At 44.7% G+C, this 288,358-nt stretch overlaps 3 protein-coding genes across 3 annotated transcripts; 2 read left to right on the top strand and 1 right to left on the bottom strand.

The window, feature by feature from the left end:
* The first annotated feature begins 56,920 nt into the window (after window positions 1–56,920).
* On the top strand, window positions 56,921–57,715 carry LOC139832886 (uncharacterized). Its single transcript, XM_071822834.1, has 2 exons — window positions 56,921–57,274; window positions 57,346–57,715. Exons 1-2 carry the CDS (start codon window positions 56,958–56,960, stop codon window positions 57,713–57,715), a joined length of 687 nt encoding a protein of 228 aa, XP_071678935.1. The 5' UTR covers window positions 56,921–56,957.
* A 124,970-nt stretch (window positions 57,716–182,685) lies between these two features.
* On the bottom strand, window positions 182,686–184,094 carry LOC139832882 (uncharacterized). Its single transcript, XM_071822831.1, has 4 exons — window positions 184,017–184,094; window positions 183,543–183,819; window positions 182,905–183,290; window positions 182,686–182,862 (listed from the first exon to the last, which is right to left on the bottom strand). The coding sequence occupies exons 1-4, from the start codon at window positions 184,092–184,094 to the stop codon at window positions 182,686–182,688; spliced, it is 918 nt and encodes a 305-aa protein (XP_071678932.1).
* Window positions 184,095–188,205: 4,111 nt separating this feature from the next.
* Window positions 188,206–189,539, top strand: LOC127299079 (uncharacterized). The gene has a single exon (XM_051328974.1). The coding sequence runs from the start codon at window positions 188,308–188,310 to the stop codon at window positions 189,094–189,096; it is 789 nt and encodes a 262-aa protein (XP_051184934.1). The 5' UTR covers window positions 188,206–188,307; the 3' UTR covers window positions 189,097–189,539.
* The last annotated feature ends 98,819 nt before the right edge of the window (window positions 189,540–288,358 follow it).

Genomic DNA, 288,358 nt, shown 5'->3' with positions numbered 1-288,358 from the left:
ATGAGTGCCTTTTTACCTTTCCTCCCCGGCAACGGTGCCAGAAAATAGCTTGCTGTCCACAACTGGCGCGTAGTTGACGTGGGAGGTTTAATGGCGGTTGACGGGCTTGGTGGAGTGTCTTGATTCGTCCCCGGCAACGGCGCCAGAAAATAGCTTGATGTCTACGCCCCCTCCTTTTCCTGTAGACAGTGTTGGGCCTCCAAGAGCAGAGGTTTGTAGAACAGCAGCAATTTTCCCTTAAGTGGATCACCCAAGGTTTATCGAACTCAGGGAGGAAGAGGTCAAAGATATCCCTCTCATGCAACCCTGCAACCACAAAGCAAGAAGTCTCTTGTGTCCCCAACACACCTAATAGGTGCACTAGTTCGGCGAAGAGATAGTGAAATACAGGTGGTATGAATAAGCAGTAGTAACGCAGCAGTAGTAACGCAGTAAAACAGTAAACAAGCAGCGATAGCAGTATTTAGGAACAAGGCCTAGGGATTACACTTTCACTAGTGGACACTCTCAACTTTGATCACATAACAGAATAGATAAATGCATACTCTACACTCTTTTGTTGGATGATGAACACATTGCGTAGGATTACACGAACCCTCAATGCCGGAGTTAACAAGCTCCACAATTCAATGTTCATATTTAAATAACCTTAGAGTGCATGAAAGATCAATACGACTAAACCAAGTACTAACATAGCATGCACACTGTCACCTTCATGCTAAGAAAGGAGGCATAGATCACATCAATACCATCATAGCAATAGTTAACTTCATAATCTACAAGAGATCATAATCATAGCCTACGCCAAGTACTAACATGGATGCACACACTGTCACCATTACACCGTGCAGGAGGAATAGAACTACTTTAATAACATCACTAGAGTAGCACATAGATAAATTGTGATACAAAACACATTGCAATCATAAAGAGATATAAATAAGCACTTCACTATGCCATTCATAACAGTGAATAAGTATTCTGTGAAATATAGCCTAAGAGACCCACACGGTGCACACACTGTCACCTTTACACACGTGGGACAAGGAGTCTCCGGAGATCACATAAGTAAAACCCACTTGACTAGCATAATGACATCTAGATTACAAGCATCATCATATGAATCTCAATCATGTAAGGCAGCTCATGAGATTATTGTATTGAAGTACATAGGAGAGAGATGAACCACATAGCTACAGCGGAGCCCTCAGCCTCGGGGGTGGATTACTCCCTCCTCATCATGGAGGCAGCGATGGCGGTGAAGATGGCGGTGGTGTCGATGGAGGAGCCTTCCGGGGGCACTTCCCCGTCCCGGCAGCGTGCCGGAACAGAGACTCCTGTCCCCCAGATCTTGGCTTCGCGATGGCGGCGGCTCTGGAAGGTTTCTCGTACCGTGGCTTTTCCGTCTCGAGGTTTTAGGTCGAGGGGGCTTAAATAGGCGAAGAGGCGGCGTCAGGAGGTCAACGAGGCGACGACACTTTAGGGGGGCGCGGGCCGTGCCGGCCTATGGTTTGGTGGGCCTGTGCCCCCTCTCTGGCGGTTCTCGTGTGTTCTGGATGCTTCCGGGCAAAATAGGAACCTGGGCGTTGATTTCGTCCAATTCCGAGAATATTTCGTTACTAGGATTTCTGAAACCAAAAACAGCAGAAAACAGCAACTGGCACTTCGGCATCTTGTTAATAGGTTAGTTCCAGAAAATGCACGAATATGACATAAAGTGTGCATAAAACATGTAGATATCATCAATAATGTGGCATGGAACATAAGAAATTATCGATACGTCGGAGACGTATCAAGGTCCAGGTTCTATCAACTGCATTGAACTGCACTATCTCGCAGTCCACAGGAAAGTTCACCCTTGCTCATGTCAACTTGATTATTTTCTACTACTTTAATGCAAAGCTATATACTTATCATTCCTGCATCGCAAATGAAATGTTACTTTCCAACTATGAATATGACTATGTGGCTGGCAATGGAACCATGGTATGTGTTGATATGGTGGAGGTTCCATTGCATGGGTTATATCACCCTAGGATTAATTACCAATGCCGTCCAGTGATTCTAGCGCCGTACAAACCGCGTTGACCATGAGATCTATAATGGCTCTGGGCAAGCCAGCCGTATCTTTTCCCTTCTGCACGCCAACGGATCTGTAGAGCCGGTGGGGTGTTGGAGGCACTGCCGCAATAGGTTGGGATATCCTTTTAAATCCCCATCCATTAGTGATGATAAGCTCTACGATATATGAAGGATTGTCCGGAGTACACCGTGAGTAAAGCCGTATTATCGGGAGAAGTCTACTGGGGGTGTACGGTTGGACAAAAGGGTGGGTTTGCAGTCGCGGAGAAGGCGGTGTGGGCTTGGATTTTCATACCTGGCCTCACACCAAAGGAAGTGTGAACGGGGGCAAGTCCCTGCGGATGGCAAAAGGGGTGGAATCTCTTATGGGAAAAGTAACGCATCTCTACAGAGTGTATCAAATTGTGGCTGTCACTCCCTGTTCCGGGAAGGGAACTGCGAACGCGGCAGGAAAGGAACTCCATGAAGTTCTGGTCAACCTGTGAAGACTGACGGGCATAGTTTTCATAATAAAAGCAACCTTTTGAAGAAATGATTTTAAAACATGCATTGACCTGCGATTTCCTGATCAATGGTCGTAGCTAGTGCATCAAACACCTTTTTACTCTTTTAGAACTTGCTGAGTACCCCTGTACTCACTTTCTTTCGACACCCTTGCTAGACTGTGATCTGGAAGTGGAGGCCATCAACGATGGAGTACCAGAAGGAAGTTTCGAGCTGGTTTACGAGGAACCTGATCTTACCGGCGGAGTGGAAGGAGTAGACTACGGGATAGTCTACGGATCAGATGACACGGAGGTGGAGGAGTAGTGACATACCCTAGCATCATAGAGCCGAGCAACGTAAAACTTACTTAAATAAGTTGTTGAGCTCCCTTTATAGTTGTTATAAGTTGTAATCGTACTTAAGTAATATCTTAGGGTGTTCTCATAGGACCTGTGAGAATACCAACTTGTTAAGACAATGTTTGTAATAAAGTATGGAGTGTTATGACCTGCAATGTTTCTGTTGTACCACTCTGAGGGATATGGCAATTTGTGAAGAAGTCCCTTCACAAAGATCATATCAACGACTTGTATACTACAACATGCAGTGGTATGCTGGGTCACCGCAGGCGGCTAGTCGACGGTGAGGTGGTTGGTGTGAGATCTCTGGGATGAGGCCAGGGGAAGTGGGCGAAGTGCTCGGGACTAGGGACTCCCCTCGACTTTCCGCAGTAGTATAATAATAAGTGGTGGACGAGGGAGACTAGTCCAGAGACTACCCAAAGTTGAGTACAGTAGTAGTAGTACATCATGTTCGAGGGAAAATGCCCAAGATTTATTATCAAAATTCAAGCTAATTTCGCCTATTTTGTTCTGCCGTTTTTTTCTTGAACACAGTTCTGTCGTTTATTAGACATCATCCAACGGCCTTGGTCTCTAGGATTCGCTGCTACAGTGTCATCTACTATTTTCTACCCAATTCCAGAAACATCCATAAAGCTATAGATAGCTTTCCTGCTTGTTGGCCCCACCCCATTTTTTTAATCTTTTCTTCCTTATCCCCTTCGCTCATGCTAGCAGCTACTTGCAGCCATTGCTACACCAGTGAGGTGATCTCTATGATAGGCACGGTTTTTGTAAGACAGCAATTTGTAGATAGCTAACCATGAGACACATGCCTCTCTGGTTGAGACTGAGCTCGCTCTTGTGATTGGGCTCCAATGGTCGAGGTGAGTCACAGCTGCAATGACAGAGGTTTGTGCTGGATGTAGGCAATGGGATAGAATTAATTAGCACAGAGGCGTAACTAGCACTAGATGGAGAAGGCATAGTACACATATCGGACACGAAGTCGCGTCTGGCGAGCAGCTCGCATTCACTTGCATCAGTGCGGTACAACAAAGATGATGAAGAAGGATTGGAGCTTTGAAGGTAGTCAGAAAAGTTACAAAAAATAATACGTGCAAAACTTAACCTGTATAAACGCACATGCATGGATAATTTTACATTTCTGCATGAGAAAGATATGTCAATTTTCAGTAAGACATGGTTTGATTTGTCAAATTTGATGCTCCTTAATGCATTTTAAGTGAAAATTACAGGTTTATTCATTATAATTGCCGATTTTTAACGTTACGTGCAACTGACTAGCAAACTATAAGTGTGTGATTGCTTGCTTCCAAAATAAGGATATGTAATCATTTTGTATAAGGTAGTACCAATTAGTCGTTATATTGCAGAACTTAAAGAGTTTTGACAAAAAAAAACTCGTTGCTACTACATAAAAATGGTCATGTTGACAAATTTGATCCAGTGTTGAACAGAGCCAGAAACATTTCTAAAACTTGAGCATGGAAGAGGCTAGGGGTAAATGCCCCAAGGCCAGCCGAGCCTATCGTAGGTGCCGTCGCGAGGCCGATGTGCTCGTCGCCGGTACTTATCTCCGCTTAATAGGTACCTTAATTTGGGGCGTGCGCGGACGCTGCGCTACCCCGAGCTCGAGACACCGCCGTACCGCTAGCTCGACCATGGCGGCGGAGGCGGAAGCGGAGCGGCGGCGGCGGAAGGTAAAGCTCCTGCTGACAAACATATTAGGCACAAATGGGCAACCTTCAGTAACCCATGTTCCATTTTTTTGTCAGGATAACCCCATGTACCACCTTCCCAATAGAAAAAGTACTGTTCAACCTTCCCCTGTTGGGCCAATATTTCACTTTTGGGTTGCCAACGAACATCTACATGGTAATTGTTATCGGTCTACTTGCTCCGGCTGTCGAAGCCCAATAACTACAAATGGGCCTTTCTGCTCATGCAATTGCGGCCCTTTTCTAATGAAACACAGATCCAATGATTGGCAAAAAAAACACGGAGATTCTACATAAGAGTTGTTTTTATTTATTTTGAATTATTGGGTTCCAATTTTTGAAACTGCTCATGCCCAATATGAAAATCCTTGATCGCTCCATACCCACATGGATAACGCTATTTTTAAAAATTCATAAAGTGGATTTGAAATTTAAAACATATCCTGATAATTCCATGATTTAATCTATCAACTTGCAAGATCTTGGAGCGAAAGAGCTTGTATTAGTCTGCAAAAATAATACTGATAAACCTGTCGTTAACAAGAATGAAGGTTTATCATTCAGAGAGGATGCCATGTGGGACCCATGAGACAGTAGCGTTCTCAACGTTTCAAAGAAAAAGGCAAGTAGCCCTAAAATAGGGGTAAAAAATAAATCCTAGAAAGGAAACATTTATAGTTCATAGAGGCTGACATGCACTACAAGAAAAGTTCTGATAGACAACGTCTCAAAATCGTCCGCTAAGGGGTATTTTTCGTCGCCTATGGGCCTAACCCGACGATATGGGTTCTGTTGTCGAAACTGCGTCAGGCAAAGTCCTACAACGATTTTTTCGGTCCGTCGCGCTTGGGCGCCCTTCCGCCACGGAAAATCGGACCGTTGCAGAAGTGTTTCCGGGAGCCCGTTGACTGCTGACGTCATGCAAACTGACACGTGGCAGACGCCGTTAACTGGCAGTTAACGGCGTTAACCGGCTGAAACCCCGTGGTAGATGGTAGGCCCACACGAGGCCTGCCACGTCTTAAGCGGGCCGGCCCATTAAGTTTGCGGGCCGGGCCAGCTGACTTAGTTTGACCGGTCAACTATATAGCTGGGCTGGTCCATTAGTTACGTGGGCCGGGCCTAACCTCTAAGGTTGACTGGTCAAAACATTAATGGGCCGGCCCACTTAGCATGTGGGCCGGGCCGAATGCACTCGTTTGACCGGTCAACAGGCAAAAGGGCCGGCCCACAAAACATGTGGGACCCACTTTCCTGTTATTGGGCCGGCCCATTTACCAAGTGAGGTCCACTTTAAAGCAAGTGGGCCGGCCCAAGAAGTTATTGGGCCAGCCCAATTAGGATGTGGGTCCCATTTTCCTCCTATAGGGCCGGCCCATTTAGTACGTGGGGTCCACAATAGACTAAATGGGCTGGCCCAACAAGCCAGTGGGCCGGGCCAAAATCACAGGTGGGTCCCACTTTCCTGTTAAAGGGCCGGCCCATTTAGTATGTGGGGTCCACCATATAGCAAGTGGGCCGGCCCAACAAGTTAGTGGGGTCCACCGTATAGCAAGTGGGCCGGCCCAACAAGTTAGTGGGCTGGGCCAAAAACACAGGTGGGTCCCACTTTCCAGTTAAAGGGCCGGCCCATTTAGTATGTGGGGTCCACCATAACGTAATTGGGCTGGCCCAACAAGAAAGTGGGCCGGGCCAAAAACACAGGTGGGTCCCACATTCCTGTTAAAGGGCCGGCCCATTGAGCAAGTGGGGTCCACGATATAGCAAGTGGGCCGGCCCAATAAGATAGTGGGCCGGGCCAAGAACACTGGTGGGTCCCACATTCCTGTTAAAGGGCCGGCCCAGTTTGTAAGTGGGGTCCACCATAACGTAATTGGGCCGGCCCAACAAGATAGTGGGCCGGGCCAAAAACACAGGTGGGTCCCACTTTCCTGTTAACGGGCCGGTCCGGTTTGTATGTGGGGTCCACCACAGAAGCAATTGGGCCGGCCCAACAAGATAGTGGGCCGGGCCAAAAACACATGTGGGTCCCGCTATCCTTTTAATGGGCCGGCCCATTTGATAGTGGGGTCCACAACAGAAGCATGTGGGCTGGCCCAAGTAGAGTGTGGGGTCCACGATAAATCAAGTGGGCTGGCCCAATAAGTAAGTGGGCCAGCCCATTTAGTTGCTGTTTATATGGCGGCAAAATAGGCGCTTTAGGATTTTGCTTAATTGGGGCGTTTAAGGGATGGGAATTTGTGATTTAGATACTGAGAATATTTACGCAGCACATGATTTCTGTCGGATAGCCTCACTTACCACGAGCACCATAGAAAAAATGCGCGAAAGAACTATAAAAACTAATTAAATATTACATCAGCTGCAAGGCTTTGAAAAAATATTACAGAACCCAGAGAAATTGAATGGTAATTAAACCTAGCAATTCAATGAAGCCATTCGGCAATCTTTTAAGTTGTCCATGCACCACCTATATCTGAAACAAAGACATTACAAGTTAAGACAGCAACAATGGAAAGGCAAAGACACTACAATATTGTTTGCCAAAGAATTTGGAACTCATCATTTCATCGTTATAACAAGATCGTTGTAATGCGCACAATAAGCAAACAAAGAGTGCATGCCGCATACCAACAACCAATATAACAGAGCACGTTAAAATGAAACAGCAGACTTACTACTGTCGAGTCCCATGCAAACCAACATGTTCAGGGAGTACAAAATTGTCATGAACAACATAGTAGCAGGCTATAAATTATGTAACAACGACTGAGCAAGATGAAGTTATGATGGCTACATCTACAGAGCAGGGAATGTAAACCAAAAATAGAAGTTACGATGGCAAAAGCTAAAGAGGAGGGAATGTGAACCAACATGTGCCAAGTGCAATTACTTCAAATTGGCCGTGAACTAAATAATACTCCTAAACTTGTAGTGAAGGGGATGCAAATCAAGATGTTTCGGGATATAAACTTGTAATGAGCAACACATAGAGGATAGTTAATGCTGGAGCTTAGGATGGACCAGATACAGAATATAGTGGGATCACCTGTGAACTTGTATAAGAGGGAATGCAAACCAATATGTTCAGCATTCCATATGTGAGTGTCATGCCAAGTCAGAGAAACAAGTCAATAATGCAGCTTTTGAAGAACAAGATGGCACACAAAATTATTATCTAGTAGTATGACAAGTATATTTGTACTACAGGCTAGATAGCAGAGTGATAGCATGCCAAACTAAGTCCTTACTTTGTTAGCTTACAATGAACTAGATACAAAACAATGGCATCACTTGTAGTACAGGGAATGCAAGCCAACATGTTCATGGAGTAAAAAATTGGCGCAAACAACATAGTAGCAGGCCATAAGTTTTGTAACAACGACTGAGCAAGATAAAGTTATGATGGCTAGATCTACACAGCAGGGAATGTAAACCAAATATAGAAGTTACGATGCCAAAAGCTATAGAGTAGGGAATGCGAACCAACATGTGCAATTACTTAAAATTGTCCATGAACTAAATAATAGCAGGATGTTACTATAATAGCTAGGAATAAAACAGATAGGAGTTATAATGGCATCACTCATAAACTTGTAGATAAGGGAAACAAACCAATTTGTTTCGGGATATAAAGTTGTAATGAGCAACACATATAGGCAGTTACTTTGTTAGCTTACGACGAAGTAGATAGAAATAACAATGGCATCACCTGTAGTACAGGGAATACAAACCAACATGTTCAGGGAGAACAAGATTGGCATGAACAAAATAGTAGCAGCCTATAATTTTTGTAACAATGACTGAGCAAGATAGAAGTTATGATGGCTACATCTACAGAGCAGGGAATGCAAACCAAAATGTTCAATCGCTTAAAGTTAGCAATGAAGTAGAAAATAGCAAGGTATTATGGTCATAGCTAGGAATGAACTAAAAGAGCTTCAGACAAACAAGCATCTGAACCCAGAACATGGCGCTAAAACAAGGGACTTACATTAGGAGAAGCACTCTGTGGGAGTCACAGCAGATCTTCCTGGGGTTGATAGATCCGGTGATGAAGTACGCTACATGTGCTACTTGGGGTTGGAGAGACGGCCATTACACTTCATGGTTACTCATCTCATCTGCAAAAACGTAACGGCGCGTCGTTAGCACAAACAGGTTCCCCCAACAGTAAACAAGAACTTGCAGGCAAGCAATAGAAAAGCGACAGTAGAAGAGTTTAGATCATGCACGGCGCCGGTGAAGCAGATCCGGTTCATGCACAGCGGTGTCGGTGAGCAAGATCGGATGCGGTGGACGACGGATCCGGTGAAGCGGCTCCGGTGGGGTGGACGATACCGAAGCTGAAGCGACTGCGGTAGACTGCTGGATGAGCATATGGTTTCGAGGTTTGGCGGGGATGATCCGGTCCGGTTGATGACAGCGTCGATGAAGCGGCTCCGGCAGGCAGCCGGATGACGAGGATCGCGAGGGCTCGGGTAGGCCAGGGAAGTCCGGCGGGGATGTTCCGGTGCGGTGGTCGTGGAGGTGGGAGAGAGGGACTTGGGAAGTTCCGGTGGGTGGTCTGAGGGAAATGAATTTTTTTTGGGAGGGTTTCCGGGCTATGGAGGTGGTGATCCAAAAAATGACGGGCATACCCCCCCACCAACCGACTTTGCTGTCATCTCCACAGGGGTAGAATGGGAATTTGAAAACGTGTGAAATTTTTGTATTTTGTGGGCGGGAAGATTTGCCGCTATGAGATTTTGAATTTGGCTACCGTCCAAGTATAATGATAAAAAATTGTGACACCGTACTAGTACCTCTGTTCAAGGCCGAGTGCAAAATCAAATCATCATAACAGTAAATAACGGTCACTACCATGATCATGTTCTATCTCTAAAATTAGCGTATCCGCTAGATCTTGCAAAGTATAATGATAAAAATAATTGTGAGACCGTACTAGTACTTCTCTTCTAGGCCGAGTGCAACAGCAAATCATCATCACGTTGAAAATTTGTTACCATGATCATGATCTATCTCTAAAATTGGCGCATCCACTATATCTTGCAAAGTATAATGATAAAGAATTTGTGAGACGGTACTTCTATTCAAGCCCGAGTGCAACATCAAATCATCATCACGTTGAAAATTTGTTACCATGATCATGATCTATCTCTAAATTTGGCGCATCCGGTAAATCTTGCAAAGTATAATGATAAAGAAATTGTGAGACAGTAGTAGTACTTCTGTTCAAGGTCGAGTGCAACATCAAATCATCATCACGTTGAAAATTTGTTACCATGATCATGATCTACCTCTGAAAATGGGCGCATCCGCTAAAACTTGCAAAGTATAATGATACAAATTTGTGAGACCGTACTAGTACTTATGTTCAAGGTCGAGTGCAACATCAAATCATCATTACATTGAAAAGTGTGTTACCATGATCATGATCTATCTCTGAATTTGGCGCATCCGCTAAATCTCGCAAAGTATAATGATAAAAAAATTGTGAGAATGTACTAGTACTTATGTTCTAGGCCGAGTGCAGGATCAAATCATCATCACGTTGAAATTTGTTACAACGATCATGACATATCTCTAAAATTGGCGCATCCGCTAAATCTCGCAAAGTATAATGATAAAAAAATTGTGAGATTGTACTAGTACTTATGTTCAAGGCCGAGTGCAGGATCAAATCATCATCATGTTGAAAATTGTTACAACGATCATGACATATCTCTGAAATTGGCGCATCCGCTAAATCTTGCATGTGGCGCATCTCATTGCGGAGCAATAGGCCAGTGCTATCAAGGTTGAGGCGTCAGTAGCGTCATCGGGCTCTCCTCTTTTGAAAGATCTTCTACATGGCGCGGCGCACCGCCCGTCGAGAAGCAGTCACATGTGATACCGAGGTGGAGACGTTGCCGGCATCCTCGAGGCGCGACCGCACTTCTACGAGCCAGCATCGACTCAAGGTATGAATCCTTGCGTTGTCGCGCCCTTCTTCCGATGAAGTGGGGTGCCTTAGATTTATTGTTCTTCTCTTACGATTATTTCGAGCCGAACATGTGTGCTCTTTCTCTGAATATATTGCTTGAAAAGCTAACCAAGTTACTTAAATTCACTTCATTCTTAATCTTGCGAGCTAATTTTGTTATTTTTGCTGACAGTGGTGCGCGCAAGGAGATTTATTTGTGGGTGTGCTGAGCTGTTAGGCAGTGGCGGACGCAGCAAAGAATTGGAGGGGGGCACACCCCAAAAAAAATTTTTGCGCCGTCAAAATTGTGAAAAACGTTTGCCAAATGAACAATATATAAGGCTCTGTTGGGATGTTTATATTCGGAGACTTGTCATTGCGTTTAGTTGAATGTTGATAACCTAGGATATTGAGATTGAATGCCAATATTTCTGTTTGGATATTTAGATATTTAGAAGCTCGACTTAATATGGAGGGTGAATGCCAAAATAGTCGGATCAACTTTGAAATTCTGAAAAACTAAGAAACAATGTGTACAACACAAGGAGCTCGGTGGAACCACGCGCTAGGGTTTCCGTCTCGCCGCCGCCGCTCCGGCCGCCGGCGGGGCGGGCGCCGCGTGTCCGTGTTTTTGAGATCGTCCACAACCACCTCAACATTTTGCTACATATATGCAACTCAGTGAGGAAAATATCGTCAGTACTTTACATTTTTGTGACATACAACAAGCACCCATTTTCTGAACATCGATTCATTATTTTAGGAATTATTAAAAACTAAACTTTTCAATGTGGGGAGAATAGCTGAATATGGGCAATTTTAAGTTTTGAACACTTAACACTAACACACAGTATAGCACATGGAAATAGAAACAGAGAATGGGGAGGCGGAAGCGGACACTGGACGTGGACCTGCTAGAGCGCAGTGGTGTGGCGGCCGGCGGGAAGAGCCGGGGAAGGTGTACAATGGCGGTCGGCGGCCAGCGCTGCGGCGGCCGAGCCCCAGCCCGCTTCTTTTTGAGCGTCGAGCGGCGGCCATCCGCAAGCCTCAGAAGTGCAGAGGGAGTCCAGAAAGGGGGCAGTGACGAGCGGATAGGCTAACAGGAGGGCAACAGCCCCCGACGGGAGAGAGCGTAGAGGGCGAAGCGAGAGATTGGCGGCGGCGCGGCGGGGAATTGTGTGGTCGCTCACCTGGTCTCTCGTCAATCCTTGATACGAGACAAGCTTATTGGGCCTTTTTCAGCACTTAAATTAGGTGTATCAAAAACGTTTTCAACAATTCTGGGTGCCCCCCCCCCCACTGTGTACGCCCATGCTGTTAGGCCTAAGTCGAAATCCTCAGCTAAACGAGGCCTCAGCTTAACACATAAAAAAGGTGTTCAATCTCACCCACAATGTCCTCTTCTTTCCTCTTCCTTTATTGGAACTTGTTTTGCAGACAAGGAAAGTGGCACATGTAATGTGAGAAAAACCCTCTTAGCCAAAATCAGCTACGAGCAAGATTTTCTGTATTGTAGATGCCCCAATTGACTCTCATCCCCAATGTAGTCTTTTTTTTATGTCAGTATAGACTTCTTTACATGGCATGCATTTGCCTAATGAGCAGCATTGTATTGCCATTCTAGCCAACCTGATCGATATGTCAAGCTTCATGCAGGAGATGCCATGTTTAATTTACTCCCTCACTCCGATCCATATTTCTTTGTGTAAAATGAATGTGAATCGAATGGAGTACTTTTCTTAGATAGTACTATACCAGTTCAAAAAAAAGTACTACTCCTACTACATCACAAATGCATCAAAAGAGTACTACATCACAAGACCACCACGGTTGTACTAGTAGAGTTTAATGCTGAACTTCCAAAGGGAATAAGATTACACATATGAACTTTAAACAGGACCAGGAGCATGAGGGCCAACAACAGGGGCGTTGACCGGGAAAAAGCCAGGCAAGACGTAATTCTGGAGGAAGAAGCCATATGCCGCGTGCTTGGCCTTGGTTGCAGGGCGGTGCTTCCCCGATGTACTTAGGCCTACACCCGTCGCATGCTGGATCAGGCTGCGGATGTCCTTCTGGAGGATTTTGCCACAGAATGGGCAAAATAGCTCCCCGCGCATGCGGAAACGAATTTCACCACCCTTCACCGCTTCAGTAACGTAGCGGCTCTTCCGGTCCCTCGCGCTCCTTGTTGTCGTCCATGTCATCAGAATATTCCTGTGAATTATAAAGTACATAATAATCAGGTGTTTAATGACAGATCGAATAAATACTGCACTATCATAAGCAAACCTTAGAAACCCTAAAATTAAATGTGTAGAACAAGTAAATGGCAGAAGAAATCATACTAAATCATGAGAAAACCCTATGAACAGCAATGAACATAAGCCACAACAATTGCAAGTCCACTAAGTATGAACACATAAATTAATTATATGACTAATCAAGCCAACTACATTGCAGATTAGTCGAAATTAAACTAGAATCTGACCGTACGAACCGTAGAATCAAGTACGTCTACAAGAACAAGGTAGGAGATCAAATCAATCAAGAACCAGGTTCGTGCAAACCACATGAACAGTAATATAACACAAAGAGGATCGGGACAGTTTCGGTAAAAGAGCAGTACCTCCTCGTCGTCACCCTCGACATCCTCCTGGAACTGAACGTTTGGGCCGAAATCGTCGAAGGGGTCGAGGTCCGCGTCCACCACCGGGTCTAGGAAGACCTCGCCGTGGTGGCCTGCAACGCCTTGCAGATCTTCGGTGGGAGCAACGGCATTGCTATCCACCTTCTCCTCGACGGCAGGACGCCCGTTTCGACCGAGGTCGAAGAATCAGACAAGCAGAGGAGACGAGCGGCCTGGGTGCCCGGTGAAGCCTCACCCGCCGCGACGGCCACTACCGCAGAGGAATCCTCTGCGCGAGCGGCTGCCGATTTCTCCGCCTCGTATGCAAGACCTGTCTTCATGCTGCTGCGGTTGGAAACGAGGAAGTCGATGCCTCGGAGGTGCGGTGAGTTGATGGGGGTTTTTCACAGTGTGGGGGAGGGGAGAGGACGAGCTCGCGAGAGACGATGAGGCCGATTATTTTATAGCCTCTGACTCTCTGTATCGAGTTGTGGACGCGTGAAGTCGTGCATGTACTCGATTTTCCACTTTCTGAGAAACATGTACGAAACCTTTTTTTCTTGGACCATTTAACTTCATGTGGGGCTCATGTATACCAATACTTCTAAACGTCATAAGTAATTCACAATCATTCAGAAAAATATGAGACCTTAACATTTTATTGTTTGTGTCAGATATTGTCCATGAAAAATAACATCCTTCAAAAAATAAATCCCCTATGCCAATCCGGCCATGCCCGTCTACTCCAACTAGCTTCCTCGAGTAATTTGTCACCTTACATTCTTAAAATGAACCAAAATTTGGCACAGGGGCAACACGTGGAAAATGATGTTACCATTCTCTCTTCCCATTTTTGTTTGAATTTTTCAAAATTTTCATGCCCTAACGGAAAAAATGTATGTTCCTTCTATGAAGCATGTATCAAATGGCATTACCAAAACCTGGGGGTGGCGGGGCACATGGTGGTGTGATGATACATCACATTTGGACCACACAACACAATTTGGACCAACAAAAAAAATTCAACCACCCTACACAAACCCTGGTCAAAACTAGTTTGACCAATATTACAAAAGTTGTACATAATTCAGAAACCGTCAGAAATATACGAAGCATTCCGGAGTCAATACTGAAGAGAAAGCAATTATGCCAAAAGACGAAGGCAGGGGAGGAACAGGTCTTGCTATATTGCACAGCAAAGCCAAATTCAACTTTTCATTGATTGCAAAATTCTGGCTGCAATTAGCACACCCTGGTCTCCTGATGTCGCAATAGTTGGCTGCCGGGAGCGCAGACACTCGACTTCCTTCTTCAACTTATCGCACTCTGTGTGAACTTTCAAGTACTTCGTCTCGAAATATTGCGCATGTTCAGCATGCAACTCCACTTCCTGTTGAAAACTTTCACAGTCACAGTTGCAATCACACTGACCAGCCTTGTCAGTGACCACACTCATCGGTGGCTGGGCGCGTAGTTCCTTGACTTCCTTCTTCAACTTCTTACACTCAGCGACAACGTCTGAGTACCGTTTATCAAAAGAAGATTGCACGGAACGGGCATTCTCCTCCGACATGGCACGATCTAAAATGCACCTGCCCACGAGGTGGCAGATTTTCTTATGAAGGATGGTGTTGTGGCCCTTGATCTGGTCCAGTTTCACGGAGAATCGTGTTATCACATCCTGCATTGCAAATTCAATAGCAATGAAGTATGCAGAGTGCAGATGAGGGGGGAGAAATAAACAAATGGAGTGCCAACCACTTCAATATGCCTGAGAGCTGCAAAGTCCTTGTCCATAGGAACCTCTTCAACGATGGAACTGCCATTCCTGGAAGAAAGATAGTTAAGTAGTTGGATTTGGCATCCAGCAAGGAGGCGATGAAACTGCGGCTCGGCAATGGAAATATACACGGCCGAAGATGCATACACGCGCACTAGCTGCTCCTCTCCCGGAGACTAAGCATTCATCTCTGATTCTGCATTCAGGATACCAAACCTATGCATGTTCTGGCCCTTGATCTCGGCGGCTGTCGCCGATAATCTCATAATCCCTTCCTGCATTGAAAAATTCACCAGTAACGAATCAGGGATCCTTTTTCATTCACAGGATAGGAAAATCATAAGATTAGGAAAAGCATAGGATTTTGTATACATTAGAGTGGGTGTATGCGCTATTTTATGGGCTATTTGGAATGTACAAAATGAATTCGTGTTTAATAAACCTAAATCTCATCCCTTCTTGCAGGTTATCCCTATGATTATTCACTAGATCCGTATGTTTCTTATCTCCCGCCCGAGGATCAGCAGGATATCATGGAGTCTGGGTGCAACTGACTAGAGACAGTCGCACGGGATTTTTACAGCCAGGGTGGCTGGCAGTTTCCTCATAGAATTACTTACTGATGTGTTTTTGCCTTTTTGGCACCCGTTGTTTTCTATGTTTCGTTGGTGGATCTTTGTGTCGACTCTAGCTGATCCGTGAGAAGTTGTCATAATTTGTGTATGAACTGAAGAAAGCAATAAAGCAGCCATATACATCATTTTGATGTAGAGGCTGTGGTATGTCCCCCATTTCGAAAAAAGGAACAAACATAGGATTGAGATGTCATGGCTAGTTGAATTAATGTTTTATTCCTGTATTATTCGCACTACTAGATTCCTATAGGATTAGTTCCTATAGGATATGTTCCTATAAATCAAACAACTAATTTAGGAAAAAATCCCATAGGATCTAAATGCTACACAATTCTTATAGGAGTCCTACGAATTAAAGAAGCCCTCATGCAGTACGGAGATGAAGAGGAAGAAAAAAAAGCAATGGATATATATTATATAGTGCATACATTATTAATGCTCTTGAGAGCTAACAAGTGCTCATCAAACAACGGGTCCTCGATAGCTAAGTACGAAGTGGATCCTGCGGTAGAAAGCACGAGTCTGGAACCGTCGGCCCTGGAAGATGATAGCCGGTTTAGTTGGCACTGCCTGCCAGCAAGGACTCAACGAAAATCCGGCATGGCGATGGAAACATACCCAGGAGCTTCGTACCCACCAGGTTGGCGAGAAACGAGCGATTTCTCAACTTGGGTAGGAATGGCGCTGAAACCAGCCGCCATGGAAGAAAAACGGTTAAATTGTTTGATCCGCTAGCCAGCCAGAAGGCAAAGAAACTTCGGCATGGCGATGGAAACATACCGGGGAGCTTCGTACCCACCATCTTGGCGAAACACGGGCGATTTCTCGGCATCGGTAGGAAGGGCGACACTTGAACGGGCGGCCCTGGATGAAAGACGGTCAAATAGCTGGTTCTCCCGGGTAAAAAAAATAGTTGGATCTGTTTGCCTTGCTGTAATCTGCGTTCATGGGAGCAAAGAAAGCACATGGCGATAAAAACCTACCAGGACTCTTGCTGGATTACTCTGCCCTGACCCAACAAGCCCGAAGCAGACTGTGCTTGCGATGGAAGCGCAGACATGCCTTTCCGTCGGTGCCGCTGGTACACTTTCAAAGTCGGAGTTTGCAGGACTTTCAGCGGGATGGATTTCACCGCGGATTTAGTCTCAGACACCAACGCCTCCTTCCTCTTCTTACTCTTCTTCATGTTCTTCTTAGACAACTTGTTGAACGAGGGATGAATCGCTGGAGGAAGAAGAAGGGACAAGCAGGTGGGGATAGAAGGGGTCGGTGTAGAGCTCTCCGGGGAGGGTTCCCCGGGGAGGAGGATGAAACTGGAACGAACAGGACAGGGATGGGACTGGGCAATCTTTTCCGTCCATCCAAAATCGAAGGGCGGGAGCACATAAGACTTTGGGCCATTGACAGGCTGGTCCTGCCACAGGCGGACCCCAAGTTTCAGCGATTCAATGTCAATGAAAAGATATATCGGCAATGTAAAAGAATCTTGTTCAGGGTCGGCCGCGGAAGCCAAATCTCCGTGTCGCAAAGTCTACTACGAGTAGTAGTCTACTTCTATATAGGTATAGCTGCATAGCCATCATACCATTGCATTGATCGAGCTGTACGCCTTCACCACTCTGATTCAGGTCCAAAATATTAGTGTTCTCTTGTCAAATCAAAGGCCATGTCAGTTTGACGAAAGGGACGTTCTTTACGGACTACTCAGTTCGGCAAAAAGATTCTTGAAGCCATGTACATATTTTCTGGATCGACTTAAGTAATTTGCTACAACTGTAATATTATTTCCAATTTTCAGCAATTTATTTGAATTTTAGGATTTTACTTATAAATTTCGCTAATTGACATGTGTAGGGAAAGATAGAAAACAACTAGTGTATGCATGACCAATTAATCTGACTAAATAAATCTTATAGTGGCCACTTTGCATCACTCAAACTGAGAGGGCATGTTAGATTCATATGATAGAAAAATGGAGAATCGCTATGACATATGCCTCCTTGAATCCTACGGGAAAATCTACGGGAATTGGTAAAGCTAGGTGTGTGATGGTATCATAGGAAAGCCAAAGGAAATTTCTACTAGAGATTGAGAGTGCATAGCATAGTTGTCACAATTGCATATGAATTTTTCCAAGAGGTCTAACCTCTTATTAGAAATCCTATAGGGTTGTACTAGTATAAGAAAACAATACATATAAATTTTGGAGGATTCAATTCTTCAAATCAAACAAGCTATATAGGGGGGAAATCATATCCTTTGATTCGTACAATTTGTATAGGAGTTATGTAGGATTTGACTATAGGAGTTATGTAGGATTTGACTATAGGATTTGAATATTTGTACGGTTGTGTAATATTTTTACCCAGATCAATTCACATACCACCGGTTATGTTTTTTTTGGGGCTATAAAAATAGGATGCGTGGTATATTTGATGTGTGTAGAGATAATCTCACCATCTTATAGCCACCCATAACATTTCGAGCAAACAAAAAAAATCTATACTACCACTAACCACCTCTCGTCCTACACTCAATTCCTACACAACCAAACAACAAAAATTGGCTATCCCTAGCCAGGTGGTTGGGGATACTCTCATCCCGTAAACCTATCCCCTAAACCAAACAACCCCTAATAGGGAGGGAAGGAAAACCTAGTATCTGATACTGTACAAAAAACACATAAAGCAATCTGGAACCGTCCACATAGAATCAACGGGCCAGAGTAGATGCCTTCTTTAGGAAGGGTCTTGCGCGGAAGCCAAGGAATCCTCTGCGTCGACAATCTGCTGTAGCAGTAAAATTGACCATCATAGCGGAACATTGATGGAGCCACTGCAATGCGTCCAAATCCAGGTATAGTCTTGTCATATCAATGGCTATGTCAGTTTCTCCAGATATAATCTACTATCCGTTAGGTAGTACTACTACTCTAGAGGCTTCTACAACCATCTTGTACGCCACATGCAGAAGTTGTACAGTACTACGACTACTATCAGGTATCGACTAGTCCGATCACGTCCAGGTCGCAACTACTAAAATATGGCCGTAAAGAAAATGCAGAAGTAGGATGGGGCCACGACAAAAGACATATCATATCAGCATGCATAGCATCTCATTTGCAACTAGTTGCACCCGCATCCTATTATCGGATATCACACTTCTGCACTTTTAAAAAATATGAAGAAAATCAAAACTGGGACACATATTATGTTGTGTATTGCTCCACGCCTCCACAGGTCACAGATGAGTATGCATCTGTGAAGTTTCATCAAAAAAATGAAATTTTCTAGCTTGCACAAAAAAGACAAATGATATGTGAATAGTTAAGGAATATTATTAACTTTGGTCTTTTCTTTTTTCCACAGCTCACATATGGTCACTTTTTGAAAGTGTTCGACGATTACCAAGGCATCTAGGATACCTTAAAAGCACTTTTTTGTGATGTTGATCAAATTGTACTCTAAAATCGTCACTGGACAACATGCCGGCCTATTGCAAACTTGTTTGAATGAGCTAAAATAGTTAGAAATCTAGAAAATTTGTCAATTCAGTGAATTTTCATCCTATAACGTTTACTTAATTTGAAAAACGAATGGGGACATTTGCCATAATGGGACAATCATTTCTACAAAAAAAAGAATAAGATGGAAAGTCTCGCAATGTTATTTATCATGACAACATTGACAATGTCACAACCGTGGGGTGATTAGGGAATCCACTCCGCTAGAAAAAACAAACTTATATAAGGCATGTGTGGCAATGTAGTTTGTCTACCTTATACAAATATCTCGATGTGGAGCTATATATGGATTTTATTTTCCAACTTTAGATGATCAGTTTTTAGTTCACCATTTAATTAGAATTCATAATTTTGGGGAATAAAATACTTGGAGGTACGTACCCTGCAAGTGTGGTACCACAAACAAAGCCCAAACATGGGTCCCAATAGTACACCATATATAGCACGCATAGGAAGTTTGAGCAAATTTGAAACCAACCAAATGAGGTAGAAACAAATAAAAAAAAAGTTCTGAAACATGTGCATGGAGCCATCACTGACATGTACTTACTACTAACAAGTAAAAAATATAAAACCCAATCATACATAGAGGTTTGGGGTGAAGAGTCATTATTCACACACATATACAATAAATATGGACTGCTTTTGGCTTTCTACCCATTAGTTTGAGCAAGCTTCATGCATTGTCCACTTCAAACTTGACAACATTGGAACCATAGCTGCTTGAGTTCGCCTCGCTAGCCTATTCCCATATGTAAGCTTAATTAATTGGTTACACTACGAAAACCACAATCAACTTCTGAGTAATGCATGCATTTCCCCCCTTTTGCACATATGCAACTTTGCAAATTAGGGATGTTTGGTTTACCACACATTAGTGTGTTGTTTATTTTTATTAGGACCCCTGTTTGGTAGCCACATTTTTTCCAAAGCCAAAGTGTGGTTAGCCAAAAAAAATACTCCAAATTGTGTGGCTAGCCACCAAATTGTGGCTTAACATATTAAAGCCAAACTTTGGCAAAACTTTGTAAAAAAAAGTTGAGTCTATGACAAATGGACCATACATGCAATAAAGCATGATAAGCCAAATTGTGGCAAAAACCAAACACATGCCTAATAAACTATATGGCTGCCAAATTTTGGCTTCTTGGCAAATTGTGGCTAGGAACCAAACATGCCCTTGCTGGCCAAAGGGGTCCAAATAGGTGTTTTTTTTATTCGCTATCATGTGTAGTGTGTGCACAATACCACAAATCAAAATTTCCCAGGTAGGCCAAACATGCATGCATGGTAGGCGAATTGCCATTTCGAAGGTTAATTTGTCAAACTAGCTTACCATGAAACCATAAACTAAATCATTTGTACTCCAATTAATTAAGTTCGGATATGAATGGTGGTCATCAACCAAACTAATAAGAATTCAAAATTTGGGATGATATAGGGATGTGCCCTATTGTTGTGGAATCAGAAAACATTAGCCAACGAAAATGTGGGTTGCATCCAAGTATAGTGGATCACAAGTCGATTGCCAAGAAGTTTTTGCCTAAATTTGAAATAAAGCCAAAATGAGGTTCAAACTTATTGAAATCAGCAAGCAAGGCAATCAAGAAGTCGCCAATTACTACTTTTATCTAGGAAAAATAACAAACATCATGGCATGCAAATATTCTTGAGAAGCAGAATCATTCTGTAAGGTATATATTTTTGGTACTATGCATGTTGGACATTGATTCGCTTCTTGCCACATGGGTGAGCTAGCTTGGTTACCGCAAGAACCATGCATGGCGAACTTTTGAATCATGACCCCTTTTTTAAGAGATCAATGAAAAACTTCGTATTTTCAACTATACTTTGCCAAATACAGTTTTTTTGGTTTTCCACCTAAAGTCTTTTCATTTTTATTGGCCGATTTAAGGGGGGCAAAATTAAAAGGATGTATTTGTGAAGTGGCTACCGTGTGTATTGCGCACACTACCACCTATACAATTTTCACAAGCGGGTGACATGGTTGGATGGCCATCCATTTCCATGGTTTGTTGGATTATCTCATCATGTAGTATATAATAAATTAATTTTGTAAATATTTTTCAATTCAAGTATTAACGATGGTTATATTACAACTCAAATAAATTGGGAAAAAACTGGGATTCACCTCCCTAGAATCAATCTTGCCCGTCCATTTCCTATCAACTGACTATAGGGAGTAAAAGATTTAAATGGCGGTTGGAGTTAATTCCTCAACCTCGTCGCAGTATTATTCCCATCAGTCCCCACTAAACAACCCCCGGCGGTTTGTTCTCCCGTGCATTTCGGCAAGTTCCAAAAAACACCATTGTTTGCAGTTGCTCTCCCTCCCTCCCCCTCAATCCCTCCGATCAGTTCGACGTGCTTCAGCGCTTCCATGGCCGACGGCGGCCTGTTTACTCTAAAGTGGAGCGTCGTTCCCCATGGGAAGACCAAGGTGAACGTGGTCTACACGAATGACCCTTCCGTTCTCGAGCGCACCCTCAAGATGTACGAACAAAAGCTTCTAGAGGACAGGCCTAGGTTCGTCGGCCTCGACCTAGAATACACTTCGGACCAAGTAAGTACCGCCGTCGTTCAGTTGGCCATGGACGACCACGTCCTGGTGTACCATTTCTGCAGGTATGTTCTTCACATGCCTTCCTTTATCTTGGATCTGCTTTTCTATTTCGAAATAGACTAGGTTCTAACTTGTATGAAAACACGAACAAACTAACTTGTATGAAAAATGTGGTCTGGAACGTAATATCCAACAAACTTGTATTTTTTTTGGATTGACCACGATATCTAGTTTCATGATTTTGGTACTCAAAATTTGCACAAATTTCATGTACTCATACTCACCGATAATCGGCATGGATGTCAAGATATTTTTATTTTACATATAGTAACTGAATCTTAACTTGACACTTAAATAATTAGATCATATAGTCGCAACAATAATTCATGTTATTTTGATGTGTATCACTGATGCAAAATCATTGTTCCACTGCAACAAGTATACAGTTTACTGGAAGAAAAATATGTGTACTATTTCAGCATATACGATCTTACAAGATTGATTTGTGTTAACATGCAGGAGTCCTGACAATCTGGCACTGCGAGAATTCCTTCAACATAAAGGAATTTGTTTCACAACTGTTGACATCAGGAGTGACTCTAGAAGGTTTGCTAGAGATGGCATTAAAATTCCTGAACATAATTGGATTGACATTCAGGATATGATCAATTTCAATGGTCCTGGCAATAGGACTGGCATGGCTGATTTGGCAGCCGCCATCATTGACCCATCTTACAAAGACATGAAGACCAAGTTCCCTACTAGCAGCCATTATCAATGGGAGTGCATGCCATTGCCTCAAGTAAACTTGAGGTATGCTGCGATCGATGGGTATGTTAGTTTTGAGTTGTACAGGCGACTCAAAAAAATCAATGATGGGCAGCGTCAATCACAACCAATTCCAAGGGAAGTGGTTTGCCCGGATTGCAAGGAAGCGGCTAGGTTGGCCGCTCTTCCCCCTGCCTGGCGCGACGAGAAGAAGCAGTTTGTCGGGACAACCTACTGGGAATTTGTATCTTATTGCTTTAGGTACAACAAACCATTTGATCCGAAGAATATGCCACCATGGATAAAGGACCCGTGCGAGCCTACTTCGGGGTCTCCGTGGGATGGCGGTTCACATGGTGAGCAAGCTAGGGCAACGGCTGGATGTGGTGAGCTAGCAAGGGCAGGGCCTGTATCTAGTTGGGAAGCTCCAACAAGGATTCCCGACACACGAAGTGCGAACGAGTGCAGAACTTGGACTGCCAACCCATGGGAGGCAGGTACAAGCGGCACCGGCAAGCGCATCAAGAGGGATGACGATAATTGGTGAACTAGGCTCGCGTTATATGTTTGCAAGATTGTACATAAGTTTAGAATTATGAACTAGTAGTATTGTTTAGGTGATGTAATTACTTTTGCAACAATGTGTATGAGGTTTCAGAACCACGCTTCCTTATTTAAACATGTTTAAACCATGAAAATGAAAAGGTAAGCATGCATCCTTCTTAGTCACTCCAAAATGAAGCTTTTGGGCAGGTATTTGAAATTTCCATGTTTGAAACCCAAAACGACTTCTCTTCGTGATTGACTTCATAAGACAAAGTTTAGGCTTAGGGGTAGATACATGATTTTTCTGGTTTGAGTATGTCTAGACCTTGTTTATCAACTTTAATGCTTACTATATGACATAAGAAGGCTATGTGCTTTGGTTTTTCATTTTTTTCATTTTTTTTGAAATTTTATGCCCATTTGAATCTTGGTCAAATCCTAGGTACGTTTGACCAAGAATTGAACAAGTTTAAAATATGAAAATAAAATGTAAGCCCGGTCTGGATCCTTCTTAGTCACTCTGAAATGAAGCTTTTGGGAGGTTTTTGAAATTTCCATGTTTGAAACCCAAAACCACTTCTCTTCATGCTCGACTTCGTAAGATAGAGTTTAGGGTTAGGGGTAGATACATGATTTTTCTGGTTTGAATATGTCTAGACCTTGTTTATCAACTTGAGTGCTTATTATATGACATAAGAAGGCTATGTGCTTTGGTTTTTCTTTTTTTTTTATGCCCAATTGAATCTTGGTCAAATCCTAGGTTTGACCAAGATTTGAACAAGTTTAAAACATGAAAATAAAAGGTAAGCTCGACCTGGATCCTTCTTAGTCACTCTAAAATGAAGCTTTTGGGGGGTTCTTGAAATTTCCATGTTTGAAACCCAAAACCACGTCTCTTCATTCTTGACTTCATAAGACATAGTTTAGGGTTAGGGTAGATACATGATTTTTCTGGTTTGAATATGTCTAGACCTTGTTTACCAACTTGAGTGCTTAATATATGACATAAGAATACTATGTGCTTTGGTTTTCATTTTTTGATTTTTTCTGAATTTTTATGCCCATTTGCTCTTGGTCAAATCATAGGTTTAACCAAGATTTAAACAAGTTTAAAACATGAAAATGAAAAGGTAAGCCTGCATCCTTCTTAGTCACTCCAAAATGAGGCTTTTGGGAAGGTTTTTTGAAATTTCCATGTTTGAAACCCAAAACGACTTCTCTTCGTGCTTGACTTCATAAGACAAAGTTTAGGGTTAGGGGTAGATACAAGATTTTTCTGGTTTGAATATGTCTAGACCTTGTTTACCAACTTGAGTGCTTACTATATGACATAAGAAGGCTATGTGCTTTGGTTTTTCAATTTTTTTGAATTTTTGTGCCCATTTGAATATTGGTCAAATCCTAGGTACGGTTTGATCAAGATTTGAACATGTTTAAAACATGAAAATCAAAGGTAAGCATGGATCCTTCTTAGTCACTCTAAAATGAAGCTTTTAGGAGGTTCTTTAAATTTCCAAGTTTGAAACCCAAAACCACTTCTCTTCATGCTTGACTACATAAGACAAGGTTTAGGGTTAGGGGTAGATACATGATTTTTCTTGTTTGAATATATCTAGACCTTGTTTATCAACTTTAATGCTTACTATATGACATAAGAAAACTATGTGCTTTGGTTTTTCATTTTTTAATTTTTTTAAATTTTGATGCACATTTGAATCTTTGTCAAATCCTAGGTTTGACCAAGATTTAAACAAGTATAAAACATGAAAATGAAAAGGGGAAGCATGTATCCTTCTTATAGTCACTCTAAAATGAAGTTTTTGGGATGTTCTTGAAATTTTCATGTTTGAAACCCAAAACCACTTCTCTTCATGCTTGACTTCATAAGATACAGTTTAGGGGCTAGGGGGTAGATACATGATTTGCCTAGGTTTGAATATGTGCAAACCTTGTTTATCAACTTGAATGCTTACTATATGACATAATAAAACTTTGTGCTTTAATTTGGTTTTAAATTTTTCTATTTTTTTTGAATTTTGATGCACATTTTGAATCTTGGTCAAATCCTAGGTTTGACCAAGATTTAAACAAGTATAAAACATGAAAATGAAAAGGTAAGCATGCATCGATCCTTCTTAGTCACTCCAAAGTGAAGCATTTGGGAAGTTTTTGAAATTTCCATGTTTGAAACCCAAAACGACTTCTCTTCGTGCTTGATCGACACTTCAGAAGACAAAGTTCATGGTTAGGGGTAGATATATGATCGATTTCTCTGGTTTGAATATGTCTAGACCATGTTTATCAACTTGAGTGCTTACTACATGACATAAGAAGGCTATATATGTGCTTTGGTTTTTTTTTTGAATTTTTATGCACATTCGAATCTTGGTCAAATCCTAAGTTTGACCAAGATTTGAACAAGTTTAAAACATGAAAATGAAAATGAAAAGGGTAAGCCTGGATCCTTCTTAGTCACTCTAAAATGAAGCTTTTGGGAGGTTTTTGAAATTTCCATGTTTGAAACCCAAATTAAACCACTTCTCTTCATGCTTGACTTTACAAGACATAGTTTATGGTTAGGGGGCAGATACATGATTCGTCTGTTTTAAATATTTCTAGACCTTGTTTATCAACTCGAATGTCTTACTATATGACATAAGAAGACCATGCGCTTTTTTTTGAATTCTTATGCCCATTTGAATCTCTTGTTCAAATCCTAGCTAGGTTTGACCAAGATCGATTTAAAAAAGTTTAACACATGAAAATGAAAAGGTAAGCTTGTATCCTTCTTAGTCACTCTAAAATGAAGCTTTTGGGAGGTTTTTGAAATTTCCATGTTTGAAACACAAAACCACTTCTCTTCATGCTTGACTTCATAAGACAGAGTTTAGGGTTAGGGGTAGATACATTATTTGTCTTGTTTGAATATGTTTAGACCTTGTTTATCAACTTGAGTGCTTACTATATATATGTGACATGAGAATACTATGTGCTTTGGTTTTCATTTTTTTGATTTTTTTTTGATTTTGATGCACATTTGAATCTTTGTCAAATCCTAGGTTTGACCAAGATTTAAACAAGTATAAAACATGAAAATGAAAAGGGGAAGCATGTATCCTTCTTATAGTCACTCTAAAATGAAATTTTTGGGATGTTCTTGAAGTTTTCATGTTTGAAACCCAAAACCACTTCTCTTCATGCTTGACTTCATAAGATAGAGTTTAGGGGCTAGGGGGTACATACATGCTTTGCCTAGGTTTGAATATGTGCAAACCTTGTTTATCAACTTGAATGCTTACTATATGACATAAGAAGACTATATGCTTTTGTTTTTCATTTTTCTGATTTTTTTTTAAAATTTTATGCCCATTTGAATCTTTTGGTCAAATCATAGGTGTAATTTGACACAGATTTAAACAAGTTTAAAATATGAAAATGAAAAGGTGGTAAGCATGGATCCTTCTTATATTATTAGTCACTCTAAAATGAAGCTTTTGGGAGGTTTTTGAAATTTCCATGTTTGAAACCCAAAACCACTTCTCTTCATGCTGTTGACTTCATAAGATAGAGTTTAGGTGTTAGTGGTGTAGATACATGATTTGTCTTTTGTTTGAATATGTGTCTAGACCTTGTTTATCAACTTTAATGCTTACTATATGACATAAGAAAACTTTGTGCTTTAATTTGGTTTCAAATTTTTCTAATTTTTTTTGAATTTTGATGCACATTTTGAATCTTGGTCAAATCCTAGGTTTGACCAAGATTTAAACAAGTATAAAACATGAAAATGAAAAGGTAAGCATGCATCGATCCTTCTTAGTCACTCCAAAGTGAAGCTTTTGGGAAGTTTTTGAAATTTCCATGTTTGAAACCCAAAACGACTTCTCTTCGTGCTTGATCGACACTTCAGAAGACAAAGTTAAGGGTTAGGGGTAGATATATGATCGATTTCTCTGGTTTGAATATGTCTAGACCATGTTTATCACCTTGAGTGCTTACTACATGACATAAGAAGACGACATGTTTTTTTTGTTGATTTTTTTGAATTTTTATGCCCATTTGAATCTTGGTCAAATCATAGGTTTGACCACGATTTAAACATGTTTAAAACATGAAAATGAGAAAGTAAGTCTGGATCCTTCTTAGTCACTCCAAAATGTACCAATTGATATATGAGTTAACTTGGCTTCATGGAAAAAATAATGTCATGTAAATGAGTTAACTTGGCTTTCCTACCCTTGAATCCATAGGAGTAGTATAATAATCAACCGAGTTTTTAAACCAACAGGTCTGTCACTTACGTGTGGTGCCCATGCGTGAGGTCCCACACTTCAGTGAGCACAAGCCAAGTGCGGTAGGTACGCAAACTCATCAGGATGCGTACTGGAAGTCTCTGGGTCCTTCAGGATTCGGTTGTCCCTCTCACAAAAAAAAAAATCTCTCATTCTCGGCCTCGCTCGCTCGCTCGCACCTCCTGCTCACTGACAAAACCTGCAGAACAGTCAACATCATCACCCGAAAAAGGGCAGACACCATAATTCTCTCCCTTCTTCTCTCCTTCCGAGTGATCCCTCTTCCTCCGAGTTTCACTCGACGGGCAAACACACGTGTGCTGCATAGTAATAATATAAAAGTAGAAAAATCGACCTACGAATCTATGATTAAATAGGTTAATCTAGGTTTTTGCCCACTACTACAGATCAAGTTCAAAAATATCCAACTACTGGTTCGATTTCGGGCTACTAATATAAAATTAAATAAGTTGAACTAGTATTCCTCTAAAAAAATCATTTTGGTATGCATTGTTTTATACTTTTCATAGCTATAGTGCATCACAAATTCATGATTTCATGCTTTGCTTTGCCAATTTCGATTTTTTCTAACCACCTTCTCTTTGATTTCAAATTTAGGTCAAACTATTGGTGCCTGGTATGTGTTCTACTTGAATTGGATGCTGCGTGTGCACATGTTTTGCCATTGTTTTGGGCTTCCACACATCTTTGGGGCATCCAAGTATTTAAGTTACCTTGTGTTTTCTTGAATTGTAATTCATGTACCATTCCTCCCAATTTCTATGCCCATTTGAATTTGGTCAAATCATAAGTTTGACCAAGATTTGAACAAGTTTAAAACATGAAAATTATAAGGTAAGCCTGGATCCTTCTTAGTCACTCTAAAATGAAGCTTTTGGGAGGTTTTTGAAATTTCCATGTTTGAAACACAAAACCACTTCTCTTCATGCTTGACTTCATAAGACAGAGTTTAGGTGATATGGGGTGTCCCGATCTTCTCAGTAAGCAATGGTGGTGATGATGATCACGGGATGATGGCAGCGGAGATACACGACGATGAAGTGGATGATAACTTGTATGATGCAACGAGATCTCTCGATTGGTCCCTGTCGCCAATGCAACAGCTCTCAACCCTGCAAGATATTCGCAACTCCACACACTTGCGCACGTAGCCGCCGACCACGAAGCGGTAAGTTGCAACCGTCTAATTCCCAATGGAACAGCAGATCACACAAGACTTTTTCAGGGTCTACACAATATTCAAGCAATATGGTGTAGGGATTCAATAGTTTTGCTAGAGCAAACAACTAAGAACTAGGGTTTATCTTAAACGTGGTCTCCAGCAGCTAGGGGGGCGTCCTGGGCACTTATATAGGCGTCCGGGATGAGTTCTGGTCGAAAAGATACAAAAATAACCGACCCAGAATAGATCTGGTCGAGACAGACTCGGACACGTCCGGTCTGGAATCCGGTCAACCGGGCCAGGGACCGGGGCGGCCGGTCTAGGGTCCGGTCAACCGGGCGGCAACCGGGCAGCAACCGGATAGTTGCGAGGTTTCCGGTTTTCTTCCGGTACGATAAACTTGCGTCCGGTTGGCGCCCGGTCGACCGGGCTGATGGCCGGTTGGCCGGTCTGGCGGCCGGTCGGACCGGGTGCTGGACCGGCCTGGACGTCTTCTTCTCCTCTCGCGCATGCCTCCCGCTCCTCCCTCGCGCGACCATGAGATATCTTCATGTCCAGTTCCATGTCCAGCTTCACGTCCATCTTGACGTCCGTCTTCATGTCTAGCTGCTCCTCTCCTCCTCGTGCAATGCTCGTCTCTTCTTGATACCTGATGATACATAAGTAATAGGATTTAGGCAGTATAAAGTTCTCATCAATCAAAGTACCGTTTAGAAACAAGTTCACCTGTTGTTTAAGTAGCTTCGCACGAGCCCTTGTAATTGGTCCAATCCGAACTTCATTGGACTTGAGCTCCACAGCAGGTTCATCTTCATTTATTAATGACGGAGGTAGTGGTGTAGTAGGGATGTCCTCATCATCTCCCCCCCCCCCCCCCTTCAAAAGGCGTCGACCCCGACGCTCCAAGGTATTCTCCGTCATATGGTGTCAAATCAGCAACATTCAAAGAATTACTGACACCAAACTCATCAACTGGAAGATCTATCGAGTATGCATTATCATTGATCTTGGCAAGTACTTTGTAAGGACCAGCACCACGAGGCTTCAACTTAGACTTCCGCAGCTTCGGGAACCTATCCTTGCGAAAATGTACCCATACCATATCACCAGGCTTGAACAACATCTCCTTGCGCTTCTTATTCATCCTTGCAGCATTGCTCTTGCCTTTCTTCTCTATCAACTCTTTAGTCTTCACATGTATTTTGCGCACAAAATCTGCCCTCTTGGATGCCTCCATATTAACTCTCTCATGTATGGGCAAAGGCAACAAGTCAAGTGGAGTAATGGGTTTAAAACCATACACCACCTCAAAAGGACATAGCTCCGTGGTAGAATGTACCGCCCTGTTATAAGCAAACTCTACATGCGGCAAACACTCTTCCCACTCCTTCAGGTTCTTCTTGATCATGGATCTCAACACTTGTGACAAGGTTCGATTCACCACCTCAGTTTGACCATCAGTTTGGGGATGACAAGTAGTACTGAACAGCAGCTTTGTCCCAAGCTTTCCCCAAAGAGTCTTCCAGAAGTAGCTCATGAACTTCACATCACGATCAGAAACAATAGTCTTCGGGACTCCATGTAGTCGAACAATCTCCCTGAAAAACAGGTTAGCAATATGCGACGCATCGTCGCTTTTGTGGCAGGCAATAAAGTGTGACATTTTAGAAAATCTGTCCACTACTACAAATATAGAATCATGGCCTCTTTTAGTACGCGGCAAACCCAACACAAAATCCATACTAATATCTTCCCAAGGTGTAGTAGGTGCCGGTAATGGAGTATACAAACCGTGAGGCTTCAGCTTGGACTTGGACTTGTTGCAAGTAATGCACCTCTTCACATACCTGTCCACATCCCGCCTCATCTTTGGCCAATAAAAATGATCAGCGAGCATGAGTAGCGTCTTCTCACGCCCAAAGTGACCCATCAAACCTCCAGCATGTGATTCCTGCAATAAGAGCAAACGCCTGAGACGATTCTGGAACACATAGTTTGTTAGCTCGAAACAAGAACCCATCATGTATGTGATATTTTTCCCATGCTTTACCAAGAGCACATAAGCGATATGGTTCAGCAAAATCATGATCAGTAGCATACAAATCACATAACACCTCTAAACCAGGAATTTTAACATCAAGTTGAGTTAATAACATATTCTTCCTAGATAGAGCATCAGCAACAATGTTATCTTTTCCCTTCTTATGCTTAATAATGTATGGAAAAGACTCAATGAACTCAACCCACTTAGCAAGATGCCTATGCAAAGTAGATTGGGCTTTCAGATATTTCAAAGCTTCATGATCAGAATGTATGATAAATTCTTTTGGCCACAAATAATGTTGCCAAACCTCAAGAACTCTAATTAAAGCATACAATTCTTTATCATATATTGGATAGTTCAACTTAGCACCAGAAAGTTTCTCAGAAAAATAGGCAATTGGGCGACCCTCTTGCATCAACACACCACCAATTCCAATACCACTAGCATCACATTCAATCTCAAATTGCTTATTGAAATCAGGAAGTGCAAGTAACGGTGCAGAAGTTAACAATTGTTTCAGTTCATCAAAAGCATGATCTTGGGCAACGCCCCACTCAAATGCAACACCCTTTTTAGTCAATTCATTCAAAGGTGCAGCAATAGTAGAAAAATTGGGCACAAAACGGCGATAAAACCCAGCTAGACCATGAAAACTTCTAACTTGACTCACATTCATGGGAGTAGGCCAATTTTGAATAGCTTCAATTTTTGACACATCTACTTCTACTCCATGCTTAGAGACAACATAACCCAGAAATATGACCTTATCTTTGCAAAATGTGCACTTCTCAAGATTACCATAAAGTTTACTATCACACAACACTTGCAAAATATGTCGAATATGTATAATATGATCAGATTCATTGCGGCTGTAAATTAATATATCATCAAAATACACAACCACAAACTTGCCAATAAATTCACGCAAAACATGGTTCATCAGTCTCATGAAAGTGCTAGGTGCATTAGTCAAACCAAAAGGAATTACTAACCACTCATATAAACCAAATTTTGTTTTAAAGGCGGTTTTCCACTCATCCCCTTCTTTCATCCTAATTTGATGATAACCACTACGCAAATCAATTTTAGAGAACACAGCAGCACCACTCAATTCATCTAGCATATCCTCTAAACGGGGAATAGGGTGACGATATCGAATAGTGATATTGTTTATAGCTCTACAATCTACGCACATACTCCATGTACCATCTTTCTTAGGAACTAGAATAACAGGAACAGCACAAGGACTAAGGCTCATGCGGATATAACCTTTGTCGAGTAGCGCTTGTACTTGCTTCTGTATCTCCTTCGTTTCTTCGGGGTTCGTTCTATATGGTGCCCGATTGGGTAGCGAAGCTCCGGGAATCAAGTCGATTTGATGCTCAATACCTCGCAATGGTGGAAGTCCTGCAGGTACCTCATCCGGAAACACATCGCCAAATTCCTGCAAAACATTAGAAACACCAAGAGGAAGAGGGGTCATGTCGTTAGAAACCAAAACCGTACCCCTGTACAAAAGCACAAGAGGCATGGCTATAGGATCCTCACTAAATTCTCTCATGTCTTCTTTGGTGGCTAATGAGACTAAGGAATTCACTCTCTCACTTTTCGTTATATCACTCACAACATTACAATTCTCTCGCCTATCTAAAGAAGCATCCTCCAAATTGACTTCAACTTTCTGACAAGACTCATTGACAATTTGCTGTGGTGTCATAGGCTGTAAATTGATTTTCTTGCCCTTGAACTCCAAGTGATATGTATTGGCACGGCCATTGTGTTGCCCAGAACGGTCATAGAGCCAAGGCCTTCCCAATAGTAGGTGACACACCGTCATAGGGACGACATCAAAATCAATGCATTCTTTATACGGTCCAATAGCAAATTCAACACGCACCATGTGGTTTACCTACATCTCACCATTGTCGCTCAACCACTGAATATAGTATGGATGCGGGTGCGGTAGATACTTCAACTTCAGCTTGGTACACAACTCCTTGCTTGCTAAATTGCGGCAACTCCCGCCATCAATAATGACCTTGCAAGCCTTGTCAGGACCAACTAAAGCCTTCTTTTGGAACAAATTGCAGCGCTGAGTAGAGGCACTAGGCAATACATTAAGAGCACGCTGCGACACAACAATGGTGCGAGCATCAGACGGATATGCATCTTCACCATCAGTGTCATAGTCATCATCTTCTGGAACATTAGGATCAACATCGTCTCCAGTCTCGTACTCATTGTCCTCATTAATAACCATGACTTTGCGATTAGGACAATCTCTCTTGAAGTGACCCTTGCCACCACATGTATGACAAAGCATGTCACGATTACGCGCAGTAGACACATTAGAGCCACTCGTACTTACAGCAGATTTGGACTTCTTTGTGTTAGACACATTGGAGACCGACTTACTAGGCGGAGGGGCGGAGCGCGTCGAGGGCGCCGGCGCCATAGATGGGGCCGCGCGGGGTGTGAAACGCCCAGCTCCTGTAGCTCGACCTTTGATCTTTGCTTCGTCAGCCAACTGTGATTCAGCTTCTCTTGCATGATGTAACAATTGATTCATATTGGTGTAGCTGTAGTGACGAACAATGCCTTTGATGTCATACTTCAAACCGTTGAGAAAACGCTGCATTGTCATCTCAAGAGACTCACGGACACGGCCACGCTGCATAAGCATCTCCATCTCCATGTAGTATTCATCCACAGTCTTCACACCTTGTCTCAAAAGAGTCAGCTTGTCATATATATTCCGCAAGTAATTTGTTGGCACAAAACGAGCAGTCATTGCCTCCTTCATGGCACGCCATGTGCGTATAGGCTACTCACGATCCTCTTCGCGATTACGAACAAAAGCATCCCACCAACGCAAAGCATAGCCATCAAATTCGGAAGAAGCAAGCCTGATCTTCCGGTCTTCAGTATAATGCGGATGTAAGCTCCACAACTTCTCAATCTTCAGCTCCCAAGTGAGGTATTCTTCAACATCAGCTCCTCCTTCAAACTTGGGTATAGAAAACTTGGGCTTACCCAAACCATCTTCCTCATCTTGTCCACGACCATTGCGGCCAAGTGGAACCCAACCGTGAGGACGATTACCACGTGGCGCATCACGAGCATTGTGTGCATCATCTTGAAGCTCAGGATCATCGTCATCTTCTTGTTGTTGTTGCGAGGTCAAATTCTCAACATCCAAGCGCAAATCAGCAAGATTGCGTTGGACATCCGTCATTTGATCTTGCATTGTAGTGACGGTCACATGAGTAGCATCCAGCTTTTGGGAAATCTCATCAATCTTCCCATTAAGCACCTCGTCCTGAGCGCGGAATTCACGTCGCATCTCATTACGAAGAGCCTCATACTCCCTCCATGTGATGATATCTGCAGCACTCTTGTTTTCCTGGTTAACAATTTTATGATCACTAGCAGACATCGTTAGTAGGTTAGTGCACTAAATCAAAAATATATGGTGGTACTCTCGCAACTCACTCAAAACTGATAAGAAAAGGAGATCTTACCGTTCCAAAGTAAATTAGTGTTGCTTACCACTTGTAGTAACAACTAGTGCACGGATGTAGCGAAGCGAATATCAAGGGTATAAGAATAAATCACACGGCAAAGCAGGGTATATGTGGGGCTGTAGGTAGGCTACCTATTTGCACCAATAACAAGCTCTAGCGCTGACCGTAGACAAGCAATGATACTCACACAAGGCGATATAATGGGGCAATGCAACTATATGTGGAAAAGGTTGCAATGCACACAAGAGACGCTAGCAAAGCTCAACGAGACAGGCACAAGATTGCTCAACTACAGGTGCAGTAAAGTAAACTTAGGCCTTCACTTGATTCAACTAGCACTTCACTTTTCTTTTTGGAAGTTTCTATTTGTATAACACACGCAGCGATGTAGCTCTTTTTGCTTCTTTTCAATTTTCCCTTTTTTTTTGATTTTCTGACACAACTCCTTGATAACACGGCCAACAAAGATATGCAAAACACCAATAACCTAACGAGCAGCCTGTCGAGCGGTAAAACTAGTCTCTTCTGGGGAAGTTCCTAGTCACTTGTATCGAAAGGCTGTGTCTATGGTCTGGAACAAGCACACTGTACGCTATGTGGACTCGGAGTAACAAAAACTGACACCACAAGATAAAGGAAAACAAGATGATAGAGTAAACTCAAACCCTAAAAGACTAGATGGAAAGAAAAGATACGCAAAAACAACTACGAAAAGCAACTAAAACTTGAAATTAGTGCAATCTAAGGCTATGGCAAACCCTAACCCTAATTTTTTTTTTTGGCTTTTTCTGGATAGGAAAAAACTCACAACTCAACTATGGGGGTGGATTGTGGATGGCTTGCCGAGGAAAACTGGAAATATGATACCAAGATGATATGGGGTGTCCCGATCTTCTCAGTAAGCAACGGTGGTGATGATGATCACGGGATGATGGCAGCGGAGATACACGACGATGAAGTGGATGATAACTTGTATGATGCAATGAGATCTCTCGATTGGTCCCTGTCGCCAATGCAACAGCTCTCAACCCTGCAAGATATTCGCAACTCCACACACTTGCGCACGTAGCCGCCGACCACGAAGCGGTAAGTTGCAACCGTCTAATTCCCAATGGAACAGCAGATCACACAAGACTTTTTCAGGGTCTACACAATATTCAAGCAATATGGTGTAGGGATTCAATAGTTTTGCTAGAGCAAACAACTAAGAACTAGGGTTTATCTTAAACGTGGTCTCCAGCAGCTAGGGGGGCGTCCTGGGCACTTATATAGGCGTCCGGGATGAGTTCTGGTCGAAAAGATACAAAAATAACCGACCCAGAATAGATCTGGTCGAGACAGACTCGGACACGTCCGGTCTGGAATCCGGTCAACCGGGCCAGGGACCGGGGCGGCCGGTCTAGGGTCCGGTCAACCGGGCGGCAACCGGGCAGCAACCGGATAGTTGCGAGGTTTCCGGTTTTCTTCCGGTACGATAAACTTGCGTCCGGTTGGCGCCCGGTCGACCGGGCCAGTGACCGGGTTGGCCGGTCTGGCGGCCGGTCGGACCGGGTGCTGGACCGGCCTGGACGTCTTCTTCTCCTCTCGCGCATGCCTCCCGCTCCTCCCTCGCGCGACCATGAGATATCTTCATGTCCAGTTCCATGTCCAGCTTCACGTCCATCTTGACGCCCGTCTTCATGTCCAGCTGCTCCTCTCCTCCTCGTGCGATGCTCGTCTCTTCTTGATACCTGATGATACATAAGTAATAGGATTTAGGCAGTATAAAGTTCTCATCAATCAAAGTACCGTTTAGAAACAAGTTCACCTGTTGTTTAAGTAGCTTCGCACGAGCCCTTGTAATTGGTCCAATCCGAACTTCATTGGACTTGAGCTCCACAGCAGGTTCATCTTCATTTATTAATGACGGAGGTAGTGGTGTAGTAGGGATGTCCTCATCATTAGGGTTAGGGGGTAGATACATGATTTGTTGTTTGAATATGTTTAGACCTTGTTTATCAACTTGAATGCTTACTATATGTGACATGAGAATACTATGTGCTTTGGTTTTCATTTTTTTGATTTTTTCTGAATTTTTATGTCCATTTGATCTTGGTCAAATCCTAGGTTTAACCAAGATTTAAACAAGTTTATAACATGAAAATAAAAAGGTAAGCCTGCATCCTTCTTAGTCACTCAAAAATGAATCTTTTGGGAAGGTTTTTGAAATTTCCATGTTTGAAACCCAAAACCACGTCTCTTCATTCTTGACTTCATAAGACATAATTTAGGGTTAGGGTAGATACATGATTTTTCTGGTTTGAATATGTCTAGACCTTGTTTATCAACTTGAATGCTTAATATATGACATAAGAATACTATGTGCTTTGGTTTTCATTTTTTGATTTTTTCTGAATTTTTATGCCCATTTGCTCTTGGTCAAATCATAGGTTTAACCAAGATTTAAACAAGTTTAAAACATGAAAATGAAAAGGTAAGCCTGCATCCTTCTTAGTCACTCCAAAATGAGGCTTTTGGGAAGGGTTTTTGAAATTTCCATGTTTGAAACCAAAAACCACTTCTCTTCGTGCTTGACTTCATAAGACAAAGTTTAGGGTTAGGGGTAGATACAAGATTTTTCTGGTTTGAATATGTCTAGACCTTGTTTACCAACTTGAGTGCTTACTATATGACATAAGAAGGCTATGTGCTTTGGTTTTTCAATTTTTGTTTAATTTTTGTGCCCATTTGAATCTTGGTCAAATCCTTGGTACGGTTTGATCAAGATTTGAACATTTTTAAAACATGAAAATAAAAGGTAAGCATGGATCCTTCTTAGTCACTCTAAAATAAAGCTTTTAGGAGGTTCTTTAAATTTCCAAGTTTGAAACCCAAAACCACTTCTCTTCATGCTTGACTACATAAGACAGAGTTTAGGGTTAGGGGTAGATACATGATTTTTCTTGTTTGAATATATCTAGACCTTGTTTATCAACTTTAATGCTTACTATATGACATAAGAAAACTATGTGCTTTGGTTTCTAATTTTTTTATTTTTATTTTTAATTTTGATGCACATTTGAATCTTTGTCAAATCCTAGGTTTGACCAAGATTTAAACAAGTATAAAACATGAAAATGAAAAGGGGAAGCATGTATCCTTCTTATAGTCACTCTAAAATGAAATTTTTGGGATGTTCTTGAAATTTTCATGTTTGAAACCCAAAACCACTTCTCTTCATGCTTGACTTCATAAGATAGAGTTTAGGGGCTAGGGTGTAGATACATGCTTTGCCTAGGTTTGAATATGTGCAAACCTTGTTTATCAACTTGAATGCTTACTATATGACATAAGAAGACTATATGCTTTCGTTTTTCATTTTTCTGATTTTTTTTTAAAATTTTATGCCCATTTGAATCTTTTGGTCAAATCATAGTTGTAATTTGACACATATTTAAACAAGTTTAAAATATGAAAATGAAAAGGTGGTAAGCATGGATCCTTCTTATATTATTAGTCACTCTAAAATGAAGCTTTTGGGAGGTCTTTGAAATTTCCATGTTTGAAACCCAAAACCACTTCTCTTCATGCTGTTGACTTCATAAGATAGAGTTTAGGGGTTAGTGGTGTAGATACATGATTTGTCTTTTGTTTGAATATGTGTCTAGACCTTGTTTATCAACTTTAATGCTTACTATATGACATAAGAAAACTTTGTGCCTTAATTTGGTTTTAAATTTTTCTAATTTTTTTTGAATTTTGATGCACATTTTGAATCTTGGTCAAATCCTAGGTTTGACCAAGATTTAAACAAGTATAAAACATGAAAATGAAAAGGTAAGCATGCATCGATCCTTCTTAGTCACTCCAAAGTGAAGCTTTTGGGAAGGGTTTTTGAAATTTCCATGTTTGAAACCCAAAACGACTTCTCTTCGTGCTTGACTTCATAAGACAAAGTTTAGGGTTAGTGGTAGATACAAGATTTTTCTGGTTTGAATATGTCTAGACCTTGTTTACCAACTTGAGTGCTTACTATATGACATAAGAAGGCTATGTGCTTTGGTTTTTCAATTTTTTTGAATTTTTGTGCCCATTTGAATCTTGGTCAAATCCTAGGTACGGTTTGATCAAGATTTGAACATGTTTAAAACATGAAAATAAAAGGTAAGCATGGATCCTTCTTAGTCACTCTAAAATGAAGCTTTTAGGAGGTTCTTTAAATTTCCAAGTTTGAAACCCAAAACCACTTCTCTTCATGCTTGACTACATAAGACAGAGTTTAGGGTTAGGGGTAGATACATGATTTTTCTTGTTTGAATATATCTAGACCTTGTTTATCAACTTTAATGCTTACTATATGACATAAGAAAACTATGTGCTTTGGTTTTTAATTTTTTAATTTTTTTTAATTTTGATGCACATTTGAATCTTTGTCAAATCCTAGGTTTGACCAAGATTTAAACAAGTATAAAACATGAAAATGAAAAGGGGAAGCATGTATCCTTCTTATAGTCACTCTAAAATGAAGTTTTTGGGATGTTCTTGAAATTTTCATGTTTGAAACCCAAAACCACTTCTCTTCATGCTTGACTTCATAAGATACAGTTTAGGGGCTAGGGGGTAGATACATGATTTGCCTAGGTTTGAATATGTGCAAACCTTGTTTATCAACTTTAATGCTTACTATATGACATAAAAAAACTTTGTGCTTTAATTTGGTTTTAAATTTTTCTAATTTTTTTTGAATTTTGATGCACATTTTGAATCTTGGTCAAATCCTAGGTTTGACCAAGATTTAAACAAGTATAAAACATGAAAATGAAAAGGTAAGCATGCATCGATCCTTCTTAGTCACTACAAAGTGAAGCTTTTGGGAAGTTTTTGAAATTTCCATGTTTGAAACCCAAAACGACTTCTCTTCGTGCTTGATCGACACTTCAGAAGACAAAGTTTAGGGTTAGGGGTAGATATATGATCGATTTCTCTGGTTTGAATATGTCTAGACCATGTTTATCACCTTGAGTGCTTACTACATGACATAAGAAGACGACATGTTTTTTTTTGTTGATTTTTTTGAATTTTTATGCCCATTTGAATCTTGGTCAAATCATAGGTTTGACCACGATTTAAACATGTTTAAAACATGAAAATGAGAAAGTAAGTCTGGATCCTTCTTAGTCACTCCAAAATGTACCAATTGATATATGAGTTAACTTGGCTTCATGGAAAAAATAATGTCATGTAAATGAGTTAACTTGGCTTTCCTACCCTTGAATCCATAGGAGTAGTATAATAATCAACCGAGTTTTTAAACCAACAGTTCTGTCACTTACGTGTGGTGCCCATGCGTGAGGTCCCACACTTCAGTGAGCACAAGCCAAGTGCGGTAGGTACGCAAACTCATCAGGATGCGTACTGGAAGTCTCTGGGTCCTTCAGGATTCGGTTGTCCCTCTCACAAAAAAAAATCTCTCATTCTCGGCCTCGCTCGACTCGCTCGCTCGCTCGCTCGCACCTCATGCTCACTGACAAAACCTGCAGAACAGTCAACATCATCACCCGAAAAAGGGCAGACACCATAATTCTCTCCCTTCTTCTCTCCTTCCGAGTGATCCCTCTTCCTCCGAGTTTCACTCGACGGGCAAACACACGTGTGCTGCATAGTAATAATATAAAATTAGAAAAATCGACCTACGAATCTATGATTAAATAGGTTAATCTAGAGTTTTTCCCACTACTACAGATCAAGTTCAAAAATATCCAACTACTGGTTCGATTTCGGGCTACTAATATAAAATTAAATAAGTTGAACTAGTATTCCTCTAAAAAAATCATTTTGGTATGCATTGTTTTATACTTTTCATAGCTATAGTGCATCACAAATTCATGATTTCATGCTTTGCTTTGCCAATTTCGATTTTTTCTAACCACCTTCTCTTTGATTTCAAATTTAGGTAAAACTATTGGTGCCTGGTATGTGTTCTACTTGAATTGGATGCTGCGTGTGCACATGTTTTGCCATTGTTTTGGGCTTCCACACATCTTTGGGGCATCCAAGTATTTAAGTTACCTTGTGTTTTCTTGAATTGTAATTCATGTACCATTCCTCCCAATTTCTATGCCCATTTGAATTTGGTCAAATCATAAGTTTGACCAAGATTTGAACAAGATTAAAACATGAAAATTATAAGGTAAGCCTGGATCCTTCTTAGTCACTCTAAAATGAAGCTTTTGGGAGGTTTTTGAAATTTCCATGTTTGAAACACAAAACCACTTCTCTTCATGCTTGACTTCATAAGACAGAGTTTAGGATTAGGGGTAGATACATGATTTGTTGTTTGAATATGTTTAGACCTTGTTTATCAACTTGAATGCTTACTATATGTGACATGAGAATACTATGTGCTTTGGTTTTCATTTTTTTGATTTTTTCTGAATTTTTATGTCCATTTGATCTTGGTCAAATCCTAGGTTTAACCAAGATTTAAACAAGTTTATAACATGAAAATAAAAAGGTAAGCCTGCATCCTTCTTAGTCACTCAAAAATGAATCTTTTGGGAAGGTTTTTGAAATTTCCATGTTTGAAACCCAAAACCACATCTCTTCATTCTTGACTTCATAAGACATAGTTTAGGGTTAGGGTAGATACATGATTTTTCTTGTTTGAATATGTCTAGACCTTGTTTATCAACTTGAATGCTTAATATATGACATAAGAATACTATGTGCTTTGGTTTTCATTTTTTGATTTTTTTTGAATTTTTATGCCCATTTGCTCTTGGTCAAATCATAGGTTTAACCAAGATTTAAACAAGTATAAAACATGAAAATGAAAAGGTAAGCATGCATCGATCCTTCTTAGTCACTCCAAAGTGAAGCTTTTGGGAAGTTTTTGAAATTTCCATGTTTGAAACCCAAAACGACTTCTCTCCGTGCTTGATTGACACTTCAGAAGACAAAGTTTAGGGTTAGGTGTAGATATATGATCGATTTCTCTGGTTTGAATATGTCTAGACCATGTTTATCAACTTGAGTGCTTACTACATGACATAAGAAGGCTATATATGTGCTTTGGTTTTTTTTTTGAATTTTTATGCCCATTTGAATCTTGGTCAAATCCTAAGTTTGACCAAGATTTGAACAAGTTTAAAACATGAAAATGGAAATGAAAAGGGTAAGCCTGGATCCTTCTTAGTCACTCTAAAATGAAGCTTTTGGGAAGTTTTTGAAATTTCCATGTTTGAAACCCAAAACGACTTCTCTTCGTGCTTGATCGACACTTCAGAAGACAAAGTTTAGGGTTAGGGGTAGATATATGATCGATTTCTCTGGTTTGAATATGTCTAGACCATGTTTATCGACTTGAGTGCTTACTATATGACATAAGAAGGCTATATATATGCTTTGGTTTTTCATTTTTTTTTGAATTTTTATGCCCATTTGAATCTTGGTCAAATCCTAAGTTTGACCAAGATTTGAACAAGTTTAAAACATGAAAATGAAAAGGGTAAGCCTGGATCCTTCTTAGTTACTCTAAAATGAAGCTTTTGGGAGGTTTTTGAAATTTCCATGTTTGAAACCCAAATTAAACCACTTCTCTTCATGCTTGACTTTACAAGACATAGTTTATGGTTAGGGGGTAGATACATGATTCGTCTGTTTTAAATATTTCTAGACCTTGTTTATCAACTCGAATGTCTTACTATATGACATAAGAAGACCATGCGATTTTTTTTTGAATTCTTATGCCCATTTGAATCTCTTGGTCAAATCCTAGCTAGGTTTGACCAAGATTTAAACAAGTTTAACACATGAAAATGAAAAGGTAAGCTTGTATCCTTCTTAGTCACTCTAAAATGAAGCTTTTGGGAGGTTTTTGAAATTTCCATGTTTGAAACACAAAACCACTTCTCTTCATGCTTGACTTCATAAGACAGAGTTTAGGGTTAGGGGGTAGATACAAGATTTGTCTTGTTTGAATATGTTTAGACCTTGTTTATCAACTTGAATGCTTACTATATATATGTGACATGAGAATACTATGTGCTTTGGTTTTCATTTTTTTTTATTTTGATGCACATTTGAATCTTTTTCAAATCCTAGGTTTGACCAAGATTTAAACAAGAATAAAACATGAAAATGAAAAGGGGAAGCATGTATCCTTCTTATAGTCACTCTAAAATGAAATTTTTGGGATGTTCTTGAAATTTTCATGTTTGAAACCCAAAACCACTTCTCTTCATGCTTGACTTCATAAGACAGAGTTTAGGGGCTAGGGGGTAGATACATGCTTTGCCTAGGTTTGAATATGTGCAAACCTTGTTTATCAACTTGAATGCTTACTATATGACATAAGAAGACTATATGCTTTTGTTTTTCATTTTTCTGATTTTTTTTAAATTTTATGCCCATTTGAATCTTTTGGTCAAATCATAGGTGTAATTTGACACATATTTAAAAAAGTTTAAAATAGGAAAATGAAAAGGTGGTAAGCATGGATCCTTCTTATATTATTAGTCACTCTAAAATGAAGCTTTTGGGAGGTTTTTGAAATTTCCATGTTTGAAACCCAAAACCACTTCTCTTCATGCTGTTGACTTCATAAGATTGAGTTTAGGGGTTAGTGGTGTAGATACATGATTTGTCTTTTGTTTGAATATGTGTCTAGACCTTGTTTATCAACTTTAATGCTTACTATATGACATAAGAAAACTTTGTGCTTTAATTTGGTTTTAAATTTTTCTAATTTTTTTGAATTTTGATGCACATTTTGAATCTTGGTCAAATCCTAGGTTTGACCAAGATTTAAACAAGTATAAAACATGAAAATGAAAAGGTAAGCATGCATCGATCCTTCTTAGTCACTCCAAAGTGAAGCTTTTGGGAAGTTTTTGAAATTTCCATGTTTGAAACCCAAAACGACTTCTCTTCGAGCTTGATCGACACTTCAGAAGACAAAGTTTATGGTTAGGGGTAGATATATGATCGATTTCTCTAGTTTGAATATGTCTAGACCATGTTTATCACCTTGAGTGCTTACTACATGACATAAGAAGATGACATGTTTTTTTTGTTGATTTTTTTGAATTTTTATGCCCTTTTGAATCTTGGTCAAATCATAGGTTTGACCACGATTTAAACATGTTTAAAACATGAAAATGAGAAAGTAAGTCTGGATCCTTCTTAGTCACTCCAAAATGTACCAATTGATATATGAGTTAACTTGGCTTCATGGAAAAAATAATGTCATGTAAATGAGTTAACTTGGCTTTCCTACCCTTGAATCCATAGGAGTAGTATAATAATCAACCGAGTTTTTAAACCAACGGGTCTGTCACTTACGTGTGGTGCCCATGCGTGAGGTCCCACACTTCAGTGAGCGCAAGCCAAGTGCGGTAGGTACGCAAACTCATCAGGATGCGTACTGGAAGTCTCTGGGTCCTTCAGGATTCGGTTGTCCCTCTCACAAAAAAAAATCTCTCATTCTCGGCCTCGCTCGACTCGCTCGCTCGCTCGCTCGCACCTCCTGCTCACTGACAAAACCTGCAGAACAGTCAACATCATCACCCGAAAAAGGGCAGACACCATAATTCTCTCCCTTCTTCTCTCCTTCCGAGTGATCCCTCTTCCTCCGAGTTTCACTCGACGGGCAAACACACGTGTGCTGCATAGTAATAATATAAAAGTAGAAAAATCGACCTACGAATCTATGATTAAATAGGTTAATCTAGGGTTTTGCCCACTACTACAGATCAAGTTCAAAAATATCCAACTACTGGTTCAATTTCGGGCTACTAATATAAAATTAAATAAGTTGAACTAGTATTCCTCTAAAAAAATCATTTTGGTATGCATTGTTTTATACTTTTCATAGCTATAGTGTATCACAAATTCATGATTTCATGCTTTGCTTTGCCAATTTTGATTTTTTCTAACCACCTTCTCTTTGATTTCAAATTTAGGTCAAACTATTGGTGCATGGTATGTGTTCTACTTGAATTGGATGCTGCGTGTGCACATGTTTTGCCATTGTTTTGGGCTTCCACACATCTTTCGGGCATCCAAGTATTTAAGTTACCTTGTGTTTTCTTGAATTGTAATTCATGTACCATTCCTCCCAATTTCTATGCCCATTTGAATTTGGTCAAATCATAAGTTTGACCAAGATTTGAACAAGTTTAAAACATGAAAATGATAAGGTAAGCCTGGATCCTTCTTAGTCACTCTAAAATGAAGCTTTTGGAAGGTTTTTGAAATTTCCATGTTTGAAACACAAAACCACTTCTCTTCATGCTTGACTTCATAAGATAGAGTTTAGGGTTAGGGGGTAGATACATGATTTGTTGTTTGAATATGTTTAGACCTTGTTTATCAACTTGAATGCTTACTATATGTGACATGAGAATACTATGTGCTTTGGTTTTCATTTTTTTTATTTTTTATGAATTTTTATGTCCATTTGATCTTGGTCAAATCCTAGGTTTAACCAAGATTTAAACAAGTTTATAACATGAAAATAAAAAGGTAAGCCTGCATCCTTCTTAGTCACTCAAAAATGAATCTTTTGGGAAGGTTTTTGAAATTTCCATGTTTGAAACCCAAAACCACGTCTCTTCATTCTTGACTTGATAAGACATAGTTTAGGGTTAGGGTAGATACATGATTTTTCTGGTTTGAATATGTCTAGACCTTGTTTATCAACTTGAATTCTTAATATATGACATAAGAATACTATGTGCTTTGGTTTTCATTTTTTGATTTTTTCTGAATTTTTATGCCCATTTGCTCTTGGTCAAATCATAGGTTTAACCAAGATTTAAACAAGTTTAAAACATGAAAATGAAAAGGTAAGCCTGCATCCTTCTTAGTCACTCCAAAATGAGGCTTTTGGGAAGGGTTTTTGAAATTTCCATGTTTGAAACCAAAAACCACTTCTCTTCGTGCTTGACTTCATAAGACAAAGTTTAGGGTTAGGGGTAGATACAAGATTTTTCTGGTTTGAATATGTCTAGACCTTGTTTACCAACTTGAGTGCTTACTATATGACATAAGAAGGCTATGTGCTTTGGTTTTTCAATTTTTTTGAATTTTTGTGCCCATTTGAATCTTGGTCAAATCCTAGGTACGGTTTGATCAAGATTTGAACATGTTTAAAACATGAAAATAAAAGGTAAGCATGGATCCTTCTTAGTCACTCTAAAATGAATTAAGCTTTTAGGAGGTTCTTTAAATTTCCAAGTTTGAAACCCAAAACCACTTCTCTTCATGCTTGACTACATAAGACAGAGTTTAGGGTTAGGGGTAGATACGTGATTTTTCTTGTTTGAATATATCTAGACCTTGTTTATCAACTTTAATGCTTACTATATGACATAAGAAAACTATGTGCTTTGGTTTTCATTTTTTTGATTTTTTTTGATTTTGATGCACATTTGAATCTTTGTCAAATCCTAGGTTTGACCAAGATTTAAACAAGTATAAAACATGAAAATGAAAAGGGGAAGCATGTATCCTTCTTATAGTCACTCTAAAATGAAATTTTTGGGATGTTCTTGAAATTTTCATGTTTGAAACCCAAAACCACTTCTCTTCATGCTTGACTTCATAAGATAGAGTTTAGGGGCTAGGGGGTAGATACATGCTTTGCCAAGGTTTGAATATGTGCAAACCTTGTTTATCAACTTGAATGCTTACTATATGACATAAGAAGACTATATGCTTTTGTTTTTCATTTTTCTAATTTTTTTTTAAAATTTTATGCCCATTTGAATCTTTTGGTCAAATCATAGGTGTAATTTGACACAGATTTAAACAAGTTTAAAATATGAAAATGAAAAGGTGGTAAGCATGGATCCTTCTTATATTATTAGTCACTCTAAAATGTAGCTTTTGGGAGGTTTTTGAAATTTCCATGTTTGAAACCCAAAACCACTTCTCTTCATGCTGTTGACTTCATAAGATAGAGTTTAGGGGTTAGTGGTGTAGATACATGATTTGTCTTTTGTTTGAATATGTTTCTAGACCTTGTTTATCAACTTTAATGATTACTATATGACATAAGAAAACTTTGTGCTTTAATTTGGTTTTAAATTTTTCTAATTTTTTTTGAATTTTGATGCACATTTTGAATCTTGGTCAAATCCTAGGTTTGACCAAGATTTAAACAAGTATAAAACATGAAAATGAAAAGGTAAGCATGCATCGATCCTTCTTAGTCACTCCAAAGTGAAGCTTTTGGGAAGTTTTTGAAATTTCCATGTTTGAAACCCAAAACGACTTCTCTTCGAGCTTGATCGACACTTCAGAAGACAAAGTTTATGGTTAGGGGTAGATATATGATCGATTTCTCTAGTTTGAATATGTCTAGACCATGTTTATCACCTTGAGTGCTTACTACATGACATAAGAAGATGACATGTTTTTTTGTTGATTTTTTTGAATTTTTATGCCCTTTTGAATCTTGGTCAAATCATAGGTTTGACCACGATTTAAACATGTTTAAAACATGAAAATGAGAAAGTAAGTCTGGATCCTTCTTAGTCACTCCAAAATGTACCAATTGATATATGAGTTAACTTGGCTTCATGGAAAAAATAATGTCATGTAAATGAGTTAACTTGGCTTTCCTACCCTTGAATCCATAGGAGTAGTATAATAATCAACCGAGTTTTTAAACCAACGGGTCTGTCACTTACGTGTGGTGCCCATGCGTGAGGTCCCACACTTCAGTGAGCGCAAGCCAAGTGCGGTAGGTACGCAAACTCATCAGGATGCGTACTGGAAGTCTCTGGGTCCTTCAGGATTCGGTTGTCCCTCTCACAAAAAAAAATCTCTCATTCTCGGCCTCGCTCGACTCGCTCGCTCGCTCGCTCGCACCTCCTGCTCACTGACAAAACCTGCAGAACAGTCAACATCATCACCCGAAAAAGGGCAGACACCATAATTCTCTCCCTTCTTCTCTCCTTCCGAGTGATCCCTCTTCCTCCGAGTTTCACTCGACGGGCAAACACACGTGTCTGCATAGTAATAATATAAAAGTAGAAAAATCGACCTACGAATCTATGATTAAATAGGTTAATCTAGGGTTTTGCCCACTACTACAGATCAAGTTCAAAAATATCCAACTACTGGTTCAATTTCGGGCTACTAATATAAAATTAAATAAGTTGAACTAGTATTCCTCTAAAAAAATCATTTTGGTATGCATTGTTTTATACTTTTCATAGCTATAGTGTATCACAAATTCATGATTTCATGCTTTGCTTTGCCAATTTTGATTTTTTCTAACCACCTTCTCTTTGATTTCAAATTTAGGTCAAACTATTGGTGCATGGTATGTGTTCTACTTGAATTGGATGCTGCGTGTGCACATGTTTTGCCATTGTTTTGGGCTTCCACACATCTTTCGGGCATCCAAGTATTTAAGTTACCTTGTGTTTTCTTGAATTGTAATTCATGTACCATTCCTCCCAATTTCTATGCCCATTTGAATTTGGTCAAATCATAAGTTTGACCAAGATTTGAACAAGTTTAAAACATGAAAATGATAAGGTAAGCCTGGATCCTTCTTAGTCACTCTAAAATGAAGCTTTTGGAAGGTTTTTGAAATTTCCATGTTTGAAACACAAAACCACTTCTCTTCATGCTTGACTTCATAAGATAGAGTTTAGGGTTAGGGGGTAGATACATGATTTGTTGTTTGAATATGTTTAGACCTTGTTTATCAACTTGAATGCTTACTATATGTGACATGAGAATACTATGTGCTTTGGTTTTCATTTTTTTTATTTTTTATGAATTTTTATGTCCATTTGATCTTGGTCAAATCCTAGGTTTAACCAAGATTTAAACAAGTTTATAACATGAAAATAAAAAGGTAAGCCTGCATCCTTCTTAGTCACTCAAAAATGAATCTTTTGGGAAGGTTTTTGAAATTTCCATGTTTGAAACCCAAAACCACGTCTCTTCATTCTTGACTTGATAAGACATAGTTTAGGGTTAGGGTAGATACATGATTTTTCTGGTTTGAATATGTCTAGACCTTGTTTATCAACTTGAATTCTTAATATATGACATAAGAATACTATGTGCTTTGGTTTTCATTTTTTGATTTTTTCTGAATTTTTATGCCCATTTGCTCTTGGTCAAATCATAGGTTTAACCAAGATTTAAACAAGTTTAAAACATGAAAATGAAAAGGTAAGCCTGCATCCTTCTTAGTCACTCCAAAATGAGGCTTTTGGGAAGGGTTTTTGAAATTTCCATGTTTGAAACCAAAAACCACTTCTCTTCGTGCTTGACTTCATAAGACAAAGTTTAGGGTTAGGGGTAGATACAAGATTTTTCTGGTTTGAATATGTCTAGACCTTGTTTACCAACTTGAGTGCTTACTATATGACATAAGAAGGCTATGTGCTTTGGTTTTTCAATTTTTTTGAATTTTTGTGCCCATTTGAATCTTGGTCAAATCCTAGGTACGGTTTGATCAAGATTTGAACATGTTTAAAACATGAAAATAAAAGGTAAGCATGGATCCTTCTTAGTCACTCTAAAATGAATTAAGCTTTTAGGAGGTTCTTTAAATTTCCAAGTTTGAAACCCAAAACCACTTCTCTTCATGCTTGACTACATAAGACAGAGTTTAGGGTTAGGGTAGATACGTGATTTTTCTTGTTTGAATATATCTAGACCTTGTTTATCAACTTTAATGCTTACTATATGACATAAGAAAACTATGTGCTTTGGTTTTCATTTTTTTGATTTTTTTTGATTTTGATGCACATTTGAATCTTTGTCAAATCCTAGGTTTGACCAAGATTTAAACAAGTATAAAACATGAAAATGAAAAGGGGAAGCATGTATCCTTCTTATAGTCACTCTAAAATGAAATTTTTGGGATGTAATTGAAATTTTCATGTTTGAAACCCAAAACCACTTCTCTTCATGCTTGACTTCATAAGATAGAGTTTAGGGGCTAGGGGGTAGATACATGCTTTGCCAAGGTTTGAATATGTGCAAACCTTGTTTATCAACTTGAATGCTTACTATATGACATAAGAAGACTATATGCTTTTGTTTTTCATTTTTCTAATTTTTTTTTAAAATTTTATGCCCATTTGAATCTTTTGGTCAAATCATAGGTGTAATTTGACACAGATTTAAACAAGTTTAAAATATGAAAATGAAAAGGTGGTAAGCATGGATCCTTCTTATATTATTAGTCACTCTAAAATGAAGCTTTTGGGAGGTTTTTGAAATTTCCATGTTTGAAACCCAAAACCACTTCTCTTCATGCTGTTGACTTCATAAGATAGAGTTTAGGGGTTAGTGGTGTAGATACATGATTTGTCTTTTGTTTGAATATGTTTCTAGACCTTGTTTATCAACTTTAATGATTACTATATGACATAAGAAAACTTTGTGCTTTAATTTGGTTTTAAATTTTTCTAATTTTTTTTGAATTTTGATGCACATTTTGAATCTTGGTCAAATCCTAGGTTTGACCAAGATTTAAACAAGTATAAAACATGAAAATGAAAAGGTAAGCATGCATCGATCCTTCTTAGTCACTCCAAAGTGAAGCTTTTCGGAAGTTTTTGAAATTTCCATGTTTGAAACCCAAAACGACTTCTCTTTGTGCTTGATCGACACTTCAGAAGACAAAGTTAAGTGTTAGGGGTAGATATATGATCGATTTCTCTGGTTTGAATATGTCTAGACCATGTTTATCCCCTTGAGTGCTTACTACATGACATAAGAAGACGACATGTTTTTTTTTGTTGATTTTTTTGAATTTTTATGCCCATTTGAATCTTGGTCAAATCATAGGTTTGACCACGATTTAAACATGTTTAAAACATGAAAATGAGAAAGTAATTCTGGATCCTTCTTAGTCACTCCAAAATGTACCAATTGATATATGAGTTAACTTGGCTTCATGGAAAAAATAATGTCATGTAAATGAGTTAACTTGGCTTTCCTACCCTTGAATCCATAGGAGTAGTATAATAATCAACCGAGTTTTTAAACCAACAGGTCTGTAACTTACGTGTGGTGCCCATGCGTGAGGTCCCACACTTCAGTGAGCACAAGCCAAGTGCGGTAGGTACGCAAACTTATCAGGATGCGTACTGGAAGTCTCTGGGTCCTTCAGGATTCGGTTGTCCCTCTCACAAAAAAAATCTCTCATTCTCGGCCTCGCTCGCACCTCCTGCTCACTGACAAAACCTGCAGAACAGTCAACATCATCACATGAAAAAGGGCAGACACCATAATTCTCTCCCTTCTTCTCTCCTTCCGAGTGATCCCTCTTCCCCCGAGTTTCAATCGACGGGCAAACACACGTGTGCTGCATAGTAATAATATAAAAGTAGAAAAATCGACCTACGAATCTATGATCAAATAGGTTAATCTAGGGTTTTGCCCACTACTACAGATCAAGTTCAAAAATATCCAACTACTGGTTCGATTTCGGGCTACTAATATAAAATTAAATAAGTTGAACTAGTATTCCTCTAAAAAAATCATTTTGGTACGCATTGTTTTATACTTTTCATAGCTATAGTGCATCACAAATTCATGATTTCATGCTTTGCTTTGCCAATTTCGATTTTTTTTCTAACCACCTTCTCTTTGATTTCAAATTTAGGTCAAACTATTGGTGCCTGGTATGTGTTCTACTTGAATTGGATGCTGCATGTGCACATGTTTTGCCATTGTTTTGGGCTTCCACACATCTTTGGGGCATCCAAGTATTTAAGTTACCTTGTGTTTTCTTGAATTGTAATTCATGTACCATTCCTCCCAATTTCTATGCCCATTTGAATTTGGTCAAATCATAAGTTTGACCAAGATTTGAACAAGTTCAAAACATGAAAATGATAAGGTAAGCCTGGATCCTTCTTAGTCACTCTAAAATGAAGCTTTTGGGAGGTTTTTGAAATTTCCATGTTTGAAACACAAAACCACTTCTCTTCATGCTTGACTTCATAAGACAGAGTTTAGGGTTAGGGGTAGATACATGATTTGTTGTTTGAATATGTTTAGACCTTGTTTATCAACTTGAATGCTTACTATATGTGACATGAGAATACTATGTGCTTTGGTTTTCATTTTTTTGATTTTTTCTGAATTTTTATGTCCATTTGATCTTGGTCAAATCCTAGGTTTAACCAAGATTTAAACAAGTTTATAACATGAAAATAAAAAGGTAAGCCTGCATCCTTCTTAGTCACTCAAAAATGAATCTTTTGGGAAGGTTTTTGAAATTTCCATGTTTGAAACCCAAAACCACGTCTCTTCATTCTTGACTTCATAAGACATAGTTTAGGGTTAGGGTAGATACATGATTTTTCTGGTTTGAATATGTCTAGACCTTGTTTATCAACTTGAATGCTTAATATATGACATAAGAATACTATGTGCTTTGGTTTTCATTTTTTGATTTTTTCTGAATTTTTATGCCCATTTGCTCTTGGTCAAATCCTAGGTTTAACCAAGATTTAAACAAGTTTATAACATGAAAATAAAAAGGTAAGCCTGCATCCTTCTTAGTCACTCAAAAATGAATCTTTTGGGAAGGTTTTTGAAAATTCCATGTTTGAAATCCAAAACGACTTCTCTTCGTGCTTGACTTCATAAGACAAAGTTTAGGGTTAGGGGTAGATACATGATTTTTTTCTGGTTTGAATATGTCTAGACCTTATTTATCAACACTTGCGTGCTTACTATATGACGTAAGAAGGCTCTATGTTCTTTGGTTTTTCATTTTTTTGAATTTTTATGCCCATTTGAATCTTGGTGAAATCCTAGGTACGGTTTGACCAAGATTTGAACAAGTTTAAAACATGCAAATAAAAGGTAATCCTGACCTGGATCCTTTAGTCAATCTAAAATGAAGCTTTTGGGGGGGGTCTTCAAATTTCCATGTTTGAAACCCAAATAAACCACTTCTCTTCATGCTTGACTTCGTAAGATAGAGTTTAGGGTTAGGGGTAGATACGTACATGATTTTTCTAAGTATTGTTATGCCCATTTTTGAATCTTGGTCAAATCCTAAGTTTGACCAAGATTTGAACAAGTTTAAAACATGAAAATGAAAAGGTGTGCATGGATCCTTCTTAGTCACTCTAAAATGAAACTTTTGGGAGGTTTTTGAAATTTCCATGTTTGAAACCCAAAACCACTTCTCTTCATCCTTGATCGACTTCATAAGACAGTGTTTAGGTTTAGGGGTAGATACATGATTTGTCTGGTTTGAAAATGTTTAGACCTTGTTTATCAACTTGAATGCTTACTATATGACATAAGAATACTATGTGCTTTGGTTTTCATTTTTTATATTTTTACTGAATTTTTATGCCCATTTGATCTTGGTCAAATCCTAGGTTTAATTAACCAAGATTTAATTAAACAAGTTTAAAACATGAAAATGAAAAGGTAAGCATGCATCGATCCTTATTAGTCACTCCAAAGTGAAGCTTTTGGGAAGTTTTTGAAATTTCCATGTTTGAAACCCAAAATGACTTCTCTTCGTGCTTGATCGACACTTCAGAAGACAAAGTTTAGGGTTAGGGGTAGATATATGATCGATTTCTCTGGTTTGAATATGTCTAGACCATGTTTATCAACTTGAGTGCTTACTATATGACATAAGAAGGCTATATATGTGCTTTGGTTTTTCATTTTTTTTTTGAATTTTTATGCCCATTTGAATCTTGGTCAAATCCTAAGTTTGACCAAGATTTGAACAAGTTTAAAACATGAAAATGAAAAGGGTAAGCCTGGATCCTTCTTAGTCACTCTAAAATGAAGCTTTTGGGAGGTTTTTGAAATTTCCATGTTTGAAACCCAAATTAAACCACTTCTCTTCATGCTTGACTTTACAAGACATAGTTTATGGTTAGGGGGTAGATACATGATTCGTCTGTTTTAAATATTTCTAGACCTTGTTTATCAACTCGAATGTCTTACTATATGACATAAGAAGACCATGCGCTTTTTTTTGAATTCTTATGCCCATTTGAATCTCTTGGTCAAATCCTAGCTAGGTTTGACCAAGATTTAAACAAGTTTAACACATGAAAATGAAAAGGTAAGCTTGTATCCTTGTTTAGACCTTGTTTATCAACTTGAATGCTTACTATATGACGTAAGAAGGCTCTATGTTCTTTGGTTTTTCATTTTTTTGAATTTTTATGCCCATTTGAATCTTGGTGAAATCCTAGGTACGGTTTGACCAACATTTGAACAAGTTTAAAACATGCAAATAAAAGGTTATCCCGACCTGGATCCTTTAGTCAATCTAAAATGAAGCTTTCGGGGGGTTCTTCAAATTTCCATGTTTGAAACCCAAATAAACCACTTCCTCTTCATGCTTGACTTCGTAAGATAGAGTTTAGGGTTAGGGGTAGATACGTACATGATTTTTCTAAGTATTTTTATGCCCATTTGAATCTTGGTCAAATCCTAAGTTTGACCAAGATTTGAACAAGTTTAAAACATGAAAATGAAAAGGGTAAGCCTGGATCCTTCTTAGTCACTCTAAAATGAAGCTTTTGGTAGGTTTTTGAAATTTCCATGTTTGAAACCCAAAACCACTTCTCTTCATGCTTGACTTCACAAGACATAGTTTATGGTTAGGGGGTAGATACATGATTCGTCTGTTTTAAATATTTGTAGACCTTGTTTATCAACTTGAATGCCTTACTATATGACATAAAAGACCATGCGCGCTTTGTTTTTTTTTTTTGAATTCTTATGCCCATTTGAATCTCTTGGTCAAATCCTAGCTAGGTTTGACCAAGATTTAAACAAGTTTAACACATGAAAATGAAAAGGTAAGCTTGTATCCTTCTTAATTAGTCACTCCAAAATGAAGCTTTTGGGATGGTTTTTGAAATGTCCATGTTTGAAACCCAAAACAACTTCTCATCGTGCTTGACTTCATAAGACAGAGGTTAGGGTTAGGGGGTAGATACATGATTTTTGTGGTTTGAATATGTCAGACCTTGTTTATCACCTTGAATGCTTACTATATGACATAAGAAGACGACGTGCTTTTGTTTTTCATTTTTTCGATTTTTTTGAATTTTTATGCCCATTTGAATCTTGGTCAAATTATAGGTTTGACCACGATTTAAACATGTTTAAAACATGAAAATGAAAAAGTAAGCCTGGATCCTTCTTAGTCACTCCAAAATGTACCAATTGATAGATGAGTTAACTTGGCTTCATGGAAAAAATAATGTCATGTAAATGAGTTAACTTGGCTTTCGTACCCTTGAATCCATAGGAACTTTGTACAGTACAAATGTATTAGTATAATAATCAACCGAGTTTTTACACCAACAGGTCTGTCACTTACGTGTGGTGCCCATGCGTGAGGTCCCACACTTCAGTGAGCACAAGTCAAGTGCGGTAGGTATGCAAACTCCAAGCCATCTTCTTTGTCAGGAGAAGACGCATCAGGATGCGTACTGGAAGTCTCTGGGTCCTTCAGGATCCTTCGGTTGTCCCTCTCACACACACAAAAAAATCTCTCTCATTCTCGGCCTCACTCGCTCACACCTCCTGCTCACTGACAAAACCTGCACACAGTCAACATCATCACCCGAAAAAGGGGAGACACCATAATGCTCTCCCTCCTTCTCTCCTTCCGAGTGATCCCTCTTCCTCCGAGTTTCACTCGACGGGCAAACACATATGTGCTGCATAGTAGAGTAATAATAAAAAGGTACATAGAAAAATCGAGCTACGAATCTATAATTAAATAGGTTAAACTAGGGTTTTGCCCAGTACTACATGTCGTGGATGTAACCACGGCAGATGCTACAGGGGGTAGCACTTCATTGATGCGAGGGGAAGGGAACATTGCCATCTACGGGTCGAGGTGCAAGAGACGCAAGGGTTTTACCCAGGTTCAGCCCCTCCGGAGAGTAAAAGGCCTACGTCCTGCTAGATCTTTATTGCTCAGTGGAGAATTACAATGGGGGGGCTCAGTCGGCGGCTACGCCGAGAGCTTACAGGGGGAGATTGGATCTCGAGTAAGGTGTCCTCTAGGGTTTAAGCTCGGGGGTTTATATAAGCACCCCCGGCCTAGGGTTACATGGAGATAACTCCGAATCATATCAGTTGCTACTAATCCGGGATCCGCTATCCCTCTCGCAAGTAACCTTCTTGTCCAGCCGTGTGGACCTCCTCCTTGGGATCACGGCCCAGTCGCCTTAGGGCCCAGTCGCTTAGGCGACTGGCGATCCACCCAAGCCTCTATCTTCATGGCGACTGGGACTGGCGACCCACCCCCTATGGGCATATCCCCATCAGTAGTCGCCAAGCGCGGTGGTGAAGAAGCGCGGATCTGGAACAAGTCTTGGAGAGGCGCGGTGATGGATCAAGATGAGTCGCCGCCGGGCTTCCAAAGATAAAGTCGCGGGTGCGGTGGCAGTCTCAGTCGCCATAATTTGATCAGTCAGTCGGCGTGTGACAGTCGGCTCTAGCCAGTCGCCGTTTGCCAGTCGACGCGTAGTCACCATAGAGACACGTGGAGAGGCCAACGGCTAGATTTCACGTTGACCGAGGCGCACACCGTCTGCATGTTGTTGACCGTTGGGCTCGACGTGACCGCTAACGGCTAGTTTAACGGCTATTCAGCCGGTGACGGCGCAGATCTCGACCGTTGATTGCGGGGCGGCGATTCCGGGACAATTCAACGAACAGATCTCATCCTCAATCTGAGCGAGTGCGGGCGGTATAAAGGGTCGCCCCTAGGATTAGGGTTCAACACTCCTCCGCATTCATCCCCCATCTTCTCTTCATCTCATCTTCATTCCACACTCCACACGCATCCATGGCGGCGAAGGGTTGGGGCAAGTCGAAGGTCACGCGGGAGTCTCTCCTCCCGTACGTCGCCTCCGGAGTCATCCCGGAGTTCAACCAGAGCGATGGCGGGTTCCGCCGGCGAACGAGACGGAGCCCCTCCCACGGCCCGGGAGTTCGTGATCTTCATGAGCTTCCTCGATCGCGGGTTCGCTCTCCCCACCTCCGATTTCCTCCGGCGATTGCTGGCCTTCTACAGCATCAAGGTTTCCGACCTCGGGCCGCACAGCGTCCAGCAGATTTCTCTGTTCGTGGCGCTGTGCGAATGCTACTTGGGCTGTCCGCCCTACTTCCCGCTGTGGGTGTCCATCTTCCACGGGCGGGCGACTCGGGCCAGCAAGAACAGCGAAGCACTCATCCCGAACGGGGGGATCACCTTCCGTGAAGTCCGGGGAAAGCTTCATCGACATGGCGCTCCCCAAGAAGGCGCGATCGCTGTGGCGTCGTTTCTGGTTCTACGCCAAGGAGTACACTCCCCCGGGCGAGGTATGCATTCCCCAATACAGTCCCGAGCCGAGCGTCCCGCGGCGCCTCAATGTCCGGTCGCTGCCGCGCGAGCAGGAGAAGGTGGTGAAGGATATGCGCCAAGCGATCCAGGCGCTAAAAGATGACGGCCTGACGGCGGTCGACATGTACAACTGTTGGCTTGGCCGGCGGCTGATCCCCCTGCGGTGCCGAGCTCACCCCATGTGGGAGTACCGGGGACAGAACGACCGCACCCGGTCGACGGCGACCGAGTGGGACGAGGGCGAGTACCGGAAGGCGCTCGCTAAGATCACCACTGCCACCTTTACTTCCTTCGAGGACGGCTTGCAGCCCTACACCGAAGACACCCCAGCGCCTCAGGTAATGCTTCGCATGGCGACTTCGCACGGCTTAGCCGCGCTTCTTCCTTTCTGACTTGTTCCTTTGATTCGATTGCAGCGTTGGCGGAAGATCGCAGACCACCTCCCTCCTCTCGCCGGAAAGGAACCACCGGAGATGACCGAAGGCGAGGAGGAAGAGGTCGACGAGGAGGAGGAGCGCACCGAGTCGGACTCGGAGGCGCGGGACTTCATCAGACTCCCGCGCGGGTCGAAGAGGGGTGCCGAGTCCTCGTCCCAGGGCGCGGCTGAAGAGGAGGCGACCTCCCGTCCGGAGGACAAGGCGGAGCCCTCCAAGGAAGGGGCCGAGCCGCTATCGAAGCGACTGCGCCCCACTCTCCTGGAAGGGTCCATGAGGCTTCAGCGTCCCTTGAAGGACGCGATCGATGCGGGAGCTCGGGCCGGTCCGGGCGTAAAAGCGATTCCCACGGTGAAGTAAGTATTTCTTGTCGAATTTATCCTTCCTGCGACTGGACTGAGTGTCGACTCACCTCGCCTCTCTGTAGGTCCAAGAAGAAGACCTTGGCGAAGCCGCCCGCGGCCGGGGTGGCGGCCACGAGGGCGGCCGAGGCAAAGAAGAAAGCCGCGGAGAGGAAGGCGGCGCCGTCCGACCTTGGGGGTGCGGGGTCGGCTCCAGAAGAGCCCGCCGCCGGGAGTCAAGCGGAGAAGGAGAGCATTAGCCACGTCGAGCCCACCGCCAACGTTTTTCCTCTACCCAGCATGGCTCGCGGGGGCATGGCGAGTGCGGCGACGGGTCCGGACGTTGCTCCGCCTGTGGTGGAGGAGGAGTCGACTGACATTGGATCGACCGAGGGCGTAAGGCACCCGAAGTTGAAGAGGACATCGTCGAGGAGGGCGGCCTGTCGGAGCCACTGAAAGAGCGCCGGTCCAAGGCCGCCAGGGACCGCGCCCCGCCCAGTGACACCGACACGCGGACGGGCGAGGTTCCGTCGACTGAGGCGGTGATGCGAGCGGACGGGGCGACCGAGTCGCGTCATCCGCCGCCGTCTTCATTGACCTTCACCGAGCTCCACACGGCGCTTGGCGAGGCGCATGTGGTAAGTGTCGCTGAACACGTGGCCTAGTCACCCCCAGTCCCGAGGGTCGACTTGGTCCGAAAGGGCGAGTCGAGTCTCTATTTGCTTTTGTTTGTTGACCTTGGCATTTTTGTTTGGTTTCCGTAGGCGGAGATTAAGCGGCTGACCGCGCTTGTGGAGGAGGCGGCGCGTAAGAACCGGAAGCTGATTGCCCTGGGCAAGTAACTCATGCCCACTCGCCGTCCTCATTCAGTGTCACTGGCCCGGGCGTTCGTTCTCACCGTTTCCTTTTCTTGTAGCAGAGGCGCAGGCAAAGGCTCTTGCCGAGGCTCGGGAAGGGTTCGTCAAGGAGTCCTTCTACCGTGAAGCCGAGTTCCGGGCGCAGCAGGCCGAAGAGGCCCGGAAAAGGGCGAAAGCGGAGGTGGCGGAATTGACGAAGGTCCTGGAGCAGAAGGGCCGGGAGCTGGAGGACGTCATCACCGAATACAAGGTGAAGGCTGGAGGCCGCGACCGATGCGCGGGACTCGCACGTGGGGCTGCCGCGTCTCTGCGGGAGGAGGTGGCGGCCTTGAAGCAGCAGCACGCCAAAGAACTTGCTGCGGAGAAGGAGGCGTTCGAGGGCATCGTCTGGCGGTGCAGGCCGTGAAGACCACCTTCGGGGCTTTCGTCCGTGAGATGTCGCGGCAGATTCTTGGTAAGTTCTTGTTGTCGCACTTCTTGTTTTATTTGCCGGCGGTTTGAGTATCTGAACACGGCGAGTCGGCCTCGGGGTCAGTCCCCGAGCGTGGCGAGTTGGCCTCGGGGGCCGGTCCCCGAGCGTGGCGAGTCGGTCTCGGGGGCCAGTCCCCGAGCGTGGCGAGTCGTGCCCGGGGGGCAGTCCCCGAGCGTGGCGAGTCGGCCTCGGGGGCCAGTCCCCGAGCGTGGCGAGTCGGCGTTGAAGGGGAAGTTCTCATTTTTCCCTTTTCCTTGTGTTGTTGACTGCAGGTACGTGCGACTTCGTGGAGACGGCGACTCCACGGGAATGCCTGTCGACCGCGACCGCGCGTATCATCGCCTGCGCGGGGGAGATACTTGCCGCGCTCCAAGACACGAGCCCGCGGGAGGTGATTCCGCGGGACACGCCATCCGTCTTCAAGGCCGTGTCCAACATTCCGGCTGTTGTTGACTGGCTTCGTCGCTCTTCCTGCCGCGTTGGCATTACCATGGCTCTGAGCATGGTGCTGGCGCATTACTCTGAAGGGTTCGACGTGGAGGAGGTCACCGCTGGCTTCCCCTCGGAGACTGGGGAGTTCGATGTTGCCGAAGTGCTGCGGCTGATGGATGCGGTGCGCCCCTTCGCCGACCGAGTACTGGCGACCGCGGACTTGGAGACTCATATCCCCAGCCAAGCGGCTCCTGGTGACGCGGAGAAGGAGCCGGGCCCGGTGGACTACCCCGCGGAGCGCCTCTTCCATGCTTTGCCGCCGGCTCGCTGTCTACATATCCGGTCGTGGTGTACACGCCGAAATTTCGTCACGGCGATGACGGCGTCGAGCCTGTCGTAGAGGGGGCTCCGGGGTCGTCCTCGTAGTTTCCTGAGTACCTGTGTAAGAAGTAGCTAGATTTCCCGCGAGCGGGTGTTAGTTGTAAATAGAATGATGACTTTTGCTTAAATGTGATTCGGTGGTTGCTTTTGCATTATTTGAGACGGCGATGCATTGGAGTTGGTTCCGACTATCCATGGCCTTCGTGTCGGTCGCCTTGCGACCCCAATGAAGGCTATCGACTTGACTGTTTTCCTTTTCGAGCTGGGCGTCCCCAGTCGCAGTACGTAGTCATTATAGTACGAATAGCAGCCTCATGGGTGGAGTAGTGGTGTGGTGTAGTTTGCGCTGTTCGGATGTAGCGCGCCACTCGTCGTGGCTCGGTGAGCCAGTCGCTAGGCGACTCCAAAGGGGATCATTGCGGCGTATTTTCCTTGGCGAGCCGCGGGTCCGTTTTGCGGGGTCCCTAGTCGAAGTACTTAGCCACGCAATTCGCCAACCTAAGGTAGAGGAGGGCATTGGTGTGCTTTATAACGTAGCACAAGGCGGTCGCCGAGGCCCGTGGGGCTGGCCGAGCGTGCGGCCCTGCTGTGGGTTCCAGTCGCCGTTTTCACCCGATGGCGTGAGAGATGGTGGGTGACCGGGCCTGGTGTTGCGCCTCGGTCACGCCGCCATCCCGTGTTAGCCCGGCTACTTGGCCGATCGTGGACTTCTCTCTTCCAGCCGCGGCGACCGGAGGTCTCTCAGTTCCTAGTCGCTTGTCGCGGCGACTAAGCCGGTATGTCCCGGGATGAGAGATGACGATATTTGGCGGGTGAAGGAGAGGTAGTCGGAGCTTGAGATCAAAAAATGGTCGGCGATTTTTATTACCCTCTGAATTTTCGGATTACATTTTTCCCTTAGGTATAGAACCGCCGGAGGAGGTTGATGTTCCATGGGCGCTCCACCTCTTTAGTGATCTGATATCCTTTGTCGTCCTTTCGGACTTCGATGAGGTAGTAGGAGTCGTTGCCGAGTACGCGGCCGACGGCGACTGGTCCTTCCTGTGGCGGGGACAGCTTGTGCATCCCTTTCTTGTCCTGGATTAGCCGGAGTACCGTATCGCCGACTTGGAAGGAGCGACTCCGAACGCGGCGATCGTGGTAGCGACGGAGGTCCTGCTGGTAAATGGCGGTTACGGAGAGTGCGAGGTCTCGGCCTCGTCGAGGAGGTCGATGTCATCTTGGCGAGCTCGCTCGTTGTCTTCTTCGGCGTAATTGGCGACCCGAGGTGAGTCGTAGGCGATGTCCGTGGGCATGACGGCTTCGGCGCCATATACCAGGAAGAAAGGCGTGAAGCCGGTTGACCTGTTAGGCGTTGTGCGGATGCCCCATAGTACTGAAGAGAGCTCCTCTGCCCAGCAGCCGGCTGCGCGCTCTAGGGGCACGACCAGGCGTGGTTTGAGTCCGTGCAGGATGCTCTGGTTTGCCCTTTCTGCTTGGCCGTTCGACTCGGGGTGGGCGACTGAGGCGAGATCGAGTCGGATGCCCTTTTCTTCGCAAAAGTCAGCCATCTCCCCTTTGGCGAAGTTGGTGCCGTTGTCGGTTATGATACTGTGAGGGTAGCCGTACCGATAGATGAGCTCGCGTAGGAACTTTGTGGCCGTCTTCCCGTCGCACTTCTTTATGGGCTTTGCTTCTACCCATTTGGTGAACTTGTCCACCGCTACCAGGAGGTGAGTATATCCGCCGGGGGCCGTTTTGAATTTTCCCACCATGTCCATGCCCCATACGGCGAAGGGCCAGGTGAGGGGGATGGTCTTCAATGCCGATCCTGGCATGTGCGATCGGCTTGCATGCTTTTGGCACCCGGCGCATGAACGGACAAGGGCGATTGCGTCTTCGTGGGCTGTTGGCCAGTAGAAGCCGTGACGAAAGGCCTTGGCGACGATTGACCGCGCGCCTGCGTGGTGGCCGCAGTCCCCTGCGTGGATGTCGCGCAGAATGTTGCGCCCTTCCGCCGTGGTGACGCATCGTTGGAACACTCCCGAGACACTGCGCTTGTATAGCTCATTGTTGATGATGGTGAAGGACTTGCATCTGCGCACGATGGCGCGTGCTTTGGTTTCATCCATCGGCAGTGCCTGGCTCTCGAGGTAGCTTATGTATGGCTCGGTCCAATCGGTGCTGTCGACGGCGAGTGCGACTAAGGCGGAGTCGGGAGCCGGTGGCTCGGCAATGTCCAGCTCGCGCGGTGCGCGCACCGAGGGGTGGCTGAGGATGTCCAGGACGACGCCCGGAGGAGGTTGAAGTCGCTTGGACCCGATTCTGGCTAGCGCGTCGGCTTCTTCGTTCTTGCGCCTGTCAACCCACTCGACGACGTGACCGGCGAAGCTAGCGCCGGCTTGGTCGACGGCGCGTTTGTATGCGATCATGTTGGCGTCTGTGGCGTCGCAGGTGCCGGAAGTTTGGCTGGCGACTAGGTCGGAATCGCCGAGGCAGCGCAGCCGTGTTGCGCCCATCTCTTTGCGACTCGCATGCCGTGCAGAGCGCCTCGTACTCGGCCATGTTGTTGGTGCAAGGCTCGAATCTGAGTTGCAGGACGTACTTCACCGTGTCGCCCTTTGGTGATGTGAGGACGACTCGCGCCTGCTCCTTCGAGGTTTTTAGAACCGTCGAAGTGCAACGTCCAATGTTTGAGGTCCGCGGGGGAGCTTGGCTGCTGGGCCTCTTCCCAGTCGGCGAGGAAGTCGGCGAGTGCTTGAGATTTGATGGCGTGGCGTGACTCGTAGGTGATGTTGTGGACGCCGAGCTCGACCGCCCACTTGGCGATCCGGCCGATTTGCGTCGCGGTTGCGGATGATGTCGGCGAGTGGTGTTGAGGCGACTACCTTGATGGGGTGCTCGTGGAAGTAAGGGGCCGGTCGCCGCCGGGCCCCGAGGACGGCGTACACCAGCTTCCGGTAGTGTGGATACCGTTGCTTGGATTCGATTAAGGCTTCGCTGATGTAGTAGACCGGGCGTTGTACCAGCTTGCTCCCTTCCTTCCTCCTTCCGTTCGACGACCATGACTGCACTTATAGCGCGGTTCGACGCGGCGACGTATAGGCGCATGGTGTCTTTGGGCAGCGGGGCCGCGAGGATAGGGGCATTCGAGAGGGCGTGCTGGAGGTCCTCTAGGGCCCGCTGCGCCTCGTCTGTCCACCGGAATGATTCCGACTTCTTGAGCAAGCGGTATAGTGGCATGGCCTTGTCTCCGAGCCGGGGTATGAAGCGGCGAGGGCGGCGACTCGACCGGCGAGTTTTTGCGCGTCGACTAGGCATGCTGGCTGCTTGGTGCGCATGACCGCCGGTGTCTTCTCCGGGTTAGGTTCGATGCCTCGCTTGGAGACGACGTAGCCTAGCAGCTGTCCCGATGGAACCCCGAAGGTGCACTTCAAAGGGTTGAGCTTGATCTTGTACCGCCGTAAGTTGGCGAATGTTTCGGCGAGGTCGCCGACGAGGTCGGTCTGTCGAGTCGATTTGACCACCACATCGTCGATGTAGACATGCACGTTGCGGCCGATCTGGCTTTCTAAGCAGCTGTTCATGCACCGCTGGTACGTTGCTCCGGCGTTCTTGAGGCCGAAGGTCATGGACGTGTAGCAAGAGGCGCCTAGGGGTGTGATGAATGCGATCTTCTCTTGGTCGTCCTTGGCCATCTTGAGTTGCGTGCACCCGGAGTATGCATCAAGGAAGCATAGCGACTCGGACCCGGCGACCGCGTCGATAATCTGGTCGATTCGCGGTAGGACGAATGGGTCCTTGGGGCACGCGCTGTTGAGGCTTGTGTAATCGATACACATTCGCCACGTCTTGTTCTTCTTTAGCACTAGGACTGGGTTTGCCAGCCATTTCGGGTGCTTGATTTCTATGATGAAGCCGGCAGCGAGCAGCCGGTTTACTTCTTCGGCGATTGCGCGTCGCCGTTCTTCTCCCATAGGGCGCATTGCCTGCCCTAACGGGTCGCGCGGTGGGATCGACATGTAATTTGTGCTCAGCAAGTTCTCTCGGGACACCTGGCATGTCGTATGGTTTCCATGCAAAGATATCTCGATTCTCACGGAGGAACTTGATGAGCGCGCTTTCCTATTGGGCGGACAGGCCCGTCCCAATGGTAACTTGCCTACTTGGATCGTTTTCTACAAGATCTACTTGGCGGGTGCCCGCTGCGGCCTTGAAGGTTGCTGCGGACGAGTCGAGCTCGGTTGGCTTCTCCAGATGGCGGGGTCGTTGCGGTCGACCGGGTACTTGGCGAGCTCGGCGGAGTTGTCTTGTTCGTCGGCGATGACGGCGTCGGCGAGCTTGGCGCTGTCGTCCTCACATTCCAATGCCATCTCCGGTCGCCATGGACGGTGATGACGCCTCGAGGCCCTGGCATCTTCATCATGTTGTACGCGTAGTGTGGGGTCGCCATGAAGCGGGCGAACGCTTGTCGGCCGAGTACGCAATGGTAAGAGCTTTTGAAGTTCACCACCTCGAACGTTATCCGCTCGGTACGGTAGTTCACGGGCGTGCCGAAGGTGATCGGCAGCGTCACCTTGCCGATCGGGAAGGCCTTCCGCCCGGGGACGATGCCGTGGAACGTGACCTTGGTGTTCTCAAGGCGTGAGTCCGGCAGGCCAAGCCGCTGGAAGGTGTCGTAGTACATGATGTTGATGGAGCTTCCCCCGTCCATCAGGGTTTTTGGTAGCCGTAGTCGGCGACCTTGGGCACGACGACTAGCGCCACTCGCCCGGGGTACTCGATGCGGGGGGCGTGATCTTCGCGGCTCCAGGTGATGCTTTGCTCGGACCAGTTGAGCCACCGGGGTACGTCGGAAAGTATGACTGCGTGTACCGCCACTGCCCTTGCGAGGACCTTCCTGTCCCGTCGGTCGCCGACCCCGGTGAAGGTGTGGAGCGAGCCGGCGCTGCGACCGAAGCCCTCTCCCTTGAGCTGGTCTTGGTCCTTGGCGCGCTCCTTGTGCTGGTTGCCGCCGTCGTTTTCCTTGGCGCGGCGAGCTCTTTCTATCTGCAACAGGCAGTAGCAATTTCCCGTCGTGTGGTTGGCGGGCTTGCCCTCCTTGCTGTGATAGATGCATGGTGCGTCTAGGAGGCTGCGGGCGTCGAAGCGCTTGGGCTGAGGCCGATCCTCCCGAGGTGGACGAGTGTCGCGCCGAAACGATTTTGGCTCGCGCTGCTCGTAATCGGTGGTAGCAACTAGCTCGTTGTGTCCTCCCTCTCCGCGGCGCTTGCCGTTGTTGGACCGGCCGGCGAAACGGTAGTCGCCACGCCGAGGCTCCGTGTCTTGTGCAGGGCGGCGATTGCGTCGTTGACCGTACTCGTCGTCCGAGTCGACTGTAGGGTCTTCATCGGCGTAGCGGGTGGCGATGTCGAAGAGCTCGGAGATTGAGATATTGTCCCTGCTGACGCGACGGAGCTTGGCGCTTAGTGGTTCGTACCGGCAGCAGCGTCGGAAGCGATGATTGCCGTGTCCGTGCTGATGCCGCTGGAGGTCGTCCACATGTCCTGCCAGCGCTGCACCCACCGGCGGGTCGACTCGCGCGGGCCTTGGACGCAGCGATCTAGGTCTTCTATGGTTGTGGCACGGGTGTATGCGCTGGCGAAGTGCTGGATGAACGCGGCGCGGGCTTCTTCCCAGGAGTCGATGCTGTTGACGGTGAGGGTGTTGAACCAATGGCGATTGACGCCGTCCATCATGAGGGGCAGGTATCGCGCTGCGAGTAACTCGGAGTGGCCCTGGATCCCCATTGCCATGGCGTACGAGTCGATCCAGACAGTGGGGTCAATGCTTGTATCGTACTTCTCGATGTCGCGGGGTCCTTTGAACCCCACAGGGTACGGCTCGCCTCTAATCATCGGCCCGAAGCAAGCGGGGCCGATTCGGGTGAACGCGCTCTGGCGCGGGGCTTCATCGGCGTGGCGGTCGTTCAATCGATTGCGCGCCCGCCATTCTTGGTCGTTGACGATGTGGGTTCGGGCGTCGACTGGCTGCCCGTTAGCGGCGACCATCACCCGCGCGGGGCGCGGCTCGACTCGGTTGTTAGACGAGTGGCCGCGCGCGGTGCCGGCGGCGGGCCGTTGTTGGCGTTGACGATTGCGCGGTTTGCCGCGTCGACGACGCCGCGCGATCGGCGGATGTGCGCGAATAGAGTCGCCCCTGCGAGTCGGCTGCGGCGTGCTGCTGCTCCAATGCCTTGGCTACCAAAGCCTTGGCGTGCTGGACGAGGATCGCGCCGTCTCCCGTTTCGGGGATTCTTGCGAGGACGGCCTGCGCAGCTGCCACGTTGTCGGCTGGAGACGAGTGCAGTGGTAGGCCGTTGGCGTCGACCTCTGCCCGAGGAACTTCGGGTGGTGGTGGTGGGGGTGGCGGTGGTGCTCCGCGCGCTGTTCTATCTGCAGCAGCCCGACTTCCTTCCGGATGTCAGGGTTTTGGACTCGGGCGACCCGGATTTCTCCGTCTGGGTCGTCGAAGTTAAGGCGTGCGCTGGGAAAGTCGCTCGCGCGGGCGCGCTCCATGCGCCGGCGGTTTCGCTGCTGACGATAGTGGGACACGGCCCTTACTTCATCTTGCTCGAGGCGGAATTTCTGCCTTTCGGCGAGCTCCTTTTTCCTCTGCTCCTCGAGGGCCGCCCGGTGCGCCTCGATCTCGGTCGCGGTGGCGGTTGCGGGGAGGAGTGGTGAAGGCGTCGACTGGGGTCTCTCCATCACCCCCCGCCATGAAGATCTGCGGTCGGGTAGCGGTAACGCGGGGCCTCGACGCAGTCCGAGTCGTAATCGCTGCCGAAGAGGGAGAGGATGGAGTCGTCCTCGAAGCCACCTTCGAAGTCGCTCGGGTGGGAGACCAGGGAGATAGAGTCCTTGGTCGATCTTTCGTGGCGATGGAGCGGGCAGTCGGGGACGCAGCGGTGGATCCCGCAACCGACGTTGTAGCGATGATGTCGGTGAAGTCGGCGTCGATCGCAGCGATGATGGATTTGATGGCCGGGATGGTGTCGGCGGAATCGGCGACTGGAGCGGTGTCGGCGGAGTCGGTGGCTGCCGAGGCAACGGTGGAGTTAGCGGTCGGTGCCACGACCGCCGACTCGGCATCGTCTCCCAGGGCCGCCTCAGCCTCCGCGTATACCTCGCCGGTGACCGGGCGAGTAGCGGTGAGGAGCTGCCCGGGCGCGAAGGGGTCGTGTGAGCGACTGGGGCGAGGCTCAGAGGGATCGCTGACGCCGGCGAGCCCAACGAAGAGGTTGATGGAGCCGATCGGCACCATCCAGGCGTGTGTGAGAGGTGACGAGGCGGGCCGGTAGGTGCTTGGCTGGATGTGGAAGAAATTGCCGGTGGCGATCATCCTGCCGGAAGCAACCGGCCGCCGAACTGGCGAGTAGGGCCTCGCCGTAGCTCGAAGGCTTGATGTCCCATGCCCCACGGTGGGCGCCACTGTCGTGGATGTAACCACGGCAGATGCTACAGGGGGTAGCACTTCATTGATGCGAGGGGAAGGGAACATTGCCATCTACGGGTCGAGGTGCAAGAGACGCAAGGGTTTTACCCAGGTTCAGCCCCTCCGGAGAGTAAAAGGCCTACGTCCTGCTAGATCTTTATTGCTCAGTGGAGAATTACAATGGGGGGGCTCAGTCGGCGGCTACGCCGAGAGCTTACAGGGGGAGATTGGATCTCGAGTAAGGTGTCCTCTAGGGTTTAAGCTCGGGGGTTTATATAAGCACCCCCGGCCTAGGGTTACATGGAGATAACTCCGAATCATATCAGTTGCTACTAATCCGGGATCCGCTATCCCTCTCGCAAGTAACCTTCTTGTCCAGCCGTGTGGACCTCCTCCTTGGGATCACGGCCTGGGCCGCCTTAGGGCCTGGGCCGCTTAGGCGACTGGCGATCCACCCAAGCCTCTATCTTCATGGCGACTGGGACTGGCGACCCACCCCCTATGGGCATATCCCCATCACTACAGATCAAGGTTCAAAAAATGTAAAATTGTGAAACAAGCTCTTGGAGCCATCACATGCCATCTTGCTAGTACTATATTGTAAAAACACCAAAGCTTACATATACTCCGGGAATACTGTTTTGGGTGATTTGTCATTCAAAAATTTGGTACTGTATCATTCGGATCGGAGGAAGTATAGTTGGAGATGAATGGCCCACCAAGTCTCTGCCTTGAAGTTTGCTCTTTGACCAGATAAGTATTACTCCTACTACTCGCGAGGAGCCGAGGAGACGGGGAGGCCAAATTTATGGACTAACCTTTGCTCTAGCCATCTTCCTCAGTTCACCACTTCGTTTACCTCTTGGAATACTACTTCACCACCATGACCGGGAGCAAGTCTCGCCACAGAAGGGCTCGTGCGGCTGCGGTGAAGCTGAGGGAATCCCAGCAATGGCGTCCCTGTGCTGCTGTCGAGGTGCCTTCTGTGCAAGAGTCTTCAAGGGCGTCGCAGCCCGCGACTGCTACCTTCAGGCGATCCTCCGTTCTTGCGCATCTTTCTATGTCTTTCAGAACTTATCATCCCCTCCTTTTCGAACCTTCTCTCAATCGTATTTTCAGGTCGGGCGGCCTTAGTTTTCCCGCAGCCCTCCTGCCTGCGGAAACATCTTCCACGGAGCCAACTTCTCAAAGCAGCGAGGTATAGACATTCGTGCAAATTGGGATTCCCATTCTCTCTTTCTTGGTAGTTCTCTGGGTACACTTCTGATTTTGTGCTCCATCCCCATCTGATAGAAGCCCCGCTACGAGATCGGGACCATTTTAGAAATGGTTATGGGCGATTTCTGCGTCGAGACGGCGGACAGAAGCGCCCTCGCCGATGAGTGCATGAGACTTTATTCTGAGCTCGCCACTGAGAAGATCCGGATTCGCATTCTCGACGATATCGCCATGAAATCGTTCACTGAGAGTAACGAGATCCAGCGGCGGAGCCTCGGCCAGGCGGAGACCATGGACAAACTCGTCGGACTGATCCTGAACCTCACGGTTAGGACGGACAAACTAGAGGCCGAGCTGTCACAGGAGAAGGCTCTCAACTCCGAGCTGAAGCATCAAGCAGGCTCAAGGTAGATCTTGACAAGGTCACTGTGTACCGGTAGCTGCAATCCTTGATGACTGCTGTGTCACCTGGCTTCCGAATGTCTGAAGGTTAATTTTTGAATTTTTGTTCGTAAAAGTGTCCTGTGGAAATGTAAACAAACTAGTACTCTTACTTTATTATATTAGTACTTGTGTCCATGTAGTATTATTATTATGGTGGTGTACTTGTGTTCATGTACTTGTTTCAGACAGGTATTGCTGTTTTGGTGAAGGAGACATGCGTCACCCTTTTTTGGTGGGGTTAATTGGTTCTATGCCACTCCCCAATTCACAAGTTGTGTTTATGCCATTAAAAAACTGAAGTTTTGTCTATGCCACTCTCAGTTCTCAATACCCCTTTCTATGCCATTTTCAGCAATACAACATCATATACTGCCTATGTATCCAGTATTTGTACCCTATACTACAGTTTGTACATACTCTCAGATAATCTGGACCGTACTTTGCACATATTTTTAATGGATCATATGTGCCCAGAAATGGCTCATATTAGAATAGTAGACTCATATTAGTGTTCTTGACATTCTGTAAATTTTTCAGATTTTTCGAAAGAGTTTGATTTTTTGGACAAAATTTGACCAATTTCTAGACAGAACATAAAATGTCAGTTTTTATGCAAATCCGCGCATAAATGGCTCAAATTAAAACAGTATACTCGTTTCAGTGTTTTTGATTTCCTGTAAATTTTTTTTAGATTTTTCTGAGAAGTTATAATTTTTTCCAGAATTTGAAAATTTTGGATTTTTTGTGTGCCCGAAACACCCAAAAGTCGCTCCAAATCTGAACACAGTATTATTTTGGTCAATACGAAGTATAAACTGAAAATGGCATAGAAGGGGTTATTGAGAATTGAGAGTGACATAAACACAACTTCAGTTTTTGTAATGGCATTGACACAACTTGTGAATTGAGGAGTTGCATAGAACCAATTAACCCTTTTTGGTGATGTCGTCCTGTAGCCCTTGTCAAATTAAATTCCTCTAATACTAATGGGAGGGCTTGCTCACCCCACATGCCAGGAAGAAGTGGAGAGAAACTACTCGTCCCTTGTTGGACACGGGACCATTGGAAACTTATTTTTATGCCCTTTTGAATCTTGGTCAAATCCTTGGTTTGACCAGGATTTAAACAAGTTTAAAACATGAAAATGAAAAGGTAAGCCTGCATCCATCTTAGTCACTCTAAAATGAAGCATTTGGGAGGTTTTCGAAATTTCCATGTTTGAAACCCAAAACCACTTCTCTTCATGCTTGATCGACTTCATAAGACAGAGTATAGGTTTAGTGGGTAGATACATGATTTGTCTGGTTTGAATATGTTTAGACCTTGTTTATCAACTTGAATGATTACTATATGACATAAGAATACTATGTGCTTTGGTTTTCATTTTTATTTGTTCTGAATTTTTATGCCCATTTGATCTTGGTCAAATCCTAGGTTTAACCAAGATTTAAACAAGCTTAAAACATGAAAATGAAAAGGTAATCATGTATCCTTCTGAGTAACTCAAAAATGAGGCTTTTGGGAAGGTTTTTGAAATTTCCATGTTTGAAACCCAAAACGACTTCTCGTCGTGCTTGACTTCATAAGACAAAGTTTAGGGTTAGGGGTAGATACATGATTTTTATGGTTTGAATATGTCTAGACCTTGTTTATCAACTTGAGTGCTTACTATATGACATAAGAAGGCTATGTGCTATGGTTTTTTCAATTTTTTTTGAATTTTTATGCCCATTTGATTCTTGGTCAAATCCTAGGTACGGTTTGACCAAGATTTGAACATGTTTAAAACATCAAAATAAAATGTAAGCATGGATCCTTCTTAGTCGCTCTAAAATGAAGCTTCTGGGAGGTTTTTGAAATTTCCATGTTTGAAGCCCAAAACCACTTCTTTTTATGCTTGACTTCGTAAGATAGAGTTTAGGGTTAGGGGTAGATACGTACATGATTTTTCTAAGTATTTTTATGCCCATTTGAATCTTGATAAAATCCAAGGTTTGACCAAGATTTAAACAAGTTTAAAACATGAAAATGAAAAGGTAAGCCTGCATCCTTCTTAGTCACTCTAAAATGAAGCATTTGGGAGGTTTTTGAAATTTCCATGTTTGAAACCCAAAACCACTTCTCTTCATGCTTGATCGACTTCATAAGACAGAGTTTAGGTTTAGTGGGTAGATACATGATTTGTCTGGTTTGAATATGTTTAGACCTTGTTTATCAACTTAAATGCTTACTATATGACATAAGAATACTATGTGCTTTGGTTTTCATTTTTTTATTTGTTCTGAATTTTATGCCCATTTGATCTTGGTCAAGTCCTAGGTTTAACCAAGATTTAAACAAGTTTAAAACATGAAAATGAAAAGGTAAGCCTGTATCCTTCTGAGTCACTCCAAAATGAGGCTTTTGGGAAGGTTTTTGAAATTTCCATGTTTGAAACCCAAAACGACTTCTCGTCGTGCTTGACTTCATAATAAGACAAAGTTTAGGGTTAGGGGTAGATACATGATTTTTCTGGTTTGAATATGTCTAGACCTTTTTATCAACTTGAGTGCTTACTATATGACATAAGAAGGCTATGTGCTATGGTTTTTCATTTTTTTGAATTTTTATGGCCATTTGATTCTTGGTCAAATCCTAGGTACGGTTTGACCAAGATTTGAACATGTTTAAAACATCAAAATAAAATGTTAGCATGGATCCTTCTTAGTCGCTCTAAAATGAAGCTTTTGGGAGGTTTTTGAAATTTCCATGTTTGAAACCCAAAACCACTTCTCTTCATGCTTGACTTCGTAAGATAGAGTTTAGGGTTAGGGGTAGATACGTACATGATTTTTCTAAGTATTTTTATGCCCATTTTAATCTTGGTAAAATCCAAGGTTTGACCAAGATTTGAACAAGTTTAAAACATGAAAATGAAAAGGTAAGCTTGTATCCTTCTTAGTCACTCCAAAATGAGGCTTTTGGGAAGGTTTTTGAAATTTCCATGTTTGAAACCAAAACGACTTCTCGTCGTGCTTGACTTCATAAGACAAAGTTTAGGGTTAGGGGTAGATACATTATTTTTTTGGTTTGAATATGTCTAGACCTTGTTTATCAACTTGAGTGCTTACTATATGACATACGAAGGCTATGTGCTTTGGTTTTTCATTTTTTTGAATTTTTATGCCCATTTGATTCTTGGTCAAATCCTAGGTACGATTTGACCAAGATTTGAACAAGTTTAAAACATTAAAATAAAATGTAAGCATGAATCCTTCTTAGTCACTCTAAAATGAAGCTTTTGGGAGGTTTTTGAAATTTCCATGTTTGAAACCCAAAACCACTTCTCTTCATGCTTGACTTCGTAAGATAGAGTTTAGGGTTAGGGGTAGATACGTACATGATTTTTCTAAGTATTTTTATGCCCATTTGAATCTTGGTAAAATCCAAGGTTTGACCAAGATTTGAACAAGTTTAAAACATGAAAAATAAAAGGTAAGCCTGGATCCTGCTTAGTCACTCTAAAATGAAGCTTCAGGAGTTGAGGTTTTTGAAATTTCCATGTTTGAAACACAAAACCACTTCTCTTCGTGCTTGACTTCATATGACAGAGTTTAGGGTTAGGGGTAGATACGTACATGATTTTTCTAAGTAATTTTATGCCCATTTGAATCTTGGTCAAATCCTAAGTTTGACCAATATTTGAACAAGTTTAAAACATGAAAATGAAAAGGTAAGCCTGGATCCTTCTTTGTCACTCTAAAATGAAGCTTTTGGGAGGTTCTTGAAATTTCCATGTTTGAAACTCAAAACCACTTCTCTTCATGCTTGATCGACTTCATAAAACATAGTTTAGGGTTAGGAGGTAGATACATGATTTGTCTGGTTTGAATATGTTTAGACCTTGTTTATCAACTTGAATGCTTACTATATGATATAAGAATACTATGTGCAAAGAAGTGAGCCTAGCTCATTCGGTTAGGGAAGTGGATGTACAACCCAGCCACCCAGGTTCAAGTCCCCACAGGCGCAGAATTGGGTTCTTATTATAAAAAAACACTGTAGGGGATTCCCTTACCGTATTCCTTTCATAAAAAAATACTATGTGCTTTGGTTTTCTTTTTCTGATTTTTTAAGAATTTTCATGCTTTGATCTTGGTCAAATCCTAGGTTTAACCAAGATGTAAACAAGTTTAAGACATGAAAATGAAAAGGTAAGCCTGCAACCTTCTTAGTCACTCCAAAACGAAGCTTATGGGAAGGCTTTTAAAATTTCCATGTTTGAAACCCAAAACGACTTCTCTTCGTGCTTGACTTCATATGACAAATTTTAGGGTTAGGGGTAGATACATGATTTTTCTGGTTTGACATGTCTAGATCTTGTTTATCAACTTGAGTGCTTACTATATGACATAAGAAGGCTATGTGCTTTGTTTTTTCAATTTTTTTTGAATTTTATGCCCATTTTACTCTTATTCAAATCCTAGGTTTGACCAAGATTTGAACAAGTTTAAAACATGAAAATAAAAGGTAAGCCTGGCGTGGATCCTTCTTAGTCACTCTAAAATGAAGCTTTTGGGGGGTTCTTGAAATTTCCATGTTTGAAACCCAAATTAAACCACTTCTCTTCATGCTTGACTTTACAAGACAGAGTTTAGGGTTAGGGGGTAGATACATGATTTGTCTGGTTTAAATATGTCTAGACCTTGTTTATCGACTTCAATAACTACTATATTAAAGTTTAACCAACATCTTTTTTCTCAAAATCTTGTATTAATTTTTAAACTACGGATGGGTGGACGCGTATGCGGCTGATTACCATGATGTATTTTTGGTGCAGTCTTTGCAATTTTCTAAGGGTTTTTCCCTTTGTTTCAGTGTGTTTTCTTGTTGTTTGGGTGGCTCTAGCTTCTTTTCAAACCGCTTTGACTACTTTTGCCTCACCGCATGGCCTCTGACTGGAGAAATCACGTGCCATACCGTTCTTGGTTTCCTCCCGGCTCTCTCTCTCTTCCTCATTATCTTCCCTACTATCGCGACTCGCGAGCTCCTCCCTGACAATCCCCTACGCTCCCTGCAGGAGCTCCTCTCCTTTCCTAATTCTCTTCCAATGGAGGATAGAGGGACTGGCATTGACAATCGCTTCAGGCGGTATAGCGCGGGGCGGTGGTGCCGAGCCACGAGGCAGCAGCAGGTGCCGCTGCTTGGACGACGAGGTAGAGGCGGCGGGGAACGGCGGCCGGCAGTGAGTTCGGCCGGAGCCTGACCGTGACAAGCTGCTGGTGAGGTGCAGCCGTCGCGGACGTTCGCGTCGACCTGCGCCAGTGGTGGGAGCGGAGGGGAGGACCGGCGCCGGCGAGGAGGCGGCGATGGCGCAAAGAGCGATGTGCCCAGCTTCCGGACGAGCTCCACATCCTCCACCCGCCAATCCCCTACACATTCACCGGCTTCCGCCGCCGGAGCTTCTCGCCTCGCCTGATCCCTTCAAGCGGAGATAGAGGGACGGGCGCTACGGCCTGGCGTCGAGAGGTGCTTCAGGTAGTTGGCAATCTACGACTCGGGGCGATGGAGCCAAGCACTGAGGCAGGAGGTAGGCGGCAGCAGGCAGCGCTGCTTGGGCGACGAGGCAGAGGCGGCGAGGTCGGCCGGGGCTTGGCCGGCACAAGATGCTGGTGAGGTGCATACTGTGTGGTCGCTGACATCCGCGTCGAGCTGATGCTATCACGGAAGTGGCGGGGAGGAGCAGCGCCGGCGAGGAGGCTGCCAGCCAAGGTCGACCACGAGCTTTCGATCCCCGTTTTCCAATGTATCGTCCAGTTTCTTTTCTGAATTTTTTGTGTATGTTGGCTGAGTTGCAGATCTAGGAGACCAAGAGCCATCGCCGCATCGCGGCAGCAACAAGAATTTCTCCCCCGCTACCAGACTACCCTGCCGCAGCGCCTGCTCCACGTACGTCAAATTCAATCAGCCAAACCAAACCAACTCTCTACCTTTTCTCTTGCAAGTTAAACACAAATGGTTTCGTGATGCCATAAGTAGTCTTTTGCTTACCGTAGCCAAGTGATGAGTCTTCTTTTGCAATCAGATCTGGGCTATTTTTTTAGCTAGGAATAAGATCATCTTTTACGTGCTTAGTTACAGAAATCCTCTTTCATAGCTCTTTCAGATCAGGTATAATTTTTTTTTCTTGGCTATAACTTTCATGTATATGCGGAGAACAACTAGATTAACAGTGGAAGCTCAACTTGGGAGATCAAGATCAGCTTCGTCGAGCCTTATACTTTGTGCTCTCAAATTCTGTAGGTTCCCTTTTATATGCACTATAAATGGCAGCGAAGTTTCCATGTGTTGAAATTATAAGAATAATCAGTAAGGAAGATTGTATCAAACTGAAAAAGCATGCATGTATGTTCGTTTTGTCATCTCTAGCAGACCTTTTCTATTTAGTGAAGTTACACCGGTGTATTCCACGCCAATCGTAGTTGTTCAAATGAAATTGCTTTTGCTTTAGAAAATCAAATCTCATGTCAGGATATGTCATGCCTGCAGGTCCAAGCACTAAAACTGATTTTTTAAAGGATATATCTTATTTGCAGTAGAGATCTCTGCAACAAAATAATTTAATCATTCTTATGAAGGAACTTTTTATTTAGAGATTAGATCACAAAAATTGCTATGCAATATCTTTTTTATACCCAAATTCCTGAATTTGCAGCAAGCTTTAACAATTATGTATATAAGTATTTTAGCTTTACAACTGGGTTTTCCTCGACGTGCCCATGCGGTGCTGACCATGGATGTATAAATGAATCTAAAATACTTTTTTTCCTTATATGATACGATTCACCTTTTAAATGCTGAAACTATGCTTACATGTCACTGCAATATTTTAAGGTCATGTGCTCTTCTTCCTGATTGATGTGCTGCTAGGTATTTTGGAAGACTGGAGGTAACATGAACTAGGTCATATGTATGATTAGTGTAACTTCAGCCACTTTACAACAACTGAATTCGCCTCTGGTCTCGACAGCTCCAAGATAACAAAATCATAAGGTTAAATTTTTCTGTGGTGCGTTGTACATCTTCTCCTTCTTTTCTTTCACTTGCTCTTCCATTTTGATTCCTCTTCCCACATTTTTCCATAAGAAATTGGATCTCTATGTAAGTTTCATGGACTGTTCTTAATTCTTTGGTACGATATCTAGGATCAGATGCTGAATATTCACTTACATGCAGGTGAAAGAAAGTGGGACATACAACTCTCTCTACTCAATTATGTATCACCTTGACAATTCCAATAAAAGGTCTTTGTGTGTGTTGCTCGAATCTAGGAATGCATGGGTAAGCAAACAAGACACAATGTATATGAACTGACTTTATTTCTGCAGACCATGAGATATTAATTCTGCCATGTTATTTTGGAACTGCTTTCTTGGCCCGAAGTAGTTGCTTGCTTGGTATATATTAGGATGAAGTGGTGGAGGCAGGTTTTATTATTATGATATTTAAATAGGATTCTTTCTTGATATACATTTTCCTGCATAACGGAACATATGCAGAGCTAGCTTCATGTTGCAGATACATGAGGAGCACATTTAGTTTCATGCTGTAAAAATAGAAGCAGGTTACCTATTTATTTCCATGTCCTGGCAGGTCTTCGCTCGAATCATGGGTATTTCACTCCGCAGGACACAAAATGCTTACATGCAGGAAACAAAATGAAGCATTCTTATAGAGGTGTGTCCTACTGGAGTGAAAGAAAATTCTTCTGCCTTATAACTCACGCCTTGGTTTATTATTCACAAGTAACTTGAAGTTCAGTACATCATCATCTTTAGGCTCCTGCAACTTTAAATTTTCTACAGCTCTTGCTATTTTACATAAACCTAACATTTTATCATGATATTTCTCTCGGTTCTTACAAAGTATACCACATAAATTTTGTCGTATTTTAAATTTTGTCACTAAAGAAATTCGAATGTTTGCATACATTGTTTCAGTAAAAATAGATTCCTCCTGTGTGAGTATATTTTACTATACCGATGATTAACTATATTTGAATTTATGAATTAAAGCGAATTGGATTTGCGGTGAGATTAAAACATCTGTGTGGCCCTATCGTCTAGGGTTGTATTCCTTCCCCAGGTTTAGATACTTGCAAATACGAGAAAATTAGGTTATTTATATCTATTGTTGTTTTATACTGTTTGATGAAATAAGGGTACGCACCAAAATATTAGTCATGGACTGAACATAAGTCTTGAATTATTGGTCATATGAAGAAACAGAGTTAGCATGTAGGCCCTTAATTTACTTTTCAAGGTATACCATCTTTTATATCACCATTGTGTCTGAGCCAATATAATCAAAATTTCATGTTCTGTATCTTCTTTTGAGGTTCCCGTTCTATTTCATACCCCAGTTGATGCAATTTATTATTCTGTGAAAGTATACGATAAACTAAAGTTTACTTAATTACTACTTGCCTCTTACAGTTTTCTTGCGAATAGCTGCATACGAGAGTTGCCCTCGAGCCTTTTCATGCTGACAAACATGACAGGTTTGTACGTCTAATTGATGTTTATTTACTAAATTTCTTGCGCTAATGCCATCTTGGATTTAACAAACTAGGTAATGTTTTGTCATAAGTACCACGGATTTCTATTTTCTAGCATTATTGCATTGTAGTACTTTGTTCTGTAAATTACATGAAGGCATGGAGTTGAATGAGAAAATTGGCATAAGTCTTTTTTTTGCATTGGTAGTACATAATCATAGGTCTGAGCCATTAATGCTTGAAACAAAACACATCGGGAAGCATTTGTATATTTTTATTAGGATTCTTTTTTATGTGTCTTCCTCTGTCCTACAAAGGAGATCTGCTCAAAATAGTTATACTTTTGTCGGTGATTGTAGTTTTGTTACATTTAATTGCGAGGAAGATTTATAAATTTACTAAAATGGTAACAATGCTACAATTATTTGCTTGACAAGAAAATTCGTTAGTTAATACACAAATATGAATTAGAGCTCTCTTTTTACTGTTTTTATATCGCCTCATCTAAGCTGGTCCAGTGTACTACTACACTTAGGGGGACACTACAGTTATTTTTGTCTCTACTAAACTCCAGGGCAAGATGACCCGAGGTTGGCGGACAATCTTTGATTATCATACGGCAACATGAAGCAATACTATTGAGCCTGAATCTAGCAATGTCAGCCACGGACGGTTGAGGTAACGTTGGCATGATTTAATATGTTCTGTATTGTCAATTGTTGTTCATATCTGAATTGTTTGGGTGTAGACACTGCTTGTGCTCGGTCTTCACGCCGTTTCATGTGATGGGTGCGAGGATGTACAACGTGCCGCCTAATGACCCAACTGGACACGTTTTAGATTCTACATAGCCTAGCTTAGAAGTTTTTTGCTTCATTTTTCTTCTTTTCTTTTTGATATTGCTTTGAGAGTTGTATTTGCACTACTTTAGTGCTTTCTTCTAATACAGATGACACAGTTTGGTGTGTATTCGAGAAAAAGAAGGTATATCCATCATTTGCAGAGAAAAAAAAGGTCGGTCCAATTTCCATTCACTACACTATTAGCTACGCATCAATAGTAACCTAGATGACACAAATGCTAAAACTTCAAGAATGCTCGATGTCAGTCACAGAAACATGATTGCAATACCACTTTAGTATGTAAACATCAGTCAAAGTAACAGAAGGACTCAAATAGAGTTAGCTACTGAATTCATTCTTATCCTGATATAGAGTTAGTTTCTATATATTATTAGGACGTTTCTGATGCTTAGTTTCCTATTGGGCTTTTCATCTGGACAAATCATTAGCTGAAATGGGCAGCTACTATTTTTAGATTATATCAACTAAGGCAGCTGTTACTTTTCTCTGTTCTTACTAATTACTGTTCATGAAACTATAGTTCATATTACATGTGTCAAGGTGAGACGATTGCTAAAGTAGAATTATCTGCATTTACTTTGCCGTGCTTTCCCTGAAAATAGTCTATTGTTTTTGGCTACTAATTCATACGCTCACATATTCACATGTTAAACATGGATGTACACTAGACCAGCTTACATGAGGCAATTGTCCACTTTTGCTGGTGTAGCAATTTTAGTATTTCATCTTACACTCAATTACTTCAGGGTAGCCGTCTTTTGTTTTCAGATGTCTTTTAATAGATCAAATTATTAGAAGGATGCAATTACCTTCACATGGTCAGTTTCCTACATGGGGTAGCTAGCTGAGCATTTGGCTAAGTATATGAACTCTTACTTTCACAACTGGAGACATGAACCATCAATATTAGTAGATGGCCTAGCAATTTAACCGATACTGCACAAGATACACACCAAGGAGTGATAACAAATGGCATCACAAAATTGTGTTCTGTAAAAAATAATCTTGAAGTTGTGTTGTGATCTATTTATGAGTTGCAGCAATATGTGCAACGGATTCGTTCTCTACACATCAGGATTAGACAGTTTTGTTAAATTAAATGTTGATCTCTTCACAGTTGAGATTGTTTCAGACTTCCGGATAGCATGATGTTTGATTGCGTTGTCTCAAGGCTTAGGGAAAGTGGGTATCTGCCTAATATCAGCTCCCTTAACGTTGTAAGGGCAGTTTGAGAATCGGTGAGTTTGAGCATCATTTATTCAAAAAGAAAATCATGCTACAACTGCTAAACTTCACTTCATGTTGTGCCATCATCATTGCTGATGAAAAGCCCATAAATATTTACAACTGCTAAACATTTACTCCATCTCACAGCTTAAGGTGTAAATAAATTGGCGCTAGGAATAAGGAGGGTTGGCGTGCAAATTAGCTTCCATACTTGCCCCTCATAAATCTCTAATAACTCACTCCTTTTACTCCGTATTTCTCTCTCTTCCCTAAAGTAGCCGCATCAGACTCCTCGTTAACTACCATCTCATGCATGCACCGTATACAACCAATGAGGCACCGGTTTTAGAGGAGATTGACTGGAGGAGCAGTTAATTCAGCGTGAATACCGTGTGCATGCCATAGCTGGGTCAATCGTCTCCTTGTTTTTAGCAAACGAGAAACGGCTGAGAGGGGCATCTTCGGTAGAAATAGGATAGAGTTCACCCTACGCGTTATGCTTTGATCAAAAATCGAATTTATTTTTACGCCTTAAGCTCTGAGATAGAGGGAGTATATTAGTTAGACACGCCGCGCCGATCATTGCTAGTGCCTTACTATATGACATAAGAAGACCATGTGAAGGAGACATGCATCACCTTTTTTGGTGATGTAACGATGTTGTATTGTGTTCCGAAATCTGTTTACCTATTGTACTATGGAAGGAGTCCTAACGGACTATGGCATACCAAACGTGCTAGACGTAGCACATAACAACTCTATTTCGTGTCCGCCAAGAAAGAGAGTTGTTTGCCCCTATATATAGTCCCAGGTAGTCATAGAATAGATGAGAGAAAGTTACACATATTGATAGCACGTAGAGGGTCTGTCCTCTTGTGTATTGTAATACTCCTCCAATTATAGTGAGAGCGCCGCCGTGCGTTTCGTGGTTTTTCCCGTTTGGGTTTTCCACGTAAAAATCTGTGTTCTTGTTCTTCGTTTGATCTACTTTTATTTGCACGGTTTTATAACAAGTGGTATCAGAGCACAAGGTTTCAAGATCGATCTGCTGTCCGGGAGACTTTCCGCTGCGCTCCCGGGCAGCACCGTGCAACATCGTTTTGGATCAGCAGCCGCCGATGCGGCATCAAGCAGCTTCAACAAGATTGACCCACGGTGTGGTTTCGTGAGATCTAATCTACACCCGATCTACAAGGTCGACACAGTTTTGGCGGCAGCGGCAGCATAGTATGCGCGTGCTTTGGCGATTCCTTTTTCCACAGGGCAAGTGCCACTGTCGGATCAATCTGTCACGGTCTGGTACAATTTCTGATCTGTCTGCGGGATCACGTCTTTCATCCACTTCGCCGAGATTGGCAGAATTTTCGAGTTGATCGGATCCACCGATCCGTTCGTTCGGCCGCGTTCAGGTTTGGCTCCGTCTCAATCCTCGAGTCGGCTGCGTATCAAGCGGCCGTGTGTAAAGCATCAGACAGAAGTTTGAAGCTGTACATGGTGTGAAGCAATTCTAGAGATCAACCATCCATCAACGAATCCCAAGGTATCAAAAAGAAACTTTATCTATTGCTGCACTAGTGCTGGTTCACGTGAAGTCTTTGAAGACTACTAGTTCAGTTTTCTTTTCATCTCTGATTGCTCCATCCAGCCCGAGACACTACCAGGTGCTATATTTTTCTTAGTTTTTGCTCTGCAATTTGGTTCTACAAAGAATTTTTCTGTGGCTTGTACTACTTTGTGATCATAGTTTTATCTACTCATGGATATCATAAAGTATGATGTTCAGCTGTTGGATTATGACACAAGGTTTTCCCTATGGCAAGTCGAGATACGAGCATTGTTTGGCGCAAGCCGATTTTAAGGATGCACTGGATAGTTTTGAAAATAAGTGTTTTGCTGTTTGAACTTACAAGGAGAAAAGAAAGAATTCCCGCGCCACCTATGATTGATGATTTGCCGCTGATATGATCATCGTTTTTTGATAGTTTTCAGTTCAAGGTGGAGTGGAATTGTAGCCTGCTGGGAGATATTATGGATGTAAATTCCAGATGTTATGTTGCTGCAATTATATGAAGAACACAATTCAGTTATCCAGAAAAAATTATGGAGGAGGTAATTTTTATGCCTGTTGGTAGCCAGCATTATACTCTTTGCTCTCCGAGTTTTTGCTGTTATGCATGTGAAGGTTTTGCTTTGTTACTTAAGTTCGTGATGAGGATTGTTTGAGGTGCAACAAGGAGATTGTTTCTGCTAGATACTACAACATTTGGTACTGTAAGTTTCAGTGCAATTCAGTTGTCTATGCTCTTTCAAGAGGGGTCTATTGCAGAGTTGAAGCTCCGTTGCATGTTGAGGTTCCTTCATCTGGCTCTTGTTCTACAAAGATATTTTTGACCATGTCATGCATTTTCATTAGCCATTATAGATCGGCAGTTTTTGTTGTACGTGATGTCCTTCGTACTACATGCTCTTGCATGAGTATGTTTGCCGAGGTTTGTGCTCTCTAGTTTGTAGCACGTTTCAGATTCCATGAGATGAGTTCTTCACAATGTTATGTGCACGAAGATGTTGCACTATGAGCTATGCGCTCGTTCAGGCACCACAGGAGATATGATGACTTATGTCATTTGATGTTTGAGCAGTTTCAGTTTTTCTTTGAGGTCAGTGACACAGACTCAGATTTTTGCTGGGGTTTTAAGGATACCCAAGTTCATATGTCAGCTTTGTTGACAGCTGTGTTTTTTTCTGGACGACCCAAGATTGATTTGCTAAATTTGACTTCATGAGAAGTTTAATAGTCCTATGGACGTTTCAAGGCACAAGGTTTACTTGTGATGACTTTAGTTGAGGAGTTGAATGCTATCTATGACTGTTACAAAGGATTTCGGCTCAAGGTGGAGTTTGTTGTATTGTGTTCCGAAATCTGTTTACCTGTTGTACTATGGAAGGAGTCCTAACGGACTATGGCATACCAAACGTGCTAGACGTAGCACATAACAACTCTATTTCGTGTCCGCCAAGAAAGAGAGTTGTTTGCCCCTATATATAGTCCCAGGTAGTCATAGAATAGATGAGAGAAAGTTACACATATTGATAGCACGTAGAGGGTCTGTCCTCTCGTGTATTGTAATACTCCTCCAATTATAGTGAGAGCGCCGCCGTGCGTTTCGTGGTTTTCCCCGTTTGGGTTTTCCACGTAAAAATCTGTGTTCTTGTTCTTCGTTTGATCTACTTTTATTTGCACGGTTTTATAACAAACTAGTCCTGTAGCCCTTGTCAAATTCCTCTGATACTGATGGGAGGGCCTGCTCACCCTATACGCTAGTACAGTAGTAGTAGTTGCATTTTTTGGGCTCACACCGGCGAAGGGCGCGAATCGGGCGCGTCGGCGCCTCGCGGCACGACCGTTTTCGCGTGTGGGGCCGCCTTGTCAGCGGGAGGACGCGACTGTTCGCATCAAAGGCGAAGCGGGAAGGTTGGTAGTCCCCGGCGTTTAATGGTCTCCCGGGCCTAAACCTAGGCGACCACGAGGGCAGCGGCCGGACACGCGACGTCCAGTCGCCTACGCCGCCGTAAATGAGGGTAGTTGCCTACCACCAGCATGAAGTACCTACTACGCCGTCCACCCCCGCGGTGCTATCCTCTCATTTCCACCACCGCTTACGCTACATTCTCTCCTCTCCACCTAAAAAATGCCGCGCCATCGGAAGACGAGGTTCTGTAGGCTTGGCCTCAAAGTCCGCGCGCAGCCTCCACCACCATCGCAGCCGGAGCCGGAGCCGGAGTCCGACGCGGAGTACAGCTCCGGTAATGACGAGGACCCACAGTTGAAGGAGGAGTACAGCGAGCACGACCTCCGGATCTTGGAGGCTTCCCAACGGAAGTTCTGCGAGGACAGGGCTCATCGCCATTATGAGGCGTTCGCCCGCCAGCAAGCGATACTCTTCTTCCAGAAGAAGATTTCTCGGCTAAGGACTGAACCGCTGGGACAGCTCCGTCGGCAAGGTCTTTTGACGGCGTCCGCCATGCTCCAACGCCTGAAGCGCGAACAGTGGTTGCGCCAGTGATGATGTGCTGGGTATTCATTTTCAACCTGTGTATTCATTTTGCCAAATCCTCATGTATTTGCCAAATTTTTCCCTGATTTATGAGGAAATTCTAAGGTTTTGTCAAAATCTTGGGTATTCAGCTGCATACGCAAAAATACCCCTGGCGCCGCCCCTGTTGCGAAGCATGGGACGAGAAGCGGGCACGGACGTAGGCGGCATAGGCGAAGAACGAGGACGAGGCAGACCCGTCGCGCGCCCCAACCGACGTCCATTAGATTAGGATTAAGTTTAAGTTTTATTTAGGCCTCCCCAACCGACGGCATCACTTGTGTTCATGTAGTATTATTATGGTGGTGTACTTGTGTTCATGTACTTGCTTCAGACATGTACTGCTGTGTTTGTTGAAGGAGACATGCATCACCCTTTCTTAGTGATGTCTTCCTGTAGCCCTTGTCAAATTAAATTCCTCTGATACTGATGGGAGGGCTTGCTCACCACACACGTCAGGATGAAGTGGAGAGAAACTACTCGTCCCTTGTTGGACACGGACCATTGGAAACTTATTTTCATAATCAATCCTACGTATTATTTTTGTGGCATATATCTTATATTACACCTTGTCAGTGCCCATGATGATGGACTTGGGTGTCTAGGAAGGAGGACACTAGCGAATAAACAAACCGGTCAGCCAAACTGGGCAGCCGATGAAAAGTATGATCAAGTGCGAATCGTCGAAATTTTAATACAATAATTTCCGGGCAAAATAATTGTTGATATGAACTTGCAATACAATAATTTCCGAGCTGCTTGTTGGCCCCACCCCATTTTTTAAATCTTTTCTTCCTTATCCCCATAGTAGCTACTTGCAGCCATTGCTACACCAGCGAGGTGATCTCTATGATAGGCACGGTTTTAGTAAGACAACAAGTTGTAGATAGCTAACCATGAGACACATGCCTCTCTGGTTGATACGACTGATCGAGCTCGCTCTTGTGATTGGGCTCCAATGGTCGAGGTGAGTCACAGCTGCAATGACAGAGGTTTGTGCTGGATGTAGGCACTGGGATAGAATTAATTAGCACAGAGGCGTAACTAGCACTAGATGGAGAAGGCATAGTACATGTACACATATCGGACACGAAGTCGCGTCTGGCGAGCAGCTCTCATTCACTTGCATCAGTGCGGTACAACAAAGATGATGAAGAAGGATTGGAGCTTTGAAGGTAGTCAGAAAAGTTAGTACAAAAAATAATACGTGCAAAACTTAACCTGTATAAACGCACATGCATGGATAATTTTAATTTCTGCATGAGAAAGACATGTCAATTTTCAGTAAGACATGGTTTGATTTGTCAAATTTGATGCTCCTTAATGCATTTTAAGTGAAGATTACAGGTTTATTCATTATAATTGGCGATTTTTAACGTTACGTGCAGCTGACTAGCAAACTATAAGTGTGTGATTGCTTGCTTCCAAAATAAGGATATGTAATCATTTTGTATAAGGTAGTCCCAATTAGTCGTTATATTGCAGAACTTAAAGAGTTTTGAGAGATTCAACTCGTTGCTACTCCATAAAAATGGTCATGTTGACAAATTTGATCCAGTGTTGAACAGAGCCAGAAACATTCTAAAACTTGAGCATGGAAGAGGCTAGGGGTAAATGCCCCAAGGCCAGCCGAGCCTATCGTAGGTGCCATCGCGAGGCCGATATGCTCGTCGCCGGTACGTATCTCCGCTTAATAGGTACCTTAATTTGGGGCGCGCGCGGACGCTGCGCTACCCCGAGCTCGAGATGCCGCCGTACCGCTAGCTCGACCATGGCGGCGGCGGCGGAAGGTAAAGCTCCTGCTGACAAACATATTGGGCACAAATGGGCAACCTTCAGTAACCCATGTTCCATTTTTTTTTTGTCAGGATAACCCCATGTACCACCTTCCCAATAGAAAAAGTACTGTTCAACCTTACCCTGTTGGGCCCAATATTTCACTTTTGGGTTGCCAACAAACATCTACATGGTAATTGTTATCGGTCTACTTGCTCCGGCTGTCGAAGCCCAATAACCACAAATGGGCCTTTCTGCTCATGCAATTTCGGCCCTTTTCTAATGAAACACAGATCCTATGATTGGCAAAAAAAAACACGGAGATTCTACATAAAAGTTGTTTTTATTTATTTAGAATTATTGGGTTCCAATTTTTGAAACTGCTCATGCACAATATGAAAATCCTTGATCACTCCATAACCACATGGATAACGGTATTTTTACAAATTCATAAAGTGGATTTGAAATTTAAAACATATCCTGATAATTCCATTATTTAATCTATCAACTTGCAAGATCTTGGAGCGAAAGAGCTTGTATTAGTCTGCAAAAATAATACTGATAAACCTGTCGTTAACAAGAAATGAAGGTTTATCGTTCAGAGAGGATGCCATGTGGGACCCATGAGACAGTAGCGTCCTCAACGTTTCAAAGAAAAAGGCAAGTAGCCCGAAAATAGGGGTAAAAAATAAATCCTAGAAAGGAAACATTTATAGTTCATAGAGGCTGACATGTGTGACCGATCTGCCAGCAGCATCCTCATCATTTTGAAGTCGGCAGGGATCAGAAGAAAAAGGCTAATAGCCAAAAATTAGGGGTCAAAAATAAATCCAAAAAAGGAAACTTTTATTCTTCATAGAGGATGACATGTGGGACCGAACTGCCAGCAGCGTTTCAAAGGGGGCAGGGGATCAAAAGAAAAAGGCAAATAGCCAGAAATTAGGGGTAAAAAATAAATCCAACAAAGGAATGGTTTATTGTTCATAGATGCTGACATGTGGGACCCTTGAGCCACCTGCGACCTCAATTTCAAAGGCGGCATATGATCAAAAGAAAAAGGCAAGTGACCAAAAATCAGGGGGTAAAAAAATCTAAGAAAAGAAACTTTATTGTACATAGAGGATGACATGCGGGTCCCATGAGACAGCACCTTACTCCACTTTTCAGAGGCGGCATGAGATCGAAAGAAAAAGGAAAGTGACCAAATATCAGGAGCAAAAAATAATCCAAGAAAAGAAACTTTTATTGTACATAGAGGATGGCATATGGGTCCCACTTATACAAGCTCTTTCGCTCCAAGATCTTGCAAGTTGATTGTACATAGAGGATGACATGCGGGCCCCTTGTGTCAGCAGCTTACTCAACGTTTCCAAGGCGGCAGGGGATCAAAAGAAAAAGGAAGTAGCCAGAAATTAGCGGTAAAAAATAACTCCAAGAAAGGAAACTTTTATTGTTCATAGAGGATGACATGCGGGACCCATGCGCTAGCAGCTTCCTCAGCGTTTCAAAGGCGGCATGAGATCGAAAGAAAAAGACAAGAGACCAAATATCAGGAGCCAAAAATAATCCAAGAAAAGAAACTTTATTGTACATAAAAGATGACATGCGGGTCCCATTTTGCAGCAGCGGTGTCAACGTTTCAAATGCGGCTTGAGATCAAAAGAAAAAGAGTAGCCAGAAATTAGGGGGTAAAAAAAACTCCAGAAATTAGGATGGCATGCGGGTCCCATGAGTCCGCAACTTACTCAACGTTTCCAAGGCGGCAGGGGATCAAAAGAAAAAAGGAAATAGCCAAAAATAAGAGGGTGAAAAAAATCCAAGAAAAGAAACTTTTATAATACCGAGGATGACATGTGGGTCCCATGAGCCAGCAGCTTCCTCAATGTTTCAGAGGCTGCATGAGATCGAAAGAAAAAGGCAAGTGACCAAAAATAAGGGTGTAAAAAAATCCAAGAAAAGAGACTTGATTGTACATAGAGGATGACATGCGGGACCCCTGAGGTAGCAGCATACTCAATGTTTCCATGGCAGCACAGGACCAACAAAAAAAGAGGAAGTAGCCAGAAATCAGGGGGTCAATAAAATTCAAGAAAAGAAAGATTTCAATTGGGCTACATCTTGCCGTCTGGGCCTTCGAACTATCTTGCTGGACGCCTTTGGACTCGTACAGTTTCAGCCCACTCCAAAACAGGAAAGTCCTATGCTTCGCAAAAACAAAAACAAGGAGATTCAACATATAAGTTTGTTTATTTAATAATAAAGATTTATTTTTTCCGGTTGCAACAGCTCAGAGCGAAATACACTGTTTATTGTGTGCAAAATAATCAAGATATCACATGTTTCTTGTACGGGGAGGCTGGCATCGGGGACCCATGAGCCAGCAGGGTCGTCAACGTTTTAAAGACGGCAGAGGATCGAAAGAAAAAATAAACCAAAAATCTGTTGGTAAAAAATCCAAAAAAATAAATATTTTTCGTTCTGAGAGGATGACATGCGGGACCCATGAGGCAGCAGCATCCTCAACGTTTCCAAGGCGACACAGGATTTAGAAAAAGGCAAAATAGCCAGAAATTAGAGGTCAAAATAACTCCAAGAAAGGAAAGGTTTATTGTTCATATAGGATGACATGTGGGACCCATGAGCCAGCAGAATCCTCAACGTTTCAAAGGCGGCAGGGGATCAAAAGAAAAAGGAACTAGCCAGAAATTAGGGGTAAAAAATAACTCCATGAAAGGAAACTTTTATTGTTCGTAGAGGATGACATGCGGGACCCATGAGCCAGCAGCTTACTCAACGTTTCAAAGGCGGCATGAGATCAAAAGAAAAAGGCAAGTGACCAAATATGAGGTGCCAAAAACAATCCAAGATTTATTGTACATAGAGGATGACATGCGGGTCCCATTTTGCAGCAGCTGTCAAAAGAAAAAGAAAGTAGCTAGAAATTAGGGGTAAAAAACTCCAAGAAAGGAAAGCTTTATCGTTCATACAGGCTGACATGTGAGACCTATGAGCCAGCAGAGTCGTCAACGTTTCAAAGGCGGCAGGGGATCAAAAGAAAAAGGAAATAGCCAAAAATCGGAGGGTGAAAAACCCGAAGAAAATGAACTTTTATAGTACATAGAGGATGACATGCGGGTCCCATGAGCCAGCAGGTTCCTCAACGTTTCAAACGTGGCATGAGATCGAAAGAAAAAGGCAAGTGACCAAATATCAGGATCCAAAAATAATTCAAGAAAAGAAACTTGATTGTACATAGAGGATGACATGCGGGTCCCATTTTGCAGCAGCGGTATCACCGTTTGAGAGGCGGCAGGGGATCGAAAGAAAAAGGCAAGTGACCAAATATCAGGAGCCAAAAATAATCCAAGAAAAGAAATTTTTATAGTACATAGAGGATGACATGCGGGTCCCATGAGCCTGCAGGTTCCTCAACGTTTCAAACGTGGCATGAGATCGCAAGAAAAAGGCAAGTGACCAAATATCAGGAGCCAAAAATATTCAAGAAAAGAAACTTGATTTTACATAGAGGATGACATGCGGGTCCCATTTTGCAGCAGCGGTATCACCGTTTGAGAGGCTGCACGGGATCGAAAGAAAAAGGCAAGTGACCAAATATCAGGAGCCAAAAATAATCCAAGAAAAGAAATTTTATTGTACATAGAGGATGACATGCGGGTACCATTTTGCAGCAGAGGTCTCAACATTTCCCAGGCGGCACAGGACCAAAAGAAAAATGAAGTAGCCAGAAATCAGGGGGTGAAAAAAATCCAAGAAAAGAAAGATTTCAATTGGGCTGCATCTGGACATCTGGGCCTTCGAACTATCCTGCTGGGCCTTTTGACTCGTACAATTTCAGCCCACTCCAAAACAGGAAAGTTTGGATTTTTCTAAAAAAAACAGGAAAGTCCTATGCTTCGCAAAAACACAAAACAAGGAGATTCAACATATAAGTTTGTTTATGTAAAAATAAAGATTTAATTTATCCGTTTGCAATAGCTCAGAGCGAAATACAATGTTTATTGTCTGCAAAATAATCAAGATATCACATGTTTCTTGTACGGGGAGGCTGACATCGGGGACCCATGAGCCAGCAGCGTCGTCAACGTTTTAAAGGCGGCAGGGGATGGAAAGAAAAAATAAACCAAAAATCTGTTGGTAAAAAATCCAAGAAAAGAAACATTTTCGTTCTGAGAGGATGACATGCGGGACCCATGAGGCAGCAGCATCCTCAGCGTTTATTGTTCATAGAGGTTGACATGTGGGACCCGTGAGCCAGCAGCGCCCTGAACGTTTTAAAGGCTGCAGGAGATCGAAAGAAAAAATAAGCCAAAAATCGTTTGGTCAACAAAATCCAAGAAAAGAAACATTTACCGTTCTGAGAGGATGACATGCGGGACCCATGAGGCAGCAGCATCCTCAACGATTCCAAGGCGGCAGGGGATCAAAGGAAAAAAGGAAATATCCTGAAATTAATTAGTGGTTCAAAATAAATCCATCAAAGGAAACTTTTATTGTTCACAGAGGATGACATGTGGGACCGACCTGCCAACAGCGTCCTCATCGTTTCAAAGGGGGCAGGAGATCAAAAGAAAAAGGCAAATAGCCATAAATTAGGGGTCAAAAATAACTCCAAGAAAGGAAACTTTTACTGTTCGTAGAGGATGACATGCGGGACCCATGAGCCAGCAGCTTACTCAACATTTCAAAGGCGGCATGAGATCGAAAGAAAAAGGCAAGTGGCAAAATATCAGGAGCCAAAGATAATCCAAGAAAAGAAACTTTATTGTACATAGAGGATGACATGCTGGTCCCAATTAGCAGCAGCGGTCTCAACGTTTCAAATGCGGCTTGAGATCAAAAGAAAAAAGAAAGTTGATTGTACATAGAGGATGACATGCGGGTCCCATGAGTCAGCAGCTTACTCAACGTTTCCAAGGCGGCAGGGGATCAAAAGAAAAAGGAAATAGCCAAAAATCAGAGGGTGAAAAAAAACCCAAGAAAATAAACTTTTATAGCACATAGAGGATGACATGCGGGTCCCATGAGCCAGCAGGTTCCTCAATGTTTCAAACGTGGCATGAGATCGAAAGAAAAAGGCAAGTGACCAAATATCAGGAGCCAAAAATAATTCAAGAAAAGAAACTTGAGTGTACATAGAGGATGACATGCGGGTCCCATTTATCAGCAGTGGTATCACCGTTTGAGAAGCGGCAGGGGATCGAAAGAAAAAGGCAAGTGACCAAATATGAGGTGCCAAAAAGAATCCAATAAAAGAAAGTTTTATAGTACATAGAGGATGACATGCGGGTCCCATGAGCCTGCAGGGTCCTCAACGTGGCATGAGATCGAAAGAAAAATGCAAGTGACCAAATATCAGGAGCCAAAAATAATTCAAGAAAAGAAACTTGATTGTACATAGAGGATGACATGCGGGTCCGATTTAGCAGCAGCGGTATCACCGTTTGAGAGGCTGCACGGGATCGAAAGAAAAAGGCAAGTGACCAAATATGAGGTTCCAAAAAAATCCTAGAAAAGAAAGTTTTATAGTACATAGAGGATGACATGCAGGTCCCATTTAGCAGCAGCGGTCTCACCGTTTGAGAGGCGGCAGGGGATCGAAAGAAAAAGGTAAGTGACCAAATATGAGGTGCCAAAAAAATCCAAGAAAAGAAAGTTTTATAGTACATAGAGGATGACATGCGGGTCCCATTTAGCAGCAGCGGTATCACCGTTTGAGAGGCGGCAGGGGATCGAAAGAAAAAGGCAAGTTACCAAATTTGAGGTGCCAAAAAAAACTCCAAGAAAAGAAAGTTGATTGCTCATAGAGGATGACATGCGGGTCCGAATTAGCAGCAGCGGTGTCAACGTTTCCAAGGCGGCAAGGGATCAAAAGAAAAAGGAAGTAGCCAGAAATCAGGGGGTCAAAAAAATCCAAGAATAGAAAGAATTTTGGTTCATAGAGGATGACATGCCCGACCCATGATCCTGCATCGTAAACGGCTCGATCGGAGAGCGTTGAACGAGATGGCGCGATCGAGAAAAAAAACAATGCCAGAGAGGCTGCCATCCGGGCCCTACATCCCTCGGCGGTGCGGATTTGCGTTGACTCGGCTGGCGAACCCGAGAATTCGAGATGCACCACGTCCCGGGCCACCATACGCAACGTTTTGGCCGGTTTCGTCGGGCTAGGTGGCCTCAAAAACGAGAAAAAAAACGTTTTGACATGCACAACGGACAGACCCAAAATCGTCGGCCATGGTACACCAGCAACCACGGCGCGACTTCAACTTCGTCGGCCATGGCAACTTTTCTTGTAGTGATGTGGGACCGATCTGCCAGCAGCATCCTCATCATTTCGAAGTCGGTAGGGATCAGAAGAGGAAGGAAAATAGCCAGAAATTAGGGGTCAAAAATAAATACAAAAAAGGAAACTTGTATTCTTCATAGAGGATGACATGTGGTACCGACCTGCCAGCAGCGTTTCAGAGGGGGCAGAGGATCAAAATAAAAAGGCAAATAGCCAGAAATTAGGGGTAAAAATAAATCCAACAAAGGAATGGTTTATTGTTCATAGATGCTGACATGTGAGACCCATGAGCCACCAGCGACCTCAATTTCAAAGGCGGAATATGATCGAAAGAAAAAGGCAAGTGACCAAAAATCAGGGGGTTAAAAAAATCTAAGAAAAGAAACTTTATTGTACATAGAGGATGACATGCGGGTCCCATGAGCCAGCACCTTACTCAACGTTTCTGAGGCGGCATGAGATCGAAAGAAAAAGGAAAGTGACCAAATATCAGGAGAAAAAATAATCCAAGAAAAGAAACTTTTATTGTACTTAGAGGATGACATATGGGTCCCACTTATACAAGCTCTTTCGCTCCAAGATCTTGCAAGTTGATTGTACATAGAGGATGACATGCGGGCCCCTTGTGTCAGCAGCTTACTCAACGTTTCCAAGGTGGCAGGGGATCAAAAGAAAAAGGAAGTAGCCAGAAATTAGCGGTCAAAAATAACTCCAAGAAGGGAAACTTTTATTGTTCATAGAGGATGACATGCGGGACACATGCGCTAGCAGCTTCCTCAACGTTTCAAAGGCGGCATGAGATCGAAAGAAAAAGACAAGAGACCAAATATCAGGAGCCAAAAATAATCCAAGAAAAGAAACTTTATTGTACATAAAAGATGACATGCGGGTCCCATTTTGCAGCAGCGGTGTCAACGTTTCAAATGCGGCTTGAGATCAAAAGAAAAAGAGTAGCCAGAAATTAGGGGGTAAAAAAACTCCAGGAAAAGAAAGTTGATTGTACATAGAGGATGGCATGCGGGTCCCATGAGTCCGCAACTTACTCAACGTTTCCAAGGCGGCAGGGGATCAAAAGAAAAAGGAAATAGCCAAAAATAAGAGGGTGAAAAAAATCAAAGAAAATAAGCTTTTATAGTATAGAGGATGACATGTGGGTCCCATGAGCCAGCAGCTTCCTCAACGTTTCAGAGGCTGCATGAGATCGAAAGAAAAAAGGCAAGTGACCAAAAATAAGGGGGTAAAAAAATCAAAGAAAAGAGACTTGATTGTACATAGAGGATGACATGCGGGACCCATGAGGTAGCAGCATACTCAACGTTTCCATGGCAGCACAGGACCAACAAAAAAAGAGGAAGTAGCCAGAAATCAGGGGGTCAGTAAAATTCAAGAAAAGAAAGATTTCAATTGGGCTGCATCTGGCCGTCTGGGCCTTCGAACTATCCTGCTAGACGCCTTTGGACTCGTACAATTTCAGCCCACTCCAAAACAGGAAAGTCCTATGCTTCGCAAAAACAAAAACAAGGAGATTCAACATATAAGTTTGTTTATTTAATAATAAAGATTTATTTTTTCCGTTTGCAACAGCTCAGAGCGAAATACACTGTTTATTGTCTGCAAAATAATCAAGATATCACATGTTTCTTGTACGGGGAGGCTGACATCAGGGACCCATGAGCCAGCAGGGTCGTCAACGTTGTAAAGACGGCAGAGGATCGAAAGAAAAAATAAACCAAAAATTAGTTGGTAAAAAATCCAAAAAAAGAAACATTTTCCGTTCTGAGAAGATGACATGCGGGACCCATGAGGCAGCAGCATCCTCAACGTTTCCAAGGCGACATAGGATTTAAAAAAAATGCAAAATAGCCAGAAATTAGAGGTCAAAATAACTCCAAGAAAGGAAAGCTTTATTGTTCATAGAGGCTGACATGTTGGACCCATGAGCCAGCAGAATCCTCAAAGTTTCAAAGGCGGCAGGGGATCAAAAGAAAAAGGAAGTAGCCAGAAATTAGGGGTCAAAAATAACTCCAAGAAAGGAAACTTTTATTGTTTGTAGAGGATGACATGCGGGACCCATGAGCCAGCAGCTTACTCAACGTTTCAAAGGCGGCATGAGATCGAAAGAAAAAGGCAAGTGACAAAATATCAGCAGCCAAAGATAATCCAAGAAAGGAAACTTTATTGTACATAGAGGATGACATGCGGGTCCCATTTAGCAGCAGCGGTCTCAACGTTTCAAATGCGGCTTGAGATCAAAATAAAAAGAAAGTTGATTGTACATAGAGGGTGACATGCGGGTCCCATGAGTCAGCAGCTTACTCAACGTTTCCAACGCGGCAGGGGATCAAAAGAAAAACGAAATAGCCAAAAATCAGAGGGTGAAAAAAATCCAAGAAAATAAACTTTTATAGCACATAGAGGATGACATGCGGGTCCATGAGCCAGCAGGTTCCTCAACGTTTTCAAAGGCGGCATGAGATCGAAAGAAACAGGCAAGTGACCCAAAATCAGAGGGTGAAACATAATCCAAGAAAAGAAACTTTTATTGCACATAGAGGATGACATGCGGGTCCCATTTTGCAGCAGCGGTCCCAACGTTTCAAATGCGGCTTGAGATCAAAAGAAAAAGAAAGTAACCAGAAATTAGGGGTAAAAAAACTCTAAGAAAGGAAAGCTTTATCGTTCATACAAGCTGACATGTGGGACCTATGAGCCAGCAGAGTCCTCAACGTTTCAAAGGCGGCAGGGGATCAAAAGAAAAAGGAAATAGCCAAAAATCAGAGGGTGAAAAAAACCAAGAAAATGAACTTTTATAGTACATAGAGGATGACATGCGGGTCCCATGAGCCAGCAGGTTCCTCAACGTTTCAAACGTGGCATGAGATCGAAAGAAAAGGCAAGTGACCAAATATCAGGATCCAAAAATAATTTAAGAAAAGAAAGTTGATTGTATATAGAGGATGACATGCGGGTCCCATTTAGCAGCAGCGGTATCACCGTTTGAGAGGCTACACGGGATCGAAAGAAACAGGCAAGTGACCAAATATGAGGTGCCAAAAAAACTCTAAGAAAAGAAAGTTGATTGCACATAGAGGATGACATGTGGGTCCCATTTAGCAGCAGCGGTCTAAACGTTTCCAAGGCGGCAAGGGACCAAAAGAAAAAGGAAGTAGCCAGAAATCAGGGAGTCAAAAATAATCCGAGAATAGAAAGAATTTTGGTTCATAGAGGATGACATGCGGGACCCATGAGTGCCAAAAATAATCCAAGAAAAGAAATTTTATTGTACATAGAGGATGACATGCGGGTCCCATTTTGCAGCAGCGGTCTCAACATTTCCAAGGTGGCACAGGACCAAAAGAAAAATGAAGTAGCCAGAAATCAGGGGGTGAAAAAAATCCAAGAAAAGAAAGATTTCAATTGGGCTGTATCTGGACATCTGGGCCTTCGAACTATCCTACTGGGTCTTTTGACTCGTACAATTTCAGCCCACTCCAAAACAGGAAAGTTCGGATTTTTCTAAAAAAAACAGGAGAGTCCTATGCTTCGCAAAAACAAAAAACAAGGAGATTCAACATATAAGTTTGTTTATGTAAAAATAAAGATTTAATTTATCAGTTTGAAATAGCTCAGAGCGCAATACACTATTTATTGTCTGCAAAATAATCAAGATATCAAAGTTTGTGTACGGGGAGGCTGACATTGGGGACCCATGAGCCAGCAGCGTCGTCAACGTTTTAAAGGCGGCAGTGGATGGAAAGAAAAAATAAACCAAAAATTTGTTGGTAACAAATCCAAGAAAAGAAACATTTTCGTTCTGAGAGGATGACATGCGGGACCCATGAGGCAGCAGCATCCTCAGCGTTTATTGTTCATAGAGGCTGACATGTGGGACCCGTGAGCCAACAGCATCCTCAACGTTTTAAAGGCGGCAGGAGATCGAAAGAAAAAATAAGCAAAAAATCATTTGGTGAACAAAATCCAAGAAAAGAAACATTTACCGTTCTGAGAGGATGACATGCGGGACCCATGAGGCAGCAGCATCCTCAACGATTCCAAGGCGGCAGGGGATCAAAAGAAAAAAAAGGAAATATCCAGAAATTAATTAGGGGTTCAAAATAAATCCATCAAAGGAAACTTTTATTGTTCATAGGGGATGACATGTGGGACCTGATACGTCTCAAACGTATCTATAATTTCTTATGTTACATGCTACTTTATTGATGATATCTACATGTTTTATACATACTTTATGTCATATTTATGCATTTTCTGGCACTAACCTACTAACGAGATGCCGAAGAGCCAGTTGCTGTTTTCTGCTGTTTTTGGTTTCAGAAATCCTAGTAAGGAAATATTCTCGGAATTGGACGAAATCAACGCCCAGGATCTTATTTTTCCACGAAGCTTCCAGAAGTCCGGAGGAGATACGAAGTGGCGCGACGAGGCGCCCACACAACAGGGCGGCGCGGCTAGGGCTTGGGCCGCGCGGCCCTGGCGTGTTGGGCCCTCGTGGCGCCCCCTGACCTACCCTTCCGCCTACATAAGCCTTCGTCGATAATAGTTCCAGTACCGAGAGCCACGATACGAAAAACCTTCCAGAGACGCCGCCGCCGCCAATCCCATCTCGAGGGATTCAGGAGATCGCCTCCGGCACCCTGCCGGAGAGGGGAATCATCTCCCGGGGGACTTTTCACCGCCATGGTCGCCTCCGGAGTGATGTGTGAGTAGTTCACCCCTGGACTATGGGTCCGTAGCAGTAGCTAGATGGTCGTCTTCTCCTAATTGTGCTATCATTGTTGGATCTTGTGAGCTTCCTAACATGATCAAGATCATCTATTTGTAATGCTACATGTTGCGTTTATTGGGATCCGATGAATAATGAATGCTATGTTATGTTGATTATCAATCTATCATCTATGTGTTGTTTATGATCTTGCATGCTCTCCGTTATTAGTAGAGGCTCTGGCCAAGTCGTTACTTGTAACTCCAAGAGGGAGTATTTATGCTCGATAGTGGGTTCATGCCTCCATTAAATCTGGGACAGTGACAGAAAGTTCTAAGGTTGTGGATGTGCTGTTGCCACTAGGGATAAAACATCAACGCTATGTCTAAGGATGTATTTGTTGATTACATTACGCACCATACTTAATGCAATTGTCTGTTGTTTGCAACTTAATACTGGAGGGGGTTCGGATGATAACCTGAAGGTGGACTTTTTAGGCATAGATGCATGCTGGATAGCGGTCTATGTACTTTGTCGTAATGCCCAATTGAATTTCACACTACTCATCATAACATGTATGTGCATTGTCATGCTATCTTTATTTGTCAATTGCCCAACTATAATTTGTTCACCCAACATGCTATTTATCTTATGGGAGAGACACCACTAGTGAACTGTGGACCCCGGTCCATTCTTTACATCGAATACAATCTACTGCAATACTCGTTCTACTGTTCTCTGCAAACATCATCATCCACACTATACATCTAATCCTTTGTAACAGCAAGCCGGTGAGATTGACAACCTCACTGTTAAGTTGGGGCAAAGTATCTTGGTTGTGTTGTGCAGGTTCTACGTTGGCGCCGGAATCCCTGGTGTTGCGCCGCACTACACTCCGCCGCCATCAACCTTCAACGTGCTTCTTGACTCCTACTGGTTCGATAACCTTGGTTTCTTACTGAGGGAAAAACTTGCCGCTGTACGCATCATACCTTCCTCTTGGGGTTCCCAACGGACGTGTGCTTTACACGCTGCAAGGGGAGTCTCCACTTCCAATCTCTTTACATTGTTTTTGTCTTGCTTTATTTTATTTACTATTTTGTTTGCTGCACTAAATCAAAACACAAAAAAATTAGTTGCTACCTTTACTTTATTTACTATCTTGTTTGCGTTCTCCATATTAAAAACACGAAAAAAATTAGCTACTTGCATTTACTTTATCTAGTTTACTTTATTTACTATTGATAAAATGGGTACTCCTGAAAATACTAAGTTGTGTGACTTCACAAACACAAATAACAATGATTTCCTATGCACACCTATTGCTCCACCTGCTACTACAGCGGAATTCTTTGAAATTAAACCTGCTTTACTGAATCTTGTTATGAGAGAGCAATTTTCTGGTGTTAGTTCTGATGATGCTGCTGCGCATCTTAATAATTTTGTTGAACTATGTGAAATGCAAAAGTACAAGAGGAAGAGCTAAAGATTGGTTGCTATCTTTGCCTAAGAATAGTATTGATTCATGGACTAAATGTAAGGATGCTTTCATTGGTAGATATTATCCTCCTGCTAAAATTATATCTTTGAGAAGTAGCATAATGAATTTTAAACAATTAGAAAATGAGAATATTTCCCAAGCATGGGAAAGATGAAATCTTTGGTTAAAAATTGCCCAACCCATGGACTGACTACTTGGATGATCATCCAAACCTTTTATGCAGGATTGAATTTTTCTTCACGGAACCTATTGGATTCAGCTGCTGGAGGTACTTTTATGTCCATCACTCTAGGCGCCGCAACAAAGCTCCTTGATGATATGATGATTAATTATTCTGAATGGCACACGGAAAGAGCTCCACAAGGTAAGAAGGTAAATTTTGTCGAAGAAACCTCCTCCTTGAGTGATAAGATTGATGCTATTATGTCTATGCTTGTGAATGGTAGGACAAATGTTGATCCTAATAATGTTCCGTTAGCTTCATTGGTTGCCCAAGAAGAACATGTTGATGTGAACTTCATTAAAAATAATAATTTCAACAACAATGCTTATCGGAATAATTCTAGTAACAACTATAGGCCATATCCTTATAATAATGGTAACGGTTATGGTAATTCTTATGGGAATTCTTAGAACAATAATAGGAATACACCACCTGGACTTGAAGCCATGCTTAAAGAATTTATTAGTACACAAACCGCTTTTAACAAATCTGTTGAAGAAAAACTTGGCAAAATTGATATACTTGCTTCTAAAGTCGATAGTCTTGCTGCTGATGTTGATCTTTTGAAATCGAAAGTTATGCCTAATGAAAATAAAGATATTTAGTCATTTGCTACAGAAAACTACATCCAAGTTAGAATTAATGAGAATATAAGATTGATGGCCGAATTGCGTGCTAGGTGGGAAAAAGAAGAAAATGCTAAAGATAACAATATAGCTAAAGTTTGGACTATTACTACCACTAGCAATGCTAATGCTTCACATGTTGCTGCACCTCCTACTATCAATCTTATATTTACTAATTGGAGGCACCGTAAAAGCTTCCACGTTTATCCACATCATCAAAATAATTAAGACAATTAGATCTAAAATCTATGGTTAAGATTTGTCGAGAAAAATGTGATTTATCATGTACCATAATATGTAACATCGGCACGTTACAGACTTACGTACGTACGGAGGCACCATTAACTAATATGTATGCGGGCCGTTACGGACCAATAAGGAACATATGCTTGCAGCCGTCTAGATGAATCACCAAATCACGATCGCGCATGAGCCGTCCTCTCCTTGCCAACTCTCCAAGTCTGCTATATATTAAAACCAAGCTGGGACAGTTACGAGCAGATATCCTTCGTTGGCAAAATTCAAAAGACGCGGATACATATAAATAGCCTCCGGATAAAGTGCTGCATCAGTTTGGTAAAATATCCGGACCGTATGCAAGTTGCCTAAAAAAAATCTTACGTCAGTACAAGCAACCTAAAATATCCCACTAGATTACGTTTTCTACTTAGCCGACCTTAACTCTAGGTAAAAATAGATTACCATGCGTGGGATTTTTCCTCCGAACCATCTGAAACCATTCTCCGCACGCACGGTGTCAAGCAGCCCAGCTTTTAGGGTTTCTGTTAGCGCTATTTCTCGGCGCCCACCGCCCGCCGGCCAAACTCATCGCTGAGGCGCTCTTGCCACAGTAGTACACGACGACAGCTCCGGCCGGACAACAAAGCAGGACGTTCCAAGCTGCCTATTCCCCATCGTGCATGGATGATGCATGTGGCTCTGGATCGATGCATTGTTAGGAGTACGTACTCCAGATCCTTCACTCTCCCTCTAGATTTGATCATTAATTATTCATCTTCTGTTTTTTTATCTTACAGGATTGATAATTATGAAACTACTATTGTTTAGATCTAGCAATAATGAATGCATACGTTGCTAATTGGAGCTAGCGATAGGGAGGAGGAAGCACCTAATAGTTGGATATTGGTCATGTTATCAAGCGGCTTGACCAACAAATATGTCATGCGAACATTTAGCTACTATAACCGACATGGATAAGGACAAGAATTGCATGAAGCTACAATACAAATGTTTTCTCTACCCAGTTCAACACTTTTTTCCTTCATCAAGCTCCACCTTATTATTACTGTTGTTCAATGCAATCTATAGAAATTAATCTACTTCCACCGTCTGTAAAAGGATATCTTAATTTTGGATAAATTTAGATTTATCGAGATACTAAAACGGGTCTAGATACATTTAAATTTTTAAAAAGTTGAGATATGAGGGAGCGAGGGTGTTAGTACATATTTCTGCATCCACACAACACACAATTATGTCTAATCATCCTAATTTTGGCTATTTTCTATTACGTCGAGAGAGCTCTAATTTTCTGTCGTTGAATGTTTTCCTTTGATTAGCTATCAGGTAGTCTGCATGAGGTGCTACAACTTTATTCTAAGATTCGCCCCTATTGTTCATAATCCGTTAATCGTTTTCCTTTATATATGCTCATTAGAATAATAGTTATTTATTGGTTTTTTCAATTACTACAGCTGCGGGGAACAACTAGAGTTACTACCGTATCTACTTTTCCTTTGCTACAACGTTATTATAGCGGAAATTCAATTCGGCACCCGGGTGCGTATGCTCCCTCTACCAAAAAATCATATTTCGAAATGTCGAAAAATTTGAGCAAACATTTCTACATGTACATCTCTATAATATACGTGCTTTCGTCAAGTTTCACGAAAAAACAATATTTTGTGTGGTCTATATAAAAAAGAGAAAATTTATCTTGTGAAAAACATTATTTTTAGTACTGAATTTTGTCTTTTTTACACACGTCACATGATAAGTCGATTTTTTATGAAACGACTTTGTGAGCATGTAGCACGTGAAGATGTATGTGCGAACTTTTAGTTTCAATTTTTTAAAAATTTAAAATGTATGCAAGATGCATTTTGAAATATAGGGAGCATATGCACCCATGTTCCAAAACACCGCTCCCGTTATTATAGTAAGTATTATGTTGTGAAAAATTAGCATTGCTCTCTAAACTTCTATTTGCAGGAAAATTCGATTTATGCTAATTAAAATAGGAGACGACGATCATGTGTACCTTATGCCCAGGAGCACCAGACTCACTGCTTGCCGGTTGAACTGATGAAGAGATGTTGATAACACCAGGGAATTTTTCAGTTATGATAATTTTCTCTGTAGAACTATTATTTTGATCTCATATTGGAAATAATTATGAGTTTTCCCGTAAAAAAGTAGAATTTTTGTATTTCAATATTCAAGGTTACATCACATAAAGGTAAATGTGCTCTCGGCTTTCTGAGAGAAAAAATGGTAGATAATTAATCTTATCATTAGGTTGGTTTCATTTTGCGGACGATTTAAACCAATTGAGAGGGGAAGGTGAAGATGTGTTGTGATTTGAGTAGGACATGCATATAGGAAGGAGATGGGAAAGCCATGCGTCGGCCTGGTGAGGCCAATGATTTGGAAGGACATCATCTGGTGTTAAACTTACAATGGTAATGCAGTCCTAATATTCTCCGCAACTAATTTGATGTTTTAGTTAAATAAATATAGCTAATTAGAGTAAGTATCAGATAAATAGATAAATGTAAAGTTAATTTAATTTGCTATTTTTTACTTTATGTATTTGGTTTACTGTAGCCTTAAGCAAACAAGAAAATGTTATAGAATTTCTATCCCGTGCAGCGCACGGGTTGACGACTAGTGGTAAAATAATTGGTGTTGGCAATGTTTCTACTTCTAATGCAAAGCCTGCAAGACTACCGGAAACTGCTAAAACTGCTGAAACTGCCTGTGATAAAACTGTTGAAATTTTTTCTAATGTTGGGGACAATGATCCCACTGTTTTAGATCATAATGGTTTAGATTTTGATGATTGTCACATCTCTGAAGTTATAAAGTTCTTACAAAAACTTGCTAAAAGTCCTAATGCTAGTGCTATAAATATGGCATTTACGAAACATATTACAAATGCTCTCATAAAAGCTAGATAAGAGAAATTAAACTGTGAAGCTTCTATTCCTAGGAAGTAAGATGATGGTTGGGAGCCCATCATTAAAATGAAGGTCAATGATTTTGATTGTAATGCTTTATGTGATCTTGGTGCAAGTATTTCTGTTATGTCTAAGAAAATCTATAATATGCTTGACTTGCCACCATTGAAAAATTGTTATTTGGATGTTAATCTTGCTGATAACTCTACAAAGAAACCTTTGGGGAGGGTTGATAATGTTCGCATTACGGTTAACAATAACCTTGTCCCCGTTGATTTTGTTGTCTTGGATATTGAATGCAATGCATCCTGTCCCATTATATTGGGAAGACCTTTTCTTCGAACTGTTGGTGCTATTATTGATATGAAGGAAGGTAATATTAAATATCAATTTCCTCTCAAGAAAGGTATGGAACACTTCCCTAGAAAGAGAATGAAGTTACCTTTTGATTCTATCATTAGAACAAATTATGATGTTGATGCTTCGTCTCTTGATGTTACTTGATACACACTTTCTGCGCCTAGCTGAAAGACGTTAAAGAAAAGCGCTTATGGGAGACAACCCATGATTTTACTTCTGCACTTTTGTTTTATATTAGAGTCTTGGAAGTTGTTACTACTGTAGCAACCTCTCCTTATCTTTATTTTGTTGCATTGTTGTGCCAAGTAAAGTCTTTGATAGTAAGGTTCATACTAGATTTGGATTGCTGCGCAGGAACAGATTTCTTGCTGTCACGGATTTGAGCAGTACGCTCTGTAGGTAACTCCGAAAATTCTGCCAATTTACGTGAGTAATCCTCAGATATGTATGCAACTTTCATTCAATTTGAGCATTTTCATTTGAGCAAGTATGGTGCACCTAAAAAATTCGTCTTTATGGACTGTTCTGTTTTGACAGATTCTGCCTTTTATTTCACATTGCCTGTTTTGCTATGTTTGATGGATTTCTTTATTCCATTAACTTTCAGTAGCTTTTTGCAATGTTCAGAAGTGTTAAGAATGATTATGCCACCTCTGAACATGTGAATTTTGATTATGCACTAACCCTCTAATGAGTTGTTTTGAGTTTGGTGTGGAGGAAGTTTTCAAGGATCAAGAGAGGAGGATGATACACTATGATCAAGGAGAGTGAAAGCTCTAAGCTTGGGGATGCCCCGGTGGTTCATCCCTGCATATTTCAAGAAGACTCAAGCACCTTCTTCATCGACAACATTATCAGGTTCCTCTAGTGAAACTATATTTTTATTCCGTCACATCTTATGTGCTTTACCTGGAGTGTATGTATGTTTTTGTTTTTGTTTTGTTTGAATAAAGTTGGATCCTAGCATTCATTGTGTGGGAGAGAGACACGCTCCGCTGTTGCATATGGACAAATATGTCCTTAGGCTTTACTCATAATATTCATGGCGAAGGTTGAAACTGCTTCGTTAAATTGTTATATGGTTGGAAACGGGAAATGCTACATGTGGTAATTGGTATAATAACATGAATAATGTGATACTTGGCAATTGTTGTGCTCATGTTTAAGCTCTTGCATCATATACTTTGCACCTATTAGTGAAGAAATACATAGATCTTGCTAAAATTTGGTTTGCATGATTGGTCTCTCTAAAAGTCTAGATATTTTCTAGTAAGGGTCGAACAACAAGGAAGACGGTGTAGAGTCTTATAATGCTTGCAATATGTCTTTTATGTGAGTTTTGCTGTACCAGTTTATACTTGTGTTTGTTTCAAATAACCTTGCTAGCCTAAGCCTTGTATCGAGAGGGAATACTTCTCATGCATCCAAAATCCTTGAGCCAAACACTATGTCACTTGTGTCCACCATACCTACCCACTACATGGTATTTCTCCACCATTCCAAAGTAAATTGCTTGAGTGCTACCTTTAAAATTTCTATCCTTTATCTTTGCAATATATAGCTCATGGGACAAATAGCCTAAAAACTATTGTGGTATTGAATATGTACTTATGCATCTTATCTCTTATTAAGTTGCTTGTTGCGCGATAACCATGTTCCTGGGGACGCCATCAACTACTCTTTGTTGAATATCATGTGAGTTGCTATGCATGTTCGTCTTGTCTGAAGTAAGGGCGTTTTACCATGAGTTGAATGGTTTGAGCATGCATATTCTTATAGAAGAACATTGGGCCGCTAACTAAAGTCATGATCCATGGTGGAAGTTTCAGTTTTGGACAACAAACCTCAATCTCATATGTGAATATTAATTGTTGTTGAATGCTTATGCATTAAAGAGGAGTCCATTATCTGTTGTCTATGTTGTCCCGGTATGGATGTCTAAGTTGAGAATAATCAAAAGCGAGAAATCCAATGCGAGCTTTCTCCTTAGACCTTTGTACAGGCGGCATAGAGGTACCCCTTTGTGATACTTGGTTAAAACATATGTATTGCGGTGATAATCCTGGTAATCCGAGCTAATTAGGACAAGGTGCGGGCACTATTGGTATACTATGCATGAGGCTTGCAACTTGTAGGATATAATTTACATAACACATATGCTTTATTACTACCGTTGACAAAATTGTTTCTTGTTTTCAAAATAAAAGCTCTAGCACAAATATAGCAATCGATGCTTCCCTCGTCGAAGGGCCTTTCTTTTGCTTTTATGTTGAGTCAGTTCACCTATTTCTCTCCACCTCAAGAAGCAAACACTTGTGTGAACTGTGCATTGATTCCTACATACTTGCATATTGCACTTGTTATATTACTTTATGTTGACAATATCCATGAGATATACTTGTTATAAGTTGAAAGCAACCGCTGAAACTTAATCTTCCTTTGTGTTGCTTCAATGCCTCTACTATGAATTTATTGCTTTATGAGTTAACTCTTATGCAAGACTTATTGATGCTTGTCTTGAAAGTACTATTCATGAAAAGTCTTTGCTATATGATTCAATTGTTTACTCATTGTCTTTACCATTGCTTCGAATCGCTGCATTCATTACATGTTCTTACAATAGTATTGATCAAGATTATGATAGCATGTCACTTCAGAAATTATCTTTGTTATCGTTTACCTACTCGGGACGAGTAGGAACTAAGCTTGGGGATGCTTGATACGTCTCAAACGTATCTATAATTTATTATGTTCCATGCTACTTTATTGATGATACCTACATGTTTTATACATACTTTATGTCATATTTATGCATTTTCCGGCACTAACCTATTAACGAGTTGCCGAAGAGCCAGTTGCTGTTTTCTGCTGTTTTTGGTTTCAGAAATCCTAGTAAGGAAATATTCTCGGAATTGGACGAAATCAACGCCCAGGATCTTATTTTTCCACGAAGCTTCCAGAAGTCCGGAGGAGATACGAAGTGGGGGGACGAGGCGCCCAGACAACAGGGCAGTGCGGCCAGGGCTTGGGCCGCGCGGCCCTGGCGTGTGGGCCCTCGTGGTGCTCCCTGACCTACCCTTCCGCCTACATAAGCCTTCGTCGAGAATAACTCCAGTACCGAGAGCCACGATACGGAAAACCTTCAGGAGATCGCCTCCGACACCCTGCCGGAGAGGGGAATCATCTCCCGGAGGACTCTTCACCGCCATGGTCGCCTCCGGAGTGATGTGTGAGTAGTTCACCCTTGGACTATGGGTCCATAGCAGTAGCTAGATGGTCGTCTTCTCCTAATTGTGCTATCATTGTTGGATCTTGTGAGCGGCCTAACATGATCAAGATCATCTATTTGTAATTCTATATGTTGCGTTTGTTGGGATCCGATGAATAATGAATGCTATGTTATGTTGATTATCAATCTATCATCTATGTGTTGTTTATGATCTTGCATGCTCTCTGTTGCTAGTAGAGGCTCTGGCCAAGTCGTTACTTGTAACTCCAAGAGGGAGTATTTATGCTCGATAGTGGGTTCATGCCTCCATTAAATCTGGGACAGTGACAGAAAGTTCTAAGGTTGTGGATGTGCTGTTGCCACTAGGGATAAAACATCAACGCTATGTCTAAGGATGTATTTGTTGATTAAATTACGCACCATACTTAATGCAATTGTCTGTTGTTTGCAACTTAATACTGGAGGGGGTTCGGATGATAACCTGAAGGTCGACTTTTTAGGCATAGATGCATGCTGGATAGCGGTCTATGTACTTTGTCGTAATGCCCAATTGAATTTCACACTACTCATCATAACATGTATGTGCATTGTCATGCTATCTTTATTTGTCAATTGCCCAACTGTAATTTGTTCACCCAACATGCTATTTATCTTATGGGAGAGACACCACTAGTGAACTGTGGACCCGGTCCATTCTTTACATCGAATACAATCTACTGCAATACTCGTTCTACTGTTCTCTGCAAACATCATCATCCACACTATACATCTAATCCTTTGTTACAGTAAGCCGGTGAGATTGACAACCTCACTGTTAAGTTGGGGCAAAGTATATTGGTTGTGTTGTGCAGGTTCCACGTTGGCGCCGGAATCCCTGGTGCTGCGCCACACTACACTCCGCCGCCATCAACCTTCAACGTGCTTCTTGACTCCTACTGGTTCGATAACCTTGGTTTCTTACTGAGGGAAAAACTTGCCACTGTACGCATCATACCTTCCTCTTGGGGTTCCCAACGGACGTGTGCTTTACCGTCACAAGCAGCAGGACCGACCTGCCAACAGCGCCCTCATCGTTTCAAAGGGGGCAGGAGATCAAAAGGAAAAGGAAAATAGCCAGAAATTAGGGGTGAAAAATAACTACAAGAAAGGAAACTTTTATTGTTCGTAGAGGATGACATGCGGGACCCATGAGCCAGCAGCTTACTCAACGTTTCAAAGGCGGCATGAGATCGAAATAAAAAGGCAAGTGACAAAATATCAGGAGACAAAGATAATCCAAGAAAAGAAACTTTATTGTACATAGAGAATGGCATGCGGGTCCCATTTCGCAGCAGCGGTCCCAACATTTCAAATGCGGCTTGAGATCAAAAGAAAAAAGAAAGTAGCCAGAAATTAGGGGTAAAAAACTCCAAGAAAGGAAAGTTTTATCGTTCATATAGGCTGACATGTGAGACCTATGAGCCAGCAGAGTCCTCAACGTTTCAAAGGCGACAGGGATCAAAAGAAAAAGGAAATAGCCAAAAATCAGAGGGTGAAAAAAACCAAGAAAATGAACTTTTATAGTACATAGAGGATGACATGCGGGTCCCATGAGCCAGCAGGTTCCTCAACGTTTCAAACGTGGTATGAGATCGAAAGAAAAAGGCAAGTGACCGAATATCAGGATCCAAAAATAATTCAAGAAAAGAAACTTGATTGTACATAGAGGATGACATGCGGGTCCCATTTAGCAGCAGCGGTATCACCGTTTGAGAGGCGGCAGGGGATCGAAAGAAAAAGGCAAGTGACCAAATATGAGGTGCCAAAAAAATCCTAGAAAAGAAAGTTTTATAGTACATAGAGGATGACATGCGGGTCCCATGAGCCTGCATGTTCCTCAACGTTTCAAACGTGGCATGAGATCGCAAGAAAAAGGCAAGTGACCAAATATCAGGAGCCAAAAATATTCAAGAAAAGATACTTGATTGTACATAGAGGATGACATGCGGCTCCCATTTTGCAGCAGCGGTATCACCGTTTGAGAGGCTGCACGGGATCGAAAGAAAAAGGCAAGTGACCAAATATCAGGAGCCAAAAATAATCCAAGAAAAGAAATTTTATTGTACATAGAGGATGACATGCGGGTCCCATTTTGCAGCAGCGGTCTCAACGTTTCCAAGGCGGCACAGGACCAAAACAAAAATGAAGTAGCCAGAAATCAGGGGGTGAAAAAAATCCAAAGAAAGAAAGATTTCAATTGGGCTGCATCTGGACATCTGGGCTTGCGAACTATCCTGCTGGGCCTTTTGACTCGTACAATTTCAGCCCACTCCAAAACAGGAAATTTCAGAGTTTTCTATAAAAAACAGGAAAGTCCTATGCTTCGCAAAAACAAAAAACAAGGAGATTCAACATATAAATTTGTTTATCTAAAAATAAATATTTAATTTATCCGTTTGAAATAGCTCAGAGCGCAATACACTATTTATTGTCTGCAAAATAATCAAGATATCACATGTTTCTTGTACGGGGAGGCTGACATCGGGGACCCATGAGCCAGCAGCGTCGTCAACGTTTTAAAGGTGGCAGGGGATGGAAAGAAAAAATAAACAAAAAATCTGTTGGTAAAAAATCCAAGAAAATAAACATTTTCGTTCTGAGAGGATGACATGCGGGACCCATGAGGCAGCAGCATCCTCAGCGTTTATTGTTCATAGAGGATGACATGTGGGACCTGTGAGCCAGCAACGTCCTCAACGTTTTAAAGGTGGCAGGAGATCGAAAGAAAAAATAAGCCAAAAATCATTTGGTAAACAAAATCCAAGAAAAGAAACATTTACCGTTCTAAGAGGATGACATGCGGGACCCATGAGGCAGCAGCATCCTCAACGATTCCAAGGCGGCAGGGGATTAAAGAAAAAAAGGAAATATCCAGAAATTAATTAGGGGTTCAAAATAAATCCATCAAAGGAAACTATAGTTGTTCATAGAGGATGACATGTGGGACCGACCTGCCAACAGCGTCCTCATCGTTTCAAAGGGGGCAGGAGATCAAAAGAAAAAGGCAAATAGCCAGAAATTAGGGGTCAAAAATAACTCCAAGAAAGGAAACTTTTATTGTTCATAGAGGATGACATGCGGGACCCATGAGCCAGCAGCTTACTCAACGTTTCAAAGGTGGCATGAGATCGAAAGAAAAAGGCAAGTGACAAAATATCAGGAGACAAAGATAATCCAAGAAAAGAAACTTTATTGTACATAGAGAATGACATGCGGGTCCCATTTTGCAGCAGCGGTCCCAACGTTTCAAATGCGGCTTGAGATCAAAAGAAAAAAGAAAGTAACCAGAAATTAGGGGGTAAAAAAAACTCCAAGAAAGGAAAGTTTTATCGTTCATACAAGCTGACATGTGGGACCTATGAGCCAGCAGAGTCCTTAACGTTTCAAAGGCGGCAGGGGATCAAAAGAAAAAGGAAATAGCCAAAAATTAGAGGGTGAAAAAAAACTAAGAAAATGATCTTTTATAGTACATAGAGGATGACATGCGGGTCCCATTTAGCAGCAGCGGTCTCAACGTTTGAGAGGCGGCAGGGGATCGAAAGAAAAAGGTAAGTGACCAAATATGAGGTGCCAAAAAAATCCAAGAAAAGAAAGTTTTATAGTACATAGAGGATGACATGTGGGTCCCATTTAGCAGCAGCGGTATCACCGTTTGAGAGGCGGCAGGGGATCGAGAAAAAGGCAAGTGACCAAATTTGAGGTGCCAAAAAAACTCCAAGAAAAGAAAGTTGATTGCTCATAGAGGATGACATGCGAGTCCCAATTAGCAGCAGCGGTCTCAACGTTTCCAAGGCGGCAAGGGATCAAAAGAAAAAGGAAGTAGCCAGAAATCAGGGGGTCAAAAAATCCAAGAATAGAAAGAATATTGGTTCATAGAGGATGACATGCGGGACCCATGATCCTGCATCGTAAATGGCTCGATCGGAGAGCGTTGAACGAGATGGCGCGATCGAGAAAAAAAACAATGCCAGAGAGGCTGCCATCTGGGCCCTACATCCCTCGGCTGTGCGGATTTGCATTGACTCGGCCGGCGAACCCGAGAATTCGAGATGCACCACGTCCCGGGACACCATACGCGATGTTTTGGCCGTTTTCGTCGGGCTAGGTGGCCTCAAAAACGAGAAAAAAACGTTTTTATATGCACAACGGAGAGACAAAAAATCGTCGGCCATGGTGCACTAGCAACCACGGCGCGACTTCAACTTCGTCGGCCATGGCAACTTTTCTTGTAGTGTGATTTCTCAATTTTGATGAATCTCAACCGTTTGGACATCCATACCGGGAAGACAAGGACAACGGATGTTTGGACTTTTGTCCAGCTGAAACTTCCACCATGTGAACATGGCTTTAGTTGGCGGCCCAATATTCCTCTCTAACAATATGCATACTCCAATCTTTTCCATTCATGGTAAATCTCCCTTACTTCAAACAAGATGAGCATGCATAGTAATTCACACGATATTCAACAAAGGCACGTTGATGGTGTTCCCCATGACAACATGGTTATCACACAACAAGCAACTAATAAGAACTAATAATGCATAAGACATAATACTTACTACAATAGTTTTTTGACTACTTTCCCATAAGCTATAAATTACACAAAACAAGTAGTAATGTTTGAAAGTTTAAAGTAAGCACACAAGCAATTCACTATGAAGTGGCGGCTGTCGTGGATATGACCACGGCAGGTGCTACAGCGTGCAACACTTCGTTGATGCGGGAGCAAGGCGACGTAGCCATCTGCGGAGCGAGGTGCACAGGATGCAAGGTTTTACCCAGGTTCAGCCCCTCCGGAGAGTAAAAGGCCTACATCCTGCTAGATATATATATTGCTCGGTGGAGAATTACAATGGGGGGGTGATACGCGTACAGCACGCATCCGTTGGGAACCCCAAGAGGAAGGTGTGATGCGTACAGCGGCAAGTTTTCCCTCAGTAAGAAACCAAGGTTTATCGAACCAGTAGGAGCCAAGAAGCACGTTGAAGGTTGATGGCGGCGGAGTGTAGTGTGGCGCAACACCAGGGATTCCGGCGTCAACGTGGAACCTGCACAACACAACCAAAGTACTTTGTCCCAACGTAACAGTGAGGTTGTCAATCTCACCGGCTTGCTGTAATAAAGGATTAGATGTATAGTGTGGATGATGATGTTTGCAGAAAACAGTAGAACGAGTATTGCAGTAGATTGTATTCGATGTAAAAGAATGGACCGGGGTCTACAGTTCACTAGTGGTGTCTCTCCGATAAGAATAAGCATGTTGGGTGAACAAATTACAGTTGGGCAATTGACAAATAAAGAGGCATGACCATGCACATACATGTTATGATGAGTATTGTGAGATTTAATTGGGCATTACGACAAAGTACATAGACCGCTATCCAGCATGCATCTATGCCTAAAAAGTCCACCTTCAGGTTATCATCCGAACCCCCTCCAGTATTAAGTTGTAAACAACAGACAATTGCATTAAGTATGGTGCGTAATGTAATAAATAAATATATCCTTAGACATAGCATTGATGTTTTATCCCTAGTGGCAATAGCACATCCACAACCTTAGAGGTTGCAGTCACTCCCCCAGATTTAATGGAGGCATGAACCCACTATCGAGCATAAATACTCCCTCTTGGAGTTACAAGCAAAAACTTGGCCAGAGCCTCTACTAGCAACGGAGAGCATGCAAGATCATAAACAACACATAGATGATAGATTGATAATCAACATAACATAGCATTCATTATTCATCGGATCCCAACAAACGCAACATGTAGCATTACAGATAGATGATCTTGATCATGTTAGGCAGCTCACAAGATCCAACAATGATAGCACAATTAGGAGAAGACGACCATCTAGCTACTGCTATGGACCCATAGTCCAGGGGTGAACTACTCACTCATCACTCCGGAGGCGACCATGGCGGTGAAGAGTCCTCCGGGAGATGATTCCCCTCTTCGGCAGGGTGCCGGAGGCAATCTCCTGAATCCCCCGAGATGGGATTGGCGGCGGCGGCGTCTCTGGAAGGTTTTCCGTATCGTGGCTCTCGGTACTGGATTTATTCTCGACGAAGGCTTAAGTAGGCGAAAGGGTAGGTCAGGGGGCGACACGAGGGGCCCACACCACAGGCCGGCGCGGCCAGGGCCTGGGCCGCGCCGCCCTGGTGTGGCGTCGCCTCGTCGCCCCACTTCGTATCTCCCCCGGTGTTCTGGAAGCTTCGTGGAAAAATAAGATCCTGGGCGTTGATTTCGTCCAATTCCGAGAATATTTCCTTACTAGGATTTCTGAAACCAAAAACAGCAGAAAACAGCAACTGGCTCTTCGGCATCTTGTTAATAGGTTAGTGCCGGAAAACTCATAAATATGACATAAAGTATGTATAAAACATGTAGGTATCATCAATAAAGTAGCATGGAACATAAGAAATTATCGATACGTTGGAGACGTATCAGCATCCCCAAGCTTAGTTCCTACTCGTCCCGAGTAGGTAAACGATAACAAAGATAATTTCTGAAGTGACATGCCATCATAATCTTGATCAATACTATTGTAAGCACATGTAAGGAATGCAGCGATCCAAAGCAATGTAAATGCAATGAGTAAACAATTGAATCATATAGCAAAGACTTTTCATGAATAGTACTTTCAAGACAAGCATCAATAAGTCTTGCATAAGAGTTAACTCATAAAGCAATAAATTCATAGTAGAGGCATTGAAGCAACACAAAGGAAGATTAAGTTTCAGCGGTTGCTTTCAACTTATAACAAGTATATCTCATGGATATTGTCAACATAAAGTAATATAACAAGTGCAATATGCAAGTATGTAGGAATCAATGCACAGTTCACACAAGTGTTTGCTTCTTGAGGTGGAGAGAAATAGGTGAACTGACTCAACATAAAAGTAAAAGAAAGGCCCTTCGACGAGGGAAGCATCGATTGCTATATTTGTGCTAGAGCTTTTATTTTGAAAACAAGAAACAATTTTGTCAACGGTAGTAATAAAGCATATGTGTTATGTAAATTATATCCTACAAGTTGCAAGCCTCATGCATAGTATACCAATAGTGCCCGCACCTTGTCCTAATTGGCTCGGATTACCAGGATTATCACCGCAATACATATGTTTTAACCAAGTATCACAAAGGGGTACCTCTATGCCGCTTGTACAAAGGACTAAGGAGAAAGCTCGCATTGGATTTCTCGCTTTTGATTATTCTCAACTTAGACATCCATACCGGGACAACATAGACAACAGATAATGGACTCCTCTTTAATGCATAAGCATTCAACAACAATTAATATTCACATATGAGATTGAGTTTTGTTGTCCAAAACTGAAACTTCCACCATGGATCATGGCTTTAGTTAGCGGCCCAATGTTCTTCTCTAAGAATATGCATGCTCAAACTATTCAACTCATGGTAAATCGCCCTTACTTCAGAGAAGAAGAACATGCATAGCAACTCACATGATATTCAACAAAGAGTAGTTGATGGCGTCCCCAAGAACATGGTTATCGCGCAACAAGCAACTTAATAAGAGATAAGATGCATAAGTACATATTCAATACCACAATAGTTTTTAGGCTATTTGTCCCATGAGCTATATATTGCAAAGATAAAGGATAGAAATTTTAAAGGTAGCACTCAAGCAATTTACTTTGGAATGGCGGAGAAATACCATGTAGTGGGTAGGTATGGTGGACACAAGTGGCATTGTGTTTGGCTCAAGGATTTTGGATGCATGAGAAGTATTCCCTCTCGATACAAGGCTTAGGCTAGCAAGGTTATTTGAAACAAACACAAGTATGAACTGGTACAACAAAACTCACATAAAAGACATATTGCAAGCATTATAAGACTCTACACCGTCTTCCTTGTTGTTCGACCCTTACTAGAAAATATCTAGACTTTTAGAGAGACCAATCATGCAAACCAAATTTTAGCAAGCTCTATGTATTTCTTCACTAATAGGTGCAAAGTATATGATGCAAGAGCTTAAACATGAGCACAACAATTGCCAAGTATCACATTATTCAAGTTATTATTCCAATTACCACATGTAGCATTTCCCGTTTCCAACCATATAACAATTTAACGAAGCAGTTTCAACCTTCGCCATGAATATTATGAGTAAAGCCTAAGGACATATTTGTCCATATGCAACAGCGGAGCGTGTCTCTCTCCCACACAATGAATGCTAGGATCCAACTTTATTCAAACAAAACAAAAACAAACAGACGCTCCAAGCAAAGCACATAAGGTGTGATAGAATAAAAATATAGTTTCACTAGAGGAACCTGATAATGTTGTCGATGAAGAAGGGGATGCCTTGGGCATCCCCAAGCTTAAATGCTTGAGTCTTCTTGAAATATGCAGGGGTGAACCACCGGGGCATCCCCAAGCTTAGAGCTTTCACTCTCCTTGATCATATTGTATCATCCTCCTCTCTTGATCCTTGAAAACTTCCTCCACACCAAACTTAAAACAACTCATTAGAGGGTTAGTGCACAATCAAAATTCACATGTTCAGAGGTGACATAATCATTCTTAACACTTCTGGATATTGCACAAAGCTACTGAAAGTTAATGGAATAGAAAAATCCATCAAGCATAGCATAACAGGCAATGCGAAATAAAAGGCAGAATCTGACAAAACAGAACAGTCCGTAAAGACGAATTTCTAAGAGGCACCAGACTTGCTCAAATGAAAATGCTCAAATTGAATGAAAGTTGCGTACATATCTGTGGATCACTCACGTAAATTGGCAGAATTTTCTGAGTTACCTACAGAGAATTGAGCCCAGATTCGTTACAGAAAGAAATCTGTTTCTGCGCAGTAATCCAAATCTAGTATGAACCTTACTATCAAAGACTTTTACTTGGCACAACAATGCAATAAAATTAAGATAAGGAGAGGTTGCTACAGTAGTAACAACTTCCAAGACTCAAATATAAAATAAAAGTGCTGTAGTAAAATCATGGGTTGTCTCCCATAAGAGCTTTTCTTTAACGCTTTTCGGCTAGCGCAGAAAGTGTGTATCAAGTATTATCAAGAGGTGATGCATCTACAGCGGGGTTTGGAGTTTTCTCAACTATGCATTGTATCTTATCTATGTAAGTTTCAGAGGCCCCCTTTTCATTACCCTTAGGCTTACTACTCTCATCAAACAAATTTTCAGGAACAATCCAATCAAAATTCTTTTCTAGTGCCTCGCACATTCCCAAGAGCTTGCAAGGTATTGATGTTTTAATATCCCCCTCATAATTAACTTTATTAGTGTACTTTTGTCTATCTTTTTCCATCTTTTCAAGGGTGCTAGCAAAGTTCGTATAAGAGCCAAGCATATTATATTTAGTAAAGACTTTTCTTGCTTCTCTTGCTACATCACCAAATTCTTTAAGAAGGGTTTCTAAGACGAAATGTTTCTTTTCTCCTTCTTCCATATCACCTAGTGTAAGAAACATATGCTGCATTACGGGGTTGAGGTTAACAAATCTAGCTTCTAACATGTGTACTAAAGAAGCAGAAGCAATTTCATAAGTAGGAGCAAGTTCTACCAAGTGTCTATCTTCAAAATCCTCAACCGTACTAACATGAGTGAAAAAATCTTCTATATTATCTTTCCCAATGATAGACCCTCGTCCTACTGGTACATCTTTAAGAATAAACTTAGGAGGAAACATGATGAAATAAGTAAAGCAAATGCAAGTAACTATTTTTTTTTGTGTTTTTAATATAGCAAACAAGACAGTAAATAAAGTAAAACTAGCAACTAATTTTTTTTTGTGTTTTGTTTTAGTGCAGCAAACAAAGAAGTAAATAAAATAAAGCAAGACAAAAACAAAGTAAAGAGATTGGAGGTGGACACTCCCCTTGCAGCGTGTCTTGATCTCCCCGGCAACGGCGCCAGAAAAAGAGCTTGATACACGTACATCACGCGTCCGTTGGGAACCCCAAGAGGAAGGTGTGATGCGTACAGCGGAAAGTTTTCCCTCAGTAAGAAACCAAGGTTTATCGAACCAGTAGGAGCCAAGAAGCATGTTGAAGGTTGATGGTGGCGGAGTGTAGTGCGGCGCAACACCAGGGATTCCGGCGCCAACGTGGAACCTGCACAACACAACCAAAGTACTTTGTCCCAACGTAACAGTGAGGTTGTCAATCTCACCGGCTTGCTGTAACAAAGGATTAGATGTATAGTGTGGATGATGATGTTTGCAGAAAACAGTAGAACGAGTATTGCAGTAGATTGTATTCGATGTAAAAGAATGGACCGGGGTCCACAGTTCACTAGTGGTGTCTCTCCGATAAGAATAAGCATGTTGGGTGAACAAATTACAGTTGGGCAATTGACAAATAAAGAGGGCATGACCATGCACATACATGTTATGATGAGTATTGTGAGATTTAATTGGGCATTACGACAAAGTACATAGACCGCTATCCATCATGCATCTATGCCTAAAAAGTCCACCTTCAGGTTATCATCCGAACCCCCTCCAGTATTAAGTTGTAAACAACAGACAATTGCATTAAGTATGGTGCGTAATGTAATCAATAAATATATCCTTAGACATAGCATTGATGTTTTATCCCTAGTGGAAATAGCACATCCACAACCTTAGAGGTTGCTGTCACTCCCCCAGATTTAATGGAGGCATGAACCCACTATCGAGCATAAATACTCCCTCTTGGAGTTACAAGCAAAAACTTGGCTAGAGCCTCTACTAGTAACGGAGAGCATGCAAGATCATAAACAACACATAGATGATAGATTGATAATCAACATAACATAGCATTCATTATTCATCGGATCCCAACAAACGCAACATGTAGCATTACAGATAGATGATCTTGATCATGTTAGGCAGCTCACAAGATCCAACAATGATAGCACAATTAGGAGAAGACGACCATCTAGCTACTGCTATGGACCCATAGTCTAGGGGTGAACTACTCACTCATCACTCCGGAGGCGACCATGGCGGTGAAGAGTCCTCCGGGAGATGATTCCCCTCTCCGGCAGGGTGCCGGAGGCGATCTCCTGAATCCCCCGAGATGGGATTGGCGGCGGCGGCGTCTCTAGAAGGTTTTCCGTATCGTGGCTCTCGGTACTGGAGTTATTCTCGATGAAGGCTTAAGTAGGCGAAAGGGTAGGTCAGGGGGCGCCACGAGGGGCCCACACCACAGGCCGGCGCGGCCAGGGCCTGGGCCGCGCCGCCCTGGTGTGGCATCGCCTCGTCGCCCCACTTCGTATCTCCCCCGGTGTTCTAGAAGCTTCGTGGAAAAATAAGATCCTGGGCGTTGATTTCGTCCAATTCCGAGAATATTTCCTTACTAGGATTTCTGAAACCAAAAACAGCAGAAAACAGCAACTGGCTCTTCGGCATCTTGTTAATAGGTTAGTGCCAGAAAATGCATAAATATGACATAAAATATGTATAAAACATGTAGGTATCATCAATAAAGTAGCATGGAACATAAGAAATTATCGATACGTTGGAGACGTATCAGGGGGGCTCAGTCGGCGAGAGCACCGAGAGCTATGGAGGTGAGACACGATCTCGTGTGTCTTCTAAGGCCTACCTCGGGGGTTTATATACGCACCCCCGATCTTGGGTTACATGAGGATAACTACAAATCATATCCGTACAAATCAGTTGCTACAAATCCGGGATCTATTATCCCATGCTCAAGTAATCTTGTTATCCAGCCACCTGGCCTCCGGTCCAGTCGCAACCCCGCGGTTTAGGCCCAGTCGCACCAGGGTTTTAGGCGGCGAGTGAGACTGATGATGCACCCCCTTGTGCATATCTCCTCTACGTCGCTGCGTCCAATCGCGCCATGAGCGCGGTCATGGTAGTGGAGCGCAAGGAAGAAGGCAAAGAGCAACTCGTGCATCGCCCGGTGTACTACATCAGCGAGGTCCTCACCGAGTAAAAAAAATACTACCCACACTACCAGAAGTTGGTCTTCTCCGTGTTCAGGGCCCAGCGGCGACTGGCCCCATACTTCCTCGAGCACCCCATCAAGGTCATCGCATCGACGCCACTCGCCGATATCATTCTCAATCGGGATGCGACTGGAAGAATTGCCAAACGGGCCATCAAACTCGGCGTCCACAATATCACGTACGATCCCCGCCACGCAATCAAGTCACAGGCGCTGGCAGATTTCTTCATCGTCTGGGAGGAAGCGCAGCAGCCAACCTCCCCGGCGGACATCAATCATTGGACCCTCTACTTCGATGGCTCCAAGAACCTCAAAGGGGCTGAAGCAGGCATCGTCCTCAACTCCCCGAAAGGAGACACCATGCGGTACGTCCTGCAGCTACAATTCGAGCCCTGCACCAACAATGTGGCCGAATACGAGGCACTCCTCCATGGCACGCGGATCGCCAAGAAAATGGCCGCATCACGCATGCGCTGCTTTGGCGACTCCGACCTAGTCGCCAGCCAAACCTCAGGGACCTGCGCCAACATGATCGTCTAAAAACGGGCGGTAGACCAGGCCGGTGCCAGTTTCACCGGGTACGTCGTCGAGTGGGTTGACAGGCAAAAGAACGAATAGGCCGACGTGCTCTCCAGGCTCGGCTCCAAGCGGCAACCTCCTCCGCCGGGCTTCTTCCTCGACATCCTCACTTGCCCGTCGATACGGCCACCCCGCGAGGTCGACATTGCCAAGCCACAAGCACCAGACTCCGTGCTGGTCGCAGTCGCCTCCGACGCTGGGGACTGCACAGAGCCCTACCTAAACTACCCCGAGCCGTAGGTACTGCCCATGGACGAAGCAGAAGCACGCATGATCGTGCGTCGATGCAAGTCTTTCACCATCATCAACCAAGAGTTGTACAAGCGCAACATCTCCAGAATCTTCCAGCGATGCATCACCGCAGAGGAGGGTCGCAAAATCCTACGCGACATACACGCAGGCGACTGCGGCCATCATGCAGGAGCCCGCTCGATAGTTGCCAAAGCCTTCAGGCACGGCTTCTACTGGCTAACCGCACACGCCGACGCATTCGAACTCGTCCACGCATGCCCCGGGTGCCAGAAATACGCGAGCTAATCGCACATGCCAGGCTTCGCGCTCAAGACCATCCCCCTCACGTGGCCTTTCGCCATTTGGGGCATGGATATGGTGGGCAAATTCAAAACAGCCCCCCGCGGTTACACTCACCTGCTCGTCGTCGGCAAATTCACAAAGTGTGTGGAAGAAAATCCCATCAAACAGTGCGACGGTAAAACATCGACGAAGTTCCTGTAGGAACCGATATACCGCTATGGGTACCCGCACAACATCATCATCGACAACGGCACGGACTTCACCAAAGAAGAAATGGCGGACTTTTGTGAAGAAAACGGGATCCAACTCGACCTCGCTTCAGTCGCTTATCCCGAGTCGAACGTCCAAGCGGAAAGGGCCAACCAGAGCATCCTTCAAGGAATCAAGCCGCGATTGGAGGTTCCCCTGGAACGCGCCGCCGGATGCTAGGCGGATGACGTGGGCATTACCAAGTCGCCGCTGCCTGCGACACACATGGACCCGCTTTTCTCTCGTCCACAGTAGCCGCTGCTTTCACTGCCGATGTCTTCGCCACCTCTGCGCCCCGTGGCTCGAAGGAAGACTCTTGCTGGACAGGACATCACCCGCTCCGCGGGCTTCTCGCTCCGTCGTGCAAGCAACCGCCTAAGGGCCAAATGCAGGGTTGTGCCTGTTGCCCGCCAAGCCGAAACTTTTGTCTATTGTGGTCTTGGCATAATCAAGGATGGCGAGGTGGTCACGGAGGCGGCCTTACAGGAGTTTGCTCGCCGGTTCGAGGGGCAGGTTTCTGCCGAAGTCTTTCTTGCGATGAGAGCCCTGTTCAGGCTGGGTGTCCCGGAGGACGAAGAGGATGACGAAGCCATTCTCAACCTTGGGGGCACTGCCGCTCTAGACCTGGATGGCATCACTGAAGATGCCGCTGCTGTTGATGCCTGATTCGCATGCCTTGTTGGTCGGGTGCACCATAGTTCCAATGTTAGATCAAGTCCTAGTTCAATGTTTAGAGGGTTGTAGCGATGCTAGCTGCTGTCTCATCCCTGGATTTTGGTGCCTGTACCAGTTCCATGGATTTGTTGTTGGGCACAGCTGCTCTCAGTCAGTTTGTTCGTTGTCGTGGGTCTGCAAGGTTTCCCAATGTTAGAACAACCTATCAATATTCTGGGCTGGAACACTAGGGGTCTCAACGACCAAGATCGCCGCGATGCTGCCCATAAAACTATTCCTCCTCCTCTTGCCACATTGTGTGTCTTCAGGAGACCAAGTTAGAAGATGTTTCTCAATTCGATGCCGCTTACATTGGTGGGCACCGCCTCCGTAGCTTTGCTCAGCGCCCGGCTCTAGGGACAAGAGGTGGCATCCTTCTCTTATGGGATGATTCTGTCGTGGCGGTCTCTAACATCGTCATTACTGAATTCTGTCTATCGGCGGAGGTTCACATCATAGACCCTGACAATAGCCGCGACGGGGATTTCAAGATCACCGGTGTCTACGGGCCTACGGCACATAACAGGAAAGATGATTTCTTTGCCAAGCTCTTGGGGCAAAAGCCGGCCCAGGGGTGCCGATGGCTAGTTCTTGGCGACTTCAATCAGATTCGGAGGGCGAGAGACAAGAACAAGCATAATGTTAACCGGGGTCGCATCATTCGCTTTCGGGCCGCGCTTCACGCTTGTGAGCTCAAGGAAATACACTTGCAAAATAGAAATTTCACTTGGTCCAACGAGCGGGCAAACCCAACTCTTTGCAAGCTAGACCCCTTCTACTCCAATTACAAGTGGGATCTTCGCTTCGACATGCATATTCTCCATGCCCTCTCTTCCTCTTTGTCGGACCATTGCCCGCTCCTCCTTGCCGATGATAGCGGGCCCCGGAGGCCGCGTTCGTTGAAGTTTGAGAACTTTTGGGTGAGGTTGCCCGGGTTCGGTGAATTGGTGCAACACGCTTGGAACGAGCCAACCCCTCACACCGAACCGTGCCATGTTCTCTTCCACAAATTGAGGCATACCAGTTGCGTGCTTGCCAAATGGGGACGGAGACGCTTCTCTAACACAAAGGTTTTGATTCATGCGGCCCTTCTTATCATCCTTCATCTTGACTTGGCTCAAGAGACCCGCCTCCTTTCCTCCGATGAGATCGACCTTCGCAAACGGTTAAAAAGAAAGGTCCTTGCCCTATCGGTGGTAGAAAGGTCGAGGAAAAGGCAATGTGCCCGCGTTTCCAACATCAAAGAAGGTGATGCTAACACTAAGTATTTTCATATGAGGGTCAATGCGAGGCGGAGAAAGAACAACATTTTTAGGCTACATCACAACAACGGTTGGGTTACTGAGCATGAGGCCAAGGAGCAAATCATCCACAACCATTTCCTTGAGACTATGGGTCCGGTGCAACCCCGCTCCCTTGATTTCAATTGGGAGGGCTTGCACTTCACCACACCGGATTTGGATTGCCTTGGGGAACCTTTTTCCGAGGAGGAGGTCAAGGAGGCTATTAACCAAATGCCTAGCGACAAGGCCCCGGTGAAAGAACATCTCGCATATTATGTTTTGTGTGTTTGATGTCAATGTATGTGATACACAAATGTTTGTCTAAGTGGTACAGGGATTATATAGATACATTTATATGTGTGTTGGATGTGGTCAGTTCTATCAAAAAGAAGCAGCAAAAAGATCATCAGGCCGGATAATCCGGGCTGGTTATTTCCAAAATATCCGGCCCCCAGTTTTCGGCTAAGGACTTGAGGTTGTGTGGCTCAGTATGCTCCTGGATAGGGGCCGGACATTTGCCCGGACATTGTCCCGGTTTTGTCCCAGGGCCGGATTATCCGGGCCGGACATTTCAGAAATATCCGCCCCCCTCGAAAATGGCTAAGGACCTGAAGAAAAGCAAGTCTGGATAGTGGGCGGATATTTGGCCGGACATTCTCTCGGTTTTGTACCTGAGGCCGGATTATCCGGGGGGGGGGGGGGGCGGATTATCCGGCCCTTACTTAGGCCGGAATATCCGGCCCCCCGGAAGCCCCAACGGCTGGATTTTGGGGAGGGGTATTTATACCCCTCTTCTTCTTCCTTCCTCCTTTGCTCAATCATTACACAAGAAATCTGCCAAGCTTCACCTCCATTAGAGCCACCTCAAGAAACACAAGATTTGCAAGATCTCCTTCCTCCCCCAACCAAAGCTCTTGATCTTTGGAAATTCGAAGGAGAAGACACCGATCTACATCCTCACCGAAGCATTTTTCATTTCCCCCTCATTTGTTTGAGGGATCTCATGCTAGTGTTCCTATTTGGTTCCCTAGTTGATTTGTGTTGATGTGTTGTTGTTGATTGTTGTATTGTTACAGATTTGGGAGCCTCCAATTCAGTTGTGGATGTGTGCCCCAAGAACCTTGTAAAGGCCCGGTTTCCACCTCGAGGAAATCCCTTAGTGGAAGTGGGCTAGGCCTTCGTGGCGTTGCTCACCGGAGATCTGAGTGAAGCCTTCGTGGCTGTTGGTTTGGCTTTCGTAGCAACCACACTCCTCCAAACGTAGACGTACCTTCTTGCAAAGGAAGGGAACTACGGGAATCATCTCCGTGTCATCGCGTGCTCCACTCTCGGTTACCTCTATCCTATTATATCTCTTATATTGTGTAGCTATATCTTGCTAGTTGATTATCTTCTCATATAGGGAAATTCACTTAGTTGCATATCTAGAGAATTTACCTTTGTGTCAAGCCTAAATTGAAAAAGAACTAAAAATTGGTTAGCACCTATTCGCTCCCCCCCCCCCCTCTAGGTGCGGCATACGATCCTTTCAATTGGTATCAGAGCCTCGGCTCTTATTTCGGGCTTAACCGCCTAAGAGTATGCCGGACGACGGACCTACGGAAGGGGAGGCTAAGATGGTCACCATGGATGACATCAATTCGTTGAGGTCATCCATGGAAGCTCAAATGGAAAGCATGAGAAAGATGATTTCCGAGCTTTTGACTCCGCCCCGTCCCGTGGCTCCCACCAAAGAGGTTAATGTCACGGATGCGTTAGAAGAGGGTGATGCTTCGGTATTACCCTCCGCTACCACACCCGTGGATGGTGATAACTTAAACACTAACAAATCCACCATTGCATCTCCTAGGGAAACTAGTGGAGGTGAGAGCTACAATCGAGTACCTCCACCTTTTCTATCTCCCGATATACCGGTTCCCCATCCTCATATAAACATCTGGGGTGACCCACCTAAGTTTTCCGTTAATGATTATGATACTTGGCAATTTGAGTTTAGCTCTCATGTTCGTAGTGCCTCCAATGAACTTTGGAGAATCATCGTGGAAGGCTTCAAGCCTTACAACCCCGACAAGTTGACTACAAGAGAAGCGGTTCATAGTCAACTCAACAACACCGCCTTGCACATGATTCAAACTAGTGTGGGGACAAAGCAGTTGTCCCATGTTGCTAGTGATGATGAAGAGGAAAGCTCAAGAGAAGTGGCCGCCATTGTCACTACCAACATTCTCTCTTCCTCTCTCTTTGATTCACCCAATGAGAATCCTCAATTCAAGAATGCACATTGCTTCATGGCAAGGTCCACCTTGGACACATCAATTGTGCTATCAACTCAAGAAGAGTATACCTCCGGAGATGATGATGTTGATGATGAATAAGATGCAACCTCAAATGGATTGGTTGCCCTTGCCTCCCTCTCCTCTAACTCTTCATCAACAAGTGAATCTCCCAATGAGGTCATTCATGTGGAGGAAGAAAGTTGCCTTATGGCTAAATCTTCCGAGGTATCATCTCCTAACCCCTCTACGCCTAACATTCCAAATGATCTAGGGGTTGATCTTGCTAGTCTAAAAGTGAAACAAGAAATGCTAGAGTTTGATGATTTCATTCTTAACCTACAAGGTAACACTAAGAAGCATGTTTCAAGTCTCATGGTTCGTATAGCTCAACTAAATGATACTCTTGAGAAAAAGTGCCAAATAGAAAGAGAAGACTCTCTAGAAATACATGCTCTTAAAAATGCTCTTGAGGAATGTCAAGAAACTATAGCATCTCTTGAAGAGAGGCTAGAAAATCTTGAAGAACCTCAAGATAAACTTAACAAGCTCACTAAAGCTAGTGATCTTGCTAGAGCTAAGACTAACATGCTTATAAAGGAAAAGGCCAAATTTGGTGTTGATCATGAGAAACTTGTGAAGGATCTAGATGAACTAGACAAGGCTCACAAAGCCTTGACGAGTGAATACTCTCTCCTCTCCGAGTCTTATGAGCAACTTCAAATTAGGCTTGCTTCATATGACATACCTAGTACCTCTACTTCTTCATGTGATCATGCAAATATAGTTGAGGAAAATGCTAGGTTGAAGGATGAACTTGCTAAGGCCTCCTCTCCCCAAAGTAAACTTTCCTTGGATGATCTTTTGAGTAAGCAAAGGTCAAACAATGGGAAGGAGGGACTTGGTTTTAATACCAAGGCTAAAAAGGCAAACAAGAGAAAGGCCAAGCCCGCACATGAGAAAGCTAATGGTGAAACCCGAAAGGGCAAAACCATTAATGATGATGGTGCGGGAATAGATAACCCTCACTATGTTCTTTTTAAAGATTATTATGGTGATGTTTATGCTAAATATGTTGGTCCATATGATGGTTATGTTGCTTGGTCTATTTGGTTCCCAAAGACCCTTGTTGCTAACAAAAGAGGACCCATTGAAAAATGGGTACCTAAATCCAAGAATTGATCTCATGTAGGACTATGCCCCCGGAGGTTCAAAATGGGTACTTGATAGTGGATGTACAAGTCATATGATCGGCGGCAAGAACCTCGTCAAGGAGTTGAGGCCCAACATAAATGATATCACCGTCTCCTTTGGCGACAATTCTACATCCGAGGTATTGGGTTTTGGCAAGGTTGTGGTTGCACACAACATTACTCTTGTGGATGTCATGCTTGTCAAAACCCTTTGTTACAATTTGCTTTCCATTTCCGCCCTTGGCAAGATGGGTTTCGCCGTCTTTATTTATAATGATATTGTGGTCCTCTTGTGGAGCAAGACTCTAAAAGTCGCATTCGTTGGGTATCGCGAACACAACTTGTATGTGGTGAACTTTTCGGGGACCACCACTACAAGTGCGATGTGCCTATTCGGAAAGGCGAACGTGGGTTGGTTGTGGCATCGCCGCCTAGCCCATGTCAACATGAGAACTTTGCAAAGTCTACACATGGGGAACCATATTGTGGGACTAATGGAAAATGTGTCTTTTGCCAAAGATCGTGTTTGTAGGGCTTCTGTTGAAGGCAAAATGCATGACTCTCCGCATCCAAGCAAGACCATCATCTCTTCCAAGAGGATCTTGGAGCTCCTTCATGTGGATCTCTTTGGTCCCGTTACTCATGCAAGTCTTGGTGCGAAGAAACATTGCTTGGTGATTGTTGATGACTACTCAAGATACACTTGGGTCTACTTTCTCAAGACGAAAGATGAGACTCAACAAATATTCATTGACTTTGCTACCGAGGTGCAACGCCAACACAACCTCATCATTATGGCAATAAGAAGTGACAACGGCTCCGAGTTCAAGAACTACACACTCAATGATTTTCTGAGTGATGAGGGGATTCGACATCAATATTCCGCTGCTTACACCCCTCAACAAAATGGTGTTGCGGAGAGGAAGAACCGGACTCTTATGGATATGGCAAGGTCTATGATGGCGGAGTACAAATCCCGCTATAACTTTTGGGCCGAAGCCATCTCCACCGCTTGTCACTCCTCTAACCGGCTCTATCTCCGCAAGGGCTTGAACAAGACTCCATATGAAATACTCACCGGGAACAAGCCTAATATCTCATACTTCAAGGTGTTCGGGTGTAAGTGTTTCTACAAAATCAAAGGGGTTCGTTTATCTAAATTTGCTCCTAAAGCTTTGGAGGGTATATTTGTTGGTTACGGTGCCGAATCTCACACTTCTAGAATCTTTGATATATCCTCCGGGATTATCATCGAATCTAGTAGTGTGAAGTTCGAAGAAAATGATGGCTCCCAAGTGGGGCAAGTTGATGTATGTTCAGGTGATGAAATACCTCAAGATGCCATATTAAGAATGGGTGTGGGATTTTTCCGCCCCGTTGAGGGACACAGTGTGGCGCCTCGGGAAGGACTATGCTCTACCACGGTGGAGCCCTCATCTTCTCAACATCAACAAACCCCATCAAGTGAAGCAAATGATGCACCAACCCAAGAACAAGAACAAAACCCTCCCTCTTGTGTGCAAGATCAAGGACAAGATCAAGGTCAAGATCAACCAAGAATTCATGATGGCTCCGACGAGTATCCATTTGATATTTGCTCCGCACCAAATGATGTCCAAGATCAAGCACATGAGGTTGAGCACACTCAAGAGATTGAAGTTGCTCAAGTTGAAGGTCAAGACGGGGACCCAAATGATCAAGTTGATCAAGTGACACCTCCAAGGCCAAGAAGAACCAAGGAGGAGATCGAGGCCCGTCGTCTAGCAAGAAGAGAAAGGCAACTTGAGCGTCTTGAACACACACATGACAAGGTTCTTGGTGATGTAAGGGCAAAGGTTTCCACAAGAAGGCAATTGGATAACTTTAGCAATCATCATGCTTATATCTCCTTAGTGGAACCCAAGAAAGTATTTGAAGCCCTTGAAGATTCGGATTGGTTGGAAGCTATGCACGAAGAACTCAACAACTTCAAGCGCAACAAAGTGTGGACCTTAGTAGAGAATCCAAAAGGGTGCCGCAATGTTATTGGCACTAAATGGATATTCAAGAACAAGCAAGATGAGTTTGGAAATGTTGTGAGGAACAAGGCAAGATTGGTGACTCAAGGGTTCTCTCAAGTTGAAGGAATTGACTTTGGAGAAACCTATGCTCCCGTGGCTCGCCTTGAGTCCATCCGTATCCTTCTTGCTTATGCATCGCATCATAACTTTAAGTTACAACAAATGGATGTGAAAAGTGCATTTGTTAATGGTCCTTTGCATGAAGAGGTTTATGTTAAGCAACCCCCGGGGTTCGAGGATCTCAACTTCCCTAACCATGTCTACAAGATTGACAAAGCTCTTTATGGTCTCAAACAAGCTCCTAGAGCTTGGTATGAGCACCTTAAAGAATTATTGGTAGACCGTGGGTTTGATGTTGGGCTAATCGATCCCACTCTTTTTACTAAGAGGGTCAATGGGGAGCTTTTCGTTTGCCAATTATATGTCGATGATATTATCTTTGGCTCTACTAACAAAGCTTTCAATGATGAATTCTCAAAGCTTATGACCGATAGGTTTGAGATGTCTATGATGGGAGAGATGAAGTTCTTCCTTGGTTTTGAGATCAAGCAATTGAGGGAAGGAACCTTCATCAACCAAGCAAAATATCTCCAAGACATGCTCAAGAGGTTCAAGATGACCGAGATGAAGGGTGTAGCCACTCCTATGGTTACTAAATGTCATCTTGCACTTGATCCCAATGGTAAAGAGGTGGATCAAAAGGTATATCGCTCCATGATTGGATCCTTGCTTTACCTTTGTGCATCTAGACCGGACATAGTGTTGAGTGTTGGTGTGTGTGCAAGGTATCAAGCTTCTCCTAAGGAGAGCCACATGATGGCTCTCAAAAGAATCTTTCGGTATTTGGTTGATACCCCAAGATATGGTATTTGGTACCCCAAAGGCTCAAGCTTTATTCTCAATGGATACATCGATGCGGATTGGGCGGGAGACAAGGATGATAGGAAATCAACTTCCGGGGCTTTCCAATTTCTTGGTAGGTCCTTGGTGTGTTGGTCTTCTAAGAAGCAAAGTTGTATATCTCTCTCCACCGCCGAAGCTGAATATGTTGCCGCTGCAAGTGGATGCACTCAATTGTTATGGATGAGGCAAAGTTTAAAGGAATACGGTGTCATTTGTGACAAAGTGCCTCTATTATGTGACAATGAAAGTGCCATCAAGATTGCCTATAATCCGGTGCAACATTCAAGAACGAAGCATATTGAGATCCGGAATCATTTCATCAGGGATCATGTTGCCCGTGGTGATATTAAGCTTATCTATGTTCCTACCAAAGATCAACTTGCCGATATATTCACGAAGCCTCTTGATGAAGCAAGGTTCACTTATTTGAGGAATGAGCTAAATATCATTGATTCAAGGAGTATAGCTTGACCATCTTGCAAACACACCTTCATCTCAAAACTTTATTTGGTTTATATGTGGGCATGGAAATAGGGGGGGTGCGGTTTAAATTATTGAGCTATCCCTCCCCCCATAATGCCAACATTATGAAATCATTCTCTTTATATCATATGTTGATATGTGAGCTTCAATGATGAGTAGTGGCTTGGACCCAAGATATATCTTCGCGGTGCCATGCCACAACACTCATATATGGTGGCCTAAGCCACCACACTCTTCTTTGTGAAGAGTTGGAGTTATTTGGGTCTTATCGCCTTTTATTTGACAACTCCATGTTCTTATGGGAAATCACTTTAGTTTGGCCTTATTTGCTCATATCTTGCAAACTTGAGTGATCATGTACCATTAACAGTTTGTACCCTCTAAACCTAAGCCTACACTCTCCTATAAGCCACTTCCATCTTGCTCATTTGTCATGTTTGGTAAAAACTTGGAGTTTGAGGTTTCTCGGTCGGATGATCTAGGGTGCCCCATCTTATTGGTAAATATGCATCTTATATGTGACGTGATACTTAATTGCAACACATATGGGTTCGCAAATAACCAACTAAAGATAGGCAGGATTTCCGGTGTTCTGGAATTTTCCAGAAAACCGGATAATCTGGCCCCCTGGCACCCCGGAAAATCCGGCCCGGTCGGATTATCCGCCCTTACTTAGGGCCGGATTATCCGGCCTGGGCAGATCTTGAAATGGTTCACAACCCCCCACGCTCCTCTCTCTCCTCTCTCTCCTCTCAAGATCGTCGGAGACTCTCCTCCTTGCCGGAGCCGCCCCGTCCGCTCCCTCTCGGAGTTCTTGGGTGGATCGGGTGCCCCTCCTTCCTAGCTCTCATCTCCTCCAAGCGGCTTCCCCAATGGATGCGGGTATGACTCACAATCCCTAACCCTAGGTGTTGTGATTTGTATGGGCTTTTTTATTGGTTGAGATGGTGTTTAGTGGATCTAAATCATGTGTAGTATACTCCTCTTGCATGCTAAAGGGCCGATCTGGTCGTAGACAAGCTTTTGATTGCAATTTCTGCCAATCTCGCAGGGCCGGATTATCCGGCCCCCGCGCAGACCGGATTATCCGGCCTGGCAGGATTATCCGCCCCCCGGGGACACCGGATTATCCGGCCTGGAGCTTCATCGCCGCTGCAGTGTTGATTCAATCTATCTTGTCTAGACTTGTATCGACTTATAGTATGTTTCTAGAGTACATTACTGTATCATACATGACTTATGAGCATTATCTTCTCTTTGCTATCCGCCTTTCCTATTCACAGGTGGTGCTTCTCGGGGTGGTCGGAGACGCTCAAGGTATGATCGTTCTAGTGATGAGTTTGCACCCAACGCTCCTCGCAAGTCCTCAGCATCTAGGCAGAAGAACAAGGCTACAAGGGAAAACTACAAGACCATGGACCCTGTCTCTTATTCCGCTATCCGCATGAAGAACTGGTATGAAGACCTCCCAAGGGATGAAGAGATAGAGGGCAGGAAATACTGGTGCATGGAGCGGGAGTTCATCTACAAGGACATCTATGAGCCCATGAAGAATCTGAGACCCATGCAAGCTATCGATGTGGACCTTCTGGCAGTCAACAATCACTTTGAAGATGCAATCTGGGTAGCTGGCAGGATGGGCTTGAAGGATATCATGAAGATTCAATGTGACTATAGTCCAGAGTTGGTGAAGCAATTCTTTGCCACTTTGGCCATCAAGAAAGATGAGGACCACACTATGGAATGGATGACTGGCTCCACTCACTGTAGTGCCACCCTGCGCCGATTTGCTGGTATTCTTGGAGTTCCTGCAGGAGGAGGTCGTCGCCTTCATGGACCACAGAGGACAGATAAGAGTGCACTGTTTGATCTCTATACCTTAGCGGGAACAGTTGGTTCTGCCAAGGGGCTGCTTCCCATCTATAGTTAGTTACTCAGGTTCTTTCGGGCCACCATTTCTCCAAGTGGTGGTAATAATGATGCACTCCGGGGAACTCTTGTGGATCTTATGCACCTCAGCTTTAGGTGTGCTCGTGATGTTAATGAGGAACGGAACTACACTATTGATGTCATGGACTTCATCTTCCATGAGATTCATGATGCCATGGTCTCCCGGACCACCATACCTTATGCACCTTACATCCAGCTCCTCATCAGCAACTCTGTGGCCTTGGATGGTGAAGACTTGAGCGGGTACCCATTGATGAAGCACAATGTCAAGAAGGCTTACAGGCTTAAGCCAGTCTCTTCTGCTGCTCCTGCACCTGACTCCTTCATGGGTGATGCTCGTTCTAGTTGTTTTGCTCCTGCTCGCCATCCTGACCTCCCGGTTATGAAGAAACAAGTGAACAGGCTTAGTTGGTTTCAGCGTCACATCCTTTGCATGAACATTGAGATCCATAAGGAGAACTACGCGGCCAGCCGAGAGCGTTCTGAGATTAAGCATACTCAGGCAGTTATTCTGCACAAGCTCAGTGGTGAGCAAGGACCCCCGCCTCAGCCTCCAGTTCACCCAGGTTACAGTGGGTGGCATTCTGCACAGGTTCCGTGGAGTGATCTTGATGATTGCATTCAAAGGTCCAACCTCACTCGCCGCTCTCTGGATGCCCCTGACACTGAAGATGAAGATGAGGAAGCGGCGTACCAGTCCGATGATGAAGATGCCTCCGAGTGATCCCCATGGGGCGAGTAGCATCGCGCTTGTCCCCTTTTTGGCGTCTCGATGCCAAAGGGGGAGAAGTGTTCTATTAGGACTCTCGGGGATTTGCATGGTTTGGGCACAAGCATATGCATTTATCATTCTTCTATTGCTTGTGTTCCCTCTTATTTGAACTATTTGGTTTGCTTGTGTTCTGTTTAAAACTATGTGCTATGTGGTGTGAGACATTGTTATGGTTTTCGGATTTCTATATGTTGAGATCAAGGCTATTCTATTATGTGTGATGCTATATCTCCGTATTATATATCTACACATGGGTATGATTTCTACCATCCTATCTCAACTTCATATATGTCTATGTCTCTTGTTAAGAGCTCATGTTGGATACCTCTTGTGTTGAGGCACCTTGCACCTATGTGTTGTGTATTTGTATTCAAATGCAAATTACTTATATGCACACATGTAGGGGGAGTGCCTCTATGTTTTGCCATCATGCTTGTCTCTATAGTGATTCTCTCGCAAATCCGTATATTGTCATCAAACACCAAAAAGGGGGAGATTGAAAGAACATCTCTCATATTATGTTTTGTGTGTTTGATATCAATGTATGTGATACACTAATGTTTGTCTAAGTGGTACATGGATTATATAGATACATTTATATGTGTGTTGGATGTGGTCAGTTCTGTCAAAAAGAAGCAGCAAAAAGATCATCAGGCCGGATAATCCGGGCCGGATATTTCCAAAATATCCGGCCCCCAGTTTTCGGCTAAGTACTTGAGGTTGTGTGGCTCAGTATGCTCCTGGATGGGGGCCGGACATTTGCCCGGACATTGTCCCGGTTTTTTCCCAGGGCCGGATTATCCGGGCCGGACATTTCAGAAATATCCGGGGCCCTCGAAAATGGCTAAGGACCTGAAGAAAAGCAAGTCTGGATAGTGGGCGGATATTTGGCCGGACATTCTCCCGGTTTTGTACCTGAGGCCGGATTATGCGGGGGGGGGGGGGGGATTATCCGGCCCTTACTTAGGCCGGAATATCCGCCCCCCCGGAAGCCCCAACGGCTGGATTTTGGGGAGGGGTATTTATACCCCTCTTCTTCTTCCTTCCTCCTTTGCTCAATCATTACACAAGAAATCTGCCAAGCTTCACCTCCATTAGAGCCACCTCAAGAAACACAAGATTTGCAAGATCTCCTTCCTCCCCCAACCAAAGCTCTTGATCTTTGGAGATTCGAAGGAGAAGACACCGATCTACATCCTCACCGAAGCGTTTGTCATTTCCCCCTCATTTGTTTGAGGGATCTCATGCTAGTGTTCCTATTTGGTTCCCTAGTTGATTTGTGTTGATGTGTTGTTGTTGATTGTTGTATTGTTACAGATTTGGGAGCCTCCAATTCAGTTGTGGATGTGTGCCCCAAGAACCTTGTAAAGGCCCGGTTTCCGCCTCGAGGAAATCCCTTAGTGGAAGTGGGCTAGGCCTTCGTGGCGTTGCTCACCGGAGATCTGAGTGAAGCCTTCGTGGCTGTTGGTTTGGCTTTCGTAGCAATCACACTCCTCCAAACGTAGACGTACCTTCTTGCAAAGGAAGGGAACTACGGGAATCATCTCCGTGTCATCGCGTGCTCCACTCTCGGTTACCTCTATCCTATTCTATCTCTTATATTGTGTAGCTATATCTTGCTAGTTGATTATCTTCTCATATAGGTAAATTCACTTAGTTTCATATCTAGAGAATTTACCTTTGTGTCAAGCCTAAATTGAAAAAGAACTAAAAATTGGTTAGCACCTATTCACCCCCCCCTCTAGGTGCGGCATACGATCCTTTCACCCGGGCCCGGATGGATTCAACGGCGCTTTCTTCAAGATATGTTGGGATACAATCAAGGTTGATGTTATGAACGTCATCCAACTCTTTGGGAGCCTACACTCGGAAAATTTCCATTGGCTAAATTTCGCGAACATCGCCCTTTTGCCCAAGAAGGATGGGGCCGAGGCTATCTCCGATTTCCGCCCAATTAGCTTGATCCATGCTATTGCCAAGATTATTGCCAAGATGCTTGCTTGGCGCCTTGGACCCCTCATGGATGACCTTGTCTCCAATGCCCAAAGTGCCTTCATAAAGAGAAGAAGAATTCACGACAACTTCTTATATGTCAAAAACCTCGCTACTAGGCTTCACAAGAATAAAACCGCGGCGCTCCTTTTCAAACTTGATATCCGCAAGGCTTTTGACTCTATCCGTTGGGACTACATTATCGACCTCCTTCAACGCCGGGGCTTCCCTCACCGCTTCCGAGAATGGGTTCTCGCGCTTTTCATCACCTCCACCTCACGGGTTCTTCTCAATGGGGTGGCCGGCCCCCCTATTCATCATGGCCGTGGGCTGAGACAAGGGGACCCCCTTTCCCCGCTCCTTTTTGTTCTTGGCATTGACCCCTTCTCGCAAATCTTGGAACATGCGACGACTTTGGGGCTCCTTCACAAGCTCCGGGGTAGAGGGTCCATTCTTAGGACTTCGCTTTATGCGGAGGACGCGGCGGTGTTCATCGCCCCCTTCAAGGAGGATATCAAAAACTTCGCGGACATCCTTGGCCACTTTGGGTTGGTCACCGGGCTTCATAATAACTTTGAGAAGAGCTCCGTGGTTCCCATTCGATGCGGGGGCATTGACCTTGATGTTATCCTTGAAGGGGTGCCGGCGGCAAGAACTTCCTTTCCTATGCGGTATCTTGGGTTGCCTCTTTCGGTTCGCTCCTTGAGGAGGGTCGACTTCCAATTTCTTGAGGACAAGTGCGCCGGCAAGCTACCCTCTTGGAATGGCAAATTTATTACCACGGATGGCCATACCGCCTTGATCAAATCCGTCATCGCCTCTCAAGCCATCTATCACCTTACGCCGCTTATGGTTCCGCCCGAGACTATCAAATTCATCAACAAACTCCAAAGAGCCTTCCTCTGGTCCGCCAAAGATACTACTACCGGTGCCAAGTGCAAGGTAAATTGAGAGTTAGTGTGCCGCCCCAAAAGGTTAGGTGGGCTTGGAATCCTTCATACGGACAAATTCGCTACGGAACTCCGCCTTCGATGGCCTTGGTTTGAGTGGAAAGACCCCAACAAGATTTGGGTCAAATACGGTAACCCTTGCAACAAAGATGATATGGATATCTTCTATGCCGGGGGCACTTTGATCACTGTTGGGAATGGGAAGAAAACGCCCTTTTGGCATGCCCCTTGGCTTGGCGGGAGAAAGCCAATTGATATCGCACCGCTCATCTTCGACTCCTCCAAAAGGAAAAATTGGAAGGTTGCGCAAGCCCTCCATGACCGTGCGTGGATCGCCAAGATTGACTTGGGAAGACCTTTTACCGCCGATCACCTTCTCCAATTCATTGAGCTTTGGACGCTTCTCAACACCGTCACTCTTAGGCACGACATTGATGACGACATCATTTGGAGGCTCACCCCGCATGGCGGCTACACAACCAAGTCGGCTTACGAGCTGCAATTCTTCGGGTCCACCGCCTCGGCCATGGATAAGTACATTTGGAAAGCTTGGGCCCCGCCGAAGGTGAAATTTTTCGCTTGGCTTGCGAATCAAAAACGTATTTGGACGGCGGATCGGCTTGCCAGGCGAGGGTGGCTAAACTGCGGCCTTTGCCCACTGTGCAAACAGGTCACGGAATCGGTGGATCACCTCTTCATTCATTGCCGCTTTACCATTCGTCTTTGGACTCGGGTTAAAGATTGGTTGGGAATTCCGGAGTTGACCCCCTCAAATTGGGAGGGCCTTTCGATCGAGGATTGGTGGAGAAGAATGTCGTATGATGCTAGGATCAACCGCAAAGCTATGGCTTCCCTAACTATGTTAGTGTCCTGGGAAGTGTGGTGCGAGCGTAATGCTAAAGTTTTTCGTAACAAGCTTGCGCCTTCGTTTGTTGTGTTTGATAGGATCAAATCCGAGTCGAGGTTGTGGGTCTTAGCGGGGGCTAAGTGCTTGGGTGATTTCATGCCGGGAGAGTAATACCTTTTGTCTTTATCGGGGCTTCTAGCCTTTGTAAACTTTAAACTCTTTGCTTCTCCTTAATTAATCAATTGAAAGGGGCAAAATCTATTTGGCCCCCGTTTAAAAAAAAAAAAAAACTGTGGCGTATCCACCTTTTAATTTATTTTGTTGTTGAAACTCAATCAATCAACTAACTCTCCCCAAAGTCGCACGTACCACGACAAGAAAAGTTGGATGCCGTTTACCTGTACAGTGCCTGAACATGTAGCTGCACCACGAGCAAGGGCCACGCCGACCGGCCGTGTGGTACTCGTAGCTTGACGTGCCACCACCACACCACACCGGCCGGCCGGACCTAACCACCGCACTTCGCCGAACGAACCACAGCCACGACGCCCAGCGGCGTAGCCAAGCTCTATGTGCTTTCGCTTCGCCCGCTCACTCGCTTGCGTTTCAAGGTATAGCGAGAGCGCCAGACACACCGCAAGCTGGAGCGCACTATGCATTGCATGGGAGGGAACCGCTCTTGCGTGTGAGTGTGTTCGGCGCCGTTTCGTTGGGCTTCACCATTCATGGGCCCACGTGATCCGTCACTTTCTTGAAATGTTCCGGTTGATGCTCTTGTTCGGTGCGTGCGTCAAATAAAGCGGGAAACGTGATTGACTCGCCGTGACGCCGCGTGTCTGCACCACTATATAGCATCTACTATTATGGCCGGCAACGGCGGAGCCAGGCCGAACATTGACCATAGCTTTAGGATGGAGTATAGCATATAAAAGAAAGTACAAAATATATATGTGGTAATAACGTCATTTTGACAATTACAAAAGAGGTGGCATTCAAGCAAAATATACAACTGTATGACGATGAACTTACAATTTTTAGTCGAATGGCACACAACTTGTCTCCGTATTGAATTCGTTTGCTAAGAACCCCGCTGCAATCTCTTTCTCAGTCTATTTCTTTTTTGCTGGGAATTTCTCAGTGTATATTAACAAGCAATCTCTTAGAAATCTGTTTTGCATTTTATTTCGAGGCCTTTGTTTTAACCAGTATTAAACAGTAATCAATGTAATAACAGTCAAGTCTAATTTTCTTCTTATAAAAAAGCAATGGTCTTCATCTTCTTTAGCCATGATTTTCCTACAGAGATTAATCGCCAAAAGTTAGAAAGATGGATTTTGATATATGATTTTTATCCTATCTAGGAAATGGGGAACCAATTCTCAAAAAAAAAAAAAAACTAGACCCACAAATTTATACTTCATATTAGAAGACAAGACTGAAAGATCTTCAACTTCGTATCTGTACAAAAGTATTGATGAGCTCCAAATCGCAGGGGATAAAAATAATCTGGTGATTCTTTGGGCCTTGCGGTCTTGGCCAGTTTGCTGCTTCGAACAAGCAAATAACACAGAGAGAGAGAGAGCGCGCCGAGACAAGCGAGCAGAGAAGCTACAGGAAGAATAAAGAACATAACATGGGGAATGCGGACAGAGATTTGGTATACATGGGCACAGGGTGATATTGTTTTTTCAAATAAATTAAAAATTATATTTTTGAGTTTCAAAAAAATCTGAAAAAAATCTGCATATAGCGAATAATGTATCCCACAAACTTGTAAAATATCAATTTCAAATACTTTATATTTTAAGCTACACAAAAATGACAAAAGTGTAGATCTGAGTAGTCATTTTCAAATCTCCTAAAACATGTCAGATTTTGTCATTTTTGTCTAGCCCAAAGTAAAAAAGAATTTTGGTTGTGATTTTGCATGATTGTGAGATATATCATTGACAAATCCATAATTATTTTCAGATTTTTATAACTTATATACATTTTTTAAGTTTTAAAAAAATGGCAAGAGCACTGGAGCTCACTAGCCAAAAACGTTTTTCGGGGGAATGCAAACATGTGTGAGTGTGTGTAAACTATGAAGAAAGGAGTAAACGTCAAAAGGCTTCTATAGGATAGGATCTTCTGCGAGAAGCTGTCGTGTATCTCAACGAGTATACAAATGTTTGAATGCAGGGTCGTACTCGTCCAGTGTCTTCTTCTGCTGCTAGGTCTACGTCGCCACGCTCGCCGCAGGGTGTGCCGGTTTCGTCTTCTTCTCCGGCTCAGACGGAACCGGCGCAGTCGACCACGGTGATGGGTACGGGATCCCATCAGGGGCAGCAGCCGACCTCGTCCACGTTGCACTGCGCCCCGGCGGTCATGCCGCTGCATGTCCAGGCGGCCAAGGCGCCGCTTGTTCAGGCGGCCTCGACGCAGCACGCCCAGGCGGCCTCGACGCAGCACGACCAGGCGGCCACGACGCAGCTCGCCCAGGCGGCCACGACGCAGCCCGCCCAGGCCGCCACGACGCAGCCCGCCCAGGCGGCCACGACGCAGCTCGCCCAGGCGGCCGTGACGCATCACACCCAGGTGGCTTTGCCGGAGCACACGCAGCGCACCCAGGCGGCCACACCGCAGCAGCGCCCTGGCGACGGCGCTTCGTCGGCCATGCAGCAGTTGGCCGCGGCGAGGTCCGACTCGCTGCAGAGACGGCCCATCGAGGACCACGAGGAGGCGATGCCTGAGACAGTGGCTCTGCCACCTTGGGTGGATGGTCTGTTCGGGGCGTTGATACCACCCCCCGCGGGCGGAGGAGGAGCTTTCGTCTTCGCCGCTGTCGCCTCTGGAGAGAGGTTCGCCGCGGGTGGAGTCGGTTCAGGGGGCTTCACCGACACCTCCCCCTGGCGCGCCGAGTTCTTCTTCCGCTTCGACGGCCTCTTCGTCGAGTTCGGCTTCACCGTCGCCGATACCTACTTTGCAGCAGCCTCCTCCTCCTCCTCCTGTCGTTCAGCCGATGGTGAGACGGAGCGGGCGGCATGCACTTGCGGAGGATGGATCGGGGGCTACGGACAAGGACGTCATGCAGCGGGCCATGAGACGCAAGGCGGAGATGAACCTCGACACGGCTGGTATGAAACAACCTTCCAAGTTCTTTATTTCTTTTTCAGATTCACGTATTTCATCTAATTTGAGTAGTCTTGGGGTCTCATTGGGTAATACATCTGATGAGATCTCGGTTTCGGCTAATGTGTTGAGACAGACGGAACTTGACCGTTTAACGGTTGTTTCGAACGTTTCCACTGGGCCTGAAACTTCCATCGTAGCCGATGATGAAGATGATGACATCCTAGATGGCCAGCTTCTCTCGGCTATCATTGGAAATATATCAGAGGTCGACTTAGAACACTCGGAGCTTAGTTCAGTTTATGACCTAAAAGCTTCAGCACGTGGTTCTAGGTCGTCACCTGGTAAGAAGTCTCGTAGATATTGTAAGAGGTCTAAATCTAAAATAGTTTCTCAATGAATGGCATGTTTCGAAATAGCAGAGGTCTTGGTGACTTGGCTAAACATTCGCACATTACCGATGGTTGTAGAGAGTATGATTTAGATTTTATTGCAATATCGGAGACGGGTAGGCGGAGTTTCTCACAGAGTTTTCTCGACCGTTTATCGGGCGGGATTAACTTTCAGTGCTTTTCTCGCCCACCTCGTGGTAGGTCTGGAGGCATTTTACTTGGCGTCTGCATAGACACCATGACTATTTTAGCTAGTTCTGATGGCGAGTATCACATTAAGCTCGACATTCAGAATAAGGCTGATGGGTTCATGTGGAGTCTGGTTGCTGTGTATGGTGCTGCCCAAGACGCTTTTAAGGCTGACTTTTTACGTGAGTTGGTAAATCTTACTAAAGATAATCCATACCCGATTTTGATCGGTGGTGATTTTAATTTACTAAGATTTCCTCATGAAAAAAGTAAAGGTCTCTTCGATGGACATTGGCCTTTCTTATTCAATGCTGTCATTGATAGTCTTGACTTGAGAGAGGTGTTTATGTCAGGTCGACAGTTTACTTGGGCCAATAGCTTGCCTGAGCCCACATACGAAAAACTAGATCGCGTGTTGATGGATACCGAATGGGAGAATAAATATCCCATGGTGTATGTCCGTGCACTAGAACATATTGAAAAATTGTCTCACCATGCTCCTATCCTCCTAACTACTGGAAACCCTAGACCTGTTTGTAAGCGGCCTTTCAAATTTGAACTTGGCTGGTTACAGAGAGAAGGGTTTCATGAGATGGTTAAGACGGTTTGGGAAAGGCCAGTTGGTGGTAGTACTCCAATCTTGAGATGGAATAATAAGATGCGTGCAATGCGCAGACATCTCTCTAGTTGGGCTACCCATATGACAGGCATTCTTAAAAAAGAAAAGGCTCGCTTATCAACCTTAATTGATGAGCTCGAGGCTTTTGCTGAGGTAAGACCGTTGACTGCGCACGGGATTGGAATTAAGAATCAATCCAATGCACAGATGGCGAGTCTACTTCGCGAGGAGGAACTCAAATGGTACCAACGATCCAAGGCCCAATTCATTTTGGAAGGAGACTCAAATACGCGATATTTCCATGGTATAGCCAATGGGATACATCGGAAAAACATATTCATTCTCTTATTCAAGATGAAGGGTTGATTGAAGGTCATGAGCAACTCAAATCGTACATTACTAATTATTATAAAGGCTTGTTTGGTCCTCCAGATGAAAGCTCTTTTTCTCTAGATGAGGACTTAACAGCCGACATACCCCAAGTTTCTATTGAGGAAAATGGATTACTTACTGCACCTTATTCAGAGGAGGAGGTGCAGAAGGCTATTTTCCAGATGGAATGCAACAAAGCACCGGGTCCTGATGGTTTTCCAGCGGAGTTTTACCAAACCTTCTGGGATACTATTAAAGGGGATCTTCTAGATTTGTTCAGTGCTTTGCATATTTGACAACTAGTATTATTTCGTCTAAATTTTGGTGAAGTAATCTTGTTACCAAAAGTTAATGAGGCAGAAAGGATTCAACAATATAGACCTATTTGCCTTTTAAACGTAAGTTTCAAGATTTTCACGAAAGTGGCCACCATTAGACTTAATACGGTTGCGGATCGTGTAGTTCGGCCATCTCAAACCGCTTTCATGCAAGGAAGAAATATCCTAGATGGAGTGGCGGTTTTGCATGAGACGGTACATGAGATGCATACTAAGAAATTAAATGGGGTTATTTTAAAATTAGATTTTGAAAAGGCTTATGACAAGGTCAAGTGGTCTTTCCTACAACAGACACTCAGGATGAAAGGTTTTTCTCCTGAATGGCGTGCTTTAATTAATGATTTTGTGTATGGAGGTAGTGTGGCAATTCGGGTTAATGATGACACCGGCCATTATTTCCAAACACGAAAAGGGTTACGCCAAGGGGATCCGTTATCACCGATGTTATTTAACATTGTGGCGGATATGCTGGCTATACTCATAGAGCGGGCCAAGTCTGATGGTCAAATTGAAGGGGTGATTCCACATCTGGATGATGGTGGTTTATCTATCCTTCAATATGTCGATGATACAATTCTGTTTATGGATCATGATCTCGAAAAACCTCAAAACCTGAAATTAATTTTGGTGGCTTTTGAGCAGTTGTCGGGATTGAAAATCAATTTCCATAAAAGTGAATTGTTCTATTTCGGTGATGCCCAAGATGATACAGCTCTCTATACAAAGTTGTTCGGTTGCGGGCAAGGCCAATTTCCCATTCGCTATTTGGGTATTCCGATTCATTATCGGAGGCTCACGATCGCTGAATGGAAAATAGTAGAAGAAAGATTACAAAGTTGTTCTGTTTCGGTGATGCCCAAGATGATACGGCTCTCTATACAGAGTTGTTCGGTTGCGGGCAAGGCCAATTTCCCATTCGCTATTTGGGTATTCCGATTCATTATCGGAGGCTCACGATCGCTGAATGGAAAATAGTAGAAGAAAGATTACAGAAGCGCCTTAGTAGTTGGAAAGGCAAATTGCTATCCCTGGGAGGAAGATTGGTACTCATTAATTCGGTACTGACAAATATGGTACTGTATATGTTATCATTCTTCCTTTTACCAAAAGGAGTTCTGCACAAACTCGATTATTATCGATCCAGATTCTTTTGGCAAGGGGATAGCGAGAAAAAGAAATATCGACTGGTTAAATGGAGTGTAGTTTGTAGTCCCAAAGATCAAGGCGGGCTTGGTGTTCATGACCTGGAAGTCAAGAATACGGCCCTGCTAGGTAAATGGCTTTTCAAGCTCCTTACCGAGGATGGGATTTGGCAAACTATACTCCGGAGAAAGTATATCGGCTCCAAGACGTTATCTCAGGTGGTTTGGAAACCTGGAGATTCACACTTCTGGGCTAGTCTAATGGCGTCAAAAAATTTCTTTTTTCGTCATGGTACTTTCTCAATTAAGAATGGGGCACAGATACGTTTCTGGGAGGATGCTTGGTTAGAAAATGTACCTCTAAGTGAACAGTATCATGTGCTGTATAGTATCGTTCGTCGCAAGGGAGATACCATTGCCACAGTAATGGCTACCTCTCCACCGAATGTGACGTTCCGACGTGTTTTGCTAGGACAAAGGCTAGTGGCATGGAACTCTTTAATTCATAGGTTGGGGGATGTTAACCTATCGCCTGAACCAGATGAATTTAGGTGGAATTTACATGTAGATGGCTCTTTCTCGGTAAAATCCTTATACACCGCCATAATCCATTCTGATTTACCGGTTGATAATAATAAGAAAATGTGGAAGATGAAGATACCATTAAAAATAAAAATATTTGGATGGTACCTTCGTCGAGGAGTCATCCTCACCAAAGACAATCTTGTTAAGCGGAATTGGCAAGGAAGCTCTCGATGTGTTTTTTGTCATCATGATGAAACTATTAAACACCTCTTCTTCCAGTGCCAGTTTGCGAGATCTATTTGGTCTGTCATCCAAGTAGCGTCTACCTTGTATCCTCCCACTAGTGTGGCCAATGTCTTCGGTAATTGGCTTCATGGTATAGATTCAAGGTTCAAGTTGCTTCTTAGGGTGGGGGCGCTGCTTGTGACGGTAAAGCACACGTCCGTTGGGAACCCCAAGAGGAAGGTGTGATGCATACAGCGGTGAGTTTTACCTCAGAAAGAAACCAAGGTTATCGAACCAGTAGGAGTCAAGAAGCACGTTGAAGGTTGATGGCGACGGAGTGTAGTGCGGCGCAACACTAGAGATTCCGGCGCCAACGTGGAACCTGCACAACACAACCAAAATACTTTGCCCCAACTTAACAGTGAGGTTATCAATCTCACCGGCTTGCTGTAACAAAGGATTAGATGTATATTGTGGATGATGATGTTTGCAGAGAACAGTAAGAACGAGTATTGCAGTAGATTGTATTCGATATAAAGAATGGACCGGGGTCCACAGTTCACTAGTGGTGTCTCTCCGATAAGAAATAGCATGTTGGGTGAACAAATTACAGTTGGGCAATTGACAAATAAAGATGGCATGACAATGCACATACAAATTATGATGAGTAGTGTGAGATTTAATTGGGCATTACGACAAAGTACATAGACCGCTATCCAGCATGCATCTATGCCTAAAAAGTCCACCTTCAGGTTAGCGTCCGCACCCCTTCCAGTATTAAGTTGCAAACAACAGACAATTGCATTAAGTATGGTGCGTAATGTAATCAACACAAATATCCTTAGATAAAGCATTGATGTTTTATCCCTAGTGGCAACATCACATCCACAACCTTAGAACTTTCTGTCACTGTCCCAGATTTAATGGAGGCATGAACCCACTATCGAGCATAAATACTCCCTCTTGGAGTTACAAGTAACGACTTGGCCAGAGCCTCTACTAGCAACAGAGAGCATGCAAGATCATAAACAACACATATATGATAGATTGATAATCAACATAACATAGTATTCCATATTCATCGGATCCCAACAAACGCAACATGTAGCATTACAAATAAATGATCTTGATCATGTTAGGCAGCTCACAAGATCCAACAATGATAGCACAATGAGGAGAAGACGACCATCTAGCTACTGCTATGGACCCATAGTCCAGGGGTGAACTACTCACACATCACTCCGGAGGTGATCATGGCGGTGAAGAGTCCTCCGGGAGATGATTCCCCTCTCCGGCAGGGTGCCGGAGGCGATCTCCTGAATCCCCCGAGATGGGATTGGCGGCGGCGGCGTCTCTGGAAAGTTTTCCGTATCGTGGCTCTCGGTACTGGGGTTATCTCGACGAAGACTATATGTAGGCGGAAGGGTAGGTCAGGGGGCGTCACGAGGGGCCCACACGCTAGGGCCGCGCGGCCAGGGGGTGGGCCGCGCCGCCCTGTTGTGTGGCCGCCTCATCGCCCCACTTCGTTTCCCTTTCGGACTTCTGGAAGCTTCGTGGAAAAATAAGACCCTGGGCGTTGATTTCGTCCAATTCCAAGAATATTTCCTTACTAGGATTTCTGAAACCAATAACAGTAAAACAAGAAGCGGCTCTTCGGCATCTTGTTAATAGGTTAGTGCCGGAAAATGCATAAATATGACATAAAGTGTGTATAAAACATGTGTGTATCATCAATAAAGTAGCATGGAACATAAGAAATTATAGATACGTTTGAGACGTATCAAGCATCCCCAAGCTTAGTTCCTACTCGTCCTCGAGTAGGTAAACGATAACAAAGATAATTTCTAAAATGACATGCTAACATAATCTTGATCAATACTATTGTAAGCTTATGTAATGAATGCAGCGATCCAAAGCAATGGTAAAGACAATGGTTAAACAACTGAATCATATAGCAAAGACTTTTCATGAATAGTACTTTCAAGACAAGCATCAATAAGTCTTGCATAAGAGTTAACTCATAAAGCAATAAATTCAAAGTAAAGGCATTGAAGAAACACAAAGGAAGATTTAAGTTTCAGTGGTCGCTTTCAACTTGTAACATGCATATCTCATGGATAATTGTCAATGCAAAGTAATATGATGAATGCAAATATGCAAGTATGTAAGAATCAATGCACAGTTAACACAAGTGTTTGCTTCTAAGGTGGAAGGAAATGGGTAAACTGACTCAACATAAAAGTAAAAGAATGGCCCTTCGCAGAGGGAAGCAGGGATTGCTATGTTTGTGCTAGAGCTTTTATTTTGAAAACATAGAGAGAGCATAAAAGTAAAGTTTTGAGAGGTGTTTGTTGTTGTCAACGAATGGGAATGGGCACTCTAACCCCCTTGCCAGACAGACTTTCAAAGAGCGGCTCCCATGAATTTTTTTTATTTTTGGGTGGCACTCCTTCCAACCTTTGCTTTCACAAACCATGGCTAACCGAATCCTCGGGTGCCTGCCAACAATCTCATACCATGAAGGAGTGCCTTTTTATTTTAGTTTTATTTAGATGACACTCCTCCCCACCTTTGCTTTCTCAAGCCATGGCTAACCGAATCCTCGGGTGCCGTCCAACAATCACATACCATGGAGGAGTGTCTATTTTTTTATAAAATTATGAAGGTTAATTAATTGGGGCTGGGAACCCCATTGCCAGCTCTTTTTGCAAAATTATTGGATAAGCGGATGAAGCCACTAGTCCATTGGTGAAAGTTGCCCAACAAGATTGAAAGATAAAACACCACATACTTCCTCATGAGCTATAAAACATTGACACAAATAAGGGATGATAAATTTTGAATTGTTTAAAGATAGCACTCAAGCAATTTACTTTGGAATGGCAGAAAATACCATGTAGTAGGTGGGTATGGTGGACACAAATGGCATAGTTATTGGCTCAAGAATTTGGATGCACGAGAAGTAATCCCTCACAATACAAGGCTTAAGCTAGCAAGGTTGTTTGAAGCAAACGCAAGTATGAACTGGTACAGCAAAACTCACATAAGAACATATTGCAAGCATTATAAGACTCTACACTGTCCTCCTTGTTGCTCAAACCCTTACTAGAAAATATCTAGACTTTAGAGAGACCAATCACGCAAACCAAATTTTAGCAAGCTCTATGTATTTCTTCACTAATAGGTGCAAAGTATATGATGCAAGAGCTTAAACATGAGCACAACAATTGCCAAGTATCACATTATTCAAGATATTATACCAATTACCACATTTCGCATTTTCTGTTTCCAACCATATAACAATTAACGAAGCAGTTTCAACCTTCGCCATGAACATTAAGAATAAAGCTAAGGACATATATGTTCATATGCAACAGCGGAACGTGTCTCTCTCCCACACAACGAATGCTAGGATCCAATTTTATTCAAACAAAACAAAAAACAAGAACATACAGACACTCCAAGTAAAGCACATAAGATGTGACAGAATAAAAATATAGTTTCACTAGAGGAACCTGATAATGTTGTTGATGAAGAAGGGGATGCCTTGGGCATCCCCAAGCTTAGATGCTTGAGTCTTCTTTAAATATGCAGGGATGAACCACGGGGGCATCCCCAAGCTTAGAGCTTTCACTCTCCTTGGTCATATTGTATCATCCTCCTCTCTTGATCCTTGAAAACTTCCTCCACACCAAACTCAAAACAAACTCATTAGAGGGTTAGTGCATAATCAAAAATTCACATGTTCAGAGGTGACATAATCATTCTTAACACTTCTGGACATTGCACAAAGCTACTGAAAGTTAATGGAATAAAGAAATCCATCAAACATAGCAAAACAGGCAATGCGAAATAAAAGGCAGAATCTGTCAAAACAGAATAGTCTGTAAAGACGAATTTTTTAGGTGCACCAGACTTGCTCAAATGAAAATGCTCAAATTGAATGAAAGTTGCGTACATATCTGAGGACCACTCACGTAAATTGGCAGATTTTTTTGAGTTACCTACAGAGAACACTGCCCAAATTCGTGACAGCAAGAAATCTGTTTCTGCGCAGTAATCCAAATCTAGTATGAACCTTACTATCAAAGACTTTACTTGGCACAACAATGCAATAAAATTAAGATAAGGAGAGGTTGCTACAGTAGTAACAACTTCCAAGACTCAAATATAAAATAAAAGTGCAGAAGTAAAATCATGGGTTGTCTCCCATAAGCGCTTTTCTTTAACGCCTTTCAGCTAGGCGCAGAAATTGTGTATCAAGTGTTATCAAGAGATGGAGCATTAACAGCGGGGTTTGGAGTTTTCTCAACTATGCATTGTATCTTATCTATGTAAGTTTCAGAGGCTCCTTTTTCATTACTCTTAGGCTTGCTATTCTCATCAAAGAAATTTTCAGGAACAAGCCAAGCATAGTTATTTTCTAGAGCTTCATGCATTCCTAGGAGCTTACTAGGTATCGGTGCTTTAATCTCCTCACCATCATTAACATTATTAGTGTAACTTATTCTATCCATGTCCATCTTTTCAAGTGTTCTCTTAAAATCAGTGAACAAACCAAGCCTATTATGCTTAATAAAAACTTTTCTAGCTTCTTTAGCTATATCTTCAAATTCTCGATCTAACAAGGACTTTTAAAACAAAATCTCTCTTTTCTCCCATCTCCATATCAGAAAGTGTGAGAAACATATGTTGTATTATGGGATTGAGATTAACAAAAAGTTTCCAACATGTGTACTAAACAGGCAGAAGCACTTGCATAAGTAGGAGCAGCTTTTAATAATGGTATATCTTCAAAATCTTCATCCATGCTAACATGGGTGAAAAATTCTTCTATATTATCTCTTCCAATGATAGACCCTTGTCCTACCGGTATATCTTTCAGAGTAAACTTAGGAGGAAACATGATGAAATAAGTAAAGTAAATGCAAGTAACTAATTTTTTTGTGTTTTTAATATGGAGAACGCAAACAAGACAGTAAATAAAGTAAAGCAAGTAACTAAATTTTTTGTATTTTGATATAATGCAGCAAACAAAGTAGTAAATAAAATAAAGCAAGACAAAAACAAAGTAAAGAGATTGGAAGTGGAGACTCCCCTTGCAGCGTGTCTTGATCTCCCCGGCAATGGCGCCAGAAAAAGTGCTGCTTGTGACGGTAAAGCACACGTCCGTTGGGAACCCCAAGAGGAAGGTGTGATGCGTACAGCGGCGAGTTTTCCCTCAGAAAGAAACCAAGGTTTTCGAACCAGTAGGAGTCAAGAAGCACGTTGAAGGTTGATGGCGACGGAGTGTAGTGCGGCGCAACACCAGGGATTCCGGCGCCAACATGGAACCTGCACAACACAACCAAAATACTTTGCCCCAACTTAACAGTGAGGTTGTCAATCTCACCGGCTTGCTGTAACAAAGTATTAGATGTATAGTGTGGATGATGATGTTTGCAAAGAACAGTAAGAACGAGTATTGCAGTAGATTGTATTCGATGTAAAGAATGGACCGGGGTCCACAGTTCACTAGTGGTGTCTCTCCGATAAGAAATAGCATGTTGGGAGAATAAATTACAGTTGGGCAATTGACAAATAAAGATGGCATGACAATGCACATACATATTATGATGAGTAGTGTGAGATTTAATTGGGCATTACGACAAAGTACATAGACCGCTATCCAGCATGCATCTATGCCTAAAAAGTCCACCTTCAGGTTAGCGTCCGCACCCCTTCCAGTATTAAGTTGCAAACAACAGACAATTGCATTAAGTATGGTGCGTAATGTAATCAACACAAATATCCTTAGACAAAGCATTGATGTTTTATCCCTAGTGGCAACAGCACATCCACAACCTTAGAACTTTCACATCGTCCTGCATTTAATGGAGGCATGAACCCACTATCGAGCATAAATACTCCCTCTTGGAGTTACAAGTAACGACTTGGCCAGAGCCTCTACTAGCAACGGAGAGCATGCAAGATCATAAACAATACATATATGATAGATTGATAATCAACATAACATAGTATTCCACATTCATCGGATCCCAACAAACGCAACATGTAGCATTACAAATAGATGATCTTGATCATGTTAGGCAGCTCACAAGATCCAACAGTGATAGCACAATGAGGAGAAGACGACCATCTAGCTACTGCTATGGACCCATAGTCCAGGGGTGAACTACTCACACATCACTCCGGAGGCGACCATGGCGGTGAAGAGTCCTCCGGGAGATGATTCCCCTCTCCGGCAGGGTGCCGGAGGCGATCTTCTGAATCTCTCGAGATGGGATTGGCGGCGGCGGCGTCTCTGGAAGGTTTTCCGTATCGTGGCTCTCGGTACTGGGGTTATCTCGACGAAGACTATTTGTAGGCAGAAGGGTAGGTCAGGGGGCGTCACGAGGGGCCCACACGCTAGGGCCGCACGGCCAGGGGGTGGGTCGCGCCGCCCTGTTGTGTGGCCGCCTCGTCGCCCCACTTCGTTTCCCTTTCGGACTTCTAGAAGCTTCGTGGAAAAATAAGACCCTGGGCGTTGATTTCGTCCAATTCCGAGAATATTTCCTTACTAGGATTTCTGAAACCAAAAACAGCAGAAAACAGCAACTGGCTCTTCGGCATCTTGTTAATAGGTTAGTGCCGGAAAATGCATAAATATGACATAAAGTGTGTATAGAACATTTGTGTATCATCAATAAAGTAGCATGGAACATAAGAAATTATAGATACGTTTGAGACGTATCAGGCGCTAGCAGTTATCTGGGCGCTTTGGCTGAGTAGAAATAACAAGATTTTTAATGACATTAACTCCTCTTTGTTGCAGGTCATCTACAGATGTACAGGGATTCTTTGTTCATGGTTACCTCTTCAGCGTATGGAGAACCGAGACCTATTTACGGAGGTCTGTACACGATTGGAGGCTACTGCGAGGGATACTTTTTCACTACATGGGTGGCAGCATAATCTACGGATTGAAGCCCCACCCACACCTTAGGCATTTTGCGATTCATCGTTCCGATATGTATTTCGCCTAGTTTTTAGTTTGACGTATTTTTTAGACTTGACTTTCATAAACGGCTGTGTGCATCCTGGTTATGCAGAGGCTGGATGTAATTGCTTTCCCAAAAGTAATAAAGCATCCTTTATCGAAAAAGAAGATGATACATAATTATTTCCATAAGAAATCCAGGGATCTTATAAAATTTCTAAATCTTGGGGGCGCCATGGCCCCTGGTGGTCCCCCTGGCTCCACCCATGGTGGCCAGTTCGTGCGAGAATATGGTGGAGCACCGAGCGACGCACCCTCATGGAATTATGTAGGATTCGTAGCATAGAAAATAAAAATTCTATCGCAAGATCAAACAAAACCAAGATTCAATCTAGGAAAAAGCCAAAATCTAATCTACTAGATTGGTGGAACGAGATGGATGACAACATCACCCTTGAAGATCCAAAGTGGTAACGAGATCAGATCCCGTGGATGATGTAGTCGTACACTCCGTACTCGGTCACACATACAGTGTCAATGAAGACGTCCTCTCCCTGTTCCAGCAGGTAGCGGATGTAGTAGATCCTCCTCGGAACTCCAGCAGCACGACAGCGTGGTGGTGGTGGAGGAAAATTCCTGCAGGGCTTCGCCAAGTTTGCGCAAGAGAAGGAGGGAGAGAGGGTGGCGGCTAGGGTTTGGAGTAACGTGGCCGGCCTGCCACCTCAACTCTATTTATAGAGGGAGGGGTGGCCAAGGCAGCCCCCTTTGACATGTAGGGAAAGCGGGGGAGAGAAATCTTCCCCTTCCAAGTTTTGCTTCCCCTTCCAAATTTGCTTCCTAAATCGTGGGATTCGATCTTATCTCTCTAGAATTGATCCTATCCGTTTAGGGGCTAGCCGGCGGAGCCTGCACCACACCTCGACCCATGTATCCTCTCCCGGGTCGTGGGCCCACCGGTGTCCTTTCGAAACCTTCTAGAAACATTCGGTCAAACACTAAAACTTTTCTCGAACCCCCGAAAGTAACTTCCCTTATGTGAATCTTATTCACTGGACTATTGCGAACCTCCTCCTGATATCCTGATCCAATTCGTGACTCCGAACAACATTCGGTCCCCATCTCATATTTCATATCTATTAAAACAACATCGAACCTTAAGTATGTCACTCTGCGGTTCGCGAACGATGTAGACATGATCGAGTTATCTCTCCGATCAATAGCGAACATTGGGACTTGGAGATCCATAATGGCTCCTAAAAATTCAATGATGACCTCGTGATTGAAAGAACCATAAGCATTCGCTACCAATTCCCTTTGTCGCGTGATAATTTACTTATCCGAGATTCGATCGTCGGTATCTCCATACCTAGTTCAGTCTCGTTACTGATAAGTTCTCTTTACTCGTCCCGTGGTACAACATCCCTTGTGACCTAGTCACATGCTTGCAAGCTAACTGTATGTCTTGTCAGCAGGAGGCCTAGAGTATACCTCTCCGTCATTTGGATGGATAAATCTTATTCTTGATCGATGAGCTTCAACTCTCACCACCCAGTCATGAAGTGGTGTTTGATGTCATCAAAGTATTCCTTCGGTACTTGTTAGTGATTAACATGTTCTCATGGTCGAAGGATTAGTTTATTATGTATTTGAGAGCTACAACAAAACAAACTTAATTACTTGATCTTATTGCCATGCATACAATGGGTGTGTCTCCATCATATCATCCTTCTAATGATATCATCTTGTTATTAACAACATTTAATGTTCATGATCAGAAAACAGTGATCATCAATTAATCAACAAGCTACTTAAATAAGAGGCTTACTAGGGACTCCTGTTTATTTACAAAACACACATGTATTAATAATTTCAGTTAATACGATTATAGCATGTGATGTAAACATTTATCATAAACAAAAAGATATATTAATAACCACTTTATTATTGTCTCTTGGACATATCTCCAACAAATCCCACTATCCAGTAACTACTCAGCAGCGCACCGTCATGATCCTCCCTTCCACGTATATTGAACGCCCTTTAAGTATTCCTTTCGATCCATATTATTTGATGTGAAATGGATGTATCTATAACTAAAATGTGTCTAGATATATCTAAATTACCATCAAGTAATATGAATCGGACCCACACCATGACTCATACCCATAGCGGACCCAATGCATTAAAATCAGCACAGCAGGCCCACACCATGACATCATACCCATAGCGTACCCCAGGCATTAAAATCCTGTCGTCAACGCCCACAGCAACATTACGATGCATGTAGGTCTCGTATTACTTGGGTACCAAACCTTCAGTCGCAGCATGATCGCCAACAACTGATCGAATCTCCGATGTCCACTTCTTGATGAACTTGCAGATCATTTACCTTTCCATGGTTTGCTATCAGATATATCGTTAGATGAATCATCCATCGTCATACCCTGAAGACTGTTTCCAGCAACGTATTCAAAAGATTAACCATTCTGTCAGTTATTAGGTGTAGACGACAAGCTTCCAATGGCCAGATCTACACCGAATAGATTTGTACCTACTGCATCCAACTCCATTCTGAATCGAAGTTGGCCCATTTCCGATACAAAGCGACATCCATACGTGACTGGTCAACAGATACCACTAGTGGAGAAGAGGCCTTCGGTCCCAAGCAAATGTCCCAGTGCTGAACCAAACCGGGTCCAATGGGGGCATTGGTCCCGGTTCGTTTCTGCCCAGGACGATCCCACAAGCTGGAGCCTGTCCTGTAGTGGCCTTTGGACCCGGTTTGTATTACAAACCGGGACTAAAGGGTCCACCGCAGGGCGCGCCAGGCCGTGTCAGTCGTGGGGAACCCTTTAGTCCCGATTTGTAATACAAACCGGGTCCAAAGGCCCCGCCTCTGGCTATATAACCTTGCCCCTGCCCAAGTGTGAGCCACACTTGGCCTTTTTTCACTTTCTTCACAAGAGGGGTGTATTGCTCTCCTCTCTTCTTCACATGCACAAGAGGTGTTTGATGAAATGCTTAAGAGGATTTGCCACTTGAGTTTACACAAATCAAGCCACACTTAACTTGCTTTTTTCTTCTTCATCGAGGTTAACAACTTTATCCTTTTCATCTGCAATTGATAAAATGCATGTGTATATATACATCGTGATGTTCTGTAATGGTTTTGATCAGCTTAATTATATCACGCAGATGAATCGGCAATGGATGTACATTGACCGACGGTTTGACGAGTTCACTGCGGGCCTGGATAATTTTATGGCCGTGGCGGAGACAAACAAACATTGTGGCTTCATGTATTGTCCATGTGTGGACTGCAAGAATACCGTAAATTACCCTCACTCGAGTCTCATTCACAGCCACCTTCTGCGATCCGGTTTCATGCCCAGTTACTATTGTTGGACCAAGCACGGAGAAAGAGGGGTTATGATGGAAGACAATGACGAAGAGGAAGAGGATGATGACGGTTATCCCAATTTCCCTGAATACGATGATACTGCAGAAGGCAATGAAGACAATGAAGTAGAAGATCAAGAGGCACCAGATGAGCCTGCTGATGATGATCTTGGCCGGGCCATTGCTGATGCAAGGAGAGAATGTGAAACTAAAAAGGAAAGGTGGCCTTCGACAAGATGATAGAAGATCACAACAAATTGTTATACCCAACTTGCGAAGATGGCCATAAAAAGCTAGGCGGACACCAGAATTGTTGCAATGGAAGGCAGAGAACGGTGTCACTGACTCAGGATTTGGAAAGTTGCTGACAATAATTAAGAGGAAGCTTCCAAGGGGTAACGAATTGCCCGCCAGTACGTACGAAGCGAAGAAGATTGTCTGCCCTCTAGGATTAGATGTGCAAAAGATACATGCATGCATTAATGACTGCATCCTCTACCGCGATGAGTACGAGAATTTGGATGCATGTCCGGTGTGCACTGCATTGCGGTATAAGATCAGACGAGATGACCCTGGTGATGTTGAGGGCGAGCGCCCCAGGAAGAGGGTTCCTGCCAAGGTTATGTGGTATGCTCCTATAATACCACGGCTGAAACGCTTGTTCAGAAATAAAGAGCATGCTAGGTTGTTGCGATGGCACAAAGAAGACCGTAAGAAAGACGAGATGTTGAGGCACCCTGCTGATGGCTCCCAATGGAGAAAAATCGATAGAGAGTTCCCAAACTTTGCACAGGATGCAAGGAACTTACGGTTTGGTCTAAGTACAGATGGCATGAATCCTTTTGGAGAGCAGAGCTGCAGCCATAGCACCTGACCTGTGACTCTTTGTATATATAACCTTCCTCCTTGGTTGTGCATGAAGCGGAAGTTCATTATGATGCCAGTGCTCATACAAGGCCCGAAGCAACCCGGGAATGACATTTATGTGTACCTGAAGCCATTAGTTGAAGAACTTCTACAGCTGTGGTCTCTAGCAGGTGTACGTGTGTGGGACGAGCACAAGCAGGAGGAATTTGACCTAAGAGCGCTGCTTTTCGTAACCATCAATGACTGGCCTGCTCTTGGTAACATTTCAGGACAGTCAAACAAGGGATACAATGCATGCACGCACTGTTTACATGAGCTCGAAGGTGATTATTTGGAAAAATGTAAGAAGGTCGTGTACAGGGCATCGTCGATTTCTTAGGCTTACCCATCCCGTAAGAAAGAAAGGCAAGCATTACAACGGTGAGGCTGATCACCGGAGGAAGCCTCTCTATCGTGATGGTGTTGATATATTTGGTATGGTCAAGGATCTAGATGTAATATTTGGAAAGGGTCCTAGCGGACGGTCTGTTCCGAATGACGATGCCGGACACGCGCCCATGTGGAAGAAGAAATCTATATTTTGGGATCTACCCTATTGGGAAGTCTTAGAGGTCCGCTCTTCAATCGATGTGATGCACGTGACGAAGAATCTTTGCGTGAACCTGCTAGGCTTTCTGGGCGTGTACGGGAAGACAAAAGATACACCAGAAGCACAGGAGGACCAGCAACGTAGGAAAGACCCCAAAAAACTGCATGAGAGAGTTAAAGGACGTCATTACTCCAGCTACGCTCTTACAAAAGCAGAGAAGGAAATATTTTTTGAATGTCTGAGCAGTATCAAGGTCCCGTCTGGCTTCTCCTCCAATATAAAGGGAATAATAAATATGGAGAAGAAAACATTCCAGAACCTGAAGTCTCATGACTGTCACGTGATAATGACACAGTTGCTTCCGATTGCATTGAGAGGGCTTCTACCGGAAAATGTTCGACTGCCCATTGTGAAGCTATGTGCATTCCTCAATGCAATTTCTCAGAAGGTAATAAATCCAGAAATTCTACCGAGGTTGCAGAATGATGTGGTCCAATGTCTCGTTAGTTTTGAGCTGGTGTTCCCACCATCCTTCTTCAATATTATGACACATCTCCTCGTTCACCTGGTCGATGAGATTTGCATTCTCGGTCCTGTGTTTCTACACAATATGTTCCCCTTCGAGAGGTTCATGGGAGTCTTAAAGAAATATGTTCATAACCGTGCTAGGCCAGAAGGAAGCATCTCCAAGGGCTATGGAACAGAGGAGGTCATTGAATTCTGTGTTGACTTTATTCCTGACCTTAAGCCGATTGGTGTTCCTGAATCGCTGCATGAAGGGAGACTAAGTGGAAAAGGCACGATAGGAAGGAAATCGCGGCTTGTTGATCTGCTTGGCAAGGCGTATCGATGCTCCTTTTATAGGCACGGCACCTCTTCTACTTTGTCTTGTTCCTTCGACAGGGCGTCGTGCGCTACATGCTTTATCTCATCGAGCAGTGCGTCCACCCATGCGTTCTTATCCTGCCGACATCTTTAGTCCCGGTTGTACCCACCAGCCGGGACTAAAGGTTACCCACACGTCCTTATCCCACCGACAGTTTTGTTAGATGACACAAAAAAGGATCTTTAGTCCCGGTTGTACCCACCAGCCGGGACTAAAGGTTATCCCACCGACAGTTTTGGGCGCCATTGCGTTCCCGCCTATTTTTCTTCCCGCGCTTTCCACTGCTTCCCGCCTCCGTCCTCCCGCCATTTTTTCACTATATATATGTTGGCTTGGCCTCCATTTACATATCACATCTAGACTCATATCTGCAAACCTCATCACCAGGTCACATGGCTTCCATCGTATCTCTAACCCTCCGGGAGGCGGAGGCGCTTTGCGCGTCGAACTACCCCTGCCCGCCGGGCTACCGCGTCCCTACCGGCTGGTTGCTGAGCGTCGGAGGCGTACCGGTCCCTCCTGTCCCTCTAGGTGTGGCGCGCGAGATGGCCATCATGAACCACTACTACTTCGAGCTCACGCCAGAGCAGCGGAGGATTCCCAGTGGCATCCCGACTACAGCCCGACTTGGGAAGGCTTCTTCATCAATCGGCGTGAGAGGGCGCTCGCCAGGCACGAGGAGGGCGGCCCGCCTCCTTCGAACTTCAACGAGGCCGGCCGTCGGCTGTGGTGGCGCGACCGGACTCTCCAGGGCGTCATGGCCCACCGTGGCCCCCGCCTGCGCTACCCTCAGTCCCAGCCCACGCGTGCTCTCCCGCCGAGGTTGGACTACCGCGACCCCGATGCCAGCGACGATGATGACGGCGACTACGACGACTACAGTGGTGAGTACTATAGGGCTAGGCACGAGTATGACTGAATGACTCGAACAGTCGAATCTGGCCATGTATCTTAATTAATTTTCAGTTGAGCTAGGCACGAGTACTATAGGGCTAGGCACGAGTACTATCTGGCCATGTATCTTAATTAATTTTCAGTTGAGCTAGGCATGAGTACTATAGGGCTAGGCACGAGTACTATCTGGCCATGTATCTTAATTAATTTTCAGTTGAGCTCTGTACTTTAATTCCACATGTAATCTGGCGGGAAACTTTTCTCATCATCAGCGTCTGCCACAACGACTTTATTGAAAATACAATTAAAATAGATAAACAACTAGTCTAGTCGATCTACTCGTCGTCGGAGGTTGTCTCGGTCCAAATGTCGTCCCACCGAGGGTCGTTGTCGGCCCAAGTTGTATTCGGGTTGTCGAGCTCGAACACGGCGACGGCCCGACGGTGGCGCCTGTTGGACCTGCGTTGTGCCCGGAGGTCAGCGAAGAACGCGGCGGTGTTGTCGACGTCGTTGGGGAACTGCGCCCTCCACTGGCGCATCAACTCCTCGTCGTGCTCGGCGATTGCGATCCGGCGCTGCACCTGGCGGTGGCGGCGACGGTCCTCGTCGTCGACGAGGCACGGCGTCGGCGCGAGGAACTCCGCCTCCTCTAGCGATTCGACGTCTGGGAAGTTCATGTCGCACCGTGGCCGCCGAAATCGCCATGCGGCCGCGCCGTAAGCGCGCGCCGCCAGCTCCGGGGTGTTGTACGTGCCGAGGGTGAGCCGGAAGCCACCGGCGCGCATCTCGGCGTAGAACCTACCGTTCGGACGCGCTCGGATGCCACGGAAGCCGGACGAGCCGCGACGGCGCGGCGGCATCCCGGCGACGAATGAACGGAGGCGACGGCGACGTGTGGTTCCGCGCGCAAGCGGCGCTTTATAGCACAGCGACGCGGCAAGTTTGGCGACAGGTGGCGTTGGGAAGCGGCGGGGCGTGGCACGTGGAAGCGGCGGCGACAGGTGGCGCGGGGAAGCGGCGGGGCGTGGCACGTGGAAGCGGGATCTACACGTCGCACGGCGGTGGCGGCGGGGCGAGGCACGTGGAAGCGGCGGCGACACGTGGCACGGGGAAGGGACACGTGTGGCGGTGGCGGTGGTGGCCAGTACATGGCGGTGGCGGTGGTGGGCAGTACACGGCGGTGGCTGGTACATGGCGGTGACGGTGGTGGCCAGGCGGTGGCGGTGGCGACGGTGGCCTGGGCCAGGCGATGGCGGTGGTGGGCAGTACACGGCGGTGGCCCGTACATGGCGGTGACGGTGGTGGCCAGGCGGTGGCGGTGGCGACGGTGGCCAGTACACGGCGGTGGCGACGGTGGCCAGTACACGGCGGTGGCGACGGTGTCCTGTACATGGCAGTGGCGGTGGTGGGCAGTACACGGCGGTGGCCCGTACATGGCGGTGACGGTGGTGGCCAGGCGGTGGCGGTGGTGGGCAGTACACGGCGGTGGCCCGTACATGGCGGTGACAGTGGTGGCCAGGCGGTGGCGGTGGCGACGGTGGCCAGTACACGGCGGTGGCGACGGTGGCCTGTACATGCATGGCGGTGGCGGCGGTGGACACGTGTCGCAGTGCGGTGGCTTTTTTTTCATTTGAAATAAGGCGGGAATGAAACTTTTTAAAAAAAGTGGCCTTTGGACCCGGTTTGTATTACAAACCGGGACTAAAGGCCTTTTTTGCGCGCAAATGAAAACGCAGCAAAAGGCCTTTAGTCCCGTTTTGTATTACAAACCGGCACCAAAGGGGGGCCTTTGGTCCCGGTTTGTAACACCAACCGGGACCAAAGGGGGGGGTATATAACTGGTCCTTCGTCTCCGCGCGGAGATCAATCCCGCGGAGACGAGCGAACCGACGCCACCAGGCTGCCGAACTCGCGCGCCGTCGCTGCCGCCGCCCCTGCCGCACGCAACCGCCGCCGCCGACGCCACCGCACGACGCCGCCTCCTCCTCAGCCGCGCGCACGCAACCGCCGCGCGCCGTCTCCGCCGCCTCCTCTCCGCCCGCAACCGCCGCCGTGTCTCCACCGCGCGCAACCGCCGCCGTCTCCGCCGCCTCCTCTCCGCCGACAACCGCCGCCGTCGCCGCCTCCTCGTCGACCGCGCCTCCTCCTCCGGTAAGAGCTGCCGCCCCACCGGCCACTTCTCCTTTTTTTCTTTTTTAGTCTTTTTTTTAGATTAGTTTGTTAAGTTAGAAAAATTAGATTAGTTTGTTAAGTTAGAAAAATTAGATTAGTTTGTTAAGTTAGAAAAATTAGATTAGTTTGTTAAGTTAGAAAAATTAGATTAGTTTGTTAAGTTAGAAAAATTAGTTAAAATAATAGTTAGAAAATTAATTAGTAAAATTAGTTAGTAAAATATTTAGTTAGTGTGTTAGTGAAAAATAGTTAGAACTTTAGTTAAAACAATAGTTAGAAAATTAGTTAGTGTGTTAGTGTAAAATAGTTAGCGCGCAAAAACGCCGGCGCCCCCCAAATAGAGATGTACGCCGGCGCCCCCCAAATAGAGATGTACGCCGGTGCCCCCTTACGCGGTAGTGCCGGCGCTCTTGCCGGCGCCCCCCAAATAGAGGATGTACGCCGGCGCCCCCTTACGCGGTAGTGCCGGCGCTCTTGCCGGCGCCCCCCAAATAGTGGATGTTGTGCCGGCGCCCCCTTACGTGGTGTGCCGACGCTCTTGCCGGCACCCCCAAATAGAGGATGTTGTGCCGGTGCCCCCTTACGCGGTAGTGCCGACGCCCCTGCCGGCGCCCCCAAAATAGAGTATGTAGTGCCGGCGCCCCCCAAATGGTAGTGCCGGCGCCGACTAACATATAGTGAAGTTATTTTTTAATTTATGTTAACGTTGGTACATATATATATGATTTGTTTTCGTAGCTACGATACCACGACAGCCGCCGCGCCGTGGTCTAACTCTTCTAGAGGAGATGGAGCAGATGGGGGAGGTCCGGGACTGGGCTCCGCCGGGGTGGCACTGGGAGGTCTTAGCTTCCAGGTCGCGCACCTTGGTGCGGAATCCGGGTCCCGTTGTCGACCCGGATATTCTTTGGTGGAGGTCTTATGGGCCACGGTCGTTTCAGGGAGCCGGCCCGCCGGGAGGAGGTAGCTCAGCGCATTGAAGCGGAGGACCAGCACGTTCGCCGTTACATGTACGCGTTAGACAACATGTATAGGACCGGATGGAGCGTTATGCGGGGATCTCATGTTAGCTATGCTCCCGTTGTTGTTCCGTGGCTTTGGTGGTACACCCAGCGCGGCTCAGGACCCGGTCGGCGCCCTCTAGGACCCGGTCTGCGCGGTTGAGTGGTTGTAGTAGTGATTGATATGTATTAGGGTTAAATAAACATGAACCCGATCTATGTATGCATGTAACTGCAGTATCTGCTTTCAGCACTATATTATCGATCCTTAGTTAAGAACTACATATGTAACTCCATTTTCAGTTTTCTGCATTATCCTTAATTTGATCATATGATGGTTCCTATGTATAGCTTGCAGGTCATTGTAGAAAGCATGGACAGAGATGAAATTCAAGAAAATTTCATGGAGGAACTCATAGCAAACGGTACTCTGGATGATCGCGACGACGACGTTATTCCAGATGATGGCGGTGACGATGTCACCGCAACTTATTTGAATGACTCCGGTGAGGGAGCGGAGAATATTGAGGAAGAAGATCCTAGTGGCGCCGGTGAGGAACAAGATCATCATAATGGCTCCCGAACTGTAGTTATCACCGAGGTATATAAATTAATTAAGCCGCTGTTGATCGACTAGATGCATTAACTAATTAAATTGTACTGACTATGAATTATTTCTTTTTAGCCCTCCGTATCGAGCACTTCTTCTGTAAAGTCGAGGAAGCGAGGCCCGGCCAAAAAGTTGGATGACGGTGTTAGGCACGACATCACCCACATCGAAAAGGATGGTAAACCGATTGCTCCAGAGAAAGGTGCAAAGGCATTTATAGCTCAATGCGGAGTGCTTGTTAGGGACCACGTCCCGATCACCGTTCGAGAATGGCACAAGCCGAAGGGACTAGTGCTGTCTGCAGAGGAAGAAGCTCAAGGTCTTTATATCGATGATGTAGCCAAAAACAGCATTATGAACAAGCTCATGTCACATTTCAACATAGTACCCGAAGAGGGGGGTGACGCTGAAAAGGCCAAGATGGAGCAGGCCCTCCGCGAGTTTGGCAAGAAGAAGATGGCCGAACTATTCAAGCACCACAAGAAAAGATTGCGCCGCCTTATCAAGGTAAAGAAGACTCCGGACAGTGAGAAGGTAAAAAATCAGCAGGACGAATTCGTGAAGTACAGCACGGAGTCGAAGAATTTAAGAGAAGGTCGGAAATAAATAAGGCAAATGCTGCGTTGAAGCTATATCACCAAATTCTGGGTCCAGGTGGATACAGGGCTAACCGTCCTAAGTGGCAGGCAGCTGAGGCGGAACTGACCAGTAAAGGGATCAGATTAGGGACACACGGTTGGATCGAACGGTACAAGGAGTGGTTCTACGGGATTGGGGGAACGTTGGATCCAGAAACAGGGAAGTGCATCTATAAGAAAGCTCATCTGAAGGTTCCCATTGATGCCCTGGAAAGAGCACATAGGGACGTGGAGGCGGGGTTGTTCCAGCCCAAAAGAGAGAACGATGAGCTAACACGTGCCCTTGGGAACAAAGAACACGCCGGACGAACACGAGGCACAGAAGGCTCCGTTCCGTGGAAGTATGGCTTTCCTGCGGAAAGGAAGAGATTTCCTGATAAAAGCCATGAGAGGAGGAAGGCAAGGGAAACAGACCGCCTGGCTAACTTAGAGGAGGGTATGAGCACCATGAAAGCCCAATTAACCATGGTAACCCAAGTACTTACATCTCAGATGGCTCAGGGGCAGGCTGTAGATCCTGCATTGCTCAATGCCCTCGCCCCGCTGCAATCTCAACCACACCGGAAAAGCAGCGTGGCTTCCTCTCAGCAGGTGGATAATGATGATGATGATGACCAGGTGGTCGAGCCTCCTCGCTACCCCCCCGTGGATGATCTCACTGAGAGCTGTCCTTGTGAGCTGCATGTTAAAGTTTTCAACCTATCCTTCAAGGCGGCGGTCGGCATCCTCTTACCTACAAGGTCTTACCATTGCCGTCAGGTCCAAGACGACTTTGATGTTGTGATGGTGGATGAAGTGTTGAGAGATTATGAGGGGTTGGTGCTTGAGCACCCTGCAGGTGAAGATGGGGAAATCAAAGAACTGGGAGAAGCCCGTAGAACCACCGTGCAATGGCGGAAGGAGAACATTGTGTTTCCAGGTGAGAAGCCAACAAGCAGGCCACCTCCGCCTCCTCCGCCACCTGTGCAGTCTCCTCCGCGTGATGATGATTCCCCTATCCATGACCAGTCTCCTCCGCGTGAAAATACTCCGCCGCCTCCTCCTCCTCGTCAGGAGACTCCGCCGCCTCCACCTAAGCAAAAGAGGAAGCGGTCCGCGGCACCTCCTACAGCTCCGAAGAGATCATCAACTCCAATGAGGGCACAGACTCCAGAGTTGTTACCACATGAGCATACTGAAGAGCAAAAGGTGTTTCTTGCGCCGAGGAAGATGTTTATTCCACCGCAGACAGTGAAGCACTTTGCCGAGACGAGAATGAAGAGACCTGAGCTGAGAGCTGATTATGACCGCTCTCTTGGACAGTCCTCTAAAGCGAGCAAAGAAGCAAAAAAAGTCGCCCAGCTTGGACAGCAGGACATTCAGGCCGTACCCCACTTCATCGTGGAGCCCTATCTTGATCCAGAGACTGCATCGATGATCGAACGGGCGGCTAGAGCTCAGGGAGCATCAGTTGAGTACGAAGATTACTATCCAACGGCTCAAGTGGTAAACAAGTATAGATACGGATCTGATCTCGTCAAACCTGGCGTGCTCGCGCGTCTAGGGACTCAGATGCGAAGGTTGCATGAATGGTACCTGAAAGCCTGTCGAAGAGGTGATGCCTACCTCACGGTGTATCTTAGAGATGAGCATTACTTCCGGGGGAAAGACGAGATAAACCTTGAGTTAGAAGAACTGTTTCAGTTATTCAATCAAGACGCCCTCGACAAAGCTGTCATCAGTTGCTACTGCCTGTAAGTGATTTATTTGTGTAATTAAGTTTGTAGCTCATTCATTTGCACTAACAATTATCCTCATTATATTCTTTGTGTACGCTATACATTTAATTATGTAGAATGAAGAAGCTGGAATACAAAAGAGGCAAGCTCCTACCGCTGGGGTTCATAGACCCAAACACAGTTCATGAAGTTACGGTTCGAGACTTCGCCAAGGACACAGAGGACAACATCGTAATGTTTTTAGAGAAGCAAGCAGACAAAGAGGATATATTCTTTCCCTACAACTTCAAGTGAGTGTTATATATAACATACATTATGCTTGTGCACCTTCCACTTTATTCTCGTAATCATTGAGCTATGCTTGTGCAGATTCCACTTTATTCTCCTAATCATTGATCTTCACCTTGGAGTCGTAAAAGTCATGGACTCGAAACGTAAAGAATATGCGGAATGGGCGGACATGGCTGCCATCCTCCAGAGGTAGTTTCAATCAATTTCGTATTGGCATCTTCATCTGCTCTAATTCGAAGATATCATCAACTAATCAATTACTCATTTACTCATTATTTTTTGCCGGGCAGGGCTTGGAAACAGTTCATCAATACTGTTCCGGGTAAATGGAAACCGGAGCTTACATTTGAAGATTACCCTGTAAGTAGTACTATATATATAGCTATGTCCGTGAAACTTTATATATGATATTTACTTTCAATACGATGCTTGATTATTAGTTTGATCGAACTATTTTTTCGTAAAGTGTATGAGGCAGGAACAAGGGAATAACTTATGTGGATACTACGTCTGCACCTTCATGCGTGACATGGCCTGTCCCAAGGGTGGGGATGCCCGTATACACCACACCGTGTACGATAACAAAATTTCACAATTAATCTTAATTAGTACCATCTATTGTATTGATTTCCATTCATATATTGATCTCCTTTTTTAAATATAGATGACACGCCTGCGGGACACTCTCATAACGGAGGATCAAATAAAAGCAATTCAAGAGGAAATCGCGGGATTCTTTATTACCGAGGCCCTTACCCCAGGTGGAGAGCACTATCGGCAGATCGTGACGGCGGAGGATATTCGTCGAGGAGATGTTGTATTGTAAATATGCATGCATTATGTGTACTGTGTTGACTATGTCGTGTACTGTTGACGATGTCTATATATATTCATGACGATTTTTTGTGGTTTCTTGAATGATATATATGCATTGCTGAAACTCTGCCGCGGCAGAGAAACGCCCTGTTTCTCTGCCGCGGCAGAGAAACGCTGGTACAGCCTAAATCTGTGCCGCGGCAGAGAAATAGCAATTCTCTGCCGCGCCAGAGAAACCTAGGCCCGGTTCGTACCACGAACCGGGACCAAAGGCCTTCCACCGCGAGCTCCCTGGCCGCACCACGTGTCGAGGCCTTTAGGCCCGGTTAATCTTTGAACCGGGACTAAAGGGTACCCCCTTTAGTCCCGCCTAATTGGTCCCGGTTCGGGAACCGGGACTGAAGGCCCAAATGGACCGGGCCTATTGCCCCTTTTTCTACTAGTGTACGAACAGTATCTACTCCCTCCTCCCAAATTATGTTGCATATAATTTTTAGTCAAAGCCTATTTTTTAACGTCTGATCAAATATATATATATATATACATGTAAATAAATATATATTAACATATATATACTAAACTTATATTACGATCCACCAGGAAACATATTTTTGTGATGTACCACCTGTCTTAATAAATACGAACATTTCTTGATTTTTTTTTAAATTAAACAATATAAAGTTTGACTAAGTTTTTACAAAAGAAATATTAACATGCAATACAAAATCAGTGTGAATCTTTTTAAATAATACATTTTTCCTTTATTTTCATAAATAATACTTATTTTTGACAAATTTTACAAATAATACACAGTCGGGGTACTGTTTCCCGATTAGTTTTTATCGGGAAAACGTTTCCCGTGGACCAGCCGCTACACAGAAACCGTTGGATAGTAATTGTTGAATATATTAGCAATTTTCTGCATGATATAAGTGAAACAGAAAATAGATAAACACGACTAGAAAAGGGATAGCCAATCTAGTCATGGCATCTAGCAAAGAGAATAATAAAAACAATTCTAGACAAGATAATAGAGATAGAAACTCCATCATGATCTCGACTAGGAGAATGGGGAGAATATATGGAACAGCGGAAGAAGACCTGTTCACGTTGAAGGTGTTGTCGCCCATGTCATCGTAGAGGCTGCTGATGTCGGAGAAGAAGTCATCGTCGGGGAAGTGCCCGCGCCGGTGATGTGATCAGTAGTCGCGCAGAAGCGCTCCCCAAAAACCTTATCGCCACTCTCCCGTACATTCTCCACTACAGATAAAACGTTTCACCTTATGTGGCCATTTAAATTCCATTCATGCATGGCAAAAAGGGAAGAGAAGAGCAGCTCTCGGCTCGAGGCATTCCCGCAAACCGCAGCGCGCGCGTTGTGACGAGGCAAGCGAGCGGGTGGCGGAGGAGGAGGATCGCGCATTTGGGAGTCCTCTTCTCATGCTTGTACAACAAGTGGAGCAGCCCCCTTATAAGGAGGTCCAACTCTCTCTAAACTAGCAAGGTGGAACTAAACTTTGGTCCCCCCCTTGCCATGCATGAATGGGCCAATTGGGCTTCTGAGATTTTCGGGAATTGTGGTCTGAAATAAAAAGGGTTGGGCCCATAATTCGAACAATCCCCTACCAGATCCCAGAGGCGGCAGATAAAAATTTCCCTTTGGTTCCAAACCATTGTTTTATATACCGGTACTATAGCGAAGACTGTTAAGTTGAACTTTCACCAGAACTCTATGCTACACTAGACTGCTACTTGAAAAGTGGACTAAGCCTTGAACTGCAAGTTTTATGCGAATCTAGTTTCACACAAAGCCTTGAACGATACTGGGCCGTTGTAGGGCTTCCCCGCGGGTGGAGCTTATGCGTCATACTTCATGGCCTTTCATGAGTTTATTGGAGAGCACCTAACTCTCATAGATTGCGACGTTTAACAGCCAAAACTCATATAGGTGTGTTCTTCAATAGATGTTCTATAGGACAACATATGTGCTTAAGTAAGCCACTTACAGCACATTAAGATAAAATCAACCTACCGTGCAGATTAGGAAAGTATTGCATCTTCACGGAGTGGTATAATACAAAGAGTAAGTATGCTTTCCTCTCAGTTGACATACAGCTTGTCTCCCAACTCTAATTCACGGGATCTCCGATCACATAGAGTAGGTTGCCAGTGTGGACAAGTTATACGGTGTGTCTCATACCCATCTCCTTCGATGCATTCTCTATCACGTTACGTGATAGACCCTCTGTGAAGGGGCCTGCCAAATTTCTAGATGTATGGATATAATTCAATGCAATAACTCCCGAGTTTCTCATTTTTCTGATAGATTTTAAACTCCTCTTCACATGTCTTGATAACTTCATATTATCCTTAGAACTGTTAACCTTGATAATCACAGTGTGATTATCACAGTTCATTGGAATAGCAGGTATTGGTTTGTCAACCACAAGTAAGTTCGTCAAGAGCTAACAAAGCCACTCTGCTTCGACAGTTGGTGAGTTCTGCTTCCATTGTTTATCTCATTAAGATGGTCTGTTTGCAAGACTTCCAAGAAACAGTGCCACCACCTAGTGTAAAAACATATCCACTAGTGGCCTTAATCTCATCAGCATAAGATATCTAGTTTGAGTCACTATAACCCTCTAGTACCCTCGGATACCCGATATAGTGAATGCCATAGCTCGCAGTGCCTTTAGATAGCGCATAATTCTTTCAAGAGCATGCCAATGATCATCGCCAGGATTTGAAACAAAGCGGTTAAGTTTGCTTACAGCAAAAGTAATGCCAGGCCTCCTAGCGCTAGCCAAATACATAAGTGAGCCAATAATCTGAGAATATCTCAGTTGATTTCTAGAAGCCATTTTCTTCTTTCGAAGAAGCACGCTAGCATCATAGGGTGTTGGGGAAGATTTGCAGTTGCTAAACCAAAAACAACTCAAGATCTTTTCCACATAGTGAGATTGAAGCAGAGTAATTCCACCATTGTCATCTCTCAGCAGCTTGATGTTCAAAATTACATCAGCTACTCCAAGATCCTTCATCTCAAAACAACGAGACAAGAAATCCGTGGTCTTCTTAATCACATTCAGAATGCTTCAAAAAATTAATATGTGATACGTCTCCGACGTATCGATAATTTCTTATGTTCCATGCCACATTATTGATGATATCTACATGTTTTATGCATACTTTATGTCATATTTATGCATTTTCCGGCACTAACCTATTAACGAGATGCCGAAGAGCCAGTTGATGTTTTCTGCTGTTTTTGGTTTCAGAAATCCTAGTAAGGAAATATTCTCGGAATTGGACAAAATCAACGCCCATGGGCCTATTTTGCCACGAAGCTTCCAGAAGACCGAAGGGAAGGCGAAGTGGGGCCACGGGGCGCCGCCACACTAGGGCGGCGCGGCCCAGAGGGGGCCCGCGTGGCCCTAGCGTGTGGGGCCCCCGTGACGCCTCCTGACCTGCCCTTTCGCCTACATATAGTCTTCGTCGCGAAACCCCCAGTACCGAGAGCCACGATACGGAAAACCTTCCAGAGACGCCACCGCCGCCAATCCCATCTCGGGGGATTCAGGAGATCGCCTCCGGCACCCTGCCGGAGAGGGGATTCATCTCCTGGAGGACTCTACACCGCCATGGTCGCCTCCGGAGTGATGAGTGAGTAGTTCACCCCTGGACTATGGGTCCATAGCAGTAGCTAGATGGTTGTCTTCTCCTCATTATGCTTCATTGTCGGATCTTGTGAGCTGTCTAACATGATCAGGATCATCTATCTGTAATACTATATGTTGTGTTTGTTGGGATCCGATGGATAGAGAATACTATGTTATGTTGATTATCAATCTATCTTTGTGTTGTTTATTCTTTTGCATGCTCTCCGTTACTAGTAGATGCTTTGGCCAAGTTGATGCTTGTAACTCCAAGAGGGAGTATTTATGCTCGATAGTGGGTTCATGCCTCTATTGAATCTGGGGGAGTGACAGAAACCCCTAAGGTTGTGGATGTGCTGTTGCCACTAGGGATAAAACATTGATGCTATGTCCGAGGATGTAGTTATTGATTACATTACGCACCATACTTAATGCAATTGTCTGTTGTTTGCAACTTAATACTGGAAGGGGTTCGGATGATAACCTGAAGGTGGACTTTTTAGGCATAGATGCATGCTGGATAGCGGTCTATGTACTTTGTCGTAATGCCCAATTAAATCTCACAATACTCATCATATCATGTATGTGCATTGTCATGCCCTCTCTATTTGTCAATTGCCCAACTGTAATTTGTTCACCCAACATGCTATTTATCTTATGGGAGAGACACCACTAGTGAACTGTGGACCCCGGTCCATTCCTTTACATCGAATACAATCTACTGCAATACTTGTTCTACTGTTCTCTACAAACAATCATCATCCACACTATACATCTAATCCTTTGTTACAGCAAGCCGGTGAGATTGACAACCTCACTGTTTCCTTGGGGCAAAGTACTTTGGTTGTGTTGTGCAGGTTCCACGTTGGCGCCGGAATCCCTGGTGTTGCGCCGCACTACATCTCGCCGCCATCAACCTTCAACATGCTTCTTGACTCCTACTGGTTCGATAAACCTTGGTTTCTAACTGAGGGAAACTTACTGCTGTACGCATCACACCTTCCACTTGGGGTTCCCAACGGTCGCGTGCTGTACGCGTGTCAAGCTAAATTTCTGGCGCCGTTGCCGGGGAGATCAAGACACGCTGCAAGGGGAGTCTCCACAATCCAATCTCTTTACTTTGTTTTTGTCTTGCTTTATTTTATTTACTACTTTGTTTGCTGCACTAAATCAAAACACACAAAAATTAGTTGCTAGTTTTACTTTATTTGCTATCTTGTTTGCTATATCAAAAACACAAAAAATTAGTTACTTGCATTTACCGTACTTATTTCACCATGTTTCCTTTTAATTTTACTGTAAAAGATATACCGGTGGGACAAGGGTCTATAATTGGAAGAGATAATATAGAAGAATTTTTCACCCATGTTAGTATGCACGAAGATCTTAAAGATATACCCCTTGCAAAAGCTGTCTCTACTTATGAAGATGCCTCTGTTTGTTTGGTACGCATGATGGAAGCTAGATTTATTAGTCTCAACCCCATGATACAACACATGTTTCTTACACTTTCTGATATGGAGAGGGGAGAGAAGAGAGATTTTGTTCTAAAGGTCTTAGTGCGAGAATTTGCGGATATAGCTAAAGAAGTTTGAAAAGTTTTTAGTAAGCATGATAGGCTTGGCATGATCACCGATTTTAAAAGAACACTTGAAAAGATGGATATGGATAGAATTAATTACACTAATAATATTAATGATGGTGGGGAGATTAAAGCACCAATACCCTGTAAGCTCCTAGCAATGCATGAAGCACTAGAAAATAACTATGCTTGGCTTGTTCCTGAAAATTTGTTTGATGAGAGTAGCAAGCCCAAGACTAATGAAAAGGGAGCCGCTGAAACTTATGTATCCAAAATACTATGCATGGTTGAGAAAACTCCACACCCCGCTGTAGATGCACCATCTTTTGATAATACTTGATACACACTTTCTGCGCCTAGCTGAAAGGCGTTAAAGAAAAGCGCTTATGGGAGACAACCCATGTTTTTTCTACAGTACTTTTATTTTATATTTGAGTCTTGGAAGTTGTTACTACTGTAGCAACCTCTCCTTATCTTAGTTTTGTGCATTGTTGTGCCAAGTAAAGTCGTTGATAGTAAGGTTCATACTAGATTTGGATTACTGCGCAGAAATAGATTTCTTTGCTGTAACGAATCTGGGCCTAATTCTCTGTAGGTACATCAGAAAATTATGCCAATTTACGTGAGTGATCCTCAGATATGTACGCAACTTTCATTCAGTTTGAGCATTTTCATTTGAGCAAGTCTGGTGCCTCAATAAAATTCGTCTTTACGAACTGTTTTGTTTTGACAGATTCTGCCTTTTATTTCGCATTGCCTGTTTTGCTATGCTTGATGGATTTTTCTATTCCATTAACTTTCGGTAGCTTTGTGCAATGTCCAGAAGTGTTAAGAATGATTATGTCACCTCTGAACATGTAAATTTTAATCGCGCACTAACCCTCTAATGAGTTGTTTTGAGTTTGGTGTGGAGGAAGTTTTCAAGGATCAAGAGAGGAGGATGATACAATATGATCAAGGAGAGTGAAAGCTCTAAGCTTGGGGATGCTCCGGTGGTTCACCCCTGCATATATCAAGAAGACTCAAGCGTCTAAGCTTGGGGATGCCCAAGGCATCCCCTTCTTCATCGACAACATTATCAGGTTCCTCTAGTGAAACTATATTTTTATTCCATCACATCTTATGTACTTTGCTTGGAGCGTCGGTTTGTTTTTGTTTTTGTTTTGTTTGAATAAAATGGATCCTAGCATTCTTTGTGTGGGAGAGAGACACGCTCCGCTGTTGCATATGGACCAATATGTCCTTAGGCTTTACTCATAATATTCATGGCGAAGGTTGAATCTTCTTCGTTAATTTGTTATATGGTTGGAAACGGAAAATGATACATGTAGTAATTGGTAAAATGTCTTGGATAATGTGATACTTGGCAATTGTTGTGCTCATGTTTAAGCTCTTGCATCATATACTTTGCACCTATTAATGAAGAAATACATAGAGCTTGCTAAAATTTGGTTTGCATAATTGGTCTCTCTAAGGTCTAGATAATTTCTAGTATTGAGTTTGAACAACAAGGAAGCCGGTGTAGAGTCTTATAATGTTTACAATATGTCTTTTATGTGAGTTTTGCTGCACCGGTTCATCCTTGTGTTTTTTTCAAATAAACCTTGCTAGCCTAAACCTTGTATCGAGAGGGAATACTTCTCATGCATCCAAAATCCTTGAGCCAACCACTATGCCATTTGTGTCCACCATATCTACCTACTACATGGTATTTCTCCGCCATTCCAAAGTAAATTGCTTGAGTGCTACCTTTAAAATTTCTATCCTTTACCTTTGCAATATATAGCTCATGGGACAAATAGCCTAAAAACTATTGTGGTATTAAATATGTACTTATGCACTTTATCTCTTATTAAGTTGCTTATTGTGCGATAACCATGTTCCTGGGGACGTGTCTTCGAGGGAAGTAAAACCCAATTTATTGATTTGACACAAGGGGAGACAAAGAACACTTGGAAGCCTTAACAGCGGAGTTGTCAATTCAGCTGCACCTGGAAATAGACTTGCTCGCAAGAGTTTATCAGTAGTAACAGTTTTATAGCGATAGCGATGGTGAAATAACAGCGTGAGTAACAAAGACAGCTGTAGTGATTTTAGTAAACAGCAGGATTAAAATACTGTAGGCACGGGGACGGATGACGGGCGTTGCATGGATGAGAGAAACTCATGTAACAATCATAGCAGGGCATTTGCAGATAATAATAAAACGGTGTCCAAGTACAAAGCAATCAATAGGCATGTGTTCCATATATAGTCGTGCGTGCTCGCAATGAGAAACTTGCACAACATCTTTTGTCCTACCAGCCGGTGGCAGCCGGGCCTCAAGGGAAACTACTGGATATTAAGGTACTCCTTTTAATAGAGTACCGGAGCAAAGCATTAACACTCCGTGAACACATGTGATCCTCACATCGCTACCATTCCCTCCGGTTGTCCCGATTTCTGTCACTTCGGGGCCATCGGTTCCGGACAGCGACATGTGTATACAACTTATAGGTAAGACCATAACAATGATTATCTTGATGAAGCAATAACATGTTCAGATCTGAGATCATGGCACTCGGGCCCTAGTGACAAGCATTAAGCATAACAAGTTGCAACAATATCATCAAAGTACCAATTACGGACACTAGGCACTATGCCCTAACAATCTTATGCTATTACATGACCAATCTCATCCAATCCCTACCATCCCCTTCGGCCTACAGCGGGGGAATTACTCACACATGGATGGGGGAAACATGGCTGGTTGATGTAGAGGCGTTGGCGGTGATGGCGGTGATGATCTCCTCCAATTCCCCGTCCGGCGGAGTGCCGAACGGAGACTTCGGCTCCCGCGATGGAGTTTCGCGATGTGGCGGCGTTACGGAGGGTTTACGGCGACTTCGACTTCTCTCCGTGTGTTTTTAGGTCGAGGCCGATAAGTAGTCCGAAGGAGGGCGTCGGAGGCCGGCCGAGGGGGCCACACCACAGGGCCGCGCGGGCCCCCCCTGGGCCGCGCCGCCCTATGGTGTGGGGCCCTCGGGCCTCCACCTCGATTGTCCTTCTGGCTCCGTTAGTTTCCTGGGAAAATAGGGCCTTCTGCATAAATTCCGAGGATTTTCCCGAAAGTTGGATTTCTGCACAAAAACGAGACACCAGAGCAGTTCTCAATGAAAACAGCGTTAGTCCGTGTTAGTTGCATCCAAAATACACAAATTAGAGGCAAAACAATAGCAAAAGTGTTCGGGAAAGTAGATACGTTTTGGACGTATCAACTCCCCCCAAGCTTAGCTTATTGCTTGTCCTCAAGCAATTCAGTTAACAACTGAGCGATAAAAGAACTTTCACGAACACATTTGCTCATATGATGTATATATTCTCATGCAATGGCTAATACTCAAGCAGTTCATAATGAGATACATGCAAATAAGATCATCTAACAGCTATGTCAATCATGGAGAGGTACCAACAATTAATAATAAGCATCATGAATCATGTATATAAGCAGGATTGCAATGTTCATAAGAGAGTATGATAAAGTGGTATCTCGCTTGCCTGTATTTGATTGGCAAAACATAAATGCCCGGGCACCTCTGGAGTTCATAGAAAGACTAGAAGTAGTGATTGTCAAAAGATAAATGCATCAAAGTTATACCACAATCAATCATATTTTGAGACAAGCATATTATACTAAGAATGACAGTTGTGCTCTCAAGATAGTGCTCAAAGAAATAATGGAGACACAACATAAAAGTAAAAGATTGACCCTTCGCAGAGGGAAGCAGGGATTAACATGCGCTAGAGCTTTTCATTTTTATAAAGACAGGAGTAAAATTATTTTGAGAGGTGTTTGTTGTTGTCAACAAATGGTAATGGGTACAACTAACTACCTCGCCAACCGGACTTTCAAGAGCGGCTCCCATGAATTATTGCATATTTATTTGGCTCTCCTTCCAACCTTTCTTGCACAAACCATGGCTAACCGAATCCTCGGGTGCCTGCCAACAATCTCATACCATGAAGGAGTGCCTTTTTATTTTAGTTTTATTATGATGATGACACTCCCCCCAACCTTTGCTTACACAAGCCATGGCTAACCGAATCCTTCGGGTGCCGTCCAACAATCACAAACCATGGAGGAGTGTCTATTTAAGTTAATTAATTCGGGACTGGGAATCCCATTGCCAGCTCTTTTTGCAAAATTATTGGATAAGCGGATGTGCCACTAGTCCATATGAGAGTCCGTCAAAAGTAAATGACAAGGTTGAAAGCTAAGCACCACATACTTCCTCATGAGCTATGAAACATAAACACAAATTGAGAAGCATTTTGAAGGTTTTAAAGGTAGCGCATGAGAATTTACTTGGAATGGTTTGAAATGCCATGCATAGGTATTTATGGTGGACACTTTGGAATAACTTGGTTTTCAGGTGTTTGGAAGCACGAGCAGCGTTCCCGCTCAGTACAAGTGAAGGCTAGCAATAGACTAGGGAGCGACAAATCAAGAGAGCGATAAGCTTGTCATAATCATGCTTGCGGCAAAATATATTAACGGAGGCATAAAAGTGATACAAGAACTCTGAAGCAATATAAATCATCGAGGCTTAATTGACTTTTTGTTCAGTCATATGCATGCGTGAGCATGTGCCAAGTCGATATAAATGAATTATTCAGAGGAGGATACCACAATGCCATACTTACTTATGAATAAAACAATGCAACCAAACATCCATGACATGCTACTCATATTAATAAATTGGAGCTAAACATGAGAGATCATGAACTACTAGACTTTCTCAAATAACATATACCTCACATGAACCAACTAAGCATGCTCACATGGATGAGTATATGTACAAAAATGAAAACAAATAGAGTTCATACCAGCCTCTCACCACAATCAGATTGTCGTAGATCGTCATTATTGCCTTTTCACTTGTGCAGCTTGGATAATATGAAATGAAAACCACGCTCCAGCCACCGAATACCATTGAACTCATAAAGAACTTTACAAACCAAAGAAGAACAGCAAATATTTTTGGTGTTTTCAAATTGCAAATAAGAACAAGAGGAAACAAACAAACAAAGCAAAATCTTTTTGGGTTTTCTTATAGCAAACTAGTGATAGCAAATAAAGCGAAACAAATGCAAGAAACCAAAGCAAACAAATGGTGAAGAGAAACAACAGAAATATTTTTCTTCTTTTTGTGTTTTGGGAAGGAAACAAAACAAAAACAAGAAATAGCAAACTAAAAGAAACACAGAAAAGCGAGATGGCAGAAATCTGCCAAAACCTGACAGCAGTACAGAAATCGATTTTTACAAAAATCTTACGTTGCCCAGATCGAAAAGTGTTCAACTAATGAAAGTTAGATAACAACCTGGGGAACCTGCACAAAAATTGGCAGCTCAAAATGACGCTCTGGCTATGTTTAAGAATTTTTACGGTAACGTTCCAGAATCTGTTTTCAGGCAGCACTTCCCCAAATATCATCTTCCTCTCATTAGAAAACCACTCAAACGAACAAAACAAGTATGTGCAAGTATCCAGCAACCATAATATGCAAAGAATGAGTGATGCCGGTATACCTCCCCCCAAGCTTAGGCTTTTGGCCTAAGTGGAGTTCAATCCCATCGATCCCATGAAGTAGTGTCTCCGTAGTATGACGAAGATGGATCGTATTCTGGGTATGTACTAGAAGAAGCACCGGGATATGTGACAGTGTAATCATAGGAGGGCTCGACGTCCTCGGAGTCATGCTGCTGGTGGAAATCTTGTATCTTCATATGTTCATCCACCTCCTCCTTAGTGCACGACCATGACTGCCTGTCAATACTGAACAAACCTGGTTGGGGAAGAGGGATTTCCTTCTCCTCCCCGTCAGAAAACAACATTCTATACACCATATTATCTAAAGTAGAGTCAGTGGTAACAAAATGATGACTCTTCATAGCAGTAATATCGAGTCTCCTAGGGGCCAATGGCACATCATTAGGATCAATAGGAAGATTTAGATATGTTAAAACGCGCAGTGCAATGGTTCCTCCAAAAATAGGCCCCCTGGTAGTCAGGCGGCGGTGATAGGATGTTTGACCAGTAAGTGCAATATTCAGGAAAGCAAGATGGTAGCTAGAGATATTACTAGTGTTCTCCCTACCAAGAATGCTAGTAGCAATGTAGTATGCAAAATACTTAATGGCGGGGAGTTGAATGTTTCTTATCTTGCCCCGCTGAATGGTGCGACAATCATCATCGGTGATCCCTCGGTAGAGCTCCAACAAGTCCCGGGGGTTGTCATCAATCCTACTTGCTGTACCTACAGGGGCAATATCCAAGGCACGACAAAAATCCTTCAATGGCATAGTAACAGGATTACCATAGATCCTGAATGCAACCGTTGGCTCATATTGTTTGTTGTTGAACTGGAAACTCTCGACGAAGATTTTGGTGAGCAAGTAGTATTGCTCCCTTTCATCTCCCATATAGGTGGTTAACCCTACCCTGTTGACAAGGGTTAGGAAATCCTCCAATATCCCTGCATTCCTTAGAAAATCATAGCATGGAAAAGTAGAAGCATTAGGAGGCCCATTGTCCTCTTCGGGCGCGAAGCTAGGCGCGATGATGTCTTCATTGTATGATCGCCTAATCCGGGTGGCGGCCCTAGAAGGCCTCCCGGTGCTGGTTGTCCCTTTCTTGAACAACTCTCCAAAGCTGAACTTCTTCATATCTTCTCTGAAATTTTCAACAAATGACATAAAAATTTGATTTGGTGACATATAATTGAGGGAAACTACCATAGGAACTTGCTAGAGTACTAATCATGCATCAAAACTAGTTTCTACCACTTAGAACAAGCATGCAAACTCACTAAACATGTTACCTACAGCAGCAAAATATTCAAGATATACTCAACCAAACGAAATTCTACTTGGATGGGTGGAGGAGTCACATACCGAAGAGCAATTGTGCCAAATTTCAGACAGAAATCTGGGCTGAGCAAAGAGATCGAGAAATCTGGAGCTCTGGAGCAAAAACGCGAGTGAGAGGAACTTGGTACGAGTTTTTTCGGGAGAGAGAAGGTGCTGGGAGAAAGAGATGACAAAGTGGGGCAAAGGGGGGCCCACACCACATGGTGGCGCGGCCACCTCCTTGGCCGCGCCGGCCTGTGGTTTGGCGCCCTCTGGTGCCCCACAGGTCATCCTCTGGTGCTCCCAGGTGCCTCGTCGAAAAATAGGACCAACGGTATAATTTTTGTGAATTTTTGAAAACTTTGAAAAACGCACATTTCTGGGTATTTAGTTCATTATTACTGGCCAGGAAAAAAATCTTCAAATAACTAAAGAACTTTGCAAATTAAAAGTGCTACAGCAACTAGAGCAAGTGGAGGAAGAAAGATATGTTGTTTACCCTCTCTATGCATGTAAAAGGTATTTGTTAACAAGGTTGATCAAGTCTTGCCACCAAATAAATTTTACATAACATAAGAAGAAATAAACCTCAAATCAATCATGTTACCTTGAATTGTATTGATATGGATCCAATCACGAGAGTTTGATATTCTTCCTTAGGCTCATATATAGGACAATCAATAGTTCCCACTTTGATAGTTCTCACATTAGAAATAGTATTAACTCCACACGCTTTCTCAATCCTCTTGGGGAAATAAACGGTATGCTCCCTATCATCAACATTGAAAGTAACCTTTCCTTTGTTGCAATCAATAACAGCCCCTGCGGTGTTAAGAAAAGGTCTCCCAAGAATAATAGACATATTATCATCTTCAGGCATTTCCAACACAACAAAATCAGTTAATATCAAGCAGTTAGTAGTAACTTGAACAGGAACATTCTCACATATACCAACAGGAATAGCAGTAGATTTATCAGCCATTTGCAAAGATATATCAGTAGGTATCAACTTATCTAAGTAAAGTCTCTTATAAAGAGAAAAAGGCATAACACTAACACCGGCTCCCAAGTCACATAGAGCAGTTTTAACATAATTATTCTTAATAGAACAAGGAATAGTAGGTATACCTGGGTCACCCAACTTCTTTGGAATTTTGCCATTGAAAGAGTAATTAGCAAGCATAGTGGAAATTTCCTCATTGGGGATTTTCCTTTTGTTAGTAACAATATCTTTCATATACTTTGAATAAGGTGGCAATTTAATAGCATCAGTCAAAGGGATTTGCAAGAATAAAGGTTTCATCCAATCGCAAAATTTATTATAGTGTTCTTCTTCCTTTGATTTTAGTTTCTTAGCAGGAAAAGGCATTTGCTTTTGCACCCAAGGTTCTCTTTCATTACCATGTTTCTCAGCAATAAAGTCTTCTTTAGTATACTTTTTATTTTTAGCATGCTTCTCAGGTTCTTCTTCAACCTCTTCTTTATCAGGAGTATCATTCTTATCATTATCTTTATCATTATCATGTTCATTACCACTTTCGGTTTCAGCATCGAAATAGAAATACTATTAGGATCATTAACGGGTTCAGAGGATTCTACAACATTTTTATGTTTCTTCTTCTTTTTCTTCCTAGAATGAGCACTAGGTTCAATGCGTTGAGAATCTTGTTCAATTCTTTTGGGATGCCCTTCAGGATATAGAGGATCCTGGGTAGAGACACCACCTCTAGTTGTTACTTCATAAGCATGTTTCTCTTTAGAATTATTCCCTAACAAGTCATTTTGCACTTTAGTGAGTTGATCAATTTGAGTTTGAATCATTTGAAAATGTTTAACAAGCATCTTAACATCATTGGAGGTTCTCTCCACAATATCATGCAATTCACTAATAGCTCGAGAATTTTCCATTAAATGATTCTCTACTCTCATATTAAAATTTTCTTGCTTAACAATATAATTATCAAACTCATCTAAGCATTGTGCAGGAGGTTTCGAATACGGAATATCTTCCCTAGTAAAGCGTTGAAGGGAGTTTACCTCAATCATGGATGAAGGGGGAATTATCTCACATATATCTTCTATAGGAGGTAGATTCTTCACATCCTCAGATTTAATACCTTTCTCCTTGAGAGACTTCTTGGCTTCCCTCATATCTTCATCATTCAATTTAATTAAACCCCTCTTCTTCAATATTGGAGTTGGAGTTGGTTCAGGCGTAGTCCAATCATCATGATTCCGGCTTGTTTTAGCCAATAATTCTTCAGCGTCGTGCAGGTTCTTTTCCTGAAAACACAACCAGCACAACTATCCAGGTATGCCCTAGACTCAATGGTTAGTCCGCTATAAAATATATCAAGTAAATCATGCTTTTCCAAATCATGCTCAGGCCGAGCTCTAATAAGAGAGCAAAATCTCGCCCAAGCCTCAGGCAATTTCTCTTCATCTCCCTGGTCAAAATTATAAATTCTCTGCAAGGCAATATGTTGAGCACTAGCAGGAAAGTATTTGCGAAAGAAAACATCAAGCAATTCTTTCGGACTTTTAATAGAATTTGGTGGCAAATTATTATACCAAGTTTTAGCGTCATCCTTTAATGAGAATGGAAAGATTTTAGCAACAAAGTAAGTACGCATCTTGACATCATCAGAAAACAAGCTACTTAGAGTAGATAGCTCAGTCATGTGTTCAACAGCACTTTCTTTTTCAGTACCACAAAAGGGTGTTTTCTCAACAATAGCTATATGAGATAGATCAAGAGAAAAATCATAATCTTTATCCCTAATGTTTATAGGAGATGTGGCAAACTTAGGATCAGGAGACAGTTTATATCTAACAGCATGTTCTGCAAGCAACTTTTTAATTTTTCTTGCATCAGTAGTAGCATTGCATTTTTCAATAAAATTATCATTAAGCTCCACATAATCTTCCTCAGGGTCATCACTAAAATAATCAAGTTCAGGTGAACTAACAGGTGTAGTAGCATTAGGAGTTTCAGTATTTTCAATTTGTCTAGACCTAGCAATTGTAGCATCTAGAAAGGATCCCAAAGAACCACTATCATCAAGCACAGTAGAAATATTATCAATATTATGAGAGTTTTCAGATTCAGCAGAAGCACCCGCATGCGAAGCATGCGGCGGTGAAACAAGTTTATCAATCACAGATGGTGAATCAAGTGTAGCGGAGGTACTCAGAATTGTACCTTTTCTTGTAGTGGATGGTAATATGGCGATCTTAGTATCGCGAGGTTTACCCATGATGGAGAATTTGCAGCGAACAATATTAATCCAAGTGAACTTCCAAATAAAGCTATGCTCCCCGGCAACGGCGCCAGAAAATAGTCTTGATGACCCACAAGTATAGGGGATCGCAACAGTCTTCGAGGGAAATAAAACCCAATTTATTGATTCGACACAAGGGGAGACAAAGAACACTTGGAAGCCTTAACAGCGGAGTTGTCAATTCAGCTGCACCTGGAAACAGACTTGCTCGCAAGAGTTTATCAGTAGTAACAGTTTTATAGCAGTAGTGAAATAACAGCAGCAGAGTAACAAAGACAGCAATAGTGATTTTAGTAAACAGCAGGATTAAAATACTGTAGGCACGGGGACGGATGACGGGCGTTGCATGGATGAGAGAAACTCATGTAACAATCATAGCAGGGCATTTGCAGATAATAATAAAACGGTGTCCAAGTACAAAGCAATCAATAGGCATGTGTTCCATATATAGTCGTGCGTGCTCGCAATGAGAAACTTGCACAACATCTTTTGTCCTACCAGCCGGTGGCAGCCGGGCCTCAAGGGAAACTACTGGATATTAAGGTACTCCTTTTAATAGAGTACCAGAGCAAAGCATTAACACTCCGTGAACACATGTGATCCTCACATCGCTACCATTCCCTCCGGTTGTCCCGATTTCTGTCACTTCGGGGCCATCGGTTCCGGACAGCGACATGTGTATACAACTTATAGGTAAGACCATAACAATGATTATCTTGATGAAGCAATAACATGTTCAGATCTGAGATCATGGCACTCGGGCCCTAGTGACAAGCATTAAGCATAACAAGTTGCAACAATATCATCAAAGTACCAATTACGGACACTAGGCACTATGCCCTAACAATCTTATGCTATTACATGACCAATCTCATCCAATCCCTACCATCCCCTTCGGCCTACAGCGGGGGAATTACTCACACATGGATGGGGGAAACATGGCTGGTTGATGTAGAGGCGTTGGCGGTGATGGCGGTGATGATCTCCTCCAATTCCCCGTCCCGGCGGAGTGCCAGAACGGAGACTTCTGGCTCCCGCGACGGAGTTTCACGATGTGACGGCGTTCTGGAGGGTTTCTGGCGACTTCGACTTCTCTCCGTGTGTTTTTAGGTCGAGGCCGATAAGTAGTCCGAAGGAGGGCGTCGGAGGCCGGCCGAGGGGGGCACACCACAGGGCCGCGCGGGCCCCCCCTGGGCCGCGCCGCCCTATGGTGTGGGGCCCTCGGGCCTCCACCTCGATTGTCCTTCTGGCTCCGTTAGTTTCCTGGGAAAATAGGGCCTTCTGCATAAATTCCGAGGATTTTCCCGAAAGTTGGATTTCTGCACAAAAACGAGACACCAGAGCAGTTCTGCTGAAAACAGCGTTAGTCCGTGTTAGTTGCATCCAAAATACACAAATTAGAGGCAAAACAATAGCAAAAGTGTTCGGGAAAGTAGATACGTTTTGGACGTATCAGGACGCCATCAACTACTCTTTGTTGAATATCATGTGAGTTGCTATGCATGTTCGTCTTGTCTGAAGTAAGGGAGATTTACCACTAAAATGGTTAGAGCATGCATAATGTTAGAGAAGAACATTGGGCCGCTAACTAAAGCCATGATCCATGGTGGAAGTTTCAGTTTTAGACAAATATCCTCAATCTCATATGAGAATATTAATAATTTTTGTTACATGCTTATGCATAAAAGAGGAGTCCATTATCTGTTGTCTATGTTGTCCCGGTATGGATGTCTAAGTTGAGAATAATCAATAGCGAGAAATCTGATGCGAGCTTTCTCCTTAGACCTTTGTACAGGCGGCATAGAGGTACCCCTTTGTGACACTTGGTTAAAACATGTGCATTGCAATGATAATCCAGGTAATCCGAGCTAATTAGGACAAGGTGCGGGCACTATTAGTATACTATGCATGAGGCTTGCAACTTGTAGGATATAATTTACATAACACATATGCTTTATTACTACCGTTGACAAAATTGTTTCTTGTTTTCAAAATCAAAGCTCTAGCACAAATATAGCAATCGATGCTTTCCTCTTTGAAGGACCTTTCTTTTACTTTTATGTTGAGTCAGTTCACCTATTTCTCTCCACCTCAAGAAGCAAACACTTGTTTGAACTGTGCATTGATTCCTACATACTTGCATATTGCACTTGTTATATTACTCTATGTTGACATTATCCATGAGATACACATGTTACAAGTTAAAAGCAACCGCTGAAACTTAATCTTCCTTTGTGTTGCTTCAATGTCTTTACTTTGAATTATTGCTTTATGAGTTAACTCTTATGCAAGACTTATTGATGTTTGTCTTGAAGTACTATTCATGAAAAGTCTTTGCTTTATGATTCAATTTTTTACTCATGTCATTTACATTGTTTGGATCGCTGCATTCATTACATATGCTTACAATAGTATGATCAAGGTTATGATGGCATGTCACTCCAGAAATTATCTTTGTTATCGTTTACCTGCTCGGGACGAGCAGAAACTAAGCTTGGGGATGCTGATACGTCTCCGACGTATCGGTAATTTCTTATGTTCCATGCCACATTATTGATGATATCTACATGTTTTATGCATACTTTATGTCATATTTATGCATTTTCCGGCACTAACCTATTAACGAGATGCCGAAGAGCCAGTTGCTGTTTTCTGTTGTTTTTGGTTTCAGAAATCCTAGTAAGGAAATATTCTCGGAATTGGACGAAATCAACGCCCATGGGCATATTTTGCCACGAAGCTTCCAGAAGACCGAAGGGAAGACGAAGTGGGGCCACGGGGCGCCGCCACACTAGGGCGGCGCGGCCCAGGGGGGCCCGCGCGGCCCTAGCGTGTGGGGCCCCCGTGACGCCTCCTGACCTGCCCTTCCGCCTACATATAGTCTTCGTCGCGAAACCCCCAGTACCGAGAGCCACGATACGGAAAACCTTCCAGAGACGCCGCCGCCGCCAATCCCATCTCGGGGGATTCAGGAGATCGCCTCCGGCACCCTGCCGGAGAGGGGATTCATCTCCCGGAGGACTCTACACCGCCATGGTCGCCTCCGGAGTGATGAGTGAGTAGTTCACCCCTGGACTATGGGTCCATAGCAGTAGCTAGATGGTTGTCTTCTCCTCATTATGCTTCATTGTCGGATCTTGTGAGCTGCCTAACATGATCAAGATCATCTATCTGTAATACTATATGTTGTGTTTGTTGGGATCCGATGGATAGAGAATACTATGTTATGTTGATTATCAATCTATCTTTGTGTTGTTTATTCTCTTGCATGCTCTCCGTTACTAGTAGATGCTTTGGCCAAGTTGATGCTTGTAACTCCAAGAGGGAGTATTTATGCTCGATAGTGGGTTCATGCCTCTATTGAATCTGGGGGAGTGACAGAAACCCCTAAGGTTGTGGATGTGCTGTTGCCACTAGGGATAAAACATTGATGCTATGTCCGAGGATGTAGTTATTGATTACATTACGCACCATACTTAATGCAATTGTCTGTTGTTTGCAACTTAATACTGGAAGGGGTTCAGATGATAACCTGAAGGTGGACTTTTTAGGCATAGATGCTTGCTGGATAGCGGTCTATGTACTTTGTCGTAATGCCCAATTAAATCTCACAATACTCATCGTATCATGTATGTGCATTGTCATGCCCTCTCTATTTGTCAATTGCCCAACTGTAATTTGTTCACCCAACATGCTATTTATCTTATGGGAGAGACACCACTAGTGAACTGTGGACCCCGGTCCATTCCTCTACATCGAATACAATCTACTGCAATACTTGTTCTACTGTTCTCTGCAAACAATCATCATCCACACTATACATCTAATCCTTTGTTACAGCAAACCGGTGAGATTGACAACCTCACTGTTTCCTTGGGGCAAAGTACTTTGGTTGTGTTGTGCAGGTTCCACGTTGGCGCCGGAATCCCTGGTGTTGCGCCGCACTACATCTCGCCGCCATCAACCTTCAACGTGCTTCTTGACTCCTACTGGTTCGATAAACCTTGGTTTCTAACTGAGGGAAACTTACTGCTGTACGCATCACACCTTCCACTTGGGGTTCCCAACGGTCGCGTGTTGTACGCGTGTCAATATGTCATCGACGTATAAGAGAAGAATGACTCTCTCGCCCCCACCATGGAGATAGTACACACACTTGTCAGCTTCGTTTAAGACAAAGCCTTCAACGGTCAAAGTTCTTTCGAACTTCTTGTGCCACTGCTTAGTAGCTTGCTTAAGACCATATAAAGTCTTCAATAACTTGCAAACCTTTCCTTCTTGACCATTTACTACAAAAGATCTGGCTGCTCCATGTAAATTTCCTCGTCCAACTCTCCATTTAGGAAAGTCGTCTTCACGTCCATTTGATGAACAAGAAGACCATACGAGGGAGTCAATGATAGTAGTACTCGAATGATAGTCAATCTAGCTACATGTGAGTAAGTATCAAAGAAGTCTTCACCTTCCTTTTGGGTATAACTCTTGGCCACAAGCCTTGATTTGTACTTTTCAATAGTACCATAAGGTCTAAGCCTTTTCTTAAACACGCACTTACACCCTACAGGTTTGCACCCATAGGGATGGTCAGTGATTTCCCAGGTTCCGTTAGCCAAAATAGAATCCATCTCACTACGGATGGCTTCCTTCCAATAATTAGCATCCGGGGATGCATACACTTCTGAAATAGAAGTGGGAGTATCATACACGAGGTACACAATGAAATCATCACCATAGGACTTTGCAGTCCTCTGTCTCTTGCTCCGTTTAGGAGTTCCATTGTTACCCTCCTCGGGTTTTTCCCGTGTGTTCTATTGGAATGGTAGGTTCGAGAATTGTAGGTAACTCCTGACTAGATGTATTGGGCATCCCCTGATTCGACAAGCTAGGTATATTTCTCATGGGAAAAATATCCTCAAAGAAAGTCACATCATCCGACTTCATGATTGTACCAACATGCATGTCGGATACCTCAGATTTTACTATACAAAATCTATAGCCATTGCTATGAAAAGTAGCTCAGAAAAACACAGTCCACGGTTTTTGGTCCAAGTTTGCGCTTCTTGGGAATTGGAACATTGACTTTTTCCAAACAGCCCCATTCCTCGAATGGAGTTATTTCTTTGTTCTTTGTGGGAACTCGGTTTAGGACATGCAACGTAGTAAGTATCGCATCCCCCCACCATGCCTTGGAGAGACCCGATGTGCTTAACATGGCGTTAACCAAATCAGTTAGAGTACGGTTCTTTCTTTTGGCCACCCCATTTGACTGAGGTGAGTAGGGAGTCGTCCTCTCTTGGACTATACCATGTTCCTCACAAAACGAATCAAACTCATTGGAAAAATACTCTCCACCACAATCAGACCCGAGTCACTTGATCTTTCGATCGAGTTGATTTTTTTTCTCAATATTGGTGCAAATATGATTAACAACTTTATTACAAATACTTCACAAGGATAAGCGGAACAAGCCTCCGCATCATAACCTTTACCAACAAAGGTTCCAAATTTTGACACAATAAATTTATTGGATTCAAAAACAATGTTCTAGCCATCTCGACATAGGAGGGATCCGCTAACACGATTTTTATTGATAGGAGGGACATGATGCACATTCTTCGGGCGCACGTCCATTCCTGAAGTGAACTTCAGATCAACCGTACCAAGACCACAAACAGTAGCATGCGAGCCATTGCCCATCAACACGGAGAAAGTCCCTGTGACCTGATAAGAAGAAAACATAGAGATATCAGCAAAAACGTGTACGTTGGCACATTTGTCAATCCACCACTCAGGAGAATGACAAACTGAAAGAACAGTAGGAAATATACCATACCCAACATCGTTCATCTCAGTATCAATGACAATATTGGCAGTCTTGCCGCCTTTCCCATGCCGCCGCTTGTCAAAGAGGTTTGGACAATTGGGAGCCCAATGATCAGGATCACCACATATGTGGCATACACCTTTCTTATCAGTCTTCTTCTTGAAGTTGGTAGGTTGTGATGCCTTGTGCTTCCCCTCAATTTTCACTTGCCATCGTACTTGTTCTTGTTCTTGAACTTGTCGGACTGGAATTTTGCTTCTGTACCAAATTGGCACTAGGACCTCCCTCAGCACCTCGAGCACGTGGTCTTTTGCTCTCGCCTTTTCTTCAACATCAAGAGTACCAATGAGGTCTGTGACAGAAAACTCCTGTCTCTTGTGTTTCAGAGAGGTAGCAAAATTTCTCCATGAAGGAGAAAGTTTGGCAATTATGCCTCCGGCAATAAACTTGTCTGGTAACACTCATGTGAACTGCTCAAATTCCTTGGCAATGGACTGTATCTCATGAGCCTGCTCAACAAAGGAGCGCTCATCAGTCATCTTATAGTCATAGTATTGCTCCATGGCATATAGTTCACTGCCCGCGTTCGAGACCCCAAACTTAGCCTCAAGCGCATCCCACAGGTTCTTGCGCGTAGTGATGGACAAATATGAGTCAACAATATTCTCACCAAGAACACCAATAATAGCACCCCTCAAAAGAGTACCGGCTTCCTCGAAAGATTTCTCCTCGAGGGGAGTAAGCTCTCCTTCAGTCTTGCTTTTAGTTGCATCAAAGCATCTCATGGTTGTGAGCCAGAGAATTGTTCTAGCAAGCCATCTCTTAAAATTCACACCCTCAAAGGGAGGTGGCCTCTGAGACGTAGCAAAGCCAACAGAAAAGTGGCTATAATAAGATTTTTGGATTGTTGGATATATTAGCAATTTTCCGCATGATATAAATAAAACAGAAAATAAATAAAACACGACTAGAAAAGGGATAACCAAACTAGTCATGGCATCTAACAGGTAGAATGATAAAACAATTGTAGACAAGATAAAAGAGATAGAACCTGCATCATGATCTCGACTAGGAGAACATACGGGACATCGGAAGAAGACCCGTTCGCGTTGCCGATGTTGTCGCCCATGTCATCGTAGAGGCTACTGATGTCGGGGAAGAAGTCGTCCGCGTCTGTGATGTGATCAGTAGTCGCGCAGAAGCGCTCCCCAAAAACCTTATCGCCGCTCTCCCGTATAGGATCTCAATCTTCGGGGCTTCGGAGGCCTACTGTCCCGGATCTCAATATACACTTATACTTCTAACGTAGATACGTATACATGGTGGGCCGCACCTGAAATAACATAGGTAGGTAACAGTAAAATTTAAAAAGAAATGCGATAAAATTTTGACAGAACAAAATTGAACAAAATAATATGAAGTCTTAAATATGTATGTTTGAAGATCTAAGTTCAACATCTCATACGTGTTCTCATCATCAAATGTAATGTAATTCTTTTCATTATCAATTTGGTCAGCTAAATCATATTTGCTTGAAACTAGCAACCTGAGATGTGGAAATTTAAATCGGTTGAGCAAGCTCCCGTTACACCTACCAAGAACAGACAAATAAAATACAGTCAATTATGGGAGGAGCTGGCTACCCGCCCCCAGGATGACCGTCTTCCACCAGCGCGAGGCCCTTCTGCCACCGGTGTTCTAGAGTTCCGGTCTGGACTGGCCACGATACACGGGAGCGAGATGCGAATCTTTCATTTTTGTTTCGGGTCGAGCTTGTCGCCATGTCCCAGTGTCAAGCTAAAGTGAATGGGCCCCATCCGTATACGTATTTTGTACAAATACAAGTATGTTTTGGTCAGTATGCATGATTAAATAGACATAATGGCATCTATAGAATATACAGAGAATTGTAGTGGGGTTTTTCAAAAGACGAAAATTGTAGTGGCGTTTCTCAAATAGCTGGAAATTGCAATGACATCGATCTAATTAACCCAAAAAAGACTCATATTTCTATATGATATCTGTAGAATGACATATTTTTAAAAATAGATTTTGCTAAATGTTTGGTCAATTTTACTTGGCTTCACTTATGAAATAAAGAACCTTATTTATTTGAAGGGAGGGAGTATTAGATATTGTAGGGATTAATATGTTTTTTCTTTATACATGATCAAATTCTATAAGTTTTAGCTTTGACTTAATATGTAGGCTAGCCATAGTGCTACTATCTAAGCTAGTATCATGCACACTAGTTCCATAAAAATAGTAATGTGGCAGCTAATTAAAAAGAAAAGAATATTTGAGAAACCTAAGTGAATATTGTATAATGCACATCACCAGGAAAGCTAATGTCAGACAAATTTTGTGCACAATTCGCCTTGAGATATTACATATCAATAACAAAACAATAATACCACTTCATGATACCACCCACGTACCAATACTACCCACTATGGCTAGCCTTAGCACCTACTAGCCGGCCACTTTCTTGCCTAATCTTTGCATGCTTTCAGAGGTTGACAAGGAAGAAACAATAACTAGCTGCAGCAATAAAAGGAAGTAGCGGCCGCAGCAATAAATTCTCCAATTAATCCCTTCAATAATGGTTCATCATAGAGACGTCTTGGAGATCCTGTTCCAGCCTGCCAAGTGGCGCCCACCGAGCCCATTTATTATGTATTACTCTATTTATTCGTTTTTATTCTTACTAATTGCGAGGCGAAAAGTCATTTTGAATCATGGGCACCAATGCTTTTATTGTATTAAAAATTTAGAAAATTATATTTATATATTTCAAAAAAATGATATCACAAAAATTTGAAAGTAGCAAATGATGTATTCCACTAACGTATAAAATCTCAATTACAAATGTTTTGTTTTATGAGCTACACAAAAATGATAATATCTGATTTTTTTTTGGAGATATGAGTCACTATACTCAGATTCACATATTTATTATTTTTGTGCAGCCTAAAATACACATTGTTTCAAATTTACATGTTTGTGGGATATAATGCTGACTACATCATGATTTATTTTCAGATTTTTCTGAAACTTAAAAATATGATTTTTAACTACTTTTCTGACAAGGGATCATTGATACTCACGTGCACCAAATCTCTTTCCACTGACTGATTCCTTTTTAAATACATGCTACTTTATTTGCGAATCGCGACCACTCCCCACAACCGCACAAATGGACAGTGCTAAGAATTCTCCGAAGGCTCACAGCCTCCCAGCCTCCTACTTGCATACGTGACACACGATGTCCATTTTCTTAAATCTAGTTTTTTCTTCGTCGCAGCAAAAATGGTCCTGCTTTTGCTTCATTTAAGCAAAAACCGGTTCGTATAGTAACAAAAAAAAATACTCGCCGAAGATAGACCTCACCGGAGACCTCGCCGGAGACCTGGTAGCAAAAATTTTGTACTAAAGTAGCAAAACAGTAGAAAATTTACAACAAAAAAGTTTATGCTATCGTATTACCGTCCATTACTCGTCGGAGACCTCGCCGGAGACTCACTGGAGACCTCGCAGCAAAATTTTGTACTAATGTAGCAACACCATATAACAATTGTAGCAACAAAAATATACTATCGTAGCATCACAACTGTTTTTACGAGATCTCCGGTGAAGACATTGCAACACCGGCGGCAGGACCAACCTATTCCTTCGGAGCATCAGTGACATTGCTTTGCAGCATCGATGACACCCCGTTTGCAATGCCAGTTATGGTCTCTTATAGCATCGAGCGTCCAGCGGCCGACTTTGTAGCTCCTCCCAAAAGCCTTTGCAGCTCCACCCGATGGCCTTTGTAGCAAAGTTGTTGGCGATTTGCAGCAACGATGTGCTAGATTCATAGCACCGGTAGCGTCGCCGTAGCTCCGCCTGGAAGCATTTGCAGCTCGGCACGATAGCGTATGTAGCAACAACGCCAGCAGTTTGCAGCAACACAATGCTGAAAATCGTAGAATTTGCAGCTCCACGGGCATGGCTGGTAGCACCGCTGGACATAGGCGGCTGCACCACCACAGCCTACAAAGGCAGCAACGTCGAGTGCCCCTTGCAGCAACAACAACGAAATACACCGTATGAAGCTCCGCCGCACACCGGTCACACCATCACCACCTGAGCTCACAATGCCGTGTGCCAATCCTCTTGCAGCAACACCACCCAGAGGAACGGCCAGTGGTGCTCCGTAGGGACGGCCTGATGTCTCGTCGGCTGTAGGACCTAGTTTTTATTACTTTTAAAATAGTTTATACCGATGTTGATGATTATTAATAGATCAATAAAACTTTCGTATAAAAACATGCATCGGGTAGTGTACTGTAGCTTGCCAGCCTAGCATCTCGTTGGATGACCATGACACGTGGTACTAGTGCTAGTGACTCTACGGCCCGGCAAATTCGTGTGTTCTGAAGAGACAACACGTGGTACTCCGAATTCTTCCTGATGACTGATGTCAACACTGGAAAATGGCTAAAGGTAGAGCAAAGATAGTGCTACTTGGCACTCTGCGCCACCTCTCAGGATCGTCTCCGAGAAAAGACTACTTAATAATAATAGTATGTCTTAACGTTTTTTCCTGTTTACTTTAACAACCTTCCCATGCCCTTATAAGGTAAAATGATGCAAGTAGTTTGAACTATTGTCTTCCGGTTTATTTCTCGGCCGACTTGCTTCTTTTTGCCCTTACTCGATTTTGCTCGTTCAAGTTGCACTATATTTACGGTCATAAAATAAGATGCATTATGTTTCTTTGCATGAGGTTGAGGAAATTTCTTTCCATGGATGTGAGATCCTGCTCTAACAGATTCATGTATTTTTCTGGCTTTTTTTTTCTTTGTATTGCACATCGTTGGTAACTTTTTTTTTGATAAACAGTATTTTATTGATTCCTCTCTGTTACTAATTAAGACGCCTCGCGGGGGTAACTAATTACAAATAAACGATCAAATGGACCTTAAAAGTTAAAATAACAAATTGAATAACTGTATCTGCAAACAAAAAGTTAAGGGGCCAAAGCCTAAAGATGAAGAAAATCGGCAGCAGCACACACCGTATTATTTCTCTCTCTGGTGTCAAATAAACACGGCGCATGCAAGCACTAGCGAGCATCGCTGACTACAGTGGTCGTCGCGAGTCTTCCCTGAGATTAGAAACATGCACAGTCGCGCACACACCGATCTCGAGCTAGCGAGCCATGCACGATTGCGTTCCCCATAAATACCGCACCTCCGGACGCGGGACGCCTCACTCCACATCAGTCGTCACACGGACAAACAAACCAGTTTATAGCTGAACCTAGCACTAGCAGCTAGCTTGCAGGCATCTCCAACATGGCTACCGCCCAGCATTTGGCCCTTGCCATTCTTGTGCTACTTAGTATAGGCACGACCACCAGCGCTCGAATCCTACTGGGTTACGGCCCGGGCGGAGGAGGGGGTGGCGGAGGTAGCGGCGGTGGCGGCGGCTATGGTGGATCAGGGTCGGGTTCTGGTTACGGCGAGGGAGGTGGAAGTGGAGGTTTTAGTGGTGGTGGATATGGGCACGGTGGTGGCAGTGGAGGCGGTGGTGGTGAGGGCGGCGGTGCAGGCTCTGGGTACGGGTCTGGTGAGGGCTCTGGCTATGGAGGCGGCGCTGGCGGGTACGGTGGCGGCAGTGGTGGAGGAGGCGGTGGTGGCCAAGGTGGCGGTGGCGCAGGCTATGGGCATGGGTCCGGTGAGGGCTCTGGCTATGGAGGCGGCTCTGGGGGATACGGTGGCGGCAGTGGTGGAGGAGGAGGCGGTGGTGGCCAAGGTGGCGGTGGCGCAGGCTATGGGCATGGGTCTGGTGAGGGCTCTGGCTATGGCGGCGGTGCTAGTGGTGGTGGTGGTGGACACGGTGGTGGCGGCGGAGGCGGCCAAGGTGGTGGGTCTGGCGGCGGCTCGGGCTATGGCTCCGGTTCTGGCAGTGGATATGGCCAGGGTGGTGCTTATGGTGGAGGGTATGGAAGCGGCGGTGGTGGCGGTGGTGGCGGTGGCGGCGGCGGCGGCCAAGGTGGAGGCTCTGGCTATGGATCCGGCTCCGGCTCTGGATATGGCTACGGCTCCGGCTCCGGTGGTGGCTTCGGAAATGGACGCCACTGAGCTCACTTCAATGGCAAGGCGCACCACTGGGTACAGTATATAGATAAAAGTGTTTCACAGATTGATTAATACTCCTGTATTGGGATTCCGCTTTACTTATTTGGCAAATTCTACAACGTAGTAAATAAACGATATTTACAATGAGATTGTGTTTCTGTGTCCATGGAGCTGTTTCCCCAATTGAAGAGATGTGATATGCAAGCAGCCAAGCAAAATGATATACACTCCATGACAACGGAGGTCAACCTTGTATACTGAGCTCTATGTTTGGTAGTTGGTTCTGCACATTTTTCCCACGAGCGAACCTCAGTGTCAAGCATAGATTACTCAGATTCATCTTCAGTTCCATTAGTTTCCACAGGTAAACAGGTTTATGTAAGATACAGTTCCTGAACGGTCCGAGTCCACCATATGATGAACCCTGTTTCTGAATTTTTCTGTTCTGAGCAATTTTGCAGCCACGCCACACAATTTAATAACCAAATGTTCTAGCCTATGAACCATCGTGCGTGGACATTCAAATTTCATCCCTTCTTGACTGGCTCAATCCCGTAAGCTGGTTTTGCAATTTGATTATATCATGAACTCTGCAGTATTTGTGCAGACTCCATGCCCTGTTATTTGTCTGCTGGATGAAATCTACCGATGAAACTATAGTACCAAGACTTGTATACCCTGCTTCAAGTTTAAACAAACCTGGGACGGAGGGAGTAATAAGAAAACTAGATTAAACAAATACGCCAGCTAATGAATTAAGGAAAAGTTAAACATTAGGAAAAGCATCTAATGGAAATAATGAACTACACGCCAGCTTCTACCTGACCGATACCACTGGTCCACTGTCCTCTGCCAAGATGAATTAACACATAGTTATGACGCAGGCCTCACAACATAAAACTCAAATCGAATGGCTAACACGGATCCCCACCTACCCCGTCAGCTCTCTTCTCACACCGGAGCTCGGAAGAACCATTCACTCATGTCGCACAGGTTCTCCAAATTGTTCTTGCTCTGTTTACAAGTATTCTGCATAGCATCTGATTTCAGCTTCACGCCTTGTTTACCTCTAGTGTATTTTCACCCCCTAGGCCTTGTTTTGTTGGTGTGGATTATTATCAGGGGTGTTTTGGGTGAAAACACTTGCATCACCCGATTCCCTTCCCCCACCCAATACTCTCAAGACCACAATACACTCCAACGAACCCCATTGTTTGGCACACAGGAATTGTTCGAAGTGCATTTGAAAACAAACTAAGAGCAAATGACAGGTTGCAGCTTGAATGAATTAATAAAAAACAAAACTTTTTGACTGGATCAAATGGTACCAACTGAAATGACAGTGCCTACTAAAGTTAAATTACAGTGCCAACTGATGTCACATAGTAAAATGACTGAACATTATGGTACCAAATGATATAACAGTATGATATAGCTCTCGAGTATCAGACATAATAAAGTTATTGAGACGAGTACAAATCCTTGACCTCAGCATTCCAATTCTGCCACAACCTATCCACAGCTTTGTTTCCTGAAAAAAAGGCATTAAATAGCATAGATGAGCATCAACCCAAAACTATCGTAATATATTCAGAGTTCAAACAGATCATATACTCAGAGTTTAAACAGGACAGAGACACATAACAAGGTTGAAGATTGCAATGAAGTAGTACTCAAATAGCACTGCATCACAAATTCAAACTGACTATTGCATCAATAGTTCATACCAGAAAATAAAAAGAAGAAGGCATAGTTACTGAACTGACAAGAGCAAACAACACTTGCAGACATAAGAAAAGAGACATGATATTTCAGACATAAGAGCAAACAACAGTTCGAAAAAAGACTAGTTGCTTCTTCTAGAATAACTTGGCTTTTAGTGACAGCGGGTCATTTCATTGCGAAGAACTTGTTTGTGTTACATCTATATCTAGACAAAGTTAAGTCAATTAATATGAACCGGAGGGTGTATAAAACTGTGAAAAAATGACCAGGGTACTTAATTCGTCCTAGCATTGATTAGTAATCTGACTATGCCTTTGTCAACAACAGAAGATATCATTATTCGCTAGCAAAATATAATTGACTATGAGCTTTGGAATGTATTGGTGCCAGCAAGTGAGCTAACTAAAACTAAGAAATACATAGCAAAATTCAGAGTTATATTGGTGGCACTGTTGTTACCACAGCCTGTCAAGAACACAGTGGTAATTATAACAGCCTTGGGTGAAGAAAAACAATTTGGTAGATAACCATCGCAAGCAAGAACAGTGTGTTTAATCCTGTATACTAATTTGGTAGAAATACATAGCTAAATTCAGAGCTCTATGGTTCATGCATATGAAATGGAGTGCCATAAACAGAAACGGTAGGCGAGTGAACTGACATCCTAGCCACTAAACAGAAACGGTAGGCGAGCTTCTACAAATTTACAGCCTGGTGGATCCTCCTCCTATTCGGTTCCTGATATCCAAGAAGGCATACATTATAGCTAGCGGCATCTCTAAAAGACTTAAGAGGAAAAGAAAGTAAGCTTGAAAGAAATGGACTACAGCAACTGTTCCAAGGCTACAGCAGTAAGCAATAGATATGCAAATGTACAACAGCAGAACTGAACACATGGTCGATGCAATCCTACTACTTGCAGAACTTAAACCATTGTCAATGAAGAGAAGAGTCAGGTTGAATGGTCAGATGGTTATTCATCAAGTTTTTCTGAGGCAGTATCGTATAGGGGTCTAGTTGATTATGCATATGGTAACAATAGCTCATAGCTCAAGTATACACTGCACAACCTTATACGAGGAGAAGCAGCAGTAATTAACCATTTTTAATTATTTGTACACGAAAAGTACCATATGGTACATTTCTCCAAGAAAACTGAACGGTCTCAGTCCACCAGATGATGAACCCTGTTTCTGCATTTCTCTGTTCTGAGCAATTTTGAAGTCACGCCACACAATTTATTAACCAAATGTTCTAGCTTATGAACCATCGTGTGTGGACATTCAAATTTCATCACTTCTTAACTGGCTCAATCCGGTAAGCTGGTTTTGCAATTTGATTATATCAACAACTCTGAAGTATCTGTGCAGACTCCATGCCCTGTTATTTGTCTGATGGATGAAATCTACCGATGAAACTAGAGTGCCAAAACTTGTACTCCCTCCTTCCCAGAATCCCAGTACCCAGGCCATGTTTAGAAAAATCTAAGAGATGTTTAATGGGATGGACTTTTGCAATAAGAAAACTAGATTAAACAAATATTTCAAATGGTGGATCATCTGATCTCAAGTCTCAGTTTATCATCTGCAGATCTATAATATGCAATGTTGTACTACTATGATTCTTGGGGATGTCTCTGCTTCCTTCTCCGTTGGTATCATTTTTGTTTACCTGGCTCCCGATGTCAACCCTTGACCGGAAGAGGATCATCAAGAAGGGAGATTTGACAACAATTCAGTAGAAAAATGATAAATTGCAAGAATTAAATAAAAGATAAATTTAGGGTTCATATTTCTTGGTTGATTGCAACAAGATACAAGGGTAAGTTTATATAGACCTAACCAACTACAACATGACAACATAGGTGGAATACCGATACTACCCTTACAACTATTAACACACTAGTAAACCCCTACTCATACCCATATGCCATATTAGTCCCTGACATTACTCCCCCTTTGAGACCATTGCTCAGCAATGGAGAAACTTTTATCATTGTAAATTATCCTCGATGATTCATTCACCATATCAAGGAGGCAGAAATGTTATGAAGATAATACTCATTTCTCAAATCTTAACACCATTCTTTGAAGATAGCAGCAAACACTGTGTATTGTAATTTCTATGGACACCTTGCTGACAGATAAACTTCCTGTTGTCTTCATTACCAGAGGTGTTGCTCATTGTTGATGGACTTTGTAACCAAGTTGATGTCTTCACTGCTGTCATTTCCAGCCAGCCAGGGTGCCATGGACATACTACACTGCTTAATAATATGCATTGGCGAAAATAAAGCAGCGCTGCAATTTTTCTTCCTTGCTGAATTAATTTTGTAGGAGGCCAACACATACTGGCAGTAGTATCAATGAAGTAAGTGTAATTGTGAGTACCAAACTTCACAGCCAGTGGATGTCTCAATACATATCCAGTCCCTTTAGTCAACCGCCATAGCTCATATAAGATGCCAGGACCATGTGGAAATGTAAAATCTGCAGCCTCTTCACTGAATGCATGATCTGAGGCGTTGTTGAAACACACAACAAGCAGTGCAGTATCTAGTTTAGTGATGTTGACTTTAGGATGTATGCAACTCCGCAAGCAGCAGCATGGAGTACAGGATTAATGTCATCAGAAGCAATATATTGTATGCATGCACTCGAGCTAAGAAATAAGTATTCAGCTGTCGTCTGGACGAACTGAACTTGATGGCCCACTGCATATTTATCTAGCATCATATCGTGTATGATATACAAAACACCAGGATCCCACGTGTAATTAGTATTGTTCAGTAGCAGGAATGGAGTCCCGGTTATTGAGCTGTGCCATGTAAGCGCTGCGACTTTGCAAGAAGTATTTGACATGAGCTCCTGGTCAGCAAGGCAATCTTCTAGAACTTCCCTGTAACTTGCAGAGAGTACTAATAGCATCATATCCATTTGGTTCACAATGCCTGGATCCCATAAGAATTGAATTTTATTTTCCATGATTTATCAGCCTTGATGGCATTCCGCAGTAGCATCGTTGTGGGACACAAAAATTGGGTATGCCAAATTGGCTTCTCTTTGATAGCACATCATTGAGTATAAAAACACCACTTCTTGGTAGTACTGAGGTCTGAAGAAAACCTACATTATCTCTAGTCGATGTTGAACTCAGAATTGTATCTGCTCCTGGATCACTCATACTATGCTCAATACTGACATGGCTGGACCTTGTGACATCTGAATCGTAGACCTTTAGGACTGGACATTTGCATGCGCTCTCATCATGTTGGTGCTGTAGCTCAAGAGTGAAATCCAACACATCTGAGATTCAGGCAAGCAATATCTTCTTTCTCATACACATTTGAATTTGGCGTGCTCTTGGATGTCTCAAACTGTATTTGGTGAGTAGCAGCAGCAGACATCGGAGACTGTTGGGACGGTATCTCATTTTCTGATTGGTTGCTGAAGTACTTGGGAATATGTTCAATATCTGGTTTGCCCTCTCCATCTTGTTGAATGACAAGGTTGGCATCTGAAACATACAGGAACATATCGAACAACTATTTTCTTCTTCAGCATACACATCATATAATGGCATTTCATCTGACACATGTTTATTGCCTCTTGAGTGGAAGGGTTAGGTTGTGATGCTGTAGGTTGCTTACTCTTAGGACCTTTCATACGCTCGACGGCCTGGCTCAGAGTCTCACTCATGGTGTTTAGTTTAGTCTGAATCCGCACCATCTTATCACGGATACAGAACATGTCTCCTTTTCTGAAAGTTGGTCATTCCTTCGAGGTGTAAAAGACTGATGGTTGCAGCTGAGCTTGGCGTTTCCATCTTGCGTACATGAACGCTGAACTGGTGTTTGATGCCCATAACAATAGTTAGGTGTTGTAGCATGTGTTCCATGCCAAGAGCTTGGTGTTGGTATTTCAGCAAACACCAGTCGGGCGACACCAGCAGTAGCTGATGGCACAATTGATGCGCTCATCTCAGGAGCAGAAAGACACACCGGTATAGAAGCAGCAAAAGATTCACCCAAAAGAAAGCCAAGGGAAATTTCCGACATGCTTGCTTCTGCACCCATATTAGAGAACCTGGGAGAAGATGGGACAGCCTCATGCGTGTGTAGCTCCCTCACAGTTGGAGCTGCCAGTTCGGGCAGATCGAGCAGGCTACTTGCCTTAGGGCATCTCCGACGGGATGACGCAAACAGACGTTTTTATGTTCAGATGCCTATTATGCCAATACATCGCAATCCCAGGAATATTGTTTTTGCGAGACATAATAGATTGATATCACAGAACATCATTCATTACAACTCATATTGTCTTACATCAAAAGGATGACATGATCCAGTCTTATTACAATACTTGATCTAAGGATCAAGGATCAAATACATAACACAATAGCGGAAGTACGTAGTAGTGGTCCATCTGTTTCACAGGCAACTGTTGACGTCAGGAGTAGTCCTAGTTGTCGTAGACGTCCTGGTGTCCGTCATCCTGATACTGCTGCTCTTGTTCATAGTCTGGCCATTTGAATAGCCAGGGACAAAGCCATGAGTACTTTAAAGTACTCGCAAACTAATACTAGTGTAAGTACTATCAACTATATCAATGGTGTTTTAAGCTCTAATTTCATTTGCATAAAGCCAGTTTTATTTCATAAGCATTTAGTAAACAAGGATCCTTCATTTGCCTAACTTAACTCAAGTGGAAACATTAGTGTCATTCCCACAACTCTGTTGTGATTCAAAGTCAAGGTCATCTTTCAAGTTCAAATCATAAGTCACCAGTCACATGTAAAAATTTTGAAAATTTCTGATGACGGAATAGTATGGCCTTTCCAACTGTCCATGACCGCGGACGCGGCTATTCGAATAGGTTTACACTCTGCAGAGGTTGCACAGTTGTACAACAACATTTGATTACATGCGTCAGGGTAACCCTGAATAATCATAACTCAGTATGCGGATCATCAACCATTAACCTTTCACTTACATAACCTAGTATAGGCACCTCCTCCATGAGTTTGGTCTCCCGGTGATAACCAACTGTTAACCCGGGAACTGCACAGGGCTTGGGTAGGACATTCAACTCTTTTCACGTCATTTCATTTTCAACGGAGGCAGCCGTAGCATAACCTCTATGACGCTTGTTCAGAGGAAACCCATACTAAGACACATAAATTTTCAGCTAAAGCCTTACCCATAATCAGGTATTGTGGGGGTACTCAAGAATTGGAATGGTATCGCATCCAACCCAGTCATCTGTTTTTATCAAATCACCATTTCATCCAAGTCACTTTCACCTTCAAAATCTTTCAATAGAAAGACTCATCATTCCAATGTTTTCAAATTTCAAAGATTCACATGTTCCCAGCTAGAGTAGTCATTTTTCATTTAGCACAAGCAACTAATCATTAGGGGTGCTATCTAGCTTGTAGCTTGTTATCCTAACTTTGATATTCTTGCACTACTTTATCTAGACTCAAGTTAACTATAAAAGTAAGATTTGGAAAAATCAAGGTAGAAGCTTAAGAGATAAAACTGGGACTGGTAAAATAAAGCACAAAGTAGAGTGGTGTTACTGCCTTGCTCAAGTTGAGTTTGCACTAGGGTAACTTGCAAAAGTATAGCTTGCCTTGATTGGTACAGTGATCAAAGGTCTCTTCTTCTTCCTGGTATTAGATCTCCCCCCTGGTACTCCACGGTACTAGCGTCTATAAACGAATACGAGGTATACAATCACCAAACCAATCTTAAGGCTAGACTAAGCACACAAATGGTCAACACAAGTTATTCTAGCATCACACATCATTCACATATTGGTTGACTTTGTTTTCTTTTTAAGAAAAGTAATTTCCTCTCATTGAAATAATTATGAGGGTTGTTATGTTTGTTCTTTGAGAAATAATTTCCTCTCACTGAATCTTGTTAAGATTTTCTTTCCTCAAATTATAATAAGGTATGAAGACATGTTGACCAAGGTCAACACTTCACAAATATCATTTGGGAAAATGATTTAAATGGGGTATTACACCTCATGCAATTTAACACTATCCTGCTAACCATTTAATATCCCCAAATAATACAACATGAGGTTATATAGACTAAGGTCATTACCTCATGTTGAATTACTTGAGACAAAGATTTAAATGAGAGGATTCTTCTCATACTATTTAATAAATCATTTTGGATAATTTCAAATGGCTAGAAATGGACACATAGCCACTATTTTGCTCTAGCTCATGATCATATGAAGCAACCATGTCATATTTTTGCATAAACAATTATACAATATCAAATGTGATTTATGAGAGTTGGAATCAACTCAAAATCACTTATGGTTGATTTTTAATAAATGTTTGAAGTTTGAAAAGGCCCTGCCTTGTTCTTTTTACTACATTAATTCTACAATTAATCTAGGGTTGAGACCAGTGTAGTTGTTTAGGGAATTTCATAAGCTTTCCAAATATATAAAATTCATAAAATTTGGTTCAGTAGATTTGATTCTATTGAAATTTGAAAATGGTATCTGCAGTGAATTTGAATTAAATCGCATATTTGAATTCAAATGGTTTGGGCTCGCGCGGGAAAATCTAAACAGGCCGACGAGAGAAAAGGGAGAAGCCAGCCCAGCAACGCGTCTCACACGTGGGCTGCCTGACATTGGTGGCCCGCATGTCAGCGGCTCCATCAACCCGAAGCGGTACGCTCTATTCCGAACCGTAGGATTAGAGGGAAATCCAACGGCGCACGAGCGTCGTCTTCTCCGGCGAGAAGCAAACTCACTGGCGGCGAGGGTTGGGGGTCGGGGAGCTAAACAGGGTCCGGCGAGGCTTGGCGACGAGGTACGGCGGTGTTGTCGATGACGGCGGTCCTCTGGGTACCAGCGGAAGCTCCGGGGGCGGCTCCTATCTCCGGTGATCTTGCGGCAGTACTGCGGGCCTCCGGCGATCAATTGGGGGTCTACAGAGGGAATTGGGAAGCGGCGTTGCTTGAGGAGGGTCAGGAAGGAGAGAGGAGGCGAATGGCATGCAGAACTTAGGCGCGGGGAGCCTCCTTTTATAGCGGCGTCGAGGTCTGAGGCGCGTGGCTAGGTCGAGCACGGCGACAGCGGTTTGGAGTGGCGAAGGGGCAAGGTATGGACGTGGTTCTGTTCCTGACGGCTGGGTGGTCTTCACACGCTTGGCGGCACAGTAAACGGCTGTCGGACGCGACGGGGAGCTTGACGTCTGCGACCATGCCCGTGGTGGACGACGGCGACTGGAGCGACGGCGACAGGGCCTGGGGAAGGGAGAGAGGGTGTCTGTAGCGTCGCTGGTGTCATGGTGACTCGCCTGGCAGGCGCTGATGGCGAGGCGCGGTCTGTACTGGCGTGGCGACGCAGCGCTCTGGCACGCCCGTGCGTCGCAACCTTGCGCGTCCTGGCGTCACTGGCAGGTATAGGGATGGCAAATTTACCCACGGGTATGGGTACCCGCGGGTACCGTACCCGCATGGGCAGGGTATGGGTACACTTTTATGCCCATGGGTAGTACCCATACCCTGCCCTTAAGTCATGGGCAGGGCACGGGCATAGCCTCGTACCCGCGGGTATACCCATACCCTGCCCATTTATTGTTAAATTCTTACGTGACACGTCTATTTCTGTTGACTTATGAGTTAGAATATGAGAATGTGATTTTTATATTATGTTAATTGTTATGTACTCAACTACCTATTATTTAGCTGAGATAATTAATTTTTTAATCGAAATTGTTATCGATAAATGTAAAATTGTGATTGACTTGTGTACAATTTATCCTACCCACCGGGTACCCAATGGGTATGGGTACCCGCCGGGTATGGGTATGGGAAAAGTTTTGTACCCATGGGTACGGGTATGGGTAGAAGTTTGTACCCATTGACTATACGGGTACGGGTATGGTATTTCCCTACCCTGCCCATTGCCACGGGCTGTTCTGGCTAGGGCTGGCGGCGACTTGGTCAAGGGCGTGGATGAGCAGATGCAGGAGAGCAAGGGAGACCTCCTAGACATGGTGCTGTGAGCTGGCGACGTGTGGAGAGAGAGATGGCTGGGGGGGGGCATGAGCTCATGGCATGGCATGGCATGGCTCATCTCCTGCCTTGATCAGGGATGCAAGTGGATGGTAAGGTAGAGGAGAGGTGCAGGGCACTGTGGATGACCTAAGCCTCCAAGTGTATAAGTGCATGCCATGTGTTTGTAAACACTTATTTGAAATTTGAATTTGTAAATAAGTGCATGCCATGTGTTTGTAAAAATGGCCGAAAGAATTTCAATTTCAATTTTTTTGTCAAACTTTGTGTTGGAGTTGATTCAAATAATGTTTAGGTCACAATGGTGGTGGTGGTGTGAAAAATTGAGTTAGTTTGTGAAATTTCAAAATAGTCCCAATCTAGAATCTGATTTGATGTTCCCTCTTTGTCTCCTTTTAATTAGCAATAGAAAGAGAGTTGGTCAAAGTGGTCAACATCAAAGTTGTTCATCTTGATAAGGTCTTGGATGAGGTGCAAAGAGTTGGGGTAGTTTGGTTTAAGAATCTCTTAATCCAGGGGCTCAAAGTAGGCATCATGAAATAAGTGGCAGATTTGACCATTATCTTATGTGAGCTCATTTGGAATTCAAATTTGATTTGATTTGAGTTTATTTGATTCCAAAAGTGTTCTTAAGGGTTTAGAAACATTACTCAACCATTGGCACAAGTCAAATTGGCCTAGGGTTAGGATTTGCAAAAATGGCCATAAGCATATGCGAGGTTTTTTTTTTGCATTTTTCTCATTTTCTTCCCCTTTTTCTTATTTGCTTCTTTTTGGTGATCTCAAATGATCCCACTCTAGGGTTTTAGCAACTTTGATAGACACACCAACAATCATCATGGCAAAGTCACATAAGAATGTGATGGGGACTGATACGTCTCCGACGTATCGATAATTTCTTATGTTCCATGCCACATTATTGATGTTATCTACATGTTTTATGCACACTTTATGTCATATTCGTGCATTTTCTGGAACTAACCTATTAACAAGATGCCGAAGTGCCGATTCTTTGTTTCTGCTGTTTTTGGTTTCAGAAATCCTAGTAAGGAAATATTCTCGGAATTGGACGAAATCAAAGCCCAGGGGCCTATTTTTCCACGGAGCTTCCAGAAGACCGAGAACCACGATACGGAAAACCTTCCAGAGACGCCGCCGCCGCCGATCCCATCTCGGGGGATCCAGGAGATCGCCTCCGGCACCCTGCCGGAGAGGGGAATCATCTCCCGGAGGACTCTACGCCGCCATGGTCGCCTCCGGTGTGATGTGTGAGTAGTCTACCCCTGGACTATGGGTCCATAGCAGTAGCTAGATGGTTGTCTTCTCCCCATTGTGCTATCATTGTCGGATCTTGTGAGCTGCCTAACATGATCAAGATCATCTATCTGTAATTCTATATGTTGCGTTTGTTGGGATCCGATGAATAGAGAATACTTGTTATGTTGATTATCAAAGTTATGCTTATGTGTTGTTTATGATCTTGCATGCTCTCCGTTACTAGTAGATGCTCTGGCCAAGTAGATGCTTGTAACTCCAAGAGGGAGTACTTATGCTCGATAGTGGGTTCATGCCTGCATTGACACCGGGACAGGATGTGAAAGTTCTAAGGTTGTGTTGTGTGTTGCCACTAGGGATAAAACATTGATGCTATGTCTAAGGATGTAGTTGTTGTTTACATTACGCACCATACTTATTGCAATTGTCTGTTGTTTACAACTTAATGCGGAGGGGTTCGGATGATAACTTTGAAGGTGGACTTTTTAGGCATAGATGCGGTTGGATGGCGGTCTATGTACTTTGTCGTAATGCCCAATTAAATCTCACTATACTCATCATGATATGTATGTGCATGGTCATGCTCTCTTTATTTGTCAATTGCCCAACTGTAATTTGTTCACCCAACATGTTGTTCGTCTTATGGGAGAGACACCTCTAGTGAACTGTGGACCCAGGTCCAATTCTCTTTACTGAAATACAATCTACTGCAATACTTGTTCTACTATTTTCTGCAAACAATCATCTTCCACACAATACGGTTAATCCTTTGTTACAGCAAGCCGGTGAGATTGACAACCTCACTGTTTCGTTGGGGCAAAGTACTTTGGTTGTGTTGTGCAGGTTCCACGTTGGCGCCGGAATCCCTGGTGTTGCGCCGCACTACATCCCGCCGCCATCAACCTTCAACGTGCTTCTTGGCTCCTCCTGGTTCGATAAACCTTGGTTTCTTTCTGAGGGAAAACTTGCTGCTGTGCGCATCATACCTTCCTCTTGGGGTTGCCCAACGAACGTGTGAAATACACGCCATCAAGCTCTTTTAAGGCGCCGTTGCCGGGGAGTTCAAGACACGCTGCAAGGGGAGTCTCCACTTCTCAATCTCTTTACTTTGTTTTTGTCTTGCTTAGTTTTATTTACTACTTTGTTTGCTGCACTAAATCAAAATACAAAAAAATTAGTTGCTAGTTTACTTTATTTGCTATCTTGTTTGCTATATCAAAAACACAAAAAAAATTAGTTTACTTGCATTTACTTTATCTAGTTTGTTTTATTTACTGTTGCTAAAATGGCCAACGCTGAAAATACTAAGTTGTGTGACTTCACAACCACAAATAATAATGATTTCTTATGCACACCTATTGCTCCACCTGCTACTACAGCAGAATTCTTTGAAATTAAACACCTTTCTTGAATCTTGTCATGAAAGATCAATTTTCTGGAATTAGTTCTGATGATGCTGCTGCCCATCTTAATAATTTTGTTGAACTATGTGAAATGCAAAAATATAAAGATGTAGATGGTGATATTATTAAACTAAAATTGTTCCCTTTCTCATTAAGAGGAAGAGCTAAAGATTGGTTGCTATCTCTGCCTAAGAATAGTATTGATTCATGGACTAAATGCAAGGATGCTTTTATTGGTAGATATTATCCCCCTGCTAAAATTATATCTTTGAGGAGTAGCATAATGAATTTTAAACAATTAGATACTGAACATGTTGCTCAAGCTTGGGAAAGAATGAAATCTCTGGTTAAAAATTGCCCAACCCATGGACTGACTACTTGGATGATCATCCAAACCTTCTATGCAGGACTAAATTTTTCTTCACGGAATTTATTGGATTCAGCTGCTGGAGGTACCTTTATGTCCATCACCCTTGGTGAAGCAACAAAGCTTCTTGATAATATGATGATCAATTACTCTGAATGGCACACGGAAAGAGCTCCACAAGGTAAGAAGGTAAATTACGAAGAAACCTCTTCCTTGAGTGATAAGATTGATGCTATTATGTCTATGCTTGTGAATGATAGGACTAATATTGATCCTAATAATGTTCCATTAGCTTCATTGGTTGCACAAGAAGAACATGTTGATGTAAACTTCATTAAAAATAATAATTTCAACAACAATGCTTACCGGAACAATTCTAGTAACAACTATAGGCCATATCCTTATAATAATGGCAACGGCTATGGTAATTCTTATGGGAATTCTTACAACAATAATAGGAGTTCACCCCCTGGACTTGAAGCCATGCTTAAAGAATTTATTAGTACACAAACTGCTTTTAACAAATCTGTTGAAGAAAAGCTTGGGAAAATTGATATACTTGCTTCTAAAGTTGATAGTCTTGCTGCTGATGTTGATCTTTTGAAATCGAAAGTTTTTCCTAATGAAAATCATCATAATAAAATTACTACTACAGCAAATGCCATTCAAGTTAGAATTATTGAGAATATAAGATTAATGGCTGAACTGCGTGCTAGGTGGGATAGAGAAGAAAATGAAAAACTAGCTAAAGAGAAGAATATAGCTAAAGTTTGGACTATTACCACCACTAGTAATGCTAATGCTACACATGTTGCTGCACCTTCTACTCATACTAATAAAAGAATTGGTGTTAGCAATGTTTCCACTTCTAATGCAAAGCGCGAGAAACCGCTGAAAGCTGCTAAAGCTACAGAAAGCTGCTGCGATAAAGGCTGCTGAAATTTTTTCCAACATTGGGGATGATGATCCCATTGCTTTAGATTATAATGGTTTGAATTTTGATGATTGCCACATCTCTGAAGTTATAAAGTTCTTGCAAAAACTTGCTAAAAGTCCTAATGCTAGTGCTATAAATTTGGCTTTCACGCATCATATTACAAATGCTCTCATAAAAGCTAGAGAAGAGAAACTAGAGCGTGAAGCCTCTATTCCTAAAAAGCTAGAGGATGGTTGGGAGCCCATCATTAAGATGAAAGTTAAAGATTTTGATTGTAATGCTTTATGTGATCTTGGTGCAAGTATTTCTGTTATGCCTAAGAAAATTTATAATATGCTTGACTTGCCACCGCTGAAAAATTGTTATTTGGATGTTAATCTTGCTGATCATTCTACAAAGAAACCTTTGGGTAAAGTTGATAATGTTCGCATTACCATTAACAATAACCTGGTTCCCGTTGATTTTGTTGTCTTGGATATTGAATGCAATGCATCTTGTCCCATTATATTGGGAAGACCTTTTCTTCGAACTGTTGGTGCTATCATTGATATGAAGGAAGGTAATATAAAATATCAATTTCCTCTCAAGAAAGGTATGGAACACTTCCCTAGAAAGAGAATGAAGGTACCTTTTGACTCTATTATGAGAACAAATTATGATGTTGACACTTCATCTCTCGATAATACTTGATACACACTTTCTGCGCCTAGCTGAAAGGCGTTAAAGAAAAGCGCTTATGGGAGACAACCCATGTTTTTACCTACAGTACTTTGTTTTTATTTTGTGTCTTGGAAGTTGTTTACCACTGTAGCAACCTCTCCTTATCTTAGTTTTGTGTTTTGTTGTGCCAAGTTAAGCCGTTGATAGAAAAGTAAGTACTAGATTTGGATTACTGCACAGTTCCAGATTTCTTTGCTGTCACGAATCTGGGTCCACCTCCCTGTAGGTAACTCAGAAAATTAAGCCAATTTACGTGCATGATCCTCAGATATGTATGCAACTTTCATTCAATTTGAGCATTTTCATTTGAGCAAGTCTGGTGCCATTTTAAAATTCGTCAATACGAACTGTTCTGTTTTGACAGATTCTGCCTTTAATTTCGCATTGCCTCTTTCGCTATGTTGGATGAATTTCTTTGATCCACTAATGTCCAGTAGCATTATGCAATGTCCAGAAGTGTTAAGAATGATTGTGTCACCTCTGAATATGTCAATTTATATTGTGCACTAACCCTCTAATGAGTTGTTTCGAGTTTGGTGTGGAGGAAGTTTTCAAGGATCAAGAGAGGAGTATGATGCAACATGATCAAGGAGAGTGAAAGCTCTAAGCTTGGGGATGCACCCGGTGGTTCACCCCTGCATATATCAAGAAGACTCAAGCGTCTAAGCTTGGGGATGCCCAAGGCATCCCCTTCTTCATCGACAACATTATCAGGTTCCTCCCCTGAAACTATATTTTTATTCCATCACATCTTATGTGCTTTTTCTTGGAGCGTCGGTTTGTTTTTGTTTTTGTTTTGTTTGAATAAAATGGATCCTAGCATTCACTTTATGGGAGAGAGACACGCTCCGCTGTAGCATATGGACAAGTATGTCCTTAGTTTCTACTCATAGTATTCATGGCGAAGTTTCTCCTTCGTTAAATTGTTATATGGTTGGAATTGGAAAATGATACATGTAGTAATTGCTATAAATGTCTTGGGTAATGTGATACTTGGCAATTGTTGTGCTCATGATTAAGCTCTTGCATCATATGCTTTGCACCCATTAATGAAGAAATACATAGAGCATGCTAAAATTTGGTTTGCATATTTGGTTTCTCTAAGGTCTAGATAATTTCTAGTATTGAGTTTGAACAACAAGGAAGACGGTGTAGAGTCTTATAATGTTTTCAATATGTCTTTTATGTGAGTTTTGCTGCACCGGTTCATCCTTGTGTTTGTTTCAAATAAGCCTTGCTAGCCTAAACCTTGTATCGAGAGGGAATACTTCTCATGCATCCAAAATACTTGAGCCAACCACTATGCCATTTGTGTCCACCATATCTACCTATACTACATGGTATTTTCCAGCCATTCCAAAGTAAATTGCTTGAGTGCTACCTTTAAAATTCCATCATTCACCTATGCAATATATAGCTCATGGGACAAATAGCTTAAAAACTATTGTGGTATTGAATATGTAATTATGCACTTTATCTCTTATTAAGTTGCTTGTTGTGCGATAACCATGTTTACTGGGGACGCCATCAACTATTCAATGGTTGAATTTCATGTGAGTTGCTATGCATGTTCGTCTTGTCTGAAGTAAGGGCGATCTACACTGAGTTGAATGGTTTGAGCATGCATATTGTGAGAGAAGAACATTGGGCCGCTAACCGAAGCCATGTTCCATGGTGGAAGTTTCAGTTTTGGGCAAACATCCTCAAATCTCTAATGAGAAAAGAATTAATTGTTGTTGAATGCTTAAAGCATTAAAAGAGGAGTCCATTATCTGTTGTCTATGTTGTCCCGGTATGGATGTCTAAGTTGAGAATAATCAATAGCGAGAAATCCAATGCGAGCTTTCTCCTTAGACCTTTGTACAGGCGGCATAGAGGTACCCCTTTGTGATACTTGGTTAAAGCATATGTATTGCGGTGATAATCCAGGTAGTCCAAGCTAATTAGGACAAGGTGCGGGCACTATTAGTACACTATGCATGAGGCTTGCAACTTATAAGATATAATTTACATGATGCATATGCTTTATTACTACCGTTGACAAAATTGTTTCATGTTTTCAAAATCAAAGCTCTAGCACAAGTATAGCAATCGATGCTTTTCCTCTATGAGGACCATTCTTTTACTTTCAATGTTGAGTCAGTTCACCTATTTCTTTCCACCTCAAGAAGCAAACACTTGTGTGAACTATGCATTGATTCCTACATACTTGCTTATTGCACTTATTATATTACTCTATGTTGACAATATCCATGAGATATACATGTTACAAGTTGAAAGCAACCGCTGAAACTTAATCTTCTTTTGTGTTGCTTCAATATCTCTACTTTGAATTATTGCTTTATGAGTTAACTCTTATGCAAGACTTATTGATGCTTGTGTTGAAGTGCTATTCATGAAAAGTCTTTGCTATATGATTCACTTGTTTACTCATGACATATACATTGTTTTGATCGCTGCATTCACTACATATGCTTTACAAATAGTATGATCAAGATTATGATGGCATGTCACTCCGTAAATTATCGTGTTATCGTTTTACACGCTCGGGACGAGCGAGAACTAAGCAGGGATGCTGATACGTCTCCGACGTATCGATAATTTCTTATGTTCCATGCCACATTATTGATGTTATCTACATGTTTTATGCACACTTTATGTCATATTCGTGCATTTTCTGGAACTAACCTATTAACAAGATGCCGAAGTGCCGATTCTTTGTTTCTGCTGTTTTTGGTTTCAGAAATCCTAGTAAGGAAATATTCTCGGAATTGGACGAAATCAAAGCCCAGGGGCCTATTTTTCCACGGAGCTTCCAGAAGACCGAGAACCACGATACGGAAAACCTTCCAGAGACGCCGCCGCCGCCGATCCCATCTCGGGGGATCCAGGAGATCGCCTCCGGCACCCTGCCGGAGAGGGGAATCATCTCCCGGAGGACTCTACGCCGCCATGGTCGCCTCCGGTGTGATGTGTGAGTAGTCTACCCCTGGACTATGGGTCCATAGCAGTAGCTAGATGGTTGTCTTCTCCCCATTGTGCTATCATTGTCGGATCTTGTGAGCTGCCTAACATGATCAAGATCATCTATCTGTAATTCTATATGTTGCGTTTGTTGGGATCCGATGAATAGAGAATACTTGTTATGTTGATTATCAAAGTTATGCTTATGTGTTGTTTATGATCTTGCATGCTCTCCGTTACTAGTAGATGCTCTGGCCAAGTAGATGCTTGTAACTCCAAGAGGGAGTACTTATGCTCGATAGTGGGTTCATGCCTGCATTGACACAGGACGATGTGAGAAAGTTCTAAGGTTGTGTTGTGTTGTTGCCACTAGGGATAAAACATTGATGCTATGTCTAAGGATGTAGTTGTTGATTACATTACGCACCATACTTAATGCAATTGTCTGTTGTTTACAACTTAATACTGGAGGGGGTTCGGATGATAACCTGAAGGTGGACTTTTTAGGCATAGATGCAGTTGGATGGCGGTCTATGTACTTTGTCGTAATGCCCAATTAAATCTCACTATACTCATCATGATATGTATGTGCATGGTCATGCTCTCTTTATTTGTCAATTGCCCAACTGTAATTTGTTCACCCAACATGCTGTTCGTCTTATGGGAGAGACACCTCTAGTGAACTGTGGACCCCGGTCCAATTCTCTTTACTGAAATACAATCTCTTTGCAATACTTGTTCTCTTGTTTTTACGCAAACAATCATCTTCCACACAATACGGTTAATCCTTTGTTACAGCAAGCCGGTGAGATTGACAACCTCACTGTTTCGTTGGGGCAAAGTACTTTGGTTGTGTTGTGCAGGTTCCACGTTGGCGCCGGAATCCCTGGTGTTGCGCCGCACTACATCCCGCCGCCATCAACCTTCAACGTGCTTCTTGGCTCCTCCTGGTTCGATAAACCTTGGTTTCTTTCTGAGGGAAAACTTGCTGCTGTGCGCATCATACCTTCCTCTTGGGGTTGCCCAACGAACGTGTGAAATACACGCCATCAGGGACTAAGTCCTTGGATGTGCCCGATCTTCACGGATTTGGATGGGATTCGTGGGGGAGGTGGATGAACACGAAGAACACGGGTGGGTTTCGGGGTGGATCGAAGATACAAACACAACACACGCACACAACCGGTTGTTCTTCGTTGGCCCGATACACCAACCCAATGGAATTGCAAGAAAAAGACCCACAAGGAGTAGAATCCCTCACAAAAGATTGGCAATAGCAATGGATAGAGTTCCAAAGAGGAAAAGAGTGCAAATAGATAGAATTGCAAAAGCAAAAGATCCACAAACACCAGAATTCCTAGAATGGAAGAGATCCATCACCTAGAAGAGTAGATAGCTTCATAGATTGGTAGATCTAGAAGGGTTTCCCACATGGGTAAGAGCAAAGCTCAAGTTTCTCCTTAGTTCATCTCTAACCCTAATTCGTGGCTGGGGGTGCCCTATATATAGAGCCCAGATCTAAGGAGGGGTAACTTAGTCATTTATGAAAAGTACACAGCCACAGGATTTAAATGGATGGTCCAGATGTAGTGGGCGTCGAGGAGGCCGGCAGTGCCGGTGCTTCAGGGGTGGTAGTGCCGGGGTGCTTCGGCCGGCAGTGCCGGGCTGATCCGGCCGGCAGTGCCGGGGTGCTCTGGGCGGCAGTGCCGGCCTGATGGTGGCGGCAGTGCTGGCCCTGGGCAACCTTCTCCATTTGATGGCGATCCTTCTTCTTCTTCCTCAGTTTCTTGGGGCGTTAGCGGCGTTCCTTCTTCTCCTTCAGTTCCTTGGTGAGCTTGGTACCTGATGACACATAGAGCACTTGCATGAAGTAGCAAGCCATCCAGTGGGGTATCGAGATCAAGGGTAGTGAGGATTGAGTTCACCTTATCATGTAGCGCTTTGACTCGAGCCCGTGTCATCGGTCCACTTGGGGGACTTGTTGGTCTTGGTGTAGCGTCGTCGGTGAGCGGGGCTACATCATCTCCCCCCCCCCTTGGGAAAGAGTCGTCCTCGACTCTAACGTCTCTTCATCTTCATGATATGGTGAGAGGTCGGACACATTGAATGTGTTGCTCACCAAGTACTTGGATGTTGGTATGTCGATGACGTAGGCGTTGTTGTTGATTCGCTTGAGGACCTTGAAGGGACCATCGCCTCGAGGCTTGAGCTTGGAGTTTCTTTCTTGAGGGAAACGGTCCTTGCGAAGATGTATCCACACTAGGTCCCCTTCATTGAAGATCCGTGCCTTTTTGTTCATGTTGAGGCGTGTTGCTTGACGAAGAACTTGTTGCTCGATTGTTGCCCTTGTATCTTCATGTAGCTTCTTCATGTATTGTGCTCGCTTGTCGATGTCCATGTTTACTTGCTCATGTAGCGGTAGAGGAAGGAGCTCAATCGCCGTAGGAGGCTCAAAGCCATAGACAACCATGAACGGGCTTCGCATTGTAGTAGTGTGCTTGGCGCGGTTGTAGGCAAACTCCGCATGCGGGATGCAATCTTCCCATGACTTCAAATTCTTCTTGACAAGGACTTGTAGTAGTGTTGAGAGGCTTCGATTCACCACTTCGGTTTGCCCATCGGTTTGTGGGTGTGAGGATGAGGAGAACAAAAGCTTGACGTTGAACTTGGCCATTAGTGTCTTCCAAAGGTAACTCATGAACTTGACATCTCGATCCGACACAATGCTTCTTGGTACACCGTGGAGTCTCACAATTTCCCTAAAAAACAAGGAAGCAATGTGTGAAGCATCATCCGTTCGGGGGCATGGTATGAAATGTGCCATTTTAGAGAATCGATCAACCACTACGAAAATGGAATCATGACCATATTTGGTTCTAGGCAATCCTAACACAAAATCCATACTAATGTCGGACCAAGGAGCATGAGGAATAGGCAATGGTGTATAAAGACCATAGGGGTTGGAAGTTGACTTAGCTTGTAAGCATGTTGTACACCGTCGGCAAAGGCGCTCCACATCGCGCTTCATTCTTGGCCAATAATAGTGAGTGGAGAGCATGGCATATGTCTTGTCTCGACCAAAGTGTCCCATAAGACCACCACCATGCGATTCTTGTAAGAGCAAAAGGCGAAGCGAAGACATGGGAATGCAAAGTTTGTTGCCCTTGAACAAGAATCCTTGGTGCAAATAGAAATCATCGATGCCCTTCTCACTAGAACACTTTGCAAAGATTGGGCCAAAGAAAGCATCGGAAGCATATAAATCTTTGATTTCATCAAGACCCAAAACACTAATATCCAAACGAGTGATTAAGAGGGTGAGTTTGCGGGAAAGAGCATCCGCCACAACATTGTCCTTGCCCTTCTTGTATTTGATTACATATGGAAAGGACTCAATGAACTCAACCCACTTTGCATGTCTTTTGTTTAAATTGTGTTGACTCTTCAAATATTTTAAGGACTCATGGTCGGAGTGGATAATAAACTCTTTTGGCCAAAGATAGTGTTGCCAAACTTCAAGAACACGAACCAAAGCATAAAGTTCCTTGTCATATATAGGATAGTTGAGGTGTGCGCCATCCAACTTCTCGCTATAGTATGCCACGGGTTTTCCATCTTGCATAAGCACTCCACCAATACCAAGTCCACTCGCATCACATTCAATCTCAAAAGTTTTGGAAAAGTTCGGAAGAACAAGAAGTGGAGCTTCGGTAAGGCATTTCTTCAACTCATCAAAAGCATTTTGTTGGGCCTTGCCCCAAACAAACGGAACATTCTTCTTGGTAAGCTCATTCAAAGGGCAAGCAATGGTGCTAAAATCTTTCACAAAGCGGCGGTAAAACCCGGCAAGTCCATGGAAACTTCGGACTTGACCAACATTTGTAGGGGTAGGCCAATTGTGGATGGCCTCCACCTTGGAAGAATCAACTTCAATCCCATTAGCGGAAACCACAAAGCCAAGGAAAACCAATTTGTTTTGAGCAAAGGTGCACTTGGGGAGGTTAGCATAAAGCTTTTCATGACGCAAGATGCACAAGACCTCTCTCACATGTTGCACATGGTCCTCGAGGTTTTTGCTATAAATGAGAATATCATCGAAATAGACAACCACACTCTTGCCAATGAGAGGACGCAAGATGTGATTCATGAGTCGCATGAAAGTAGATGGAGCATTTGAAAGACCAAATGGCATGACAAGCCATTCATAGAGACCAAGTTTGGTCTTGAATGCCGTCTTCCATTCATCACCTATTGCCATGCGGATTTCATGGTAGCCACTACGCAAATCAATCTTAGAGAAAATCGTGGCACCGCTCAATTCATCAAGCATGTCATCTAAACGCGGAATGGGATGGCGGTATCGAACGGTAATGGCATTGATGGGGCGACAATCCATACACATTCGTTGCGTCTCATCCGGTTTAGGCACAAGAATCACGGGAACCGCACAAGGGCTTAAGCTTTCACGAACATACCCTTTTTCGAGGAGGTCTTGTATTTGACGTTGGATCTCCTTTGTGTCTTCGGGGTTGGTGCGGTAGGCGGCGCGGTTTGGTAGTGGGGCGCCGGGTATGAGGTCGATGCGGTGCTCAATCCCTCGAAGCGGTGGTAGTCCATGAGGAAGCTCGTCGGGGAAGACATCTTGGAATTCCTTCAAAAGAGACAACAAAGACGAAGGAAGTGTTGTTAAGTTGTTAGTCTCCGAGGATGGCCCCTTGCAAATGAGCACGTAGTGCAATATGGTGGATGGGTTGTGGTGCAATTCTCTCATCTCACTTTTGGTAGCTATGAGGACACTCTTCATCTCACTCATATATGGCTTGTGGCGCTCACTTTCTTTGTGGTGGGTCACTCTCTCACCACTCATCTCACTAGTGATGGTAGCTTCCTTAGCCCTCGCTAAAGCCTTTGCATTGTCCGCAATTACTTGGCTAGGAGTCATTGGGAGTAGGATGAACGTCTTGCCGCCGACCTTGAAGCTATAGGCATTTGTGTAGCCATCATGGCTTGCTCTTTTGTCATATTGCCAAGGGCAACCAAGTAGCATGTGGCACACCGTCATGGGTACGACATCACACTCAACGGTGTCTTCATAGGCGCCAATCTTGAAGGATACGGAGACGGTGTGTTGTATCTTGACATTTCCATTGTCACTTAGCCATTGCACATGGTAAGGGTGGGGGTGCTTCCGGAGTGCGAGGTTGAGCTTGGAGCATAGTTCGGTGCTTGCAAGATTGTGGCAACTCCCTCCATCGATGATGACCTTTATTGACTTGCCATTGATTCCGGCTCTTGTTTGGAAGATGTTGCACCTTTGATCTTCATTGGGAAGTGCATGGGTTGTCAACACTTTGGTCACCACAAGGGACGGGCTTGCATCATGCACACATAGGACTTGCTCTTGGTCGTCCAAGTCATCATCTTCATGATTGGTTGCGGCTTGTACCAAGGCTTCATATTCTCCTTCACTCAAGTACTCCACATCTCCATCATCTCGAGTTATCATAACTCTTGTGTTCTTGCATTCAAAGGATTTATGTCCTTGAGCTCCACACTTGAAGCAAGTGATGTTACTAGATCCCGTGGAAGCTTTGGAGGACATAGTTGGTTGATCCGGCTTGAAGCTTGTTGTCTTGAAGGCACTCTTCGTTTGCTTAGGAGGATCCTTGGGAGCAATAGCACTTGTGTTCTAGATGCTTGAGGAGGTGGTTGTTGCATTTCTTGCGGCGAAGAAGGACTTTGTTTTTGCACTTGCTAAGTCTTCTCGCACTTGGCGCTCGGCTCTTGTTGCTTGATGAAGCAATTCAACCATGTTGGTGTAAGGCAAGAACTCCACTATCCTCTTGACGGGAATGTTCAAACCATTCAAGAATCTTGCCATTGTTTGCTCTTCTCGCTCATCCACATTGGCACTCATCATGGTCATGTGCATCTCCTTGTAGTATTCCTCAACGGATTTGAAGCTTTGCTTGAGTTGAGTAAGCTTGTTGAAGAGGTCGCGTTTATGGTGGTTGGGCACAAAGCGCTTGTGCATGACTTCTTGCATCTCTTCCCATGTGTCAATGGGGTCTAGATCTTCCTTGTCACGCTTCTTGTTCACTTCTTCCCACCAAACATTTGCATATCCTTCAAACTCAAGTGATGCCATGGCCACTTTCTTTGCTTCGGAGAAGTTGTGGATGCGAAAAATCTTGTCAACCTTGAGAACCCAAGAGAGGTATGCATCGGGGTCTTCTTCTCCGTGGAATTTGGGCATGGTGAATTTGAGCTTCCCAAAGATTTCCTCTTCATTGCGGTCATTGCGTCTAGGATGTGGTCTTGCATCATCTTCATCCTCATTATGGTTGCGAGGTTGTTGAGGTTGTTGAGGTTGTTGAGGTGGATCCTCATTTCCATGGCAGCGGTTTGGAAGAGGAGGACGCCTTCCATGAGGTTGCCGGGGGTGTGGCATGACACTAGCTTCACTTGAGGCGTCTTCTTCATTTTGGTTCCTTGCTTCACCTTGGTGAGCATGAAGTGCTTGATGAGCTCGATAATTGAGAGGGTTGTGTCTTCTATTGTCCCTATTGTTCCTTCTTGCGCCATCATCTTGCGGAGCATCAATATTGATGATTTGGCGTTCTTGGTTCACTTCGTGGTCGACGTCATGAGGTGGGTTCCTTTGAGCATTGGCCACTTGAGATGGGCGCGGTTGCCCTTGTTGTTGACGTGCCTCTTGCTCATGGCGAAGACGTTCTTGCTCACGTGCATGAAGGAGAGCTTGATCATGACGAAGACGTTGTTGTTCCTCTTCGAATTGAGCTTGGCGATGTGCTTGTTGTAGTCTCTCTTGTTCAAGTTGAGCACGTGCTTGCTCCACATCTCGAGCTTGTTGTTGAAGTACTTGAGCATCCACATTATGGTGGTGTGGGTCTTCATTAGAAGCATGGTAAGACGAGGATGAAGCTCGGTGTCTTGAACTATGAGAGCGCGAAGACCTTGAGTGTTGGCTTCGGTTGTTGGCGATGTTGGCAATAGCTTGCTCAAGGCGTGCCATCCATTCTTCTTGCCTTCTCATGCTCTCCATGTTTTGTTGACCTTGAGTAGCAAGTGTGGCCCTCATATCATGGGCTTGAGCATCAAGCTTGTCATGGATGTCTTGCACTTGGACATTGAGGTCCCGTCGTTGCACTTGAGCTCGTTCTTCATAGCGTGCAACGGTCTCATCGATCCTTGCCGTGAGGTCATGGATACTCTTGTTGACGGCTTGAGTAGCTATCCAATGTTGGTGCCGTGTCATCGGTAGTTGGTTCCCCTCTTCACTAGACATGGTTACAACTAAAACAAGAACTATGTTGTGGGGTTAGAGGAAAGCTCACAAGTAAGCCAAAGACTCACAACAAAATTGGAAAGGTGTATCAAGGTGAGGAACAACCAGTTACGCACACAAAAACAAAACTCTATATGGTGTTAGGTACGGATGTGGAAAGCCAAATGGAAGAACCAAACGAAAAGTCTAATGTCAAAAGTGGGTAAGGTCCAAAAGTCACAAGTCAAAAGCGGTGATCACAAAAGGCATACACAATGAGGAACACACGCGTGGGACAAAATGGGGTTAGCGCGACTTGGAAAATGAGCGAGAACAAAATGGTCCTAACGAAGACTACTAGCTCGGTGTCACGCTAACGCAAGAGAGACCGTGGCTTGGTTGCAAAATTGAGAAGCAACAAGATTTGCGCAAGACGCCTCTCTTCTCTTTTCTCTCTTTTTCTTAAAAGCTTTGGACTTTTTTTTTGTATAGGTGTCACTCACACTCTTTTCTTTTTCTCTTTTTGTATTTTTCTTTTTCTCACTATGTAAGGATACTACTATCTATGTAAGTATGTCACACTTCTTTTGCTTATCTTTTCACACGAGCTTGCTTCAAAGCTTTGCTCAACACACGCACACCCTCACGGTCGGGACGCTTGCGCAATGCTTCGCAACACTAGAAAGCCACTCTCGATAGGAAAGATACGCAAAAGAGGCTAGGGCTACAAGTTAGGAGCAAGTTATACCACTTGATGATGGTGGCCGACGATCTTGAACTTGCTATGGTGGTGAAGGTGTCAAATGAACCGCTTGAATCCTCGGGGTTCCGTCGTCGTTGTCGATGTTGCGGAAGCTTGTGGTAGCTGAAATGGCACTCAAAACCGAAGACCAAACACAAATGGGAAGTGCCAAAACGAAAACGAAGAAAGTGTGAAAAATTTCGGGGCCAGCGGCAGTGCCGGCGTTTGGGTGGCGGCAGTGCCGGCTTTGGCAAGCAGTCTTGCCGGCGTTTTTGGGGCGGCAGTGCCGGCCTCAGCTGCTGTTCGTCGATTTGGCGGAAAACTGACCCGAAAATCTTCGATTTCGTAGGAAAATTGGCACAAACTGGTGGGAAAAGTTGGGGAAATAGTAGATCAACACCAAAGACAAGTTTCTATTGGAACAAAACCACAAATAACTCAACAAATCGAGAGATCGATCCAAGGCCAATTTGGGGCTATTTTTTGGGAAAAAAATTTGGAAAATTTTTGGGCGAAATTGGTGATGTGGGGGTCAAATCCGTGGCAACCCAAGAGCTGCTGATACCATATGATGGGGACTAAGTCCTTGGATGTGCCCGATCTTCACGGATTTGGATGGGATTCGTGGGGGAGGTGGATGAACACGAAGAACACGGGTGGGTTTCGGGGTGGATCGAAGATACAAACACAACACACACACACAACCGGTTGTTCTTCGTTGGCCCGATACACCAACCCAATGGAATTGCAAGAAAAAGACCCACAAGGAGTAGAATCCCTCACAAAAGATTGGCAATAGCAATGGATAGAGTTCCAAAGAGGAAAAGAGTGCAAATAGATAGAATTGCAAAAGCAAAAGATCCACAAACACCAGAATTCCTAGAATGGAAGAGATCCATCACCTAGAAGAGTAGATAGCTTCATAGATTGGTAGATCTAGAAGGGTTTCCCACATGGGTAAGAGCAAAGCTCAAGTTTCTCCTTAGTTCATCTCTAACCCTAATTCGTGGCTGGGGGTGCCCTATATATAGAGCCCAGATCTGAGGAGGGGTAACTTAGTCATTTATGAAAAGTACACAGCCACAGGATTTAAATGGATGGTCTAGATGTAGTGGGCGTCGAGGAGGCCGGCAGTGCAGTGCTTGAAGCGGCGATGCAGCGTGGCCGATGCGGTGCTTCGAAGCGGCAGTGCCGGGGTGCTTCGGCCGGCAGTGCCGGGCTGATCCGGCCGGCAGTGCCGGGGTGCTCTGGGCGGCAGTGCCGGCCTGATGGTGGCGGCAGTGCCGGCCCTGGGCGACCTTCTCCATTTGATGGCGATCCTTCTTCTTCTTCTTCAGTTTCTTGGGGCGTTAGCGGCGTTCCTTCTTCTCCTTCAGTTCCTTGGTGAGCTTGGTACCTGATGACACATAGAGCACTTGCATGAAGTAGCAAGCCATCCAATGGGGTATCGAGATCAAGGGTAGTGAGGGTTGAGTTCACCATATCATGTAGCGCTTTGACTCGAGCCCGTGTCATCGGTCCACTTGGGGGACTTGTTGGTCTTGGTGTAGCATCGTCGGTGAGCGGGGCTATATCAGAATGCATGAACACTATGCATAGCACCATAATTAAATAAAAGTTTTTGTTAGTTCTAAATCTGGGATATGGGAAATTTCATTTTCTCTTTGTTTTTAGGATGTTACAAGAAGGGGCAGACGCATGCGGACATGCGGATGTTTTTTATGTCCGTGTCTCACGCAATTGGACATAAATATGCGTCAGCCCGCTGGAGATGCCCTTACTCCTTGGCGATGTAGGTGGACGAAGCTCTCGATTTGGAGTGGTCGGGCCAGCGTTTTGTTGTGGAACCACTTGGGCTGCGCGGGCTCCACCTCCAATGATCGCCAATCCCCGTGCAGTCGAGCGTTATTAGAGGATCTCCAACACACGCCAGCGCTGTATAAAAAAATAATCTATACTATTATATTGGAGTTGGTCGTAGGTCGTACAACACGTTTGATGAAGGAGATTGGGACCATCCGAAACGTCTAATCTTTCACTGGTGAATCCTGTCCCTACATCTCGATCTTGACTTGTAACAATTGCTGCTTAGTGCCACCGCAGGTCCACGCACCAAGAAGGTAAGATATAAACAGAATCACGCACAAACACAAGAAATCAGGGATTTGATACACTGTTAATTTACAAATTAATTATGCCTTCCTAACTAATCACATCCTATCTCTATTTGTCTCGGGTATTTTTCATTTTCGTCACTCCACCTTCGTTCCCGATGCAATAGCCACGCCCGTCGCTCTGCCCTACCCGCGCCGGGGTCGTGCTCGACGGGGGCAGCACCGGGCTGCTTGTCGTCGCCGTATCGCACGCTGAGGCTCCCGTACGGCAAATCTTTTTCTGCTCATTTCTCCAGTCTACGTACGTAGCTGCTACGTCCGGAAGGATCAATCTCCCTCCCGGCTTCCCATCCCTCCAACATCCGCTTCACCACCGACAAGTGACGGATCCGACCGCCGGGGCTGAGGTCACGAGCTCTTCGACCGGACCTGCGGCGCCGAAAAATTCAGCGAGGATTAATCATTTGTTTGCTGGACTTAGATGGCTCCTCCCCTTTTGCTGTTTCGGCCAAGGTTTTAAATTTGGCCAAAGACACGCATGCGCACCTCAGCGAGAAGTGGTAAAGAAAGATCGTGTCTTACTAGACGGAGAGCAACAATTCATCACCAAATTCATCTTTGTACCTTGTTTCCATTTAAGTGCATATATACTTTGTTTACTATCAGAACGAAATAATCAGTTTGGAAAATAGTTTTGTCCTATACATTCACTGATACATAGTGTTAGAAATCAATGATGGGCATGGCCAAGTTTCTTGTGAGGAAAGCAGACCAGGTTCTTAAATTTGTGTGATACTTCCTACACAATTAGCAACTATTTACTTGGTGTGCCGTAAAATATATGTCCACAATGGATCTTTGATATTATTTAAGTTTGGAGGGTTTAATTTTAACTGCACCTGAAAATTATGAAGCTTACATGAAAGGATTTAATATAATTCTGACCTTTTCTCAAAAGAATTTTATTTTTTTCTTCGTACATTTTGCTTTAGGCTCTGGTCGACCTGAAACAATAATATCAAAGTACTTTTATTTTCTATCATGTGCTCTAAACTTTAAAAGCTACAACTTGTTTCAGGTCTTGGGTATGCTCAATGAATAACAATGAGTTTAAACTAGGTGATTCGAGTTTACATTAATATCACAAATCTTCATTGTTACTACTTTATTTTCTCCCATGTTGTTTTTTTCCTTGTGTGTTCAGTTGTTGCTTGGTTGATCTACCGCAGTTAGCGAGAACCTGAGGTGAAGAGAAGGCAGAGAAAGATTGAAAGGTGAAGATAATGTGACCGAGGAGGAAGAATGGAACCACAGTAGTGTGGCGCATCTCCGAGTGGCCCCTGCGACGGGAAAACCACATCCACGAAGTCATTTTCCAAGCTTGTCTCTTCCCCTGCAGCTTTTTCTTCACATCTTGCAGCAGGAAGGTGTGATTTCATGTCTCCGACCTTAATTTGTACATCCTTTGGAATAAAATCTGAAGCAATTACAAAAAATGAAGGCCTAAGACAGGTGCAAAACTTGAAAGTGCAACATGATCATATTACTCCTTCCAACACAAAAACATTGGGTGCTTGCACAATTTGGCCCCTTTCTTATCCTTTTCTTCTAGACTAGATGTTTCTTGTCTGGAAATTGGTACGCAAAAGATAAAAAAAATAGAAAAATGGATGGTCCTTCCTTCTAAATTTTCAATCCACTGCTCCAATTAACAGAACTAGCAAAGAACATGCCTGGAACAGGAGAATATATAGGATTTCTTTTGACCAAGCTATGCTAATACAATTTTGTAAAAACTGTTGGCTGTCTGTAAGGGACATGCTATGTTATTTTATCTCTTTCCCTTCTCAACTATTTGATTTTTCTTTCATACTTTGATTCGAGCTCCATAAGCTTCAACTTATGGTGCTGCCAAGTTAGTTAAGAGAGATATGCAAGAAGGTGCATGATGGAGGTACATGCATATGTATTGAAATTTGATGCCTAAAGTAGGAACAAATATTACGATTAGCTGAGAGACCTATGCATATATGTGCTGCAATCTTCCTGCCTCCGGTTTTATGTTGTATCTATTCAGTTACATTTTTTAAAATTCCTTTCACATTTGGCGGTCATACTTAAATCAATCCAATCTTATAAGTTGAATATATTTCATATAATTTCCTATTCATAGGAGCACACTATTTGCGATGCTGAGGAGGTGAGTTTGGTTGCGTCCGTGGATGGCGAGAAGGATAGGTGCATTGTCGGCATTGCGGCAGGTCAGATAGGATCTACACGACACAAACCCGTACTCATCGACAAGGCCATCGGGACAAACTCCATGGGCTATGGCATGTTAAAGGAGGTGGGTTCTCAACAAGTTGTTGGCGCTGTAGATCACGTCTAGCATCAGCATTTCAATCTCCTGGTATGTCCAACATCACCGCTCCAGTATTAGTTCTGTCATGCCGGACATACACACAAGACCATGACATGTTGTTGCCACAATGACGACTACAAAATTTCCCCCAATTTTACTTTAAATTGCTTAGACAGTAGGTAAACTGATTAACTGAATTGTGCAAGATAGTATGGTGGTGTTTGGTTTGGCCATAGGAGATTAAAAGATGATCTATGTTTCTCTATCTATTTTATATGTTCTCCGTTTGGTTTATGTGATTCATTGATATCTAATTTAGGTACGTATAATTGTAAACTAATTTAATTAGGTATAATGAAATACTAATATGGACATAGGACATAGCACGACATCTTCATGTATAAGAAGATGAACCGAGACCTGTCGATGTTCTTTACATGGATAAATGAAACAAACTAGATTAAGAATGGAATATTTGGGTTGATCGATTTTTTTTGAAATGCTTGCTCTTCTGGTGTTCAACTTCATGGCTGTCCAAGCTCAAGTTTCTTTTGTGGGGTAGGGATGGAGGAAGATTGTGGTCGCCCCTTTGGGACAGGGGCTTGGACAAGGTATTGGCCCGCACAGATTGAGGCATGCATCTTGGTGTTGGGTCACTGTCAACCACCGCTTCGGTAGGGCGTCGGATTTTGTGTCATGTAGGATTTGCTGGGGACGATTTTGAGTTGCCTGGTGACTGGTGAGGGAGGTGTTGAGCACGGTGTCCATACGGTGGATTTTTTCCGTTTCTAACTTATATTTCTGGAAGTAAGCACATCACAATATGTTGCATAACACGGTCTGCAGACATTGTAAAATTACGATGATAATATGTGGCAACGCACGGACATTTAACTAGTTTGTTTAGTGCCAGAGATCTAAATTGTTGCTCCAACAGATGTTGTAAGAGCATCTCCAGTCGTGTCTCCCAAACCGTTCTCAAACGGCGTTGGATTGAGCGTTTGGGGACGTGTTTCTTTTGTGCCGTGTTTGGGGGACGTCGCTCCTCAGTCGCGTCCCCCAAACAAAATTTAGATTCGATTAAATTCATCCAAACTTGGCATATATTACATACATTCGAACGAGATTCGACTAAATTTAAACTAAACCTAATCTAGAAGTACTTGCGGCGGCCGGAGGCGTCGTAGTACTGATGGGAGTTGTACATGTCGTCGGTGACGACCTCCTGCTTGACGCGCTCGTCGGGCTCGTCGACGGGCTCGTCCTTCACCAGGCCGCTTGGCCTGCCTCGCCGTCGTCGGTGAGGTCCACGAGCGCCTCTCTTGCTGGCGCCGGCTGCCGCTGCGCCTCGGATTCACGGGCGTCGCCGGCTCCTCCTTCACGCGATTGGGGACAATGTAGGGCGTCGAGCGGTTCGACGAGGACGGCGTCGATCGGGCTGGTCCTGAGGAAGAAGAGTTTGAGGAGGACGAGTATATCCTCCTCGGCAGCCATTGCGTTGTGGGAGATGGTGGCGGTGAGGATGGAGCCTCCAACATTGGAGCGTCGTTGCGGATCCCGTGGATGACGCTCTCCAGGGTGCGCCCCGGAACGCCCCAGAACAGGGCGCGCCCGTCCCTGTTCCAGCTGTTGGGCCCACCGATGAGGCCGTTGGTGCCGTGCATCTCCATCTCGTACTTGGCCTTGAAGTAGGTGGCCCACCAGGCGTCGTTGTTCTTGGCCGCCTAGGTCGGATCCGCCCGCTCCTCGGCGTCGAGTTCAGCCTGCCGGGCCCTAATGGGGTCCTTCCATTGCTCCGTGCCCGGCTTCGGCGGCGGTGGGATGCCAATGCCGTTCACGACCATCTTCCAGCCGCCACTGCTTGGAAGGCACATGTCCGGCGGGACGGGATATCCCGCGTGGTACAACGCCCACGCCTCCTACACGGTTAGGCTTCCGTGGCCGAAGTCGTTCGCCGCGGCGATCTTGCGGGAGGGCGAGGACAACATTGCTTGGAACAGCGAGGAGAAGATCTGGGGGCGGCGAGGAGAAGGTTTGGGAGCGGTGAGAGATTGGGACAAACCGCAGGGCCTCTTAATGTACAGCGGCAGCAGCGGGTGGTTGCACGCAATAACGCCGGCGCGGACGGCCACGTGGCCATGCACGACGAGACGCGTCCCTGCGTCACCTGGGAAAACAGGGACGCCCTTAACGTCGCTTGACCAAAGGTAGGTGACGGGGTTTTAGGCATCCGAGCCGGTGATGGGTCGGTCCCGCGTCGCTTCGCCTCACTTTTCGTTGTGTTCGGCGTCCCCGGAGCGTCCCCTGTGGGGCGGGGACGGGCTCGGGGCGCCGGACACCGTATCTGGCCGCGCCAGACAAAAAGCGGCTTTGGGGGACGCGGCTGGGAACGTTTTTTTATCCGGGGCGCCCCAAATCGCTTTGGGGACGCGACTGGAGATGCTCTAATCGGTGCTATAAAGTGGAGCGCGCTGCAAAAGCGCTATCTGGTACAAATCGTGCACAAAAGCAACTACCCAGTTTTACAGCTCCAAAATTTAGAGCTTCTGCCGGAGAGAATAGGCCTGGTTCGAAACACTTTTGGAACACGCTACAACGTGTTTTTACAGCGCCGAAATTTAGCGCGGTTGTTGGAGATGCTCTTAGAAAACGATACGGCATGTTTGCCCCTTCTCGCCCCACCTCTTCATATGGAAGAACCGAAGAACTCAAGCAATAATTGTAATTGTGTGGTGAGAAGATGCAAATGATCTGTTGGTTTGAAAAATCTGCAAGACCTGAATTGTTCAGATTATGAATTCATTCAGAAACTAATTATGAAATCAGTTGGATTGTCTTGTGATATATTTTCTTTTAGTTGAATGCTTTCCTTTGAATCTCAAACCTTGCAACTAATTACCTTTAGAGTTGTCGAACCAAACAAATTTTGACTTTTACCTGTTCCGTTTACATTAATAGTGTCATTTACTTTACTTTTTTTCTGAAACAAACACAACTACACATGGGGCCTTTTAAAGCATTCCATAGCTTGAAAAGCCTTTTTTGTGTGCAGTGCGGAAGAATGCTGATGCACAAAAAACCACCGTCTGCCACCTAGCCACAAAAACATAGCACACATTTAAAGGATTAAAAATGTATGTGATATAACGCGAACTTTTTGACGTGAAAAAACTGTGTGATGTACATTTATCAGTGAAGACTATTTCTTGTCAAAGTGTGTGTGATGTTTTCGCGCTTAGTTTTCCTTTCCTGCTTCCTTTTCCTACCGTTTAGCTGTCTTCCCACTGTTGAGATAGAATCAATCTACGTATATGTAGAGAGTTGTTGCCTAATACGGCTTACCTTTCCCTCTCCCCACGTTGTAATCTGGCTATCTATATAAGGAAATACATTGTGCACCTGCTCGGTATTCGAGTAGAGATTATTCCTACCTGATCTTATATGGTATCAGGCCGGCTCTTCCGCCGAGACTTCTGATCGCAACAAACCATCCCTGTCGCCGCCATCATCTCCTTCATGGCGTCATCCTCCGCTGCCCCGGTGTTCAACCTTGGGCATCCCTTGACGGACAAGCTCTCCCGCACAAACTACCATTGCTGGCGCGCCCAGGTGCTGCCCGCGATTCGCGGTGCTCGCGTGTTCGGCCTCCTCGACGGCTCGGACGCTGCACCTCCGGAGATGCTAACGAAAAAGCATGCTGACAAAGATGCAGCAGATCAAATGGTGAAATCCGTTCCAAATCCCGCCTATGACGCCTGGATAGCTCGGGATCAAATCGTCCTCGGCTACCTCCTTCAGTCGATCGGGCCTGAGGTCCTTCCTCACGTCCACCGGATCGAGACCGCAGCCGGAGTCTGGCGGGCGGTTGAGGAGATGTTTGCGTCCCACTGCCAGACCAAGATCATGAATCTTCGAATCCAATTGGCCAACACCAAGAAACTGCAGATGTCCATCGATGCCTTTCTCACCAAGATGCAGGGCATTGTCGACGAGCTTGCGACTGCTGGCGAGGTCATCACCACCCGGGAGCAGGTATCCTTCATCCTCGCCGGCTTGGGAGGCTCCTACAACTCCCTTCTCGCCGCCCTCGGTGTCAGCACTGCCCCGATCTAAATGTCCTCCTTGCATGCACAACTGCGGGCTTATGATCACCGCCAGGAGATGCTTGGCGGTGGCTCGTTCGACATGGACTTTGAATCTTCTGCCAACGTTGCTCAGCGTCAGGGACGCGGGGGCCAGAACAATCAGTTGCATGGCGACCGTGGTGACTACTCTGATCATCGTGACACGCGACGCGATGATCGCCGTGACGATCGCCTGCCTCGTCAAGGACGTGGTGGTGGCCGTGCACCTCCTGCAGAGGCGTGGACGCGGCCGTGGACGCTGTCGCAACACGCCATGGGTGGATGTAACCTGCCAAATCTGCGACAAACACTACAAGAAAAACTTTCCATAGAGACATTTTACTAGAGACACTTCCTACTTTGCATCATTAAAAATCACATTAAGACACTTTGCATATTGTAGTGGCACTTTTTGAGACACTTCAGAAATAGTCTCAAATGTAGGGACATTAGTTGAGACATTTCTGTAAGGTATTGCAATTTTAATTCTATAGATAACTTATGAGACACTCCAAAAGTGTCCCATATAAGTTGTCAAGAGGCAATCCATGAGACACTTCATTGTATGTCTTTACTTTTCCTCTAGAGGCAATGTTTGAGGCATTTTTCTTGTTCTCTAGAGTGTTCTATGTTTGGGCCATGATGGGAAATATACTAATTAGAAATTTGTTCCAAGTATCAACATATACTTGTGAAAGGGTGAGATGGTTAATGGATTAAGTATTAATCATTAAGGTCATGAGTTCGAGTATTGTTTTTCACATGATTTCTTCACATTTATTTACACTAGAGACACAATATAATGCCTCTTTTATGTCTTCTAAAATGTAAAGACATTATTACTATTGTCCTTAGCACGTAGAGACACCGCCCATAGTGACACTTTTGAGACAATATGGAAAGTGTCTCTATAACTACGTAAGAGCAATTTAAGTATCTCTACTGGATCAAAATAGTGTCTCTACATGCCAATTCTATTGTAGTGAAAGAGGGCCACCCTGCCAAAGATTGCTGGTGGCGATTTCAAGAAGATGATGATGCCGATGATAAAGAAGCTCATGTTGCGTCCTATGGAGTTGATACCAACTGGTACCAGGACAGTGGTGCTACTCATCACATCACCGGGGAGCTGCAAAACATGACTGTCCGCGACAAATATCGTGGCAATGACAATGTCAACACTGCAGGTGGACATAGTATGCCTATATCTCATGTTGGTCATTCAATTTTTCGTACTCCTACTCAAATTTTTCATCTTCATAATGTCCTCCATGTTCCACATGCTTCTAAAAACTTGCTCTCCGTTCACCGCTTCACTTATGATAATCGCGTGTTTATTGAATTCCATCATTTCTTCTTTTTGATCAAGGACCAGATCACGCGGAAAATAATTCATAGAGGTCGCTGACGTAGGCATCCCCAATGGGCCTGCCGAAGATGGTACCCGGGGTTTATTGAAGGCCCATGAGTCGACGAATACGAAGCTCGGAAGCCCAATTAGTTGTTGATAAGGAAAGATAGAATTGTATTAGGAATAAAGAGATTTGTAACTTTACGGGTCGAACTCAAAGAGTCTCCCGGAATCTGTAAACTTGTGTAATACGAAACCCTCGGCTCCGCCTCCTATATAAGGGGGAGTCGAGGGACTAAGAGAGGATCGATTTCATTGTCAACATAACCCTTGTTTTTTAGCAGTCGAGTACTTTTCCGGCTGAAACCTTCGAGATCTACTTGCCCTCTACTTCCAACTAAACCCTAGTCTACAATCTGTAGGCATTCGCAAGTTAATACCTTGTCAATTGGCGCCGTCTGTGGGGATTAGAGGCGTCAAGGAGCCGATCTCGATGGCACGTTCAACATCGTCAAAATCATCGGCAACATCTTCGGTGGCAAGCAACGCGATGGATAGAGGTAAACAGATCAAAACTAGTCTAGTCGATTTCATACCTCACCCGCCCTCCCGTTTAGATGCATATGCACATCTGGAGGAGCCCATGGAGATGGCGTTCGGAAAGTTCCACTTCCGCGTCGGGAAAGCCGGATCGCATCGTCTCGAGGTTCCGGTTTCGTCAAGAACGTCGGTGATGGATTCCGATCTTTCGGATTCATCCTCATCGTTCGAGTCAGGCGCCAAGGAGATCTCGTCGCCACGCTTTGGCAAGCCTGCGACAAGTAAACAACGCGTCAAATTCTTCGGCAATATGTCCTTCGAGTCATTTGCAGACTCCAATATAAGCATCGACTCAGACAGCATCGGCAACTTCAGCTTCATCGACAAATCCACTTCCGTTGGAGAGGTCTTCGCCGATCTATACGACGGTGTCACCAATCTCGACAAAGGACAAAGTTCAAAATATCATTAAATCTATGCAATTGGAGATACAAGCCGGCCACATGAGGACACATCAGAGGACTTCGATAACGCGGGAAATCCGTACATCGATCCCGTTGATCTTACGCGAGGCTTAGGAACCAAATATGTCGGACCTGGAACACGAAAGATGGTACAATTTCCGCAGGCAGTTTGGGATAGAGTCGCAAGAGATATTGATGGCACAGAGCCAATGACTGTAACTGCGACAGTTGAAGAGTTGCAAGCATATCAATATAGACTCGCCTGTGCTAGACGAGAGCTCGAAAAACAGAAAGTGGAGCTGGATAGGAGGCAAGCCGCAGCTTCCGCGTCAAGCAGGTGAAGAGCGGACTTGAGTCGACAATCAGGTACTTCGGAATGAGACAGTCACAGAGCATCTCGGAATAGGGCAAGGTCTCGGCTGCAACATATACCTGAGGCTGAGAGGGAGAACCTAGTTCAAAACCTCGACATGTCCTTTATGTCGATAGATACAACGGGAATACTATTCCAAAGACACCAGAAGCTGGATATATGGCGACACAAGCTTTCATTCTGGCGTCCAGGCCACCTCCTGGAGATCCAAGAGAAGCACTTTATAACATGGCCATGGCAGGAGTTGGAGCTATGTGAACAGTGTTTGCAAGTACGCCTCCCAAAGGATCTGCAAGGCAAAATAGTCCACGACCTACTGCAGCGGTACAAGACCCTGCGAGAACGAGTGCGGCAAGAGACACAGCGACACAAGCAAGGGTTGACAGAGCGCAATACGAGAGAAGGGAACGTTGGCACTCACCAGAGGATGACGAAGAGGATATGTGCGGGCTCCCGTGCTTTACGAGACGATTCCGTAAAACTCGAGTTCCATCAGGGTTTAAGCCACCCGATAATTACGAAAAATTCGATGGCCTACAAGATACTGAGGACTGGCTAATCGACTACCTGGAGACGGTGAAGCTAATGGTTGGAACCAGAGCAAAAACCATGCAGAGCATCCAAGTACACTTGAGTGGAGCAGCGCGATCATGGATAAAGAAACTGCCTCCTGGCTCCGTCGACAGTTGAGAAAGTTTCGAGGATATATTTGTGAAAAACTTCCGATCCACATGCAATAAACCCGCGTCATTGGAGCAGCTGAGGCTTGCAGACATAAATACAATGAACCAATGAGGACATATATCCAGAGGTGGAACATCATCAAAAACTCGGCAGATAACATATCCGATGAGAGAGCAATAGATGCATTCGTTGCTGGAATTCGAAGGAGGGACTTTGTCGAGGATTTGGGAAGGACCAACCCGAAAACAATAGCAGCACTCATGGAAATAGCGAATCGCTGGGCGGATGGAGAAGATGTTGTTCATAACAAACGGCACAGATCACCTGAGGATGAGCGCAACCGAAACTTTCAAAATAGGCGACGATTCCCTCGATAGTTCTCAGATTATGATGCTCCCGGCCAAATATCGGCTGGTTTCCGAACAACTAGTGGCAGTAACAATAGAGATGATTATCAGAGGAGTAATGAACAAAGAGGTGATCAGCGGGATGGTCCCCGTCCCAATAGACAATATAATGGACCAAGGTTTCAGAGGCCGTATGTATCACCCGAGGAACTCTTGAACGGACCATGCCAAATGCACTTTTTCGTCGACAACAATGGAAAGAGGCAATCAGGACATCTGGAGAAGGACCGCCGGACGTTCCTAGCACTACATCGATATGAAGGACATACCAGCACGCCGACAGTACAAAGGAACCCTCAAGGGCCGAGGAGTGAGATCCACCTTCCACCTCCACCCGCAATTACAGATGAAAATCGACACCAGTTACAAATAGCGGCAGCTCCACAACCGGGTCCTTATATCGACTCCAATGGTGCGGTCTCGATGATTCAGAAAGGCAGGCCATCCAATAGAGCTCAGAAAGTAATCTCGCGACAAGTTTTTATGGCAGAGAAGATGCCTCCACCAACAATCGAGTACCTGAACTGGCCAGGACAGGACATCGGCTTCACTATAGCTAATCACCCGCAACAAGTTCCACGACCAGGACAGTCTGCTTTGATCTTACCAGCGGTGATCACATGATTCGACGTTTCACGAGTGTTCATTCATGGCGGGACCAACTTGAACCTCATGTACGCGGACACATTGAGGAAGATGAACATATCCTTGGCAAACTTACTGCCAACTGACACACGCTTTCACGGTATCACACCAGACAAGCCAAGTTATCCATTAGGAAGGATCAATCTTGACGTTCAGTTTGGAACCCGAGAGAACTACAGAAGAGAGAAGTTGGAGTTTGAGGTCGTAGATTTCCCATCACAATATCATGCTCTGTTAGGACGACCTGCTTACGCCAGGTTCATGGAAGTACCACATTACACATATCTATTGTGGAGGCTCCCTGGACCAAAAGGGCCAATCACAGTAAAAGGAAGCTTTGCGTTAGCCGATAAATGCGACAAAGATTTCCATCGACTGTCAGAAACCTTCGGGATGCAAGCAGAGTACATGGCATCAAGGCTAACAACTGATTATGATGTATTGCTTGACGACGGAAGACCATTGAGGGAGCCGACTTTTGATACCGCCAAAAATTCAAAGGAAGCACAGATACACCCGACAGATCCTAAGAAGACGACGTCTATTCAATAGACATGGACCTCGCATAGGAAAGCGCGCTCGTTGAGTTCCTCCGTGAGCACTGGAAAATCTTCGCATGGTGTCCAGCTGACATGCCAGGTGACGAGGCGGTTCCTCGGCAATGCCCACCATGAGGGGCTTGGGTTTTAGAGAAAGGCGACGATGGAAGTTCCGGGAGCGAGGCGGTACACGACGTACCCAGGTTCACGTCCCCACTGTGGAGGATCGCTACGTCCTGCTAGCAATCCAGTATATGAATATGTGTGTACAGGGGGCCGCCATAGGCGGAGTTGTTGGATCTAGTCTAGTTCTAATCCGCGGGTTGCGTCGTCTAAGCGTGTCGCCTCTATGATTATGTTTCTGATTATGCATTTCCCTATGGGGTGCCCCTGCCTGGCTTTATATATCAGCCAAGTTAGGGTTTACAAGAGTCCTAGTAGGATTCGTATTGGAGTGTTCTTTCCTTGTAATCCAAGTTGAGGCGCGTGCAGGTCCAACTTGTCGAGTCCTTGTGCTGGTCCAACTTCACAGTTTACACCGGGTATGGCAATGCCAAGTACCCGAAGGGTTATGTCCACGTCAGTAGCCCCCGAGTGTCTGGCCGAAGTGAAGCTTCGGGCAGGGACTAAAGTTGTCTTTGTCGAATGTCTTGATCATCTGTTGAATCTTGTGCTTGATGTAGAGTCGAAGTTGCTTTCTGTCGGGTGCGCGAAGCGCTCCCGATGGGAGTAGCCCCCGAGTCTATGGGCGGGTGCTTGCAGCCACACATAGACACAAGTTGTACTACTCGAATATCTTGATTGTTGATGCTGACGTCTTCAACTTTATTCTTCTTTGTTGGCACTGGTGCTTGCAACCGTGAGTAGACTCAAGTCGAGCAACCCGATGTTTATAGTTTTCTTCAGGTGCCGTTGACACATTATTGTTTATTTCAAGGGGCAATTCTTAATGCACCTTGAACATCGTCGATGCCATTGTTTGTAAGTTTATCGGCAGCAAATTATTTGAGTGATCAGCTCGTGTTGCAGGTTTTGCTAAACCTATTGTATGTGCAACTTTGCTTTCAACCGATGCATGACTTGACAACAGCTCCCGAATAGATCGGTGGCACTAGATCTGCCGATGACTCCGTCGCTCTTTGATACTTCTGTAATTTAAAGTATCGAGCGTGGGTCATTTTCGTACGTGTTTCATGATCCTTGCTATCTGCGGCACTCTTTGAGGCATCTATAGCAAAGGAAAAGAGCAACGTCCCTGTTGTTTCATGATCCTTGCTATCTGCGGCACTCTATGAGGCATCTATAGTGAAGGAAAGGAGCAAGGTCCCCGTTGTTTCATGATCCTTGCTATCTGCAGTACTCTTTGAGGCATCTATAGCGAAGGAAAAGAGCAAGGTCCCCGTTGATTTTGCATCATAGCACTCGTAATTTCAGAGGCTTTTTTAGAGTGCAATCTCTGGGCGTATTTTCCATCGAACCGATGTTTGTTGTAATATACGAACAAAGTTCCTGACGATGTAGTTCGGGTGTCCCGAAATACTGCAATTCTTCAAAGAAATAAAACTTGAATCTTCATATCTTCTTGAATTCCAGTGAACCGGCGCTCCCGTTGGGAGTAAGGAGTCTTCACATCTTCTTGAATTCCAGTGAACCGGCTTTCCCGATGGGAGTAAGGAGTCTTCATATCTTGCTTGAATTCCAGCGAACCATCGCTCCCAACCAGCGCTCCCGTTGGGAGTAGTAAAAATAGTCGGAGATCTTCATGCCTTCTTGAATTCCAATGCTCCCAATGGAAGTAAACGCAATAGTTTGAAAATACTCCAAGAGCCCCCGAGTAATTCCAGCGCTCCCGACAGGAGCGCATCGGGTCAATATAATATGATATCCATGGAATATTACAGATGATGAATCCACCGAACCGAGAGTGCATCGGGAGAAGATATATCCAGAGCCGAAGAAGATAAATCCAGTAGCTCGGCTGCGGCGAGGCCAATATGGACGCAGGTCGCACTGCGGACGCAATCGAAGTAATCATCCATCCAGAAATAGTTGATGCAGTTGAAACACCACCAAAAATAATCCATGCGGCGGGCGCAGTCAAAATAATTGCGCCATCAAAGAAAGTCCATGCCGGCGGGCGCAGTCGAAATAATTGCGCCATCCAAGATAGTCCAGCGGCGGGCGCAGTCGAAGTAATTCCGCCACCCAAGATAGTCCACGCGGCTGGCGCAGTCGAAATAATTGCACCACAAAAGAAAGTCCATACCGGCGAGCGCAGTCGAAATAATTGCGCCACCAAAGAAAGTCCATGCAACCACGCGGCTCCTGGCTAACGTGACCGATGAAGAGGACGCAGTTGATACGGCCGATCCGCGACGGATGAACACCCGAATATATCCATCCACAATGCCGGGCTCGCAACAGACGAGCCCCCAGTATGATGAGTGCGTGAAGGTGGGCGCGGTCAGCCAAGCAGAGTAGTCGACGGGCGGGCTCCCGAATATATCGAGTCTGCGATGCAACAAGCAAGCCCCGAGCGTGGCGACTCTGGACGGTGAAGCAGTCAAAGCTTGTTCCGATCTGCAGTCATATTACGGCGCAAAAATTATGCACAAATAATAGTACGAGCCAAAAAAATATTTGGCGAAATAAATTTTGCATAATTAGAAATATAGAACCTGATGGTTTTTTCGTCGGATGGTAAATTCACCATAAAGTGTTGCCGAACAGTCGAAGTTGTCGGCTCCACGGCGGCGAGTTCGTGCAGCCCTTTGTCCGACCATGTGAATCCGTAATAGCTTGGTCGATTAGTACTGTCGTGGAGACCATAAGAATTTTTTCCAATCAAGTTAATTTATTTCTTGAGTCTTCAGAGCTTCTGCTAGTCTTCGGGACGTGATCCTTGCCGGGACCAGTCTGATTCTCATTGTATGTGCTATCATGCCTCCAGGCTTCTTGACGCGTTTTCTTAGAGCCAATATCAATCGAACCAGGGCGATTTACACATAAATAACCTTGTTGCAACTATAGCACAGACTGACCCTCCGGCCAAACTATTTCACCCATCTAACCCTTTTGTGTGGCGCTCCTCTCATGGGCGCCACACATGCCAGTGTGGCGCCCGTCCTGCCGGCGCCACACACCCATCCGACATGGCGCCCTCGACGCTGAGCTGGTAAGCCGATCTGACGTGGCAGGATGTGTGGCGCCCCTCCCATCGGCGCCACACATGCATTTGTAATTGCCCAAAACATATTGTAAGGCAAATCGTCTGGGACTTAGCCGTTTTGCGACCCTGTTTGTGTGGCGCCGATGCCACGGGCGCCACACATCCACTTAAGTGTGGCGCCCGCGCCCGTGCCCAGCCCGACCCTCTTCTTCTTTCTCTTCCTCTCTGCTTCTCCTCCCCCAACTGCCGCCGCCGGCCGCCTCTCCTCCGCCCCCCACCAAATCCTCCACGGATTGGACAGATCTGGCCGGCCAAATCCATCCCCATACAATCCTCAAGGTATTCCCCTTCGTTCCCCTTCGATTCATCCAAGATTTGCTTCGATTTAATTCGATTTAGACATGGAACCTAGATTGGAAATGTTGGTTGTTGGAATCTATATTGATGTGTATGTATTGAAATTGATAGCCTCATTGTATGCATGTGTTTGAGCCATAGATTTGTTGGAACCATAGATGTTAAATTTTGCTAGATTTGTACATGAACCCTAGACATGAAAACTAGATTTGAAATGGCTATGTATGTGTTGAAATGGCTATGTATGTGTTGAATGTGTATGTGTAGGAACCCTAGACATGTATGTATCCTAGATTTGTGGAGGAACCCTAGGCATCAAATTTCATGAATGTGTATGTGAAGGAATAACTCATATTTGTGATTGAATAACTCATATTTGTTACGAATGGCTCATAATATGGTGTGTTATCCCTAGATAAGTATGTATATGTATGTATGTGATGTATGTGTGATGGCTTATTTGGATATATTCTCATGTATGTGTTGCTCATATTTGTTAGAAATGGCTCATAATATGGTGTATTTGTGTAAACATGTAGGATGGTGTGGCTCCTAGATCAAGAGTATGACAGGGATCACCGGGCTTTTCATATGACGGAGAGAACAACAGATCTTCACCCTTTGAAGATTCGTTACCATGGCACAGTGGATATACCGTATGACGAGAGGTATACGGAGCACATCGAGCCTACCGGTTTTCTCCCGTTCATATCGCTTGTAAGCCGTGGGGGGCCGAACATGAACGCCACGGCACTCACCGCCCTTGTCGACTGGTGGAGACCGGAGACGCACACCTTCCACTTGAGAGCCGGCGAGATGACCCCTACTCTCCAGGATGTTTCATGATCCTTGGACTTCCTATTCAGGGCGAGCCACTGTGTATGAACACAGCTTCTGATGGGTGGCGCCAGCAGATGGAGGCGCTTATTGGCATGGCTCCTCTGGCGCCAGCAAATCCAAAGGAGAGAGCTCCCGCCGGCGCAGCTTTCTCTTGGATCAGACTTCACTTTAGACAATGCCCTGAAGGGGCCAACGAGGACACTATCAGGACGTACACCCGCGTGTACTTATGGTACATGATTTCGAGGACTCTCTTTCCTGACAGTGGGGGGAAGCTGGCCCATTGGTGTTGGCTGAAGGCGCTTACGGTGTTGGAGCACCGGTGGAGTTGGGGAACAGCGGCACTTGCCTACCTCTACCGGCAGGTGATGATTTGTTCTATGTACTATTTTTCTATAGTAGTGTGCTAGACAAAGTACTAACCAAATGTCTTATGTACGCAGTTGGACGAAGCTTGTCGCAGGACTGGGAGCGGCGGTACTGGTGGATGCTTGCTTCTACTTTCCGTATGGAGCTGGGACCGCCTATCAGTTGGGCGGCCTAGGACACTCACCGAGAGGCCGTGGCCTCATCACCATGAGAACCTTGACCGGGAGCCGACTTGGGCATATCTTTGGGACAATGTCTCGGAGATGACGAGCGATCCAAAGATCATGTACATGCACTACACTGAGGAGTTGGACACTCTTACCGCTGAGAAGGTAACCGATCACTCTTTTGCAATCCGAATTCATAAATTCTACTGGCATGTTGTAAATTCTGAAATATTTGTATGCTGCAGGTGGATTGGGAGCCATATGGTACCTACTACCGTATTGGCGCGGGGATGGCTGACCTCAACCACAAGTGCACGGAGGAGGCATGGTTCTGGCGTATGCGCTGCCCACTCATATGCATGTGGCTTGTTGAATACCACCAGCCGCATAGAGTGATGAGACAGTTTGGGTTGTATCAGGAGTGCCCACCTCAGTGGCAAGACACGGACAAGACGCTTCATAGGTAAACTTCTGGAATCATGCGATGCAAGATTCTTGATAGAAGAGGTAGAATCTAACTTCTTGATTCTTGCAGGCTTGATAGGCAGCGGCAGAGGAAGATCACAAATTGGCCAGTCCATCATAGCGGCCACGTCACAGCGTTCCAACACTGTTTGGAAGCGACACGGAATGCTGGCCCTGTGGAGATTGTGCCTCACGACTTGGCCGCTTTCAACAACTACCTCCAATGGTTCCATGAAAACACGCATATCGAGTTAGTGAAGCACGCGTATGCTGACGACATCTTGGACGACCCCATCGAGTTCAATGAGGTTGTGCAAAGCCAGCACGACATCTTTGCTCGCAGAGGGAGATCGACTTCTATTGCTTCCGAGCTGAACTTCGTGGTAATGGATTCTCTCATTAACTAGTACATCATCTACATTCGCTTAAATTGTGTATACTATGTTTGTCATAGCGGTCGGAGATCCAAAAAACTGCTGACGAGTGCGAGGTTATGTGGGACCAGAGCGGGAGAGATGAAAAGCCTGTCGGACCGTTGCGGCATTTCATTAAGGTATGATCACCAACTTTGAATGTACGCTATTATGTTCTGTTGGCTTTGTAACCATGAGTTCCATGACGCAGAACACTGCACGAAAGATGCGGCAGTTAGCCAACTTGCTAGGTTGCCGCGACGGCGAAATTCCTACATCCTCTTCTGAAGAGCCGGAGGTATGGACATTGAGGAGGATGAGGGACCGCCGCGGAGATCATCTTTGTCGAGGATGAGGAACGACGAGCCGTTATCTTCATGTGAGGAGGAGCGGGAGGAGCAGCAACAACAAGAGCCACGGCAGCGGACGAAAAGGATGGCCGTCCGGAAGCAGCCCGTGAGGACGGCACGGCGAGGACGATACTAGGATTTTCTACGTGTTGTTGTGAACTCTATCTTCATAAGTATCGTGTTGTGAACCCTGTGTCATTTCGAACCATGTCTGTAATGCTACTTGTTGTTTGAATCTACGTGCTACGATGTGAGCTATGAAGTGTTATATGTGAATGTTCTGAAATTGCTACTGTTGTGTCCAATGTTGTATTCAAAACTGTTGGAGTATGGTAGGATTTTTCATTGGTTTAACACAAGTCAATGTGTGGCGCCCTTCACACTGGCGCCACACTGCACTGTGTGGCGCCCGTATCATTGGCGCCACACGTGCCAACTTATATCAACTTTTGGTTCGAAAACATCCAGGGGCTCCGGACGATAAGTCCTTAGCAGTTTTGGCGAGCCTCTTTGTGTGGCGCCCGTGGCATCGGCAGCACACTGTGACACTGGTAGAAAAATGGCCTTTAGTCGCGGTTCGCAACTGCCATTAGTCGCGGTTGCGCAACCGCGACTAATTAAGCGCGACTAAAGGCCCCCCCTTTAGTCGCGGTTGCTTACGAACCGCGACTAAAGGCCCGTCCACGTGGGCGGCTACCGTGCGCCTGGACGAAGGACCTTTAGTCGCGGTTGGTGTCCCCAACCGGGACTAAAGGCTATTTCGTTAATTTTTTTTTTAATTCATTTGGATTTCTAATTTTTTTTCACTCCGTTTTTTTTTCTTTTTTTTTTTTCCAGAATTTCTCTTATTTCAGTTATTTTCATAGCTTAGTCTCTATCTCTAACTACACTTATCTCTAGTCAAATTACTTACTCGTGATCAAACTTCCCGCTCGGTCACCCATCCTCCCACTACTCCACCTCTAGCACGCATAACTTCCGAGTTCCATTCCGTTCCGCATCCAAGTGCTTCGCGCGCATGTATGTGATAGTAGTATCATATCAATCCTATTAACATGTTGATCGATGTCACATTTCTTTATTGTTTGAATTTCAAATAATTCTTTTAATAAACAAAAGTAATGATGTAATAATAATATTGAATAAATAAATAAACATTAACTTTTTAATTTGTATTATTTTTAATTTTATTAATTAATTAAATATTTTTTTGCCAAACCTAAAATCTAAAAATTTGAAAATCTAAAAATTGGGTAAAAATGATAGATAGTAATCTTTATGCAGAATGAAATTATTAATTTTAGGTTTTAAAAAATTAAAAAAATATATAATCCATAATTTATAGAAAAAACTAAAATCTTCCTGCTTTTGTATTTCCATTTGGAATTTTGAGAATCTAAAAATTGGCTAACCGGGTAAACCAAAAAAAGGCGATCCACGGGGGGGGGGGGGGGGGTGCAGGGTGCGTGGGAGTAAAAAAACTCGGAACCCTTTAGTCGCGGTTGGTTTCCGCCGGCCGCATCCCTCCATAGCCCTTTAGTCCCGGTTGGTGTTACCAACCGCGACTAAAGGGGTACCCTTTCGTCGCGGATGGAGCATTAGTCGCGGGTCGCCTCCCGAACCGCGACTAAAGCCTCCTTTAGTCGCGGTTCGAATATTTCCGGGACTAATGGGGGTGGACGGAAGCCTCTTTTTCTACTAGTGTGAGGTGTGGCGCCCGTAGCATCGGCGCCACACAAACAGGGTCGCAAAACGGCTAAGTCCCAGACGATTTACCTTATAGTATGTTTTGGGCAATTACAAATGCATGTGTGGCGCCGATGGGAGGGGAGACACACATCCTGCCACGTCGGATCGGCGCACCAGCTAAGCGTCGAGAGCGCCACATCGGATGGGTGTGTGGCGCCGGCAGGACGGGCGCCACACTGGCATGTGTGGCGCCCATGAGAGGGGCGCCACACAAAAGGGTTGGATGGGTGAAATAGTTTGGCCGAAGGGTCAATCTGTGCTATAGTTGGAACAAAGGGTTTATTTATGTGTAAATCGCCTCGAACGAGAGATGTCGCGAGGTAGGCTCCTGCTGCGCGGCGACCTCGGGACCCTTCTGTGCTTTGTCGTTTCCTTTGTTATTTTTGGTCGGGTGAATCACTTGATCCTTGATGGCTTTACTTTAGCAATAAATCAAACCTTAGTCTGGTCGACATACACATAGATTCCAGTGCTTGTTGATTAGAGGCTCCAACTTCCCGGTAACGAGACTTGTTCTGATCGATCAATTCTTCTTGGGACTTGATCTAGTATTATTTTTCCTCGCCGCTAGCCCATCCGAAGAAAACAACCGGATAGCGCTAGTTCCATGACAGATCGATCGGCACGAAGATGACTAATATGATCCAGGAACTTAGTATACTTTTTTTTTCTTGACACGATCTGCCGACAAATCACCAGGAGCAGGATGTCCCGTGCAGCCGATAATTTCGCTCTGCGCAGCCGATGAGTTTTCCCTGGTTTCTTCGATCTCCTCAGTGATGATGAATTTCAGCCCGAGCGTTGAGATGCAATTCGAAAGTTGTTAATGAACGTGATAAGAGATCCCGCCCGGATAACAAAATCCACTCGCCGCGCGCTTCCCACAGACGGCGCCAATTGACGAGGCGGTTCCTCGGCAATGCCCACCATGAGGGGCTTGAGTTTTAGAGAAAGGTGACGACGGAAGTTCCGGGAGCGAGGTGGTACACGACGTACCCAGGTTCAAGTCCCCGTGGTGGAAGATCGCTATGTCCTACTAGCAATCCAGTATATGAATATATGTGTACAGGGGGCCTCCATAGGCGGAGTTGTTGGATATAGTATAGTTCTAATCCGCGGGTTGCGTCGTCTAAGCGTGGCTCCTCTATGATTATGTTTCTGATTATGCATGTCCCTAAGGGGTGGCCCTGCCTGGCTTTATATATCAGCCAAGCTAGGGTTTACAAGAGTCCTAGTAGGATTCGTATTGGAGTCTTCTTTCCTTGTAATCCAAGTTGAGGCGCGTGCAGGTCCAGCTTGTCGAGTCCTTGTGCTGGTCCAACTTCACAGTTTACACCGGTATGGCAATGTCGAGTACCCGAAGGGTTATGCCCACGTCACCAGGAGTACCCAGAGAACTTGCCAAGCACCACCTTAAGTTGGATCCGGTTGCCAGACCAATCAAACAACCTTTGCGGCGATTTTCGGAGCCAAACCGCAAAGCTATGCTATCAGAAATTAATGGACTCGGAGAAGCAGGATTCATCAACTAGTTACATACAGAAGCCACATGGGTCGCAAACCCAGTGTTGGTCCCGAAGAAAAACACAGAGGTCCTTCGCATGTGCGTCGACTTCACGTGTCTCAATAAACATTGTCCAAAGGATCACTTCCTCCTCCCAAGGATCGATCAAATCATCGACTCCACGACAGGCTGTGAACGTCTTTCCTTTCTGGACGCATATTCTGGTTACAACCAGATCAGATTGAAAGAAGAAGATGAAGTCAAAACAGCTTTCATAACACCTTATGGCGTGTTCTGCTATAGAACAATGCCTTTCGGGTTAAAAACGCGGGAGCACCATATCAGCGGATGATCCAGAAATGTCTCGTCACACAGATTGGCAAGAACGTTCAAGTATACATTGATGATATCGTCATAACAACAAAGAAGGGCTAAACCTTGATCGAGAATCTCAAGGAGACTTTTGCTAACCTCGATAAGTTCCGCCTCAAGCTGAACCCGACGAAATGCTCTTTTGGCGTCCCCGCGAGAGAGCTTCTCGGGTTTCTGGTGTCAGCAAGAGGAATCGAGGCTAACCCGGAAAATCCAAGCCATCGTGACGATGCGAAAGCCAACAAAGTTAAAGGAGATACAACAATTGACTGGGCGAGTCGCAGCTTTAAGCAGATTCGTCGCCAGGATGGGAGAAAAGGCGTTGCCGTTCTACGCCTTGATCAAACAAGGAGAAAAGTTCGAGTGGAACGAAGAAGCAAATTGAGCTTTTGAGGATCTCAAGCGCACAATCTCGACACCACCAATCTTGGTGGCACCTAAGGAAAAGGAACCTCTCCTGCTATACATCGCAGCCACGCCTCAAGTGGTTAGCATAGTACTTGTGGTCGAAAGAGAAGAAGAAGGTGTCGGGGGGAAGACCCCGGGTAGGGCAATGGACGCGGAGCAGCCGGCGGGAGGCTGGCCGGCTCGCGGCAAAGGCTGGCTGAGGAGCAGCCGACTGGAGCCATGGCCGGCTGCCTGGGATGCCGGCTGGCTCTAAGTCCTAGTCGGCCTGGCTATGGCCGACTTCGCTGTGGCTGGGCTGGCTTCTACAAGCCATATCTGACTGGGGTTTTATCCTCTAGACCGACTCGAGGCTGGCGAGTCTTGCAAGAGAAGGAACTGGGTAGGTGGTCCGGGTTCAGAGGTCCACGCTGACCTCATCTCCCGTAAAGTAAGGGGCACTGTGGAGCAACAGTGCCACGCGGTAGACAGGCCATCATGGTGTACGTCGGTCCGTACCGGCTACAGGGCATGATGGCGACAGAGACACTTCCTCTCCATACCGCTGACTCAGGAAGTCGGATGGGACAGGCCATGAGGCCTCAACGGCTACTGACGTAAACGCCTCGGGAAGGAGCGGAAGCCGAAGCCGGCCAAGCCGGCCAGTAGATCATAGGGGCTTCTATGTAAAGTGCCGTTGCCTATATAAGCCGCACTACCCCCTCTCGTGCAGGGGATCGATCATTCTAGTCTTAGCGCTGCCCTGTGAGAGAGACCTTCGTCTCCCTTAACCTCCCAGGGCAAGCCGGATACAGCTCTAGGAGCACCATTGTACTGTGTGATCACCATATACACTCATAGCAGGAGTAGAGGTGTTACCTCCACAGGTGTCAACACCCGGATTTTTAAGTCCGGATGCCTATTATGTCATACATCGCAATCCCAGGAATATTGTTGTTGCGAGGCATAATAGTTAAGTATCACAGTCATCATTCATTACATACCATAATCGTCTTACAAATAGAGATCACATGATCCAATATTACACAAATAGTTGATCTATTGATCAACGGACACAAAGTTCATAATAGCGGAAGCGTAAGTAGAAATGGAATCTCTAGTCCACAGGCCAACGTCTGACGTCAGAAGATTCCCTAGTTGTCGTAGACATCTTGGTTGCCGTCATCTTGATAGTTCTGCTCCTCTTCATAGTCTGGCCATTTGAATAGCCAGGGACACAGCCGTGAGTACTTTAAAGTACTCGCAAACTAATACTAATGTAAGTACTAACAATTCTAGTAAGGGGTGCTAAGCTTTGGTTTATTTGCATAAAGCCAATTTTAGTTCACAAGTATTTGAGAAAAACTTATTCATGTGCTAACTAACTCAAGTGGGAACATTAGTGTCATTCCCACCATTCAAGTGGTGATTTCAATTCAATTCACCACTTCACAAGTCATTTCACCCATTTCAATTCAACATCATTTTCAAGAATTTGACATCGGAAACTGTATGGCCTTTCCAACCGTCCGTAACCGTGGACGCGGCTATTCGAATAGATTGACACTCTGCAGAGGTTGCACACTTGTGCCACAACATTTGATTTCATCCGTCGGGATTACCCCGAATCATCGTAACATAGTACGCGGATCATCAACCATAACCTTTCACTTATAAATCCTAGTATGAGCACCTCTCCCCATGAGCTTGGCCTCCTAGTGAAGACCAACTGTCAACCTGGGAACTGCACAGGGCTTGGCCGTACAATTCACCTCAATTCACATCATTTCTCAACAACGGAGGCAGCCTCAAGCATAACCCCAATGACGTGTGTTCAGAGGGAACCCATACTAAGATGCATAAACTTCCAGTTAAGCCCTACCCATAATCAGGTATTGTGGGGGTACTCAATATTGGAAAGGTATCGCATTCAAACCAATATCATGTTTATCAAAAATCACCATCTTCTCTTTGTCATATTCACCTTTAAAAATCGTTCAATGGAATGATTCATCATTCCAAGGTTTCAAAATTCAGTTCAGGTCACATTGTTCCCATCTAGAGTAGTCAAGTTTTAATTCATTAGCAACTAGCTCTAAGCATGAGGGGTGCTATCTTGCTTTGCTTGATTAGACTAACTTCACTACTCTAGTAAACTCCTTTACTTTGACCAAAGTTAACTATAAAAGTAACTCTTGGAAAACAACAAGTAAAACTTGTAAAGTAGAAACTTGGGATAGGCTTATGGTAAGAAAAGATAAGATTCATGGTGCCTTGCCCCAAAGGGGCTTTGCACTTTGCAAGAATATTAGCTTGCATTGGTGTTAGCTTGCCTTGGTTGTTGAGGTGGTCAAAATGCTCTTCTTCTTCCGGGTAGAATCCTTCCTCTTCCTGGTATTCTCCGGTACTAGCATCTATACACGAATACGAGGATACAATCACCAAACAACACTTAAGTAACCTAAATTAGCCTTAATGGCTCACTCCAAATGATCTAGCATCATTACTTAACATTGCTACTTAAAATTAATCTAGGGTTTCTTACTTAGTGTTAGAGAATAACTTCTCTCCTTATATATGTAAATGATAGTTTCCATATAGTTTTTGAGAAATAATTTCCTCTCATTGAATCTTCTTAAGATTTAATTTCCTCAAACAATTATACATGAAATCATGTTGACATAAGTCAACCATTCATCATCATCATTTGGGGAATTGATTTAAATGAGGTAGAATACCTCATACCATTTAATAATGCCTATTATGATTTAAATTCACCAAGAATTTCATTTGAGAGTGTTTGACCAGGGGTCAACACTTCATATGAAAGTATTTGGGACAAGATTTAAATGAAGTGAAGCACTTCATATAATTTGCATAATAGTTTTGGAATATATCACTTAAATAAACTAGCCATATTGTCCATTAATTAAACTAGGGCATTATCATGCAAAGTGACCACACCATTTTCTTGCAGAAACAATTAGTGTAAGTCAAATGTGAGCTATTGGAGTTGGAATTAACTTAATATCTATTTTGGTTGATTTTTAATAATTATTTGAATAGGAAAAAGTCCCTGCCTTCTTCTTTTTATCAGATTAATTCTACAACTAATCTTGAGATGGGACCAGTGGGGTTGGATAGATCTTTTCTCTAGATTTCCAACAACATAAAATTCATCAAATTTGGTTGGGTAGATTTGAAACTATTCAATTTCTAAAATAGGATCAGTATTGAAATTTCTGCCAATTTATTTCAACAGAAAAGGAGAAGTGGGCCGGCGGGAAATTAAACGGGCCGAAAGATTTGAAAAGCCAGGGGCAGCCCAACTAACGCTGCGGGCCAACTGACAATGGGGCCCGCACGTCAGCGACTTAATCTTACCGAAGCGGTACATATGAACGTGGGCGGTTGGATTAGATGGAGATCCGACGGTCGAGGCGCGTCGTCTCCGTCGAGGGGAAGAGGTTGTTGCCGCGGCGGAGGTAGGGGGTCGGTGGCGCTCCTGGAATCCGGCGAGGGGTTGGCGAGGTGCAGGACGGCGTTGTCGACGATGAGGCGTGCGCTGGTACCAGTGGCGTCGCTCGGGGAGGCGTCAATCGACGGCGGCTTCTGTGTCGGGTTCCGGCGATCGACGGAGCAATTGGCGAGCTCCGGTGAGAATTGGAGAGGGGAAATGGGTCGAGGAGTTCGAGGAGAAGGAGGCGAGCAGGTTTGGTGTGGGGATGGAGGCGCGGGGATGGCTCTATTTATAATGGCGCGAGGCGACCGAGGTTCTGCGGCGAGGGCGATAGTGGCACGGCGACTCCAGCGAAGGAAGTGGGTCGGCGACGTCAGCGCGAGCTAGGCGGCGTCCAGGCGGTCCTAGGGAGCTAGAGAATGAGGTGGGGGACGGCCTGGTACGCGCGCGAGAGGGCGAGGTGCTGGCGACAGGATCACGGGATTCCGGCGAGGTGGTCGTCGGCGACACGTCTCGCGCGAGCAGGGGAGCGTGTCCTGCGGGATCCTGGCGAGGTGGCGGAGCTCAACGCGGTGCATGGGGGTCCAGGGGCTGCGCAGAGTGATGGGGCGACACGTGGCCAGAGTTCGCCGTGGCGTGCGCGCTGTGCGACGCGAGCGGCATGCTCTGGCTGACTTGGGCGCGCCAAATCCGGCGAGGGTCGACGTCCTTCTCGACAGCTGGTGAGGCTAGATGGTGTAGGATGGTGCTGTGGCAAGCTTGGGCATGGTGGCCAGGGTGGTGAGTGAAGGGGAGGAGAAGGAGAGGGACATGGCCGGCATGGCCATGCCATGCTAGCTTGGCTAGCCCTCCTAGGGTTTCTGTGGGTTGGCTAGGGTGAGAAAGGTCAAGGGAACAATGTAGAGTAGTTTGGGGCAGATTAGGGTTAGATAGGACACTATTTGAAATAGTGTTGCATTGTTCCATATTTGTAATTTGCTATAATTCACCAAATTTGGCTTGATTCAAAAGGTGGCAAGATTTGGAAAGGTTGTACTTAGTTGAGTTGTATTTGATCAGAGAGAATGAGGTGTGGTTGTGGAATTTCTAAATTCAAAGAATTTGCAACATTGCTAAGTGTGAGAATGTTCCACTTAATAAAAAGTTCCAACTTTGGATGAGCATAGTATTTTATCTAAAAAGAATTTGGCATGGTGGTCTTTACAAAAAGTGTTCACCTTGATGTTGTCTTGGATGAGGTGCAAAGAGTTGACAAGGTTTAGTTTGAAAATTTTGAATTGCAAGGGCTCAAAGTGGTGATCAGACTAAAAATGGCAGATTTGACCATTATCACATGTGATCACAATTTGAGTTTGAAAATCATTTGATTTGTGTTTCTTTGATTCCAAAAGTTGTAATAAGTGTTTAGTAACATTATTCAACTAATGGTGAAGACCAAAATGGTCTAGGGTCAAAATTTATATAAATGGCATAAGCCATATGTGAGGGTTTTGTGAATTTCTAACTTTTATTCTTTTATTTTTCTTTGCTTCATTTTGACAAGAGTGAGGTTTATTTGGTGTTAGATTGAGTTAGGTGAAAGGTTCAACCCATTTTGAGGCAATGGAAGTGGCTAGGTCAAGATTTGATAATTTGGCTAAGTGCCACATATGCCTCTATGCATATGTTTGATTTTATTTTGTTTCCTACTTGAATTGGTTGGTAGGTGCTTTGTTGAGGGTGTTGAGGTATTTCAATTCATCTACTCAAGGTAGAAAAGGCAAAGCTCATCATTTTCAAAAAGTATCCATAGGCTTGCATATGCCTTTTTCTTAAATAAGATCTTTTCTTTTTATTTTATTTTTCAAAGATTGATGACCAGAGGGATGAGGTTTAGGGTTTAGTAAGTTTTGCAATGATTCACCACCATTTTAGCAAAGTAAGAAAAGTAGAGTTCAAAAACCTCCATATTAGGGCTATAGGCCCACATATGTCTTTTTCTTTACTTTAGGTTTCTCAAAATAGATCAAAAAATATTTTTGAGAGGGTTAGGGTTTTGGGTTTTTCTTATTTGATTTCTTTCTCTTTGATTTTATTTGGTTTGTGATCTTCACTTGATCACTTTAGGGTTTTAGGGTTTATCACATAAGCATAAGAACACTCATCATGGCAAAACACAGGTATTATGTAGGAGCACTATGCATAGCACTCTATTTAAGAAAAGTTTTTGTTGGTTCTCATTTTTGGAAAAAGGAAATTCATTTTCTCTTTGTTTTGAAATTTGGGGTGTTACAACAGGAGGGCCTCGAACCTGGGTACGTCGACCGTGTCATTCGTCCCCATACCCTCATACGGATACCGCCGTGAGACCACTAGGAACCACCTTCATTAGCCATCCTATGGCATATGCCGTGACGATACCATGACATTTGGCGCCCACCGTGGGGCCTTCAGCGTCCTCGGCCGGTGTCTTCATCCGGACGGGCCTCACCATCACCACCGGCGAGCGAGTCGCTTCAGGCTTGATCTAGAGATTTGGCTCCCTCGACTGCGTCAGCGACAACGCTGGCTGCTTCGCCGACTGGCCCTTCCCTACCGGCGGCAGCGTCATCTCCTTCGGTGGCCACGACGTCTACGTCGCCACCGTCGCACCGCTGCGCTACCCGCGGCAGGTGCTGCGCTGTGATATGTAAACAACAAAGAGTCCCTAGTATGCCTCTTAACTAGCTTGTTGATTAATGGATGATTAGTTTCATAATCATGAACATTGGATGTTATTAATAACAAGGTTATATCATTGTATGAATGATGTAATGGACACACCCAATTAAGCGTAGCATAAGATCTCGTCATTAAGTTATGTGCTATAAGCTTTCGATACATAGTTACCTAGTCCTTATGACCATGATGATACGGGGTGGCCTTCGGACACCACCGCCTCAAGACCGACAAGCCCTCCTCGTGGTCCAATGACACGAGCTCGAGCTCAAGCCCTACACCAAGAGGTGAATTCGCTCCTCTCCACGTTCGCCTTTGACACCCCTTTGGATGGATTGCTACTTCATGCCAATACCCTATGTTCAATCAGGTACATCGACCAAGAAGCGAGCCATGGAGACCAAGCCAATGAAGAGAGAGCTGGAAATGATGAAGATGGAGCTACAGCTTCAGGCCGGAACTTCCGCCCCCCCCAGGACCGGAACTTCCGGCCAGATGCTCTCCAGATGCCCTCCAGATGCCTCCCAGCGCCCAGCGAAGTGGATCAGGCCGGAACTTCCGCCCCGAGGGACCGGAACTTCCGCCCACCGGAACTTCCGCCCAAGTTCCGCCCAAGTTCCGAAAGTCGGCGAAAACGCCCCTGGATGTTACTGCGGGACAATGGCGCAATTCCGGAACAAGGCCGGAACTTCCGGCCCGACCGGAACTTCCGCCCCTCCGGACCGGAACTTCCGCCCCTGACCGGAACTTCCGCCCAAGTTGACCGGAACTTCCGCCCCATCGAACTTCAGCAAGACAGCACTTTTCAGCGTGTAACTTACCTCTTCGCCCCCCCACCTATAAATAGCCTTGTTGGCTCAGATCTGAGATTAGACTTGATGTAAGAGAAAACATGAGCTATGCTCCTTCCCGCGGGAAACCCTTCTAGATCTACGAATCTACGAAGTTATCTACTCTTCTAGGCGGTTGATCTCTTCCATTCTAGGAATTCTAGTGTTTTGGATCTTTTGCTTTTGCAATTCTATCTATTTGCACTCTTTTCCTCTTTGGAACTCTATCGATTGCTATTGCCAACCTTTTGTGAGGGATTCTACTCCTTGCGGGTCTTTTTCTTGCAATTCCGTTGGGTTGGTGTATCGGTCCAACGAAGAACAACCGGTTGTGTGTGTGTGTGTTGCGTTTGTACCTTTGATCCACCCCGCCATCCACCCACGTTCTTCGTGTTCATCCACCTCCCCCACGAATCCCATCCAAATCCGTGAAGATCGGGCACATCCAAGGACTTAGTCCACATCATATGGTATCAGCAACTCTTTGGTTGCCACGGATTTGACCCCCACATCCCCCAATTCCACCAATTTCGCCCAAAAATTTTCCAAATTTTTTTCCCAAAAAATAGCCCCAAATTGGCCTTGGATCGATCTCTCGATTTGTTGAGTTATTTGTGGTTTTGCTCCAATAGAAACTTGCCTTTGGTGTTGATCTGCAATTCCCCCACCTTCCCACAGCTTCTAGTGCCAAATTTTCCTCGAATTCGAAGGATTTCGGCCCGGATTTCCGCCCAAATCGACGAACAGCCCGCAGATCTGATTGCGACCGGAAGTTCCGCCCGGAAGGACCGGAAGTTCCGCCCGGGACAGGAAGGTCCGCCCCTCAGGACCGGAAGTTCCGCCTGGCTGAAATTTTGACAGCAACCTTCGTTTTTCGTTTTGGTACTAACCCCCTTGTGTTTGGACTTCGGTTTGAGTGCCATTTCAGCTACCACAAAGCTTCCGCAACATCGACAATGACGACGGCACCCCGAAGATCCAAGCGGTTCATTTGACACCTCCACCATAGCAAGTTCAAGATCGTCGGCCACCATCATCAAGTGGTATAACTTGCTCCTAACTGGTAGCCCTAGCCTCTTTTGCGTACCTTTCCTATCGAGAGTGGCTTTCTAGTGTTGCGAAGCATTGCGCAAGCGTCCCGACCGTGAGGGTGTGCGTGTGTTGAGCAAAGCTTTGAAGCAAGCTCGTGTGAAAAGATAAGCAAAAGAGTGTGACATACTTACATAGATAGTAGTATCCTTACATAGTGAGAAAAAGAAAAAGAAAAATACAAAAAGAGAAAAAGAAAAAGTGTGTGAGTGACACCTATACACAAAAGAGTCCAAAGTTTATAAGCAAAAGAGAGAAAAGAGAAGAGAGGCGTCTTGCGCAAATCTTGTTGCTTCTCAATTTTGCAACCAAGCCACGGTCTCTCTTGCGTTAGCGTGACACCGAGCTAGTAGTCTTCGTTAGGACCATTTTGTTCTTGCTCATTTTCCAAGTCGCGCTAACCCCATTTTGTCCCACGCGTGTGTTCCTCATTGTGTATGCCTTTTGTGATCACCGCCTTTGACTTGTGACTTTTGGATCTTACCCACTTTTGACAATAGACTTTTCGTTTGGTTCTTCCATTTGGCTTTCCACATCCGTACCTAACACCATATAGAGTTTTGTTTTTGTGTGTGTAACCGGTTGTTCCTCACCTTGATACACCTTTCCAATTTTGTTGTGAGTTTTTGACTTACTTGTGAGCTTTCCTCTAACCCCACAACATAGTTCTTGTTTTAGTTGTAACCATGTCTAGTGGAGAGGGGAACCAACTACCGATGACACGGCACCAACATTAGATTGCTACTCAAGCCGTCAACAAGAGTATCCATGACCTCACGGCAAGGATCGATGAGACCGTTGCACGCTATGAAGAACGAGCTCAAGTGCAACGACGGGACCTCAATGTCCAAGTGCAAGACATCCATGACAAGCTTGATGCTCAAGCCCATGATATGAGGGCCACACTTGCTACTCAAGGTCAACAAAACATGGCGAGCATGAGAAGGCAAGAAGAAAGGATGGCACGCCTTGAGAAAGCTATTGCCAACATCGCCAACAACCGAAGCCAACACTCAAGGTCTTCGCGCTTTCATAGTTCAAGGTCAAGAGCTCCTACACCGTCTCGCCATGATTCTAATGAAGACCCACACCACCATAATGTGGATGCTCAAGTACTTCAACAACAAGCTCGAGATGTGGAGCAAGCACGTGCTCAACTTGAACAAGAGAGACTACAACAAGCTCATCGCCAAGCTCAATTCGAAGAGGAACAACAACGTCTTCGTCATGATCAAGATCTCCTTCATGCACGTGAGCAAGAACGTCTTCGCCATGAGCAAGAGGCACGTCAACAACAAGGGCAACCACGCCCATCTCATGTGGCCAATGCTCAAAGGAACCCACCTCATGACATCGACCAAGAAGTGAACCAAGAACGCCAAATCATCAATATTGATGCTCCGCAAGATGATGGCGCAAGAAGGAACAATAGGGACAATAGAAGACACAACCCTCTCAATTATCGAGCTCATCAAGCACTTCATGCTCACCAAGGTGAAGCAAGGAACCAAAATGAAGAAGACGCCTCAAGTGAAGCTAGTGTCATGCCACACCCCCGGCAACCTCATGGAAGGCGTCCTCCTCTTCCAAACCGCCGCCATGGAAATGAGGATCCACCTCAACAACGTCAACAACCTTGCAACCATAATGAGGATGAAGATGAAGAAAGACCACCTCCTAGACGCAATGACCGCAATGAAGAGGAAATCTTTGGGAAGCTCAAATTCACCATGCCCAAATTCCACGGAGAAGAAGACCCCGATGCATACCTCTCTTGGGTTCTCAAGGTTGACAAGATTTTCCGCATACACAACTTCTCCGAAGCAAAGAAAGTGGCTATGGCATCACTTGAGTTTGAAGGATATGCAAATGTTTGGTGGGAAGAAGTGAACAAGAAGCGTGACAAGGAAGATCTAGAGCCCATTGACACATGGGAAGAGATGCAAGAAGTCATGCACAAACGCTTTGTGCCCAACCACCATAAGCGCGACCTCTTCAACAAGCTTACTCAACTCAAGCAAAGCTTCAAGTCCGTTGAGGAGTACTACAAGGAGATGCACATGACCATGATGAGTGCCAATGTGGATGAGCGAGAAGAGCAAACAATGGCAAGATTCTTGAATGGATTGAACATTCCCATCAAGAGGATAGTGGAGTTCTTGCCTTACACCAACATGGTTGAATTGCTTCATCAAGCAACAAGAGCCGAGCGCCAAGTGCGAGAAGACTTAGCAAGTGCAAAAACAAAGTCCTTCTTCGCCGCAAGAAATGCAACAACCACCTCCTCAAGCATCAAGAACACAAGTGCTATTGCTCCAAAGGATCCTCCTAAGCAAATGAAGAGTGCCTTCAAGACAACAAGCTTCAAACCGGATCCATCAACTATGTCCTCCAAAGCTTCCACGGGATCTAGTAACATCACTTACTTCAAGTGTGGAGCTCAAGGACATAAATCCTTTGAATGCAAGAACACAAGAGTTATGATAACTCGAGATGATGGAGATGTGGAGTACTTGAGTGAAGGCGAATATGAAGCCTTGGTACAAGCCGCAACCAATCATGAAGATGATGACTTGGAAGACCAAGAGCAAGTCCTATGTGTGCATGATGCTAGCCCATCCCTTGTGGTGACCAAAGTATTGACAACCCATACACTCCCAAATGAAGATCAAAGGTGCAACATCTTCCAAACAAGAGCCGGAATCAATGGCAAGTCAATAAAGGTTATCATCGATGGAGGGAGTTGTCACAATCTTGCAAGCACCGAACTATGCTCCAAGCTCAACCTCACACTCCGGAAACACCCCCATCCTTACCATGTGCAATGGCTAAGTGACAATGGAAATGTCAAGATACAACACAACGTCTCCGTGTCCTTCAAGATTGGCGCATATGAAGACACCGTTGATTGTGATGTAGTGCCCATGACGGTGTGCCACATGCTACTTGGTCGCCCTTGGCAATATGACAAAAGAGCAAGCCATGATGGCTACACAAATGCCTATAGCTTCAAGGTCGGCGACAAGACATACATCCTACGCCCAATGACTCCTAGCCAAGTGATTGCAGACAATGCAAAGGCTCTAGCGAGGGCTAAGGAAGCTACCATCACTAGTGAGATGAGTGGTGAGAGAGTGACCCACCAAAAGGAAAGTGAGCGCCACAAGCCATATGTGAGTGAGATGAAGAGTGTCCTCATAGCTACCAAGAGTGAGATGAGAGAATTATACCACAACCCATCCACCATATTACACTACGTGCTCATTTGCAAGGGGCCATCTTCGGAGACTAACAACTTAACAACACTTCCTTCGTCTTTGTTGTCTCTTTTGAAGGAGTTCCAAGATGTCTTCCCCGACGAGCTTCCTCATGGACTACCACCGCTTCGAGGGATTGAGCACCGCATCGACCTCATACCCGGCGCTCCTCTACCAAACCGTGCCGCCTACCACACCAACCCCGAAGACACAAAGGGGATCCAACGACAAATACAAGACCTCCTCGAAAAAGGGTATGTTCGTGAAAGCTTAAGCCCTTGTGCGGTTCCCGTGATTCTTGTTCCTAAACCGGATGAGACGCAACGAATGTGTATGGATTGTCGCCCCATCAATGCCATTACCGTTCGATACCGCCATCCCATTCCGCGTTTAGATGACATGCTTGATGAATTGAGCGGTGCCATGATTTTCTCTAAGATTGATTTGCGTAGTGGCTACCATCAAATCTGCATGGCAATAGGTGATGAATGGAAGTCGGCATTCAAGACCAAACTCGGTCTCTATGAATAGCTTGTCATGCCATTTGGCCTTTCAAATGCTCCATCTACTTTCATGCGACTCATGAATCACATCTTGCGTCCTCTCATTGGCAAGAGTGTGGTTGTCTATTTCGATGATATTCTCATTTATAGCAAAAACCTCGAGGACCATGTGCAACATGTGAGAGAAGTCTTGTGCATCTTACGTCATGAAAAGCTTTATGCTAACCTCCCCAAGTGCACCTTTGCTCAAAACAAATTGGTTTTCCTTGGCTTTGTGGTTTCCGCTAATGGTATTGAAGTTCATTCTTCCAAGGTTGAGGCCATCCTCAATTGGCCCACTCCTACCAATGTTGGTCAAGTTCGAAGTTTTCATGGACTTGCCGGTTTCTACCGCCGCTTTGTGAAAGATTTTGGCACCATTGCTTGCCCTTTGAATGAGCTTACGAAAAAGAATGTTCAATTTGTGTGGGGCAAGGCACAACAAAAAGCTTTTGATGAGTTGAAGAAGAGACTTACCGAGGCACCACTTCTTGTTCTTCCAAACTTTTCCAAAACTTTTGAGATTGGATGTGATGCGAGTGGACTCGGTATTGGTGGAGTGCTTATGCAAGATGGAAAACCCGTGGCATACTATAGCGAGAAGTTGGATGGCGCACGCCTCAACTATCCTATATATGACAAGGAACTTTATGCTTTGGTTCGTGTTCTTGAAGTTTGGCAACACTATCTTTGGCCAAAAGAGTTTATTATCCACTCCGACCATGAGTCTTTGAAATATTAGAAAAGTCAACACAATTTGAACAAAAGACATGCAAAGTGGGTTGAGTTCATTGAGTCCTTTCCATATGTAATCAAATACAAGAAGGGCAAGGACAATGTTGTGGCGGATGCTCTTTCCCGCAAACTCACCCTCTTACTCACTCGTTTGGATATTAGTGTTTTGGGTCTTGATGAAATCAAAGATTTATATGCTTCCGATACTTTCTTTGGCCCAATCTTTGCAAAGTGTTCTAGTGAAAAGGGCATCGATGATTTCTATTTGCACCAAGGATTCTTGTTCAAGGGCAACAAACTTTGTATTCCTATGTCTTCGCTTCGCCTTTTGCTCTTACAAGAATCGCATGGTGGTGGTCTTATGGGACACTTTGGACGAGAGAAGACATATGCCATGCTCTCCACTCACTATTATTGGCCAAGAATGTACCGCGACGTGGAGCGCCTTTGCCGACGGTGTACAACATGCTTACAAGCTAAGTCTACCTCCAACCCTTATGGTCTTTACACTCCATTGCCTATTCCATATGCACCATGGACCGATATTAGCATGGATTTCGTTCTAGGCTTGCCTCGCACTAAGCATGGTCACGATTCTATATTTGTGGTAGTGGATAGATTCTCTAAGATGGCTCATTTCATACCTTGCCATAAGAGCGACGATGCTTCACACATTGCTTCATTGTTTTTCAGGGAAATTATTCGCCTACATGGAGTACCGCAAAGCATTGTGTCGGATCGAGACGTCAAGTTCATGAGTTATCTTTGGAAGTCGCTCATGGCAAAGTTTGGAGTGAAGCTCTTATTCTCATCATCCTCGCACCCGCAAACGGACGGCCAAACGGAAGTGGTCAATCGAAGCCTATCCTCTCTTCTACGCAGCCTCGTGAAGAAAAACTTGAAGTCATGGGAAGAGTGCCTTCCACACGCGGAGTTCGCCTACAACCGCGCCAAGCACTCGACAACATCAAGGAGTCCCTTCATGGTCGTCTACGGGTTTGAGCCGCTCACGGCACTCGACATACTACCACTTCCACTTCATGAGCGGACAAACATGGACTTCGACAAGCGCACCGCCGCCGTGAAGAAGCTACATGAAGATACAAGGGCAACAATCGAGCAACAAGTTCTTCGTCAAGCAACACGCCTCAACATGAAGAAAAAGGCACGGATCTTCAACGAAGGGGACCTAGTGTGGATACATCTTCGCAAGGACCGTTTCCCTCAAGAAAGAAACTCCAAGCTCAAGCCCCCAGGTGATGGTCCCTTCAAGGTCCTCAAGCGAATCAACGACAACGCCTACGTCATCGACATACCAACATCCAAGTACTTGGTGAGCAGCACATTCAATGTGTCCGACCTCTCGCCATACCATGAAGATGAAGAGACGTTAGAGTCGAGGACGACTCTTTCCCAAGGGGGGGGAGATGATACGGGGTGGCCTTCGGACACCACCGCCTCAAGACCGACAAGCCCTCCTCGTGGTCCAATGACACGAGCTCGAGCTCAAGCCCTACACCAAGAGGTGAATTCGCTCCTCTCCACGTTCGCCTTTGACACCCCTTTGGATGGATTGCTACTTCATGCCAATACCCTATGTTCAATCAGGTACATCGACCAAGAAGCGAGCCATGGAGACCAAGCCAATGAAGAGAGAGCTGGAAATGATGAAGATGGAGCTACAGCTTCCAGGCCGGAACTTCCACCCCCCAGGACCGGAACTTCCGGCCAGATGCTCTCCAGATGCCCTCCAGATGCCTCCCAGCGCCCAGCGAAGTGGATCAGGCCGGAACTTCCGCCCCGAGGGACCGGAACTTCCGCCCCGAGGGACCGGAACTTCCGCCCAAGTTCCGCCCAAGTTCCGAAAGTCGGCGAAAACGCCCCTGGATGTTACTGCGGGACAATGGCGCAATTCCGGAACAAGGCCGGAACTTGGCCGGAACTTCCGGCCCGACCGGAACTTCCGCCCCTCCGGACCGGAACTTCCGCCCCTGACCGGAACTTCCGCCCAAGTTGACCGGAACTTCCGCCCCATCGAACTTCAAAGAAGACAAAGACTTTTCAGCGTGTAACTTACCTCTTCGCCCCCCACCTATAAATAGCCTTGTTGGCTCAGATCTGAGATTAGACTTGATGTAAGAGAAAACATGAGCTATGCTCCTTCCCGCGGGAAACCCTTCTAGATCTACGAATCTACGAAGTTATCTACTCTTCTAGGCGGTTGATCTCTTCCATTCTGGGAATTCTAGTGTTTTGGATCTTTTGCTTTTGCAATTCTATCTATTTGCACTCTTTTCCTCTTTGGAACTCTATCGATTGCTATTGCCAACCTTTTGTGAGGGATTCTACTCCTTGCGGGTCTTTTTCTTGCAATTCCGTTGGGTTGGTGTATCGGGCCAACGAAGAACAACCGGTTGTGTGTGTGTGTTGCGTTTGTATCTTCGATCCACCCCGCCATCCACCCACGTTCTTCGTGTTCATCCACCTCCCCCACGAATCCCATCCAAATCCGTGAAGATCGGGCACATCCAAGGACTTAGTCCACATCACATGAGATCATATAAATCACTTATACCGGAAAGGTACTTTGATTACACCAAACGCCACTGCGTAAATGGGTGGTTATAAAGGTGGGATTAAGTATCCGGAAAGTATGAGTTGAGGCATATGGATCAACAGTGGGATTTGTCCATCCCGATGATGGATAGATATACTCTGGGCCCTCTCGGTGGAATGTCGTCTAATGTCTTGCAAGCATATGAATAAGTTCATAAGAGACCACATACCACGGTACGAGTAAAGAGTACTTGTCAGGAGACGAGGTTGAACAAGGTATAGAGTGATACCGATGATCAAACCTCGGACAAGTAAAATATCGCGTGACAAAGGGAATTGGTATCGTATGTGAATGGTTCATTCGATCACTAAAGTCATCGTTGAAATATGTGGGAGCCATTATGGATCTCCAGATCCCGCTATTGGTTATTGGTAGGAGTGAGTACTCAACCATGTCCGCATAGTTCACGAACCGTAGGGTGACACACTTAAAGTTGGATGTTGAAATGGTAGAACTTGAATATGGAATGGAGTTCGAATATTTGTTCAGAGTCCCGGATGAGATCCCGGACATCACGAGGAGTCCCGGAATGGTCCGGAGAATAAGATTCATATATAGGAAGTCATTTTATAAGATTTAAAATAATCCGGAAGGTTCTATGGAAGGTTCTAGAAGGTTCTAGAAAAGTCCAGAAGAAACTACTATGGAAGGCGGAGTCCCAAAGGGACTCCACCACCATGGCCGGCCAACCCTAAAGGGGGAGGAGTCCCAAGTGGACTCCCCTAAGGGGGCCGGCCACCCCCTCCCAAGGAAGGGTGGGAATCCCACCTCTAGTGGGAGTCCTAGCTTGGGTAGGTTTCATGTGTTATGGAAGGTTTTGGTTTGGGGTTTTATTCGAAGACTTGTAGACCAACTCTTGGGTGTTCCACCTATATAATGAGGGCCAAGGGGAGGGGGCCGGCCACCCCAAGAACCACCAAGGTGGCCGCACCCCTAGTGGCCAGCGCCCCCCTCTCCCAAACCCTAGCGGCCCACTCTCCTCCACCACATCCCGCACGCTTAGCGAAGCTCCGCCGGATTTCTCCACCACCACCGACACCACGCCGTCGTGCTGTCGGATTCAAGAGGAGCTACTACTTCCGCTGCCCGCTAGAACGGGAGGTGGACGTCGTCTTCATCAACAACCGAACGTGTGACCGAGTACGGAGGTGCTGCCCGTTCGTGGCGCCGTGATCAAGATCTTCTACGCGCTTTTGCAAGCGGCAAGTGAACGTCTACCGCAGCAACAAGAGCCTCATCTTGTAGGCTTTGGAATCTCTTCAAGGGTGAGACTCGATAATCCCCTCATTGCTACCGTCTTCTAGATTGCATCTTGGCTTGGATTGCGTCTTCGCGGTAGGAATTTTTTTTGTTTTCTATGCAACGTTATCCTACAGTGGTATCAGAGCCGTGTCTATGCATAGATGGTTGCACGAGTAGAACACAATGATTTTGTGGGCGTTGATGCTCTTGTTATCTTTAGTTTTAGTACTTTGCATCTTTGTGGCATAGTGGGATGAAGCGGCTCGGACTAACTTTACATGACCGCGTTCATGAGAATTGTTCCTCGTTCGACATGCAACTTGTATTGCATAAGTGGCTTTGCGGGTGTCTGTCTCTCCTACTATAGTGAAGATTCAATTTACTCTTCTATTGACAACATTAGTATCAACGTTGTGGTTCATGTTCGTAGGTAGATTAGATCTCTCTCGAAAACCCTAAACCACGTAAAATATGCAAACCAAATTAGAGACGTCTAACTTGTTTTTGCAGGGTTTGGTGATGTGATATGGCCATAATGTGATGATGAATATGTATGAGATGATCATTATTGTATTGTGGCAACCGGCAGGAGCCTTATGGTTGTCTTTAAATTTCATGTTGAGTAGTATTTCAAAGTAGTTGTAATAGTTGCTACATGGAGGACAATCATGAAGACGGCGCCATTAACCTTGACGCTACCCCGACGATGATGGAGATCATGCCCGAAGATGATGGAGATCATGTCCGTGTTTTGGAGATGATGATCAAAGGCGCAAAGACAAAAGGGCCATATCATATCACATATGAACTGCATGTGATGTTAATCCTTTTATGCATCTTATTTTACTTAGATCGCGACGGTAGCATTATAAGATGATCCCTCACTAAAATCTCAAGATAATAAAGTGTTCATCCTTAGTAGCACCGTTGCCAAGACTTGTCGTTTCGAAGCATCTCGTGATGATCGGGTGTGATAGTGTTGATCGCCAAAACCCACCGGCGGGCAGCGGCCTATCAACACCGTAGAGCCGGGAAGAGCCTAGAGCTGCGGCTGGCTGAGACCCCTCCGAGCGACGGCCCGCAATGCTCTTCTGGTCACACGCGGCGATGCGAAGTGCAAGGGCGTGCCACCTGACCTATACCTGGTCAGGAAGGTGATGGGGATGCCTCGCTTAGTTCCTGCATGGCATACACGTAAACATTAAATAAGAGCCTCGATCGGCTCTCAGGTTATCCTGTGAATCGGCTCAAAGAGCCGATCCACCCATGATTCGTACGGGGTGCACGAATACTTGGTGATCCTGCTTGATCAAGATAAAGCTAATGAGATCTACGACGATTTAGGGTTTTCACCGCATAATCGGATCATCCTACTCCAGGTTGGGCCTCGCGGCCACGCACGGTGCTCGTAAGCCGATCCTAAACAAGGCCAAAGAACCAACAATGAAGTTGGTCCACGGAACATCCTGTTTAGGACTTGCGAACGCCACCCTACGTGCCACTGGATCCTCCCCCCCTTTGTAAGGCCTAACTATTGCAGATATTAAACTAATCCTTGTAGAACAAGGAGCAATCGTAACGGATCAGATCTACTAAATAATGAACAAGCAGGGTGCCGCCCCCACGCCTGAGATAGGCGTGAGGGCGGCTAGACATGCAAGGGTTGCACTACGTAAGCATGTTATACGAAGAGCTATGCTAACCCTAACACATCTATGATAACTACGTTGCCCGCCATCAAAGACGCTTCAGTACGGGCAACGCATGAACAACGTGGAGCTTGTGCTGCCTAGATCGCAAGATGCGATCTAGGCAGCATGTCGCTTACCTGATTGAAACCCTCGAGACGAAGGAGTTGGCGATGCGCCGAGATTGGTTTGTTTTTGGGGTGAACGTTGTGTTGTTGTTTATTCCATAAACCCTAGATACATATTTATAGTCCAGCGGACTTTCTAACGTGGGAATATCCCACCGTGTGCGATACAAACTCTACATCTTGATCTAAGATATAACCTACTATAATTAAAGATACACGAGCAAATTAGCCCAAATTCTCCGTGCAAGGCCGCTTCAGAGATCTTCCACGTTGTAGTCCTCTAAGCCCATCTCTCTTACGGCCCACCTCTGGATTTGTCCAAAATCTGGTGATAACACATGCCCCCCTGGTTTTGGAAACAATTTTTCCAAAATCATTAAGCTTTCCTTTCGAAGAGTCATGTCGTGGCAGAGCAGAGCCATTTGCAGCATCCGTCATCATTATGCCCTGTCCTCTCAGCTTCTCTGCAAAATTTGACAGCTCTGACATTACCCCTTCGGAAACTGTAATGGCAGTAATTCCCACCAGGTTTCTCATTATTTAACCGTGCCGACTGATTAGTTATCTTTATCCCCTTCCTCTGTTCCAGCCATCGGCACCCCCAAAAAACCCTTCTGCGCACCATGTCTTCTTCTTCCTCTGCCTCGTCGGGACTTTCCTTCGAGTCCTCTTCTCCCGAGCCGATGCCAGCACCGAGCCCACAAGAGGTCCATGCGGCCAACATCCGCCGCGCCATTGAGGCCGGGGAGGAGTCAGACCATGACTTCTCCATCTGGTCTGAGGACGACCAGTCCTCGACGGACGGGGAGAGCGACCTCCGCTTCCTCGCCAACGGGGAATCGGAGGAGGAGAGCGATGACGATCGCTTCTCCTGGGATGACTTTACCTCCTCCGAGGTGCAGGAGGAGGAAGAGGAGGAGGAGGATGACGACGACAGCCCCTCCGACGAGCCGCCGGCCAAGCGCCATTGCCCCTGGCCAGGGAATCTTAGTGATTATGATAGCGACGACGACGACGACGACGTGGAGGACGAGGACAACGAAGGTCCTGCCGGCGGCCGCTACAGCAGCGACGACGAGCCCGCCGGGAGCAGCGCCGACAGCGCTGACGACGGTGACGACGAGGGCAGTGACGGCCCGTAGAATAGGTCCTCTAGAATAGGATCAGCAACAGTAGACGGGGCAATGTATCCCCTTAGTACTCCCTTTTGAGAGCAATCAGCTCTTCTATGTAAGAAATCTGGTTTATCAATGAAGAACTTTTCCCCAATTTGAGTTTGCCGATTTCTTCGGAGTTTAATTGAGCCGATTCCCTCTTCTGCTGACCCTGCCGATCGTCACTTAACCAATGCCCAACGAGCCGATGACAACGCACCAGTATCTCAATGCCCCACCCCTTTGAGCTCTGGCGGACAACTAGGCAGATCGACGTTCTCACGAGAGCCCCAGAACCACTGCCGACACGACTTGCTCCTGAAGTCGATACCACTGGGTTTTCAGCCCGATGAAATCTCAATCGGCTTCTTAAGAACGGAAAATTCTGCGTCATCAGTTGCCCCCCGAGCCTTTATCAAGGCGAACATATCAATGGACTAACCAAATGTGTCGCCATCGGTTCCCAAGTCATGATGTTGAACCAGCCGATTTGAGCAAAATCGGCTCTCCAAAGCAGAGAACCTTCAGGGTGAGCTGCCCCCCGAGCTTCTTCAGTCTACTTTCCGTATCTTGCAAGTCAGATCGGCTCCTTCCCTGTGGTGGATCCGACCTATCCTTAACCTGGTCTGCATATTACTGAAGCGTGATCAAGCCAGGGGTTCTTGAAGAGAAAACCGAAGTCATCAAGCCACTCAACTGAGGAACTCTTCCATTAGAATTTCTCTTCGTGACTCACTTCCTGCTCCGTTGACCCTTTCTGCTCATAACCGCTGTACCTCTTGAGTCGATGGCCACGTATCTGCATCGGCTAAACGTTTTGTTGCTGTTTATTTTTTTTTTATTTGGCCGATTTTTCCCAATCGGCCCCCAATGTTCCTCTGCACACATGTTTACGCATGTTTATCTGCACATGTTCATCTGACTATATGCCCCCCGAGCCGAATCTGCCAAATGACTGCAGATATCGGCTTTCATGGTTAGTCAGGGCACTGCACTTGCTGACTTTCATCTGCCGACGTGGCCGCTGCCCAGTAGATCGTTGCTGACCACAAACAGAATATGTGCAGAAGATAATTTTGGCCGATTGCTGGACTCGGCCTCCACATTGCTTGTTCGATGAAGGTTTTGTAATGTCCTTCCATAAACTTTTTTGGGGCCGATCACAAGGATTAGCCTCGCACGGTCTGCTCATTGGTTTAATCTTGCTACTCGGTTAGGCTGGATAAGACCAACCCAACTTCTGACTTGATGCGCCTGCTGTCGTCCACCTTGAGTGCATCGTATAATCGTGGAGCACTAAGCTCTGTCGGCAAGACAAGCACCATGTTTGTGCCAGCCGATGTTTCATCATCGGCTTTCTTTTGCTTGGGACGCCACTCCATTCTCCGTGGACGACCCTCTTCATCCAGGGCTCGCTGAACCTTCGCAGCCAGATCAGGCCGTGCCTTCCTTAGCGTATGCAGGTATAACCTTTCGGCTTCCTCCAGGCCGCGCAAACGTTGAACCCTGCGCTTTTGTGAACGGCTGAGTCCGTCAGGGCACCACCTTGGACGGTGGTACCTGTCTTCTTCTCCTTCTATTCCTTCGTCTTCGGAATCCTCAAGATCTGCCCAACGAAGTGACTCAGCACGTTTGCTTGGTGGTGGGAGAGGCCCTAAGCGCTCAAACACAGACACGTTGGCTGCCTCCTTCTTCTTCTTGTTGCATTCTGGGCAATTGCCGATTGTGGGCAATCGGCTCATTCCTGAATCCCAGCAATGTCTGAAGAAAGGGCAGTCCCAGTGTCTGGCGTTGTCATCTTGCTCACTTGATTTTTCCGTGGCACGGCGCTCGTGCTCCTCCTCATCGCGATCCTGCCGACGATGTCTTCTGGCTTCTCTAGCCAGACGATCTCCTTCATCATCATAATTGGACCGTCGGCGTTGGTCATACTGACTCACATATTTGTTGAGGAGGTGATCAGAGAGAGGTCGTTGATATCTTATGTCCTTCACTTCTCCCTCTGTGACGTAGCGCTTGCCATCATGATGGAGCCGATCGCGTGGAGCGGCCTCCTCTGTGTCCTTGCTATGAGAGCAACTGCCCTCATCTCCATCTTTGCCAGAGTGGTTCCCAGGTCCTACCATGTTGATGCTGAACGTGGGAACTGGTTGGCAACCCTCGGGGTAGATGACTTCTACCATGTTAACGGCGGGGAAGGGCTGGGTGTCTACCTTCATGGCGTACTGGTTGAAAATTAAACGCCCCTTCTCTATCGCCGCTTGGATGTGCTGACGCCACACCCTGCAGTCGTTGGTGGCATGGGAAAACGAGTTGTGGAACTTGCAGTATGGCTTTCCGTTTAGCTCTTGCGCCGTAGGGAACTTGAGACCTTCAGGAATCGTCAACTGTTTCTCCTTGAGCAGGAGGTCGAAGATTTGTTCAGTCTTCGTCACGTCAAAATCAAATCCCCTGGGCGGCCCTGGTGGCTTTACCCATTTGCAGGACACGGGGGTTCCTCCCCGAGTCCACTCAGCCACCGCTACTTCTTGGTCTCCCGCAGCACTTCACCTTCCTCTGTATCGACCATGACTATCGCACGCTTGAACTTGTCTTGGTGCAGTCCGGGTGGCGCTGTTCATATGCCGATAGTTTCGAACCATGTGTGCCGCCGAGGGATAATCTGCTTGGGAGGCCATGTCCTTGAGCCGTGTTGCAAGGCCGACATCGCCAACTCGATCGTTTCCTTTTCGGTTATACGAACCGAATAACATCGGTTCCTAAGATTCCTGAAACGCCTGGATGTACTCTGTCACCGTTTCTCCGCGCTTCGACGTAGTTGTGCTAGATCGGCAATGCTAGACTCGGAAGCTTCGAATGATATTGCATATGGAACTGTTCTTCCAATTGCTTCCAAGACCGGATGGAGTTTCTTTGGCAAAGAGGTATACCATCCAAAAGCCGATCCTGTGAGGGACTGTGAAAAGAGCCTCACACGTAGCTGATCCGACACCGAAGCCGGTCCTAGTTGCGCCAAATATCGGCCGATGTGCTCGATGGAGCTGGAGCCATCCGATCCACCGAATTTGGAGAAGTCGGGGAGCCGATATTTAGGTGGCAGCGGGATCATCTCGTACTCGTCGGGTACGGCTTAGAATAGCCGATTGCCCTCCTTTTCGGCATAATGCCGAATCGGTCTCTCGCATGGTACTGATCTGATCCGCCGTCTTGGCGCGGGAGATGCACTCGAAGATTCGCCGGGGTGGCGTACTTAGCCGACCATGTTTGCTTTTCCAGCTCTGAGCCAAGCTGCAGGAGCTGGGCTCGAGTTTCGTCGGGGTGGCGTACTTAGTTAGCCACGTACGCTTCTCAAGCTCTGTCGCCGACGTTCCTCCTGTCTGCGCGGAGTCCCCGACGTTGTGGCCTGGTTTGAGAGTGCCCGGTTGCCACAATCGGCACATACGTGCACGCGTATCCTTGAGGGATCTCCTTAGGCGCCTCGACCAAGAACCGGTGGTCACTAGGGTCACCACCGATCTTGTAGACGACGAATGCCGGTGTAGCCGGCACTTCAGTGGTGCCGCCAACGCATATGGCAGCGGTGGACGGATCGGAGTGGCAACTCTCCTTGGTGCGTCCCGAGAGCTGGTCCCGACGGCGAGTACGGTGGCTCATGATCTCCTGGATCACGCGCGGAGCGAGACGCTCCAACACGTTGACCAAGTTTTCGAGTGGCGGTGTAGCGAGTGAGCCACCAAGTAGTTGATCTCTGCCGCCGCAGGCCACAGTGCGTTCCTCCGACGGGGCAGAGAGATCTATCTCATCGAGTGCACCTTGTGGTGAGAATCCCTTCCATCTGATGCCATGGGTACGGGTTCTCTGGAAAGAGCCGATGAGGTCGGCTTCGAGGGTGGCCTTGATCTCGTCATGTTTCTTCTTGAGCTCGGCAGGCAGCTCCTCGTAGGTGACTGGCGTGCCGTCCGTCGCCATCTCAGATGTAGATGGCGATGTGGTTGATGTAGACGATTGTCCCACCGGGCGTGCCAGAATGTGTTGATCGCCAAAACCCACCGGCGGGCAGCGGCCTATCAACACCGTAGAGCCGGGAAGAGCCTAGAGCTGCGGCTGGCTGAGACCCCTCCGAGCGACGGCCCGCAATGCTCTTCGGTCACACGCGGCGATGCGAAGTGCAAGGGCGTGCCACCTGACCTATACCTGGTCAGGAAGGTGATGGGGATGCCTCGCTTAGTTCCTGCATGGCATACACGTAAACATTAAATAAGAGCCTCGATCGGCTCTCAGGTTATCCTGTGAATCGGCTCAAAGAGCCGATCCACCCATGATTCGTACGGGGTGCACGAATACTTGGTGATCCTGCTTGATCAAGATAAAGCTAATGAGATCTACGACGATTTAGGGTTTTCACCGCATAATCGGATCATCCTACTCCAGGTTGGGCCTCGCGGCCACGCACGGTGCTCGTAAGCCGATCCTAAACAAGGCCAAAGAACCAACAATGAAGTTGGTCCACGGAACATCCTGTTTAGGACTTGCGAACGCCACCCTACGTGCCACTGGATCCTCCCCCCCTTTGTAAGGCCTAACTATTGCAGATATTAAACTAATCCTTGTAGAACAAGGAGCAATCGTAACGGATCAGATCTACTAAATAATGAACAAGCAGGGTGCCGCCCCCACGCCTGAGATAGGCGTGAGGGCGGCTAGACATGCAAGGGTTGCACTACGTAAGCATGTTATACGAAGAGCTATGCTAACCCTAACACATCTATGATAACTACGTTGCCCGCCATCAAAGACGCTTCAGTACGGGCAACGCATGAACAACGTGGAGCTTGTGCTGCCTAGATCGCAAGATGCGATCTAGGCAGCATGTCGCTTACCTGATTGAAACCCTCGAGACGAAGGAGTTGGCGATGCGCCGAGATTGGTTTGTTTTTGGGGTGAACGTTGTGTTGTTGTTTATTCCATAAACCCTAGATACATATTTATAGTCCAGCGGACTTTCTAACGTGGGAATATCCCACCGTGTGCGATACAAACTCTACATCTTGATCTAAGATATAACCTACTATAATTAAAGATACACGAGCAAATTAGCCCAAATTCTCCGTGCAAGGCCGCTTCAGAGATCTTCCACGTTGTAGTCCTCTAAGCCCATCTCTCTTACGGCCCACCTCTGGATTTGTCCAAAATCTGGTGATAACAGATAGAATCAACAAGTGCATACAACGGGTGCAAGACAGTTTTGCACATGCGGATACTAAGGTGGCCTTGACGAGCCTAGCATGTACAGACATGGTCTCGGAACACGTGATACCGAAAGGTAGAGCATGGATCATATGGTTGATATGATGAACACTTTGAGTGTTCGCCATTGAAATCACACCTTGTCTCGTGATGATCGGACTTAGGTGCGGTGGATTTGGTTCGTGTGATCACTAAGACAATGCGAGGGATATTGTTTTGAGTGGGAGTTCACCTAGATTTTTAATTATGTTGAATTAAAATTTGAACTCAATTTGTCATAAACTTAGTCTAAACTTTTGCAAATATATGTTGTAGAGATGGCGTCCCCAATCAATTTTAACCAGTTCCTAGAGAAAGAAAAACTTAAGAGCAACGGTAGCAACTTTACCGACTGGTTCCGTCATGTGAGGATCTTCCTCTCTGGCGGAAATCTGCAATATGTGCTTGATGCACCGCTAGGTGACCCTCCTGCAGAAACTGAAACCGATGAAGTAAAAGCTGTTTACGAGACTCGGAAAACTCGGTACTCTCAAGTTCAGTGTGCCATCCTATGCAGTCTGGAATCCGATCTTCAAAAAAGTTTTGAGCACCACGATCCTCATGAGTTGATGAATGAGCTGAAAGCTATATTTGAGACTCATGCGGCCGTGGAATGCTATGAAGCATCGAAACATTTCTTCAGCTGTATGATGGAAGAAGGCAGCTCCGTTAGTGAGCACATGCTCGCCATGACCGGGCATGCGAAGAAACTCAGTGACTTGGGAATAGTGATTTCTAACATACTGGGGATTAATCGTGTCCTTCAATCACAGCCACCAAGTTACAAGAACTTTGTGATGAACTACAATATGCAGGACATGAACAAGGAGTTACCTGAACTCTTTGGCATGCTAAAAGCTGCTGAGATTGAGATCAAGAAAGAGCACCAAGTGTTGATGGTCAACAAGACCACCAGTTTCAAGAAACAGGGCGAGTCTAAGGGAAAATTCAAGAAGGGTGACAAGAAAGCTGCCACGCCTCCTATAAAACCTAAGAATGGCCCTAAGCCTGATGCTGAGTGCTATTACTGCAAGGAGAAGGGACACTGGAAGCGTAATTGCTCCAAGTATCTAGCTGATCTGAAGAGCGGCCTTGTCAAGAAGAAGAAAGAAGGTATATCTGATATACATGTTATAGATGTTTATCTCACTGGTTCTCGTTCTAGTACCTGGGTATTTGATACTGGTTCGGTTGCTCATCTCTGTAACTCGAAACAGGAACTAAAGAATAAATGAAGACTACTGAAAGATGAAGTGACGATGCGCGTTGGAAACGGATCCAAAGTCGATGTGATCGCTGTCGGCACACTTCCTCTACATCTACCTTCGGGATTAGTTTTAAGCCTAAATAATTGTTATTTTGTACCCGCGTTGAGCATGAACATTATATCTGGATCTTGTTTAATGCAAGACGGTTATTCATTCAAGTCTGAGAATAATGGTTGTTCTATTTTTATGAATAATATCTTTTATGGTCGACCACCTGAAAAGAATGGCTTATTTCTATTAGATCTTGATAGTAGTGATACGCATATACATAACATTGATGCTAAGAGAATTAAATTGAATGATAATTCTACTTATATGTGGCACTATCGTCTTGGTCATATTGGAGTGAAACGCATGAAGAAACTCCATACCGATGGATTACTTGAATCACTTGACTTTGAGTCACTTGATAGATGTGAAGCATGTCTAATGGGAAAAATGACTAAGACTCCATTTTCTGGTATGATGGAGCGAGCTACTGACTTATTGGAAATCATACATACCGATGTGTGCGGACCAATGAGCGTAGCATCGCGTGGTGGTTATCGTTATGTTCTAACCTTCACAGATGATCTGAGTAGATATGGGTATATCTATTTCATGAAACATAAATCCGAAACTTTCGAGAAGTTTAAGGAATTCCAAAGTGAAGTAGAAAATCAACGTAACAAGAAGATTAAATTTCTACGATCTGATCGTGGAGGTGAATATCTGAGTTATGAGTTTGGCATGCATTTAAAGAAATGCGGAATACTTTCACAATTGACACCGCCGGGAACACCACAACGAAACGGTGTGTCCGAACGTCGTAATCGAACTCTCTTAGATATGGTTCGTTCTATGATGTCTCTTACTGATTTGCCGTTATCATTTTGGAGTTATGCATTAGAGACAGCCGCATTCACTTTAAATAGAGCACCATCAAAATCCGTAGAAACGACACCGTATGAATTATGGTTCAATAAGAAACCTAAGCTGTCGTTCCTTAAAGTTTGGGGTTGCGAAGCCTATGTAAAGAAGTTACAACCGGACAAGCTAAAACCCAAAGTGGAGAAATGCGTCTTCATAGGATACCCTAAGGAAACTATAGGGTACACTTTCTATCACAGATCCGAAGGCAAAATCTTTGTTGCTAAGAACGGAACCTTTCTTGAGAAAGAATTTCTCACTAAAGAAGTCACTGGAAGAAAAGTAGAACTCGATGAGATTGATGAATCTATACTCGTTGATCAGAGTAGCGCAAGACGAAGTTGTACCTGTACCGCCTACACCGGCAACAGAGGAAGCTAATGATAATGATCATGAAACTTCGAACGAGGAAACTACTGAACCTCGCAGATCGACAAGGGAACGTGCCACTCCTGATTGGTATGATCCTTGTCTAAATGTCATGATTGTGGATAACAATGATGAGGACCCTGCGACGTATGAAGAAGCGATGATGAGCCAGATTCCAACAAATGGCAAGAAGCCATGAAATCCGAAATGGGATCCATGTATGATAACAAAGTATGGACTTTGGTAGACTTACCTGATAGCCGCAAGGCTATCGAGAATAAATGGATATTCAAGAGGAAAACAGATGCTGATGGTAATATTACTGTCTATAAAGCTCGACTTGTCGCAAAGGGTTTCCGACAAATTCAAGGAGTTGACTACGATGAGACTTTCTCACCTGTAGCGAAGCTAAAATCTGTGAGGATTTTGTTAGCAATAGCTGTATTTTTCGATTATGAGATTTGGTAGATGGATGTCAAAACGGCGTTCCTTAATGGAGACATTGAGGAAGAGTTGTATATGGTACAACCCAAAGGTTTCGTCGATCCTAAAAATGCTGACAAAGTATGCAAACTTTAGCGTTCAATCTATGGACTGAAGCAAGCATCAATAAGTTGGAACCGACGCTTTGATAAGGTGATCAAAGACTTCGGGTTTATACAGTGTCATGGAGAGGCCTGTATTTACAAGAAAGTGAGTGGGAGCTCTGTAGCATTTCTGATATTATATGTAGATGACATATTATTGATCGGGAATGATATAGAACTATTAAGCAATGTAAAAGGTTATTTGAATAATAGTTTTTCAATGAAAGACCTTGGTGAAGCATCGTATATATTAGCCATCAAGATTTATAGAGATAGATCAAGACGCCTAATAGGGCTATCACAGAGTACATACCTGGACAAGATTCTAAAGAAGTTTAGAATGGACGAAAGTAAGAAAGGGTTCTTACCTATGTTACCAGCCAAGGTTTTGAGTAAGACTCAAGGACCGGCTACGGCAGAAGAAAGAGAAAGGATGAGTAATATCCTCTATGCTTCGGCAGTAGGATCTATCATGTATGCCATGCTATGTACTAGACCGGATATAGCACATGCTGTTAGTTTGACTAGCAGATATCAAAGTGATCCAGGAATGGAACACTGGACAGCGGTCAAGAATATCCTGAAGTACTTGAAAAGAACTAAGGATATGTTTCTTTGTTATGGAGGTGACCAAGAGCTCGTTGTAAACGGTTACACCGATGCAAGTTGGAACACTGATCCTGATGACTCTAAGTCACAATCTGGGTACGTGTTTATATTGAATGGTGATGCGATGGTGGGCAAGCTCGAAGCGGTGCACGGTGGCGAAGTCTTTAACGAGAATCGAGTACATAGCGGCTTGGAGGCTTCATCGAAGCGGTATGGATGAAGAGGTTCATTGTAGAGCTCGGTGTGGTTCCTAGTGCATTGGACCCATTAATCATCTACTGTGATAACATGGGTGCCATCGCCAATGCACAAGAGCCAAGGTCACACAAGAGGCTGAAGCATATCAAGCTGCGTTACCACTCGATTCGCGAGTACATCGAAGATGGAGAAGTAAAGATTTGCAAAGTACACACTGATCTGAATGTAGCAGATCCGTTGACTAAAGCTCTCCCTAGGGCAAAGCATGACCAACACCAGAATGCCATGGGTGTTAGGTATATTACAATGTAATCTAGATTATTGACTCTAGTGCAAGTGGGAAACTGAAGGAGATATGCCCAAGAGGCAATAATAAAAGTGGTTATTATATATCTTTATGTTTATGATAAATGTTTATATACCATGCTATAATTGTATTAACCGAAACATTAGTACATGTGTGATATGTAAACAACAAAGAGTCCCTAGTATGCCTCTTAACTAGCTTGTTGATTAATGGATGAGTAGTTTCATAATCATGAACATTGGATGTTATTAATAACAAGGTTATATCATTGTATGAATGATGTAATGAACACACCCAATTAAGCGTAGCATAAGATCTCGTCATTAAGTTATTTTCTATAAGCTTTCGATACATAGTTACCTAGTCCTTATGACCATGAGATCATATAAATCACTTATACCGGAAAGGTACTTTGATTACACCAAACGCCACTGCGTAAATGGGTGGTTATAAAGGTGGGATTAAGTATCCGAAAAGTATGAGTTGAGGCATATGGATCAACAGTGGGATTTGTCCATCCCGATGACGGATAGATATACTCTGGGCCCTCTCGGTGGAATGTCGTCTAATGTCTTGCAAGCATATGAATAAGTTCATAAGAGACCACATACCACGGTACGAGTAAAGAGTACTTGTCAGGAGACGAGGTTGAACAAGGTATAGAGTGATACCGATGATCAAACCTCGAACAAGTAAAATATCACGTGACAAAGGGAATTGGTATCGTATGTGAATGGTTCATTCGATCACTAAAGTCATCGTTGAAATATGTGGGAGCCATTATGGATCTCCAGATCCCGCTATTGGTTATTGGTAGGAGTGAGTACTCAACCATGTCTGCATAGTTCACGAACCGTAGGGTGACACACTTAAAGTTGGATGTTGAAATGGTAGAACTTGAATATGGAATGGAGTTCGAATATTTGTTCAGAGTCCCGGATGAGATCCCGGACATCACGAGGAGTCCCGGAATGGTCCGGAGAATAAGATTCACATATATAAGATTTAAAATGATCCGGAAGGTTCTATGGAAGGTTCTAGAAGGTTCTAGAAAAGTCCGGAAGAAACCACTATGGAAGGCGGAGTCCCAAAGGGACTCCACCACCATGGCCGGCCAACCCTAAAGGGGGAGGAGTCCCAAGTGGACTCCCCTAAGGGGGCCGGCCACCCCCTCCCAAGGAAGGGTGGGAATCCCACCTCTAGTGGGAGTCCTAGCTTGGGTAGGTTTCATGTGTTATGGAAGGTTTTGGTTTGGGGTCTTATTCGAAGACTTGTAGACCAACTCTTGGGTGTTCCACCTATATAATGAGGGCCAAGGGGAGGGGGCCGGCCACCCCAAGAACCACCAAGGTGGCCGCACCCCTAGTGGCCAGCGCCCCCCTCTCCCAAACCTAGTGGCCCACTCTCCTCCACCACATCCCGCACGCTTAGCGAAGCTCCGCCGGATTTCTCCACCACCACCGACACCACGCCGTCGTGCTGTCGGATTCAAGAGGAGCTACTACTTCCGCTGCCCGCTGGAACGGGAGGTGGACGTCGTCTTCATCAACAACCGAACGTGTGACCGAGTACGGAGGTGCTGCCCGTTCGTGGCGCCGTGATCAAGATCTTCTACACGCTTTTGCAAGCGGCAAGTGAACGTCTACCGCAGCAACAAGAGCCTCATCTTGTAGGCTTTGGAATCTCTTCAAGGGTGAGACTCGATAATCCCCTCGTTGCTACCGTCTTCTAGATTGCATCTTGGCTTGGATTGCGTGTTCGCGGTAGGAAAATTTTTGTTTTCTATGCAACGTTATCCTACAGCAGCCTCTCTGGCGCTTCGCCGAGGAAAGAAGGAAGGCCATCGGTGAAGAAATCGCCCGGCTGCTGGCAGCCGGCTTCATCATGGAAGTGCTGCACCCGGACTGGTTGGCGAACCTGGTCCTGGTCCTGAAGAAGAACGGCTCCTGGAGCATGTGTATCGACTACACCAGCCTGAACAAGGCGTGCCCGAAGGACCCCTTCCCCCTGCCGCGCATAGATCAAGTCATAGACTCGACTACCGGCTATGAACTGTTGTCTTTTTTAGACGCCTATTCAGGCTACCACCAGATTCCTTTGAATCCGGATGATCAAATAAAGACTTCGTTCATTACCCCGTATGGGGCTTATTGCTACACGACTATGCCGTTCGGCTTAAAAAATGCAGGCGCCACCTATCAAAGGTGCATGCAAAAATGGCAGGATCAAATCGGCAGAAACGTTCACGCATACGTGGATGATGTCGTTGTAAAGACCAAGGAGACGACTACCCTCCTTGATGATCTGAGAGAAACCTTCACCAATCTGCGGAGATTCCGCATGAAGCTCAACCCGGCCAAGTGCAAGTTCGGCGTGCCATCCGGCCAACTCCTTGGCTACCTCGTCTCTGAGCGAGGGATCGAAGCCAACCCGGAGAAGATCAGTGCCCTGGAGAAGATGGAGCTGCCGCAGTGCCTCAAGGACGTCCAGAAGTTCACTGGTTGCCTGGCCTCCTTGAGCCGCTTCATCAGCCGGCTGGGGGAGAAGGCACTGCCCCTGTAGCAATTGCTGAAGAAGTCGGACAAATTCGTCTGGTCACCGCAGGCGGATGAAGCCTTCCGTGGCTTAAAGCGCGTGCTCTCAACCGCGCCCATCCTCGCAACGCCGGCTTCAATGGAGCCGATGCTGTTGTACATCGCTGCCACCAACCGAGTGGTTAGCGTTGTCCTGGTGGTGGAGCGCAAAGAAGCCGGCAGAGAGCACAGTTCGCCGCCAGTCTACTACCTCAGCGAGGTGCTTTCCCAGTCGAAGCAGAACTACCCCCACTACCAGAAGGTCACCTACGGCGTGTACATGGCGGCCAAGAAGCTCAAGCACTACTTCCAAGAGCACCCCATCAAGGTGGTTGCCACGGCACCCCTGGCGGAAATCATCGGCAGCAAGGACGCCAACGGCCGGGTTGCCAAGTGGGCTCTGGAGCTAGCCGCCCACACCATCCTCTACGAGGCACGCACGGCCATCAAGTCGCAGATCCTCGCGGACTTCTTCGTCGACTGGGCCGAGATGCAGTACTTGCCGCATGTGCCGGACTCCACGCACTGGAAGCTGCACTTCGACGGCTCGAAGATGCGCAACGGCTTAGGAGCCGGCATCGTCATCATTTCTCCCAAGGGGGACCGGCTGGACTACGTCCTGCAGATTCACTTCGCCGCATCCAATAATGTGGCGGAGTACGAAGCGCTCATCCACGGGCTGAAGCTGGCCAAGGAAATAGGCGTGCGTCACATACTCTGCTTCAGCGACTCCGACTTGGTTGTACAGCAAGCATCCGGCGACTGGGACGCGAAGGACGCCAACATGGCCTCGTACCGCTTCCACGTCCAGCAGCTATCCGGCTTCTTCGACGGCTGCGAATTCCACCATGTGCCACGAGCAAACAATGAGGCGGCTGACGCCCTATCCAAGATTGGCTCAACCCGGCAAGCTATTCCGCCAGGCATTGCCCTGGCGCTTCTCAAGAAGCCGTCCATCACACCGTCACCGGACTCGCATTCCATATTCGTGCCGGCTGACCTGAGGGCTGCTCAGCCGAACCCGGGGGCTTCATCGCCCAAGTCGGGGGCTTCAAAGCCAAACCCGCCGGCTTCCATGCCGAACCCGGGGGCTTCTCAGTCCAACCCGGGGGCTTCATCGCCAAACTCGGGGGCTAGCAAGCCGAACCCGCCGGATTCCAAGCCGAACCCGGCGACCAAGCAGTCGAATCCGGAAGCTCCCACACAGAAGGCCCTGTTGGTTAGCGTATTCGAGATAAGATGCGTACCTTCATGGGCACAAGATTTCCTCTCCTACCTCACCGACGGTGTGTTGCATGATGACAGAGTCCAGGCCAGGCAGATTGAGAGAAGGGCCAAGGCCTATACTATCATCAACCACCAGCTGTACAAACGCAGCGTAAGTGGGGTGTTCCAGCGGTCTGTCGAACCGGCTGAAGGGATTGAACTCCTACGGGAAATCCATCAAGGAGAGTGCGGCCACCACGCCTCCTCCAGAGCCATAATGGCCAAAGCCTTCCGGCACGGTTTTTACTGGCCGACTGCGCTCAAGGACGCAGAAGAACTGGTGAAGAAGTGCAACAGCTGCCAGCGCTTCGCAAAGAAGAGGCACTCGCCGGCTTCCGCCTTGAAAACCATCCCCATCACCTGGCCGTTCGCCGTATGGGGTTTGGATAAGGTGGGCCCGTTCAGAACGGCGTGAGGCGGCATGACACATCTCTTGGTGATGATTGACAAATTCACCAAGTGGATCAAAGCCAAGCCGATCAAGAAGCTGGACGACTCCATAGCCGTCACATTCCTCAAGGAAATCATCGTGAGATACGGCTACCCCCATAGCATCATCACCGACAACGGCAGCAACTTCGCCCAAGGCATCTTCTCTCGCTATTGCTAGGAAATGGGGATCCGGATGGATCTAGCGTCCGTGGCGCACCCGCAGTCCAACGGGCAGGTGGAGAAGGCCAACGGCTTGATCCTAGCCGGCATCCGGCCCCGGCTGGTGGAGCCGCTCGAGCGAGCAGCCGGCTGCTGGATTGAAGAGCTGCCCAATGTACCGTGGAGCCTGCGTACAACGCCAAACCGCTCAGTCGGCTTCACACCATTCTTCCTCGTATACGGGGCCGAAGCCGTCTGTAGGCGATATCGAGCACGACGCGCCAAGGATCAAGCTCTACACAGAAGCTGAAGCTAAAGAAGCTCGCGAAGATGGAGTCGACCTGGTTGAAGAGGCCCGACTGCTGGCCGTGTCCAGATCTACCATTTACCAGCAAAGCTTCTGACGCTATCACAGCCGGAAGGTCCAGCCCTTAGCATTCCGAGTAGGAGACCTAGTGCTCCGACTGATCCAACGGACAGCCGGACAGCATAAACTGTCATCCCCATGGGAGGGTCCCTTCATCATGAGCAAGGCGGTAGGCAACGATTCCTACTATCTCATAGATGCCCAAGAGGCCAGAAAGAACAAGCCGGACAAGGCTGACGAGGAGACTAAACGTCCCTGGAATGTCAACTTGCTTCGCCCATTTTATACTTGAGAGCAGGAATGTATGTATCCTTGTACTCCTTTTGTAAGCTATGAAAAAGCAAGCGCCAAGAGCGCCGTTTCCGACAAGTTTTTCGCGTACTCTACTTTATTCCGCCGATTGGCCAACACCCTCTCACGCGGCCGGCTTAGTAACGTGATCCGGTTTCCGACAGCCGACGATCCGACTCTGAGACCGCAACCATCCGTGGCGGGAGTAAGTGCCTAGGGAGCCGGCACGCGAAAGACGGCTAAGAGAAAGAGTGAAAGCGAATTGACTTGCAAACTTTCACAAAAGTGCCGGATTGCCGAACTCGGATCGTTCGACTGAAATACTGTCGGCCTCACCCAGCGGCCCGCTCTTGATCCGGCGACGGATCGCAAGTCGGACGTACGACCGGCAAGAGCAAAGCCAAAGAGTGGGGCGGATGGGAAAAAGTGAACAAGCCGAAAAAAAGCAAGCCGGCACACAAATGATTAACAAACACATTAAAGTGTGCCTTAATAAAAGGATAATAAATATTCATACATATGCACCCGGCATTCTGGGGATTTAACAGTTTGTCTTGCAAAAGCAACATCTAAAAACAGGTACATCTAAGCACAGGCTGCATCAGGACCAGTCGGGGGAGCATCAGCGGAGCCGGCTGCCGGGTCCTCCTCAAGCATGTCCTCCGCCTCCTCATCTTCTGCCTCCTCGCCCTCGTCTTCAGACGGCGGGCTCGGATCTTCGATGAAGACGCCTTTGTCGACGAAGTCGGCAATGGCGCAGGCTCGGGCCAGGCGAGCAGTTTTGTCTTCCACCGGGAGCGCATCCTCCACGCCGGCTCGCCGGCACTCAAGCTGGTCGAGGCTGACCTCGTTGTACCAGGAGAGCACGAAGGACAGCGCCATGTCGGCCCCGGCGCGCGCAGCGGATTCCCTCCAGTCGAGGAAGCGGTTAGGCGCCTTCTCCAGCCAGGTGATGAGATTGGCGACGTCCTGCGGCAGAGTCTCAGTCGGCCACAGCAGCCGGATCAACTCTTCCGCCGCCTTCCGGAGCTCCCAGCCAAGCTTCGTGATGGGCACGACGCGGGCGGCCATGGACGCCAAGTAGTCCTCCATGGTGAAGTACTCAGCGCTGCCCTCGCCGGTTTCCCACCTCCGGGCATCGCGCGCAACACCAACGGCTGCTAGCGCCGCCTCCTGCGCCTCAGGGAAGGCCGCTGCAAAGAAGAAACATGTCAGAAGTCTATCGAAGCCGGAAAAGTGCTGAAAAATGCAAATTTTCGAAGTCCTAAAGTAAGGCTGGCGGCAGCCGGCATGAGCCGACTGCCCCCCAGCCCGAAGATGGAGATTCCAAAGCTCTAAAAGTAAGCCTAGCGGCAGCCGGCAAGAACTGACTGCCCCCAGCCTGAAGATGGAGATTTCGAAGTTAAAAGAAAGATCAAGGCGGCCGGCAGACGAGCCGATCGCCCCACCGAAGATGGAGATATCGAAAAAATCAGTTTCTGCCACCAGCTGCCAACCTAAGCCGGCAGCCGACAGCCGAAAGCCGGCAAGGGGAAAGGAAGAAAGAAAATGCACTCACCCGCCAAGCCGCGGTCGAGCGCCCCAATCTCCTCCACCCACCGCTTGGCAGTGGCCGACAGCTCCTCGGACTTGGCGGTCACCTCTTGGCGAAGTGCAAGCCGCTGCTGGTCCACCTCCTCCAGCCGCTTGCTCATGCCCTCCAGCAGATTAGTTCCCATAGCTTTCTGAAAGCTTGCCCAAAACTTGGAAGTGAAGATGCTTCCGCGATCAGAGCTTGTTTCCAAGGGAACACCATGAAGAGAAACAATCTTTGCAGTGTAGAGCTCAGCCAACTGACTAGCAGATATTGTGTCTTTGACAGGAAGGAAGTGAGCAACCTTGAAAAGACGGTCGATCACCACGAAGATAGCATCATTGCCTTTCCGAGACTTTGGAAAACCAGTCACAAAGTCCATCTCAATCTTGTCCCATTTCCACTCAGGAATTTTCAGGGGTTGGAGGACACCGGCAGGTCTCTGATGTTCTGCTTTGACACGGCGACAGACATCACATTCTGAGACATAGCGAGCAACATCCCTTTTCATCCTAGTCCACCAATAGGTAGACTTGATATCGAGATACATCTTTGTGCTGCCAGGATGGATAGAAAGAGGAGTGCCGTGAGCTTCTTTGAGAATGAGGTTTCTCAGATCTGGATCATTTGGAACAACAAAACGACCTTGGAAGAAGAGAGTTCCTTGATCATCGAGAGAGAAGGACTTGTACTTGGGCTTGTGCATATTCTCTTTGATATTCTTGCTGCAAATATCCCGCAACTGTCCTTTTCGGATCTTATCTTCAAGAGTTTGCGTGATCACCAAGTTTGCAAGGTAGCCTTGGGGAACAAGCTCAAGATTCAATTTCCTGAATTCTTCGTAAAGAGCAGGTTGACTTTCTTGAATCATGAGGTTGTTGCAATAGGACTTGCGACTAAGGGCGTCAGCCATGACATTAGCTTTGCCTGGAGTGTAGCTGATAGATAGATCAAAGTCCTTGATGGTTTCCATCCATCTCGTTTGACGGAGGTTCAAGTTGGGTTGTGTGAAGATGTATTTGAGACTCTTGTGGTCGGTGAAGATCTCACATTTGTTGCCCAACAAGTATTGGCGCCATGTTATTAAAGCATGTAACATGGCTGCAAGCTCAAGATCATGTGTGGGATAGTTGAGTTCATGCTTTTTCAACTGACGAGAAGCATACGCCACAACTTGACGTTCTTGCATGAGGACATCACCTAGACCGTGAAGAGAGGCATCACAGAATATCTGGAAAGGTTTAGAAGTATCTGGAAGAACAAGGACATGTGTGGAAGTGAGCTTCTGCTTGAGGAGGTCAAAGCTTTCTTGGCATTGAGGAGACCAAAGGAACTACTTGTCTTTCTTCAGGAGATCGGTAAGAGGCTTGGCGATCTTGGAGAAATTCTCAACAAAGCGGCGGCAGTAACTTGCCAAACCGAGGAAACTTCTCACTTGCTTGACATTCTTCGGAGGAAGCCATTCAACGATCGCCTTGACGGTTTCAGGATTGACAGCAATGCCTTTTCCCGAAATGACATGGCCAAGATAGACGACTTGAGGAAGCCAAAATTCACATTTGGAGAACTTAGCATAGAGACGGTGTTCACGAAGCTTCATGAGGATGAGGCGAAGATGCTTTTCATGCTCCTCATTGGACTTGGAGTAGACAAGGATATCATCGAGATAGACTACCACAAACTTGTCGAGGTACTCCATAAAAATGTAGTTCATCAACCGAGAGAAAGTGGCAGGAGCATTAGTGAGGCCAAAGGATATGACGGTGTATTCGTAGAGACCATAACGAGTTTTGAAGGCTGTCTTGGGTACATCCTCCTTGCGGATTTTGATTTGGTGATAACCACTTCTCAAATCCATCTTAGAGAACACAGTTGCACCCGCAAGTTGATCAAAGAGCTCATTGATGCGAGGAAGAGGATATGTATTCTTGATCGTTTTCTCATTGAGAGAACGGTAGTCAACCACCAATCGATCAGTTTTATCCTTTTTCTTCACGAAGATGGTAGGACATCCCCATGGAGAAGTGCTTGGCTGAATGAAACCGAGTTTTTGCAACTCGTCAAGCTGCTTCTTAAGTTCAGCCAACTCATTGGGACCCATTTTGTATGGCCGCTTTGAGATAGGAGCTGTTCCAGGCTCTAGTTCAATGACGAACTCAACAGCCCTGTCAGGTGGCATACCTGGAAGTTCTTCAGGAAAGACATCAGGAAAATCGCAAACCACCGGTATAGACTCAAGCTCCGGAAGAGAACTAGGATTCAAAGAAAAGAGCTGAACGAAAGGTGTTTGAGAAGGTGTATAGGTCAAGGATCCTGTCGCCGTAGGAAGAGAAACTGAATGCTTGGCGCAATCAATGACAACTTTGTTGGCCTTCAACCAATCCATGCCAAGGATGACATTAATGCCAGAGTTTCGAAGGAGTATCAAGGAGGCGATAAAGATATGGTTTCCAATTTGAATTTGGTTACCATGGCTTATCTTCGAAGATATCATTTGTCCTCCGGGAGAGTGAACCACGAGATTAGATGGCAAGAAAAACACAACAAACTCGTGCATGTGCGAAACTTGAGAGATGAAAGAATGTGACGCTCCGGTATTAAACAGAACTGTAGCTGAGAAAGGGTTGATGGAAGGACGAGGAACCATTAGTCTTGTAAAGCTGAAACAAAACTTTTGCTGAACTTGAGATCTCCGTGGAACAGAAAGAGGGGTGGGAGGGCGGGAAACAAAACCTTCGGACGAGGCACGTAGGTGGGTTGCGCCGGAATAACAAGATCAACACATTTATCGAATTTAACAAAACCTGATATTAATGCTAACGAGAACTTCAGAGGAAACATGAATATGACACGATATCTTCAAGGTACAAGAATTCAAGTATACGAGAGGTAGCCATAACATGTCAAAGATTAGAACGATAGCAGCAACAGTACTTCACAAAGATACCTTGCGAGGTTTATGAAGTGCAGCTATACAGAAGTTTTTGCAATAGCAAGTGTCAATAACTTGGGTCGTGTTGACACTAGTTATGCATATTGGAAGGGAAACAACAAGGTATGAGCTTGGCGAAAACAACTCCGGGGAAAGAAAGTTGATATATGCACAGGAACAAAAAGTGGTCGAGGTAGCAACGGAACAACATAGAGAAGACACATTAGCATGAAAATACCAATATGTCAAAGGAAGAGATTATATGTGGAGATTGACAAAGGATGATAATGAAGCAACCATAGTACAGAAAAATTTTCAAAATACTTTTCCCTATGGCACTATGGTTTCCCACAAACACGTCCAAGCCTAGATGAAACAAGATAAGAATAGAGTAAAACCGTTGCACGTCCTTACCAGAGGGAGGGTGGGTGGGGTAAGAAATAAAAGAAGAATTCCTACTCTCGCGTACAATTTTTCCTATGTAGCTAATAAAATATGAGTTTCTAGACACAACTTCGTCCGCTGCAAAGGGCTCCTAAAGGCAGTCCTGCTCTGATACCAAGTCTGTAAGCCCCAGGAGTAGGAAAACCCAGAGCGCGCATGTAAGAGGGGTTTATGTGCATGACGTCACTACAAAGGACCGTGAGGTCACCTCGCATTCCCAAGCATATGGGTAGGCCAAGCAACAGCTCGACACGCCCATGCACACAACACCCACCTCAAAGGCTCACGATAGGCTTTCCAAGCCTGAGTGCTTCACCTTCCTGTGCACTTCACACATACACACACTGTGTACAGGGTAAGAGGGTAGAATACAGCTTGAATATCACAACATGACTATGTATGACACAAAAGATGGAAATAAGGTTCATATATATAGCAACGCTCTAATGAGCAAGATCCAAATGTCACTCAGAAGGGAAACATACCCCATCAGTACATCATACATAAGATAGCCAAATAGTCTGGGTACAGACAAGAACCAAATGGGACTAAGAGTCCTGAAGATAATCAAGCGGTGTTTCCATAACCAACATGCCACAGGCTGCTGCCTTAGGAACGATCCTGCTACGCAACGAAGTCGTCGTCCGTGAACTCGACAAAGTAGCCACCTGCGTACTGATCATCATCTGTCGTACCTGTTTGTCGAAAAGCGGGTTCCGGAAAAAGAGGATGAAAAACGAGGGTAAGTACCAATGGCACGTACTTGCGAGACAAGACCAGCTATGCTTGCTGGTGGGCGGTGTAAACTTCGCCCGGCTATATGTGGAGTTTAGCGGCAGCAAAGCACTAACCAATAGAGACACGCTACAACATCCGTCTAATAGAGAAGGTGAGAGAGCGCATAATCTAGCAGTTCTATACTCTTTAAACAAAACCCTGCCATTGCGATCCCCCTTAGCCAAGAGGTACTAACAAGGCACTCACACAGTTGACAAATTTTATATCCATTCCATTATAATAGGGCTAACTTACTACGCAAGTAATTAGCAAGTTATTAGCGACAACATTAGGTGTAAGTTGTTCTATGAGCGAGTTAAACAGCTCCAAGTCGTCCATAACCGCGGACACGGCTTATCGATAAGATTTACCCTGCAGGGGTGCACCAATGTTACCATACACGCATGCTCGAACCCGCGTAGACAAGCGCGGAGTCTCACAACAAGACCGTTCCCAAATCAACAAGAAAGTCTAGGGGGGGCCACCCGCCTAAGCTACCCGTATCGAAGTTCGGCCGTACTCCGAGACGGACTCAGAGGTTTGCGCCGGCGGCTAGGCGTGCGAACCACACGCTTCGCTAAACATCCCGCAAGGTACAGTACAAAATATAAACACCCGAAGGCAACAGGAAGTAAACACCCGAAGGCAACAGTAAGTAAAGCATGGCATACATGGCATAGGCAAATAAAACCAAGGTTGTTGGCCCCTTTTCAACAGACTTGAGAAATGATAATGGGTGATGGGGGGTCCCGATAAAACCTCCCACGAGTGGTTAGCGCGCTCAGTCTTAGAAACAGATAACAAGAACTCGGGTCCTAAGGGACACAAGCGAGACAAAAATCCGATGCTTTCGCAAAGGGGCTCACCGATGCCTCTGCATATTATATCCCTCACCAATTTTAAGTTGTAGCAAAAGTTATCATCATCATTTTGAAAAGGTGGTACATGTGTCAACATCCCAACAAGATATTCCGAACATTTCGAGATATCAACAAAAACCCTAAACTCGCCTACGACTCGCAAAGCTGACAAACAACAAACAAAAGGTAGAGCGAGGAGGTGTATCTCGGACATATAGGTAACAGGTAGATCGGACACGTGACACAACAGAATCGCAACATAAGGATAGCAATAGATCAAAAGAGCATGTAAAAGTAAAATAGGTGAAGGGGTGGGCTCGCCTGTCAGATCAGAGGTAGAAGCACCGACACGATCCTCCAGGGGGAACTCGTACTGCTCTGCGTCGGCGTCTACTCGAGAAGAACCAAATAGCACATACAAGGAAAGTATAGCACAAATCAATACAAGTAAATGCAATGCACATTATGATGCATGATGGCATGGCAAGATGATTTGTGCAAGGCAAAATTAAGTGGGGTGCTCATAATTCACATGAAATGATAAACACCCTCACATATAGTTTTTGTTCATGTTGCATATTTAATTTGGATAATTCAGATATGATGCCAATGATGCATGACATGGTAATATTTGAATTCCTCGTATCTTTCTAATGCATTTGGATATAAAGTTTGCTAAATTTGGAGTTACAGATATTAAGTTATGAATTATTTAAGTTTACACTTTTAATAACCCAATTTAAATACTTGTCAGATTATAATTGCTCAAAAGGTGAAACAGACTTTATATTTGGAAAGTTCACAGAATTCTGAACAGAATGGATATAAAGTTTGTATGATTTGGTTTTGGAAAAGTGCAGTTTTAAATCATTTGAAAAAAATGACAGGGGACTAAAACTGATGAACAGCAGTTCTAGGATTTTCTGAAAAACAAGGTACCGGTCTGGTTGTAGCTAAGATAAAAAAAAGGAGGTTTATTTGTACCCAGATCGCCTGGTGATATGCAAAGGAACAGCACCAATGTAACCAGTAGAACTGGGCGACGGATTTGATACAAAACAGATACACGATGACGTATCTTAGAAGAACCCACGAACTGAACTTTAACTGAAGAAAAACGACGGTGTTAACTGAACTTAAGACTGAAACTGTGCAGCGTTTTCTGGGAGCCGAACAAGCAAAAAGGAATGGCCTTTCAGCCGGACCTAGGATTTGAACTGGCAACATGGAATGGAACCAGTGTGCTAGACGTTTTGATTTGTTTGGTAACGGGACTGACTTCAGGTGAAGTATTAAGTACGTTATCTGAACCTTACTGAAAACAACGCTGTTGTTAACTGAAGAAAACTTCAGACTTTCGTTCGCAACGGACACAGCAGCGCGACGGCTGATCGTTCTGGCTCGCGTTTGACATGATCAAGAGGACAGGGAAAGGCTGGAGCGGGGCGACTGCTCACCGGAAGGCTGCCGGAAGAGACGAGGCGGCTCGGGGACGGACGGAGACAAGGCGACGGCGACGGACACCGGGAAGAAGACGCGACAACCGGTTCGTTTGCGGGCAGAACTTGGCGGCTCCTACACCGTGAAGTAGACGAGGACGAAGAGGAGACCACGGCGGTTCTCTTTTCTGCTGCTCAGCTAGGCGTGCGGCGGTCCATGGCGACGGCGGCGTTCCGGCGACCTCGGGGCAGAAAACCTCTCTCACGTACAGAAGGTTGGAGGGGGCGGCGGCTTGGAGAGGAGGAACGGTAGCTAGGGTTCCTGGAGCGGCACTGGACGTTTTAAGGGGAGGAAAAGGCGTCGTGGCGAGCATCCAGGAAGGGGGGAGAATCATGTGGCGTTGGAGACATTCGTACAGGGGGGAAGACGACCTACAGGAGACTCTTCTCCAACGATGAATTGGGCTGGGCTAAAACAAAAGCAGGATGCCGGACCTTTGGCCTAAAACCAGGGAAGAAGACTAAAAAGGATGCTGGTTAGATAGTGTTAGCTAGGCTGGGTTGGGTTAGATAGGTGGGTGGCCTGGTGCGTTATAGCTAGGTAGGTTAGTTTTAGGTTTTGCCCTTTTATTTTCTTTTCTGTTCTTATTTTCTTTCTCTTTTCAAAACACTTTAGAAAAATTGGAGAAGAGTAATAGTTTGAATATTTGAATATGAACTTGAATTTAGAGAAGCTCAACATTTTACACCAACTATGGTGGTTGAGATTACGAGAAGAAAAGAATTAGAGGCAGCCATAGAGATTTAAGTAGAAGTCAAAATATTTGGTATTCAAATATTTGGCAAACCCTAATGGATTCAACAAATGGAGAAGGAGTGGATCCAACTCAAGAACACCTTAATAGCATTGATAACATAGAATAAGAGAGGTAGGTTTAACAACCATGTAATAGAAAATTTTGGCATGACCTATTTGAAATATAGATCAAGTGGTGGAAGGTTGGCATGTTAGCTTTTTCCTTGGAACATCACAAGAGGGAGGGGATGAACCAAGAGAGAGGAAGAGAGGAAGAACCACAAGCAAACAAAGCAAAGCCAAAACCAAATGCAATTTTATAAAAGCCAAAAGGTGTTGATATGCATGAATGCAACATGATGAGATGATGACAACAATGCAAGAAAGGTAAAAAGGATCTAGGTATTACTCTTGGGATGTTACAGTCGCCGTCCTCGAGGCCCTGGCGGTCGAAAAGCTGAAGACAAAACAAAGGGTATAAGTAAGCCTAAACAAAGTCGGCCATGCAGCCGCAAGTCGGAAGTCGGCCAAAACGAAGTCGACCATGCAGCGGCAAGCCGGAAGTCGGCCAAAACACAGAAACTTACCAGTTCCGGCGGCATCCCCCGGCTGTGGGGCGTCAGCCCCCAGTCCCAGTTCTCCGGCATGTTGGCCTTGGTGACGTTGTTCACCCGGCGAGCCACCTGGGTCTTGGAAAGCTCCACCTTGGACGTCCGGGTCGGATCAAACCGGCCGGACATATGCCCGATCTTGTGGACGCACAGCTGGAGCGACAGCACCCGGCGCTCGGCGTAGGTGCAGAGGAGGTCCTCGGCGCTCAGCCGGCCCCCAGTGACGCAGGCCCCCAGGAAGTCCCACAGAAGGTTTACCTCTGCGTCCGGGTCCGTCGTCCTGGCGTTGTGGCCCCAGTTGATCCGGCCGACTGGCGGTGCCGGGTTGTACTCCGGCAGGTTGAGCCGGTCGAAGGCCGGGTTCTCGTTCCGCACGTAGAAGAATGACATTTGCCAATTCTTCACCGAATCTACCGTCGGGATCTTCGGGAAGGGCGTGCCTGGGCGGGAGTATATCGAGGCGGCACCGCAGGCCCGCAGGTGGCCGTCAGTCGTCTGCGCCTTGATGAAGAAAAGCCGGCTCCAGAAGTCGATGTCCGGCCACAAGCCGGCGTAGCCCTCCATGAAGGCCACATAGCAGCTGAGGAGGACGCAGGCGTTGGCCGGCAAGTGATGAGGCTGCAGGCCGAAGAAGTCCAAGAAATGGCGAAAGAAGTTTGAAGCCGGCAGGCCCAACCCTCGATCGAAGTGCGCCCCGAAGACCACACGTTCGCCGGGGTTCGGCCTGGGCTCCAACTCTTCGTCGGGCACCCTCGTGATCACCTCCGGCGGAATCCGGCGGAGGCGCACAAGACGCTCGATGTCGTCCTCCCGCATGTAAGAACCCCTCCAAGAACCGCTTGGATGGGCCATCGATGAGGAGGAAGACGAAGAAGACCAAGAGAGGGGAAACGGCGAGGAAGAACCACGAGACGGCGGCGACGGCGGCGGCGGAGAGCGTACCGTGGACACACGCGGCCCCGTGGCGCCGGATCGATGGAGCAGCGGCGGCGGCTCGGCGGAGGAGCGTCGGAGCGGCTGCCCGCCGGAGTTCGCCAGGGAATCGGTGGAGAAAATCCGCCGGAGCAACAAAAAGCTCGAGCGAAGAAGAGAGTGGAGCAGGAGCGCGAGGAGGAAGAAAGGGGCACAGTGGCCGCCTCGATGCCTCCCCCGCGGCATTTATAGCCACCTGCCGCGGGCGGTTGGCCTCCAAGTGGCAGACGTGGGCCACAATCTCCGGGTTTACTGCGCACTAACTCCTCCCATGACCACAGCGGTTACTGGAAACGGCCACACCACGTCCCCCACGACCGCATGGGATCTGGAGGCGACATTGCAGTGACCAGACGAAGCGGCAGCAGGAGCCAAACGTCAGACCCATCAAGTCGGGCACAGGGCCCAAGGCGGCGGAGACTCCGGCGCGCCGAAGCCGGAGCCGGACATTAAATTCAATCCGCCCCCAGGCTCTCCTAGCAAGACGGAGACGTCGCCAACACTTGTGAAAAAACAAAAGCTGCAGAAGCAAAAAATGGCGTCCGGCTAGAAGAAGCCGGACGAAGCGAGCCGGATGAGGGCGCAGCCGGCTGAATGAAAATTCTCAGCCGGCCCCTCCGAGTGCCGTCAAACACATTCAAGAGATATCTGAAGCCAGGAAAACCTGTCTAGGTCCCTCTTGGCGCAAGACCTTGCCAGCTTCGGGGGCTAATGTCGGGGGGAAGACCCCGGGTAGGGCAATGGACGCGGAGCAGCCGGCGGGAGGATGGCCGGCTCGCGGCAAAGGCCGGCTGAGGAGCAGCCGGCTGGAGCCGTGGCCGGCTGCCTCGGAAGCCGGCTTGCTCTATGTCCTAGTCGGCCTGGCAACGGCCGACTTCGCTGTGGCTGGGCATATCCGACTGGGGTTTTATCCGACTGGGGTTTTATCCTTTAGACCAACTCGAGGCTGGCGAGTCTTGCTAGAGAAGGAACTGGGTAGGTGGTCCGGGTTTAGAGGTCCACGCTGACCCCATCTCCTGTAAAGTAAGAGGCACTATGGAGCAACAGTGCCACGCGGCGGACAGGCCATCATGGCGTACGTCAGTCCGTACTGGCTACAGGGCATGATGGCGACAGAGACACTTCCTCTCCATACCGCTGACTCAGGCAGTCAGATGGGACAGGCCATGAGGCCTCAACGGCTACTGACGTCAATGCCTCGGGAAGGAGCGGAAGCCGAAGCCGGCCAAGCCGGCCAGTTGATAAGAGGGGCTTCTATGTAAAGTGCCGGCGCCTATATAAGCCGCACTACCCCCTCTCGTGCAGGGGATCGATCATTCTCACTTCATTCTAGTCTTAGCGCTGCCCAGTGAGAGAGACCTTCGTCTCCCTTAACCTCCCAGGGCAAGCCGGATACAGCTCTAGGAGCACCATTGTACTGTGTGATCACCATATACACTCATAGCAGGAGTAGAGGTGTTACCTCCATAGGAGGGCCTCGAACCTGGGTACGTCAACCGTATCATTCGTCCCCATACCCGCATCCGGATACCGCCGTGAGACCACTAGGAACCACCTTCATTAGCCATCCTATGGCATATGCTATGACGATACCACGACAGAAGGAAAACTCCATGGAGTTCAGCGGCCGGTATACTTCATCAGTGAAGTTTTATCGCCTTCAAAACAGTGGTATCCGCACTACCAGAAGTTAGCATACGGAGTATTTACAACCGCAAGAAAATTACGACACTATTTTTTGGCGCATCCGATAATAGTGGTCAACGAGGCGCCTTTATCCAATATATTAAACAACCCAGAAGCTACGGGCCGTGTCTCCCTTTGGGGAATAGAGCTTTCCCCTCGGGACATCACATATTAGAAGAGAAAAGCAATAAAGTCACAGATTTTACCAGACTTCGTCGCCGAGTGGATGGAGCTACAAAATACGGGACCTCCAGATTTGTGGAGAACTTTGACGGGTCCAAAAGGCTAGAAGGAGCTGGAGCAGGCGTAATACTAGTATCACCACAAGGCGACAAGTTGAAATACGTGCTACGGATGACATTCCCAAACGCATCTAATAATGAGGCAGAGTACGAAGCACTTATACACGGGATGAAGATGGCGAAAGCCTGTGGAGCAACACGATTAAAAATCTTTGGTGATTCACAGTTGGTGGCTCAACAGGTGATGAACCAATGTGACGCAGTCAATGACACTATGATAGCATACAAGGAAGTATATAATGAACTCGAGAAGCTGTTCGACGGGTGCAAAGTAAATCATATCAGCAGGCTTAGCAATGATGAAGCCGATGTTCTTGCAAACATCGGGTCGCAGTGTTTAGCAATACCACCTGGCGTATTCTGGGAAGAGATAACTGAAAGATCAACCAAGGCGAAGAAACAACGGAAGAAGAAGGAGAAGGTTGATAAAGCCTCGGGGGCTCTAGCAGTAGAAGTAAACACATCAGAAGATGAGGAGGAACCGCACGTGATAATGATGGTACAAATTCCTTGGATGCAGGCCTACGTAACATACATCTCCAGGAAAAAACTACCCGATGATCCAGTTGAAGCAAGGCGAGTTATCAGACGTTCTAAAGCCTTTACCGTGATCAAAGGAGAGCTATACAAACGCAGTATCTCGGGAGTATTACAGAGATGTGTCACACCCGAAGAAGGAAGGCTTATTCTGAAGGATGTACACGAGGGGGTGTGTGGACATCATGCAAGCAGTCGAGCTATAGCAGCCAAAGTTTTCAGGGCAGGATTCTACTGGATGACAGCAATAGAAGATGCAAAGGACGTCGTACGTACTTGTGACTCATGTCAGAGATTTGTGGCAAAACCTCATTCTCCGGCCGCAGAACTGATGCCAATACCCTTGTCATGGCCTTTTGCTCAGTAGGGCCTTGATATGGTAGGAAAATTACATATGGCGTGGCCAGGAGGTTACGAGTATATGTTGGTGGCTGTCGACAAGTGTACCAAGTGGATTGAGGCAAAACCAATAAACTCGCCAAACGCAGCATCGGTGGTCAGTTTCGTCAAAGGCATTGTCTTTCGATTCGGTGTTCCCAAAAACATTGTCACAGACAACGACAACAACTTTACTTCCAAGGAGTTCAAAGCATACTGCGCAGAGGTAGGCATCAAACTACACTTTGCGTCGGTAGCTCATCTGCAAAATAATTGTCAAGTCGAGAAAGCAAACGGTATCATATGCAATGGTATTAAGAAACGATTGATAACACCTCTGGAGAAAGCTCGACATACTTGGCCAGAAGAATTGCCAAGTGTCTTATGGAGCATACGAACAACACCCAATACATCAACGCAAGAAACCCCGTTTTTCTTGGTCCATGGAGCCGAGGTAGTGCTCCTAATAGAAATAGAGCACAACTCCCCGAGAGTGGCAGAGTATAATGAAGAAACCTCGAGAAAGGCGCTAGAAGATGATGTCGATGCACTTGATGAAGCTAGAGACGAGGTGCTGTCAAGAGTTACCAAGTACCAGCAAGATTTGAAAAATTACCACAGTCGACGATTGCGACCAAGGTCTTTTCAAGTAGGAGATTTATTTCTTCGGCTCTCCCAGGACAGCCATGAAAAGTTCGAGTCGCCATGGGTCGGTCCATACATTGTCACAGAAGTGATCGTGGGAGGAGCATACAGGATAAAGGACAAGAAGACAGGAGCCCCAGAGAAGAATCCATGGAACGTGGTGCAACTTCGACGCTTCTACGCGTAGAAGTCAATATAGAAACATTTATGTAAACATACATTGTACTGAAATGCCCGCAATTTTCAGCGCACTCTTTTCCTTACAGAGCATCGAGTGGGGCTGGAAGGTTTTTAATGAGGCGGACTCGCGATGCTGTAATATAATAAAGATAGTGGTGATATACATCTTTTCGTCGACAGGATCAGGGGCTCGCGACCCGCAATAACAATATAGTCATAAATCTCCGCAAAAATACAGTCTACAAAGTTATTTGCCTCGGTGCAAAACATCTCGCAAACCAATAAAGATACAAACACCGGCCAACAAAAAAGCTCGGGGGCTAGGTGAAAGAAAAATTCGCTCGCAAACCAATATAAGTTGTTTTACAATATACATAGTGCTTACAATACACATATTTTTACTATCAAGAAAAATTCGACAAGAAAAAAGGAAGCTCTCAGTTATCACCTATCAGGTCGTCTATGTTTACTCTATCAGTATCAGCAGTACTACTCCTATGCTCAGCATAACTACCCCTCATGAAGAATTCATCATCTAGTCGAAGTAATTCATCCATCATCTCCTCGGCCACAGGGGTTACAACATTTTTGATTTTGTCGATATTCCTCCTCCTTTTCGTCAGTTTGGCTTGACACCTTTTGATGAGGTCTAAGACCTAGGTTGTGGCCGATCTCGCGATTGACCCGAAATCCAAAGGGGGAAAGAGGGAGAGTGTCAACACCCGGATTTTTAAGTCCAGATGCCTATTATGTCATTCATCGCAATCCCAGGAATATTGTTGTTGCGAGGCATAATAGTTGAATATCATAGTCATCATTCATTACAAACCATATTGTCTTACAACTTCAGATCACCTGATCCATATTACACAAATAGTTGATCTATTGATCAACGAACAGACATAAGTTCATAGCGGAAGCGTAAATAGAAATGGACTCTTTAGTCCACAGGCCAACGCTTGACGTTGGAAGACTCCTAGTTGTCGTAGGCGTCCTGCTGGTCATCTCCTTGGTAGTTCTTTTCATCTTCATACTCTGGCCATTTGAATAGCCAGGGACAAAGCCGTGAGTACTTTAAGTACTAGCAAACTAATACTAGTGTAAATGCTAACAATTCTAGTAAGGGGTGCTAAGCTCTAGTTTATTTGCATAAAGACAATTTTAGTTCACAAGTATTTGAGAAAAGACTTATTCATGTGCTAGCTAACTCAAGTGGGAACATTAGTGTCATTCCCACAACTCAGTTGTGATTCAAAAACAAGTCACCATTCACCATTCACTTCATCAATATTTTCAAAAATCTGACACCGGAAACTGTATGGCCTTTCGAACCGTCCGTAACCGTGGACACGGCTATTCGAATAGGTTTACACTCTGCAGAGGTTGCACACTTGTGCCACAACATTTGATTTCATCCGTCGGGATTACCCCAAATCATCGTTACACAGTACGCGGATCATCAACCATAACCTTTCACTTACAAACCCTAGTCTGAGCACCTCTCCCCATGAGCTTGGCTTCCCAGTGAAGACCAACTGTCAACCTGGGAACTACACAGGGCTTGGCTGTACAATTCACCTCAATTCACATCATTTCTCAACAACGGAGGCAGCCTTGGCATAACCCCTATGATGTGTGTTCAGAGGGAACCCATACTAAGATGTATAAATTTCTAGTTAAGCCCTACCCATAATCAGGTATTGTGGGGGTACTCAAAAATTGAAAAGGTATCGCATCCAAACCAATATCAGTTTTAATCAAAAATCACCATCTTCTCCAAGTCATATTCACCTTCAAAAATCATTCAATGGAATGACTCATCATTCCAAGGTTTCAAATTCATTTCAAGTCACATGT

The sequence above is a fragment of the Lolium perenne genome, chromosome 1 (genome assembly GCF_019359855.2).
Source record: "Lolium perenne isolate Kyuss_39 chromosome 1, Kyuss_2.0, whole genome shotgun sequence".
Taxonomy (NCBI): Eukaryota; Viridiplantae; Streptophyta; class Magnoliopsida; order Poales; family Poaceae; genus Lolium; species Lolium perenne.
This window is presented reverse-complemented; position numbering and strand designations above follow the sequence as displayed.

Excerpts from the sequence above, each read along its gene's own strand:
- LOC139832886 (XM_071822834.1), top strand. The coding sequence starts at position 56,958 with ATGACCGAAGGCGAGGAGGAAGAGGTCGACGAGGAGGAGGAGCGCACC. Across the intron at positions 57,275-57,345 it reads AAAGCGATTCCCACGGTGAA|GTCCAAGAAGAAGACCTTGG; the intron begins GTAAGTATTTCT and ends GCCTCTCTGTAG.
- LOC139832882 (XM_071822831.1), bottom strand. The coding sequence starts at position 184,094 with ATGGGCGACAACATCGGCAACGCGAACGGGTCTTCTTCCGATGTCCCG. Across the intron at positions 183,820-184,016 it reads TAGTCGAGATCATGATGCAG|AGGCCACCTCCCTTTGAGGG; the intron begins GTTCTATCTCTT and ends GCTACGTCTCAG. Across the intron at positions 183,291-183,542 it reads TGGGGTCTCGAACGCGGGCA|AAAAGGCGAGAGCAAAAGAC; the intron begins GTGAACTATATG and ends TTGATGTTGAAG.
- LOC127299079 (XM_051328974.1), top strand. The coding sequence starts at position 188,308 with ATGGCTACCGCCCAGCATTTGGCCCTTGCCATTCTTGTGCTACTTAGT.